Source organism: Channa argus, chromosome 13 (assembly GCF_033026475.1).
Source record: "Channa argus isolate prfri chromosome 13, Channa argus male v1.0, whole genome shotgun sequence".
NCBI classification, from domain to species: domain Eukaryota; kingdom Metazoa; phylum Chordata; class Actinopteri; order Anabantiformes; family Channidae; genus Channa; species Channa argus.
Genome location: NC_090209.1, coordinates 10,066,941 through 10,294,212, shown reverse-complemented (window position 1 = coordinate 10,294,212; position 227,272 = coordinate 10,066,941). Strand labels below are relative to the sequence as shown.

General features: G+C 38.3%; 21 protein-coding genes across 52 annotated transcripts; 11 read left to right on the top strand and 10 right to left on the bottom strand.

The window, feature by feature from the left end:
• Positions 1 to 3,500: 3,500 nt before the first annotated feature.
• On the bottom strand, positions 3,501 to 19,651 carry LOC137139782 (DDB1- and CUL4-associated factor 1-like). Its single transcript, XM_067527516.1, has 25 exons — positions 19,439 to 19,651; positions 18,024 to 18,144; positions 17,861 to 17,937; positions 17,699 to 17,772; positions 17,469 to 17,582; positions 16,689 to 16,826; positions 15,931 to 16,527; positions 15,138 to 15,239; positions 14,885 to 15,043; positions 14,300 to 14,479; positions 13,993 to 14,202; positions 13,666 to 13,835; positions 13,420 to 13,544; positions 12,842 to 13,077; positions 10,592 to 11,670; positions 10,298 to 10,496; positions 9,101 to 9,183; positions 8,528 to 8,612; positions 8,187 to 8,420; positions 7,701 to 7,794; positions 7,154 to 7,258; positions 6,307 to 6,380; positions 6,132 to 6,227; positions 5,760 to 6,033; positions 3,501 to 4,850 (listed from the first exon to the last, which is right to left on the bottom strand). The coding sequence occupies exons 2-25, from the start codon at positions 18,134 to 18,136 to the stop codon at positions 4,795 to 4,797; spliced, it is 4,674 nt and encodes a 1,557-aa protein (XP_067383617.1). The 5' UTR covers positions 18,137 to 18,144; positions 19,439 to 19,651; the 3' UTR covers positions 3,501 to 4,794.
• Positions 19,652 to 19,876: 225 nt separating this feature from the next.
• ssuh2rs1 (ssu-2 homolog, related sequence 1) lies at positions 19,877 to 25,021 on the bottom strand. 4 transcript variants are annotated; one of them, XM_067527397.1, is made up of 14 exons: positions 24,844 to 25,021; positions 24,695 to 24,736; positions 24,539 to 24,600; positions 23,850 to 23,954; positions 23,437 to 23,512; positions 23,110 to 23,239; positions 22,856 to 22,916; positions 22,511 to 22,632; positions 22,359 to 22,421; positions 22,187 to 22,266; positions 21,973 to 22,065; positions 21,228 to 21,333; positions 20,791 to 20,898; positions 19,877 to 20,681 (listed from the first exon to the last, which is right to left on the bottom strand). In XM_067527397.1, the coding sequence occupies exons 2-14, from the start codon at positions 24,715 to 24,717 to the stop codon at positions 20,541 to 20,543; spliced, it is 1,170 nt and encodes a 389-aa protein (XP_067383498.1). In that variant the 5' UTR covers positions 24,718 to 24,736; positions 24,844 to 25,021; the 3' UTR covers positions 19,877 to 20,540. The 4 variants fall into 4 exon arrangements, with proteins under 4 accessions (XP_067383498.1, XP_067383500.1, XP_067383499.1 ...); XM_067527399.1 differs by having other exon boundaries at positions 24,695 to 24,708; XM_067527398.1 differs by lacking the exon at positions 24,844 to 25,021 and having other exon boundaries at positions 24,695 to 24,837.
• Positions 25,022 to 25,165: 144 nt separating this feature from the next.
• rpl32 (ribosomal protein L32) lies at positions 25,166 to 28,701 on the top strand. Its single transcript, XM_067527401.1, has 4 exons — positions 25,166 to 25,304; positions 26,042 to 26,142; positions 26,438 to 26,619; positions 28,537 to 28,701. The coding sequence occupies exons 2-4, from the start codon at positions 26,047 to 26,049 to the stop codon at positions 28,664 to 28,666; spliced, it is 408 nt and encodes a 135-aa protein (XP_067383502.1). The 5' UTR covers positions 25,166 to 25,304; positions 26,042 to 26,046; the 3' UTR covers positions 28,667 to 28,701.
• A 2,043-nt stretch (positions 28,702 to 30,744) lies between these two features.
• grip2a (glutamate receptor interacting protein 2a) lies at positions 30,745 to 60,113 on the top strand. Of its 15 annotated transcripts, XM_067526737.1 has the most exons (25): positions 30,745 to 31,227; positions 36,599 to 36,679; positions 37,360 to 37,498; positions 39,156 to 39,301; positions 40,668 to 40,751; positions 40,868 to 40,943; positions 42,209 to 42,354; positions 43,217 to 43,364; positions 43,454 to 43,623; positions 45,699 to 45,827; positions 46,066 to 46,227; positions 47,182 to 47,368; positions 50,991 to 51,136; positions 51,218 to 51,298; positions 51,653 to 51,716; positions 52,184 to 52,329; positions 52,792 to 52,936; positions 53,122 to 53,261; positions 53,625 to 53,807; positions 53,912 to 54,071; positions 55,664 to 55,778; positions 56,116 to 56,334; positions 57,144 to 57,290; positions 57,837 to 57,861; positions 58,146 to 60,113. In XM_067526737.1, the coding sequence occupies exons 1-25, from the start codon at positions 31,050 to 31,052 to the stop codon at positions 58,232 to 58,234; spliced, it is 3,306 nt and encodes a 1,101-aa protein (XP_067382838.1). In that variant the 5' UTR covers positions 30,745 to 31,049; the 3' UTR covers positions 58,235 to 60,113. The 15 variants fall into 15 exon arrangements, 14 of the variants coding, with proteins under 14 accessions (XP_067382838.1, XP_067382836.1, XP_067382841.1 ...); XM_067526735.1 differs by lacking the exon at positions 57,837 to 57,861 and having other exon boundaries at positions 43,220 to 43,364; XM_067526734.1 differs by lacking the exon at positions 57,837 to 57,861 and having other exon boundaries at positions 30,747 to 31,227; positions 37,363 to 37,498; positions 58,146 to 60,112.
• Positions 60,114 to 61,468: 1,355 nt separating this feature from the next.
• Positions 61,469 to 74,344, bottom strand: LOC137139469 (sodium- and chloride-dependent taurine transporter-like). Its single transcript, XM_067526750.1, has 14 exons — positions 74,152 to 74,344; positions 72,403 to 72,632; positions 72,186 to 72,320; positions 70,516 to 70,750; positions 69,816 to 69,948; positions 69,091 to 69,225; positions 68,706 to 68,809; positions 68,438 to 68,562; positions 66,866 to 66,978; positions 65,703 to 65,840; positions 65,196 to 65,298; positions 63,937 to 64,037; positions 63,676 to 63,846; positions 61,469 to 63,104 (listed from the first exon to the last, which is right to left on the bottom strand). The coding sequence occupies exons 1-14, from the start codon at positions 74,160 to 74,162 to the stop codon at positions 62,949 to 62,951; spliced, it is 1,890 nt and encodes a 629-aa protein (XP_067382851.1). The 5' UTR covers positions 74,163 to 74,344; the 3' UTR covers positions 61,469 to 62,948.
• Positions 74,345 to 82,404: 8,060 nt separating this feature from the next.
• Positions 82,405 to 88,434, bottom strand: abtb1 (ankyrin repeat and BTB (POZ) domain containing 1). Of its 4 annotated transcripts, XM_067527736.1 has the most exons (13): positions 88,166 to 88,434; positions 87,980 to 88,058; positions 87,073 to 87,135; positions 86,929 to 86,984; positions 86,664 to 86,808; positions 86,317 to 86,476; positions 86,144 to 86,189; positions 85,542 to 85,658; positions 85,257 to 85,369; positions 85,065 to 85,163; positions 84,775 to 84,942; positions 84,452 to 84,652; positions 82,405 to 83,475 (listed from the first exon to the last, which is right to left on the bottom strand). In XM_067527736.1, the coding sequence occupies exons 5-13, from the start codon at positions 86,765 to 86,767 to the stop codon at positions 83,269 to 83,271; spliced, it is 1,215 nt and encodes a 404-aa protein (XP_067383837.1). In that variant the 5' UTR covers positions 86,768 to 86,808; positions 86,929 to 86,984; positions 87,073 to 87,135; positions 87,980 to 88,058; positions 88,166 to 88,434; the 3' UTR covers positions 82,405 to 83,268. The 4 variants fall into 4 exon arrangements, with proteins under 4 accessions (XP_067383837.1, XP_067383835.1, XP_067383836.1 ...); XM_067527734.1 differs by lacking the exon at positions 87,980 to 88,058 and having other exon boundaries at positions 88,166 to 88,433; XM_067527735.1 differs by lacking the exons at positions 87,980 to 88,058; positions 88,166 to 88,434 and adding an exon at positions 87,428 to 87,967.
• A 3,672-nt stretch (positions 88,435 to 92,106) lies between these two features.
• On the top strand, positions 92,107 to 95,839 carry LOC137139881 (intermediate filament protein ON3-like). The gene is made up of 9 exons (XM_067527733.1): positions 92,107 to 92,446; positions 92,630 to 92,838; positions 92,949 to 93,009; positions 93,288 to 93,383; positions 93,484 to 93,648; positions 93,874 to 93,999; positions 94,343 to 94,563; positions 95,189 to 95,235; positions 95,341 to 95,839. Exons 1-9 carry the CDS (start codon positions 92,162 to 92,164, stop codon positions 95,427 to 95,429), a joined length of 1,299 nt encoding a protein of 432 aa, XP_067383834.1. The 5' UTR covers positions 92,107 to 92,161; the 3' UTR covers positions 95,430 to 95,839.
• Positions 95,840 to 97,034: 1,195 nt separating this feature from the next.
• Positions 97,035 to 102,193, top strand: si:ch73-233m11.2 (NACHT, LRR and PYD domains-containing protein 3). 2 transcript variants are annotated; one of them, XM_067527718.1, is made up of 9 exons: positions 97,037 to 97,203; positions 97,381 to 98,976; positions 99,060 to 99,221; positions 99,339 to 99,506; positions 99,617 to 99,790; positions 100,087 to 100,260; positions 100,348 to 100,521; positions 100,621 to 100,788; positions 100,902 to 102,193. In XM_067527718.1, the coding sequence occupies exons 2-9, from the start codon at positions 97,382 to 97,384 to the stop codon at positions 100,969 to 100,971; spliced, it is 2,685 nt and encodes an 894-aa protein (XP_067383819.1). In that variant the 5' UTR covers positions 97,037 to 97,203; position 97,381; the 3' UTR covers positions 100,972 to 102,193. The 2 variants fall into 2 exon arrangements, with proteins under 2 accessions (XP_067383820.1, XP_067383819.1); XM_067527719.1 differs by lacking the exon at positions 100,902 to 102,193 and having other exon boundaries at positions 97,035 to 97,203; positions 100,592 to 100,762.
• Positions 100,885 to 107,701, bottom strand: LOC137139875 (ceramide synthase 5-like). Of its 4 annotated transcripts, none has more exons than XM_067527725.1 (10): positions 106,861 to 107,698; positions 105,508 to 105,610; positions 105,190 to 105,320; positions 105,037 to 105,094; positions 104,021 to 104,071; positions 103,784 to 103,876; positions 103,221 to 103,349; positions 102,907 to 103,013; positions 102,601 to 102,757; positions 100,885 to 101,993 (listed from the first exon to the last, which is right to left on the bottom strand). In XM_067527725.1, the coding sequence occupies exons 1-10, from the start codon at positions 107,034 to 107,036 to the stop codon at positions 101,946 to 101,948; spliced, it is 1,053 nt and encodes a 350-aa protein (XP_067383826.1). In that variant the 5' UTR covers positions 107,037 to 107,698; the 3' UTR covers positions 100,885 to 101,945. The 4 variants fall into 4 exon arrangements, with proteins under 4 accessions (XP_067383826.1, XP_067383824.1, XP_067383825.1 ...); XM_067527723.1 differs by lacking the exon at positions 100,885 to 101,993 and having other exon boundaries at positions 102,037 to 102,757; positions 106,861 to 107,080; positions 107,159 to 107,701; XM_067527724.1 differs by lacking the exon at positions 100,885 to 101,993 and having other exon boundaries at positions 102,037 to 102,757; positions 106,861 to 107,080; positions 107,271 to 107,701.
• Positions 107,702 to 110,150: 2,449 nt separating this feature from the next.
• On the top strand, positions 110,151 to 116,163 carry slmapb (sarcolemma associated protein b). 2 transcript variants are annotated; one of them, XM_067527720.1, is made up of 10 exons: positions 110,151 to 110,300; positions 110,592 to 110,648; positions 112,504 to 112,632; positions 112,733 to 112,807; positions 112,951 to 113,253; positions 113,412 to 113,682; positions 113,808 to 113,979; positions 114,768 to 114,902; positions 115,424 to 115,511; positions 115,878 to 116,163. In XM_067527720.1, the coding sequence occupies exons 2-9, from the start codon at positions 110,597 to 110,599 to the stop codon at positions 115,505 to 115,507; spliced, it is 1,221 nt and encodes a 406-aa protein (XP_067383821.1). In that variant the 5' UTR covers positions 110,151 to 110,300; positions 110,592 to 110,596; the 3' UTR covers positions 115,508 to 115,511; positions 115,878 to 116,163. The 2 variants fall into 2 exon arrangements, with proteins under 2 accessions (XP_067383821.1, XP_067383822.1); XM_067527721.1 differs by lacking the exon at positions 115,424 to 115,511 and having other exon boundaries at positions 110,152 to 110,300.
• A 147-nt stretch (positions 116,164 to 116,310) lies between these two features.
• Positions 116,311 to 123,735, top strand: abhd6b (abhydrolase domain containing 6, acylglycerol lipase b). The gene is made up of 8 exons (XM_067527727.1): positions 116,311 to 119,923; positions 120,775 to 120,931; positions 121,743 to 121,856; positions 121,947 to 122,079; positions 122,679 to 122,836; positions 122,970 to 123,024; positions 123,107 to 123,207; positions 123,433 to 123,735. Exons 1-8 carry the CDS (start codon positions 119,763 to 119,765, stop codon positions 123,610 to 123,612), a joined length of 1,059 nt encoding a protein of 352 aa, XP_067383828.1. The 5' UTR covers positions 116,311 to 119,762; the 3' UTR covers positions 123,613 to 123,735.
• A 193-nt stretch (positions 123,736 to 123,928) lies between these two features.
• kctd6b (potassium channel tetramerization domain containing 6b) lies at positions 123,929 to 127,573 on the top strand. The gene is made up of 3 exons (XM_067527731.1): positions 123,929 to 124,085; positions 125,229 to 125,336; positions 126,018 to 127,573. Exons 2-3 carry the CDS (start codon positions 125,310 to 125,312, stop codon positions 126,702 to 126,704), a joined length of 714 nt encoding a protein of 237 aa, XP_067383832.1. The 5' UTR covers positions 123,929 to 124,085; positions 125,229 to 125,309; the 3' UTR covers positions 126,705 to 127,573.
• A 1,044-nt stretch (positions 127,574 to 128,617) lies between these two features.
• LOC137139880 (small integral membrane protein 4) lies at positions 128,618 to 132,688 on the top strand. Its single transcript, XM_067527732.1, has 2 exons — positions 128,618 to 128,946; positions 131,574 to 132,688. Exons 1-2 carry the CDS (start codon positions 128,793 to 128,795, stop codon positions 131,663 to 131,665), a joined length of 246 nt encoding a protein of 81 aa, XP_067383833.1. The 5' UTR covers positions 128,618 to 128,792; the 3' UTR covers positions 131,666 to 132,688.
• ognb (osteoglycin, paralog b) lies at positions 132,207 to 133,763 on the bottom strand. The gene is made up of 6 exons (XM_067527728.1): positions 133,625 to 133,763; positions 133,432 to 133,510; positions 133,049 to 133,213; positions 132,761 to 132,963; positions 132,560 to 132,652; positions 132,207 to 132,454 (listed from the first exon to the last, which is right to left on the bottom strand). Exons 1-6 carry the CDS (start codon positions 133,721 to 133,723, stop codon positions 132,284 to 132,286), a joined length of 810 nt encoding a protein of 269 aa, XP_067383829.1. The 5' UTR covers positions 133,724 to 133,763; the 3' UTR covers positions 132,207 to 132,283.
• Positions 133,764 to 135,163: 1,400 nt separating this feature from the next.
• On the top strand, positions 135,164 to 139,626 carry LOC137139878 (14-3-3 protein beta/alpha-1). Of its 2 annotated transcripts, none has more exons than XM_067527730.1 (6): positions 135,164 to 135,314; positions 136,454 to 136,750; positions 136,868 to 136,991; positions 137,330 to 137,493; positions 137,658 to 137,753; positions 137,865 to 139,626. In XM_067527730.1, the coding sequence occupies exons 2-6, from the start codon at positions 136,457 to 136,459 to the stop codon at positions 137,919 to 137,921; spliced, it is 735 nt and encodes a 244-aa protein (XP_067383831.1). In that variant the 5' UTR covers positions 135,164 to 135,314; positions 136,454 to 136,456; the 3' UTR covers positions 137,922 to 139,626. The 2 variants fall into 2 exon arrangements, with proteins under 2 accessions (XP_067383831.1, XP_067383830.1); XM_067527729.1 differs by having other exon boundaries at positions 135,165 to 135,314; positions 136,449 to 136,750.
• A 2,255-nt stretch (positions 139,627 to 141,881) lies between these two features.
• Positions 141,882 to 152,413, top strand: LOC137140316 (embryonic polyadenylate-binding protein-like). 2 transcript variants are annotated; one of them, XM_067528606.1, is made up of 14 exons: positions 141,882 to 142,074; positions 143,085 to 143,278; positions 143,650 to 143,765; positions 144,319 to 144,458; positions 144,667 to 144,761; positions 146,244 to 146,381; positions 147,005 to 147,100; positions 147,926 to 148,186; positions 148,698 to 148,785; positions 149,558 to 149,674; positions 149,747 to 149,883; positions 150,243 to 150,351; positions 150,441 to 150,571; positions 150,860 to 152,413. In XM_067528606.1, the coding sequence occupies exons 1-14, from the start codon at positions 141,882 to 141,884 to the stop codon at positions 150,920 to 150,922; spliced, it is 1,878 nt and encodes a 625-aa protein (XP_067384707.1). In that variant the 3' UTR covers positions 150,923 to 152,413. The 2 variants fall into 2 exon arrangements, with proteins under 2 accessions (XP_067384707.1, XP_067384708.1); XM_067528607.1 differs by having other exon boundaries at positions 147,926 to 148,188; positions 148,706 to 148,785; positions 149,747 to 149,898; positions 150,264 to 150,351.
• A 297-nt stretch (positions 152,414 to 152,710) lies between these two features.
• rbm39b (RNA binding motif protein 39b) lies at positions 152,711 to 160,367 on the bottom strand. Of its 3 annotated transcripts, none has more exons than XM_067527561.1 (15): positions 160,149 to 160,367; positions 159,227 to 159,284; positions 157,125 to 157,174; positions 156,846 to 157,037; positions 156,386 to 156,439; positions 155,991 to 156,108; positions 155,755 to 155,907; positions 155,356 to 155,493; positions 155,213 to 155,278; positions 154,930 to 155,134; positions 154,712 to 154,798; positions 154,542 to 154,638; positions 153,970 to 154,075; positions 153,321 to 153,399; positions 152,711 to 153,219 (listed from the first exon to the last, which is right to left on the bottom strand). In XM_067527561.1, exons 2-15 carry the CDS (start codon positions 159,275 to 159,277, stop codon positions 153,119 to 153,121), a joined length of 1,497 nt encoding a protein of 498 aa, XP_067383662.1. In that variant the 5' UTR covers positions 159,278 to 159,284; positions 160,149 to 160,367; the 3' UTR covers positions 152,711 to 153,118. The 3 variants fall into 3 exon arrangements, with proteins under 3 accessions (XP_067383662.1, XP_067383664.1, XP_067383663.1); XM_067527563.1 differs by lacking the exons at positions 159,227 to 159,284; positions 160,149 to 160,367 and adding exons at positions 156,249 to 156,300; positions 157,501 to 158,970; XM_067527562.1 differs by lacking the exons at positions 159,227 to 159,284; positions 160,149 to 160,367 and adding an exon at positions 156,249 to 156,300 and having other exon boundaries at positions 157,125 to 158,970.
• A 1,783-nt stretch (positions 160,368 to 162,150) lies between these two features.
• rh50 (Rh50-like protein) lies at positions 162,151 to 164,146 on the bottom strand. The gene has a single exon (XM_067528409.1). It carries the CDS (start codon positions 164,098 to 164,100, stop codon positions 162,673 to 162,675), a length of 1,428 nt encoding a protein of 475 aa, XP_067384510.1. The 5' UTR covers positions 164,101 to 164,146; the 3' UTR covers positions 162,151 to 162,672.
• Positions 164,147 to 165,634: 1,488 nt separating this feature from the next.
• slc12a5b (solute carrier family 12 member 5b) lies at positions 165,635 to 195,118 on the bottom strand. 2 transcript variants are annotated; one of them, XM_067528407.1, is made up of 26 exons: positions 194,740 to 195,118; positions 182,467 to 182,567; positions 182,188 to 182,328; positions 180,064 to 180,210; positions 178,627 to 178,681; positions 178,416 to 178,546; positions 177,742 to 177,989; positions 177,442 to 177,653; positions 177,199 to 177,366; positions 176,637 to 176,735; positions 176,461 to 176,518; positions 175,641 to 175,815; positions 175,271 to 175,389; positions 175,057 to 175,155; positions 174,324 to 174,443; positions 173,971 to 174,075; positions 173,016 to 173,184; positions 172,676 to 172,871; positions 171,653 to 171,822; positions 171,382 to 171,513; positions 171,138 to 171,245; positions 170,784 to 170,900; positions 170,348 to 170,541; positions 169,318 to 169,332; positions 169,083 to 169,216; positions 165,635 to 168,124 (listed from the first exon to the last, which is right to left on the bottom strand). In XM_067528407.1, the coding sequence occupies exons 1-26, from the start codon at positions 194,792 to 194,794 to the stop codon at positions 168,033 to 168,035; spliced, it is 3,360 nt and encodes a 1,119-aa protein (XP_067384508.1). In that variant the 5' UTR covers positions 194,795 to 195,118; the 3' UTR covers positions 165,635 to 168,032. The 2 variants fall into 2 exon arrangements, with proteins under 2 accessions (XP_067384508.1, XP_067384509.1); XM_067528408.1 differs by lacking the exon at positions 169,318 to 169,332.
• Positions 195,119 to 205,924: 10,806 nt separating this feature from the next.
• LOC137139263 (probable G-protein coupled receptor 139) lies at positions 205,925 to 206,851 on the top strand. The gene has a single exon (XM_067526271.1). The coding sequence runs from the start codon at positions 205,925 to 205,927 to the stop codon at positions 206,849 to 206,851; it is 927 nt and encodes a 308-aa protein (XP_067382372.1).
• A 595-nt stretch (positions 206,852 to 207,446) lies between these two features.
• Positions 207,447 to 220,564, bottom strand: eif2d (eukaryotic translation initiation factor 2D). Of its 2 annotated transcripts, XM_067528250.1 has the most exons (15): positions 220,388 to 220,564; positions 219,351 to 219,541; positions 219,178 to 219,261; positions 218,994 to 219,084; positions 218,808 to 218,915; positions 217,701 to 217,960; positions 217,247 to 217,364; positions 217,124 to 217,169; positions 216,936 to 217,042; positions 216,655 to 216,810; positions 215,909 to 215,998; positions 214,764 to 214,859; positions 210,500 to 210,620; positions 209,775 to 209,949; positions 207,452 to 209,676 (listed from the first exon to the last, which is right to left on the bottom strand). In XM_067528250.1, the coding sequence occupies exons 1-15, from the start codon at positions 220,441 to 220,443 to the stop codon at positions 209,606 to 209,608; spliced, it is 1,770 nt and encodes a 589-aa protein (XP_067384351.1). In that variant the 5' UTR covers positions 220,444 to 220,564; the 3' UTR covers positions 207,452 to 209,605. The 2 variants fall into 2 exon arrangements, with proteins under 2 accessions (XP_067384352.1, XP_067384351.1); XM_067528251.1 differs by lacking the exon at positions 215,909 to 215,998 and having other exon boundaries at positions 207,447 to 209,676.
• Positions 220,565 to 227,272: the final 6,708 nt, after the last annotated feature.

Here is a 227,272-nt window from a genome sequence, read left to right as displayed (position 1 = left end):
TAAAGGACATGACTTCACCTTTCTCCATAACAGCTTTTGGTAACAGATTTTGAGAACTGTGTGCTACGGATTGTATTGGATTGTAATAACATATAGGATACGATGAATTTAGTTGTGCCAAAGTCAAAAGGTGGATTTATGGCAACCTGGTTTACCATGAAGTGAGTCACTGCTGGTAAAACAGTCAGCAGAGTAATGATGAACACTATGCACATTGCTATGCTGTGAACAGTCTACAAAAATCCACCAATATGACCTTTTAACTATGTCAGTAAGGCTGAAGGACAAAAACAGCCACAAACAGAACATTGTTTGCAAAAATATTAATGTTTTACCTTAAAAATGTTCCTCTGCTTGCTACACTGTTTTACTCAAACCTTCACTTACATGTTTAGGCATCACTGTGCTGTTGGAAGATAACACACTTTTGAAAAACTGATGTTCTAAACCAGATGAATCCAAAGTATTTGTCCCAGAAATGTTTGTCAAACAGCATCTCACCCACTGCTCAGTGCATGAAGCTGCCTCGTCCTATAGACAAAACAATCATGACTAGAAAAATAGAGCGATTTGGTGAATATTGAGCGTCCAGCGAGTTTGTAGTGTGGGAGGGAGGGCAGTATTCAGCAGGGTAATTTCTCTCCATCATAGCGACGCTGTGACTGACTCCCATCTGTCTATTACTTCAAGTGGAACACTGTGGGCGGTGTTCCAATCACATACATAAAGCCGGAGGAGTGTGGGGCATTTTATAAGATAAATATGCATCCCAGATAAAACACATTTAGGAATAATAAAATATAAATAAACAAAAGCTCCCATCAAACTTGTAGAAAATGTGATTCAGTGACACTTTAGCATGTATCTGTTGACAACCTGACTCAAAAGACATTTTAAATGATAAAATAGTTAAAGCCCCACTATGCTTATATTTTTTCATGTTTAGGGGCTCCGGCTACATTTAGCTCATGTTCTCAGCATAGTGAGAACTGCTACCATATCAGTTTCAGCACTCCCAAATCCAACAGAAAATAAAAGACAGCTGCAGATGTAATAAGCATGTCGTCTATCATCCACCTTCACAAACACTTCACACACATTCTTATTGTTTTACTCCTTTTTACAAACATACATTTCAGGCACTTGTACAAATAATCAATCTGAAAACATGAAAATATGCTTATGCAGGCCCGTACACACACACACACACACACAAAATTTAGGAGACTTATTTGATTAATGCTAATGGGATTCAGGGAATTATTTTTGTGTGTTTTATTATAAACTGTAGGGGAGGTATCAGTAAAATGTGAGATAAATCTGTGAATGCAAAATTCAGCATGTGACTTGAGCAACTCATTTTTTAAAAGAAAAGAATATGACAGTTATAACAACAGGAATTTTCACATGCTTGATGATATGGTGGCAACTCTCTACAGATCACTCCAGAGGCACAACACATAGCCCTTAATCTACTACTCTCCTTTTGGGTTTATCCCGTGGGTTCGGGGTCGCCACAGCGGATCATTGTCCGCATGTTGATTTGGCACAGTTTTTACGCCGGATGCCCTTCCTGACGCAACCCTCCCCAATTTCTACCGGGCTTGGACCGGCACTGCATCGCTGGGGAAGGGGGAATGGGCTGTTAGGGGTTCAGGGTCTTGCCCAGGGACACTTCGACATATAGCCAGGGCCGGGGATCGAACCACTCACCCTAATAAGGGTGGAAAAACCCATGAGTAACAGCTGAAGACTTGACGTATTCATTGGACTTACATCTCTGACAAGCATTGCAGGACACCACGGAGGGAGGCTCTGCTCTCCAAAAAACAACAGAAGCAAAAACCATGTGAACCTGGACTTCTTGCTTCTTGTGTAGTGGAAAATAAATTCCCAGGTTTATCAAGGTATCTACAGAATGGTTGGAGTGACAACAAAACCAACACAACTCATATTTAAAGAAAAAGTAAAATTTTGTCTTTTCACTAAATCTTCTGCAAAATTGTATTCACTTGAAAGGACCATCTCACATCACTGCACATCCAATGAATTTGACAAAACTAACTTTACTGACAAGTAGATTATGATTTTTGTCTCTTGTTTAAAGCATTGTCTAATAAAATAAATATATTTTTATATCATATAATGATGAGGAAGTCACATTGAGATCAAGAGCTCCTTCTCGAAAACACAAATAAGCACATACAAATAAAAACATGCATGTGCAAGTCACTTTTTAACAGCCCTGTTCCATAGCTTTAAATGTGTTTTGGCAGTTAAACTAATAGTAAATGGCCACTTATATAGCACTTTTATCCAAAGCACTTTACACTGTTGATTCCCATTCACACACACACACACACACACACCGATGGGGGTGGCTGGCATGCAAGGTGCTCAGCTGCCCCACCGGGAGCAACTTGGGGTTCAGTGTCTTGCCCAAGGACACTTTGACATGTAGCCGGAAGCAGGGATCGAACCACTGACCCTGTGGCCCATGGACAACTGCCTTACCAACTGAGTTACAATAAATTTTAGTTAATATTAATATTTATAAAATTATTATTATTAATATATTGTTGACTACTTTTGTTGTGTGTAAGCATGAGGTTTGTTGTCTGCTGTGAAGGTAGAGCTGCTCATCAAGGAGAGTGGGGAAAGGTTTGCATCTTTAGGCCCTCTCAGCAGTAAGAGCCTGGATGCTGATATGAAGGATAACAGGTAAAATAAAGCGTCCTACCAAGTTGCCTTTTCAACATCCCATTTTTCCAATGCCAAGTAATTATTTTAAATTTATAAGGGGAGGTAGCACAGCTATGCACAACTGTACAATCTCAAGAAGGTTTAAATTCATCCAGTTCAATGCTTTTTTAATTGACTTTATTACATGGTAGTGGTATCTCTCCTGAGGCACACTAGTTATAAATTTTCTGTTTTAAACTAAATCAGCTTTGGGAAACACGTGCAAGTAGTTCTCTTCTTACTTTTAGTAAGGTGAAGTGAGCAGCATGACATAACAACTGACAGAGTCAAACACAGACATGAATTACACAATTGTCTAAATTGTGTACACAATTTATCCAAATCAAATTTGGGTTATGAAATATGTCTATAGGTGGATAAGATATCCAAATATGGCCATGCAAACAAGAAAAAAAAAAACAATCTGCACAAAAACTAATATTTTACTGCAAGTCTGTGTTGGATCAAAAAATGTATTGCAATACTAGATAAAACCATTAGTATAGATCATTTGTGATCTAAACAAAATTCCCTACAGCTGAAAATATTCAAATACAGATCTCCTTCAGTACTGCTCACTTACAGGTGACCTGATTAAATAATAAAAGTGTTAAACGGATCTTCGTATTGGGTCCTTTTTCTGTGAGTGCACTTATGCTTGCTCTCTTTTAAGAGTCACAATTGTTTAGATACCGCTGTTTATGACAAGTCTACTGGCTGTAAGCATCACTCACACTTCATTAAAAGGCAGTCAAACCTATTTTTGCAGCTTTATTTATAGTAAAAATACTTTAGATACATACAAGCTGTACATAGATTGTGTCAAAAACAACAAAGTCTTTGTCTGGAAAAGAAATCCGAATGAGTAGATACAAGGCAAAAACATGGAAAAAAAAAAGTGAAATGTTTGTACTGCTTTTAAGAAGCGTGCAAGTGTAGGCATCCGTTTTCACAATATTGAGATTTTGTTTTCTAGTCAGTCTGGTCGGTCTAAACAGATTTGAAATGAAAATACCTTGATGAACTTTGGGGTTTAGTTTCTAAACGCTTTCAAGATTAAGCAACATCCTTTTACTTCCAATGTCATTAACAAAAGTCACTGTGTTCAGTCCTCAACATAAAATTAGGTTGTATTGGACCTTTGATGTTGCAAAACAGCCCAAACTCCTGCAGTCTAAGAATTATCCACTGCACTCCAATCCTTGTATAACTAAAAAAAGATGTGAAATTACTCAAAAGGTAGAGAGCTGTTGAAGCTTATGAATTTCTTTTATGTGCTGACCTAGTGCGTCAACGTTTTTTTACAGCATCAAAACTGGTTGTGGTTTCTTTTGCAATTAAAGAGCACCAAGCTGGTTTAATTTTTCTATTTCTACAATGAAAACAGGAGGCAACGTTCAAGAATGGCACTACTGTGTGTGGCATTTTGGTCATCGATTTATGGTGAAAGCGAAACCTGAAGGTGGGTTGGATGCTTGATGAACAATCTTCAACATTTCTCTGCATTACATTAGCTGCCTGATTCAATACTTTAGTACTTTCTGAAGATTTTTCCAAGCTGTATGGAAAAACATTGTACCCTCTGTCAGACCTGTAGCCCTGCAATGAAAGCAGTTTCTTCTACAAAGACTGATCTATTTTCAAACAGAGGCTTACAAAGCGAGTGACTCAATAAGACTCAATTACAGAGCCCTTAATATAATAAAATAAATTTTTTCCCCCACTGCATCTACACACAGGCCACTTCGCTCATCATCAAGTCCACTTGGTTATAAAACTATATCATGTACAATTAATTTTGTCCACCAGTCAATTTGTGTAAATTGGTTTTACCCTTCTCTATCTCTATTAGATTGTTCTTTTTTGGTGCTGTCACTCAGAGTCCCAAAGTGTGCAGACACCTACTGTTTCAAACTGGCAGTGCTCTAAGTCATTCCCCATTTTATCTGCTGATTTTGCCTTTTTTTTCTCGTCTCCTTTCCTGCAGCTCAAATATCTATGAGGCAAAGCCTTGACATGTCCAGTTGCTCAGTCCCAGATGCTGATGGCTCTTCACTCATTCAGGGATAAAATGATGTCATCCTCAAGGTCAGAGATATCTGAGCTGTCTGTTGGTGCAATAAAAAAATGCAGATTTAGAAATGTGACAGTCTTGGTGTGTAAGGAGTAAAAACTGCTAAAATAGCAAAAACAAAACAGCTTTAGGAACATTTGAAAGATCTTTTTTTTTGCTCGAAAATTCATGCCTCCTCTGTCAGTCATTTTCACAATGTCTGAAATCCACCAAGACAGCAGTTTGTTAGCTCCACTGAGAAAGGCAACACTTCCCCACAGTGACCAGACAAGTATGACAACACAGAAAATGGACCAACCATTAGTCTTTTTTTCTTGAGAATGCAGCTCTAGGCCCAGTTCTTTGAATGCAGCTTGCATGGTCCAGATTTACATGCTATTTTCAGCCTTAAGTGATCCTGTTAATTGTCATTTAAGTTATTTACTCCTTTGAACACAGATAGATGACTAATTTAAATCACCAATCACAGTGTGCTTTTCTTATGAAAATAAAGAAGCTTAAAAACATGGTTCCTTTTTTTCCACATTTTGATCTGTGGGTTTGTTGTGAATGTTATTATTATTTACAGCTTTACAGTAAAATTATGAGAACCACAACAGATTCTAAAGGCTTCTCAAACCAACCACTTCTTCTAAGAAAAGGAGTCTTTAGTATGTGCAAATCGCTTCATGACTGGGATTCATCCAGTCAGCTTTGAATAGCTGAAAATTATTAGTTCATTACAAGTTCATTCAAAAATCTGTGATGTTGCCACTGAAACAATTATTTTAACCAATTAACCATGAATACTGACAAAACTGGCAATAAAAAAAAAAATTATAAAAAAATCCTTAAAAACATTGGATTGAACTGGAACAAGCATTGAACTGATATACACCCCCTCTTCTCACTGTAAGATTTAATAAGAACTCGCTATGTATCGTTACCTCGAAGCTCTACTCACCATTGTCACCCTCTAGATCTACATCGTCATTATCAGAGTCATCCTCTTCGTTATCATCCTCATCGTCATCATCCCCAACTTCAGCATCCTCTTCAAGAAGACGTGCCACTTCCTCATCAGAGGGAGAGAATTCATCGTTCCCGTCATCCTCCTCTTCATCATCCTCATCTTCTCCACCGTTTTCATTCTCTAGCTCGGCAATAAGGGGATCTGTATCAACATCATCATCTGAGTCCTCATCGTCATCATCATCTTCCTCTTGATCGTCATCCTCCTGGTGTTCATTGGACCAAAAAAGCCAAAAACAAATAAAATTAATTTTTGCCTTATGAAATTAAATAGTCACTGCTTTATCAATTATAAACAACAAACCTGATCCTCTTCATCCTCCTCCTCTTCCTCTGCAAGTCTCTGTCGACCAACTTCATACAGCCTGCAGACTGTGTCAGTGTTGACAGAGTCTTGGTTCTAAGGGATAGATACAGTAATTAAGACAAATGTTTGCATAAAAAAAGGGGGGTAGGGGTATGTAAGGATAAGAATTTACCTCAATTACAGCCAGATAGCAGTCTTTTGTGTCCGTGCAAAGGTCAAATATGTTCCTCTTGACGTCAATTGTGGCTGTGAAAAGAACAAAATATGACAATAAATAACTCATTGCAACCCTTACATAAAATTGCAAGGGTTCAAAAGCAAATGAGTGTCATTATAAGGCAATCAGGCAATCAGAAACAAATGACGAGTGGATCGAAAATCAACAGTTAGCTGGATCCTGGAGGGGGAAAAAAAATCTGTATAATATATACTTAAAAAAATCAAATGAGATTATAGACAGGGCAGAAAAGGTCTTGTGTGTAAACAGAAAAATCATTTACATGGTGAAGGCTACACAGCAATTCAAGACTCCTCTTCACGATGTAGGCAAACATGTTTTATTATCAAATAGAAAACTTCATGACAATTAACTCAAAAGATTCATCACAACATGCAACTTAAACCCTGGTAAAAAGATTCTAGAGTTGCAATTCACAAATGCAAAGAGAAAGTGGTGCATTTCTGGAACAAAGTTCTACGTCCTGATGAAGCCCAAATCGACTTTTACCAAGGTGATGAAAAGAGTGGAGAAATAAAAAGAAGCAACTCATGATAACGCCTCAACTCATCTGTCAAACACTGTAGCAGTTGGGTTATGGCTTGGACATGCGTGACTGCCAAACTGGCAATACTGGAATTTAGTGGTGATTTCACTGCTGATGGAAGCAACAGGATGAATGCAGAGGTATCCAGAAACACTGTGAGAGTTAAGCCTCTCCAAAAAAAAAATAAAAGCTTAAATATTGTGAAAGATTATGGAGGGACATCATTTAAAGCAAGGTGAGGACAGGAAGCCTTACCAATTGGTTTGTAGTCTGTGGCATTAAAGGTCCTGAACGATGATCCAAATGGACTCTTCATCTGCATCTCCATCATTTCATCTTCATCGTCAGCCTGCAACATTGCTGCAAAAACAAAAAATCCACAGCAAGTGGAAGAGGGAAAACTAACCATACACAGCGAGCTGCATAGCCATGATTTTGGCTCTTGCAAGGTTTGAAAGGTTGGTGTGTGTGTGCAGTGCCATTGTGCCATGCCCATAGCTCTTCCTGTGAAATGGTGTTAACCAGTTGGCTCTCTGAGTTACCAATCCAACTGATTCTTATGTCCATTTGGCTCTAAGTGACTGTGGCTTAAAACACATGCATATGTGCACACGCACACGCACACATACACACACACCTCTCAGGTTCTATTTACACCTCTCTTCAAATACACACATGCTTACTGAGCTTCATAATATCCAGTTTTCCACACTAACACACCTTTTTTTTGGACTGACTGTGGAGTGTGTTGCAGGCTTGATGCCAAATGCTCTACATTTCCCAATATGCTGTGGTTTTTTACCTCCATAGATGACGGTGCCACAATTGTTAAAGACTATTCTGCACTGGTCCAGAGCAGGAACTGTGTGGAGGAGGTGGAAGGTCCGCAGATCCCACTGAAACTCCAGTTAAGGACGACGCCACACTTTTTCACTTGTATCAACTTAGATGTGATGCAAATTTAATTACACTGCGTTTTAAACTATTTGAGTAGTAAAATACATTTTTAGAGCAATTAATATTTAATGTTTAGTAGAGAAATAAAAGCTCAGTAGCGATCCCATCTTTGAAGCAACTACAAATTCTTAAATCCAGTTTTAAAGTAGTATCTATAGAATGTAATCACTTTGAGCAATAAATAAAAAACGCAGCAAATTTTTTCCCCAATCTTGTCACAACCTTTTTTCTTTCAAATTCAAAGATGTCTTAAAACCAGCAACACAAAACAAACATGCATTTCCATAAAAGCTCCATTCACTTGCACTGTCAATTCAAGTCTGAAGGATACAATTTCCGTGTTTATGATGACCTCCAGGCCGTTGGGATGAAACACGCCGCTGATATTCATGTTGAACTTATCAAACTTGTGGATGGCCTGAGCCGTGCGCACATCCCACAGCACACCATCGTTCAGTACCAGGTCATCAGTGGGGTTGAAGGTGGCACAGTTTCTCTTGTAGTTGTTAGCCAGATCTGGGTTGTTGAGAGTCAGAGTTACCTGCCCCGTCTGGATGTCATAAATCTGGCAGAGAGAAGCACGTGAACATGAGCACTCACCACTTTTGTTATTTTATTTTTTTTCTGTATTTACTATTTTGCATCACAATGTTAAAAATGTGTAATACGTACTCGTGCTATATGTTCCTTAGTCCCAATGACTCGATCTTGCGAAAGCTTACTGAACTCCACATAATGATCACCCAGAAAAGAATGCCTGACAACGAGAGCAATATTTCACATTTAATCCACAAACATTTAATCGAGTGAGAATGAGTATAAAAGTTAAGTAGTTTAAAACTACTGCAGAACCACTCTGAATGAATCGGCAAAGTCCAAAAATTGCCTTGATTGAACTGTGTGGATGAATGAAGCCAAAGTGCCTGTGTTTTCCATGAACTGAAGACCTCTGCCTGTAGGCAGTTAGCGTGCATAATTAAACACCATGTCATCTCCATTCGGCAGCTCCCTCTGTTGACAGCGAAAAGATGGTGTTTTGACTACACCATATACATGGAGGCAGTGGGATCACAGACTGGCATAAGCCATTAATAAACTGCCGTTCTTAAAACTGTGGAGATCACATGGACATTCTGGCATTTACACTTCCAACGTTTCAATATCTGAAATTTTATTTTAAATAAACACATTTTGTGTCTGGTTGGTTAAAATATAGGTTGACTTTCTTTAACAAATATTACTTACTTCATAATGAACACTGATTTCATGCTCCACAGTGCAGACAGAGGATAACTCCATGAGGCCGATGTAAGGAGCAGAGAGCCATCCTGAAAGTACAAAATACCCGTTAAAGATCACTTCAAAACATATAAAGATTCTTTCTCTGCATGAATTACAACACCAATTCCAAAAAACTTGGAATCCAATGATTTGCAAATCTCACCAACCCATATTTTATTCACAATAGAATAGAATAGAATATTAACAACATATCAAATGTTGAAACTGAGACATTTTACCATTTCATGGAAAATATAAGCTCATTTTGAATTTGATGGCAGCAACACATCTCAAAAAACTTGAAAGAGGGTGATGTTTTCTGATGTGTAGCATCCCCTCTTCTTTTAACAACTGTCTGTAAACATCTGGAAAATGAGGAAACCAGTTGTTGGAGTTTTAGGAGAGAAATGTTGTCCCATTCTTGTCTGATGCAGCATTATAGCTGCTCGACAGTCCTTTGCCTTTGTTGCTATTTTTTTTTTTGTTTTGTTTTATGATGGGCCAAATGTTTTGTATTGGCGAAAGGTCAAGGACTCTTCTCCTGCAAAGCCATGATGTTGTGATGGATGCAGTATGTGTTTTAGCATTGTCTTGCTGAAATATGCAAGGTCTTCCCTGAAAGACACATGGTCTAAATCAGAGCATATGTTGCTCTAAAACCTCTAGGTACATTTCAGCATTGATGGTTCCTTTCCAGATAAGTAAGCTGCCCACACCATTGGCACTAAATGATCAAATTGTTCCACAATTTGTTGGCACACCTGGTTACAGATTGGTGAACCTCTAGCCTTCTTTATATTTGAGAGGCTCTGCCTCTCTGAAATGTTCCTTTTATACCCAGTCATGTTACTGACCATGCTCCTCCATTTGTTTCTGAATAGCAGCAATTACTTTTCCAGTCTTTTGTTGCCCTTCTTCTAACTTTTTTGAGATGTGTTGCTACTATAAAATTCAAAATGAGCTAATATTTTCTATGAAATGGTAAAATTTCTCAGTTTCAACTGATATCTTGTTTATGTTCTTTTGTGAATAAAATATGGGTTGATGAGATTTGCAAATAATTGCATTCTACTTTTATTTATGTTTTACACAAAATCTCAATGTTTTTTGAATTGGGGTTGCATGAAAATTGTCGATAGATTAGAAACTTTGTCTACTCACCCGTGAGGGCTCGAGGTGAGTGATGGCTGAATTGTGACAGTTGTAGTTAGCTTCCTCCTGGCCTGTAAATACATTGTAGAGTTTGAGCTGTCCTGTGCACGTCCCAAGCATCAGGAACCGCTCACGGGCTGAGAAGGCACAACACATGAATCCACTTTCATCTTCGTCTGCTTCCCTAAACACTGAAATGGGACGAAACCTGGGCAAAGAGAAAATAACGTAGAGATATTTTTTTCCCTTGTGTTCAAGGAAGTAAACAGGAATCTAACAAAGCCGACAGAGGTGAGAACTTACCTGCTGAAGATGAGATGTCTGTCAAAGCATCCTCCATCTACTCCTCCATATTTGGGATATATAACCCTACGTGTGTGTCGCGATGTAAAGTTAATGGGTGCTTGACGTCTCTGCTTGGGCTCAGGGCACTGATGCGGCGTGAAGAGAGAGAAAGGAGGGCATGTTGCGACAGGGTTTTTACAGCGTGCATGCTGTTCTCTCAGGTACTCTGTAATAATGCTGTCCAATGCAGGGGGGGAAGGCAGGTGCCTGTCAAACTGCTTCTTCATGGCTGGGCTCTGGCTAAATGCGCCATGGTCAGACTTCTGCCTCAGCACCCGAGGTTTTTTGCAGCTCACTGTGCCGCACCCAGTTTGCCGTTCACGAGAGAAAACAATTCGTCCAATCAGTGGTGAGCCGTTGTTGTTACAGTGGGGGACGGACGTTGATGGGAAAGCAGCAGAGCAAGACCCAGTGGGCTGGGATGTAGAGGGTCGTGTTTGTAAATTACTGGATCCTGGGTTGGATGAATGAGAAGGATGGTTTCCAAGTCTTGACCCAACACCATTGGCCAACCTAGGTGTCCGGGGGAGAATAGCAGCAGGAGAGGCAGGTGGAGGAGGAGCGACTGGAGGAAAAACAGAAGCCGAATGTGACGAATGAGACAGACACGTCATTGGGAGATCTGCTTCCTTGGTGAGTGTGGTGGCCGTGTCATGAAGGCCTTTAGCGACGAGGTGGTTCCTAATAAGCAACAACAGTTCTTTTTCAGGGAAGGTGATCCTGGACTGAGCGACCACACTGGCTCTCTGGAGCCACGCCAGAGACACGTCTGTACCAATCAGCAGTGGTTTTCCAGAGATCCTTTCTATCAATTCAGCTGCAAACTTGCAGAACTTGACATGTTCACTGCGTTTGTCCTGGAGCACAGGCTCCTTCATGAGCTGCTGGATGTGTCCGCTGCTGAACAAAGGCAGCTTGCCGATGATCTGTCGGACGGAGCTGGAGCGAGACAGACCCACAAGAGCCTTACAGGCCAGAGCTCGGATCTGATCTGCATCTGTAATGGGCATCTTTACCGTCAGCAGAGAGAGCAGCACCTATAGGACAGAAGGGGAATTAAGTTAATAACAATAACAATATCAATAACAATAACAGAGGCCGTGTAATTGACATACTCGTCTGTGTAGCAACCATTGTAAGGAATGCACAAATTGTCTAAATGATAAGGAAAGATGCTTCAGTGCTTCCTTTGACATTTTCTTTTTCCTAAAAAGAAGAAAAGGAAATACTTCCGCTGCTGCTGCTCAGAGAATAAAATACTCACTGTTCCATAGTTAATGAAAAAGTGAATTTTATTGGTGTTGCCTGCTTTTCTACAGATATATAGCTCAGGTAATACAACAAATGACTGTGCATAGATGATTGATTGTGTCGTATTTTATGTTTACATCAATTACTCCTGGGGCCTTGACCACAATCCACAAGATCGACTAATTAGGGCTTCACTGGGCCTAAGGAGCAAAAGTGTACTATGATGATGATGATTATGAATATTATGATTTTTATTATTAGGATGTAGTTGAATGAATGTTTCCCTTTTTCTGATGGATCAATAATGCACACAACAAATTATTAATGTTCACTGTTGCAACTGCTTGAGAAGAGAGGACTAAGAAGATGTTCCTAAAATTAATCACATGTTTACATAATCACTGAATATGTTTATTTCTGAATTGCAGTGATGGATTAAGTATGTAACAGCATCAACACTGTTAAGAATTTCCAAAAAAATAAACTTATTTTGTTAATCGTAGTGTATCTATTTAGAGATAAACTGTCCTTTAGCTGCAAAGTAAGAATGAACATATGTAAAGCCTGAAACAAAAAATGTTTTGACTATTCATTTGAGAACCATCCATCACTCTTTCTTGTCATAATCATTTATATGAAAGTCATTTGTCTGTATCGGGTTAGCCCTGCAGCATGGGTAACTATGATTATTTGACCCTGTGATGTGGTTGAAGTGGTTTTGACCCACTTCATGGCACAGGTCTGAGGTAAAGTTGGTGCCTCATAGCATGATTGGTGTCTTTGACTAAATCAAAATTTTACAGCCTGACATTTGGTTTAGATTAAACGCATTGGAGGGTTGCACATTTTTGTTTTTCCAGTACAGAAGATGCATCTTTGTATCACCTGTCACAATGCACAATTATAGCTCAAATTTCATGCACCCTATCTTACAGAATTAAGTTAAAGTAACTCTACCTTGATACCATTGTTAGACTGCACCACATTCCACATCTTAATAAGGACACTCTCATTGGCTTTGGTCTGTTGAGGCAGCCGGCGACGGGGTGTGCCTGCAATGAATTTGCCAATGCTGGACATGCGTTTGTCTGGAGCACAGACGCAGTTGATGACAACCTGAAGAGCGGACTTCTGAATCTCTGCATCATTGACAAATACTTCTCCTTCTGCTACTGCCAAAACTATACTCATTCCTGAGAGAAAAAGCATTGGAGCTGGGAACAGATTTTATGAACTACAAGCAAAGACAGTAATAATTTCAATTTTATTGCACAACATTCCCAAAAAAAGGACTCGGCAATCCACAAAACAACCACAGAATGTAATAAATGTTATAATGGCAAAGATGTGTTAAACAAGAAATTTGACACCTTTTCTGTGGAATGGAAATGGGAAACACTCAGTTGGAGCTTATTCTAAATGGTCTTTTAATGAGCTAATCCTCTTTTAAGTCTGCTTGATAACAACTAAAATATTATCCGATTTCTAAATAAAAGTTAAGTTCTGACAGATGGATGTTTGCTAATAGCACCTACCAACAGTGGATACAGTTGATCCTCCCTCATCAAGCACAGCAACAGCCTCAGACAACAACAGCTGAGTCTTTGGAACAACTGTGAGGATACTCAGTATGTCAAGGGCATAGCGCACTGTATCACTCCTGCAGTAGAAGACAAAAAAGAAATAAAATCACTATTAAAATAACCCAATATCTCTTAAAGCACAATAAAAAGGAAAACATTTTCTACAATTAAGAAAAAAATCTAATTTCTTTTCCATACCTGCCATAGTATGTTCTCCAGTCACAGGCAATAGAAATCAGTTGTAAGAGAAGCTGGACACAAGACAGCTTGTGAAAGACCTCTGCTGGTTCCCAGTACAGCCGGAGTGGACCATACTCTATCAAAAACTCCATCATTTCCACCACCTGCTCACGACTATAACTGACTGCCTGGGGAATGAGAAAGAAACACAAATGATCAGTACAGGAAAATAAACTATAAATAATACATTGAAAAATTTTATAGTTTACATGTTACATTTACATGCACATAAGAATTAAGGTGTCCAGTAATGTAAATTACAGTTTTCCTTTCTCCTTTCTGTACCTTGTAGTATGGCTGGGAGTGAATGGGGGCCCCACCCTCTGTGCGCTGCAGGGATTGCTTCACCTGCTCCACCTTGATTGCCAGATGGGCCTCAAAGTACCTGCGCAGGGCCATGCAGGTGTGCTTGGCCGTCTGCCTGCTGGAGAAAATCTCATCATCACTCAGCAGTGCTCCCTGGTCCTCAGGGTTCAGGATTTCCAATGTGCTAATCTGGAAACAACCATAGTAATACACAAGACGCGCAAGTTATATTTTGTTAAATTGACATTGCAAGGTCCATACGCAGTGGACTGCTGCTTTGTCATACCAGATTCACGAGACGTCGGAGGCCATCCTGCTTGTCGAAAAGCTCCAGGACGGCACGGAAAGAAAAGGAGATGGAGAAGAACATGGTGGCATGGCAGCAGCCAGATGCATGTGAGCATTCCAGCAGCCACAGAGTGTAACCAACCACATCTGACAGGATGGAGTGGGGCAACATGCACACCTTGAGGGGACACAACAATGAATAAAACTGAACTCCTTCTAGAGCTAAATGGTAACATTTTTCTTCAAATACCTGAATATTAATATAAAATGTTTTTGTACATAATCTGTCTGGATCTATGCAAATTTCTATAAATTATGTTCTGACCCAATCAACACTGTATCCCTATGAAAGGAAAATAATATGTGCGGATAATTTCAAGTTTTGATAATTTTATCAATAAATTGTTAAATAGTTATTTATCAAGATTTCACAAAATGTATCATCATAACACAATATAATGACTGTCTTTGATTTAATGTCACGTTATCTTTAGCACATGCACTTAAACGCACAAAAAATGGTCACATTTACGACAGAAACCGTATTACTGTGCATTGGTGCATCTGTGTGTTAGCGTTATACCCTCTCCATCGCATCCTGATTATAGGCAAGGTAGTAGAGGCACAGAGACACTCCAGTAGCAGCCATGGATGGCCTGGGAATTTCCAACAACTTCTGAACTCCTCCATGAGCTACAAACTCTGCAGCAAACTTCTTGTGCAGCAGCAAAGATGCCAGGTACTGTTCAGTGACAAAAAAGTAAATAAAACTGAATAAAGAGCTTGACTTTGTGTTTGGGCACCATGTAGTGTCATCTACAGGAAAGAGTGTTTACCTTGAGAGCTTCAAAGGTGAGCTGCACATCATTGGTCTGCTTCAAATCCATATAATGCATGAGTAGCTCACGAGCTCCCATCTGCATGAAAACTGCCAGCAGCTGTGGTAGTTGAAGGAGTAATGGGCACAGAGAATGCAATAATGGTGACAATTTGCTTTTCTTTGAAATACGCTGAATGTATGAATGAATATATGCTAAAACCTATGGTAAATCATCCAAAACATACTTTAAAAAATCTAAAATAAAGCTCGACAGTCTTGATACCCAACAGGTAACCTTTCTAAACTGTATTTTTGAAATGCATAAGTTTAAAATGCTGACATCTGCTGGTAAGTCTGTGACAAGGAAAACAGAAACAAATTGTTTTCAATGATGAGGTGGTCTAAATGCTGCAAAATCAATTTTTTGACATGGCTTTTAGGTAGTCATACTTATTTACCAATCTGTGGGTTATTATCGTGATACATTACTTTACTAAATAAATGTCAGAAAAATTGTGAAAATGGCTAGGTATACCATTCCACAGCCCAGTTTTATTAAAACAGCATGTTTAATTCTTAACATGAGTCCAAAAGATTATCTGTTTTACATAAAATATAACAAGGAAAAGAATGATATTCTTTTATTTTTATAAACTTTACAATGTTTGGCATATTTAGGTTTAGAAAAAGACTGATATCAAAATATTTGAGTAATTTTAAGTTAACTGGCTAATTGTTCTACTAATTGTTCTAAATTTTAACTGCTCTAAATTTTACTACAGTGTGCAGGCTGATGATAATGGACCAACCTCCTGATACTCCCCCAGGGGAGTGAGATACTGCAGAATGAGCCTCTGCTCAATCTCCGGGGTCAGAGGGTACAGATGATAGTTGTTGCCAATAACCCAGGGGCTCATCTCTGACCAACTGCTGTTGGAAAGTTCGCTGAAGTTTCTTTCTGGCTCTGGTAAAGAGAAATTTAGCTTCTGTTTTGAAGTCCTTCCAGTCTCCCTCTCTGCCTTCCTTTTCAGGTAACTGCTACCATCAGACATGCCTTGGTGTATCAGTGAACCTGGGGCAGACATCGGCTTCATCATAGTTTTAACTGCAGAGTTGGCACGGCTGCTGGTCTTATGAGGGGAGCTGAGACGAACAGAAAGCTCGTTTTCAGTCTCAATGGTTGACAAGGGAATTTCACCATCCTCTTCTGGCCCCATGCTCTCTTTTTCAGCTCCATTTCTGTCCGGTGTGAAGGATTTGTCTTCAAAGCCACCATCAACAGCCTCCTCATCCAATGGTAGCAAAGGCTCACTCAGAGTCTTCCTGGGGCTGGGCCTTTTGAGTTCCCTTTTGTTTTCAGCATCCTTATCTTGAAGCTCACGCAACCGATGCAGCATCAAAGGCACCTGTCAAAGTAAATGTTGATGGACAGTTGCTTATTCACACCACCTACTGATAATTATTCTGAAAGTGATTTTCTGATGCTATAAGTAGTCTATAACTATGTGCATTCACATAATTCATTCATTTAAAATTGATATTTGAGACTGCAGAATTCCCTACTGACCAAAACGGAGTTCTCCTCCCTGTAGTTTGCTGCAATGTCCTGGTTCTCCATGGCACCTGCCAACAAGCCTGTGCCATAGATTCTGAGAGGCTGCTCAGCCTCCTGAGCCCACTTAAAGAGCCTCTCAACTATTCCATCCTAAGAAAGACAAGCAAACACCTATTTGAACAAATTCATTAGATAAAACACACAAAAGCAGGCAGTTAAAACAAAAATTGTGTTTTTTAAAAAGTTGTAAAATGTAATGAACTTGCAGGCTAGACTATGAAACGACAAACAAAAAACTAATTAAATGGTATGTGCTGTGAGACACATGAATTCGAGGGTAACGTGGCTTTCAAATCCTAATTAATAACGGTTTATCAGCAAACACAACCAGAGCAGCTCTGACTGAACTATCTTCACCATACTCCACTTTTATCCATTTGAAGATAACTTTGGTCATATTCTAAATCAATCACATTTTAAACAATCTCTATATGCCCCCCATATGCATACCTGTAGAGCTCTTATTGTTAAATTGTCATTATTGAAGATTGTTGAAAAATGAGTCATTAACAAAATTGATGAAGTTATCCTTCAATACCAAAGACAGCAGAAGAATCTTGCAGCTTACCCTTTATTGCTGTAATGATAATTACCGTACCTTTTAAAACTGAACAAATCATCTTGAATATGCATCACAGATATTACTGGCATATAATGGAAAAAAATTGTTTGTACAAGAAAAGAGAAAAAACTAAATGCTCTTAGCCCATGATGAAGTCAAGAATAACATACTTTTTCTTGAAAGACCACAGCTGTCTCCAATCCAGGCATGATATTCTGAAGCAGGCGACAAGCTGCAGCATTGAGGGAAAATTCCCGGCTGGTCATCACATAGCTATTCACCAACTATGAAGGGAAGATGTTAAAAATGTGATTAATAATAACCTCCTGAGTATAACACAACAAAATTATGCATGTTGTTTTGTACAATAACAGTCTCAATGTAGTCCATCCATTCTTACTGTGTTCATGAAGTCATCATTCTTAAACAGGATCTTGAGCAGGTGCCCTAAAACACATTCTGGGTCAGCTCTCCCTAGTGGCGAAGAGGTAAATGTCAAAAGCATGCATTCAAAACATTCAAATCTACCATTAGCTTGCTATTAATTCTTCTGTATTCATACCAGGATGTCGATCATCAAAAGGGTCTGGATCTGCTTTGTGGTATTCCTCTGTCTCCTTCTCTACAAGCTCTGAGATTCTAAACAATAAAGCACATTAAGACATTTAACCACCTTTACGTTAACTCATCCTAATGACACCACGGAAACAATCATAACCACTTACTTAGTGAGGATGTTAACCAGTTCCTGTGTACTGCCTTGTTGATCCCTCTCCCACTGTTCTAGAAGAGCAGTCAGCTCTGCCTTGGAGTCCACACTGGCAGATGCTGATGCCATAACGCTGCCTGTCAGGATGTTTAAGTGTACATTTTATTCATTTATACCAGGGTATTGGAATTATTTAAGGTTTTACTTAATGCTCCAATATGCTATTTAAGAATGACACCTAATATCATTCTACTCTATTTTACCCACCATTCCCTCCCCTTGCTCCGCTAGTCTCTTCTATTATCTGCTACACTTTATTCATTATCTTTACTTTATTATCTCATTACAATAAATCAGAATATTGCAAAATCCTCGATTCAAGCAGAAATACTTGGTTAGATGGATAATCCTAGCTTGAAAAGCTTTAGAAGCCAATACGTCTGTATTGCTTCTAATGCTGTTCTTTCAGTCTCACTTCACAGACAGACATCTCTCCAAAATAAAAGTCTAAAAGTAGTATATAGTAGCTATATATTGTATATTTAGTATAAACTAGTCCATGCAAAAATAAAATTGCTCCTGTGAGTGTTGCTTTTACATATATGCTCATCACAATTTATGTCATTAAAGTATTATTAGTGTGTTATTTTAAAATATAAATTCAGTTAAATGGCTTTGAATTGGAGACAACAGCTGCTAAAAAAATTACAAACATCAAGGTAGCTGCCAATTCATTCTTCAACAAACTCATTTAGCTGTCTAAACAACCTCTTTATATGGTTGACTGATTAAATTTATGACCAAGAAGCATTCTTTTATTCGCTTATAATATGTGTTGTATGCAAAAATCTTAGACCTTTTTGCTTAAAAGCAAATAAAAAACTGTCAAATAAGTCAAATAAGTGGAATAAAGAGTAAGAAGCAGATTCGCTCTACCGATTCACAAACATCACAGAGCTCAGTGTGCAGGTGCAGCAGCCCTCCAGGGACTGCAACTGTCACACGTAGTATTCAATTATAACTTCTCCTTTTAGCATACATATTAAAAAACTTTAGCAGACTTTATAGTTTCATTATGAACTATTATCTCAACTTAAACACTTGGCATGTCATCCTACATTCACTTACAGCCGATCCTTAGTGTCACATGCAGCTGCAAACTCAAACACTGCCTGTTGCGATTTTTGACTAGCATACACTGTGGCTAATCAAGCAGCTAATCTACTTAGCTGGCCAGCGACACTATAAAAGCAGTCACTTTGTCTTCTAGTCAAAGAGTTAACATTAAGCCCGAGGTGTCTGGGCTTATTGCGTCGGATTGAAATCATAGTCGAACCACTAACATTGGCCCGAACAGGTAACCTTACACTATGGTATTAGCTAGAAACATCGCAGGTAAACCAGGCTATGTAGCTAACATGCTAACGTTACCTCCGGGATCCGGTTAGTTCTTCTTCTGTTTTGACAAATTTACAAAGACTTGTGCCCAGCGATGTCAGTCCAAATCTGATAGTGCCCAAATGAATATCCACGTATCGATCTCCCTGTCACAGACAATCTTTAATTTGCATCATTGCAGCTTTGTGTTCACGGTTTATTATCATTATTGCAAACACGTTCTTCTCGTCATTCCATGAGCGACCGTCTTCTTTTGATGACGAAACAATTTATTAGCAAAACATCACGGTTCCATTTAACCCAACGCAATTTTTGAATCTTTGTTTCCACCAGTGTTTCGACATAGTTTTGTTTTGTGTGTTTCTACCTAACATTGTTTTGGTAGATTGGACGTGTATTTAGATATCTGTCTATTTCCAGTGTGGTCAAAGTGTGCATTGTTGAATTGAGAATGAAAAAGAATACAATATATTCAAATTGCTGATTTATTGGAAAGTATAACAAATTTTTATATTTCAAGTTCATAATCATATAACAATATATTCAAACAAAAATAACGCATTGCCTTGATATCAAACTGATTACTTTGAACACCTAATTATCATATGCTAATGTGATTTTTTTTTTTAAATATGTGAAATAAAAATTAAGCATTATAGCCCTGTAAGAAAAATCTGGATTAGGGGCGAATATATATGATTATATTATATATTGTGTTAGTGGTACTTAAAATTACTTGCATCCTGCACCTAAATAGAAGTACAAATACAACAAGTGAAGTCCTTGTAACTTAGTTTAAGTAAGTAACACAATTATATATTATAACATTACATTTTTTTTTAAGTACTGCATATGTTTGTATATAAAAAATGTCATTTGGAAAATAATGTAACTGTAAAAAAAAAAAAAAGCACAATATTGACTTTTTTCTGGTGTAGAAAGTGAAATTGAAAAAAAAAATAAAAACAGTAAACACTAGTAAAGTTTCCATGTTGTACTTGATTACAAAATGAGCATTCTGAGCATCAAAATATAATAAGGTCATAACTGCCCACATGTCAGGGAGCCCTTCAAGATGAAACTGAATATCTATGGCTTGTAGTGGGGGCAAATTGTATGACTACAACCAATGTAATTACATGACTGTACAGCAACAGGTAGCAGGGTAGTCGTCTGCATTAACTTGGAACTCGTTTCCATAAACAAAGTAAATGTGTGATTTCCCTTTCCACGAGTAGAACACCTTCGTAATGGGAATCAGCTCTATGGTTTGACGCTGCAGACAAACAGAGCAGATACAAAATGACATAAAACCAATATTAGGCTTTAAGCAAAGTCCAGTCTAAGCAAAATATTTGTATATTTTAAATAAATATTATCAATACCTGTTGTAAAATGCGTGACGTCTGGGAGAACTTGCTCAGGTGTTCACTCACAAGGCGCTGTGCAGCATTCACCACTGCAGGATCTGGAAAGCCCATCACTGGGTATACCTGTATAGGGTGATCAGATAATTTGAATTAGTGGTAAATTACTATCATATATCATGTTGTTTGTTTATTGATTTATAAGGACACATTTATGTTCACAAAAAGTAATATAAGCCTTAATTAAATTGTAACAACCACTGCATTGATTAAGAACACAACTGAAATTTAATCTGTGTAGATATATTGTAAATTAAGGTAAATGTGAAAAATAATGTCTAACAATATATGGTATCACAAAGTTCAGCAAGTCAAGTAAAAAGTTCCTCAAGAAAAGCTAAGCATTTCTATGCATGTATTTCTTGTGAACACTGAGAAAGAAAACAGTCTTTTACCATGTACTGAGAGTCTCTCAAAAGTTCTTTGCCAGACACCTTGCTAAGGTTGTTAACCTGCAATCCACTCATCTGCTCCACAACATAATCATCAGAGTTGTTGGTCCTGAACGCATACAAATAAAGTAAGTAACAATCAACCATTGATGCTGATAATCTTCAGATCATATTCATTCATTTTGTCAAAGCTACAATATGCAACCTAAAGCTACAGTACAGTATGTATTTTTTGAGTAGAAATATGCTCCAAAACTATGCATGCACTAAAATATCATCTATACATTGGTATCAAACAATATTTGTCTTTTTGACTAGTATCAGCTTATCAGCAAATAAGGTGGCAGAATACGACAATTGGTGTGCACCCGTCCAAATTTGTATTGTGGAGAGGTGCCATCAATGCCTGAAAGGAAGTCAGACTCACAGAACTGCACTGGCAGCAATGCAGAGCACTCATCTGAATGTTTTTGTGTGAGGCTCACTCTTCTAACCAATTAGAGAATCTTAACAGTTTTTTCTTGATTAGTAAGTTTTGCAGCATTCTTTACCCAAATCAATACACTCTTGAAAACATACTGTTCAAATAACTTTTCAAGAAGAAATCATTGAAACTAATTAAGCTTCAACAGCACCTCACCACATTAAGATACATTTTGGAGCATGTTTTTAAACAAACAAAACAATAAAAAAAGAGTTACATAAATGAGACATAATTTATAGATAAACCATACTAAAGAAACAGCACCATTTTACTGTGAGGCTGATGTAAACCAGAAGCTGTCCTTTTCCACGACATGTGTCGCATTGCCTCGATCCTTGCCCTTGACAGTGGCTGCAACTGTTAAAGAATACATGTTATTTAACAATAATATGCTTTAGCAAAAAGCAAACATTTCGTTGTTTACAAATGTTTCTTACTTATGCTTTACATGTATTAGAAATCTATGATTGCTGCTTACTTGTCCCTCCCTCTTCCATTGCAGTGGTGGCATCGATCACTGCCACGGAAACCAGATCCATTGCAAACCCAACAAACTTTCTGAGAAGATCAAGAAAATAAAACGTATCACCATGTTATGTAAGTAAACATGTTAATGTAATCTTTACATGGATTCTGTGAAAATTACTTACACTACCAGCGCCAGCACATTCTCTGCAAGGTTTTCGTGCCATTCCCAAACAAACATGGCAGCTCTGTAGATGAAATGATTCTCATCAGGAACGAATACAGTGTAACTGTGATTACAAACCCATTGTATATTATGCAGTATTCATTATTTTACCTTCACTGATGATGTGTAGGGAACCTTGATAATCTGTTTGCCATCCACAAAGAAATTTGGTGTTTGAGCAGGAATATCCCAAGGCCCTGGAGGTGGTTGGGATAAGGCATCCACTGACTGACCTGGTTTACATTAGATAGCATATTAGACTGTCACAGAGGAGTCATCCAAAAAGATTACCGACAGCCAAACTAGGGTCAAAACAATTTATTGCCATTTTTTTTACCATTATCTGACATTTCATAATCTAAATTAATATTTAAAAAGAAAGTCAACAAATTATTCAAACATCAAAATGACTTTACAGATCATAACGAAACGATTGATAAAGTAACAGTAACGTACCATTGTATGGCTCATGACTCCACTCTGTAGATCTTGTTTCAGTAAAGGTTTCAAGGCGATACTAAAACAAAACCAAGGTGGAAGAATAAACCAAATAAGATCTTTCTTGCACTGTCTGATTATATTAAACAAACAAACTGGTAGCACTGTTTGAACATTCGTGTATTGAGCATGCAATATCTACCATTCAATCGGTTACTCCTTCTTCTGTGTGTTTTTTTTAGAAACACATGCCAATATAGACCTATTCTCACCCTGTATGTATTGAATGCCTCCATATTTGTGATCACACCATCCTTTGCTGGTGCTGAACTGTAGCAACACTTCCCAGCTGCAAACTGCACAAATGCATTCCGGGCAGTGTCTTCGGATATAGATGGGATACTGTCGGTGGTGAAGGGGATGAGATACTGCATGTCATAAAGTTTAATCTTTTAAGAGGAAGTCATAGTTGTCAGAGCACCTGGAAACACTGGGATTTCTTTAATTCCTGAATCACATGATGATTAATATTACGCAACTGCAATTGCATTGCTGTTGCAATACCATGTTGAAAGAAGGGGGAATCATTTGAACCTTACTTCCACTTAGTTTGTTCACTTCCAGGCACAGGCTGAGGAGCTGGAAAAGCAGGCATTGGGGGCGGAAGAAATCCACCTACAACGATTTTAAAAAGTTTAAACAATGTCATTGTTTTATGCTTAGACAAATCATTCCTCATGCTTTTTTTACGTATAGCAGTACAGACGGTCAACTAAACTACATTAGCTAACACGAAGTGTTCCGAATGTTTTCTTGCGAGCGGACATAAAACATCAGGAACACATTTCAGAACCCCTACTAACTTATGACCTCTGCAATAAATACTAAAGTCTCCAACAAACACCCGTTGTTTTTGTTGCTTTGAGGTTGCACCAGAGCTGCAGGACTGGACTGATTTGGTTTTATCACTGTGTAAACATGTCTATTGAAGAGTATATGCTGAATACTTTACCTCCTCCTCCTGCCGTGGTCCCTTCATATCCTGGCATGCTTTCAAACATGGTGGCTGGAGGAGCGCTGGGGCCATGGGATTCAGCTCCGGCTGGGGCAAACATTGCTAAAACAACCATGAAGAACAACTGAGCCATATATTTGTTATATATGTAAAGAGTCCAAGTTTTACACAAACTGCTAACATATACCACAATTAAATATGAAATAAAGCTTCAAATTTAAGACCAAGAAAATTAGTACAGATTAATTCTACCGTACCTGCGTCGTAATATCCGATAAATTATCAATTTTTGAGTTGCACACATTTCTATACGGCAGCGTTCACGACCGTGTAAGTGTACAAGACTTACCAGGACCCCCCGTGTTAGTTTCCATTCTGAGAAAACCCGCAGCTACAGATTTGAGACTCACAAACAGAGCGTCGCCCTGTAAACTGTCTACAACTTTTCACGGAGCATAAATACAGTTCCTGATACAGCACTGCCTCCCACCAAGCCTTCACGTCGAAGTCACGTCAATAGCTCTGGTTCAAACAAAAGTGTGAACCAGAGCTCTCCTGTTACATGCATGGTGTGTATTGCCCAAACGGAAGTGTGCGATTGTAACACAATAAACGGCTCTACATCAGTTTCATAATAAATACTATCATAGTGTAGAAAAGTTAAATTACACATCAATCAATCTTACCGGGGGCCCCTTGTGCTGCTGGGACATAACCGGGGTTGGCATATCCGTAGTTTCTGTTCTGGCTGCAACGGGTATCAAAAGTTAGGCCCACAAGATTTGCATTAAAGTATGATACGTTTGGTTAAGATTAAACTCAGAAACACAACTGTCACTCACCTCATAATAGGTTGCTTCTCCATATAAATCGGCGTTAAGCGACTAAACAAGAAAATACAAACCGTTCAACTGGTATCAGTAAATTATACGTGCTGTAAGTTAGACAGTATATTATCAATTATCATGTGACAAAAAGCCAAATGTTTTACCTTTCCCACACTCCACCCACGTCAGCTGACACTTTTCTTCCTATTTCGAGAGCTTAACAGGAACGAAGCTCAGCTTTTTGTGGTGTTTTTGGTTCGTGTTGTGTTGAAGCAGACTTTAATCTTCAGTTAACAAAAAATGAAAGCGACCCCAACCACATCTCAAGTATTCAGGAAGTGCGTAACAATCTTCCCATAAGCAGTAAACGCATTTTTACGGTGAACGTAAAGATGTTTAAAACATGCAGTCAATAACATATGCGTTACGAGAATTGTTGTGTGTGTATAAATAACCTATTATTAAAACATAAACATGTCAAGTCCCGTGGACTACATTTATCTCACAGTCCTGGTAGACGGTTATACTGATACAATACAAGACCCATAAGCCTTTGCAAGACTCGCGGAAGTCCTTTTCTTTCCTTCCGCCATCGCTGCAGTCCCTTTTGGATTGAGATCGGCGGGTGAGTTGATACAATCTATATTAATCCTAACAATCTGAGGCATTATTTGACAATCCCGGGACTTCTTATTGTTCATATAAGCTCACTGTGTAGGTGTTGGATAAAAGTGACAGTTTTATTTGTTCATATGAGCTTTTTATGTGTTCACTGGGACGGAGATCGCTTGTCAGTGCTCTCGCTGTAAAGTAGGGTAGTGATATTCATTAAAGGCCTAATCTGTATATCATGACTTTCATATAAACACTACAGAATATCGACTATACGTTGCAAACATATGACGTGTGAGAATCTTATTTTTTTAGGCCAAACTGATCAGCAAACTGGAGTACGGTACAGTAAAGTAGTGTAGCATGGCCGGCTAGCTAAACATTGTCCTGTTGAAGCTAGCTAGCTAGTTAACGTTGGTCAACACGTTTATCCTGAGCGTCACTTCGCAGAAACGTTAATGAACACTTAGTTCATTGCTGAAGGACATAGGCAAAGTGATTGTTATGTCAGTAAGCGATAGTGTTGTATAGAAAGTTGGCAGTAATGCCGTTGATTTCAAGAACCTCCACATTTTTTCAGTGTTACCCTGGCTAGTAAATATATGGCTTGAGAGTTAATGTTGGTCATTGATGTATTTATACTGATACATTTGCAGATGTGTAAAGGGTGTTCTGGATTAATTTCATAAGAGATTGACATGACCATGCTTTACTTGTTGTTACTTTTGGTTTTTGATTTTCTGTCCATAGTCACCATGGCAGCCCTCAGACCCCTCACAAAGCCCAAGATTGTCAAAAAGCGAACCAAGAAGTTTATTCGCCATCAGTCTGACAGATATGTCAAGATTGCGGTAAGTTTTCAACTACAACATGAAAAGAACATGCATTAGCATACCCTTGTGTTTTAGAGGTGTCCATCAGTTTCTCTGATTGAATTACTTGGTTTGGAAAAACCCAGAAGGTAGCAAAGACTTGTCTGACCTTGTGGGTGAAACAGGCTAATTTTGTATTTATTTATTTATTACAGAAACCCTGTGGGTTTTAGGTTTTGGTGATGTTTACACACCAATGTATGACGACAAAATGGGCAAAAACGGGGGCTAGAGACAAGTTTGTTTTGGTAATCCTTTTTCATATCTTCTACAGAAAAACTGGCGTAAGCCCAGGGGTATTGATAACAGGGTCCGCAGGCGGTTCAAGGGCCAGATGCTGATGCCCAACATCGGTTATGGTAGCAACAAGAAAACTAAGTACATGCTCCCAACTGGTTTCAAGAAGTTTCTGGTGCACAATGTCAAGGAGCTTGAGGTCCTGATGATGAGTAACAAGTAAGTTATGTATACACTAACAAACTTATGTAATTTACTGTGCTCCACACATCATATCTATTGGTATGAGGTTTGTCCATGGCTTGTGATGTTTTAAGATATTTTTGAATACCTGTTTTGAGACTTTCTTCCACTTTAGTATTATAGAAATAGTCTTTGTAATTTAGAAGTGTTTAAAGAATTATAAGGACAAGTGAAGAAAATGTAATTACTGTTCCAAAATGAACACTATACGTTTTTAATCTAGTAATGGTAAAGTTTAATGTCTTTGCATTAAATCTTCTCTTTGTAAGTTCAGTGAGCACATACTTGATAGAGGAATAGATTGGCATGTCCAGGATTATCCCCTTTTTTGTCAGAAGTTTTTGGATTTGAAAAAAAAGTTTTGTCCATTTATTGAACATGTAGAGCATAATTTTTAAACTTGGCATTTCATTCAAATTTAAAAATTTTAATGTGTAGTCCATATTTTGCTTTTAGTGGATTTATGGAAACACTAGTCGGTTTTATCATTAAGGATTAATACTGTGGTATAACTACAGGGCTGTGATCGGGAAGCACACAGAAGCATTTAACAGCACCGCTTTTGTAGCAGCCTGTCACGAAATGGCAATCTTAGACAATTGATGCTAAACCTCAACAACTCACTTAAATCAAGTTATAGTTAGTGCAAAGCAAAGGCATTTGTATTACTGCTGTCTAGTAACCCCGATGATTTTGCTGCTTGTTATAGGTTGATCAAAGGTTGAACAAAGCTCTTTCTATCTTAGAAAGAGCTTTGTTTACCTGAATTTAACTGTGAAACATAGTGGTACTTACCAGTGTTCAGCCAATTTTAGAGGGGAGACTAAATTGATTTGATCTGCATGCTGAAAGAATTCTACAGCAGATCAAGAGTGACAGCATGCTTATAGGTGAGTGCTAGGACAGTAATTGATAAATTTGCAGCTACAAAAAATAATATAAAATTATCTATTGCGGTGTGGGTTTAAATACCTACCACACTGATTTACACTAAAGTTGTTAATATATACAGAGGATAATAAACTACAAATTGTGAACCATGTCTAAAATCTCCATAACTTTGAAGTTGTGGGGTTTTTTTTGTTTTTTTTTTTCATGTTTTTTTTTTTTTTGTTTTTTTTTTTGGAACTCCCAAAGACAAGCAGTCTAACTAAACTGTTGGGATCTGTATTGTTGAAGGGCAAATTTTTGGGGGGTCTTTGTCCCCACATCTACTGGCAATGTCAGTATTTAGCATGGCAGGTTTGATCGGTTAAGAAACTAATTAGCAAATGTGGAAGAAGCCAGACTTGAGATTGAATTTTTGAAGCATTGTGAGACCAGGTCTCCGTGATTAAACCAACTCTAAGAATTGTTTTCTTAGACTTTGTGATATTGATTAAAAAAACATCAGTTTTAAAAAAAACTTTATTGCTGGTCTCGGACACACATGGCTACTCTGTATTTAATCATGTAATGTGTTTAACCACGTGTTACAGACAGTACTGTGGAGTTTGTAATTAACCTGTTGACCCTTGTTTTTTTAGAAACTGAGGATTTTACTATTCATTCTACACAGAACTGCAGTTACAGATCAGTAATTGTGTATTCACCTGTAAAAGCAGAACATGATGTTTGCACAACGGAAGTGAGGAGTATATTAAAGTCAACCCCTTAAAAGCTTATATGATTGGTCTGCAAACCAAGAGCTATATTTACGAGGTGATTGCTTGCTGCTAAATTGGTTGATTTGCAGATTTGGTTTTGAAATTCATGTCCAGAACATGCTTATTTATGTTTGTGGAGTCAATTCCCTAACAAATTGCTGCTTGAAATTTCACTTTGGCAGTTTTTCATTTCCCTTTTTTGTGTGTTTGTGTTGTCTTTTTAGTAACCAACCCTTTATTTTTGTAGGACTCACTGTGCTGAGATCGCCCACAATGTCTCCTCCAAGAACAGGAAGCTGATAGTGGAGAGGGCTGCTCAGCTGGCCATCAAGATCACCAACCCCAATGCCAGACTCAGGAGTGAAGAGAACGAATAAACTGGTTGTTCAAAATAAATGTTCTAAAATGGAAACTGACTCATGGATCATTTTGTCTGCTCTTCATTGCTTGTCAGGATTGTCGCACAAGGCTGAAAAGAGTCTGAATTTGTGAAATGTAGTGTCAATTATGGCTTGAAGAGGTAGAGTTTTGTATTTGAAAGAATTCTATGCAAGTAATAAAGCCCATCCAGATAGCTTTAGATTTAGCCTACCATTTGTTGGACAAAAGGCTGTCCTCCTTGGTTAAATAGGGTTATTACACACCTTTAGATAACCGGGTGGTGGAACAGTACAGAAAGATATGGGTATGTTTCTATAAATAAACCAATGTTATGGATACTTGTAGAAATAATGAACATGGGCAGGGACGCTCTCCATGTATCAGATATATAAACATATAGATATACTCAGAAGTGCTAAATTGGAAGAACAAGGACTAACTGCACTAACTGTTTTTTATATAATTGAGTTACAGGTACAAGATGTGGCATTGCACCTCTGTTATGTTGAGGACATGATAAACAGTAAAACTGGTACAGCAAGGCTGAGACAAGTAGCTCACTGACTTGTAGTCCACAGTATGGATGATTAAAGGTTGAATCAAACGCAAAATTCCTTCATAATGCATGATTACATCCTGCAGGTGGCTTTTTGAACACTGTTACAACATGCGAGCTGTGCTGTTTAGACTATTCAGTAGCTTTTATTTTGATAAATGTAATGAGAGGAGAGCAGATTGTGATAATCACAACTATACCTGCAGTGTGTGAGAGACGTTTACCGGAAAGTCACACAGTACTGTAATACTGCAGCCCTGCTGTATTAAATTAGCCAAATTTAAACTTGAGTATTTCCATTTGATGTTTTTTTATTCCTTTACATTAAAATATTTTGGAGCCATATTGTCCATCTTACAACCTTGGCCTAAACAGCTTACACTAAACTACAGAGGAGGGCTGTGGCATGGGATTGGCAGAAACATCCCTAGCTGTTTGGGTTATAAACTCACTAGCCACTTTATTAGGTACACCTGTACAATCTAATGCAATCCAATACAGCAGCTCTGCCATAAATTCTACTTTTACAACAATAATTTCTCAGTTTTTACTTGATTTTATTTATTATTGAGGTCGTAGTGTACTGGAGTGCATTATAAGAAAAGGAGTCTCTAGCCATCCAATTTAAAATGAATAAAGGGGATAAAACTTTAGAGAAGCAAAGGGCTTTGGACAAAATCTACAAAGACCATTTACAGTTTAAACATCCTGGTCCTACAGGAATTGTCAATGCAAAGTTTCAATACGATACAGCAGAGAAACAACATGCACATAATCTGAGTTTCATTTACAATCCACAAAGTGCTTCTATGACTGATGGTACAACAGAGGATGCAGAATGTCATGATCAACTTCTGGAATATGATCCATCTGTATGTTACATTTGTTAACAGTGTCTGCTGTGGTTATAATGAACTTCATTTTAACTACAATTAAAATGTGTCGGTATTAATTCTATTATTCAAATAAAATATCACTGTGTAATTATTATTAATTATATTATAGTTTTACATTTTAAGTGTTCTTATGACATTTTTATACTTTCATTGGAGTAAAAACAAAAAATAGGAGTTTTACATGTAACAGAAGTATTCATAATGTAGTATTGCTACGTATATACTACTTGTTCAGGCACCAAAGCCATAGGCAGTTTAGTTGCTGGTTTTCTGTAAAAATCTTTGATGTGTAAATTTGGTTTAGGTCCCTTTCAACCAGCATAATATAAAGTTAGAATAGAGCCAGGAATACATTCATGTGCTTAAATATCTTAGGCATCATGTATCCATGTGTTTAGATAAATCATCAGTTGAGACACTTATTCAATTGTTTTACTTGTAATATCAAGAAATTAAACAGAACACTATCAAAAGTCATGGCTTTGAAGTGGCCAGCTCACACTGAATATTGTTTTGTGATGTTCGGAGCTGGCTCCCTGCAGAGAAAGTTTCCATTGCATTCTGGCAGGCAAGCTGTGCCCCACAGCCCTGAGCCCTCTGCCATCTGTTCCTCTGAAACTGACATTGCCGAGATGCAAAAACAACGTTTATTTAGCCAGTCAGCTTGTGGCTGTTTGGATGTCGAAGTGAGTTACAAATTATGGTTGGTGGAAAAACAAAACAGGCACAGGGTTGTATTTGAATTTTGGTCCACCTGTTTCTGCAGCAGGCAAGGAATACTCACCTGTGAGCACTGGAAGTTCTCCAAAGAGGGAGCAGAGCATGCATACAAGCAGCTGGCCAAGCCGCAGAGACTGAGCTGTCTGAGAGTAGTGAGAGTGTCAGGAAGAGGACAGAATCCATATTTTCCTCATCACTGGTCAGAACATGGACATGTCAGCAAGGGTAATGTTTGGAAAGGGGCGCCTCACTCACAGGGAGCTCTCCTTCGCCTTCCCTCAGACAGATTCCCAGAGGAAAGGCGGTCGATCTGCGAGGGGAAAGAGGAGGATGTTCTCTTTTTCTGTCAGATGTCGACTTGGCATCATCAGAGGGAGAACCAAAGGTAAAACCTAATCTACCAAAGGTAAAACCCAACTTTAAGGTGTGTTTATATATATAAAAAAACCTACTATATATATATATATATATATATATATATAGTAGGTTTTTTTTCCAGTTGACATTTTCAAAACAAGACATATGAAGAGTTTGAAGTGAAATATGTCGCTATAGAGGTTATAATTGTTTACAAATGCTTTACCATAATAAACACAATGTTCTTACTGCTTATAACTGCTACATGGGTGATTAATAAAGTGTTAATAAAGAAGACTTTAATTGCTTGTGCAAAATGACTTGACTTTCACAGGTTTATCTGTAAAGTAAGTGAGGTTTTATTTATAAATGTCCTATTCCCTGAGCTAATTAAAACCAAATTAATATGTTTTTTGTTTGTACATGGCCTGAATTAGCTTCCACTAAAATCTAAGCTTGGTGTCAACTGACCTTAAAGGTGGACACTGAAAAATGAGCGTGTATGACACATCCATATCCTCTGGCCCCTTTATTTGTCACACACTGATCTGTGCTGGCTGACATGTGGCATTACTCATTCTGGTTTTCAAATATACACTTGTAACTGGAGCTGATCACCATGAGATGGCAGTGTGGTCAAGGTTGCTATTCAGGCCTTTCTTTAAGAAAAAGCCACATTGTCTGAGTTAAATGACATAAAATAAAATATGGTTAAATATTATTAATAATTATCATAACCCCTTGAGATACCTGCACCTTTTTAGTCTTTTCAAACTGGGCTTTTCTTTCAGATCATCCCTAAGATCTGCTGGTATGCCGAAGTCAATGCAAAAATCCCGCATTCTTAATGTAGTCATTACATTATCACTCATTCTTCATCAGTAATGTTGTTTTCTGGAGAAAGTGCAGAAGAGTAAGTTTTCTACACAACCCAATGTTCGCCACCCTGTTCTAAGAGGTTTTATCAGTCCAGCACATTGCTCTGTCTCCCGATTCTCTTTATTCTTCTGGAAATTAATTAGTCTCGCTCTGAAAGACTACACTGGCTCACACTGTACATGGATATTGAGGACAAAAGTCTCAAAGGAAATTATCTACACCAAGGTGTATTGTGTCCACTGGAACAGCGGACTAATTAGGCCCTATGCAACAGTCGGGAAAAACATGGAAAAGTTAGTTTGTAATTCTTTTACACACCTAGAAAATTGTCAGGTGTAAAGTTGAGGGTATAACTTTATGTAGTTTTGTGAGCTGTGTGGTTGGTCTTCTTTCAGGGAGGCTGGAGGAAGGTGTCTGTTGTTATTGGTGGCTGCAGTGAGGGTCAGGAGGCGTTAAGACTTGTGTGCAAAACAAATGGTCAGGTGTGGTGACTGATCAGTCACCAGGTCCCTCAGTGTGGAGGGGTCTGAGTGGGCCTAAGATTAGGAGGGGTCCTTTTTCCCTCCTGAAGGGGAATCATAGTGTGCCAGGCTTTAGAACACATGCAGTTAATTTTCATTCAATTTCAGTCAATTTATCAGATGCTAAATATTCCCTTTGCTGCTTCTCTTTGCATATCATTTAGTAATTTTCACATCATCACAGTCTAAATCTGTCACCACTGCCCTGTGCTCAGCAACTGCATATTTTGAATGTATTTCAGCTGTTAGATATTTTCTCAAACAGGCAGCTGTACTTGAATAGGAATTTTGAATATGCATTTGCTATGTGGCTGCTTGTGCTTTGAAAAAAAAAGGAGAGAATGATTGTGTAGATACAGGCTAAGTAAAATTAGTGCCATCTCTAAGAAGTGAGAAGAACGTAATACTTTGCAGGGTAAAGTCTGACAATGAATATTCAGGTGGTAATTGTGCTGAGAGTTGAGTGTGTGCAGTTTTGTCATGTCTAATCTTAGTGTGTGTACATGTGTGGGTGGGTGGGTTTGAGGATGTGTGGGAAATGGATAAACTCTGTTTGTGTGTTCGTGCATGCGTGTGTGTATGTGTGTGTGCACACTGAGAGAGGTGTCTGTGTGTGCGCGCCTGCCTCACAGAACCCCTTTGGCAGAGAGAGGGAGAACACACTCGCTCTAACTCTGTAGGAGAGAGAAGGGTTATGTGTGAGCTCATGTCAGTGTATGAAAAAGGGATGATAAATCCTCTGGAATAAGGACAAACGATTAGGCAGAATAGCTGAAAAACAGGACCACGGCAAGATGGCAAGGAAAGGATGTGATCTACTTCTCTCCCTGCTATGGATTTTATTGAAAGACAGAGTTTAGAAGCTGAATATTTTTAAAGGTTGAGAAGAATCGTTTAATGCTGACCTCTTTTTGTCATAAAGTGTTAACAGAGAGGCGAACTAGAGACCATCTGAGAAGCAGAATCTGCCCTCTGGAACTCCATACATCTTTGGTTTTTACAACCAGGACAAGGGTTCAGCAAATGAGGGACCTAAACAAGCAATGAAGAAATTAATATGGTGTTGCTGTTATATCTGAGCAGCTGAGACTCAGTCTATTGGGTCGCTTACTTTTACCCCAGCTCTCTGTCCACTGCTAAAGATCAGCAAGGTTAAATCCTGAGGGTGGCTGAGCTTGTTTAACTACAGCCATGCTGTGTGGTCTGAGGCGAGACACCAAGAACAGCATCGGTAAGAGCACCACACTTTGATTTTAACAAGCCACAGTGCAGGGGTCAGCGTATGTGTTGTAGAGGATTTTAGAGGAGATGAAGATAAATTTAGTAACTAGTAAAGAGCTGCTTCTGTCTTAGATGTGCTCATCTGAGGGGTAGTCACAATAAGATTTGTACCCATTAACCTGCTTGTAAATATGTTGATAGAATAAAGACTTGCAATTTAATGGACTCAATGTCCAACTGTTCATACCATCCTGCCATGTGTAATTGGGGCAAACATAGCAACATAAACTGGGTCTGGCAGGGCCCAGTTTATAAATAAAGTTTTACATCTGAAAATAGCATTGTGATTTCATTGCCATTGTGCTGTCCCCATATTTAACCTACATTCTGAATGGCTATGGGAGGGATGACATACAGTGGCCTGAATTAAACTAGAAGTTAATTAACCCACTCCATATTTATATGGGAGTGTAGAGTTGTATTTGACTCGCAAGTCTTCTAGATGCAGCTTCACAGGAGAACCTTATCCTTGAACTAGTAATCAGCTTTATCTCCAAAGACAAGAGCTGAGATTGTTTTGAATAGTTGTTTCATGGTTGGGGCTGTTTATTAATTAGTTCCATCCTGATCCTAATTCTGGCCAGCAGGGTGAGTGATGGTTATTTTAAGCTGGAGGAGAAGGCTGGGGGACAGCTTCACAGTACAGTAGCATTCAGTCACGTGCAGCGCATTGGGTCTGCGCAACCCAGAGCTAATGTTGCCTTTTGACTCAATGACAGCTGCTGGACTGTCAGGGCCCTTAGGAGTCTGTGTGGTTACAAGGCTTTCGCCCAGTCTGATGTGTTTGTGATGTGTCATTCACTGTGTGTACGTGTGTTTGTGCCTCACAGCTACTGGACATCATGTTTGTGAAAATAGGTGTGCAAAAATACCATGTTCTATACATTACTAAAACGAGTCCACTAAGGCTATTTCTGTGCTAAGGTCTGACTCATGCAGCTTTGAGCACAAGAAGGCAAAATTTTCTTCTTTCCTCGTATCCAGGGCCTGCCCAAAGGTTTCAGGTCAGGGAATGTTTGACAAAGCATTCATGCCTCTCAGCTGTCTAAAGGGCTCATCTTCAGTTGGGCAGATGTGGAGATTTGATGTGCACAGAGAGAACACAGTGGGTTTGCTGCCCTCCGAGCACTTGCTTTCCCCATTCAGCCTTTATGAGTTTTAAAAGTAATTGAAATGTCATTTATCATGTCTAACGGATATAGATAGTCTCATGCCTGAGATGTTACCTTTTCAATGATGACAAGTCTAATGGAAGTAGATTCTGCTTTATTTGACCTGTGCTGGCTGGTCTGTAGCAGGGGTCAGTCTAACACTGTGGACCGCCACTCAGAAATAAATCAAGACAACTACATCCCTCTATTATCCCCTCTTCTCTCAAATATTATATTATTCATATGTAAACTGCAACACGACAGCCACTCATATTATTACATATAAATACTATTTGTCTTACTTTCTTTTGTCAAGATAAATGAGGTGTAAATAGGAAGTATGTTTGTGCCATGGATTCATGGCAGACACAAGCTTTAGTTTTTTAAGTGATTCCAAAACTAACGTATTTAGGGTTATTTTCTTAAAAACAACCTCGAACAGTGTATGTCAAATTAAAAAATATATTAAAAATATATGTGTTAAATCTGTGTTTAGACTGACTTTTGTGATTTCTTTTCCTCTAGCTGCTGCTGTTAGTTAAAGGACTCTTGTTTCCCGCGTTTTAGAACAGCTGTTTGCACCCATCCCTTTCACCTTTTACAACTCCCCCATACCCTCATGTAAAGGTGTGACTTACCGCTTGGTTTATAGCTCACACAGTTTATGACTCGGTGATAGAAATATACAATTACAAAATATACAAAAAGTGTCTGCACTGTGCTGTATTTAAACAGTCACTGGACACTTGTGATGACTCAAGTTTGATAGTCTAACCCTGTTAATATGCTCTCCACATTTAAAAAACAGAACTTGGCACAGCACTTAACGTTCTAACATGATTTTCAATCGCTGTGCTGGACAGCTGAATAGCTAATCTGCAGTGGACAGGATTAGAGAAGTGCCAAGTCAGTTTCCTCATCGCTGTGACTGCTGACATGCTTGCATGGCTGCATTCAGGTTCAAATGAATGGGCAGTGGCTCTGTTAACCTGAGGTGAGCCCAGTGCTCTGTTAGAAAAGGGTCCCACTGTGGGTAAAAAATAAATAAATAAGAAAAAATACATTTCCCTTGCAGAGCAGATTGAACATTTCCCAGCTTTCTGTAGCAGCTGCTGTAAATGACATTAAAATGATGACTCCTTTTTCTCTCCATGCCCGAACAGTCCATTAACTTCATGCTGTTCCTTCAGGAAATATCCCATGCTTTGGTAGTCGCATGCATCAAGCCTGCTGCAAATATATTCTTGTGGTAAACTAATATGATAAACTAATAGTTTATAAATATTTTTTGCAGCAGTCACAGAGGAGTTATTTCAAACTGTTGAACTTTTTATATCACTGTTTTAAAACCAAAGTGGAGTGATGATTCTGCTTCCTGTGTTCAGGCTGATCATTTTGGTTCAGCTACTGTCTGTTACAGTTGTTTCCCTCCCAGAGCCTCCACATTACACCAGGTTCAGCTCTAAGAAATTAAGCTGCTGTCACAATTTGCACTTGAGGCTTGTGTTCTTTAAGCCTTCTGCTGGCTGCAGAACAACGCCTTCATTCTTCCCTGCTGTACCCTCAGATGAAGGACCATATTCAAAGGGCAGCAAGGAGTCCGGGGCAGCTGACCAATCACATTCATCCAGGAGGCACAGCCTTTCAGGTATAATACAGTCAAACCTGACTTTACATACTTTTGTTTTCAATTTGTTGCGTAATTCATGCTACTTCACTCAATTCACCTGTGTCCTCAAAACATAGAGTCACGTCATAGTTGCTGTAGTCTTTTGTCCGTGTGTTTATGTAGAGTCATGTGTCTGCTGTGCTTTGCTTGATGTTGCGCTGTTCTGAATGCTTAGGTTAAAAAAAAGAAGCTTGTGTAGCATACCTGTCACTGGGACAAAACCACACTTTAGACTTCACATAGTGTGATTTAACAGCACAGCACAATGTGGACCACAAGACAGAATGAGTCCTCTGATAACTATACAACCACAAATTAACCAGAATTAATGTCAGACTAATTTTAATTCACTTAAGAATAGCTTGATTTAAATTTATGCCCTGATGAGATTTTCTGTAACTGCATTTTTGTAACAAAGCATTGAATTTCCTTCTGATTAAACATGGTTTTAATGAAACACCAAACTAAATCTCCATCCTCCTCCTACTTCCTCTGAAGCGTCACAAACATTCACTCAAACAGGGAGACATGAAGGAACAAGGAAAAGACAGGAACATGAGAGAACAAAGAAAAAAAGAGTCTTTTGTTGCTTTTAAGACAGGGTTCTACTGTAAAGCAGATGCCAATGCTGACAGTGGACTTGTGCCTGTATGTGTCAGCAGAAGAGTGCAGAGGAGTGACCACAGTGGACCTAATGAAAAGGGAAGGCAGCAGTCTTGGCCTCACCATCTCCGGAGGGTCTGATAAGGATGGCAAACCCAGAGTGTCAAACCTACGGCCAGGTGGGCTTGCTGCCAGGTGAGATCTCTGCTTTGTGATGTGGTTAAAATCTGGCAACCACACCAAGCTGTCTGGACTTGTTATTCTGCTCCCACAAACATGGCCATGCTGCAAAGTTACACCATCCCACCCTAACTGCACAACTGTAGGCGTTAGATGTCAGATCAGCTTGATTCTGACCCATTTTACTCAGAGCCCATGGATTATCATTAAGTCCCTGAAAATCATACAGAATGTTTACATAAATTCACCATGAATTTAAATGTTTCACTCTTTGCTTTATGCTTTATTCAGTATAGGATGGTAATTACTCAACATCAATCCCATTTAAGCTTGTTTCTTATGTTCAGTGATGGTTTAATTAAGACTCAATTAAACAAATTTTCCCCAACATCAAAAACATGAAATTAATTTTCCCCAACATCAACAACATTAAACTAATTTTCCTCAACATCTACCACATGAAAAGAAGATGCTGTAGAAGCGTCACATTTTGTGATGATTAAGCAGCGTATGACTGAAGACTAGCATGCACACACATGCACACACACACACACACACACACACACACACACACACACACACACACACACACACACACACACACACACACACACACACACTCACACAAATGACACAGCCCCTCTGAAAATATCTTGGCCAAATGTGCCACTGCTTGTCAAGTCCAAGGAGATATAAAGAGAGACACTGTGCTAATTCTTTCAAGCAGCTTGTCTTCCCACAGCTGAGTTCATGCTTGTGTGGAAGTGCTAGCTAATTTACTGGTTGGAGAGACATGTTACTAGACAAGAGAGGGACTGGCAGTGACAGTGTGTGATGAGACTGGACCGGGTGACGGCCGGTTGGCTCTGCTGGTTAAGATGCCTGTCTGTCTGCTGTCAGTGCTGAATGGCAGTAGCCCAAAGGTGAGAGGGACGAACAGGGCAGAACATCTATTTAATTAATGAGCTCTCCAGTGAGCACTGTGTTGACTCAGAATGTCATTGTGAGACACCATGTACAATCATCTATGTCAGTGTCTGAAGAGGAGAGGCTCTCCGCCATCCCACTCCAGTGTACTCTCATTATTCTACCCATCTTCCACATGCTCTAAATTCCAATTACAACAACCATTTGGACTCAATATGATTACGCAGAAAACCTCACTGGATGCTTGCATGTCATTTTGATCGTGACCAGATCAACTGAGGGCTGTGGGTTTTCTTGGCCCTAGCTGTAACAAACTGCTAGTTTACAAAAAGAAAAAAATGCAAGTTGTGAAAACAAAAACAAAAAAAATGCTGAAAATGAAGCATAGTCATAGGCGAGTTACCCTCACAAGTGCAGGGCTTCTAGACCGAGCTGCCTTCCCACCTTGTTTTGTTTCTAACACTGTAAACTAAAAAAAAGGCATATATGCTACACAAGGTGAGTATCTTCACTACAGTTATTGTGTACTACAAGACACATTTAGTAAATAGCTGATTTTTGCAGTTTTAAGGTGTTAAATGGTACTAAAAAAGGCATGATGCAGAAATGTGCTCATTCTGAATTTTGGACTTGTAGAGCGAATTTGCTAAATTATTAACAAGCTCGCACTTGGAAAAAAACAATAATTACACAGTGAAGATGGAGCTTTTGATCCCCATGATGGTTTGTTTTTGTTTTTTAACAGGAGTGACCAGTTAAATGTAGGAGACTACATCAAGTCAGTGAATGGTATAAACCTGTCAAAGCTTCGCCACGATGAGATTATCAGCCTGCTAAAGAACATCGGAGAGCGAGTTGTGCTGGAGGTGGAGTACGAGCTTCCTCCATTTGGTAGGTCAAGCCCACAGAATAAAAGTCCCTGCAGGTAGAGAAATCCATGATGTCAGATTTTTAGATAAATAATGCTGTCGCTGAAACGGATACTTTGTGTTTCCAAAATATTTACAGTAATGACTACAGTTTATGTCTTAGAAGCCAGTGACATTTAACCCAATGTCTATGCTTCAGAGTTTTGTGATAATGTCGTGTATGTTTCTGTTGGCCAGTGTTACATAACAGAGACATATTTAAGATATATGTCTTGATATTTAACTGACATTTAAAAACAGTACATATGGAAGATTTTAGGACAAAATTAGAGACTGGCAGTTTTGGAGCCTTTTAAACTTTTTTAAACTCTCCTGGTCTCAGCCCAACATATTATTACATTATAAAATTGTAATAATAAATGTAGATTGACATGAGCATAATCCCATAGTTAATGTAATGTAATGTTAACATCTAACCTTTTTCTTTAATAAATATTAACGTATAGATCATGTCTGATATACATTTTTGCAAGTGCTTAACAAACCCCTGGAAGACTTGTACCAGTGCATCAGGCAATTCTCCAAACAATTCACAATCAATACATTGTGTATCTTCAAAATCCACAAAAGTAGGAAATAGGATTAATAAATTAGCCTCCAGATGGTAAAAGCCAAACAAAGAGACTGTGGCTTCAGATCTGAACATCCAAATGATGCAAGTCATATTCAGGCAATTTTTGTGTTTGCATTTTCTCACGCTGTGTGTGTGTTTTTGAACGTGTGCTTCTTGTACTTTAATGTCCTCCAACACCAAAACACGCGCAAGTCAAGATAATTTATTTAGTCAACACATTTCAAAGCAACAAATGTTAACCAACCCACCAAGATGTGAATTACATATGAAAGCACAAATTCAAGTTTAATTTTGCTTTTAACATCATTCAAAATCATGCACACAGGGGCTGCATAGCAAAATAAAACTGTGTTTACTCCTGCCTCCTAAGGTGATTACAAAAATAGAATTTTAGATAGATGATTAAAGATAATAGATAGTAGACCATTTTAAAGTTCAAAGAGTATTTTAAAGATTAATATATTTAGATACAGATATAAAACTATTAAATTAAAACATGAGCATATACTGTATATATTTATGATGATTAAGGTAGAAGAAACACTTGGTTCCCTTGGTCGCAGACTTAATTGGCCTCTACTGGTAAATAATTGCAATAACATGCAATTCTTTGTTCATTCTTACAATTTGACATTAAAATGAAAACTTACATAAAAGCTTTTTACTTAGGTTAATGCTTTATTCTACATGTTTAGCTTTAGAAAGATTATAGAGAGATAATTTTCTGAATCTGTTATTTTCTCTCTGTTCTTAGTCCAGACCCCCTCAGGAGTCATAACCAAAACCACTGAAGTGTATTTACACAAGGAGGGAAACAGCTTTGGGTTTGTCATGAGAGGTAGGTGGGTGGACTGTTGATTTAATATAAATTTTCAATTAATTTATTTGGTTTACTTTACCCTTGTAGCACTTATTTATTTTTTGTGTTTTGTTTTTTTTTTGTTTGCTTTGTAGGAGGCTTCCATGAAGACTGGCGCAGGTCTCGTCCTCTGGTGGCTACGTATGTCAGACCTGGGGGTCCAGCTGACAGGTGAGGGCATGAGCGATGAGTTAATGTTTGTTTGCATGTACTGTAAGTACCGCTACTTATGTGGGTTGCATATACTGTATGTCTCAATCATGCATTATTGAGCCCACTAAAATTAATGATCAATTGCAGCCGTGCACATTTCCATATTATTAATGTAGACGCTAATGGAGGTTTTCTTGATTGCCTTATCATTGTCCTCAGTGAAAATATTTGTTTGTTACCCATAGGAACAATGTGTCATTATAATATTTGTGTTGCATTACTATATGCTCGGTTCACTGCACGAAGAGCATGTTATCTTCAAACCAAAAAGGCCACTGCTCATCCCGAGGCAAATGCAACATTGCACTTTTCCACATGAAAACTAAGCTCACCATAACACTGGAGCAAACATAATTCACCATCAAAGACTTCACGGCCATTTATCTCATTTATCCTTCATCTTACCTGGAAGGGAACACTCAAGTGGAACTGTTTAATGATATACTGTGACTGGTGCCTGAATGCTTGTATAAGCATCTTGTGCTGGTCTCCTGGGTATTATTTTTACTCTCTGTGTCCTCACGTCAAGAGATCCTAGGGGCATTTTGTGCCATTCAGTTTTGTTTTTTTTTTTATTTTCAAGCCATTTTAGCTGTGTTGAATGAATATAACTCAAATATGTCAGAGGACATTCATTTTTTAAAAAGTTTAGAATTGTTATGTCAGTTCCTTAAATTAACATAGTGAAAACCATTGAAGATGTCATCTTGATCCTAGATTCATCTTAACTTAAACTAATTCATTTTTTTATGTGAAGATTTAATTTTGGACTACTGGCCTTCGAGTTTCATGTTTCATATTTGTCCACCAGATGGCGCTACTTTTTACTATTCAAAAAATACAGCAAAATTTCCCACTTTGTATGATTTTCTCCAAGGGTGCCTTGCTAATAAAATTACACGTGTGTCAATACTGATCGATGGTCTGTGTGCGTTGTATGTGTGTATGTGTCCAAATTCATGCAATTCAAATACAGTTATTATTTGATATGTATATTTCAGGTTTGAGTGTTTTTAAAAGAGAGTTCTGTAAAGTGGAAAAAAAATTAATGTTTGTTTGCATATACTGTATGTCTCAATCATGCATTATAAATTTACAACAGTTTTGGGGAAGGTGACATTTTTTTCCATTAGGATCAAATGTGATTTTAAAGGACTTCGTAAGGGTTATGTTCAAGTCTCAGCTCATTTCTTAGATCTCTTTGTCCTTCTGTGGCTCTCCAGAGAGGGCACATTGAAGGCCGGAGACAGACTATTGAGCATAGATGGGATGCCTTTAAACAGAGAGAAGCACGCTGACGCTTTGACCATGCTGATGCAGAGTAGCCAGGAAGCTCTGTTCGTGATTGAGTATGACGTCTCTGTCATGGGTGAGCGCACACACACACGCACACACACACACAAACAAAAACACACACACAGAGCAGGGCATGGTAGGACAACATTGCTCTTAGGGTAAATAATGTGACCATTTGGCTGCATGTGAGTGAGAGAAGGTACTAGTGCCCCCACCAGGTGAGTCCAACAGGCCTGAGAGTACACTTCAGCAGGGAAAGGTTAGATGGGTGATGTGTTTTATCATAATTGGTGTGTCTCCTCACAAAGTAGATTTGATCTTTTTAAAGTATGTTATTTTTCTGTATTCATTGCAGTACTTGTTTTACACATAGTTTTTTAAGCAGTATATAGTTACTCAGGAAAACCTTCAAGAACACCCTTTGGCTTTTTTACTGTGACCTCAACAAATCAAGGTTGGACATGAGCAATAGGCAGAAATTTTATTATTCTAAGCCCTGATGATGCAACATATTTGAAGGTACAACATGACAAACATTCAAAGTAATGTTCTAAAGGGGCGGCCAGAGATTTAATATTTCTCTTGTGTACTTTTGGGAGATCCACAAAGACTGATTTTTATGAAACACTGCTCAAAAGCTTATGGTGTTTTGGGTGCATGAGTTTTTATATAAAAATGATGTTGCTAAACGTGCTTGAGGCTAATTCAGGCTATTAGAAATAACGAAATATTTATAACGAGAAAAAATAAACTATGCATTTGAGACTGGCATTTAACAATTGTGCCACAGTAATTAAAAGCATATAAAATATAAATGTGATATGTGTCCTATCCCATTTGTCATCTGCATATGTATTTACATTGTATTCTCAGGTTGATATGCATTGCATAGTCTTGTGGGTCTCTGTTGTATCTGTGTGTATTATCTGTTTCAGAAGCAGTGCAGCAAGCCTCAGGCCCTCTGCTGGTGGAAATTGTAAAAAGCCCCACTGCCAGCCTGGGAATCAGCCTCACCACAACAGTATATAGAAGCAAACAAGTTATCATCATTGACAAAATACAGGCAGCCAGTGTTGCGGAAAGGTGATCTCAACTTCTTTTATTTTAATGCTCCTCCGTCAGTTTACTAACACACTTTTCTGACATGATTTAACTCTTTGTCACTGTCTCAGGTGTGGAGCGCTGCACATAGGTGACGTCCTCCTGTCCATAGACGGTACCAGCACAGAGCACTGCTCCCTGATGGAGGCCACACAGCTATTGGCCAGCACCTCAGACACTGTCAAGCTAGAGATTCTTCCAGCCAGTCAGAGCAGGCTTCCTGTCAGGCCACAAGACACAGGTTTGTTCTGCAGGGGACACAACCACACAGCAAGTCTAAGTGAGTAATTGTTCCATGAAATGGATAAGGTTATGAGGATATATGAATTAGCAAAAGGGAACACACTTAAGAACAAAACAGGTGACACAAAGAACAAGCAATTATTTTCATTATTGATATATTTGTCATTAATATTCATTTCTTTTCATGTAGAAGATGACGTATAATAAACAACATAAAATTATTGTGTTTTGTCCAACCAACTTTCAAAACTCCAGGAAGTTCAATTCACACCAATCTCTTAAATAACTTTAGAATTATTGTTAAATATTTTCTACAGGACCAAAACTAATTATTGTGCAAATTGTTATGTGCAAATTATTAATTGGCATCTTAATAAGACTTATTTTGCCAATACATTATTATTTAAAAAATTATAAAAAAAAAAATAAAAAATTATTTTAAAAATCCCCAAATTTCCTTACATTTGAAAAGTTGAAATGGTAAAAATGTGTAAACCATATCATAATATTTTAGTTCACTTTCTGTTAATTAAATAACTGATTTATCAACTAAAAATTGTAATTATACTTGTTTGTACTAATAGATCCTTTATTTAAAAAACAATCTTTATATGGTTTTTTTTGTGCAAAAGTCCAATTGGTCCTTATATATATATATATATATATATATATATATATATATATATATATATATATATATATATATATATATATATATATATATATATATAAACTTCTCCCTAAAATTACAGACATATGTCTTCTGTTCCACAAGATAAATTCAGCAATAAATTAGTACTTTATCAAGGCGTTGGGATATTATGAAAAGGTGATATTTTCACTGCTTCCTTTCCCCTGAGGATAAGCATGATTATAAGATGCAATTTGTCTAATCTCCTCTGGGGATTTATAAGACTGATATGGCCACTAAGAGATTAGGAGTTAATGTTTCTTTCCACCAGCATAGATCGAAAACACCATTTCTTGGAGATCTTCCCTAAGGTGAGCTTAATATAAGCTGGCAGAGCCAGAGCTTTGGAGGTTTGATTTAGCCCAGTCGAAACTGGTTCTTTGACAAAGGCCGGAAGTTCTTCTGGATGTATTCTGATAACATACGATTGGATTTAACCAGGTTCCCCTGAGTATGGAAAATGGAACCAAGTGGAACTATAGTCATCGATGTTACCATGTTAAATACTCCATCCCTGTGAGCAAGTTGTCGAAGATTAGACCTTTGCAAATGAAGCACCATGGATTACTGTCACATGTAACATTCAGTGACAAAATTAGCTGCATGAATCTGTAAAATAATGTTAATTATTGAAGTGTGTGTCATGCAGCAGGTCAGGTGTTTGCCTTTAAATGCTTCATAAATACTGCTTGACTAATGTACTTTTTTTTTTTTTTACAAAGGCTTTGACATGAGGAAAACGATGCCAGTCAGAATTAACAAATAGCTCTTCTCCCAGTTTTGTTCAATGCAGAAAAGTCAACAGAAATCCTCCAAAATAAAGGATGTGACATAGGCAACAGATTAAAAACATTTAGACCAAACTGTCTGCCAGTCAGACGCAGAGACAGACGTCCTCCGTCATTAGCAATTAAGCTTTCAGCTGTGCCCAATTAAGTCACAAGCTTCCCAACAGCCAGTATTACTTACTCATCATGCCCAGCAGTCCACTTACTCAGACTGTTTTTGCACTTTCAGGCCCTTTAGAAAATGAAATGATAAAAATGATCGCCAGTTTGCACTCAGCTTTTTGGAAGCTTACAAGGAAAAGTAAGGTTTTTTAGAACCCTGCACCACTTCCCATTTGACTCAGTGTGACTAACTGATTTTCAGATGCTCATCAAAATACAATAAACCACAGGATTTAATCTAGTGTACCGTGATGAAAACATTAAATATCAATTACTGTGCTCTGATTAACCCTCCAGGCACTATGTGGTGTGGTATAAATTTAGACATGGGAATGTAAGCCCGATTTCATGGGTGGAATTTAGAAAAATGTGTACAGCAGAGAAGAGGATCTGTTTTACTTAATGGATGTGTTTGCCTCCTTGGTGCTGCAGTAAAAGTGCAGAAGAGCAACCATCATCACTGGGACCAAAGCAGCAACTACTGCCATCCCCCACATGCCAGCCAAAGCAAGACATGGAGCAGCCCAAGCCACCCACACAACCAGCAGGACCACTGCAAATGTAAGTTATCACTTGTGACAGCACCGCTGCTGGCAAGACACCATAGCAGCCTTTTCTTCTGCATTTGTTCAGTCTATTTTTTTCCCAAGATGTTTCCTCTAACACAGTTACCACATTTCTTTCTTACTGTTCCATGTTCCCAGTTGCTGTATATGTGGACGTGAACAAACACAGTCACGGTGATTTCTTTTGCTCTGCACCAGCCTTTAGATAAATGCAGTGCTATGTCTCGTTGCAGCTCTGGTCAGTGGGGGCTTCTCCCCTTCCTCCACAGCCACCTCAGGCTTCAGCAGCCAGAGTAGCAATACGCTGCCCTGCCCCATCCAACCAATTGCTCCCACCAGCCCCCGTAACTTGACCGGAAAGAGGAGACACAGGAAGAAGGACCACAAAAGCTCACGTATGAAAAACCACACGTCTCTAACTTCCCCCACCTATCACACCCTAGTTGTATCAGTGAGGTTATGCCAAATAACAACAGCACCATAAACCACAGCCTCCAAAATCCAGATAAAGTTGAATCATTTCAGTATGAACAAAACGTGTACATTCATATTCATGATGAAGGATTTACTGCAGGACTATTGCATTAGGGTTTATTAATTTTAGATATGTGTACCTAATAATTTAGCAGCTGAGAATGGATCTATACGACGTCTGTCAACAACTAAATACAATAATATGAAAGTAATCTGAACCACTCTCCTTAGAAAATGATGATGATAGTTTAAAGGCCACATCACTCCTCGTGTCTTTTATGGGAAAGACAAAGATGGCAAGAAAATATGCATAACTAATACTTGCACATTAAAATGTGGTTCATATCTATTCTGTAAATTTGGTGGAAACTGTTGGTTGATTTGTCAGATACAGGTATACATATAAAACAAAGATGGTGAACCTGCTAAATATCATCATGTTGGCGCTTTGACACATATTCCTCAGGGACTGAGAAATATTATATGTAATTTTTAGGGCTGTTAATTGATAGTACATTCAATTCTATTCTAGAAAGTAGGAAGCCTGAAATACACACAAATAAAACCAAAGTCTGTTTCGAGGACTAAGTGAGGAAGTGGTTTTAAGTTGGTGATTTGAGTGAACTCAAATTTTGCTGCAGAGCTGGTGAACCACCTTCCTTTGTGAAAACAGATTTAACCGATTACTGAAGTAACCATGACTGATGTAACCTGATAAGTGACTCATTCCCTTTCCACTCCTGTCTTCTCTGTGGCTGCATGTCTTTTTTTTTTTTTTTTTGTCTCCAACAATTTCTCTCTTGCTCCATTCATCTGCCACTTCTCTACTTATGTCTTTCTATGATGTGTCCCCTACCTCTTTTTCTCTGCCTCAGTATCTCTGGCGTCCAGTTCTGTCGGCCCAGGGGGGCAGGTTTTTCATGTGGAAACAAGTGAGATCATCCTGAGGGGGGAACCGCTCACAGGTTTTGGGATCCAGCTGCAGGGGGGTGTCTTTGCCACAGAAACCCTGTCCACTCCCCCAGTCATCCGCTTTATTGAGCCCGACAGCCCAGCTGAGAGGTAACTCACTTAGACACCTAACAAGTAAACAAATATCATATAGAGAGTCACCTTGAGCTAGAGGGAGTTAGTGCTAGTCATTCAGCCTGGCAATAAAACCCCACATGTGGAAATAAGGCTAATTTTAGCCTATTGTCACAATGATATATTGTGTGAAGGAAGGGGCATTAGAGCTTCCTTTATCAAATGCAGTAGTGGGGTAGTGGGGTAGTGAACCTGAACAATGGGTCACAAGATTCACATTCACAAATGATTAAAATCAAAAATGTACTGCGTGTAAAGTTATGCTTACTATGTCAGACATGCATATAAAAGTTACTTTTTTAAAGGGCTATCTTTTTAATCTCTGAATAAAAATTTGCATCCGGCCACTGTCGGTCAGTCCAACATTGGTCCACACTGTAATATTCCTGTGACTATTGGACTTAATAAAACTTGAATAGAGACATACATGGTCCCCAGTAGATAAAGTCTATGACTTTGGAGATCGTCTGACTTTTCCTGGCAAATACTACACAACAAACAAAATACTATACCTTAATTTCTCTGGCTTAAGCTTCGTCTTAGGTGGAATACAACTTACTGTGAAGATCACTATCAGCCATGTTGCAGTAATAGTGATGTTATCCAAGTGTACCCAGTTGGTGGTGGCAAGTGGTGCTCTGACTGACACCTCTTTCCTCCTACAACCATAAAGATGAGCTAATTATACCCTCCATTGCTACAGTAAAGACTAAACAACATTAGGCTCTTCTCTAACTGCTGCAGTGCTATAATAAATTAAGTGCTACTTTAATAAGCTCCCACAGAAAAGCAATCCATCTGGAAGAGTGTATGCAGTCTACAGGGCACAGCACTCGCCCTAGAGACTGATTCTGATCTTGTAAGCTTCTAGTTCCCTCTTAGTTAATTTTAAAATGCCACTTCTCTCTACTAAATAATGCCTTAATCACCTTATCATGCTCAGGTTCTAAAAGAAGAAAAACCTCCCCACATTTGTTCTTTTGAACATTTTTCCAATGTTTACGGCTTTCTGGAAAGATTTGGGGGTCTTTAAGCAAACGGTAAATGGCCACTTGTATAGCGTTTTTACCAAAAACGCTTTACTACGTTGCTTCCCATTCACACACTCACACCAATGGCGGTGGCCGCCATGCAAGGTCCTCACCTGACCCACCGGGAGCAACTTGGCGTTCAGTGTCTTGCCCAAGGAAACTTCGACATGTAGCTGGGTGCGGGGATTAAACCACTGAACCTGTGGTCCTTGCACAACTGCCTTATCAACTGAGCTACAGCTGCCCCTGTAGAGTAGAACTAAGCACATTTCTTATTCCACTCTTACCTTTCAGCCCTTTCAATGTACCTATAAAATCCTTTATTTGGATACTCACCATATTAAACTCAGATGGTCACAAACCTGTGGCTGTATTTCATTAAAGTGTGACCTTAAAAATTTTCAACTTCCTTTCTGTGGCTTTTCTTTTAGGATGTAACTGTAGATTAATGCTTTTAAAATTCCCTCTGATTCCTTACGTTAAAATATTTCTCTGCTTCTAGCCGAAAAACTCCATATATGATCATCCGGAGAAGTTTTTTGTTCATTAGGAGTTCAGAGGATGTCATCTGGAAGAGCTCTGGAAAAGCAGGCTGACCATGATTAGGCAACTTTATAGTATGAGCAACAAGATGGCATAATCTGACCTGAAGGTTCCTCCAAGTGATGTCATTGGGAGGCATTTTTTTCAGCTAGAAGTACAGAGATGTTTTGATATAGGGTGGGTGGAGGGAGGTTTAATGGCATTTATGTGCACGTACTACCCAAACTAGAACCAAAAGAAGCAAGCTCCAAAACAGTGATTGTGTCCTCTAAGGACTGATCAACTGGATATCAGGTAGTGTTCCTGTAAATCTGCTGGTCCCCCATATGACCTCATTCTCTCAACTGATTGAGAGTGACTGATACTTTTAAGCTGCTTTTAACTCCTACTGACACCCAAGCAAGGGTTTTCAGAGTACATTCTCAGTGGCTTGTACCAGCACATATTGGTTTTTGTTTAGGCTAAGCTGTCATGCCTGCCCCTACTGACGTGGGCAGTTTATCTGAATTCTCCAGCCCCCCCAATACTCCCGCAGTTCTCACCTTTTATCTTGCACAACTATCCCTATTATTAGCTAAAGTTACTTTGGCAAGAGTGTTTGTGACAAATCTATTACGGGTGTAATCGATAGTATCACACATTATTCATGGTGCATTGATGAAGTCAGTGTTTTGTATCTATTGCATTGATCAAGATTACGTGTCTAATTAACACATAGCTGTGATCAGGCCAGGGTGTAATATGTGACAATGTCTGGCAAGATTAATGATGGTATCTGTGCCCGATTTGTACACGATTTGTCTTGATGTAGTTGGACAGGAATGACTCAAGTACAGCCCATATGATGTTGGAGTCTCAGTTTACACAGAAAAGGTTAATGAGGAGCAGTGGTTATTGAATTAATAGCAGTTGACATTGCTTCAGTATTTGCCCTCGTAATCACGTTCTGTGTAAAAATAAAAAAATAAAAATAAAATAAATAAATAAATAAATAAATAAATTCTCTCTATTAATGTGCATCTTTCTGCTTAGGTAGCAATTTAAATACATTTGAGCAAACCTTATATCCTTCTATTTTAAAATGTCAAAACTTAAAAAAATAAGTAAATTTTTTAAATGGTTTAGCAAGGGGGATGGAAACTTTTGTTTCTATAACATTTTATACATTCGACCATTTTTCTTACTTTTTGGTGATGAAAGTACTGTTTTAGAGGCTGACTGTGCTTTGTTATTATGTTAGGTTTAGGGTTAAGTTTGCATCCTATAACAATGAATGTGCATGTAATGCATGGATGCAAACTTAGCCAACAACAATCCACATTTAGCTAGTAAACATTTAAAACTTCATAATCAGAAGTTTAAAAAAAGTTATACACCTGTAAGTAATATTGAGTATATCTGTACCTGCTGATTGTACAGGGGCCTGGTGGCTCAGTGGCAGAGCATTGGATTGTGATGCAGATGGGCCTTGGCGCCGGTCCTGAGTCCGGATAAAATGGGAGGGTTGTAGCAGGAAGGCCATCTGGCATAAAAACTCGTGCCAAATCAACGTGCAGAACATGTTACTTAAACATTCAGTCAACGTGACGTGTGGCGTTAAATTTAATTATTTTTTTAAGTTTGGTTAGACACAAAAAAACAGCCAAGGACCAATTGTTTGTTTCTAGAAGAATTTTGCCCCGATTCCTCAGACACTCACAAATTTTCTTGCTGCTTTTCTTTCTGTAATAGTTCTGTGGTTGGCTATGATAGAGCTCTGTGTGAATGGACTGTCTTATAAATGACACCTTCTAAATGAATTAACTAATTCAATGAGGTTTTTGATACTCATCAGACTAATCAATTACTGGACTGATTATATTAAAAAATTGTATTTTGTTTATTGACGGCCCAGACTTGTAAGATTTACACCCAACTATGTTTTGTTTTTTATATGAACCTTTTTTGCAGGAAGAAGACTTTCAAAACATATGTTTATTCGTACTGTAGGTCTGCCTTGTGTATTTTTTTTTCTGTGTGTGAAGGTGTGGACTGCTCCAGGTTGGAGATAGACTGTTGTCCATTAATGGGATCCCAACTGAAGATGGCACTCTGGAGGAAGCCCATCAGCTGCTCAGAGACTCTGCACTGGCCAATAAGATCACTCTGGAAATTGAGTTTGATGTTGCAGGTATCGTCTTGCATAACAAACATCTTATTTTGATCTATTTTTATAGATTACTGCATATATTTATCTGCGAATCTCAATTAGAGTCCGTGGTTCCCAGTAGTGGCACGTTTCACGTTAAACTGCCAAAGAGAAGAGGAGTGGAGCTGGGCATCACCATAAGTGGTAAGTTTGGCGGCAATGGTGGCCACAGCAGGGGGCAGTGTTGCTCAATAATATTCCAGCCTTTAAAAGCCTCAACGTTCCGTGATCCATAAAACCTGGGCTTCCAAAAGCATGAAGGCACATAATGTTCTTCATTACCTCTGAATTATACTGCCTGTAATAGCAGTCATCATTACCCTTTCTGGTCTATCTAGCCCAAAAATAACACAAACTTGAAGCCAAGTATGACCTTTGTAGTAAAAAGAGAAGGAAGTTGAGTAATTATGTAATAAATGTGCAGAGGTCCAGTTAAAAGTGGTTTATTTTCACATAAGATGTCCTAAAACTAAAGCACATTATATTCTGTTTTTCCAGCAAGTAAGAAACCTGGCAAGCCCCTCATCATCTCTGACATCAGAAAGGGAAGCATAGCACACAGGTATGTCCTGTCAATACTCAATAATGCTAAACATACCAATGACCAACGATGGCTGCCCCAGCTCTCGCAGAAAAAGTCCTATCATTTTTTATTGGAATAAAACCTGTGTTGGCACTCAGAGCTGATGCAGGTCACATTAGAGAGATGGTTAGTTCTTAACACATTACGGATCAGGGTGAACTTGGTTTTTAGGCTTATGTCGGATTATTCATGAACACCGTATAACTGTATTGTGAATCCACTGTGTAATAGAAGCATAATTGGATTGAGCTATCAAAACTAGATCAGTAGGGCAGAGCAGCTACATTTCAGAAGGGGCTCAGGGTAGATTAGGGTGAGGGTGAGGTTACAGTCACCTCCACAGGTCCCACTGAGACACCTGACTAATAGGATTCTGTTTGAGTCACGAGGAGCAGCTCCTTGGCCTCACTTAATCTCTGTGATACTCTTGTTTGTGTGTCTGGTAGAACAGGCACTCTGGAGCCTGGAGACAGGCTGCTGGCCATCGACAGCGTGCGCCTAGAGAACTGCACCATGGAGGACGCCATGCATGTCCTCCAGCAGGCCGAGGACATGGTCAAACTCCGAATCCAAAAGGATGAGGACAACATTGGTACACTGATCGCTCCAAATAAAAAATCTCAATCTAGTATATAAGCAGTGATTCAAAGTGATCACAATAATTTAGGTTTTAATTTTAGTTGAAACTGTCGGGTAGATAATAATTCTGCCATGTGGTTAGTATTGAAGTTATAGTAGATGGTGGAGTCATCCTGGAACGCACTATATTATCTATTTAAGAAAAATGAGGGCCACAACAGTAAAATCACGGTTATGCATGGAAGGATCCATAAATACTCAACACTGCCATAAATAACTAAATATCATGGTATTTATCTTTAGAACTAATACTTTCATACTTTTGATAAAAGCATTACAGTAAGAATAAAATATGAAATAAAGGAGAAAATGTTATATTGAGTCAAGTAATTATTACACATCATTAGAGTTTCTTTCCTGAGATAGTTTTAACAGGGTTTTCAGGGTCTTATAATGTCTCATGTTTGTGCTACAGAGGAGTTGGAAATGTCGGGCTCTATAATCTACACAGTAGAGTTAAAGAGATACAATGGACCACTGGGTATCACAATTTCTGGCACTGAGGAGCCCTTTGACCCCATCGTCATTTCTGGTCTCACCAAGAAAGGACTGGCGGAGAGGTAAGGGGGGGTTGCAGGGAGGGTTAAAGACTAACAAGTATGGAATTCATATTTGTATTTTTTTTTTTTAATGAGTAAACAATGTCTCATCTTTTTCTATAACTAGTAGCTTCTTTGCTTCTAAGTCAGAGCACTGGCAGCCTGACAAGTTTACTGGCTGTCCTCTCTGTACTGTCTGCTTCCAGGACTGGGGCCATTCATATAGGGGACAGAGTGCTGGCCATCAATGGGGTCAGTTTAAAAGGAAAGCCGCTGAGTGACGCCATCCACCTTCTGCAGATGGCCGGAGAATCTGTCACCCTTAAGATTAAAAAGCAAGCAGATCGTATGTTTATTTTTTTTCACTCATTCATATATTTTTAATTTCTCGTGGCAGTTTACAAAATAATCTTGCAAATGTATGGTTACAGAAATAAACACAAAGAAGACAAACAGATGAATGAGGATTGGTAGATTTGTAATACTTTCATTGTTAGATACACATTCACGGATCCATATTTTCACATATAAAAGGGTGAGGGAGAAAGAACAAGAAGAATACAACAAAAATGCAAATTAGACAAGGCTATAAAAACAGTAAGTTTAAGTGTGCTTAGAAAAAAATGTGCTTTTTCTGAGGCCTATAAACGATGAATGTTTCCTTTTTAGTGTTTATTTTATGCTCACTTAAGTCAATGTTCATTGCCAGTGTCTGATGGTCGGCAGCCTTTAGACAGAGAAGCTGGGTTTCTGAGTGACGCAGAGGATGAACTGACAGACTCCCAGAAGACCAGTAAACACTCTGAGGTCTACTCTGCCACTGTGCCCAGTATAGATTCTGCCATGAGCTCCTGGGATAGTTCAGGGTTTGACGCAGGCTACAGTAGCCAAGGTGAGGTCCCCTGGACTCTTGCCGTCTTAAAGGTTACCCATTTACCTTTGTACATCTATTAACATCTCTCTTTTGTTCTTGTTTGTCTTGTTTTGTTTCTTTAGGGACATATCTTCACAAAGCAACGGATTTACTGCTCAACCCACATGAGTGGAGGCATACCAAGCACAGGAGCCAAACCAGCACCAGCTCTGCAGGCTTAGTCCACCACACAGCCCTGTACGATGGGAGATTCACTGAGGACGAGTGGGATAAGATCCCCGGGTAAGTGCTAAGGCCCAGTGTGTCCTTCCTACTGACATCTTGTTTTATGGCAGTGCAGCTCTAAGTGTTTGGAGTTTCACAGCAAAGAGTATAATTTATATATTATATATATTTTAAAATGTCGTCATACGTTTCATTTATGACAGCTATATAGTTTTACTTTTAAGATTAAAATTTTTATGTTCATGTTGATTTATAAAACCCAAAAGTAAAACAATAGTTTCCTACTGTTCTAGCTTGTGTCTGGCTGGAGCACTTTGTTACAGGTTTCAAACATCTTTTCATGTTGTCAGAAGTTTCATCAAATTAACATTTTCCCTCTTAACTTCTCAGATGGTTTCATGCAAACATTTAAATTCAGTTCAAAGTGCAAAAACACAAAGTTGTAATTTTTTCATATTTACTGCAAAAACAGCACCACGCCATTATTTAACAAAAATGACGCCAAAAATAAAAAATATGTAAGAAATTCAGGATTTAGTACCCCCTAAATCCTTTCAGAGAAAAGTAAGTTGCTGCAATATTCTGTAGATCATCAGCCTTTAAATAATCGTCAGCTTATGTGCAGTGCCGAACTCTATAAAAGCCGAAGTTTTGTTCATGACCGCACAATCGGAGGAAGACTGAACAAGCACTGCTTGTTTGAAAGGGAAACAGGAGAAAAGTCTCTTTGGTCTAAAAAGAACATGGAAACAGGACTTGAGGTTCAGAAAACTGCATCTGGACAAAGCACAAGACTATCAGAAGCATGGCACAGATGTATTCGCTTAATACTAAGGCCCAATATGATCAGATGATTTTTAATATGTTTCTACACAAAAAAGATCATTAAGAGAGGGGGCGCTAACCTTTGAACATGACTGTATAGCAGAGTGAACATTTACCCAACAATAGCATGAGAACATTTTATACTTTGATGAATAATCTCATAATACTTGTGTAACTTTACTCAAGTAGGATTATAAGTCAGTGAAGTACATTTAACACTGTTGAAATGAAAATGATTTCTATCACTACTGTGTGAAGTACATGCTTCTTTCTTTTGCCCTCTTTGGGTTTGTTGACAAAAGAATTGCACTCTTATTTTCAGTTCATTTTTATTGTATGTGTTTATGTTTTGTGCTTTTTCCAAACTGTCCTTTTCTCTTCTTTCTCAGGTATTCTCTCTCTCATCTGCTTTACTAACTTCCCACAAGCTCTTTGGTGTTTCACATAGATACATCTTCTTCCTGTCACCTCTTGTTCACACCAAAACTGTTTCCTCAGAAATCAACTAAAGCACTGAAGGATACATCAGCCCTATCTGTCTCTTCACACTTGACTTCCCTGAACTTTTGTGTCACATGCTTTCAATTTTCTTTTTTGCGGGGTGATGTTTCTTTTTTTTAACATTGAACTCTTTAGAGGCTTTATCTAATGTAGCGACCTAGAATAGGAATTTATAGTAAACTCTCACTGTGATCCTGAGAGATTTTTAAAGGGACTCTCCAGCGTGCAGCCCAAAAACTGCATTTCCCATGCTGCTTTTGTACGCAGCACCGGACTCCAGACTACTCGACTGCTCTCATGTTGTGGTTCCTGCGTTGTCATAGATTCATCAGCCCTCCTCGCTGCCATGGCACACTGAACCACAAGGACACCTTCTGGTCCCAGGCCCTGCAGGACCTCGAGACCTGCGGCCAATCAGAGATTCTAAGGGAGCTGGAGGTAGGCCGGCCCATCCTGCTCCTGTTTCCTATCCTCCTCCATCTGCTTTTGCCTATCATCTACAGTATTGACAGACTAGTGTTGGCCTAAATGATCATGCCAGATGACGCATTGGTGTGATCTGTTATAAAATCTGACTAGAAAGACCGGGCACCTGCTGACATACTGACTTAGGAAGGCTTTTGTACAATACCTCTACATCTACTCATGCTCTTTGCTCACTGTTTGAAATGATAATATAAATTTTTGTTGTTGTTTGTAAAATGCATAATTTTTTGTCATAATTTAAACACACAAAACTCTATAAATCCCTTTCATTTCTTTTTTGTTATTTCAGGCTTCCATGACAAGTAGTGCTCTTAGCCTGTACCTAGATGAGACCAAGATGAATGAAGACTCTGTGTTCCAATCTGAAAATAAATCTGTTAAGAGGAATGGAACCTGTGCAGACTCTAAGATTATCTTAAACAAGTCAACAGAAGCCAGAGATTTGCCATCCAGACCCAAAAGGGAGCCCTGTGATATATTGTCCCCTACAGCTCTGGCATTGCACAAGGTATTTCAGTAACTTAAAAAAACAAATAACATTATTTTAAAAAACACCTACAAATTTAACTGTTTATTAAACAACAAAATGAATATGTGGAAAACATTGGACAGGACCCTAACAGGCACATGTGTTCGTGTTATTTAAACCATAATTACAAACAACCAAGTGGGGGGAAAAATATCGGGAACGTCCACACAGTCACTACACAGATTACCCATTAGACAACATTACCTGAGCAGCTGCACAAGCTGCTCCCCAGACTGCACCTGTACTTGCTGAGACATTTGTTTGGAGTCTTTTGCAGCCCAGTGTGCTGTGTTTGACTTTGGTCACACTGGGGCAGCAATAACAAAGTGCATCACAAAGTGGAAATTGTTTTCAGTTGACACGTCTTACATTTTATCATAGAAAGTCATTTAACATCCCTCATCAAAGCTGCTTCCTGGTTGTTTGTGGGTAAACTGCTGGCTTTGTAATTGTGTAGGTTCAAATAACATCTTGCTTGCCTTGTACCTCACTTGTAAATCGCTTTGGATAAAAGCGTCTGCTAAATGACTAAATGTAAATATATATTTTTATGTATTTATCATATTTTAAACAAAGTCTGGATACCATGCTCTGTGCTGTATTGCATTAATGTTGATGTATTGGTTGATTTTTTTTTTAAAGCTGCTTCACACATACAGCACCAAATGACTTGAGAACAATTTTACAAAGTCAAAGCTCGTGTGTAGAAACTGCTAAAACAAAAAAGACTTATGAATATGTGCTGTGCTGTACCATCTCTGTAACACTGATGTCCACTATGTTTGAAGGTGACCATAAGAAAGGACATTGAGAGCCATGACTTTGGTTTCAGTGTATCAGACGGGCTCCTGGAAAAAGGTGTTTATGTCAATATGATCCGTCCGGATGGCCCAGCTGACCAGGCAGGGTTAAAACCTTTTGACCGCATTCTTCAGGTATTTTTGGTGTTTACCAAACTCATCTTTAAGGGAATAGTTTGAAATGGGAGGAAACATGCTTTATACAGCTTTATTGCTTTTATGTAGAAGACAGTATAATTACTGGTGCAAATTTATACCTGTACTCTAAGTGTTGAATAACTAAGGAAATGGGGTGATAAGTACAGTAAAACAATAGAGTAAAACGTTGTTTGTTTGTTTTTTTCAATCGGCATGATATTTCATGCACATTCAACAAGTACAAATGTTCCTTCATTGAAAATGAAGTACGGTTAATTTATCGAGGGGAAACAGACTTTTGCACTGTTTAGGATCAAGCTTGCATCCCTGTTCAGTGAAATTGCATGTAGGGGGATTCAAACTTGACCGTAAATCTAGTACAAGAACAAAATCAATACCGCTACTACAAATGTTCCTTCATCAGTAATAGCAAATGGTCAAAGAGTGCTGAGAAGACAAATTATCAGTGCAAAACATTTAAACATTAACTAGCTGAATGTGCTTTAAATATGTTGTTTTACTCTTTTTGCTATTTTAAATAAGGGGATGGAAACCTTTATACCCAAATGTAAGTAGAATTATTTTTATATAACCCATTTGTAGAGCATAAGTCACAAGGTGCTTCACAATACAAATAAAGGCGATAACCTTATGTACGACACTTGCGTCTTAAGTAAACATTGAAGCTACGGCTGGTAGACAGGTGGCTTAATTTAATGCTTCACAAACAGTGAGGGACACTGAGTCAGCTCACAGTTTGTAATGGATTTTAATTTCTTTTTCTTTTTTATTGCTGCTAAAAATGTAATCAAACTCTCCTCAATAAAAGAAAACTATTTGTAAATCTTCCAGGTGAACCGTGTGAGAACCAGGGACTTGGACTGCTGTCTAACTGTGCCCCTAATTATGGAGGCTGGAGGCAGCCTGGACTTGGTCATTAGCAGGAATCCGTTGGCAGACGCAGACACTGGGCTGTCCGGTGATTGTGACGACCCCTCCGATGCACTGTTCTGTTTTCCTGAACACAGGACAAAGAGCATTGCCCTGTGACCACAAGAGACGGAGAATAACTTTTTAAACACTAGTGCTGGGACCTCACACGTCACACATGGTGAAGTTTGTCAAAATGTACCTCCTAGAGAGACCTTCACAAAAATGCATGTAGAGCAGTGCTCTCACTCGCACCTGGAAGCATCTTTCACTCACAACGTTACAAGTGCATGTGTTTACTCTTGCCGGTTTTAGTCACTGTGTTCACATGATGTAGTTAAGAGGACACTCTGGCTTCAAGAAAGACCCCCACCCTATCTCTCTCCCTCTCCAGAGGCAAAGCCACATGCAGGCTTATATAAAAAGGGAGTCATAGCTTCTGATAGAGCCCGGATGTTAACACACAGACACACACACACACACTCACCTCAGTTCTGAAGAAAGTCAAATGCTGCAAACATACACTGCAGAAATGTAATATGTTTTGTTTTAATATGTTTTATGTTGTCATTGGAAACACACTTTTTTCTTTGATTGCACATGCAGTTGATGATATAAATGTTTATGCACATACACTCACTGATGCACAGTGTGTTCCTGGAGTCGAGGTTCAAGGCATGATGTGCTTATCTGAGTTATTTCAGCCAGATCTTGGCCCACTGCTCTCATCTCCCATCACTCCTCCACACTGCCCACCCTAAAAGAAGGGACAGTCCATCTAAATTATTGCCACAATCTACTTTAATACTTGCCAAGTTTCTTTAACCATAACATAAACTCCCATGTCTAATACTAGAGATGCTTGTGAAGACGCTCCAATTTTTCTGTTTGAGTGGGTGTCAATTGACTGAATAGCTTCTGAATAGTTTCAGAGAGGCTGGTGTTTAGAGATATTGTTTCGTGATTAAGAGTTTTTTATTTTTTTTATCAGTTTCACATTGTGCACACTGGTCACACACAACCCACATTTGTTCATTAATCTAAACAGATCAAGTTTGCCTTTCACTTTTTCATCTTTTCTATCACTGTGTGAGTTTGTCTGTGTATGTGACACTGCACCAGAATCACTTATGAGTTGGTTTGTGGTCCATCACTGATGCTTCCTTAAGTAAATCACATCTTTTCCCAAATGGGATCAAATGCCTTTCAATTTCGAGTGGTTTGAGTGGTTTTGTGAGTGAGTTTATTATCAGGTTGTTTCTGTGTAGTGCCAGTTTTCCCAAACATTATTTATAAGCATTTGAAGCATGCATAAGGTTTGTCCTCCAGCAAGTAGCTCTTCCTTGTAATAAATGAATAAATTGGAGTAATCTTGGTTTGCTCCAGCAGGATGTTTGTGAAAGTGCCCCCTCTTTTTTTTCTTATATATATATATATATATATTTTTTTTTTATTTTATTTTATCATATTTGTGTAACAATCAGGCCTGCTGAAGAAGTTGCTTTTCCAGAAATACATTTGTTTCATTTTGTGTAGTGGCTTATGTAAAGATGTTGTCTTATTTAAAGCAGCTTTGGAAACAGTCATCCTCGCCTGATTTAACTTTGGTCTGATCTCAGACTCATGTCATCTGTTATGTCACACATTGATGCCTATTTTTAAAGGTTTTATATTAATTTATTGTACTTTATACTTATCATTGTATCATGTAATGCATTGTTTGGTTTCTCTTTTTTTTAAGATGTGATACTGAATGTGGTGGCTATTTTTGGTTAAATCCCACATATCCCTGAATATGTCAGAAGTTGGTACAACTTGAAACATTTAATGGATGTTTTATTTTTGTTAATTTATGAAAACCTTAGACATGCATTTCTTTTTATGAGAATAAAGTTATAAAACCATCGTTGATTTGTCTGTTTTGTCAACAAGGGGATTAGAAATTTGGTTTTCACCAGATTACTCCCACCCCTCTCAACAATGACGAATAGATTGCATTAAAATTTTTAATGGTTTAAATAATAATTTGGTTTACATATCCAACAAGATATCCATTGCCCTCAGTTGTGGGTGAACCCACTACAAACATGTATAATGGATATGGGACGCAGTGTTTTGGAAGTTTGCTTTCCAGCATTGCTCTTCAGTGAATAGACCCAGTGTCGGATAACTCAACTCGTCATATCACACAGCCTGCACATGTTGTTTACATTTAGTCGGTGTGTTTCTTCTTACCCTGTCACTAACTCTCCTCTCCTTTCAGATCTTGCCTGCTTCACTTTCCTGCCAGGGCTTCCACCTGACTCTGCTCCATCGTCCAACTCTCAGAAATGCATTTGCAAGCCCACAGAGCCTGATTTCAAAAGGTACTGTTTAATTTGCTTTAAGTAATTACAGTCCCCAAGTCAAGTGGAAACTCTTTGGGGCTTTATTGGGACATTAAAGACATGTATCGTTTGTAAACGTCAATGCGTTTTCCCCTCTGTGGGGGGCATTAGATTGTTGGTGGGATGGACTGCCAAACAATGTGGGAGAAGAAACTGGGATTTATATTTTGAGCTCAGATGAAATTTTTGGCTTCAGGGGAGAATGTTCCTAAAAATGTAAATACGAAGGTGCAATCAGAATGTTTTGTGATAACTAAGGGATGTACTTACTGAAAATAGACCGTGTCGACGAAGGCTGGAAGTTCTAATACAATTTTATTAATCAAATTCTAACACTATGAATAGTATGTAAAGTAATATGTAACATTGTACTTTAATTTTGGAGAATGCAGCATGACGTTTATCTGCTTAGTGAATACAGTGAACCCTAACCCTTCCAGAGTACATGGAGTACATTTAAGTGCTAGGAACCAGTAAATATTTTAGGCTATCTGATTCATAATAGCTTTTTATTTTTATCTTTATAAGACTAACAAAATTTCCAACTACCTCAGACCTTCACATTTACATACATGGGGCAGAAACAATGCAGTTTAGTACAATAACATCATTAAATATCACCTCAGTGCTAAAACACTATTTAACACCTCTACAGCAGTGTCAACAAAAACTGAACACAATATAAATAATAAAAGTACACTTTACGGCAGAACATTGCATTGCATTAGATTCAACAGGTGGACCTAATGAAGTGGCCACTAGATGCATATTAGTATGAAAAGTATTTTTTCCATTTAGCAGCTAGAGTTTGATGTGTGAGAGATTTAAGAGGAAAAAAAAATTATTAATACAAATAAATTCAGAGAAAAAGATCTTTATTGGTAATCTATATAGAAATGATGCAATGTGCATCATTGGAGGGAAATACTTTGGTACACTTTAATTTCCAAGTAGCATAAGATTTTAATGGACAATACTGTCTTAGCTCTTGTAAATGCTTTGTGATAGCTGATCCTTAAGAACTGTGCAACTTGTATTATTGAAAATGACAGTTACTTTATATATGTTGATTCGTTTTTTTTGAATGAGCAGATAATGCCATTTCTTCACTGAATATTGCACCAAAAAGTGATCGAAACTTACATTGCAATTATTATTTAGAAAACAGATTTCAGAGTTTTCAGCAAAATAATCAATCAGTGATGGTGTTCACATGATAACACGGTATAAAATTGTTACAAAAAGGCATATGTGATGTACAAATAACTCAAATTCTATATACATGTCTAACCTCAACACCAGAAACTAGAATTCAGTGGTAGTTTTGCTATTGAAATAAGCACAATAAAGAGAGCGGTCAGGATGTAACAAGTAAATTTTTTTTTGTATATAAAGTGATGATCTCACAGATCCTATTGCTAATTATGAACCAGTATATTTTGAGTTCTATTTTTTTGTTGTCATTGTCAAGGAGACAACTAGATATCATTTATCAACATTATCCGTTTAAAAAGTTAGAATCTGAAAATATTTCCTCCTGAAATGTGTTGCAAATATAGTGGCAATACTTGCAACATGAAAAACAAATACTACAATAAAGGTGAAAAGACATATAAAGTGCAAAGAGCAGTTTCAATAAATGCACTGGTCCTGTAGTCACGCAGGCAGTGTACAAACAGTCTAAAAATGCCACCTACTACTGCATGATTTGTGTTGATTATTTTTGATGACGGATGTTCTTGTAAATGCATTTCTAACAAGTCCTTGTTCAACATGTAACTTAAAAGATTTCGAGCAAAATTTATTCTATACACTGCATTTTCCAATGGCTCTCTTCTGCCACTAACGGAGGTACATTCATTTTCACTGCGGGATGAACAACAACAGTTTGGAAGCTAGCTTGGGCAATGCAACTACCATGATCATGTTTAGATGTTTTCTACCTTGCAAGGTTGATTTGTTTTTTTTTTATTTCTTGAATTTATGAGAAGTTAGATTTTCACCTTTCTTCTATTACATACAAAAACAAATTCCTAATTTCTGTATTCAGCAGAAAGGTAGTAAACATTGATCACGGTCTATCTCAAAATACTGTCTAAACTCAGATCAGTACCAACTATAGCAACCATTACTAATATTAACAATTTCAATGTAGTAAAAAACTGCGAGAGAAAAAAATACAATAAAATATAACCCTCTTTTATAGAAATCAAATCAACTACATGAAAATATATCACTGTGTGAAAATATTGGACAAGTAATTGTATCATTAATATTGTTAGCAAATAAGATAACAACACCAAAAGCACATCAGTCATATTCCTCTCACAGAGAGCACTCACATCATTGTTTCTACAATGGTGTGGGTCGGCTTGATTAAGCCATTGTTCCCATTTGGGTCCAGGGGCTGTGTGAGCTCGCTGCCCTTCAAGTTGTACTCTTTTGGGCGAGAACTCACGCCTGACTTTGCCGGGGCTGCCACTGCTTTGATCCTCTGAGGGAGGAAGATGAGAGATTAGACTGATGATTATCAAAAGCTGAGACAGTTTAGGGCTTAAAATGACATTCAATAACTTTAAAATAGCAAACATATTTCAACCTGTATCTAATATGCATACGTGTATGTGCTGAATAATTGAAGTCATTCTTTATTAAAGGAATAAGCACTTTGGAGAATGGCCTTCTTTTTGGAGGCTGGCAGTTAAATGAGATAATCAATATCACTGTGATTTCTGTATGGTAAATACTACCAGAGGTGGTAGATTTAACAAATATATAGTGAAATTATTTGCCCAAAAAAGTGCCACTTCAAATTCCTCACTCAGGCTGTAGTACTTCAAAACCCATTAAATAAAATTATAATACGGTGAAAGTCTTTAGTTTGATTCTCCTATGAGCATATCATAATTATTTCTATGATAAAATAATTGTTATGATGACAATAATGAAATGATAGTGACAAGAAAAAAGAACAAAGGCAGGTCAAGGTTTACAAAAATCAAAAGTACAGTTATGTTATCTGATACATGTGTCAGACTATTCCTTTAAGGGTTGTGTCAGCTCACCTCGATCAAGGGTCCCTCAGATTGTAAAATCTTAATGACCATCACCATGGGGATGCAGATCATGGAAGCGAGAGCCAAACACCAGCCCAGGCCGATGGCCCAATCAGGGTACTGATGCACCTTGTTATAGGTCAAGGGCTTGTACTTCACCAGGGAGAACACAAAACAGCCCTGGGAAACACATGTTGCTTTTAGTACCTCTTTTACTGTTTTCTGTGACCAAAGTCAATTTTTCAAACAAGTCAAATTCCAATCTCTCACCATGCAGAGGACAGGAGTGATGAAGGTCCAGCTCCATTTCATCCATGGGTTAGGTCTGTAGCCAATCATATCCTCAAGTCCATCATAGAAATTATCAACTCCTATTCACCACAAAGAGAAAAAGGGAAAATGTAAGTACTCACATGTATCAGCAAACTTCATCACTGGAATAAAATGTTACCTTTTATTTCTGTTGTCTACCATAAACTGCAGCACATACAGTTTTTCCACTGGGTCATATACTGTATATTCTATACAGTATAATATTTTATACAACAGAAACCTTCAACCTTATCATTTAGGTCTTTAGTCATGGGTCATCAGTGTCGATTGTAGTGAAGTACGTTTTAATATGTGTATTGAGGTGCTGTGCATGTGTCTGACGTTTATTACTGTCTCCTACATATTACCAATGGACTTTTTACAATGTGCTGCCACATTTCTGTAGATTAGCTGTTTTTCCTTATTTATAAAATCTGATTAAATCATCAAATTTTGCTCAGTGCAAAAGTCATACATACATATACATCTGTCATGAAAAATATTTAGACCCGTTATTCCTTTCGAAACAGGTTGTGTGTACACATACTGTATAACTCACTGAGGAAATGTCAATTTGCATTTTGCAAGTATGGAGCCACTGGTTTAGAACAGAGGGTGGGCATTTTCCTTCAACAAAAAAATTTCTGTGAAGCAGTGCTACTGTTCTGAGTGATTCAACCACAGTTGCATCACTGGCCATCGTTAGTCCACATTGTGAACATAATAGTCTTTTTGTGTGTGGTAAAGATGCAGTGGTTACACATACTGTATTGTAGCAGATGCATGATTTACTGCAATTAAAAGAATACGTTTTTTAGCAAATAACAATTATTTGTTAAATAACAAGTTTATTGTTGAAATCTATAGTATTGTTTTTATTCCAGGTCTGTTTTTCTCATTAGGCCAAATGTTCTTGCTTCATTAATACTAGAATACGCTGTTGTCGGAGGAAACTCTGGGTGGCCAATTACATTCAGCCGGGGGGACGATCCCCACTCAATACAGTTAGGATAGGCTCCATGACACCCCCACCCTACTCTACACAACCCCCACCCCCCGCAACCCTGAACAAGATTAGCAGTTAACATAATTGATGTATGCGTGGATGGTGTGGAAAGAACCACAAGGACTTTTTTGTTAACACCATAGACATGATTTGTATTTTTTTTTTCATTACGCACCACACAAACCTATAACACACACTAGTTTCCACTTACCATAAACCCAGGCTACAGCGATGCATTCAAAGAATGCAACCCACAAAAGGCACACACCACTGGCCGCATAGTAGTCAAAGAGTTGAAAAACATACATGCCACCCTGGAATAAGACAAAACCGAAAGCTGCATTAATTATCTTCCCTGTTGGGCGTGAAAAGAAAGGAGGCATTAAAACAGGGTGATCAGAGGGCGTTGAACAGGAACAGGAATCCTGGCCGCCAACCAATTGAGGCACAGTTAAACAGGTGCTGAGACGTCACTGAAGCTGCTTAATGGAAAACAGCATACCAAAATGTTCCATTCTGACACACACACAATGTGATTTGTGAATGTGGTAGGAAGCCATATTTGGTCGGCACAATGCAGCAGCTGACAAGCAAGTGGAAAGTCTGTGGATATATCTCTGCTGCTGATCTGAATGAACCAAGTCTCTTTTTCTTTACTAAACAGGAGGAGCAGTAGAAATAAGAGTGCAGATTTTCGATAAAGTCAGTGTGAACTTACTTTTGTTACCATGGTGAGTCCCAGGAGATAGCTTATGAAACATATCACAGCTATAAAGATCTCTCTGCGATAACCCTTCCTGAGTAGGGATGGATACAGATCCACAATAGAGGTGATCTGTCCTTCCACTTCCACAAACTGTGGGGACAAAAACAACTATTATAAGCTCTGAGAGGAAGAAAAAAAAACGTTTTTGTGCATGCAGCTCTTGTGATGCCTCTATAAACCAGTGATTAGAGAATGAGGGCCGCCTTTGTTGGGCAGTAATGAGAATTTAAACAAGGCCCCTCTCTGCAACACTAGTTTGTTGCTACCAAGATGGAACAGACACAAAAAACAGTGAACCAGTGTCTCTGTCTCGCTCTCTTGCTTTCCTGTCTATCCTCATTGCCTCATAAGGAACATAATGTCAAAAAAAAATTACGAAATTGCTGCTATTCATTAAAATGCTGTGTCTTTATGCACCAAGAACCTGCTCCTTTGTTGCACAAGCACCAAATAGAAACCCCTTACATAACAGTGGCATGTACACTGATTGATGTTCATTATTATATGGCATTCAGGACTAAAATCTGCCTAAAATTTATGGCCAAAACATGCACCCACATACACGCACACACTTTTCACTGGAACCATTTCAAAATGGCCACACATGAGTATTTACATGTGCTCAAATTTAGAGCAACTGCCTGATCTTGAGGTCAGCTGAGATGCAGCTGGCCCTCTGCAGGACTGAGTTAGCACAGGAATAGAATTACACTTGGAGGCAGGAAATCTGATATACCTGGAGATTCCCCGGGGTGTACACTTGTGTTTTGTAAACTTAGATTAACTTGTCAAAATCATGACATGCTAGCTATAACAGTGAATGTTTGGCCAGCATCCATCTGCTTCTAAAAACTTAATTTATGTTATTACGGGATATTAAATTGGATACGATCTTCACCTGGTGTAGCTGGGCTTGTGGGCAGGGTGCTTTACATGTCTGTCATTTATCTGATCCCTTTGAGAGATGTATAGAGAGAGACATTAAATGTGTTTTACACATTGGAGCAGACAGGAGCCAACTAACCCACGGGACCAGGGAGAAGTCTTTGTCAAATTAATGGGCATTACACCAAACAACTATTCTGTGAATAGATTGGCATTGAAAAAATACTAACCTGGCTGTCGAGGCCCAGAAGCAGCAACATGATAAAGAATAGGATGGCCCACAGGGTTGGCAGCGGCATCATGGATACAGCCTTGGGATAGGCGATGAAAGCCAAACCGGGACCTGAAAGAAGAACAGAGTGGGGATGGGGAGAAGGGGCAGAGGACAGAATTAACATTTCTATCTGCTTTCAGTTTGGACGAAATACTCTAAGGGAATTAAAAGAGAGATGTGAAAATGTAACTATAGAGGCAGAGGAATGTCTGAATCTGCCAATTATCTACAGAAAATACATCTACTTTGTCCAGCTGTTGAAAGATGGCATGAATTTATTGTAAGGGATTGTTTTGTTGACCAAAATTGTGGCTATGCTACAGGCACCCTATTTATATGTGGGTCAGATATCAAAAGCTATTTTCTTTTATCTCTGATACGCTGTACTCATTACAAAACTTCCTACTGTTTGCACTGTCTACAATATGACTAGTACATTGTACTGCACACACCAAATAACAGGTTTTGTTCATTCTGAACATGCAGTACAACAGCTGCTTTACATTTTCAAATCTTGATATAAGTCAGTTATATCCTCTTTACCCGACTGGCCTATTAATAATTGTGTCCATCTATCTATACAGATCTCATCTAATTTACAAACTAATTTGGCAAAGACATAATTTAAATCAACAAGAGGTAATAAGGGCATCAGACAAAAATCTTCCAAGCACATTACATCCAAGGGCAAGTCATATCTCCCTTAAAAAGTTTCTTTCATTTTTGAATTTGGATTTTGTGTTTTGGTTTCATAGAAAATATGGACATATGTAAACACCATCATATGATCCCAGAATTACTAGTGCTGTGTGGTTTTACATGATAATATTCAAGTTGCAGCTTTAATGAAAAGAAATTCAGTTTATTTTTAACTGAATAGAGCGAGCATGCTGAAAGAAGATGCATCTCCTCTGCAGTCCACATAGAGTAGACAAAAGAAGACAGAAACAAAACTGGTGTCATCCACCTCGCTCAGGAAATCCACAACTTGTGAACAGAACTGGGCTGACAGTTCAGTGCAGAAACATCTCCTCGTGGTGCCAGTGCTCATACAGAAGAGTACTTACAGAAGGGTGCTAATCGTCTTAGCATTGTCCCCTGGTCAAAAAGATGCACAGCTACTAAATGACATGAGCGGGTTGAATATGGGGGCAGAAGGACACCTGGTGCCCCTGATCCCTTGTAATCATGGTGATGGTCCAATAGAGGAGCATTCATTCATCCAGTCAGTGTGTAGTAAAAACGCAGAACATTTAACAAAAGTTATGTAATCTGTCTTCAGAAAGGGTGGAATTCATTTCACAGTGAAGTAGCAATTCTGTTTCTTTAAGGCTTTTATTCAAAGAGTGTGTAATTGCCGATACCTCTACATTTCAGCATCATCGTTTCTCAGATAAAAATCCTTATTATTTTTTCCGCTTGATTTCAAATTTGTAGTTGTTTGACCAATTGACTGTTTTTTTTTTTCGGGGTTTTTTTTGGACAGCAGTGCCCACCATCACTGCTGCAGCACTTTGGACCCTCGTACCTGACTCTGCCACATCGGCAATGTCCACCCCTTGTTCTTGTGCCATGAAGCCCAGGACGGAAAATATTGCGAAGCCAGACACAAAACTGGTACCGCTGTTGAGGCCTCCCAGCAGCAAACAGTCCCTATGTCACACATATGTCATGGAGGTTGTTAATGCACACAGACGGAACCGAAGTTCCTATTTTCTTTTTACGCAACCGTCTCTGACACGAGTTGCTCTCACCACTACAGTCCCACTCCCCACGCCCGCAGAAACACAACTCACCTGTAGCAGTTGTATTTGTATTTGTTGTAGCTCCCCAGTGATGTCATGGCTCCAAGGCAAATGGCATAGGAGAAGAAAATCTGGGTTCCTGCATCAATCCACACCTGAGAAGATAGAAGGGATTAGTTAGCATAGCAAGATAACATCCATTTACCAGCAGCATTATCTGTTATTTATTTAATTCAAACACTTAACAGTAAAATAACGTTGTAAACTGTATCTTTTAGTGTTGACTACACTAATTGTCTGCAATAAACCAAGGAAGCATTTCTCAAAATGCAAACTGTTAATACTTGGAGACAGAAATGTAAGGCATAAGGGGGAATGAAGAGGAGGAGAAGAGGAGGTTTTACATTAAAAAGAGGGGACACGTTGTCAACTCTACCTCTGGATCCTGTAGGCGGGTCAGATCAGGGTAAAGGTAAAATTTGATGCCTTCAGCAGCACCAGGCAGGGTCACCCCACGCACCAACAGCACAATCAGCATCACAAATGGGAAGGTTGCAGTTATGTACACCACCTAGACAAGACAAAGTATTTATTAGTCAAAATACTTAGCAACAGTTGCAGACTTTTGACTCCTAAACCTTGAGATACATTAAACAATACTTCACTTTATAAGTCCTCTTTTGTAATTCAGGCCAAAAAGAAACAACATTTTTTTCTTTTTGAGGTGGAGCCTCAGAGCCCATCAGAGCATGGAGCAGTTAAATACAGGATTATTTTAAGCACACTGGTCACAACAATGAATCTTGTGTTGAATATGGACATCACTCACAAAATAGCTGTTAATAGGGTTAATAATTTTCCATACTGACTTCCTCCTTCTGGCTCTGGCCCAGCTTCTGTGCTGCTAACACAAACAGAGAGACAGAGCTAAGGAGCGTCAGTCAACTGTTTACAGCCGACAGTGAGTCTGGCCAAGAAGTAACTTCCAGGACTGCATAGAGGCTTGTGTCTCTAAATCAACTAAATTAACCTTGTTTCCAAGCATGGGGGTTTTCCACAGCAACAGTGTTTTGTCACTGACTTGCTGGTGTAAAAAGTAAAGGACATTCAGTACCCAGGCAACAAAATAAGTACAGGCTGCGTCTACACCTCTGCACTTACTTTCCCAGTGGACTTGACTCCTTTCCAGATGCAGAAGAAGCAGATAATCCACATTGCTAGAAGACATAAGGCTAGATCCCACTTCAATGGCCCTGTGTCCTCAATCCCAGAGGAAATGCTCAGGACGTTGCGTCTGAAGGGAACACAGGACATGTACAGGTTAGTGGCAGTTTGTGGTACTCGAAAAAGAAGAGGTTTTCAAGCACATTCAAGTAAAGAGGTCATGTGTCCACTGAGGAATAGACCTTGACAATGTAAGACTAAAGGGACCAGAAAGGTGGAACTCACACCGGTGCAGTGTACATGACTTGCCCCTTCTGTTTTGCTGTGTTGCTCTGGCTTGTCCATAACATACATGCTTACAAAGCTTTAAAGCTGAACTCTTTAAGAGCATGACACTGAATAAGCTCTGGTGCAATGAATTGTCAATTTTAACATGTAACAAAGCAAACAGGCATGAAAAACACTAATTCTTCTATTTGTTATTTCACTTTAATTAAACTTCGAGCAGTTTTTTGCTTATGAGAGGAACCGTACAAAAAGAGTTTTCATAAACTTATTGTAAACTTTCTCCTTTGCAGGAATTATTCCTGTTTAAATATAATTACGCAACAATATAAAGAAATAGTTTTTGTTCCTTTAGTAAATTGACATTAATGTGTATGTCTGTCAGTCAGGCATGATATCAGTGATTACTCACTCCCAAAACTCGGTGACAGGGGAGGTAAAGTTTGTAACATTGGCTGCGAGCCAGAGGGTCTTATTTTTGCGGACTGTGTCCTCCACACACTGATCTGTGTTCCAGGGCTGTTTGCATTTTGCCCAGGGGAGCTCTGGCTGGAAGCACTGAAACAGGTAGTAGAGACCCCAGGCCAAGATCACGATGTAGTAGATGTTCAGTAGTGATACAATAACAATAGAGGCGTAGCCAATACCTGGAGACAAAAAGATTTCAGCATCAGCTCAAGATGCCATCAAACACAGCATCATAGTTTCTTTTAAAAAGGCACATCAGACAAATAAGCTTTTCCTGGTATGATCCTTTGGTTTAAAATTGCATGTGTTTCACCACTTTAGACAGCAAAAACTATCTGTGTACATTACGTTGAAATACAGTATAATAATCTTTTAGGTTGATATGGCAAACTTAGCAAACAACTGTTTACTTGCACATTCAGCAAACACACAACAGCAAGATTAGCATTTAGTTTCAGTAGTGTTTGTTTCCAATGTAACTCTAAAATTCGGTCTTTTAGATCTGTTTTGGGTCTCCAATCCCCAACTCAAAAAAAGTTCCCTATCTACACTCTACCAACAACCATTATAATGTTCTTAGACACCTTTGACACAAACCTGAAGACAGAAATCCCTAGTATTCTTCCACTGCTCAGGAGTATTTTTAAACTCATCATCTTTTATGCCCCCACCTCCTGCATTCATTCTTGCATGACAAATGCAAACTGATAGACAACTAAGTGCTGTGACAGGTGTGTCTTTGAGAGTGCACTCAACTGTGTGCTGGTGTGCAGTTGGTGTCTGTTTAGTCATGAATTCAATGTGTGACAGAAACATATGATGGCAGGGGCAACGCTCCTAAAATTTATGACTGGTTTTGCATTTCCTGCCAGACACTTCTCCAGATGGAAAGACATCATCTTCATTTCTCCTTGAACAGTGGGAACTTTTGGCTGAAGACCTTGTGCTGCGGTTTGGGTTCTTTTCATTTGACATCCTTCACATGAGCATAAGTAAAGGTGTCACAGCAGCAACTGAGGGCGTGGTGCCTAACAGGTGTGTCTTAGTAACTGTTACTCATTATCTCAGGCAAAGAGTCCAGTGAGAAAACCACACTATGACAAGTTTACCATAGTGAACATGCACTATTAATTTTCTTTTATAAGCTCAAACAAAACAGGTGGGTCCACACTGCAGCCCTGAGCCAACAAAGATGATCGTGTTTTTCGTGGCCGCTCCGTTTCCAGGGCAATCCAAAACTCATTGATCTAGAAAATTAATCTGTAATTAAAAAATAATTTCAAAAATGTTCTTGTGTGTTTGTGTTTGGTGTGGTCTTTGTATTTGTACATTTGTGTATTCAGTTCCTGCTTCGCTTTGCTGTTTAAAATTGACATAAAACACCCTAATGAATAAAGACTGGTCCAACTGAACTCATGGAGTTTTGCTCCTCAACACAGCATAGTTGCTGAACAATATGTACCATACTAAAACAGGAAGGGCAGGCTTCTGGCTCAGACAAATGAGGCTTTTACTCAGCATTAAACATTAAACAAGATTTGTCCTGTGACGCAGACCTTGGGTTACCCTGTCTGCATGTGTTGTTATTTGCAGGATTAATTTGATTGGACTGACCAGTAAAGATGGGGCATAGCTTGGCCCAGCAGGTGATCCCTCCCTCGGAGGTGTATTGGCCCAGTGCAACCTCCAGGAAGAACACAGGCAGGCCACCACCAAATAGGAAGATGAAGTAAGGGATGAGAAATGCACCTGAGGAATGGATACAGGAATCAAGTCAGAATAATCGTTTTGATACGACCACAGTGTTTTGGCTTTGGCATCTTCTGCCTACCTCCTCCATTTTTATAACAAAGGTAAGGAAACCGCCAGACATTTCCTAATCCAACAAAGCCTCCGGCCACAGACAGGACAAAGTCAAGCTTACTGGCCCACTTCTCCCTCTGAGGAGCTTTGCCTTCGGCCTCGTCCTCGGGCCGCGTGCCTGGACTTTTCCCTGGTGAAGGTTTTAGAGTGTCCTTGTGAAAATCCTTCAGGCATTGGAGCTTCTCTTTTTGTGCCATGCTGTAGATGTAAGATGGAGACAGACAAAGAGAGAAACAGAGGTGAGATGGATAAGACGCAGGAAGATATGAGTATAAGAAGATAATTCTGTCTCCTGATTGTGTTACAGTGTGCTGTGTGATTATATGATACACAGTACTATGCTGCTAATCTTGTTAATCTGACAGAATGATGCATGGAGGTCAATCAGTCTGGAGAAAAGTTTGGCCACCTGATTTAAAAAACAGCAAAATTGAATTAGAAAATAAAAACACATTCAAACATATGTCAAACCCATTGTGTTTTAGAACCTGGTGATACAAATGCAACTCGACCCTACCCAACACCAGTCTCACACAGTCTGAGAAGCAACAAGTTACTCTGCATTTGCGAAGCTGTGGCTGCTCGCTGAAAGACACCACAGCTTAAGTTAAGTGTTTGTTTGTAAATCACCTTTTCTAAAAAAAAAGCCAGAATTTGCTAGTACTAACCAAAGTATCCCATTCCACAGCATAAGACAAATTGGAGATAAGAAACTTAAACAGGACAGGAATAACTATTTAAGGCATGTCAGGACCTCTCCCAGCTTGTATATAACAAAGAACAAAGACAAAAAGAAAGCTGTCGCTTATAGTGCAGTGTAAGATTGTTTAAATACCGCAGGTTTCCTCTTTTATTAGAAGATGTTAGCAGAGCAACTTCAAATTCTTCTGCGTAACTCTTACCTGACTTAAAATTAACAAATTGCACACAACTTGTCGACTCTCCAGAGCATTGCACTTTTTTCTTGCTCAAAAACATAGTAATCCCTTATAAGTTTCAATGTATAATAGTAATCATCATCATAACAGTGATTAAACAATGCTCGTCTCTCGGGAATGACCACCTCTATCAACAACAACATGAAGAACAATTCCTGAAACATTTCAACGGCCCTTCTGGAAACTACATCTCCTCACTGAATTATTAGTTGAACAGCATCCTCCTGTGTGCATGCTGTCCCATCATTTTCTAGGTTTACTCTCTTCCTGTTGACTTGAACAGCTTTGCATGCTAACACCACCTTACATAACTGGATCAGTTTTTGCCCACTCTCTGTTTCTCATCCCGTTTCTCTCTCTTCCCCCTTTTTTACTCACCATATTATTTCACCTGACTGCACAGTGTTGGGAGACTGTCTGCCTGACATTTAACTGTTCTAGACGTTTAACCCACATACTTGACCAAAAATGTATTACTATATTAAAATAACAGCTCGGCACCTCTGTTATGCTAAAATCATCACTGGTCCTCATTTGAAATACTGCTCTATTTCCTGTCCATACAAATCCAAGAGGACAACAGAGAACCTTTCTTTGTGTTCTTCCTCCATTAATTAACTGACTTAGAACATCCTGAGAAATTCTTACATCAACAAAAGTCAATTTTTTTTTTTTTTCGATCTAATGTGAGGCCATTCATGCAGAAAGAACTTGATTAAACACATGCAAATCCTGGAAAACAGACCCTCCTTTCCAACAAAGCAATTCTGAAAACTTACATTTCCTTCATGGCTGTGACTATGTATAGGGTTCCTCTCTCTCAGCTGTCACCATTCCTCTGTACTGAATGCCTTTATGCCGACACAGATCACAAGAAGTGGTGCTGACAGCAGAGCCCTCCCCTTGGCTAAAGACAATTAAAACCAAAGTGGAGATTGGACGCAGCCAGGCTGTCACAGGCAACTCTGGTACCAACGTGAGAGACTGTAAATTTCCACTTCCAACTACTCCCTGCCCACAAACACACACAGTTGTGGGAGATGAGGGTGTGTCTCACATGAACACACACACAAAATACTTGTTCATGGTGGAGAAACTAGGAGTAAGAGGAAAAGAATGGTTGGGGATTGAGATTTTGTTGTGCATCATTCTGGCATGTGGGACATTTCAAATCATCGTCTTCCATTCTTTCATGACATGTGGTTTGTTATCTGAGAAATGTAAACCAGTACAGTATCAGCTTATAACAGAGCCTAATAAGGTAAAGTGTCTCCTCTGGTTGTCCATGGTCTGTTTAGATACTGTACTATTAACTCCTCAGAGAGCTCACAATAGCTCGACAAAGGTTGGCAGGCATGAGTCAGTGAAAACTGACAAATTCCTCTGTGAGATTTGTACAGTTAAATGGGGGATAAGGATCAGCTGATGATAAGCTGCAACCAAAGACACACACACAGACACACACAGACAGACACAGATACACACGGAAACAAACACACCTCTTTGTTTTTTAAAGTTCCTTAATCCACCATATCTTTGTTATGGTCGTGCTCTGTATAGAACATTGATTATGCAACAGTTGACAGATGCCACTGAATCTGTGTGAGAGATAACAAAAAGTCTTGTGTGTTTGTTCAAAACTGAGACAACTCGCAGAAACCCTGTGAAATGAATTGTGCTGTATAAAGTTGACATTATACTGCCCTTTATCTACATAGATTTTAAATTTAGCTACATCATTTCACTTCCATCTTGTAATGACAGTGTTTTCCTGAGACTGTTGTAGGTTTACGGATATATTTTGTCGGATCATCTAAGATTGGGTCTGAGATTGGCTTTAAATTCATGATGATCATAAACTGCATAAGTGAGGCACTTTTAAAAGTGAAATTACATCAGTCCAGGACATCAGTGAAAGACAAAAAACATCCAGAAAAACAATATTTTTAAAATGTGTGAATTACTTTTATTTTATTAATGCCTTATAACATGCTGTGTTTCCCCTGGCCAATAATTATTGTGGATTACAAACGTCTGCTAGTTTTGCTTTTCCATTACAGACACTGACAATAATTTGGGAAAATTATTCTCAGCACCAGTGTCTAAAAAAGGTCCACTGAACCCTAGCTTTTGTCCTGCTGAGCAGGGAACTGGGGTTATGGAAGGACACACATCAATCAATGATACACTGCAGGGCAGAGACAGAAGAAGTAGGTTAAGTATGTACCAGTAAGCCCAAACTAGAAACCTTCATCAGGTCTACTTCAACAGACTGTCCTCTAAGAGCTGCATTTATTGGCAACATATTTATAGGCACTATTGATTCACTTTGTTAATGACTTGTTGATGTGGAGAGTAAAGATAAACCCAAAACGTGCACAAGATAGTAAGATAACTTTACAGTCCCATTAAAAATCATCGCTGTGAAGTTTGGTTGCACCTGAACGCATCACAGCAATCTCCAGAAAAAAAAGATCAAACAGCAACAGGGAACAGGCTCTTATCAGCTACAAACACAGGAAACCGGGTTCAAAGGCCAAAGCAGTTTTTTTTTTTTTTTTTTATTGGCAAGCATAACATTATTTACTGACGTTGTTTTGAAAGCAGTGTTGAAATGCTATCTTTTTTTTTTTTTTTTTGAGGAAGCATCATGGAAAAATTCAGGACTCAGCATTATCTCAAAGGAAAGGCCAACTGTGGTCTGTTTATGTTAGAGAATAAAATGAATTAGTCTCCCTAAAATTGCCAATGACATTATGAACTGTTAACAAAACCTTTATGAATATAAAAACAAACACGTACTTTCACTGGGACTAGTACTTTGTGTGTTATTTTACCTGGAATCAATGATTGCTCTTAAATGAGGTATTTTTATTTATTGTAGAATCTGCTTTTCTGTGTTTGGCTTAATGTTTATCAGTGACTGGATGCCAGTACTGGACAACACGCTCAGGTCAACATGTCCTGTCACATCTCATCAGGCTCCTTAAGAAAATGTTGGATTTACAGCTATTGTCAGCTGATGGTCTTTGTTTTTTTGTTAAACACAACTTGACATTACACACACATACATGCACACACACACACAACTAAGACCCTCCCAAATACCATAGTGTAATTCAAACTCTGCCTGGTGTGCATTTAATATCAGTTTGAGTGGAAAATCACCAGCCTCTCCATGAAACAACTTCTTAAAGAGACAGTCTCGCTCTGTTCACCCCCTGCATGGTTCTCCACAACCTTTGTGATAGCAACTGGCAAAATGAGTGACCTCTTTGTCCAATATGTTTATGACCCAATACATGCGCTGAATGCAAACCTAATGGCATTCCCATCCCCCTCAGCTCTAAATATGTAAATAAGAAATGATATCACACTAATTCACTGAAAGTGGTGAATATAATACACTTTAAACCTTCCTAACCTTTGCATGTATGCACATGCTAGCAGGTAGCTAAAAGCACTACTGTGCCTGAGCTTCACAGTGCTGCCAGCATAAGTTTTAAGATTAGGAAATGACAAGTCTGATATCCTAACAGGTCAAACTGAGTTTTTACAACCTAGCAACCCAAATGTTGGTCTAGCTATTAGTTTGTAACTGATCTATGATGAGACAGTTTCTAAAACTCTTATTTAGAACTAACTATTCAGTTCATTTAATTTTTTTTATTCAACACAGAGAACTACATGCATACGTCTATTTGAAGACTGTTGGACTTTCAGCATCTTGGGAGAACATGTTAAAACATAAATGTGTATAATCTATGCCAGCGAAGCTCATGTCTGCAAGAATCAACATGTAGTTCATTACAAACAAGTAGTGTCTTAATCCAGGGCATCGCCCACGCCAAACAGATGGCACGGCCACGTGTGGCATGTAAAGTCTGTCAAAAGTCTACCAATACAAACCACAATGAATAAATAAAAAGGTCCATTAATGATATTACAAATGAGTCTTGTTCTGTTAACAGTGAGACTTGTATTTGGTTTAATATTAAGAATTGCCAAACCAAGAGAGCTGTTTTTATATTGAACTAAAAATGAAGCAATATAATTAGAAGAACAGGATGCCAGTTTCCTCATTTTTGTGCTGTGTTTGTGCTTTAGCCTGCACATTTCCTCATTTTACTTAAGATGCAGTTAATGTTAATCTTGTGAAGCAAAGATTGTTCGCAAAGCTACTGAATCCCCTTAAGTTTAAGTGATGGTTTCAGTATGCAGGAAACAAAAGCATGGTCAGCAGATCAACTGCTTACTCGGGAGAACCTCGGGAGGAAATGGCCAGGAAGGAGGAAAGTGACTGAACCCTCGCTGTTTGTAACTGTGACAAAAACGAACCTTGAATCTAAAGTAGCTCAACACACACAGCAAGGAGCAGAGGTTCAATCTAACTGATATCAAGTTTCAATAGCAAGCACGCTATAACATGGTTATGTTATCTTTTGCAGTTTTGTGGCCATCTCCCCACAAAGATCAGCCTGATTGTTTGCACTGAACAGTTCAGCTGTTACCTGGATAGATTTAGCCTGTTTCTTTTAGAGGTCAGACCAGTCACATGGTAACATGGTTATCCTTTCTCACATGCAGACACTGTTTGCGACTCTCTCTCTCTCTCTCTCTCTCTCTCTCTCTCTCTCTCTCTCTCTCTCTCTCTCTCTCTCTCTCTCTCTGTCTCTCTCTCTCTCTCTCTCTTTCCAGAGCTGGCTGTGTTCACTACAGGCAACCTTGTGAGTCACCTTAGAGATTTATATTGTACTTTACACAAACAAGACAGACACATGATGAATGAGCAGAGGAACACTCAGATTTCTAAAAGAGCCCACTATCTTCAACAAAGTTGACTCCTAAGACCACCTCTCTGTTTGCTTGTGTATGTCGTGGCTGCTAATATTTCATGTGAGCATGTAAGATGTAAGTAATCCCACATCACATTGGATATGTTAGGTGTAAGAATCTTGCGGTCGCAGATTTCCAAGAGGAGTTTCCTTACAGAACATCAGTGATAAACAGAATTCCTGGTTGATTAGCTTTAGGGTCATTCAGCGTTAATGAATCTGTGTAAGCATCCTTAGGCTGGCATGTGAATGGGTTGACAGTGGAAATGTGGAGGAAAGTGACTGGCTGTCGAATCCCTCTCATTACAAGACAATCCTATAAAGAGATCTGCTTGGCGGGAACCTGTTGTTCAGATTTGTGCATGTGTAGCTTTTACTGTGCCATCTCTTACATAATGGTTGGCTGGGACTACGCCATACTGGCTCAATTCCTACTGTAAATCTATCTAAATGAAATGTAAACCCAGGCTAATGTGGTGCCCATTTAGAACAAAAACAACAACATCCAGGTGAAAATGATGCATGTGTACGTTAGGTGGTGTGTTTGTTTCACACAATGATTGTTTTTCCTGTTGATTGATAAAACATAAAATGATGAAGCGAGAAACTGTAAGAGAGTCTTAGCTTTTTTTAGATCAGCCACTGGCTAAGTATGAGCTTCTCTCTGTCTCTCTCTCTCTCTCTCTCTCTCTCAGGTGGTAATCCCTGACAGTAAATCAGGATATTGGCAGTGGCAACAGCAGTGGGTTACTTTATGTCTTCTGTCACCCGTGGGGACATATACAAGGTGGCAAATGTGCAGGTCTATCAATCATGGAATACAACACACTGTGGCTAAATAAAAGATCCAACATGCAGTACTTGTATTTACGTAACATTATTGCCTTAAAATATGCTTAAAGTACAAAAAAAGCATTATGCAGAATGGCTCATTATAAATAATATATCTTTTATGATTGCTAATGTTGCAGCTGTTAAATATGGGATTAAGTGTACTTTATATTGTAATAGTTACAATAATCGACAATAATACACCACAGTCCTTTGCTGATTTCATTACAATTACCTGAATCTGAAAAGTAACTAGTAACTATAGCTGTTGAAAAAGTGTGGAGATAAAAAAGTGCAATTTTGATGAGAAGTTAATTTGTATAAAGTAGCAAGTGAACATAATTAATCAAAACAAAGTCAACTACACATACACCTAATTTCCAAAAGCTCATGTTATCAATTCTGTCAGACCACTATTTTTGTCCCATGTAGAAGAAAATGTTTGAGATGTGCATGATGTTCCAGAAATGACAAGTAGACAGATGGTATGAAAATCACAACCTCGAATGTTCTGCACATTTTCCATTTGCCACCTGAAGTTTAATTTTATGCAAAATGAAGCAAAAGCAAATTGAAAGAAACTATAAAACTAAGTTTGTATGTAGCCCCAGAGACACTTTGGATGTAAAGGGAAGATAAAGTGTCCAAACCCTCAATGCGGTCTAAACTCGAACCAGATTATAAATTATCCTTGAGATGTTAGTATTGGGAAGCAGATCTAGTGATCTTACCTGCATTTATTACACCACACGCCCAGGAGTCAAATTAACACTCAAACAGATAATAACTTTATTTGCAGGAGAGAGAAGAAATATACAGAAACCAGAGTTTGGGCAGATGCCTGTTCGAACCAATATCGCTGTGAAGTCTCAGTAAGATACCCTGTAACCTGAATCAAGAGCCATTTGTCTCCGTCATCAAGACACTTTTTTCACAAAAAACACATAGGAATTGTCAGTGCAACAAATGATTTTTTAGAGGCTGTACTGGAACATGATAGAAATAATAGTATCAGGAATAATGTGTGTTTGGTGTTAGCCATGAGCAAAATTTAGAATAAATCACGTTAAACGTTGATTTGGGGTCAGAGGACACAGAAGCTCAGTGCCTACAGTTAGGTTGATATATGCCACCTCAGAGTGACAATTATCACTGAAAACAATGATTGACACTGATTCTGAAATGTTTATTCTGAGTTTTTAAAGGGCTCAGCTTGCAAACTGTTTTAGAAAATGGCGCTTATGCAAAGATTTTTTTTTTATTTTTGTTGCTGAGTCACAAAAATGAACAAACTGGCAGTGAGATGTGTGTATCATTGCAAAAGAAGTTGGGCAATTAAGCAGATGAGACAAAAAAGTCTACAGCTGTGCTATATCTGAGCCAGTGGTGCTGTCACATTCAGTTCTAGTATGTCTTGGTGTAGCACACTAACATGCTAAAATTGGCAAATTAGCACTCAACACAACATAAAGTGGAAGATAATAAGGGTAAGATGATGGAATAACATTCATTTGACAGGTACTGTGTTTTGTCCTAAGCAAAAAAAAAAAATACAACAAAGATTGAGTGAAACTCTTTAACTGTCAATGGTGCTAAATTAAAAGTCAGTGCTTATAATTTTAGATTGTGTTTACCCAGTATCATGCTGACCTCTGATCATGCTGACCCCTGTCTACTGTCTCTCTACATTAAAAAACAAGTTGGAATTATTGTAATGGCTCATTGTGCATGTTCATCTTTCTATGTCCATATTCATTTGCTTGACCTAAATCCCAAATAAATAAGATTTTCCCACCAAAGTCCGAAAACACATGGAAATGATAAGTAACAGCCATAAACCATTTGTAAAGAAAGCTTACTAATGGTAATAACTAATCATGGTGTTTATTCTTGTCTTCGCCAGCATGTAAGGCTTTAAGCGGCTGGGCTGGGAGCCAATGGCTTTGTTGTCTAACGAACAATTGTTTTGGCTGAACTGCACTTGCAATGTGTTTTAAGAGCAGCTCTGCTCCCTGCTCGGACTAAGCTTACCCCCTGTTCAGAGCCTCACTGCTCCATTAAGGTGACGTACAGCTTTGTCTTCACTTCCAAGACTCTTTGAAATAAATGTGATGGAGCCCACAGAGATGCCAATTATAAACTATGGAGCTGTAGTCACTGTAAACACATCTAAATCACTGCTAACAATGCTTAAGTATGCTGCCCTTTTAACTCCTTTGTCAACTTGTGATGTATTAGTAATTTTAAAAATGTCAAGCTGCTCCATTCAGGAAATGTTCCCATGAATTCAGAGACATAGGTGAAAGATTTGTTTTCCACAGTGCAGGAAGTGCTTTTATGTGGAAATGAACCACAGTGATAATAAACTGAGAAATGGCGCCACCTTTAGGTGGATCTAAATTTGAGTTTATACAGTGTGAATACATATCAAGGCTTTTTCAAAAAAAATGAAACAAATGAAGAGCTTTCTCTTTTTAAACATCAACAATTGACTAAAAAAGCAAAACCTTCGTAGAGCTGTAATACCAAGAGATCAGTTTTTTTAAACTTTACTAATGTCAGCAGGCCTACATGCTCCCAATGACAATCTTAAACAAGCTGATTTTTACTTTAGCTTGTTAGTCTGTAAATTTACAAAGTGTACTCCCCATGTAGCATTTATATGCATTTAAACAACAAGTCCTTGGAACTAAACATCCATCCATCTAATAATTTAGTTGTATTCCTAGCACATAACTGTAATCATCAATGTACTGTATTTGTCAACAACTATTATTTGTCCTTGTGGGAACACATAAAAAGAGGATGGTGACAAAAAACGAATGGCAATGTAGTAAAACAGTGAAAAAAATGTGTTAATAAGAGATAAATAAATATTACCACTCCATAGTGTCTTTATAATTGGATAACACTAAATTAGTGTTTTTATTATGTTTATTAAAAATATTAATAGTCTTTTAAATGGCTGGACAGAGGAAATTAAAGTGGTCCTAATAGATTTAGCTGATGGGAATGTCATATTTTTCAAATTTTGAAAAAATGAACTTCTATTCCAAATTTCATGGCTATTGGTTCTACTGTAGAGCTATTTCATCTTAACCTAAAATGGCACTAAAGGAAAAGTCTTGTGTCTCTATAAAATGTAATAGGAATCCAACAACTAGCTGTGGTGATATTTCAATAGTTAAGTGGAGGACTATCCTACAATCATTTCTATCCCACTCTTCTAACCGTGAGATATATTCGGGAGATGTATGTTGTATGTTGCATAAAATACTACTCGTGCTAGCAATAGAAACAAACAAATAGACAGCAGGTATTTATCTGCAGCATGAAGCTGAGAGATGGAGAACAAAACATTACACATTTTCAGTGGCAGAGTTTATATGCAGGCAGTTTAGCAACAGTTTAATTTCAAATGAGCTGTCTTACATGGCAAAAGGGAATAAACTCTAGGGAAAAATATTTTTACATAAAGTGCAGGAGTACGTCGAAGTAACAAGTGTAAGGATTCATTCTAGATGAATGACACTAATGATACTAAATAAAAGCTGCAGGCAGTTCGGCAATACCTTACCTGTTTCTGGGAATCAATCGCATAATAAAATTATATTTAATGTAACTTCAAGATAAGATTTGTAAAATACATATTTTACTTAATAAATAAATGCTTATGGTTTCATCTTGTAGCTATAATTCGTAACTGTGAGTCCGTACATTGCATGGCCTCATTTGATTCATGCTTTCTTTTAGCACCAAAATGAAAATTTCACTATCAAGTGTTTGCTAAATGCTGAATTTTGTTGGGGCAAAACTATACTTTAAACTAAAAATAATTCTGAAAATAACTCCATGCATCTGCAATGCAAAGATAACACACAGTTTTGTCAAAACTCATGTTGGAGAAAGTTAACAATAGATTCACATGATACATGGTACCATCATTTACCATCTTTATACCTTTACTCACATTTAATGTGTCTCCCTCAGACAGGCTTTATATACAAAACAGAAAGAATTGTTTCTGTCTATACTGCTATAACATCAGAACTCCTTTCAAAATATATATTCTGTAGAATATACTGTAATAAAACCCTTAAACACAGAGAAGCATGTTTTCTCATAAGCTACTGTTTTCTTTCTCACTACTAAGGTTTGCACCATTATACCCCCCCTTTTCAAGCCACCTACACCTCACAAAGTAGCTGCAGCCACAAACACAACCTGCCCTTAGCAGTCAATATTTATGCTGGACAGCAGCTCCTCCAAGGCCTCCAGTTTCTGATTGGCCTCCTCGATTGCGCTGTATGTCTGCACATTGCTAGCAATGTGGTAGCGGATGTCGTCAACTAGAGGGACTGAGTCGGTCTCGTGTCGCTCCTCCAATGATGCAGCGTCCTCTCTTATAATCTCAGCAAACTCAGCCAGCTCCACGAGCTGTAACAGACAGGTACGACAGGTAAGCAGGTGTAACTTTATCATGAGGGTTAAATGAGTGTGCGGCTATCAGGGGCTTCAGCTCAGAGCTCTTCTATTGTGAAAATTGGAATATATACAGTTTTTTAGCTCCCAAAAAACAAACACAAAGAAGGTTATAACATGGCCTCAGAGCTCAGTACTGAATGTAAACACTGGATGTACAAAAAACACCTTAGTAGTGTCAGAGTCATAAGCACTTAAGTGTAGACCACTAAAGGTTCACTGGCTCACAGCTTAAGACAAAGTCCTAGTTTTTTACTTATAAGACAAATGTTAATATGATTATTTTTGTGCCTAATGACTGTCTAGAAAGACAGGTTTAGAGAAAGATATGACATGTAAAAAACATCCGCCAGCTGGGACTCGAATCGTGGAGGTTGCAGTTATGTGGTATGCATCTTAATAACCACTGCCAGATGACCCACATGGGGCCATTTTCTAACACGGCTTGCATGTCCTTAGTACAATTAGAAAGGTTTCCTTCTGCAGGTTGCACACAGTCAGACAACAAAACCCAAAGTTCACTAACTATTTCATCTTGACAAACGTTTACCTACGAAAACAAAACACTTATTCTGAAAACATCTTTATGGATGAAAGTTAAACTTCCATATGCGGTCAGCTAATACAAAGGTAGAGACAGGGGGCAGTGAGCTTAGTATGACATAAAGACTGGGAACAGCTGGATTATAACTAGCCACTCTTTCCCAAATGTAAAAAACAGACTACCAGTACCCCTAAAGATGAATAATTAACATATCTAAATTGGTGAATTCGTACATAGCCAAAAATATAAAGATTATGTCATCTTGCAGTGTTAGGAAGTGGGGCTATTCTTGGCCAGGTGCAGTAACTTTTGCAGTGCTTCCAGTCTGTATGTTAAGCTAAGCTAATTATAACAACAGCCCCCTCTAGTGTGAACACAGACACTCACGCGCTCAATGATCTTGGCCATGAACTCTGTGCACTGATCCTCAAGCCGAGAGAGACGGAAAAGCTTGGCTGTCTTCCACATGTGAAGGACATTATCCTCACATATAGTCTTAGCGAGCGTTTTCCCACACAGACGCTTCAGCCCTGGCAGCAGATACATGTCTGCCACACACAGAACGTCCAACACAGTGTCCATCATTAGCTGGAGAAAAAACCAAGATGTGCATAAAAACCATTACCAATGTTGAGTATGAAGTCTGCATCTCTCATGCACAACTCCACAAAACAATTTCTTTATAAGTCAGTCAAAACTTTCACACTAACCTCTGTGCAATCAGTGTAGATGTAATACATGACGTGGATAAAGATTTCATGGGAAATATTGTGTAAAGTGATCACTGGGGTGCTGGGCTGGGACTGCAGCTGCTCTCCCTCACTGAAGTGGTCCTCTAGTAAGGCTTTAAAGTAATCACTACGTCCACAGAAAAAAGCCTGGAGACACACACGCATAATAAACCTATGTAACTAATATTCACAAGAGTGACAGGATCTGGGTGGAATGTGAGTGTCAGAAATGACACTGAGGAATGTTGTGTGAGCTTTTTCGTTCATACCTTATGACATAAGAAATTGTACCCATCCACTCTAAAGCAGATATCAGGGTAAGTAGAGATACAGTCAACTCTGTTAAATGGAAGTTCTCCAAATCCAACCTGAAGAGAATCAATACAAAGACTTTTTAAAATGTCTAATATTAGCATATGTCATGTAGTTAACTTACATGTATTCATGTATCATGTTTTTACTCTTAGTTCAGTGGGCAGAGCAGCGTCTGCTAGCTGAGCCATCTCCTCCTGAAGTTGACAACTCTGAGGCTCCAGGCTGAGAACTTTCACACAGATTCCTGGCTTGTTGGACACTTCAGCATAAACATAAAGAAAGAAAATGAACAAACACACAACATTTGGAAATAGGTTAAATGAGTCATTACAGTACAATTTTGTATATAATGAGAATTGAAACGACTCTGTATGTAATACAGGTATAATACATGTTATCAGTGTAAAAGTGAACCAAGAGAACGGTCTTACCAAATTCATAAACATGTTTGCATTTATTCTCCAGCTCCTCTATGAGATCTATCATTTTGCACTGTTTAGCCAGTCGTCTGCAGTCCTCCACAAGACTTACATCAATATCCATTCGTCCTGTAACATAAAGAAAAAGCATAATGCTAAAAAGAATGTAATTCTAGTTGCACTCACCACTTTTTATTTAATTCTATTTTCTTATTTTATTTACTTTTTATTTTATTTAACACAAAGTATCTTTCTTATCTAAGCTTTCTTCGTTTTTAAACCAACTTTAATCACGCTGTAACTGTTATCCTAACTGGGCTGTTAGCACTCCTTGTTAAGGAATGCCGCCAACGAAAGTCAGAAACCTGTCTGTTTTTTAATCTGTTTTTTAACAAAACATCCTGAAGCTTGCCTATTGTGACAAATATTTTTTTAAGTTTGTTTTTTTCGTGGGAGCCATTAATAAATACATTTAGTGCCACTAGCGGTAAGACACCTTTAAGCACAGTGAGTGAAAATCTGGATTTTAAATATTCACAATTTTTAAAAATATTGATTTTAAATTGAAACCATTTATTCTAGACAAGGGAAACTGTAACCATCGGCTAACTTACCTGTATAGAAATATTGCAGGATGGCTCTAAAGGCTGCAGGGTTAATCTGAAATCAATAAACACAGACTGACACATCACATTTGTATTGTACTTTCCAGGTCAGAACATAACAAACAATTGTGAATCAAACAGAATTTATTTATCAATTTAAAAAGTATGTAGAATTTATCTACCAAGGGGTGTTTGAGGGTGATCAAGTTCTTCTGATTCCACTTTGTCTCAAACATTTCAGTGAAGTATTCCGAGCGTGCACTGAGAACACATCGGTGGGCTGGAAATGTTTGTCCATGAACAAGAAACTTGACGTCGCTATGCTGACCCTGCTCAAGTAACCTAAAGCGAATACACAAAAGGTTTGGTGAGCATTAGATTAATCTACTGTAATAGGTGGTTCAGCACATTTGCAACTCATTCTCTAACTCACTAACTGTTTCTTATAAATATAAACTTCTATAACAGATGAGGAAAATAGAAAAGTTGGATAATTTGAATTAATAATTACCAGAAACTTGACCCTTACATGTGCAGAAAGTAGTTAAAGTCATCCCTCTGCATGGCACGGACACTGACACACTTATATTCTTTGAGTAGTCGTCGAACAGAGTCATTTAGGGAGCCGTACATACACCTCTCACCATCAAACGTGTTGGCTTCACACTTGGCACCTGAAAGTAAAGCCCAAGTCAAATCCACAGATCATTCTACAAATTAACAAATGAAACTGTAATGCTCAGCAGAACATCTCTTTATAATAATGCACCATAAGCAAGAATATACTATCTTACCACTAGCCAACAAGTACTGGACCAGCTCCTCATGACCACAGAGACAGGCATAATACCTGAAAAACAAGCACATTTACATTTCAAGAACTTAATGATCCTATGTCAGGTCCAGAGATCTGAACTACTTTCTTAAATGGCACTTACAAAGGAGTACTGTCCCATTTATCTCTTACATTGAGGTCCGCGTCTCTTTGTTCAACAAGGTATCTTAGAGAGAGAAGAAATTTGGGGTTACGATGAAAAAGTGGAGTCTACATGGTCTCAACTTACAGTGTATAAATTGTCAAATGAGTATATCATAAAGCTGCTTATGCATATTTTATCTTTGCTGCAACATCTAATTATTTAATTAATACAAATCTAAGCCAAAAAGGTTTGCCAATGAACACCTTGACCTTCCACAACACTGACTGAGAAAATATTTTGCGGGCAAACTTAGGTCGAGCTGGTCACAAAGAACAAGAAGAACTACATATTGTGTACAAAGGGAACTGCATACCAACATGAAAATGCCATCGAATTGGTGATGTTAGATAGAGTGCGCATCGTGATTTGGGACTGCTTTGCAACCCTCTGGAACTGGACAGGTTGTAATTATGGAGGGGGAAATGAATTTCTACATATATCAAGGTGGACCACAAGAAAGCCCTTGACATCAGACATATCTCTATGCCAAGACATCCTAAAAATATTACTGAGCTGAAGCAGCTGGCAAGTATTTGGCAAGGATATTAATGGAATTGGATCAATGTACTGTGCAAGCTTAACAAGTTATAAATTCTTTTTCTTGATTCACTATTACTCTCTTGGTAATAAGCTGTTCATAATAAACCAGTCTGTCCTAAAGCAGATGAAATGTCCCACCTCAGTCAAAGTCTAGGTGAAGTTGTTGTTAACCTTAAAGCTCGCAGCACAAAATTCTTAACACACCATCGTATTAAGACCATAACACTGTCCACTGTAACAAGTGAAAACATTGGACCTTGTCTACAAACGTTTGCTAAGGGTCAATAAAGTTAATGTTAATATAAACCCTGCGTGCTGTGTTTACCTCCTGTCTGCATAACGATGCAGTTAGCTTTGGGCTTAGCTGCAGCACTACAGTGTAGAGCAGGCCAGACAGGGACAAGCTAAGGTTTCACAGGACGGGAACGAGAAAACACAAGCTAAAAAAACACCATATAAAATACATTTAATTAGATTTTAGCACACGGGCACAAACAGCTGGATAATTTACCTAACTCTACAAATGTCGCCCTTTCTGCAGCTACTAAACAATTCGCACACATCCATGATCCCCTCGGTGTTTTGGTTCCTCTGTAATGCATTGAGACGGCCTGTCTACCGGACAGGTGACCGATGGCTTTGTGTGTCTTCAAAGTTTTCTCGGTGGACGCACAGAAATGTGTTTCGCTGCTTCTTGTCAAGTTGTTTACGAACGACTTTCGTCCCCTGTTTTGGTCGACGAGAGCCATGCGTCACGTGACCACGGTGCTCATTTCACTTGTATGTACACAATAGCGGAAACCCGAGAACTCTACGCAAGACTAAATTGTATTTATTTACTACCAGTCCTGTTTGGTAAATTTCCTTCCACATTTAGTACATGACTTGAATGAGGTGATTTAAACAGTTAACAGGTAATTAACGGAACTCCAGCGACGGAGGGTTACTGAATGTAGCACATGTCATTTATTTAATCATATTTTTTTTTCCAGAAGCTTAAACACTCAAATCGGGCGCAGAGCTTTCATCGTTAGTTTGATTAGGTTTTTCACATATACCAAGCGGATACTGAACGGCCTTACTGGGGACACACGTATCGTTGTTAAGTCCAGTCCTTCGCTTGATCAAGACTAGACAAACCAGATAAATCAGGAAGAACGTGTCCTGTTTCATATCATGTTCAACTTCCAATGATTGCGAATCTAGTATTTTGCTGGTAACATGAATTATAAATGAAGACAATCAAATGAAAAAGCATATCAGCAAAATCAATGTTGTACGATTTCTAGTTATAATGAATGAGTTGTGTTTTCCTCCTTTGTATCACAGATATGCACTTTCAACTCACCAACTTTAAAACTCAAACAAAAATGTGCACAAAACATATCTTATTGTTACAATATACTGAATAGCTGGCAGTGTTGGGAAAGTAATAGAAGATTTGTGCCTAAGTACTTGGCATTGCTTAGAAATACTGTATTATTTTAAAATGCTGTCAGGTCCGGCAGCTTTTATCTTTTAAGCTGGCAATAGGCCCCACTGCAAGGAACTAATTAGGTGAGTTAGTTCATGCATCTTTTGTTCTCAAGCTCATTCAGACCGACTACCTGCAATGCTCATTACTTCTTATACTTCTTACTTCTAATAAGAACTATTACTTCTAATTAGAAGCCTAATTTGTGTTGCTTTGTATAAGTAACTCATTTGTTAGTAGATATATATATATATAAGAGTATATATAGTATATAATGTATATATAGTATATATGTATATATATACGACCCTATGGTCAGTAGGCAGCCTCTGAGCCACTGCTGCCAAAATATACAATTGATTTTAAAAAACTTTCTTGTTTTTACCCATGCATTTCACTGCCAGCACTACACTGTCATTTTTAAAAGAGCTTAACATCAAGGTCATCTTCGGTCTCTGATACTTCACTCCTGTCTGTCAGTGACAGGATAGAGTGAATTACAGTTTTCTTTGTACCTGTGACAACTCTATCAAGTAAGGAATGCTGGGAATCAGTTGTGACTCTTTGTCAAAGGTGGAGCGCATCTTTTCTACCTCAGGAAGGTACAGATTGTCAATCTTAAAATATAACAGTGAAGTAGCTTTACAAGTGCTTAAATGGTTCTGACCTGCAGGAGAAATTGTCTTCTGTCATGGCACAATTCGTTCAGTAGTCTGTATACTATAAGTTGACTTTTTCTTAATCTTCTTGACAGAAAATAATCTGCACTTAAGTGTTTTCATTACAAAAAAAACCCAACTCCTGTTTGGAATTTAATCACTTAACATATCCAGTCTTGTCATACCTGTACTGTAGGTATATTCAGGCATGGAAATTCTAGTAGCTGCAAATGTAGACCTCCTTCCCTTTCGTATGTGTAACATATATATTTTGTATGTGCCTTTGAGTACAGGACGTTCCTGTATGCTTATTATGTTCTATGAAAAATTATAAACAGAAGATTTTGTTTTAGGAGAAAACCCATCAATATGAGTCTAAGTTGCAACATACTCCAATGGTAATTTATAGGTCTTTTAATAGCTGTGGTTCATAACACCACAGTAGTAAACTCTTTGCCACAGGATATTTTGTCTATTTGGCTTTGACCACCAGGAAGGCCTCATGCAGCTCATTCATGTCTTTCTGAGTCCCATGATATAGTTTCACTGAGAGTCAGGCCTATCTATATCCTTCAACAGAAGCAGCTTGGTAACTTACACACCCTCATCTCCTGTAACATGCCCTATCGTGACATAATACTCTTAACATAATACTAAGTTAAGAGACATCTTGATAGAGCAAACATCCTGCCTGCTTTGAAATTGACATTTCAAACTCAATCAGACCCATTCATATTCAGAAACAGATAGAGTCATATCATAACATAACATCAACCCACTAAGCCGGTAGTCTTGAAAGGAGTCAATCAGGTTGGCCACTCCACTCCCCATCGCCCATGAAAACAGCTTTTAGCCAAGTTGTTTGATGGGTACAAAAATATTACAATCTGGTGAAATAATTCAGTATTTATAATATGATCAACTTTACCAGTAGAGAAACATAAACTTGTCATTATATCCATTCCTAGCAGTTGCTGAGCTTCAGAACATAGTGAAATGTTTTAATTCAACCCCTCAGGCATTTTTTTTTCTTTCCTGCAACAACTGTAACAGCTAGCAGGTAGTTATGATCAAATAGGAGTAAACAAAGTAGAATGAACAAAATTATGTCTCAAAATCATGCCATTCATTGCTTGTTTCCTCTGAAAGCCACCTTTTTTTTTTTTTTTTTGCTTCACTGTGTCCCAACACTGCAAATTACACGTTTTACTTTAACCAGTGTTGTCATCTGTATCTGACACTTTCATCAGTCCAGAGCTCTGTGTGATGAATGAAACTCTTTTCAGGCGTGACACACACACTCACATTTTAAATTGCTTTGTTTTAAATGTACAAAACACAATTCAGTGGAATACAGTCAAATCAAACGACCAGAATAAACATTACACATGATTGTATGAGGCAAATAGTTACTCTGTAGTAGCGATGGTTGTGCAATCAGTCTCAAAAGAGCCAGAGCACGATTGAAAAGAAAGCAGTTGAAAGGACAGACCAGTCTGTTATTTACAGTATGTTGTCAAAAACAATCGTAAACACATATGCACTAAACAGAAAGATTGAGAAAGCACTCATGTAAATTCATGGCTGCATCAATAACCTTGGCTCAATCTACTTTCTGTGTGATCAGTCACATTAGAAAAATCTAATAATACTCATGTCATAATCATGTCTTTTCTACCTTAACATATAGCTTGTCTTCTATTCCCCCATTCACACACACACACACACACACACAGAGTAACTAATAAGACTCTCCCAAAGCCAGCATAATATACACTATTTTATGATATTTGGGCAGATTTTTCTATTTAATTGGCATTATTTTATTTGTCATCATTCACTGGTTTACACAGTTTTGGGGATTTTCATTTCTTCTTGGGGGAACATGTGATAATACTGCAATTTAAATCACTTGAAACCCATATGATTCTTTTACCCTCTATTGTGCACTACTCCTGAATCACTACTGTAAACAACACAAAATAACTACTTATTCTTACTGAATACAATCTGATTTGTCATCAGTTTTTGCTACTGATGGCTTTATGAGTCACAGCACAAACATTTCTTTCAAACTATGTGAACATTTAGTGCTAGGCTCTAGATAACTATTAATTGTGGTGTTCAAATGCAGCACACTTGGAGCTGTGGAGGAGGCCTGGATACGAGCAAGACAACAGAAACTATGCAACTTTTACAAGCGGGGTAGGTGGGAGAACCAGTGGCATGTGTTAGACTGGTTCACCCACATTGAGGAGTCACATAGCTTCACTATCACTATCATGCCACACCCAGGCTTGCCTATAAAGTAGCACCCAAAAGATAACACATCCACAACAGAGCTAAACCACCCTCTGAACATCTCCATCTAGCAATGAAATCTTCACAAAGCACTATCATGAGCCTGAGGAGGAAACCCGTCAGCCAGCCGGGACTGCACGTGTCCTCAGGGGGCTTCAGCAGCATGTCTATGGGGTCCTACTCCATGCGCAGGATCAGTGAGACTAACCGGGGTTCCTCAATTACACCTGTTACTGTAAACAATAGCCTGCTCACCCCTCTAAAGCTAGACATCGACCCCACCATCCAAACTCTCCGCATCCAGGAGAAAGAGCAGATCAAAACTCTCAACAACCGCTTTGTCTCATTCATTGATAAGGTAAGAAGAATTATCACTAAATCTTATGCTAACGAAAGTTGAGAGATTTAACTCATTTCGATTATCCTGATAATTATTTTAGATGAGTGACTTTGGCTTTTAAGCTAATGTTTCAAGCTCAATAAATTTAACGCTCCCTTAAAAGATGTGCTTGACCTTTTTATTCCTTTTTTTTCCTCAAAGGTGAGATTCCTTGAACAGCAGAACAAAATGCTGGAAACCAAGTGGAAGCTGCTTCAAGGAGAGACAGCTGCATCCTCTAACATTGAGCCCATGCTGAAGTCCTACATCAATAAACTGCAAAGACAGCTGGAGCTCCTCAGCAAAGACAAAGAAAGTCTTGTCATGGAGAGTGATCGCCTGCGCAAAAATATGACAGACTACAAGACAAAGTAAGAATGTTTTGTATGTGGAAGAGAAGAGTTGTGTTTTAGACGTGTGGTGAGTAAGTGCCTGCTATGAGATTTTGCATAAGTAATCTAATATTTGTGGGCGGTTTCAGATATGAGCAAGAGATCAAGAACAAGATTGAATCAGAGAATGACTTTGTCCTAATCAAAAAGGTACAGAATGCAATCATGATCACTATTATACTGTAGATGCTTTTTTTTAAGCACCCATGAATGGTATGTTAAAGAACAGCAACAACTTACCGTTTTACAATTACTGGTATAGTAGTAATACAGTACCTCTACTCATTATTATGTTGTAGGACAAAACAGTATTATGTGTTTATATGTGGTTATAATAAAATTGCCAACTCATTTTAAGGAAATCTATATAAAATGTAAGAAGTTAAGCACTAAGAAGTGGTCGTTTCTTTTATACCAACTCCCTGCAGGATGTGGATGCAGCCTATCTTTCCAAGTTGAATCTAGAAGAAGGGGTGTCTGCTCTCAGTAATAAAATCGAGTTTCTCAGGGTTGTGTATGATGAGGTACACAACTATTTAATAGAAGATAAAAGATAATATTTATGCCAGTCTTGGATTTATTCAGAATTTTGTCATCTTACTGTTGTTGCATTATTTATAAAAGGAGCTCCGTGAGCTGCAGGAGAATCTGAAGGAGACCTCTGTGGTGGTGCAGATGGACAACACCAGGGGCCTGGACATGGAGCAGATCATAGCTGAGGTCAAGGCCCAGTATGAGGATATAGCTACCCGCAGCCGTAAGGAAGCTGAAAGCTGGTATCAGAAGAAGGTGAAAAACTAAAATTTAAATGAACATGTGCTAATGTTAATGTGAACAAATTTGTAATAAATCAAGTTTATGTTCAAAACTAGAGACACGAAAGAGATAAATAACTGTGCAATGCTCATAAATCAACAAGAACAGCTTGTCTTTTTAAAAGGAAACACTCCTGTGAAACCCGATAATTACTGATCTCACATGTATGCTCGTCTGTTTGATCTCTACTGATTCCAGTTCAACCTGATGACTGCTGAGGTTGACCAGTATGGCAATGAGCTGCGGAGAACTAAGGCAGAAATATCTGAGCTCAAGAGGATAATCAACCGCCTGCAAAATGATATCAACGCTGCAAAGGCACAGGTGAGTGAAAGGGGTGCCTGAAATGTTTGAAGTGAAAGACAACTGGACTTGGAACCTGTTCGTGAGACAGGATCCAGTCATGGAGCTTTACTCTGTAGTGGTTTGTGTCTCAAGATGACATACTGATTGCATACTTTAAGTGACTGCTAATTGTTATCAGTTAGACTATCTGGCAGCCTGCAGCTATTTTGGTTTGGGTGTTACCACAAGTCTAGTCACAACAAAAGGACATGTCGCAGTCACAAAGGAATAGTCAATAAAACAATATCCAGCCCTTTTATTTAAAATGTGTTATTTACAAGTTTGGATCTTATTGAATGCTTACGTCAGTTTATTTTTACAGTGTAACAGCCTTGAGACCCAGGTCGCCGAAGCAGAAAAGAATGGAGAGAATGCTGTGCATCGTGCCAAGACCCTCATCAAAGACCTGGAGGTGGCTCTGCAGAGGGCCAAGCAGGACATGGCTTACCAGGTCAAAGAGTATCAAGAGCTTATGAACCTGAAGATGGCACTGGACATAGAGATCTCCACCTACAGAAAGCTGTTGGAGGGAGAGGAGGAAAGGTGAGTAGTGTGCTTAGATATCAGCAGTGCCAAGTTCTCTTAACCACCCTTGAAACCCCTTGATTAATTTAGAATGTACTTTTTTGCAGCCTTGTTTTTCTTATAATCACTGTTAGAGCGTGGCTGGATGCACGCAGTCAGCATGTTCTTATGTTTAATATCAGTCACTGTGCTTGGGCAGGAAAATTGCCTTTGGTAAAAACCCCTGTTGTAGAGACTGTTTCCCCTAATTACCACAAGCAGAAACAATGAATTACACATTTAAAACCAAGCTTCTGCAAGGGACTGTGTGTTTTATGAGAGAAACAGTCAGGAAGACATTGAACAAGAATGACGGGTACCTGGTTGACTTTGCAAATGTACATCTGGTTAACTGCCCCACCTCCATGAAAGAGATGTGGCAACTTGGCAGCCTTCACCATGAGGCAATATATCAAAATTCTTGCAGCATCCTGTGAATCCACAAAAGGCTTCATGCAACATTTTCACATATGCAACAGTTTTACACGACAAAACTAAAAAAGATCAGATAAATAGACTTTACTGTGAAAAAACAGTGGGGTTTAAACACTTTTGTGCCACAGCATCTGTGATTACAGTGTATTTCCTGTTTTCTCACTGACAGATTTGGAAAGAAATCTATTACAAAGATTCAGATGGTGCCCAGCACAAGTAAGTCACTGAAGATGACACTGTTATTATCACTATCAAAATGATGAAAAATAACTTTGCTTGCTGTTTGGGTGTCTAATTGTTTTATTTCCTTATTCCCAACAGCTGTCCAGGTTGACAGCCCGCAGCGAAAAGCAGGTCCACTTTTCATCAAGACAAATACAACTAAGACAGAAAACACATTGCGCTACTGAGTGGTTACAGCCACTCAACTGCCTCACTAACTACCTTTACATTTAATTTACATTTGATGTCTAACCTTTAGTGTGACAACTGCATCAGTAATCCAGATGTGGTTGTTATTTGTTAGTTATAGCTCTTTGTATTTGATGTGATGCAGTTACAATAAACATGTACTCATGTGTAAACATGTAAACATGTATAAACATGTACAATAATCTGTGTGTTTTTTTATCGGTTAATGATTAAATAGACATTAAATTAGGGGCATAGCTCAGTTGGTAAGGCAGTCATCCATGGACGGTCCCGGCTATGTGTCAAAGTGTCTCTGGGCAAGACACTGAACCCCTACTAGCCCATTCCCACAGTCCATTCCCACTTCAAGCCTGGTAGAAATTGGGGAGGATTGCATCAGGAAGGGCATCTGGCATAAAAAAAAAACTGTGCCAAATCAACATGTGGACAATGATCTGCTGTGGTGACCCTGAACTCATGGGATAAGCCAAAAGGACAAAATAATAATAATATTATAATAATAATAAAATTAAACAGACATTAAATACACCACATTATGTCTCAGTCAAATCAAATTATGGTTTAAACTTTGGCAGCAACAGCTGATGTGACACTTGATAATGGACATCAATGCATAGTACTGATATCAACTGCCAACAAAAAACATAATCACCTTGAAGTATCACAGTCAGTTATTAAAAAAGTTCATCAGCATCATCAGTAGTCAGTATCTGAAAAAACAAGTGGTGGTGTCATCAAATTACCATCTGAGTATTACAGTGAAAAGCTTTAATGTTTGCTGAAACCCTGAATAATGCAGTGCTTTACTAGTGGAAAAAAAACAAAACAAAGATGATTGCATCATAACATGTTGATTCACATTTACTTATATACTCTCAGGTTACAGACTTTGGTCTTCCTCTTTCCAAAGACACTGTAAATACACCTCACCTGGTTGTGACCACGGGCAGCAAAGGTTTTGGGTCATGCTCTTTAAAGCATTTTTGTGTTTACATTACAATGCAATAGAGCCATTGGTTTGTGACTCGGTAATCATGTGCAGTGGGGCCACCAGAGTTCCTTTTTATGTAAAGTCTCTTTTATGTAAATATTTCGTTTTTTGTTGTTAAGAAAAAGGCTTTTGTGGTGCTCCTGTTTGGCCATGAAGCCATGTAGTTCAGCTGCCATCTCTGAGGCGACCTATACTCCTGAAATTAGATTCCTAGAAGAAAAACAGATGAATAGAAGCACTATAAAACAGCAATGCCTATTTAAATTATGCAATTAGTACAATATGCTGCAGGGCCATTATATCTAAATACTATTGACTCAAGTAGGTTTTGTGCATATGCACAGTATATAAGTATGATCATAATTAACGTTATATGTAACAAACGTGATATGCAACAAAAATCTAAACATCTGAAGTTAACTTTTAATAGCTTTGTGTAGTTGTATTGTGATGGAAGTTAAACATACGTAACTGGGAGGTATAAGTAGTATAGGTATAAACTATATGACATTTTATTATAACAAAAATTCACAGTGCAAGACCTTAATGTCGTCTGTAAGGCAGCGTTCAGGGTTCAAAGTCCCACATCTACTTCCTGCTTTGCGTTGCTCGCGTTATTATTACGGGTAGCGCTTGTGATGTTGTATTGCTGGAGTAGTAACCCCATCATTAAGCACAAATTCTTTGCTCTCTAAGAATAGTTTTCTTTTTACGAGCCATCGTCCTCTTCACGTAGTTTTACCTGCAATACTTCGACTAAGGTAACTTTGTTCCTCTTGATTTCCCGAATTACAGTCACAGAGTAACAGGCATTTTGTAAAACAACTTCAAACTAGTACAGATTATAGCTTTGCTCTTTATTTGCAGAAATGAATTACATGTTTCCTGCATGCTTTTAAATGTCAACAATTCTTTTAAATTATAACTTTCCTCCACAGAATGGACAAAGAAACTGTGTTGACTCACATCCTGAACTCAAAGGGCATGTCGACACTTCTTGGTGGAAAGCTGCCTGTCAATGTGATAACCAACAATGAATACATACTTCCTCTGACTTCTGAAGCTCTAGTGACTGACAGAAATATAGACAACAACTTGTCCTCCCTCGATCAGTGCATCGGCAGCACTCTGTCTGGGGAAGTCAAAACTGTGATACTGGTCGGTCCTGAAGGGTCAGGTAAAACCACTGCACTTCAGAAACTTATTGTGGACTGGGCAAAAGGAGAACACCTTCAAAACTTTTCTTATGTTTTCTATTTCCGGTTGAGGGAGATCAGTTCTCTTGAGGGAATGCTGTCCTTGGAGACTTTCATGCAACAGCATCAGAGTCATTTCCCTCCTCAGGACATGCCCCTACTTCTGCAGAAGCCAGAGGACGCGCTGTTTCTTTTCGATGATCTGGATCAATATAGACACAGCCTGGACCCCTCCATCCACAGTCTCTGCTCAGACCCCTCACAGGCAGTTTCAGTGACCTGTTTAATGGCCAGTCTGCTTCATGGATCACTGCTGAAAGGAGCTGCATTTTTGGTGGCAACCAGGCCAACAGCATGTCTGGAGTTTTTGAGTGGCACCTCTGTAGAATTGTTGGGGTTTCTGAAGCCCCAGAGAGAGGTTTATTTTAACAGGTTCTTTAATGACCAAAGTGCCGCCAACAAAGCACTGATGCACATGGAAAGGACTCTAGGCTTCTATGATTTCTGCAACTCTCCTAGATTTTGTTGGACTATTTGTTCTATTTACAAGTCTCTTATGGATGCTGGGGGAAACCTCCCTGAAACATTATCTCAGCTTTATGTAGATATCATGGTCTATCTGATTAAACCACTCTCATTGAGCAAGGACTGCAACAGAGACCTTGTCTTGGCACTCGGCAGGATGGCCTCTCATTGCTGTTATGACCAGCATCCAAGCTGCACGAGAGAGGAAATGGTTTCCTTTGGTTTTCAGCAGTTTCTTTCCTCAGTTGGTGTTTTCTTGGCAATAGGTGGTGACTTGGAACACTATACATGTGTCTTCTCTTTCCACTCCCAGCTGATGCTGGAGTTTATCTTGGCCACGTGTTTCTTTTTGGACAAGTCCACCTCTGAGGTAGTGGAGAAGATGTTTGAAAAGCACAAAGGCCATACGAATGTTTTAGATCTCTTCTTGTCTGGTCTGTCAGAGCCAATTCAGCACAGACCTCTGGAGACCATGCTGGGGGAGTTCAATTCTGATCAGGTCATGAATTTCAAATTCTGGTTTAAAAGCAGCTCAGAGGCAGCACTGAAGGGATTCTACAAAGACATGCACTACCGCTGCTTTCATTTGCTTCATCAAGCTCAAAATGAGAGTTTGGTGAAAGAGATCATCACCTCATCAGCACTAATGGGCATGAGTTATGGTGACCTGAGCCTCCCTGACTGTGTAGCTCTAAGTTATGTCGTCACATGCCTCGGGGAAATGAAGCAGTTGAATCTGTACCACACAAGAAATTTAACAGAGGAAAAAGCACAAGTCCTGGCACCAGCTATGAGCCTGTCACACAAGATAATGTAACTTATGTCAGAAATGAATATGCATATGCACCATTCATTTCATTGCATTGTATTTAAAAGGTCTTTTTTGTGTCCCCCAGCTTGTCAAACAGCTCCTTGAATCCTGGGGCTGTCCCTCATCTGGCTTCGGCTCTCTGCAGAGGAATCACCAAGGAACTTGATCTGTCTCATACAAATATCGGAGATGAAAAGTTCAGAAGTCTCTGTGTTGGACTCAGAGACTGCGAACTGCACAAATTAAAGTAAGATTAGCTTGAGGTATTACTTTGTTTGCATCTTTATTTTAATACACATTTCTAAAGTAAAAAAAAAAAGTTTTCTTCAAATGTTTTTGAATATTTTGATTTTGATGAACCCAGCCTTCTAGCATGTAATCTGATAAGCTGTGAAGATCTGGGGTCAGTACTGACCTCAGCCACCTCCCAGCTGGTTGTGTTAAAAATGATGTTTAATCCTATTGGCGACTTGGGCTTCACGAGACTGTGCAAAGCGCTGCATAGTCCTCACTGCAAACTTCAGGAGCTCTGGTATGTTCTTTCAACAGGGCAGTATTAAAAAAATTTTATCGATGCCCATTTATGATTAAATCATTTACTTGAACGTTTAAAATTATCCTTTTTTTAAATTTTTTTATAAGCGTACAAAGTTGTCAGTTAACTGCAGCGTCAATGGAGGCATTATCAGCTGCTCTGTGTTCGGGACAATCAGAGCTGAGAAAAGTGGATCTGACACAAAACACAATTGGTGACAGTGGAGTGGAGGCATTGTCCAAGTCCCTGCAACACCCACTGTGTAGACTGCAGAGCCTCATGTAAGTCTGTGTTTCAAAATGATAAATTGATGTGAGTGATGACACAAAAACTAAATTAAAAATGTAATTTTTTTCCCCGAGTGTGCAAATTGTCCGTCTACTGTTTATTTCCAAGGCCAGAAATCACCTTATTGTACTACCAGCATTTTTCAGTCTCATAGATGAACCTAAAAACCAGGCTATTACTGAGACATATTTTCAATAGTTGGTGGATTGGTGCTGTTGTGCTGGGACTGACCTTGTAACCTATACATCATTCTGTGTCCCTTTATTTATTTGATTTTACTTTTATCTAGATTGTTTGACAATGAGCTGACCGGGGCGTGCTGTCCATATTTGAAGCAGGCCCTGATGTCAGAGCACTGCTCTCTGTCAGAACTGGATCTGTCAGTGAACGACTTGGACCAGGAGGGGGCGCTGCTGCTCTGCCAAGCCCTCAGCAGGCCTGGTTGTCCAATAGAAAAGCTTGGGTGGAGTTGCCTTTGTTCTTTGACTTTTCAGTGATCAAGGTCCACCTTTTGCAAGTTAGAAATAACATAATGTGCTCCACCCTACAGGTTGAAACGATGTGAGTTAACCCAGTCCATATTCAAGGAACTGGGCTCACTGCTGAGAAGTGGGACATCTCAACTGAAGTCGTTAATTGTTGGTATAAATAAAGTAGGAGACCAGGGTGTCAAATATCTTTGGGATGCTGTGTCACACCGAAGCTGTCTGTTACAGGAACTGGAGTGAGTTGACAGATCTTAAGTAAAACAACACTGCAGCATTTTTATTATCTCATCACAGTGAACCATTTAGAGGTCTGTCCCCCACCTCCTCTTTCACAGTGTTGAAATGACTGACTTGACGGATGCTTGTGTTGAGGATGTGTGTGTTGCAATAAGAACCAGCAAGACTTTGAAGAGTCTAGAAATGAGGAACAACTCACTGACTGATGCTTCTGTCCCCGTTCTCGTCAAAGTCATGCAGGACAGCGAAATCATGCAGGAAATGAAGTAAGATAGACTCATTTCATTTAGGCTAATTATAAACTATTTTTGAGACAGGAAGCATAAAGTTTGTAACCACAAGAATGCATTTTACTGAGGTTTTTTTTTTTTTTTTTCAGCTTGAAGTACAACAACTTCAGTGAGGATGTTTTTGACACATTGGAGGAGTGTAAAAAGATAAGATACTAAAGAAGGCAGATTAGTCCATCCAGCTCACAGACCGCTACTGGATCACAGGAGCTGCCATCTTTTACAGTACAACTGAAAAGATTCACTGATTCATCAAGAAATAGAAAAACCAGCAAGTATAACAGCTCAAACAATTAATTCAGAATATAATCTACATATTGGTCGCCAATGAACATATCATTTCCAGCTCTCTTTAAATATACAATGAAGACACAGTCTACTGTATACTATAAAAATCTAATCTGTAATGTAATCAATATTTTATAGATATTTTTGCCCACTTAAGGAGAACAGTATAGACCAGTGGTATCCGCTCCAAGTCTTGAAGGGGCCGCAGCCCTGTTTGTTTTCCCAACTATCTCTGCCCTACCCACTGCGGATTAACTCGGGTGTGTTCAGTCAATCAGCAGTAAGTAGTGCAGTGATGGTTGGAAACAAACAGGGCTGGGCCCTCAAGGACACAAATAGTATCAGGCACACATGAAGTGATTTTGTTTTCCAGCTGTAAAATATATTATCAATTCACATATAAAATCTCTTTACATGTATAAAATGATGGTTTTGACAGTAGAAGTGTAGACATGCACTGTATGGTGTGTCTAACTTTGAGAAATATACGCAAGCTGTGGTGCACAGACCAGTCACATTTCTCTCCATAGTATCAAGTAAAAAGTAGGTGCAAACCTCACACACTGTAAATCTAAGTCAAACCGCTAAGTCTGTATTTCACACATGGAGATCCAGCCCACTCTTCATTTGAACAACACAGCAAATCTTTGGATGTGATAAAAGTCAGGCTTTTGAGGAGGTCAGAATGGAAAGGGGACTCGCACAGGCACAAAGGAAGTGAATTAAAGTCACACTACAAGTACATCTCCCTTCTTGGTACTTTGAGCTCATGAGTTTCTTCTTTTATGGTGTGACTGCCGTCCTTTGGTTGTAGGGTCTGGCATTTTGCCACAGGTAGAATAAGTCTACTCATCCGAGCTGCTGTCAATGTCACTTCGATCATCTTTTGATACCTGTAAGACAGAAAAAAAATAAGAAAGAAAGACATGAAAGGACTTGACAAGTTGTGACAGGATGGTGAGGATGAATAGCCAGTGGATCACCAAAGTAATTATCATTGTCAAAATGTGGTGGTTCCAGCCTCTCGGATACAGTATAAGCATTTTAGGCTTTTCTTTGTTCGGCATGAAAATAAATTGTTTTGGGTCTAGAACTGTTGGTTAGATGAGACCTGCCACTTTTGGCCAATAAAAATAACATGTATTTTTCACAGTTGTCTGATATTACATGGACAACAATTGCAACAAAACAATAAATCAATCACCAAATTATTTGATGGTGAAAATACCAATTATCTGCCGTAAGTAATAACAATTCACCCTAAGGGGAACTTGAACATAATATAAACAACATTTCTGATGTGCAGGTGGTGCTGGAGAAAAAGGCATCAGTAAAGCAAAGGCTTTATCCTCTAAAGACCATGAATGTTACATCATTTAAGGGCTCCTGAATTTCTGTAAATGATTTGCTGTCCAGTTAAGATGATTCTGGACCTAAGTGGTGGACTGCCATTGCTGTAGAGCCACTAACAGAATGACAAAAAGCAACAGCCAGACTAACCTTTCCCTTGAATATGGCTTTAATTGCAATGCGAGTGATGAGGTAGAACCAGATGATGTGAAGTGTCTGCAGGACTAGTAGCAAACCATTAAACATCCACCAGGCCTGATATGGGCCAATGATCTCCCAGCTCTCAAACAGAACACTGTAAACAATCCTGCAACAAATACACACATACAGAAAGATTGCTGAATTATTATTTTTACAGAATTTGTCTCATTTGGTGAAAAAACAGCTTCTGATAGTTAAATATGTGACAAACAATAAAGTGTGTAGTTTCATTTGTAAATAAACTGTTTTCCTCACCAGAATGGAAAGATGACAAGCCGAGTGAGGAAAAAGCTTATGCTAAACACCACAAACAGGCCATCACATAGCCTCTGGTACTTCGCATAGTTGGCCAGCTTGGCTGCCTTGGGGAATAAATGGGCCATTAATAAACCACAATGATGAAAGATCAATCCCTTCATATAGCATAATTTTCATTCATGTATGTTTCAGTTGGTGTTTACCTACATCTTTAAACCCACAGCTCTCTCAGATTTGCTTTATGGAACAAATGCTACAATCAATAAAAAAAAACAAAAAAAAAAACAACCTTTTAAGTTAGTTTAATTTACCTCAAGGAAAATGTCTGATGCATCGTGCACACACATGACCAAAGTCCCAGCTCTTAGCATGTTGTTGGCATAGGAGAATGTGATGAGGATTATGGCGACAAGGTGGTGGACAAGCATGATGATGAAATCCTGTCAACGGTAAAATGAAGCGTGATGGCTATACATTAACACAGAAAAACTAAGATGATGTTGCTGGTTGTAGAATAATCCTCATTTGTTAAGTCTTTGTGCATCAAAACTGCCCCAACAACAACTGAAAGACATTGTGTACATTGTGGGATGACAGACTGAAGCTAGTGTATGTGAGTAGCAGTGTATATCTTTATGGCACTGAGGTTTTCATTGTCTAACCTGTTCTTTCAGAGCATGCAATGACAAGCTTATTTTTAGGATTATAAATGATGTAAAGATTAAGCTTGTAAACAAAGAAACTGAGGAAAATTGATGTGCAGCAAAGTAAATACAGGATGAAAAACGGGCAAAACTGCTGTGATTCAAAGGACACAGTATTCAGTGAGGCTATTGACAGCACAATAGTGGTAGCTAAGCTGATGCTGACTCACCTTACGTTTAATGTCTGTGAACTGGGAAAACATCAGAGACCAGTAGAAAGCCAGCTCAGCTACATAGTAGTTGAACTGTCCAGGAATCACAGGCTTTGGGAGAGAGCCAAACAAAAACACCTTTAACAAATATGTATGTAGCCATGCTTAGCTGCCAGCAATCAGTGCTAGACAGATAAGAGTTATATTGCAATAAGCTGAGGTAATAAGTAATGATAAAAAATAAATAAAAACAACCTGAAAAGGATAGTTGTGCCAACACTGTCTGGTGTCCCACATCCAGGGGGACTGATGAAAACATATGAATATTTATGATTAAAAGAAAGATTTACAATTTTTATTTTAATGAAAAATTAGGAGTGAATATATCCCTATTTAAAAACAAAATACTGACCTTTGAAACGAATCACTTGCTAATGTAATGGGGGGGATTAACATTTCACACGCTTAATCTTTAAAATAAAATCCATTCAGTTTATCTATTAAGGTAATGTGAAGTTTCAGCCATCTGACCTAGACAAGAGGGTGTTTTTTTTAAACATAAAATGTACTCTTTATGTTATGATCACTCCAGCACAGCTCAACAAACAGACACTGTCAACTTCACAGAATACTACAAAGCCTAACATATGTGTGAATTTTCTGTAGCATATGTGTGACAATATACACAGACAAAGATCATTGTTACCCCATGTTAAATCCACATACAGTGAAAATGTCTAAAATCTGCAAAGAAAATGTTAATGTGTATTTTCATCCACTATTATCCGAACATAAGGAGTTGGGGTCATTTGATGGTTCATGTTTGTTTTCTATATTACTTTATGGAGTTTTACATTCTCTTATTGCTGCACACATATTTGAAATGTGTTTCCACTGCAGTTTGTCACATTCTGTTTTTAACTGATACATGCTGTACACTGGAGCCAAGTGTAAAAATGTCTCTGTAATATTTGGTCTTTAGTCCCAAAATTTTTATTATTTATATTCAAGTTTTTTGTGTACAAGCTAATAGTATACTGTACATAAAGTTTGTGGATGAGAACACACACAAATGATGACAGCATCCCTGTACATGCAGGTGCCTATTGTTCTTAGACCGACCTCAACACTCTGAACCTATATCCATTAAGTCGGATTTTATTAACAAAGCATGTACAGTTAGTACATGTTCACCGCTCAATAAAAGCTAGTCTTGTGCATCATGTCAGGTGGGTATTGCATAAAAGCAAATGTGTGCCACTTCAACTCACCACCCACAAATGGCGAATGGCATAGATAAAAATCCCCAGGTAAAATGTAAATCGCCACCTGTAGTGAATGAGTAAATGAGAAGAGTAGATGTCAAATAACCCTTCTAAAAGACTTTTTACATCTGCTGTAATACAGATTTTTTAGGAACCTACATGCTCTCACAGAACTTTGTCTGCATACTGGGCCTGTCTTGGTTCCGACGGATGCGAAACCATCTCTGTATTTTCCGTACATCCCAGTCCAGCTGCTTGGACAGTCCCTCTAGTTGCCTCGTGTCTGTACACTAAGGAGGACAAAACACAACATAGTTTCTGCTCACACCTACATTAATGCCAGTAGGTGTGTCATACTACAAGAGGTATTTAGTGAACATATCATTATGCCTGTGGTACTGTGTTCCAATGCAGTGACATCAGAGCTGCAGTATGTAACACTGTGTGGACTACAGGACAATAATGAGCCTTATGTACCAGTTTGGATTGATACACTTTCTCAAGGACAGCATTGGGCTGAGCTTGCCGAGACACTCCTGCCTGAATCTGAAGTATGTGGGCACAGGGCTTGGCCACCAGCCTGTATACACACACAAAGAGGCAAAAAAAGAGAGGGGGGAGATGCAGAGGTGGTGAGGTATTAGGAGAGACATTTAGGCAAGACAAGAGTCAGAGACAGTTTGCACAGGGTATACAAACAGATAGACTATAAGCCCATCTTTGCCAAGATATTCTTTAGCTGACATGATGTTTTCCAGTTCTAGGCAAGCAGTAGAAAGAAGGAATCCCGGGGAATTTATCACCTAGCCTAAACAGACCGTGATGACCTGTCATGTGAGAGGAAAACAGAGACTGGATGGCTGCCTCTAACGAAAAATGCTCAAGTGTCACAAGATCACCTACAATAGCTGAGCTGACCAGTGCTAAGGCACAAACTCAGAGCCATTTATTCAGCTCACTTATCTGGAATAGTTACCCAACACAGAAAAAGACTGAATGAATGGAAGTACTACACAGACTGGACTGTTTGCCCCTCACTGGTAATTTTACTTTAAATAAAACCCTTTTCGGAACATAAGGACCATTCAAAATACTTCAAATTGTGCTAAACTGTGCTGTGAAAAGATTGCATTCTGTGAGTCCCTTAGGCTTGGAGTGAAGTATTGTTTAAAAAAAAAAAAAACACAAATCACACAAAAGCAGATACAAAATGCAAAACACTTAATTTTCAGTGATCACACATGTAATTAGACGATATAATAGTTTGATGCTTTTTAAATGGCTCATTGCTGAGCCAGGTAAACGTGTTTCAAGCCAGTAGTCATTTTCATGTGTCATCACCTCAAAGGAATGCTAACACTGTTAAATAAGAGGCTATACCAAAACCAACAAGGCAGAATTCTTGTTTTCGTAGTATTTCAGAATAGAATTTTCTTTTGAAAACATTTTTTTTTATATTTATGTCACATTAAGAGGCAAAAGCTGAAACATTTTTCTCTATGAATCAGAGTGCCTTGTTTCATCACAACTGATTTTGTATATGTGGCATTAGTAGCTCAGAATTTTAAGATTCATAATAACGCTACAAAAAGTTTCTTTTTACTAACATCCAGATAGTTTTAGGCCAGTTGAGATATTTAGGATTCTGCAAACACTTTAGTTATGAAACTCTATAACCAACTACAGCATCATTGCTGTAGCTTTACTCATATTTGTACTGTGGTTTGACCTTTTTCATACTATGATCAACAGTTTCCACATCAGCCTTAGTCTCCCAGTGGGCACCCAGAAGGAGGACAAAGAACACAAACACACAAGGATAGTATTTACCTTTCAAAAATCAGTCTCAAAAGAAAAACTCCAACAGCCAGAGGCAAGGCGTACAATGTGTGTCCCATTCGGGGATACTCCACTCCAGGAGGTGGATGCTCCAAGTCCGCCCATGAAACATTTTCGGGAAGCCAGAATCTCTCACTCCAAATCCAGGCTGAGATAGAGGAAGTCATCGGGGAACAGAAAATACTCGGAAAGCAAAAAGAAAAACACACAGCTGCATATATTTAGACTGCTTGTCGATCATCAGATAGATTGTGTCAACTGACTGAAAAGTTTGCAGTGACGCACCCACCTCCTCTTATTACACTAAGTAAGCATCACTACTGGTCTCTACTGGTTAACTCCAATGAGTAAACTGCACGAAATGCTAGACACGTAATTCAGGAAGGAAACACCCACGGTACCGATTTAAGTAAGATCTCAACTGCTGCATGTGGGACTCTCTCTCCTACATCTCGTTGTGCCCTGCAACCGGGGATGTGTTGAGGAGTCAAACGGAATAAACTCTTTTAAAATAAATATGTTTCACACTCTGGCAACTGTAGGTGGCGATACAGGCCTTGTGTGGATCGAATTAAAGACGAAAAGGAGAAGCTATTGCTTGTTTCCGCCATGTGTCGTAAAGAGTAGCTAAAACCTAAACTATTTCAATCATCTTTTCTCCGTTTTTGTAAGATTTCAAATAGGCCTATTTTGTGGTGATTTTCCAGTCACCACTATCTTACTTCAAACACGTATCTACTCAGTGTCTTATTTGAAATACGAATTAACACGTTTTTCTATAGGTCAACTAGCAACAACGGCTTGTCGCTTCCGGGGTCGCCACAGCGTAACGTGTTCCGCACGTTGATTTGGCATCAGTTTTTACGCAGGATGCCGCAACCGGGCAATAAGAATGCGTAGAAGCTCGGGGAGCGTTGCACACAGACAAATGCAACAGATTGTTCACGTAGTAAATACAATGTATTTTTGACGCATCGTTGATATATGACAGATGTCTTAAAAGAACGCATAATATCAATAAAACATTTTATTTATGAAATATTGGCTGATTATTATAATTCAGTAATTGAAACATAATACAAAATATATTCCACAATCTTGTCTGAATGTTGCAATGCATTTCTATTCATAGTGTAAATTGTGTTATACTGATATGTGTAGAAAATGTTAATATATTGGTCGATTAACAATAACCCTAAATTTCATCATGTTTTCATTCTTTTGAAAAAACCTTTTCCTTAAAAGTTACCTGAAACTTTCTGTGGATTGCTGTTTAGATTAAACAATACTATCACTATAATCGTTCACCATACACTATATTCGCTCAATTCAGTATTGTAACTAACAGGGTCCTCATAAAAAGTCCATAAAAAGTTTACCAAAAAATTTCAATGCATTGTTGTTTAGAGCAAGGTCTTTTATAACCGTATCAAATTTGAATCATATTTATTGTACAGTTTTAAAAAGCTCTGAACAGGCACCCTAGTGCCTTTGGTGGCTGGGCAAACCAATTATGTAAATTGTTTATATTTATTACCATTATGATTATTGTTGTTTATCAATATTTTTTGACTGTTTTAATTTACGAGCAAATTCCTATAAAATGCACATTTACATTTGAGGTTTACACATAGGCATCTTTCCCATTGAACGGTCACTACACAGGAAGTCTTCAAACATCCGTTTTGGCCGTTTCAAGTACCCGTGCCGTAATTGCACAAAAAGTCGCACAACAAATCTTCGGGTGCCGACTGATCCGATTGCAGTCAATCACCAATTAGCCGAAATGTCATTTAATTAGCTAAGCTACAGACTAGTTAGCCATTAGCGAATTTAGTTAACGATAATCTAGCCAACTTTTCGAGTTGCTCTATAGTGCTGGTAAGTTGAGACGATTGGAATACTTTGTACGTTTAGTTTAGCTAAATGTGTTTAGCCACATTTAACCCTGGAACTTGCTTAAGGAGCATTTTAAGTTAGGACCAGGTACAAATCAAACAACTAATGTTAGCTGTTAGAGCAGCAACCATTTAAAAAGTGACACCTCAAATAAACTGAGAAAACCGGTGTATAAGCCACAACACAACTTTTTTTTTTTTTTTTTTGGTTCTTTAGTTGTGTTGTGCCTTTTTGCAGCCCGTTTCTTAATGCTGTGCCTGTGTTGTCAAATTGCTTTAGCTCTTTTTGTGTATTTGCATGCGTTTTCTCAAATTGCAGTGCTTTGTGCTCTCAATGAAGAAATCATATGAAATTAGCATCCATGGGGGCTTAAAACTGAAAACCACATAGCAGTAGTTGGATCAGTTTTAGATTTTGTTGATTATAGCTGCTGTGGGGACCCTGAACTCACGGAATAAGCCAAAAGGGGGAAAAAATAGAAGTGATGTAAAAGGGGGTAAAAAAGTTGAAACATGATCGCCACCAAAGTTAAGAAAATATACAGCCTTAAATTAGTATCTTAATGGCTGTAAGAACATTAAATGCGACTATAATTCGATATGTGATTGAAAATTAAGTTAACTGTCAAACTGTCTCTGAAATAACTATACAAATCGGATCCCGCCCAGCCACCATGGGATATCCTAGTGCCGATCCAGAGCCCGCCCGAACAAACTAGGAGGCCTGCGGCAGTAAGGGCATAAACAGATGCCAAATCATCGTGCGGGACACGTTTCGCTGTAGCGACCCCTGAAGGGACAAGCTGAAATTAAATGAATTAATGTTATACAATTGCCGGGTCCAGCTTTTTTACGTTTGATTATTATTATATTGAAAATCTTTTCATTTTGGACTGTAACTGTAATAAAACTGGACCTTTTTTGAACGGTATGTTTTGCATTTTTGTGATTTAAAGTTAGAAATTGTGACTTGGAGGACAAAAGAATCTGTTCTGTTCTTCTGTCCTCCAAATCACTGTTTCTAACTTAATGCAGTTAATACATAGCTCACACTCACATTAGCAGTCCCTATTCTGTGTCATCCTTTAGATTTATACATCAGTACCAACTGGCCACAGAGAAGCTCAGCTCCCTGAACAAACCCCTTCTGTGTCAGTATGCAGCTGCAGCTTCTGAGATGTCCTACTCTAATACATGACCTAGTGTGGAGGGGTTGGGGACTGCAGCCACAAAAAAGGGGGGGGTCACGCTTTTTAAGCCATTCATCAGATTTACCTCTAGTGTAGCTTTTTAACGAGACTCCAAGTATTTATCTATTTCCTTAAGCCAGTTCACTATTTTCACTGGCTTCAGTCCATCAAAAGCAGGGAAATCTGGTACAGTGTCTCTGCCATCTTCTCAGTGTCCTCCCCTCACTGCTTGGACTGCTCCATTTCGCATCTAAAAAAATCTGATAGTTGATGAAGAGTTCTTCATGTCAGGGACTGCTGTAGCCTCAGCACATAGAGCACTGTAGCTCCTGGATCATATAAGGTAACATTTCCAGTTAAGCTTTATTCTTAAGCTCCTATTAGCACATTTATCTGAAATTTAGTCCTCAAAGGAAATGTCTTAGCAGCTATGCAGCTGTTTATTCCAAAAGTACTTATGCTCACAGATGAGCATGCATGTTTACCTTAAGAAAATATTTAAATTGTTAACAATATCCACAGCAACAATAGTCTGAAGTCATTTTGTGAGCATATTCATCTAAAACGTGTGTTAAAACTTGATTTATCGATATGTATGTGTATCTGTTGATTTGTTGTTATGCTGTTTTTGCAGAAAAAATGGATGAGAAGAAGCTGAGTGATCCCCTGAACAATGTATCTCTGATTAAAGGTAATTCCTATTGTTGATTTCTCCTAGTATGGACAGGCAGAATTGAAGTGAATGACTTTTTGTCTTTGCTTGTTTTTGGCTCGTACCTGAAATGGCATATTTTATTAGCTGAACATGTGAGGACAGTGGAAAAAGCCTGAGTCACAGTTGGACAGGTGGTGGCCTTTGCTAGGTACAGTTCTCTGAGGCCTTGTTTTGCAGGCATATTTCTCTTGTCTCAACGGCTTAATAGGAGATGGACTCACTTAGCACTGTGGGCCAATCAGCTGACAAGTGTGGTGGCTGTAACATTTTGGGTGACTGATTTAAAATGGAATGCTGGAGATAATGCAATCCCAGTGCAATACAGAGAACATAAGAACCAAATGTTTGCATAGTAATCGAATTTGTATTACTACACGGGATATTAGCAGCACAAAGCAAACAGTTATTATTTTATGATGATGATATTTAATGGTTTGATCATGTTTATCAGTTTTTGTCACATACAGCTCATTTTGTAGCTGTAAATAAATATTTGATACAAGCAGACTCATCGGCAGTTTTATAGTCTGAGCAGGGCTAACCCTCTGATTCAGTTAAAGAATGCTGTCACATTCATTAGGAAAGGAACCGACAACGGGCAAAGATGGCCCAGGGCGGCTTTAGGCTTCAGCACTTGAGCTAAAAAAAGATTTTCTCCCACATTTTTTTCTGTCATCACTTGAGGCAGTGTGCTGCTCAAAACCCCCAACAAGTCAGAGAGGTATTTTTATGCACAGACTAATCCCATTATTATTTTGTCAGATGTCATTTGGTGACACCCAGAGATAATAGCTATAATCACCAATGCTAAACATAAAATATTGTATGCCCTCTTCAGAAATACTTTTTATCCCTTGTGTTGTTAGGAGGGCATTCACACAAACTGGAACACAGACAAACCCTTCTTACAGGAAGCCTACTCACATTCTGACTCTCACTCATACATATGCATGGATGAAGGGACACACAAGCTCACAAGCAGGACAGGCCACTACCCGCCCATCCATTGTCTGGCACACAGTAGGCTGGTCATGGATAAATGTTTGAATTTTAGAGGCATTTATCAGTGCCATCTGGTAGTACTATTAACAATGTAATTGTACAGTGTGTTTTTGTAGCTGTGTGTGCTAGGCACAATGGAATCACTGTTTTCAAAATAAATGCTACATTTCATCGCAGTCTCAGTTCTCTGCTGTGTCCATTTATGGCGCAAATGCTTGACAAGTCCCAACTCTTGTCTTTGCCTCTGCCAAATGCTCACTCTGAGATGAGGTCATCTCTTTTCCTAGCCACGGTAGATTAGGGGATCAAGATATTCCCTGGGCATTTGCAAAGCACAAGTATTTGTGGAGCTTGTTTCCACCTCTAGGAAACAAAACGGACTGGACAACATTGGCTAGTCAATTATTTACAGTAACTTACTGTTAATAAGCAGAGACTTATGTTACTAGGCTAATGGATGATTCAGAATGAAAGCCTGGATGAAAAATGTAGATAATGTCTATTTCTGGTCTGGAAATTAGTTTATGTAATTGGCCCATTTTAATATCTTGGGAAATCATCTAGTATGTCAGACCTGGTTAAATATTTGGGACTGAAGCAGAAATAATATGGTGGCAAAAGGTACTGTATTCTTCTATTTTCTCTTCTTTTTTTTTTCTTTTTTTTGCCATCCTTGCTGCCTTGTTTATCATTGTGGTGTTATCTTTACTTCCTAATGTATAGATTGCAAACTCATTTTCGAGCAGAAAATAGTTTATGCACCCAGAATGCTAAACTAACCTTATCAGGAGATGGAGACATTCATTTTCATTCTCTGTATCTTTGTCAGATGACCAGAACAGGTCAAACATGGGGTCCTCTGGAGACTCAGAAAAAAATATCCAACGTTTGAATGATGAACTTCAAGAAGCCCAAGAGCTAGCAAATGCTGAGAAACACAAATGCATGGAGCTACAGGGTAACAATGCATTTGATGTTAAAAACACACTTTTTGCTCCACTGTATACGGTAATCCCACATACACACTGCTAACGACAAGCTCATAAAATATTTTTTAGGTATCCTGGAGCAAGAGAGAAAGGCAAATAAACAACAGGCTGATGAATCTGCAAAACAGATAAAACTACTTCAAGGTATTGCATTTATATGTTTGTTATCTGAAGCCACCTATTCTTGCATGCAAAATGAAGAGTAAAGTAAGTGAATTGTACTGCTATCTCAATCAAGTAAAAATATCAAAATTACTTATGTAAAATGATGATCCTGGTTTGGACAGGCCAGCTTCAGCAGCTCCAAAATGAAATGGGCCTTCTCAGAGAGCAGATGGATATATCAGCCAGTTCACACGACGAGCTACAAAGTGCACGTGATGAGGTTAAGTCGCTGAAACGTGCCCTGGAGTCAGCCACTGCTGAGCGGGACCGTGATGTTGCTGCTACCCAGAGTAACCTGGCAACTGTCTCAAAGGATTTGGACAAATGGCGTCAGACTGCCAACAAATATGAACATGAGATTGACAACCTACAGAGTGACCTTCAGCAGCAGAGCAAGCAGTGGCAGAAAACTGCAGAAATACAAGGTACTATACAGTGCTAATATAGTTATATGAAAACAATAGCTGATAAAAATTATATAGTGTGATAGATAGATTTTTATTTATTTATTTATTTTTAAACTGTTAAAGAACAAGTATCTGCTCAAACAGTGAACCATTACATAAAGACATTTTCTTCACAGCCAGTGAGCTGCAATCCATGCAGGTGGAGTGTAATGGCCTTCAGAAGGAATGTTCTCTCCTGAGATCTGAGAAACAGGATCTGGTGAGTAAACACCAGAAGGAAAGAAGCACTCTGCAAAATGACTGTGCTTCCCTCAGGGCTGAGAAGGAGGAACTGCTCAAGACTCACCAGAAAGAGAAGGGCAACCTGCAGAGTGACTGTACAGCTCTGCGATCTGAGAAGAAGGCACTGCTGGAGAAACTGCAGCAGCTGGAAAAGGAACTTGCCAGGTCAGTGAGCAACATTGCTACAAGCTCAGTTTTACTCCCATTTTTGAGCGCCCTATGTCTACTTTTTTGACTGTGTATTATTTTTTTGTTTTTTCTGAACTCTGTAATTTTTTTGTTCCTGGAAGTTCACGTGCTCAGAATGCTGAACTGAGCAGCAGTCTCAGAGGTCTAGAGAGATCCCAGCAGGAGTTGGAGAAGAGACTGGCAGCCCTTCAGCTCCAGCACCAGCAGGATAGCACCAGGCTCCAAACCCAACTGGATGAAGCAGACAGCCGCAGCAAGGCTCTGCAGAGAGAGGTGTGTGTCAGACGCTTCAGTAAGGCTAGGCCCAAGAATAGTTTATTCGTTGACCGTAAGTAATCCTTTTAACTTCCGGTTTTATATTCTGTCATTGAATGGCCACTTAAAACCCCACACTTCATTTGTCCTTTCAGGTACAAGTACTGAGAGATGTTTAAGGGTTCACCATACTCAAAATACACACAGAAAACAAAAATTAAGGCAAGCAACTCCTGCTTGTTTAGTTTTAAAGTAGTTTTGTTTTTGTTTCTTCCTAGTTTCCTTTTGAGCACATCGTGGCTACAGATTTGGATGCAACTTTGCCTCTGCTTTGCCTCCTTTGTCCATTATTTTAGACTATCAATGACAAAGGCAGCAACTTAAGTGTCAAATCAAAGATCTTTGCAGGAATTCCCAACAGATCTGTACCTTCATTGGAATGACTGGGAAACCCAGCTGACAGAGTTTTAAAAGTTAAAGCATGCAATAGGCTGGATGGGGATAAGAGATGTGTCATTCTTGATCACAAATCATTCATACCAATAAATGAGTGTTGCTCTTCCAGTCACTAAATAAAAGTGAATAGATAAATAAAAGTAGATACTGAGTGCTTGTATAGTGCAGGAGCTTACAAGGACTGTAAGCACTTACAAAGCCTCTGAGAAACAGATCATTAATAATAATATTAAAGGTCTCCAGATCAGCAACTTAAGCAAGATTCGCACTGACATTACCATGCTCCAAAGCAATAGAATATATGATCTTCTGTTTACTTTGAATTAAATGTTGTAATATGCTTTATGCAGTTTGATGAAGCCAAGATGGAGTTGTCAGAGCTAAAGGAAAAACATGAGAAAACTGAGCAGGAAAAACAGTCACTTGCAGATGAACTTGAGGAATGCAAAGCCAACATGAAGGAATTACAGGAGAAAGGGACCAAGGTCAGTGCTGCTCTTTCAATCACTCAACAGAATCTTGATTTATTTTTATTTTTTTATTTTTTTTACCAAAGTCACACATAATTGTTTGACAAATTAATATGAGGATGTGCCAAAAAAATATCAGCAGCTTGATAATAAATCACACCATAGCTTTCATTTTGATGAGATACAAATGTCAGAAGTTGTTTTGGAAGATTGAGCTTTGCTTCAGAGTTTGTGGCAAAAGTTTAATCGACATCTGTTCATTTTGTAAGATGGCTCCATGAAAGGTTAACCATTTGTAGGCTTCACTATATCAAAATGTTTTTGTTTTTTTCTGTCTCGGTACACCTGCTTCCCTTTACTCATCCACTGTTACTGTTGCTTTTAGACATTGCCAGTCATGTGTGACTTTGAGATTTGTGTAAACACCAATTACTTAGGCACGACCTACTGACTGAGGGGTGTATTAATAAAACTACGCCCAACTAAAGTATGTCCCATTGCAAGTTGATTACTATAATATCCCTTCCCTTCTGTAGACTTCCCTATTGCTGCCTGTTCAAGCCATAGTCATCGGCCTTATCCTGGCTTTGCTGTATTGGTGCTTCGGCGCATTGTGGTAGTAAGGTACACATTACTCCTGTCAAGTCGGCCTACATGTTTCATTTTCATTAGTGTCTTTTAGATCATTGCATGAATCAGGTTTTCCTCATTCCCCAGAATGCCTTCCTCGGGGGGAATTGACGTCTCAGAAACTCTAACCTCTCTAATCACACAGTTCCAACATCTGACATCTGTTTGTCTTGTTTGGATGGCTAATGCTTAACAACTGTGATGGGCTTATCTTTATCTGAAAGTGCTGTTTTTAACTGGCATTCTCTGTGCACTGCATTGGTCTCAAGCCCTCTCTGTCAAAGCTTTGGCGATCCCCGGATGTGTGGTTTCACGTGATTAATGTTCATGTTTCCATTTGTTTGTCCCCCCTCGTTTCAGAAACCGTGGATGATCTGGGGGCCTGTACTTGCTGTGGCTGTAACTGCTGTGACTGCTGCTGTGCTCTTCAGGACCTGATGGCAACTTGCTAACCCTTACACATGAGTCTACATTTGTCATCAAATTTGTCTGCACTGAAATTGAAAATCTTGCCCCCTTATCATATCAGCACTATTAATTAGGAGGGCTCGTACTTAACACTGTTTAATTTTAAAGATGCTCTATTTTAGATGGCGGAGATGTTAATAAAAGAATGTTAGTTTTGTGTGCAAATAAAAAAAACAAATTTGTACGTCTATTATTTGAGGAAAGTCCATTGGGGGGATATTTATGGTTTACCACGGGTATGGTTTGACCTTTAGGTATGTTCTGAATGAATGTAAAGATTCTATACTCTAATTCAAAATGTGTATAAATGGTGGATTATCAGGAGTTTGAACCTTCTTTAACCTTCTTGTAATGCATCTGACTGAACAATAAACATCACAAAATTACAGCCAAATTGAGTGCATGGTGAGTGCCTTAGGCGTTTATATTTGAGTTTAGCTAATGAATTTATATAGTAGATTTTCCTTAACAGTCCTTTTTGTCAGGGTTGCAAATATCCAACTCTGCATGTTTTACTTTAGCTTTTTTTATTTACACAATTTTGTGCAATTTTTTTTTTTTTTTTTTTTTTAATTTTTTGTTATGGTTTTACTTTAATTTAAACCAAAGATTACACATTTTTAAATTTAGGGTAAGAAAAAAAATGGTTCTGCCATACAGCAGCATGATTTGTTAGCTCTTTTCAGATCTCATGTTACCTGTTTTGCAGATTGCATGATAAGAGCTGATGTTGACGAGAGGGAGGACAGTGTTTGCTTCCAGGTGAGGTTTTCTCTTGTGTACTTGAGCCAGTAATGCACCATGAAAAAAACATGAACATATCCACAGTACACAAAGGGATACAGTGAACATGTATTGAAAGATCTGACCTGTAGTTTGCCCTTATTTGACCTAGTTGTCATTACCATCTCACAGGCAGGGACACGTCTTGTCTTCTGCATGAGATAGAAGGCAAGTAGTCCACTTCAAAAATCCATTTAACAGCATTGTCATGTGGGACCTTCCTTTGGGTCATGAGGTGGGCACCCTTTTTCTCAAATGTTTAGCAATCTGAGACCACCTTTGGCTCATCAACAACCCTGGCATCTTGGATCAGATCCTCAAGGCCCACTCCATCCACCATGCCTTATCTCCCTTTTGCAGAGTAAGATGTGTTAGTATTTGCCGGTTTCAGCCACAAGAAGCGGAATCTGGTGTCTGGCTATTGTTGGTCATGAGAATTTTAGAGTTTTGATCCACAGAAAGGGAATGGTGTTCCAGTTTGACTGTTTTGGAAATTTTCTGCAGCCTACTTCCACTGGGAATTACATGCATGCCCACTACTTCCATTGTTGGCATTTAAGGATGAGTGGAGTATGCTCCAGGAGCGGCACTAGTCTGGTTGCTCTAAAACAATGCTTGGGCTTATGTTGAGAGCTGAGAGCTGTTTACTGATATCACAAATGTGTAGAAGCAGAACCACTTTGTTTATATGTTTTGTTTTGTTTTTCTTTTCTTTTTTTTTTGTCCCCCAGGCCCACAGCCGCATGAGGCAGAATTTGATCATGCCTCCACCTGAACTTTTCGTCAGTAAAAGTTTAAGTGGCAGGTCTGATGTAATTATTGCTTTATTTATTTTAGGAAAAAAAATTTTAACTATAAATGGATGGTTATAGGTTTATGCACGCAGTTATGACCCTTACACAGAGCAAACTACAGGCAGGTAAGTTGAAGATGATGCAGTATACACGATAAAAAGGATGTCAATGTAAATGGCATTGTCTGTATGGTTATAGCTGCCCTGTGTGGATGGGTAGTTGATATTTGATCCACATTTGCATTGTCTGTCTTATTATCTGCAGACTTTGCAGCATCAAGGATCCTTTTCAGGACACAACATGATGAACATGTGGTAAATGTGATATTGTTTAGACAACCTGGGGAATAAACTGTGTGTGCAACATATGTGCAGATTGGGAATAACCCCTCTGTTCTATATAAATGCAAATATGGGACTCATTCTCACGCAAGCCTCTCTGCAGAGTTCTCGTGTCCATTTGTTCTGCCCTAATTTGCATCTAGGTCATCTGTAGTGGACTAGAGATGCAGAAGAATGAAATTCTTTTTCTCATTCTTTTTTAACAGAGTAATCCTGGTATTTGTTTGATTAATGCTGTGTTCCTTGTTGGGAAGATTTATAATAACAGAAAATGCTTAGATTTTCTTTAACAGACCTTTACTGTATGTCAAATGTTAATGCATATTATGTCTATTATATAGTGAGATTCCATTTATTTGACCTTTATGTCAGTAATTTTACTGACATACACAACATCTTACATTTCTTAGACTCTTTTTCTTACAGTTTTAGACACTGAGACAAGAATTTATGTGTTTGTCCATTGGTTCATTACTCTTGTTGGGTTTAATATCTTGTAAATCTCCATAAAACATTTTCACAGTTATTCAATATATGTGGCTTACTTGTTCATAATTTGTCATACGTTGTGTTTTCGTATAAATATATTTGCATGTGTCAAATGAATAGGCCAACACACAAAAAAAACACTGGTATGCAAATTAGTATGACCATCCAATTAGACAACTGTGTCAAAATTATCTTTTTTGGCAGTAGTAAGACTTCACTCTTTCAACAGCTCTGTTTACCTCAGTCAAGGAAAGTATTTAAAAAGGGCTCTGAAAGGAACATGAAGCACAATTCAAAGTCTGTAGCTAGATAAGAAGTTTGTATCTAAATACCTTTGAAGGTCACTGTCAACATAAATGATGATGCCTCAGGGTCAGCAGTTTCTGCAAAAAACACTTCAAATACTGACTACAGTTAATGGGGACAGTCACACTCAGTCTGTCTCTATCATGACACCCAGTGGTAAATTTTGGACTTGAAAAACTAAGGTTTGTGAAAGCTGTAAAAGTTTGCTCAGCCTTTTTCAATCTATATTCACTTATTTCACTCTATATATTTGCAAAAGCATTCCCTGACTTTGACTTTCATCAAGCACAACTCAAAGGCTGTGAAACCATTTAATTTAGATTAATCCTTTACATTTGTTATTTTAGCAGATGCTTTCATCCAAAATTGCTTGTGGGCAGGCAGGCTGTGGAAGGTACAGTTTCACACCTCGTACCCGTTACTGTCTATGCCGATTTCAACAGAAATCAAAAATTAGAAATTGTTACCAAATCACACTAAAAATCCTTTATTTTTACTGAATCTGGTGACTAGTTAGTGTGGGTAGTTTAATTTACAATAATATTATACATAAAAAAATAGTCTGTTTTGTACGTTCACTTTAAAACATTGACCGATTAGTGTAGTGGCCCAGTTTTCCCCAGTGAAGAGCAATAATCAATGGGTTTATGTGGAGAAAACATAATCTACTGGGACTAACTGCACTTCACAGGGACTGGTTTTAATTAACATTTTTAGAAAGATTAGTTGACTATTTACACTCTACACATTTACATATACTGTAACCACAGTCTTTAAAGCTAATCAACAGAATCACAGTTGAGCGAGTGGCTGTGTTTGTCTGTGACAGAAGAAAGGAGGAGGGGGAAAAAAATCATCTACAAAGTAAGTTTTTAAATTATTAAAAGAACTTGTAATAGTGGTAAAAAAAAAAATACTTTACCTAATTAAGCTTCCATATCTTTACAGCTTTATTTAATATACAGTTAAGCCCAAGCACGTACCATTTGCCATCTATTGTTCTTCTATATGCTGCTTTTACCACAAATTAACAGATATTTTAACCTAATCATACAGTGTGTGTGATGTGTGCATTTGTGTATTTTTTAGGTGAGGCAGCTATGGCAGCTGATCTAGATGTGGTGAACTTGTTAATTATTGCTGGAGGAACCCTAGCTATTCCCATTCTGGCCTTTGTTGCTTCCTTCCTCCTCTGGCCCTCAGCTCTCATTAAAGTGTATTACTGGTGAGGCTGATAATTGTGTTGTCATGTTGTCCATTTTACTGTACATGTTTAATATTAATGAGTACCAGAGAAGGCCAAGAAATATTAAATGTTTTATAAATTCTATGATCAGTTTTCAAGAAGTGCTATAAAACAAGCTTTTTTAGACTTTTACTAAAATTGCTTTGTTCACATTGAGTCAAAAAACTCAAGACTCTGTTTTGTGTGCTATATCATTATTTTATAATCATATTTGTGCTTTATTTTACCCACATTTGGCTGCACAGTTTCAAGCCTGTAATAAAACAGTACTATAATGCTGAGGTGAATTCTAGATTTAAAGGGTTGTTGGTCACTTAAATTTTCCTTCCTGTTTATACTTTTTACATAAATGATTGGGGACACAATCCATAATCCACTCTCTAAAGTATGGCTAAAAAATACTGAGGGCCTTCAGTAGGAAATACTATGTAAATAATGGGTTTCATAATTAATAACTAACCCTGTGGGTATTACTTTTCCTCTGTCTTGGCCCAGAAATCAAACACTGCTTAAAAAAACTTTCATAGATGGAACAACTACCTGACAAAGTTGTGTCTAAGAACATGATTTTGCAGAGCTTTTTAAAACTGTTAAAAAATAGTAGTGAAAAGGACCTTATAATGCCACACTGAGGTTAGGTTTATGACTTGGTTAGGTTTAGGGAAAGATCATGTATTGGGTTAAAAATTTGTTTTTTGAAGGTTAGTTTGTAACAAAGTTGACATCGCATGCTCATTATAAATTGTATCCATGGCCTTAATGTATCACTTGACTCAAATTCAAATTCCAATGCGCTTGTGTCAAACTCAGTCATATCTGCTCCTCTACAGGTACTGGAGGAGGACTCTAGGCCTACAAGTACGCTATGCAGACTGTGGTGGTTATCGCTTCTGCTACTCCTACAGAGGAAAGCCTGGGATGAGACCTTCCATTTTAATGCTGCATGGATTCTCTGCTCACAAGGACACATGGCTCACTGTTGTCAAGGTCAGTGTAACTTAAAACAGTATAGCTTAAAAACCAACATTTTTATTAAGCAAATTTAACATATGCATTAATAGTTTTAGTTAATATTTCTTAACATGCAGTATGTGGAACCACAGAAAAGCCAAATAAGTTTTGAATAAAATGCAAAGTAATAGGCTACCTACCTGCTCTACTGGAGGGATAAAACGCCATTCTTCTAAATGATCAATGCGTCATTTAGTGTTTTGATAATGGTGGTGGAATGCACTGTCCTCCATATTTGCCCACTCACTCATAGGTGTTTAATTTAATCACAATAGCAATAATCCATTTTATGAAAGGTGGTTGTAGGTGACCCAAAGTCACTGTGCACAAAGAGCAATAAACAGTAATTTAGAATGAAAACACAACACAAACACAGCACAAGTGAATAAAATTAACTACATAAAGGATGAAAGAAAGTCTATAATGTCCTTTATAGTTTAAAATTTAAAAAGATGAGTTTTACCATGTGTTTTAAAGAGGGATAAAGAATCTGTGTGATGAATATTTTCTGGAAGAGAATTCCACTGATGGTGCGCGATGCAGCTAATTGCTATAAACCCAGGGGTAGTCAGATGGGCAAAGGTTGTGGAAAGAAGGCCCACTGTGTAAGAATGGAGAATATGGGAGGGTGTGTAGAACTGTAGGAGCTCTAAAAGGTAAGGTGGAGCAAGTTACGAAGCCCTTTAAAAGTTAAAAAGAAAACATTTTACATTTATTAAGATATTTGTTACATTTATTAAGCCTTCCAACATATTTAAGCGATACATTGTGTCTTCTACTGCTCAAGTATTTACCGAAACATCTACACATTGTGTGTGTGGATATGCCTGGCCACGAGGGAACAACACGGACCAACACCGATGATTATTCCATTCAGGGACAGGTCAGCAGGATCCATCAGGTAAACTAGATAGAACTATGAAATATACTGTATGAATGTGGTCCTAAAACATTATGCTTAAAATCTGTTTTGGTTCGTCCTTTTTCTCAGTTTGTGGAAACCACTGGCTTGCACAGGAAACCTTTCCATTTGGTGGGAACTTCAATGGGGGGAAACGTAGCTGGGGTTTATGCAGCCTTCTATCCTGCAAAAATCTGTAGCATAACTCTTATTTGTCCAGACGGTTAGTCACTGTGCTTGTGTATGTGTTTGTGTGTATTTGAGTTTACGGCATGTTTACACATTTACAACCTATAATGTTTTCACAGATAAAGTTTGAGCATATAATAGCTTAGGAGAAAATGTTTGATTCAAAATTTTAAGAGCTGATTTAATGCCTACAATAATCTTCTGTTTTCATTTGACATTTCATTTGATTACAAATGAAGCTGTCGTGTTATTTTGACTGTAAAGAATGACGGCAGATGCAGTAGCTACAATAGTGAATCCTCCTGTGAAGAATGGAGCTATTAAAATTTTGGACAGGCCACTAGAAGTGAAATATGTTAAGTTCAGTTAATTTGATTAGACCCCTAATGTGCTTCAGTTCTCATTTGGATAGACATGAGGAATTGGTTTATGCCAAAAACTTGTTGATATAAAATAAACATCAAATAAGTTTAGAAATGATCTGGCATGACATGAGCATAATTACACAGACAGATACATATTTATTTCACTTTTGTTTTATAGTTTGTACTTTTGTTCTATTTATTATTACAGAAACAAAACATGAGTGTGGTTCACAAATTTCTTTTAGAAAACCCTGATTTTGTCCTTCAGGCATTAGACATCCTTGTGAGACCAAATTTGACAATCACCTGCAGGACCTGGAACACAGCAATTACTCATTAAATATCCCCCTGATCCCTACTACACCTGAAGAGATGGAGGACATGTTCAGACTTTGTTCCCATGTTCGCTTTAAAATCCCTCAGCAGGTCAGGTCCAAATATAAAATTAACTTTGTGTGCAGTGACAGTTAATGAAGTCACATAAATAACTACAGAAAGATATTCACTAACTTGTGAAAATCTGCTATATTTTTTAATGTTTGGTCTTGTTGTTGTTTAGATTCTACAAGGATTGGTAGATGTTCAGCAGCCTCACAACACATTTTACCAAGAAGGTTAGTTCACATCTGAAAAGAAGATTTCAGACAGTGTAGCCCATGTGGCCTGCCAGTAATTTTGTATCTTGTTTTTTTTTAGTATTTATGGAGATTTTTGGTGAGAAATCAAGATATGCCTTACAGGAGCACTTACATCTGATCACTGCACCTTTGCAAGTGATATGGGGCAAACAAGATCAGGTAACAAAGACGTTCCATTAATACAGTGACTAAGCAAAGCTTAAATAAATACAGATGTGATTACCAGGTGGCTTTTGCTTCAGAACTAATCTTAGGATTCGTGTGGCTACATGCCACATTGTCTCCTGAATGTGCTGGCTCAGGTTTAACTGGCAGCTTCGTCTGAATAGAGAAACTTCTGTCTCCTAACTACAAAGACATGATGATTGCTCCCTAACTCTCCAGGTGGTGGATGTCTCAGGAGCTGCAGTCATTGCAGAGGTGGTGCCTGGGTGCAGAGTGGACCTGCTGGATAACTGTGGCCACTCTGTGGTGATGGAGAGGCCTTGTCGGACAGCCAAACTCATCCTAGAGTTCATTATCATGCAGCAAGATGCCAAGGGTGGCACAAAGAAATATTCCTGAACAAAATACTTTAAATCATTTCCCTTTGCTGCTTCACGTCTTTCTTATATGTTAAATCGTGCATATATAGACAGATGTCCACACTTCAAGACATTTCCATTTAGACAAGAGACATGGTTTATAGTGTAAAAAAATCGCTTAGCTGTTTTAATAAATACATTGCATTTGGTTGTTAATAGAAACTGGATCGCGATAATAAAGGCCACACACACATATATCTGTATGTGACTGTGTTCAGATGTGTGAATGGATGTATTCATGCAGAGGTGTCTCCTCCTTTCTATGGGTGTGCAGTTTGGCTGCAGCCTGGAGTCGAAGAGCACAGCTGCCTGGTGCGAGCAGCGGCAAACATCAATGACCGTCTGACTGCACGGTTAAATAGTAACCACAGGCGGCTGTTATTGGACCAGAAAGAGAAGCAGGCTTTACATCGACCTCGTAAGGATTTGGTAAAACGTGTGCTTGACCTGCAGGTACTGTAACTAGGATCCGGGCGTTAACTCTGTTGTAACAGCTGCTAACGGTAGTGGTTCCGGGAGTGCTAGTTAGATTAGCCCGCTAGCTAGCAAACAGCTAGAAGGCTAAACGATCAACATTTTTCTATATGATACACGCGATGTATTTTCTTGCACTGCAGTTGTGCCCTTAATGCACCTCTGCTAGCTTTACACTTTTAATAACAGAAGTACACGTAATAACGTTATATTCTGTTGTGTGCGATATGACCTCGTTAGCTTATAGCTTGTTTTAAGGCAGACGGTGGGATACGTTAAGGTCGCTAGCTAATTTAACGTTACCTAAACTCAAAGTTGGCTTCATTAGCAGCCATCACTTTATTAGATGGCTTCTAAAGAGCTAATTCTTAACATCTTGTAAATGAACATGTTTATGCTCATCCAGTTTCACTTTGAGAGGAGAAGCTTTCTGCTAATGAATCACCTCTCCTCCCTCCCTAGTCCTAAATAATGACCAAACTCACAAACACAAGGTTTAAAGTTCACCACTGACTTTGAAAACAGCAGTTGGCATGACAGTGTTTAACTGCTTATCTGTTCTGAAGGGTTTGATTATCTCCAATGATATTCATCAGCATGAATGGAGATGTCAGGAGTCAACGGAATGTTCAAATGATCCAAAACCTAATCCATCAACTAATATTAACCAGTTATTATTTATGACAGGGGATTCTGTTGCTAAGCATTTAGTGTTGTCAGCCTCTAAAATGTGTGGATTTTATGTACTTCTTTTTGAAGAAACTGAAAACATTTTATTGTGGCTGTAAATGAGTATTGAGTAAAATGTGAAATATTTAAATTTCTTTTAGCCCAAGGTTTGTCTTCACATGACTTAAAAGATATTCACATTTTTACCAGAAGAAATAAATTACAAAATATTTAAATTTGAGAAGCTAAAATCAGGTTATTTTTTACAATATTGCATTATTCAGAACTGTTGAGCAATAATCACAATAGTTGCCAATTATAGTCTTTGTCAACTGCTTCATTCACTAGTTTACAAATCATCAGGTTGCTACATGATTTGACAAAGCCTACATGACTGTACATCATACCCTACATAACCCTGCTACATCTAATGCTGACATTTTTTTTTGACAGGTAAAACTGAAATAGGCCTAAGCCAAACTAGACCTGTTTCCTGTCTGTTTTGGTTCTGACCAAGCAGGGATTGTTCTACAAATGGATAATGGAGACTGGGGACATAGGGTAAGAGGTTAATATAATCCCACTTGTTATGGCAATTTTCAGATATACCTGATGGAAAATACCAGATTGTATTGATTTTAATATTATGTCCACACTGTTGCTAATGCAGCTTCAAACAGTATTGTTTTAGAAAGGTGTTCAACTTTTTATTAGGAATTTAGTTTGATGTTGCTGCTGGAATAAGTGGACAGATGATATAGAACGAAATATAGAAAGATTGAATACCCCCCCCCCCCCCCCAAAAAAAAAAGTGAAGTATCTGAAATTATCTGGATGCATATATAATCTTTTAATAGAAATGGCCTGATCTTCATTTAAGTTACATTGTGAATTTCTCTTTGGGATGAATAAAGTGTCTTCCTTTATCTAATGATTTAATACATTTTGACTAGTACCACAGAAATGATTGTATTGTATGTTTCTAAGATACAACATTCCTATTGAAGACTGGAAAATATTGACTTGCACCCCTAGACTAAAGGCATGAACACAAACTGAAGTATGAAGAAACATCTGCTCATATGAACCACCACATGTATTACAGCCCATGTTTTTTAGCTTGAGGAATAATACAAAGCGGAAGACTAAATTCTAAACTTTTTGTGCATTACCCATACCAGCTACCTTAATTAAAAAACAAACAAACAAGCAATTCTCACCCTCTACTTCTTTTTTCCTTAGATGACCACCCCTGTTACCTTGAATGTGGGAGGCCACTTGTACACTACAAGTTTATCCACCCTACAGCGCTATCCAGACTCCATGTTGGGCGCCATGTTCAGGGGAGATTTCCCCACAACTCGCGATTCCCAAGGGAATTATTTCATAGATCGGGATGGAACCCTTTTCCGGTACATCCTGAACTTCCTGCGGACATCTGAGCTTACGCTTCCTGTGGACTTCACAGAGACAGACCTCCTGAGGAAGGAAGCAGACTTCTACCAGATTGAACCTTTAATCCAGTGCCTTAACGATCCCAAGCCGCTGTACCCTCATGACATATTCGAGCAGGTAGTAGAGCTCTCTAGCACACGGAAACTGTCAAAATACTCAAACCCAGTTGCTGTTATCATCACACAGCTCACCATTACTACAAAGGTTCACGCCCTGCTGGAAGGAATCTCAAACAACTTCACTAAGTGGAACAAACACATGATGGACACCAGAGACTGTCAGGTATCCTTCACTTTCGGACCCTGTGACTATCATCAAGAGGTGTCCCTAAGGGTTCACCTCATGGACTACATAATGAAACAAGGCTTCACCATCCGGAACACACGTGTGCATCACATGAGTGAGCGTGCAAACGAGAACACAGTGGAGCATCACTGGACTTTCTGTCGACCAGCTCACAAAGTTGAAGACTGAGTTACAGCAGTTGTTGTAGATGGAGATACCATTTGATTTGTCTTCATGTTACAAAATTCATCATGAAAAAAAGAACAAGTCTGACTTCAGTAATGTATTAATGTTTTTTTAATTTTAGCCAATGTAGTACATTGTATAAAGCTCACATTCCGGAATGATAGTAATTGAAATAAAAATTTGAATTCTTTTGTTTTTTGGCTTTCTTCTTTGTGCTGCCACTGCAAATTTAAAATCCCCTGTAGTTATTATTTATGTACTCAAGGACACTGTATTATACCCCAATGATGCTAAACATGTGGGCATAATGATCTTTATAGTAATAATTATTATTTAATGTAGTTAAAATACCTGCACCTATTTACTCCAGAGATTGTAATAAACTGGTTGTGAACAGGTAGACAATCAAGATTTGAGACATACCTATTAAAACCACAGTGTAATATACATTCATGTACATTTATATCACAGTTTGGGAAAAAGTCAAAAAGAAGACATTGTAAAAGCTGTTCTGGTCACAAGTTATGCTCTAAACTAGAGACTGCCCAAATGATTTAGATCCCAAGTGTCACAAGGTTTTCTTTTTAGAAACTTTTTTTTTTTTAATGTCCAGGCTAATTTGTTTCTGGTAAATTTAGAATAGAAAAATTACCTCTTAGCTCTCTTATCGTCTCGTATGGCCTGTATGGTACTATTTCTGAAAAATTTTGGAGTTGTTGCATGTGTCTGATTGTTTGGTGTTTGTAAATGTGTTTCCGCCATCTGCTTTGCAGTATTATATCATACTGTTACACCTTTACAGCTCATATCAACAGTGATGTGTTTTATCACAAGAGCCAAAATAAATCCATTGGTGTATTTATCAGTCATTACATTTTGGTTTGTGGTTAAACTTTTTATTTTAACTTTGGTTATTTTCACTACAGATTTTCTGGTGTTTAAGCTTGTCTGAACACTGAATCAAAGCTCCTCACAACCATAAGTACTTCAGTTCCTGTGTCATAATACAGATTCTTTTTTTTATTATTATGAAAAGGTGTGACATTTTATTTAAAGCCAAAGTGCTACTCAAAACCCACTGTTAAAACACGCCCTCCAAAAAACATTAGAACAGATCTTGATCATACACTACTGCTCTCAGACAAACCAGGGAGGTGTACCCTTACTGGGCTGGTCTAGTTTAATGGAGGAAAAACTGTGAAATCCTTTTTTCTTTTTCTTTTTTTTCACAAATGGAATAAAATTTTTACAAATACAAATCTGTTTTGAACATTTTTTTCTGCTCTACTTTGACAGTTCTGGTGGATTTTTCTTTTATCTTGGTTCGTCTGTTGAAGAAAAAAAGCAGTGGAGTCATTGTTATTTATGTTTTTACAAATTTAAAACCCAGCTTTTAATGGCTAAAAACAGGGCGTCCCTAAAACGGCAGCACCCTAAACCCTTTCACCTTGCATGCTCATTTTCATCTGAAAATTTTAATTGACAGCCAATGTTTTCGATATTTCATGTGTGTGTTGATAGTTCAACCCGCCTCTCGCCCTGTGACATCTGGTATAGGCTTCAAGCCCCCTCGCGACCCTACACACGATAAGCTGTTACAGATAATGAATAGATGTTTGTACGAGTACCCTTTGAGATCACTTTATTTCCATCCAGTGACCTACCGCTTAAATTACTTATTAAATTTCAAAAGAGAATGCCTTTTTAAAAATTAAATCACACTGTCTACAAATTGATTATGACAGGAAAAGAAATGAAAAACAGAAGAAACTTTATTACCTTATTAATGAACCTCAACGTTTCTTGTATGAGGTTGATGTGAACATTTCCAAGTTTGCAAGCAAACGCAGCATTCCGACTCTTCCTGGTACGTAAGTTTTAGGTTTCAGCGTCGACCTGCCCTGTTATCCCATTACATTCTTCACTACTCCGCTCATTTGCTTTATGCCATCCGACAAAACGAGCGCACCCTCTAACGTCCATTACGCCAATGTGCGAAGGACAAGTCCATGCCCGCTTTATCCTTGAAATAACTTACATTATTTAAGACTATCCCCATGGATTTGTAGAGCGTGTATCGAGACACCCGACATGTTTCAGAGAAGTAAGAACTTAAGCTATTTGATGAACCTTGTCCCTGGTAAACGGCTATTTGGGACGTACAGGTTCCTTCCTATCTTCTTTTGCATCGGAGGCGTCATGGAGTGGATCATGATCAACGTGAGGATAGGAAGAGAGACATTCTGTAAGTGTAAAATTAGTGTAACAAAGGAAAGAAAGGTAATCGGTTTTATCTTGGTATCCAGCAAGTGACACATTCCGCGGTTAGCTTGTTAGTTATTGTCAGTTATTGTTTATTTTCTATAACTGTTAAACAAACTAGCCCCAAACCTTCCACACTTCTTGCCTGATCTGCATATAACGTTCAACAGTAATATTCTCATACTTACTGTATGGTACTGAGTAGTTATTTATGCTAACTTCACGTGAAGTTTAAGCAACGAGACATGACACGGTTTCCCCCGACTTTAAAGCGAGCCCACTGATATGATCGGGTTAACCTCCAGGGCCGTTTGTTGTTGCTAAGCCCCTAATGGCCCCTGTTAACTAAATAGCTATTGTAAAATAATGACTAGGGCAACCCAGTAGACGACCTTTTGGTCTTTCCTGCAGACAAAATATATAAGTTGAATTTAATTTTTGCAATGTTTTCTGACATTGAATAAACATGACAGTGCCTCCATTAAGAGAATAATTGTAACACATCTTGGTAAATGACGCCCGGGGCCTTGCACATCTCTAATGGAATACCATTACCTTACCCAAGGTTTTCTATACTTTAATAAATGTATGTATACACATGATGCACCGCTACTATCATCCCATTTCCCTTAGAAACTCTTACCTTTTAAGTAAGACTAAAACTGAAATGGAAAGAATAAACAAGACATTTTATCCCAAGTATAGAGAAAGGAAATTCTAAGCTGATTGGCTTGTATATGCAGCTAAAACGTGGACCCACAAAGTAATGAAGCTCAAAAGACCAAGACTAAACAAAAAGTACCACATTCACCTCTATTACAAAGAACATCAAAGATATAATCCTAAAACATGATCTTAATTACTGTATCAGTAGCAGTTACTAGGGACAATATGAGGTTCAGTGTCTTATTTAAGGACACGTGGCCGGGAGATGGCAGGAATTGAATCTCTAACCTTGTATAGAGAAAGGAAATTCTTAGCGGATTGGCTTGTATATGCAGCTAAAACGTGGACCCACAAAGTAATGAAGCTCAAAAGACCAAGACTAAACAAAAAGTACCACATTCACCTCTAAAACAAAGAACATCAAAGATATACTACTTAAAGTTAAACTACTATACAATCATAGAAAATAGAAATACTTTTGAGTAATCTATACTGAAAGAATGTACTTTACAGTAAAGTAAATTTAGTTTTTAGCATTGCAAATCACAGTGTAGATATTGCATTGATATTTCTGTAGCTGTGCTTGCAAAGAGTAGATAATGCCACAGGATCACTAAAAAGAAAAAAAAACCTAGTGTGTTTTTCCTCTCAGTGAATCCATATTACTGTGCCAGATTTGTTCTAATATGCTTTTTCTGAAGAACTCAAATGACTCAAATCCTCTTTTGTAAAAAAGGGAAAACAACTGCCCTGCACATTTTATCTCCTGCTGTTGTGAGGCCATTTAGGGATACAGAGAGATGTTTTCATCTGCAAAGAACCACAACCTATTCCTAGATGCATTCCTCTGCAGAGGAAGGAGGGAGTTTAGATATTAAATATTTCATTATAATTTTTCCAGACTTGCAAAAACTCTGCAGGATAAGTCATAGGTTTTCTTCACAGAAGGCACATTGTTGTGTCACTGTAGGAAAAGCACAAACATAAATGGAAAAATGTAATATGACAGTATTCCAGCGTCTTTGGTTTCACAGTCCTGGTACAGGCATTTTTCAAATTAGACAGTTGTTGTTGCATGAAAGGCACAGGCCTAACAAATTGTGCTGATGAAGGCTTAATTCTGCCTTCATCAAAGTGTCCCAGTACTCCTGGCCAGTGAACTAGTAGAACTGGGCTCTATTTTAAGGGACACATTGCTTATTATTGTTTTTTCTATACCTGTGCTTTCATTGCTATTGCAAGCCATGTGAGCTGCTGTGGAAAATTGTCTCTGCATATTAGCTCACAGTGAAAGCCTACTGGGACACTTGAATAGAACAGGGCACTGTTAATGTTATTAGTAACATCTGTTCCTTTTCCTACTACGACACGTTAAAGTGCCTGTTGTGGAAAAAGGCCTGTAAGTATAGGTTCACAATTTTTTCAAGTCTAGATTAAATGCTAGGTAATCATATGTACAATAGGCTTTCTTCCTTTATTGCAGTAATAATCCCTTCTTTTCATACAGACCCTTCTTAACGTGGTTTCATTTTGCGTATGTGGGAAGGACAAAATTCACACTATTTGTTCTGTGCAAAAATATATTTAAAAATGTATCTGAAGCCTACATGAGTTCCAATGTCAGTTTTAAACAAAAAAGACTAGCCTTGAAAGATAACTTTTTAATTCACTTTGTCATCTTTTACATAAAGCATATTAAGAATGAATTATTTAACAGCCTCTACATATGAAGAATGGCTGCAAGCAATAATTATTTCAAGCTCATTGACTAGTTTTTACACTGACTTAAAAAGCCCCTATAATAAGGTATATGCAGCAAGCATAAACCAGCCACAGCATGGTCTAAGTTCTCCAATAAGTTTTGCTTTTTTATTTACTGCAGCTTTAACTTTCTGTATTACAGGTGTCTCATTTCAGTCTCTTAATATTCATTTTTCTTGCCAGACGATGTCTACCGAAGAAAACAATCAGAACGGGAGTACCAGCAGAAGATAACAAGTGGACTAACAGTTCCTAATGAGCCTGCCGCCAAGTGAACAATGGTTGAATTTAATATGGACATTGCATTTCATCTAAGGACACGTTGAAATATATGCTCCCTTACTTTTTTCAAACAGGCTTCAGTAAACTTAATAAGATTTTACTTGGTCTTAGTTATGAAAGGCTGAGAACTCACTTCGAACATGCAGATTTTATTGTCTATATGGTCATCAGTTTAAGAAAACAGTTGCAGCATAGCAGACATAAAGTGAATGGTGTGATATAATCATAACCATATTTCACTGTTTATAGTAAGTTTTTGTTGATTTCATAAAAACATTGCAGAGCACCTTCCAAGACAGCAAATTGCAACAAGAGAAACAAATACAAAACAGTCTTTGTATTAAAAAACATCTTGAATGATTTTACACAAATGTGTTTAATGCTGGCAGATAGCACCAATAGGAAAAGAAAGCTCTTTATCCCCTTGTATAAATCTTGCTGTTCTATCATTATATGGCTTCTGTCTATACAAGAAACTGTTGAGAGGTTTGATTTACTGACTATATAAAAACTCTGTGATGAGTTTATTTTGTAAATTATATTTACTGCTTTGCTCTTTTAGTTTACACAGAACATCAGTTTACTTCTGTCAGAATCCTGCTTTGGTAGGTTTAGTTGTGCCATCCGATAGGAAGAGACTGCAGACAGATGAAACTGTTAGGATGCTGCGCCATCCTTAGGGGGTTCCCGTCCAGCCGTACCTGGTCCATGTTGGTCCGAATGTAGTGACTGTTGTTACCTTTGCAGAACGTCTCATCTGTGATTGTTGCTATCTTGTTATTCTGCACGAAACCAATCCAAGCACATGAAAATTACCAACTGTGTATTTACATCCAACTCCATAGGCAGTAGGTTAGTTTTTGTTTTTCTGGTATAGATAAACGTACTTGAAGGTGCACAACATAAAGAGACTCTGGAAGCTGGGGTACTGCTGTCAGTTCATTGTTTCCAAGGTAAAGATATGCCAGTCTTGTGAGTTTCTGCAAGAAAAATATAATAAAAATATTTTGACTCAGGCCAACTATTCTTTCACACATTGGTGTGAGTAAGAAATGTCTGGAACAATTTTGGATTACAAAGTAGCTTACTTTGAAAGCAGTTGCCTTTACACCCTGGGTTTTAAGCTTGTTGAAATTGGCATTGAATGAAATTAGTTTGGTGGGAAGTGTAGGAAGTTTAGTCAGTTTGTTTTCTGCAAGAGTGAGCTCCTCAAGATTGGGGAGTTTTGAAAATGCTCCATCCTCTATCTCAGCAATAAGATTCCCAGTTAGGTCAATTCTTCTTAACGTAGCTACCAAACACAGAAAAAGGGAGAGCTTGGAAGATTAAACCCACATAAGTAGAATAAGATAAAAATGTGCTAATTGTTTATTCACCCATGTCAGCAAAATCTTTATTGCTTATTTTTGTGATTTTGTTGAATCGTGCATAGAGATAGGCAGTTTCCCTTGGCAGGGCTGGGACAGCGGTCATTTCAGGCAACACATCCTCACAATAAACAGATCCACTCAGGCAAACACACAGTAGACATGTCGGCAATTCTGCAAATCAAAATCACATTGTTTTAATTTATACGGAAAGTTTTTCTTTTGAATAAATTGACTAATTAGTCCATGCAGCCTTACAAACACTTTAGACGAGGAAAATCATCAGCCTCATCATTACATAGTACAGGCTTTAGCTACATTTACAAAAATGTGGAAGAATGCTTTAGCAGCATAATCCGCCTAAAAACTTGCTGGAAAATGTTTGACCTTACCATTGACTTTTGGAGCTACTGCTTGGTCTGTAACTGAGTCTTGAGGTAAACCATAGTCAAGTAAGTTTACAAAGTCTTTCTGTGAAAAGAAGAAGAAACTTTAATAATACCAGTGCTTTTCCTCCCAACTCATTTTGCATTGCATCCACTTGCTTGTTAATACAACATATAAGCACCAAAATATATATTTTACCTTTGGTTTTGTTGCTTCCATGTATTCAGATTTTGCTGCAGAAACCAGTATCCATGGGACTACAACAGATGGAAATATTAAAGTCCTTAATTGCATCATATTTCCTTGGTTGCTGGTGGGAGAAACGGCTGCTGTCTGCTAGGCTGCAATCTGAGATGCATGCGAGCAGAATATTTTCCATCCAGTCTTATTAAGCTGGTAGTTAACTGCTGAGTAGGAACGTAAAACTTTTAACTCAATGTGCGCAGCTTGTGTGCCTCACCCAGCAGTCATGAAGGCTCTTTGAGACCATTATAGTGTATTTTTGTACAGTAAGCAGACACAATAACATCTGTTTTTGCTAACAGGGACATATTGAGCACAATGTGATGATTGAAATATTTGTTGGGAGCAAATCAACACATGAACAAAATAAATGCTGCTGTTAAGCTATAATTTCAGCGACAGTGTTGATATTGGAAAACAGAGCGAAGCCAAGTTTCAGTTATTTATGGGAAAATTAGAGTCATTTTTTAAAATTGATTTGCCAAAGGAAACAATGAACTGGGCATTTGAAATGTCCTTCCTTCAACTTAATACTTACGTTTAAATACCATCTTAAAACAGCACTTAATGTACTCCCTCTTTCTTCAGGAGAGGGCTGCTCAAATTGTGACATCTCCAGTTTTCATTTTTTTCCTAGTCTTATAATACTATAAACTATGTTATATATTATTGGTATTTGAAATGTTGTTCAAATAGAACAAGCAGGGAAGATGTCACTTTGGGCTCTTTAAACTTTTGTAAATTTATAAACCTAATTATCTGTTCATGTAAAAAATAACAAATTATGATCGTTTGTTACATGCCTACTGTTATACACACAAAGACAGTTATCAAATGTAGATAATATGGATTGAAATGTCTTAAAATTTAAAGATGATTTCTAACATATTACTTGTGCTGCAGACTAGTAGATTATAGAAAGAAATCTTTAAATGGAATATAAGGGTAAGGCCCCTCCTTAGGTGTCAATGAGCAAAATGTGCTACTTTACCACTGAGCTTGACCTTTGACCTTGGTGTCTTACTGTACTGATAAATTCTAGCTATTTAAATGATTTGATCAACACGAGTCTCTCAATTTTCGACCCATAATAGTTTATATAGTCATGTGTTTAAAGAGTGCAGACAGTTCTAATGTTAAATGGAAATGTTCAAAATTATCAACTGAAGTTCCCAGTCTTATAACAAAATTATATGCCAATTTGTCAGAGAAACTAAGAGGAAGCTGTCACTAACAACATTAGTGTCAGGCAAGACTCACCAGCTATGTTGATATGCAGACTTTGATTTATTACATTTGATTAATCAAAAAAAAAAACTCAAGTAACCAAATCAACAGGCCTATTGCGATATTGGTGGTTTATTATTTTTAAATTCTTACAGATCCGTTAAACCATAATAACTGTGTGTCATTTCATTAACAGCATTATCAGTTTGGTTATATTAATAATGTTTTATAGTAATTATCTTACTTAGTGTATGAGCAGTGGCTGCATTACGTAAGGCAGATGTGTGGTGAGAAAAGAGGAAACAGAAGTACCAGAGTAGCGGAAGTGGTACTGCCCTGAACGATACGCTCAGCAAGACGGAGGACGGAGGTTGAATCGTCCAGAGAAAAAAAAGCAGGATTAAAAGTCCCCAATATTGTAAGTTTAATATTCTTGTGCGTGTGAACAGTATTTTATAATGTTACAATGGTTAGTTTACCGTGGCTGGCGGAATCCTATTGGGGAGCCATCATGGTAACTGAGCAGGCTAGCTGGGTTTGTGAAAGGCTAGTCGGTTAGCTTTCAGACTAGCAGCTAATGCAGCTAATACAGCTAATGCTAGCTAGTGAACTAACGGATTCCATGACACTTTGTTCTGACAGGCTCGGCAGCCTGGATGGGCCGCAGCACTGCTGTTAAAAATGAATTTTAGGCCATAGTTAAACATTACACCTCCAGCTTTAATTTTCTTTTGATTGTGAAAAGGACAAATGATGGTTGCTAGCACCTAAACCGTTTTTAAACGAAACTCATCTGTTACCTTTAGTGGCCTAGCGTGAACGTTAGCTAATGAACGTTACCGTTAAATAGCGGTAACGCTACATTAGACGACGTTTGCTAGCTACCTATTAGCCAATTTACTTGCTCTGCGATATCATGAATACGACAGATTAGCAGCAGTAATATTATCTAATCCGGTAAGGTTGACAACATAAACGGAAACGAAGCAGATAATAAATCAGATCGTTCAGCTTTATCAACCTAATGCTAACACTAGTTAGCAAAATGTATCATCCTGCTAGCGTTGCTAGCAACATTAGGGGAGGGCATTAAAACTTGACCCGGGAGGGTTTCGGCTGATGTAGAGAGTGTGTGTTAAAGCAACGTTAAACTAGCCCTAAATGTGTGGTGTATCCCAAATTTTACATTACAGCAGTTGCAAAGATTTTGAAGAACTGGAACCATTCATATTTAGACGAATATGGGCTGTTAACGATTAGGACGCGGCAGGATTGGAGAACTCTTATTAACCCGCTAGCAGCTAACCTTAGCATAATGTGTATGGTTGACCCACTTGCCATGGGGCCCAGTTCGCGATGCTTATACTGGAATCAAGTGGTTTCCTTGCTGAAAGACCTGGTGATCAAAAGGAAATGTAAGCATTTCACAGTTCATATAGCATAGTTAAAGCACATAAATGTCAGGTGAAAGGGCAATGGGAGGAAAACTGTAAAACTTTCTTTTAATAAACTGCATATAACCACTATTAATACTCTATTGTCTTTTCCTAAGTCTAGAAAATGGATAAGAACGACCTGGTACAGAAGGCCAAGCTTGCTGAGCAGGCTGAGCGCTATGATGACATGGCCGCAGCCATGAAGTCAGTGACGGAGCAAGGTGCGGAGCTGTCGAACGAGGAGCGCAACCTTCTTTCTGTGGCCTACAAGAATGTGGTAGGAGCACGCCGTTCATCCTGGCGTGTCATTTCCAGCATTGAGCAGAAGACAGAGGGAAATGACAAAAAACAGCAGATGGCACGTGAATACCGAGAGAAAATTGAATCTGAGCTCCAGGAAATCTGCCATGATGTGCTTGTAAGAACTACTAATTTCTTTGACCCTGAAGTTATTCCTTACTGACACTTGCATTGATAGTGCTTACGTGTTATGCCTGATTTTCACAAAACTGAAAACAATTCACTTATGTTTCAGGGGCTACTGGACAACTATCTCATTGCCAATGCATCTGCTGCCGAAAGCAAGGTGTTCTATCTGAAAATGAAAGGCGACTATTATAGATACCTCTCAGAGGTTGCGTCTGGTGATACTAAGAAGGGTAAGTCAGGATATGATTAGCATAATGTATTTGTATTGTAACATTGTGTTTAAAGCTTAACAGAACTAATTTTTTTATAACGGCAGCTTATTTTACAACTTGTGAAATTATGTGTAATGTGAAATTGTTTGAGCAATGACTTTTAATTTCCAACTTAACACATGAAGAGGTAGGCTAAAACTTCCTTCAAGACTAAAAAAAGAGTGAATAGTAGACTATCAATATAATTTTTCATATCTTTTTTTTTTTTAAATAATCCTTTAAAATGTATTCAAAATGGTGAAACAAAATTATATACAGTTTGTGTTTTTTTTTTTTTTTTTTTTTTCTGCCTCAAGATACAGTGGAGAATTCCCAGCAGGCGTACCAGCAAGCTTTTGACATAAGCAAAGGGGAGATGCAGCCAACACACCCTATCAGGCTTGGCCTGGCTCTCAATTTCTCAGTCTTCTACTATGAAATACTTAACAACCCGGACAAGGCTTGCAGCTTGGCTAAGACGGTATGAATTGAAACCTTTAAAAATGTAATGCTTTCTAATTTTTTCCATTACTGACTAATTCAAAGAAATGCTGAAAAGTTTTGTTTGGTCAGTGCCAGCTAGCGTTTAGAGAATACCACTCCACTATAGAGTTTAAATTGCAGGTTTAATTTTTTATATTTCAGGCATTTGATGAAGCAATTGCCGAACTTGACACTTTGAACGAGGATTCTTACAAAGACAGCACCCTGATCATGCAACTACTAAGGGACAACCTGACTGTGAGTTTAAAGCCTCTGGTTGACCTAATGATTGACCTTGGTTGGTGGGTGGGTGTGTATTGATATTAATTCATAGCAAATAATGTTTTGTAATTTTTTTTCTGTTCCTAGCTGTGGACATCAGAAAACCAAGCAGATGAGGCTGAGACCGGAGATGGGGAAAACTAATGGAATTGCACTGTTAATCCACCTACACTCTTATCTTAAACACAGACAGCTTATATACATCCCCCTCCACTCCATCAGCCCCTCCCACTTCTGTATGACAAACAGCCTGAATTGCTCCTGACCAACTAGTTTACCCCTCTCAGTTCATTGTGAGGTGACAGGGTAATTTTCAGTTGTTAGCAGGTTCAGTCACTTTGTGGAAACATTGTATTAATTAGAGAGTCCATGTTGTTATTGTCAGCTTTGTGTGTCTGTATGTAGTGAGTGACAGAGTGAATGGATGTGAAAGAGTGAATGTATGTGAAAGACTGCAACGGGTGGGGGGGTGTTGTGAAATCTAATCGTCCTTCCAAATTCCTATGTCCCAGCTAGTTTGTTGTGCATTTTCCCTTTTTTGTTACTTTTCTTATTTTTGATTCCTCATATTTACAGGTTTTATTGTATGGTAATTAAACTGGCAGTTGATTTCCACCAAACACTGTGATGGTAGGTGTTCCATTAGCTTCACAACCCTAAACAGTTTTGAACAGTGTTTGAATTACCAGATACGTACAATCCTGTATTCAACTAACTGCAATTCTGCTGTGGGCTCATACAGAAAGGAGGCAGGCTGTATTGTGACACTGACATCTTGGTGTAATGCTCCTTGATCATGTTCACAAATTCACAAAAGTTCTAAGGAACCCCTTAAATTGTCATATTAGATATGTTGAGACATAAGACATTCCACATTAGTAGGCTTTTGAAAAGGCAGTGCTCCTTTTTGTTTTTTGGTTTGTTTTTTTTGAAATAAGTATGGATTGTCATTGTAGTTTTACTCACTGTTCAGGTGCTGCTTGATCTCAGTACAATGAAAATTGTATGTGCGTAAATGTGGCTCCATGTATTTTGCAAGTTTGACTATCATCTTTATGTAAAACTTAAAGTAACCTTTTATTGATGTTAATTGAAAATGTCTTACCACACTGTATCAATCCTGCTTGCAAAATATTCCTCTTAAAGCGGTTGTTTTCTCCAAACACATTTTTGTGCCTGGCTTTCTCTTGCAGCTTCTTTTCATTTGGGTTGCAGCATCTGCTTATTTTAGAAATCTCGAACGAGTTAGATCAGAAAAATTTAAAATTAGTAAATGTTGACCTTGGGTTTTACCCATATGCATCAGATAGCTGTTGTGAATGATCGGATCAGAAATCAGATCTAATGTGAAGATGCAATTTGGAGAAGCCCATCACTTTGGAAAGAAGCTCAGTGTCACAATACCATGTATCACCACTACATTCCACATATTGTAGTTGAAGGCACCATTCCACATTTTAGCTGACAGTCTGTTTACTCTGACAATGCTCCAATGAATTGAGATCTTATGTTGAAAAAAATGTCAGTTTATTGTAATGCTTGATGAAAATGCAGTTAGTGAATGTGGAACGAAGCCTGTCTGTATATCAGGTATCTACTTGCTTTGTTTTTACTGACAAGTCTTATGGCTAAAATTTGCTTCTGTAACAGTCTATTACCCAGTGCACACACGTGGTTGTTAAAATTTAGATTAGCTCTAAAAATCAATGACAAAATGGAGATAAACAATGGTTGGTGTAATTCTAGCTTTGTGTTTATGTATCTTAAAACCATTCTAGTTTCACTATACATGTAAGAAATAGGAAAGTGTCAAAGACCATTCAGTGAAATAAAGTTTCGTTTAAGATAACAGGCAAATTACGTCTTCATTTTTGTTCACAAGTAATATTTTTTTTTAAGTTGGTGTATTACAAAAAATCAACTATAAAATTTCTGACAATAGCTAAAGGGTGAAATAACGTTGTGAACTTTTGTATTGCGAAAACTAGCTGTCATCGCGTAGTATCACATAAAATAACATCCTGAGTGGAGACGCAATTCGCGGAGGAGCGCTGCAGGTGTTCCGCGGTCATAATTAAACGAAAACCATCCCGGCTATCCCGAAAGTGTGTCTACCTACTGCCCTGACCGTCTGACCTCACAAGGCAGAAGCTTTGGCTATTTAAAGCTGTAAGTAATGGGAACTTTGTCGACTTTGATCGGCGTGAGTAGCTGAAATTTAGCAGCTTCTTATGAAGCAAATATGAACCGATTTTGTGAATTTTGGTGAATTTCATAAATTGGTAGATTTTGAAAGTTAGCTTGGAGTTAGCTTGTTTTAAGGTGTTTTTTTTTTTGCCAAGAAGCTATTTTAAGCAATCCTGACTGTTACTGTAGTTTATTGCACCAACTAAAACTACGTTGTAACGTAAATTGGTAGCCGATGAAAACCTTGAATGATAATATAATTTATATTATACACGTTTTCTTCACAGCGTTTGGCCAGAATGGTGGGAAAGTAGTGACAGTAACACTTAAGTCTGGATGTAGAAAACTCTTAGACTTTCACAAATCTTAATGTGGGGTCAAACTGCAAAGGTGTTGTAACTTTGTGTAACACAATTTAACAAAAAGGTGTTTAAAATTTTGAATGAATGGCTCACTTTTAGGTTTCCCTCTTTACGTCCCAAATAAAAGCGAACTTTGGCAGGGCTAATCCACACTATTTTTATTTTGGGGTCCTTCTTAACCCACCTTACTCATTTACCAGGTTATTAGACTATTGTCGTCCTGCAGTAAATAACGTGCCTCATATGACGAATGTGATAATATCCAGTTGACTTTTCTAAACAAGTATGTATATTTAACTTTATAGTCATATTTGTTACCATCAACGTATAGCTACAATACAAACATGTACGTTTAGTGCAGTTTGCTCGCGGGGTGGGAGGGTCCGAGAAAAACAAACAAAAAAAAAAATCAAAAGTTCATATCGTTATTTGTTTCACTCGTCACTGTTAGAGCACGTGTATGCCGTTCGGTCCATTTGAAATTGTTTGAAGCACGCGGGGAAAAATTTTTTCCGGGAGAAAAGCCTGCCAGTTGATGGAATTAAGGGATTTAGTTGTACCTGTGCAACACCTGTGGCTTGTGCTAGCAGCAATACTTCCATATATGATGAGCACTTTAAAAAGGCAATCACACATGACTGTCCGTTGACACCTCGAGGTGGAGACAGACCAGAAGGAAGGAGCAAGTCCCTCAATGCAGCGTTTAAGAGCCTTTTATTTCAGACGGGGCAAAATCCTTAACTACAACACTAGAGTCGTTTTATAGGGAAAGAGATGCGGCCCTTTGCTGTGGTAGAGGATGAAGGATTTCAGCCTATGATCAAGTATGATTGATCCACTATCACTTCTTGTTGAGACAAGCAAAGCAGTTATGAAAACAGAACAAACGGAGCAATGTTGTTTTGAAACTGTATTGTGTATTTGGCCTCAATCAAAATTGTGACATTTTTGTATCAAAGTAATTAGAAAACCAATTTTTTTTTTTTAAATCAAGTTTTGACAAGAAGAATGTATCTTCTTTGTGCTTTTATCCTGAATTCCTAAAACTGTTGAAAATCAGGTCAAAATTGGGAATACTCTTCCCATTGCTTTATCAAAAACATACCTAACTGACCCAAAAACTATGACCCCAGAACCAGGAAGTAAGTGAACTGTTCTTCCCTAGTCTGTACTGTCTGCATAGTATTAAAAATATCTTGGTGCTGGTAATCGAGTAACCTGCATTTGTTTTTGTTTTTTTGACCTGTATTGCTGAGAGTCAGGAACTTAGAATTTAGAGATCCGAAAAAGTTCAACAAAGATTTTCTCCTCCAAAGACATGTTTCTCTACCAGTAAATACTGAGCTAATTGCCACAACACTGCATTGCTTCTTTGTTTTAAGATTTTTGGTAAATCCCTGCATGGCCGCCATGAAAACTTTGCCATCATTTCACTCTTGTCCCATAGAGATTGTATGGGATCAGACTTTGACAATCGGTGCTCAGTTTGTTAGCACACCAGTGACCCTGGACAAAAACAAAACAAATGTATTTCTTCTTTCTTGAAATAGCCAATATGAACAGTGGTGGACCAGCATATCCCCTCGCCTCCTTGTATGTAGGAGACCTGCACCCTGATGTAACAGAGGCCATGCTCTACCAGAAATTTTCTCCTGCAGGACCGATAATGTCAATTCGCGTGTGTCGAGACATTATCACCCGCAGATCTCTGGGATATGCCTACATAAACTTCCAGCAACCAGCTGATGGTAAAGTACCCACATTTGTTAATCCAACTTTTTCTATCATGGGTTAAAAAATGCGTTGAATGAGTACTGTAATATTACAAGTATTGTTATTTAATTCATTTTCTGTTGAGTAATTGTGTTTATTTACTGTTGCACATTTGTATACTTGTATCAGAATTCACATCACTTCTTTTTTCTCTGTGTTTTCCAATTTGTCTTTTTTAGACAAATTCTTTAAGATCTTTAAGGCAACTTTTGTTATTTACACTAAACTCAAACAAAGCCACCTCAGTGGCCCATATACCCAACTGTTGGTGTCCTGGTACTAGAGATGCAATGCCTAACATGACTGTAACATAACACACACATCAAGAATAAACTATATTCAATTTAAAAATTCTAATGGCAGAAGAACCAAGTATTGGTGTGCTATTAGAAGTTTTTCACCTAATAAGGACTTGAACTAAGTTAATTTATGTCAAATCTTACTCAACCGTTATTGATGATGGTCACGGATTCCCCGCAAGCTACATGAGGAGTTTGATGAGGAGTTGGATGAGAAACAGGGAGACTCTGAATGACCACTATGATCTCACAATAAAACATAAGTTCATACCTGTTTTCACCTCAATACTGCAGATGTTTGCTATTGATTCAATTTAAATAACAGAATATCTGAGTTGTAGTTATTGATTGATTGATTGTCCTTTCGGCTTATCCCTTCAGTTCAGGGTTGCCACAGCGGATCATTGTCAGCATGTGATTTGGCACAGTTTTCTACTGGGCTTGGACCGGCACTGCTTAGCTGGGGAGATGAATGGGCTGTTGGGGGTTCAGTGTTGTAGTTATTTATATCTTAGATTATTAGCAAATGATAAAAGCTAAACTTGATAAAGGCTTTGAAAAAATGTAGATTTGATAGAGATGATATGAATTCTAAGACTCAAATAAAATGACAGTTAACGTGATTTTGGACAGAGCTGCATGAAGCAGTGTTGCTAAAAGCAGATGTTTTTGTTGGTTTGTTTTAGCGGAGTGCGCCTTGGATACAATGAACTATGATGTTATCAAGGGTCAGCCAATCCGAATAATGTGGTCTCAGCGTGACCCAGGACTCAGGAAGTCAGGTGTGGGCAACATCTTTATCAAGAACATGGATAAGTCTATTGACAACAAGGCGCTGTATGATACCTTCTCAGCATTTGGCAATATTTTATCCTGCAAGGTATGTTACCTGGATCATCCTTTGACTATTGCATGATTGCTACACCTTCAAATTTGTCTAGAAGCAACTCTGCATGATTTCTAAAAATGCAACAGAGGAATGACAGATGAATAACAATATGGGGTAATACAGTATGATGTGGAACAGAATTGATGATCACTGCAGTATCTCTAATATTTAATGTGGAAAATTTAATTTGTCTGAAGGGACCATTGTGTTTTCTGCTCAGTTCCACTGAAAATTGAAAGGTTACACTACTGAATTATTAGCCAACCATATAGTATACTTTAGATTTATACCTCAAATGCTAGTTGCTGGTCTTGCAGCTTAAACCCAATACTTTGTGTGAAGTACAACTGTTGTTTTTGTAGGTTGTTTGTGATGAAAAGGGATCCAAGGGCTATGGCTTTGTTCACTTTGAGACACAGGAGGCTGCAAACAGGGCCATTGAAACCATGAATGGGATGCTCCTCAATGACAGGAAAGTGTGAGTAAACAAAATACTTCGATTTGACAAGTTAATTTTCAAACCATGGCAAATATGAAATCTAAAAAAATAAGCTGTGGCAAAGAGTATTGTAGACGGTGCACTTGGATATTTTGACTTGCGTTTCTTGCTCAGTCAGACAGGTAAACATGAGTTGGTAATCTGGTTTTGTCAACAAAGAAGCCCATTTCTTGGGGAAAAAATGTCAGTTGTGCCTGCTTTGGTCAGTGAGTACTTACGATCTATTTCTAGGTTTTTTTTTTGTCTTTGTGTGTATTGTAATTAAAGGACTAATTCCATGAATGAAGTAAAAACCACACATTAGCAAATATAAATGCCTGATATAAACATGTATTAATTATTATTTCTTTAAATAATTGACTCTTCCATCTTTTTAAAACTTGTTTAGCCTCGTGTCTGTTCTATAGATGCAGTCGATTGTCATGTGTTGTTTTTGATGCTGTGTAAAATACCCCAATTTTTTTCCACACCATGGACAGTATAGATTGTAACTAACTTGCTTTCTTTATCTCTTAATTCTTTTTCTCTTCAGGTTTGTTGGCCACTTCAAGTCCCGCAAGGAAAGAGAAGTGGAGTTTGGCACCAAAGCCATGAAGTTTACTAACGTCTACATCAAAAACTTTGGCGAAGACTACACTGATGAGAAACTGAAAGACGTATTCTCTGCATTTGGTAACATTTTATTGTTGTTGTTCCTGTTCAGTGACATTAAAAGATCATTAGAAAAAACTAAATTAAGTTTAATGGAGGGCCTGGTGGATTAAAAACAAGTTTCAGATAGAAAATTATTTAAATTTCCTTTAATAAATTGATTGAACAATTGAAAAAAATACTGAATTGGTCTAAATGGTCGTAATCATTATCTTCTGCGCGATCTCAGGGAGAACGCTTAGTGTGCGGGTGATGAAGGATGAGAGGGGGCGATCACGAGGATTCGGCTTCGTAAACTTTGCTAACCATGAGGATGCTCAGAAGGTAATATGTGCAAAAATGTTATGTCCATAAGGTGTCCAACAGCTCACAAAAGTCACAGTTCTGGGCTAACAGTTTTTTGTGGAGCAAGAAGGGGCATGTTGCATTTCAGCGTGCTTTTATTTGACTTGAGCAACTTTATCTGTGCTTGAATCCTGCCTCCTCCACAACATAGGGCTGCAGATTATTCACTGTAAACACCTCTTATGCACAGAGTGCATCTTACAGCTTTGTAATGTATACATTACCTGAAAATGTCAATTACAAAAGTAAATGCACTTTTTATTTCATAAGACATAAAGGCTTAAATTTATTAGAAATGTGGCAATTTTGAGCACTGCTTTTTTTTTCTCTCCCCGTATAATGCATTAAATTACTGAACAAATGACTAGAGCACTGTAAAATGTAGTTGGCACTAATGCTTAAAAATACAAGGACAGCTGTCACCATCTTGTGCACAGTTGCCATGGTTACAGAAGTTGCGCTCATCTATTACTAGAATAGTTTAAATGTCTACTGCGTGTTGGGAGGCAAAATTAAAATCATTAACTATATTAAAGGAACATAGCTGTTTTTGCCATTAAAGAGTGGCTGTCAACAAATAAGATTGCTTGTCCACTTGCCATTTTCAAGAGAGCTGCATTGATGATTCATAGGTAGCAAATGTTTCACCGGGTTATATATGGAATGCGGAAGGCTTTTTCCCAATAATAATTTTACATTTTTCTGAGTATGCCTCAGCCTATTTCAAATGTACTGAATGATTCCCACAGTAATTGCTCAGAACAAAACTATTGAAGTGAGTGGTTCAGTAATTCACACAATGTTTTGCTGATACCTTAAATGTCAGGCAGAGGAAAAAGACACTTAAGCAAAAAACATTAATTTAAAAAAACTTTAACAAATCTGGTTATTTTACCAACTTAGATGGTAATAAATGCAAACCTCAAAGACAGCAAACATTAGCATGATCATTGGACTGATGTCAGTTGAGGGATGTTGTAATGAGTCGACTTGTAATTTATACATGGCAAACAATAGATCAGCTTTTTATACAGTCCTACTTTTAACTTTACACTTTACACTACACACTTTGATTTGTATCTGTGGACTGACACCAGGCACTGTTTATAGCAATACACTTTTTTTAGTGAAGTTAGTAAGGGTGTCGATGATTTTCCGCTGACTGGCTAGCAATCTCAAGAATGCAGGTGGTCCATATTCAGATCAGAAAATGCTAGTTGGTAGAGCAATTGTCCATCAACCACAGAGTTGGTGGTTAGATGGCCCAAAGTGTCTTTGGGCAGGACACTGAACCCCAAAGTTATGCCTAGTGTCTTCTTCTAACTTTTAGGTTGCTTTGAATGAAAGTGTCTGGTAAAAGAAACCATGAGTGATTTGGTTTAGTGTTGATATAAGTCCCATAAACAAATTTATGAACTGTCTTGATTTTTTTCCCTGTTAATGCTGCTCTTGTATTGCCAGGCAGTTGATGAAATGAATGGAAAGGAGCTCAATGGGAAAATCATTTATGTAGGCCGGGCTCAGAAGCGTCTGGAACGACAAGGAGAGCTCAAACGCAAGTTTGACCAGATCAAGCAGGACCGCATCCAACGTTATCAGGTACTGCTGCATTACATTCAAGCATTATTGTCATTTAGGAAGAGTCTAAAGACCGGTCTGACCAGTATGAACTTGCGGCCAAGATATGGTTAGCTTAGCAGTAATAAACTTCTGTGGCCCCATACAAAGGTATTTGTCACTTCTAATAGACCAGTGTGGTCTATTATAACTTCCCATCTAACTTGCAAAAGAAAGCAAAGTAGTGTATTTCCCATAATTTAAAATTGTTTTTTTTAATTGCAGCTAATATGTCATAAGGATTTTACTCCAGAATTGATAATGTGTTCTGCTTTCAGCTGACTGGCTAGCAATCTCAAGAAGAGCCAGTGTTTGAAAGTCAAGGCTGTTGAGTGGTCCATTGTCCATACCTTTAAGAGCTGCTGTTGTTTGGCTTTTGATCTTTATCCAGTTCTCCAGGCTAAAACAGTTTGACTCCTACTTGTTAAGTTCATTGCAGTTCACTTAGAGCAGCCATCTCCACTCAGTAGATTGCATGCTGGAAGCTTAAATAGTTTAGTTGATAAATTTGGAATGATAGTTGATCTGCATTGCACTTTTATGTTCAGTTTTACAAAATGCTTGGAAAAGATCAACTTTCATTTCTACTCTTCCTCTGATTCCAGGGAGTGAATCTCTATGTGAAGAACCTGGATGACAGCATAGATGATGAGAGACTCCGGAAGGAGTTTGCTCCTTATGGCACCATTACCAGTGCCAAGGTATCGTAATGAGCTAAGGCCGAACTGAACTGTCTTAAATTTTTCTGTGGTTATTTCTAAGTGTGTTTGCTCAAATAGATGTTTGAAAAGTCACTTTAAATTTTGGATTTCCAAAATATCATCTATGATAAGTATAAAAGATACATTACATTGATGAAATACAGAATACAGCTTCAACACAATCGGAAAATCAAAGTTGTGCCTGAATACTGCAAAATACAGTAAAGCCCTAATATGTAATGTAATTTATGACTGCTGCTATTATCTGTGTCTGCTTGTCTATCCAAGTCAAAATGCAGACAACTAGTTAAACTTCAAAGGCAGTTATGACGTCATTAATGACATCATCAGTACGCTTCTTAATCTAACTAACCTGACAATACATCAACAACATACACACAACTAAGCCTTTATAAGCTTATCTTTCAACTATCTGAGCATTTGTTTAATATGAAACTTTCATTTTTCAGGTAGTCTCATTGAAATCATAAACTTTTTCAAGAGTCCTGAGAACACTTAGCCATGAAACACGAAACAAGTAATATTCACAGGCCATGAAAATGGTAGAAACAATCACAAGACTAAAGTATTAACACAACAATCATAATGTAGATGTCTACAAACAACAGAAATTATCATATGAATCATCAGATATTTTTAACTTGAGGGTAGTTTGCAGTTGATTCTATTTAAAGGGTGCATCAAAGTTGGGGTTTTACCCAAACACTATTGGATCTATGTTGTCCAGTGTGGCTTTTCAGATTATAAGATTGAAAGCTGAAATTTCAGTCTGTAGGCACCTTTAAATTTCTTTCCTTCATGTAGGTGATGACAGATGGCTCCCAAAGCAAGGGCTTTGGCTTTGTCTGTTTTTCTTCTCCTGAGGAAGCAACAAAAGCAGTAACTGAAATGAACGGAAGAATTGTCGCAACCAAGCCACTGTATGTGGCACTTGCTCAGCGCAGGGAGGAACGTAAAGCGATCCTCACCAACAAATACATGCAGAGACTTGCCACGCTGAGAACCATGACCAGTCCCATTATTGACTCCTACCAGCAGGCTGGATACTACATGACTGTACCACAGGTATGAATGTTTCAACAGTGACACAAGATGGAAAATAATTTTCTTGAGCACTTTACAAACCTTTAAATTAATTGCTCATTGTGTTTTCATTCCTAATCAGTGTTTGGGGAAAAAGAATTTGGTGAACGGTTTTCAAACTATTGATCTGCAGTTTTAAACTGATTAATTTTTTTTTTTTTTTTTTTTTGTATTGCAATGCAGAACGCAGTATCTGAACTTAAGATTTTTGTACAATAAATGTAACAAAAGCAACCAAACGTGGCATCAAAACCTAGCTCTTAAAACAAGCGAAATACTATTAGTTGTAGGACTGGTAACTCCCTGATAGTCTTATGGGATAAGATCTAAACATCTGAAAGGTTTTGCAGACTAATACACTTCCACTGGACGTTCATTCTTGACAGGTGTAAATTTTGGAGCCTGCTTAAAGTGATTATCCTGTGTGTTATTTAAAAATGCTCAATGTATGTAATTTGATGTTGTGCACTTTAAACTAACACTTATCTTTTAGCCTCCCACTCGCTCCTTCTACAACCACAATGCTGTCAGCAGCATGAGGCCAGTACCTTGTTGGACAGGACAACCACTGAGACCACAAGGTGATTGGATAGTTTATATTCACATAGATGCACATTGGTCAGCCATAAAATTATTATCACTCAGAGGTGAACTGATTAACACAGATTATCTCTGTACGGTGGCACTTGGAAGTGGGTAGGATATATTAGGCAGCAAGTGAAGAGTCAGTTCTTTGAGGTGATATGCTGGAAGCAGGAAAAAATGGTAGTGTGACAATTTAAGTAACTGTGAAAAGGGCCCAATTATGATGGTAGATGAATGAGTTAGAGCAACTCAAACTAAAATTAAATTGCTAAAAAGTTTAAAGGTGCCAGAACACATGCATCATCACAATTTGTTGTAAGGTGCTGCATAGCCACAAAATGGTCATGGTGCCCATATTGACCCGTGTGCAAGAAGCCCATGTGAGCATCAGAACTAGACCACGGCAATGGAAGATGGCGGCCTAGCCTGATAAATCACACTTTAAGTGATTTTTGGCCATTTTGAGTGCGTGTACATTGTTCATTTTGGTGAGATAAGACCTGCATTTACTGTGGGAGTCAGGTCCATGGAGGCTCCACTTCACAGCTTAGAAGACTAAAAGATTCTGCTGGTGAGGTGTCAGATACCACAGAACACTTTCTAAAATCTTGTATGGTTTATTCTTAGATTGGTCAAAGCTGTCTAGCCCATAAAGAGGGGTCCACATTAAAATTTAACCATTAGATGGGTTGTCATAATGTTATGACTGATCTTGAATGTTTAAACATGCAGTATATGCTATATGAAAGATGTGGTCTCCATGTTTAGGCCCCTGCTCAACCCAGTTTGTTGGTTCTGTTCCGCGTCGGGGATCAACTGTCATTGCTACAGTCAGACAGGCTTCTACGCAGGCTCCACGTATTGTCAGTTCTACACAGAAGACAAGTATGTATCAGGTATAAAAAGAGGTAAAATCATTGTGGATCAGTGTCTCACATATCATATACCTTTGTTCAGACAACATTGGGACCCAGACTGTAGGAGGACGTACTGACATGCCTGTTGTGGCAAGAAGCGGCCAGTACAAGTACTCATCTGCAGTGAGGAACCCTCAGCAGGTTATTGCTGTACCTGCACCCATGACAAGACTACAGGTCCGCAAAAAAAATGTGTACAATCGATACAACAGTTGGCGCTCCAGAGCACCAAGCTTCTAGGAGAAAACCTTTAAGATAAACCATTGGTTCTTCTGCATCAATGCACAAAATCCCCAAATAGGTGGTTTTAAAAAAGGGCAGTTTGAATGTTGAATTTGGTTTCAGGCAACTAATATTTTGATGACAAAATTTGAAGGATTGTTACCACAGGTTTTTTTTTTTTTTTTCCAAATGAGTAATTTTTAGAAAATCATTTAATGAACTCTAACAATAGGCTTATGCAGTATCCTGTTAATATAATGCCTTTTCTGTGAGTTGATGCAGATGTTAATGTATGTTTTGTCTTGCGTCTGCAGGTTTTTGCTGCTCCTGTGAAGGAACCACCAGTGCACGTTCAAGGCCAAGAGCCGCTTACTGCCTCGATGCTGGCTGCAGCTCCACTAATGGATCAGAAACAGCTTCTTGGTGTGGCATTATTTGATATTAATGTAGATTTAACCAATTTCTGTTATTTAAGTTTGCTTCTCTCCCACCCTCTGTCCTTACACACACAGGTGAGCGGTTGTACCCTCTCATTCATGCCCTTCACCCAAACTTGGCTGGAAAAATTACTGGGATGCTGCTGGAGATTGACAACTCGGAGCTTCTGCACATGTTGGAGTCGCCCGAGTCCTTGCACTCTAAGGTATAATTATATTTACTTATCTATTCTTTTTAAAATCTCCACTGCACAGGACTTCTGAAGCGCTGTTGGCTTGACTACTGGAGTTTCAGTCAGTAAATTGGCCAACATTTCTATAAACCTAATCAAACTGTGTTATTAAGGGTTACTGAGTGCAGATTTACAGTCAAAATTAGTTTTCTACATATAAAATTTAATTGTAACACAGTGTACAAATAAATAAGGTGTCTGAAATCTTTCTGAAATGTATTTGAATTTATTCTGCTGTCTCTCTTCCTGTCCTTTGGTAAGGTTGACGAGGCAATTGCTGTCCTGCAAGCTCACCAGGCAAAGGAATGCTCTCCCAAGAAGTGAGGAACTCTTCTAGGTCTGCAGCCTTACTACTCCTCTGGTGAGACTTTAGCAGAGGATATCACCATAACCGTTTATTTATTATACAAGTAGCATTCTGGGTTTACAGTTGTTATCAAAGGGACTTTTATTTTTAAAGAAATCTGCTCAAACATCTAATGTGGAGAGGTGCAATGGACCAGTTTTTGAGCAAGGCACATGCTTTTGACCAATCATAGATAAGCAATGATTTCTGCTTTGTACGTTTTGCAGCATTCTTATTTATTGTCATTTTAAAATGTTAACTATCTGATAGGCTGTACAGAGTTTGGAGTGTAAAAAGCAAACCAAAGCTCTATCAGAGCACGAAGAGGGATCTGGGTAGAGCAGAGAGGACTGATTCTTACATTACCCTAAGTTTCACACTAATTGCAGTTTAGTTCAGACCATAACTGCATTAAGTATTAGTTGTAGGATTTGTTTTTTCTTTTTCTAATATATTGGTTTGGACAACTCAATGCACGTTAGAGAATCCTGCACGTCTGTATTTCATACAAAGTGTGCTGTGTTGCAGACATTACCACAAAAGATTAAACTTGGGTAATTTTTTTTCCCCAGATGTCAAAGAATTACTAGAGGAAACTAATTGAGAAAGTGAAGAGGAAATGTTCTATATAGAGTAAAACGATTTCTGAAGTTAAAACAATTTTGTTGTTGCATTACCTTTTGTTAGATAAACTATACAGTATATGCATTAAACCCGTCTTGTGTCATTTGTTAAAGTCAGCGGAGCAGTCTGTCTACTTCAGCTTTGAAATTGTGCCTGGGAAAGCTATTCTGTGCTTGTTTATTGGCAGTGGGATGGCTAAATGGATTCGACCACACCATTGTTTTAAGTTCTCTAGTAGTGCATTTCCTTAACCTTACTATGACTTGAGGCAGGAAGTGGGGAAGAAACCCACTGTTACCTGGTTGTTGTTGTTAACTGCAGTTTTGAGTTTCTAAAGGTATGGTAAAGCTGTTCCTTGGCTGTGTTAATAAGTTGGGAATGTTGGGAGGAAAAAAAAGCATCTTTGGCATGGGCAAAAATTTGGGCTAAGTCAGTTATCTCTCTCTTTCACAGGTATATCAATAATTTACTCCTGTCCTAAATGTATCCACTGTTTGTCCCAGAGGAAGTGGAAACTGTAAAAAAACCTTACAGATTACATTATTTTTAAATATTTTGTATGTCTGCCTTTATTTTTCATGGCAGATTTGATCTTATGGCTTCATGAGAGAAGGTACATGCATTATGCAGTAGTCTCTGCACGTGCTTTAGCTGGGCCATTCGGGCTTTTAAGTGTCCTGTATGTAATGAGAATAAGTGACCTGAAACAAAGGGTCTGTTTTTTTATATATAAAATTCAGAAGGCAGTTCATTTTTTTAAAATAAATTCCTGACCCTGACCATATTAAGTTTTAGATGTCACATTCAAAGCAATTGAGAAAATAGTCTGTTATAAAAAAGGAGATTTAAAAGGTAGATTATAGCGAAGCTAAGTTTGTCTTTAAATATAACTATTCTGGAAGGGTTCAAATCTATAAACCTAGATGCTTTGCTTTTTTTTCCCCCCTGCTCAGAGTGAAGGGGCAGGTCTACCACAGACCTGTAATCATCCAAATTAAAGACAATGGTGTTTGTCCATTTAAGGTTCCTAAGGTTTTTTTTTTCCTAAAATAAAGCAGATTACTGATGTTCCACTTTAATCAGATGTTTAATTGGAATTTACCACACTCCCTGAGAAGAAAGGAAAACCATGAGATCAATGGTTTAATTTGCCAAAAGTTTATTGAGAGCCCTCATACAAAAAAAAATGCAATTATGGCTGTAAAAAGTTACAAAGGATTATTGACATTGATATACTTTTGTCATTTAAGGCTTACTAATCCAACACATTTTTGTAACTTTTTAATCTAAAACTGTGGATTTAAACAAGCAGATCAGACAGTAATATTTAAAAACATACAGACCAATAGATACCTGCAGATAACTTCTTAGCGGTACTGTATAACAACCCCACAAATTTGAAAAGAAACTCAAATAACTGTCTAATTATCAATGGTGAAGGTGAACTTGAGCCAACTTTTATTTCACATAGCCAACTAATTTAAATCAATCTGTTCCAATTGTATTTCCATGGGCGCAAAGGTATTTACACTGACTTCAAGCGTCTCACATTATCGACGTGACGGCATTAGAAGCTGTTTTGCCGTTACTGAATCAGGGAAGAGGTTGTGGTAGGTGGGCAAAGGAACGTAGGCAGCTGTTATCATTTTGCCTGGAAGGGAAAGAAGTAAATTTAAAACTTGGCAGCTCTTCTCTAAATTCTGTTTTACAGTTGTTTGTAGGCATTGACGCTAAAAATAGCATTTTACATACCTGCAAACCAGCGTCCATGAAGTGCATTTACAGTTGCCATTGCTGCTGGTATTGAGGGACACTTCACGTACACATTTCCCTGTGTAAACAAGACAGTTATGCACACACAATAAACCTCTCTTCCCACTCTGAATAAGCATTAGATCTGTCACTCAGGTGGTTATCAGCCACAGCTGACAGAAAGCATAAAATACAAGACTTATTAGAAGAATTGTTCAAAATAATAGCAGTAGGCTGTGGTCAGAACTAATTAGTTTAGTGATTCACAGGATGCTAAATCCTAGAAACAAATGTTTGTACGCTTAACGGCAGACACTGCTATTTTTTAACACACCCCTTTCAACTAATTGCCCAATTGCACAGCTTTAAGAGCGTGCATATCATGAATGCTGGGTCTTGTTTGTTTTGAGAATCTACTGCACCTACTGGTAACTTGTTTACCACATAGCAATAAAAAATATAATAAAAACCTGGATTATTCTGGTTAGTCACATTGTACTGCTATTATTTTGAATACTAAATACTGTTCCAATTAACTTCTTTGACCAATACAATCATGAATCCATTTTGTGTTATTAGAATCCATGTACTTTACTTCCATAAGGGCTATGTGGAACATAACACGAATTGGCACATATATACAACTTACTTGAGCAGAGTTTTTATCAACATAAATGTGGACAATTCCTCCATGTTTGTTACACTCCTCAATCACATCATCTTGGATCTCAGTGGCCCAGGAAGGATCACTTTCTCTGTAAAAGATTCAGAAGTATTAGAAATTGAATAGTTTTAAAAACTGAAATTTGAAATCTCATAGGTAAAGGGATTTTCATACATGAACATCATGCTTTTACAGTTTTTCAGGCAACTTATTTATTTTGTTTAGATGAAAAAGACAAGACCTCTACTTCCAGGTTATTGGCGCCTTTTTTAACTAAAAGTTGAGTAAAAATTTTTTTTAAGACACTAATGCTGTAACTTGAAGACACCCACTTGGTTTGTCTAACTAGACTTCTAAAGTCTCATTAATGGTGGCTGAACTTTATTTCTACGCAGAACAATTCAGATTAGTTGCATCCCCCCATCAACTCCACAGAAAATTACTTCAAGGAATGGAGGGGAATAACTACGGAGATCAAAAACTTGTATTTCACTGGTCATACATACGAGAAACTACAAAAAATGTGAATTGATCCAAATGAGGAAGATGATCCTTACGCTTGTGGGTTAAACAGGTTGGACAGCTGAAGGCAGTGTGTGGCCAATGGCTGTGATGGGAGGTTCAAGGCCTGGCTTGGAGCTGGAGTTGGAACAACTGAAAGAAAAGAATGTTGCTGCATTTTTCTACAAAAAACAAAAACAATGTTTTCCATGAACTAGAGCCTCACCTGCCGGAGCAGCAATACTTCCAAATGGTATGGACCCAGTCATCTGTAGAGCCTGCTGAGCAGCAGGAGGAATCTTCAGGCCAGTTCCTGTAGATAAAGAAAAATGTAAGCTTTTTGAAAGGATTCTACATTTAAAAAGTGTGTTCATAAGTCACATTGTGACAGTAAACAAATTGAACAACAAATGTGCCTTTCAACAAAAATGAAACAAAACATACCTTCTGCTAGTCGAGCCATAAGCTGTAGACGCCCGGTGGTGCCAAGGTCAATGCCGGTCCTCTCTAGCTCATCGTTGTCCAAGAATGAGCTGGCCGTGGAGGAGTCTGAGCGCTCTGTAACATGCCCAACTTTCATTGGACGTCCCGCCAGCTCAAAGCCATTCAGTTGCTCCAAAGCTTTTTTTGCACATTCGGCATCTGCAAACTTCAAAAAGCAATGAGGTGGGATTTAAGTTAACTGAACACACGTGCACTGTCAATGATGCTAAGACAATATAATTACCGATATGAAGCCATATCCTTTAGATCTTCCAGTCTCACTGTCCATCATGAGCTGGATTCCTTCAATCTTTGGAAACAAAACACACATTTTAACACAGGATCAATGAGAAGAGTTCTCATTTATTTACAAAATTCAGTACTGACCTTTCCAAAAGGTTCAAATATCCCTCGAAGCATTTCTTCAGTAATGTTGAAGTGCAGCGAGCCCACATAAAGTCGCATTGGACCTGAACTGCCCTTCTGCAGATTATTGGCAGCGGCTGCAGCTCTATTTTTCTCTGCCTGCAATTAAATGTGGAAAACAGATGTAATGATATTAACTGAATATATCAAACATTACAAACCGCAAGGCAGGAAATACCTGACTTTTTTCAAGCCAGTTTATTCGAATGTTTACACAAACCTTATATATAGTGCAATTTATTGATTGGTGCAAAGACACTTGTCTGCTGCCAAAGCATGGAGCTGTGTGATGTGTTATTTCAATTGGACGGCCTTGAGATGAAATTAATAAACAAATAAAATAAAAAATAAATCACCCACCTGAGAGGCCTGGACAATTATGGGAACTCCTAGAAGCCTCTGCCCAGTCAATCCAATAGCCAGTGGAACTGAAGATGATTCCACAAATTCAATATATGCAATGCCCTTTGATCTCCTGGAGTTTCTGTCTGAGATAATTCTCACATCTCTGACCTACAGACAGAATTGTGGAGATTTAGATAATCATTTCTACATACAGACTGGATTACACAAGAATAAGTTTTGGGGGGACAGACTTTTCCAACAGCTGAGAAGAAATCTTCCAGGTCTCGAGCTCTGATTCTGGCAGCAAGCTGCATGCAGAAAACAGTACGGGCATCCCTCTCCTCAGGTGTTAGATTGTCAATTGGTTGCCTAAAATGACAACGAAACAAAGAAATAAAAATGATTATGAATGCTTCTGGAAATAGATTTTTTACAGCATGCCAAATCATAGTAGAAACTGCTTCTGTTAAGACACCGAGCAGATTCTCATGTCAAGACAATTTGCTTACCTCCCTGTGTGTGAATGTTTGGTCAACCATGTTGTAAGCTTGGTGTAAAGTACTATTAAAAGAAATCTCAAGAAATTTTGGAATTTGGTAGTGTACCGAAATACTTTAAACAGAATTAACACAAAAATTAATCTCACCTGATGGGACTCTTGTCTTTTTTGAAGGGGCTGCGACTTTTGGATCGTTTCCGGCTGAAATACAAAACAGTTTTACATCAATTTTACATAAAATTAAAACAATAGAGGAAACAGAAGGGAGTTCTGCTTTGGCTTGTTGCATATTGCATTATGACAGACACTTCCAACAATAATGTCTTTACAAGTATGTCCTGAACACTGCTGTTTACAGCAGCATGCTAACTACAGACTTGTCAGATAACCAAACTTGGGCAAGTGCCACAACTGATGTTATTTAGAATATTTTGAAACATCTTATACTGCAGATTGGTTCAACACCACATCAAACCACAGCCTCAATAATTAATCTATAGTTAATTAATATGTTAATTTGTCTGCTGAATGGAGCCCAACTTTGTAAAGGTAAAATGACTGCTAGAACTGTAATAATCTGAACCATTAAGTTCAAAAGATCACATACATTGGGCTCTTGCGCGCTTTGTACCGGCCAGACCGTTCCTTGCTCCGGGAACGACTGCGATGGCGCTCTCTGCTGCGGCTTCGTTTTTTTTCACGGCTCTTACTCCTCTTCTTGCCCTTCTTTTTGTCTTTGCTTCTGCTTCTTCTTTTCCTAGAGCCTGGACTCCGGCTCCTGCTTCGGCTCCTCCTTTTTCTTTACAAACAAAGTTACATTGGTACTATTGTGGATAATGCAAACAATTGCAATTTCATAATATAAAGCCTTATCTACAAAACTTACTTCTTGTTCTGGTCATCATGTTCACTTGCATGAGAAGACTTTATCTCATCCTAAGCAAGGTTGATAGAAGAACATCATGAGGACGTAGATGAAACATTTCAAGTCGTCAAGGTAAAGGGGATGGGGTGAGACAAGAGAAAATGCAGAATATATTCAATTAATAATAATACTTCAAACTTCCTACTGTCATGCCTGGACAGTGTGCTTTCACCACCCCAGTAGCTTCCCTTCCCACTCCTGTTTTTTTCCCCCTTCAGGCTGCTCAGTACTTAATGCAACAAAAAGTCAAAGGAGAGTGTCCAACATATTAGCTGAGTTCAGGATGCTCTGACAAATGCCAGGTCATCTCCATCATTCCCCTTCTAATAGGTCGTACCAATGCCACTATTTGTGCCTAAACATGTGACCACGCATGGCCACTAAAAGATCCTGTGGTTGGTGTCAGTCCAGTGATCTTCACCCATTTTCTTTCTTGGACTGTAAGAGCTCGATGCCACCTCTGTCACACATCTTGCCCTGAAGCAAACAGGGATTCACACTTCTTAGTAATATTGACGCCCAAGGAAAAAAAAAACTAATAAAAAAAAAATAAAAAATTCCATCAATTCAGCCACGTGTTAGACTACCATCATCTTTAAGCTCCATTATAAAAGTAATACTTTAACTTTTATATTTCAGGAATTAACTACTAAAAGAAAACTAATTTTATAATAATGAAGCCAGATAAAAGTACTTTACAGTAATTCTAGAAATAAATCTGTGGTGTTGTGTAGCATGCAAAGTCAAGATGCTAATTCACATTACAGTTGACTAAGGCAAAGAGGCAGTATTCATATTTACGTGCCATCAAAAATTCTTCACCTGTATTCTGACATGAAATTATAAGAAAGCTTCAGTTTTCAAGTACATGGTCAAACTACAACTTATGAAATAGGCAGTTTGAAAATAAATGCAACCTTAACCGACAACATCACACAATATTTTTTTTTATACTATAAAACGATTTTGATGAATGCTGAATTACCTGCATTGAGATAGCAGATTGGTGCATTATTGTCGAAGTCACAACATATGACATACACTACTCACAAAAAGTTGGGGATATTTGACTTTCGGATGAAGTTTCAGAATTCACTATAACCTTTCCAGGTGAACTCAGTTTGACCTTCTCTTTAAACTTAAATTCACGTTTCACTGTTTAATTTTTGAGTATTTATTGGATAACAAGTGTCCTCTAACAGAGTGATTAACCGCAAACATAACATGATTCACAGATCCATAAATCGACCTCTAAATGTTATGGTCTGATGACAAATTGTATTTACACAGTCCTCTTCATCATGCTGTTCAAACTTTGACATGATGAGACCAAGAGGACACCTAACAATTGACTAGTTAAAACACTGACATTTTTGTGGTGGTATATCTACAGTTAGCTTTTGTTTCAATAAATTGTTCAACATGAAGAAATGACCTTTGCATGCTTCTACTTAAATGACCTACTATCATGATGTAATGTCACTGTCGCATGAACTTACACTTTTCATAAATTTCCCCCGAAAGTTGAATACCCCTAACTTTTTGTGAGTGGTATATGTCCCCATGAAAAAAATAAATAAAAAAGGAGGAGGAAGTGGGGGGGTCCTTGGATCATAAACGCCTATGCATCCACAAACATTGGCAGCATGTAGATTGTAAATCTGAATACTGCCTCCTTTGCTGGACAGGTACAGATGGGCTTATCAACCATTGGCATTCACCTTGTTGCAACCGAATAGGGATTGGATGTTCTAGGTTGAATCTCTTTTAATCCTAAGGTGAACCACAGTACATCAGTATATGCGCAATAACTACCTTCCTTTTTTTCACAGTTCACAGTGGAATCAAAGATGAATTCATGGGAGTAGAGGTGAGATATCATTAGGGAAGTCTATAAAGAGAGATAGATGTGGATTTATTTATAATTCTGTATTGCGTTTTAAATACTCAATCACACACACCACACAGCATTCAAGTACACTTTGTCACAGTAGCAAATATAAAGGACTTAAGAGTAAATCATAACAATGAAACAGGCCTCGTCTCTGTAATCTGCAACCCACCTTTCTGTACGGAGCCTCCAGCATGGCCTCAACATCAAATTCGTCAGCCATGATGATCCTGAGAAAAGGATACAAAATGACTAAGTTTCTATACACCAGACAAACCTTACTGCTATGACTAGTTATTGTAAAGCAAGAAATGTTTAGAGTATTATTAGACATTTGGTGGCTAGTTTATTTTGTCCCTTAATGACTTACTTTGAAAAAGTTGAGTGCGTGGGGGGGGAGGGGGGTTCTATGCCGGTTTAAAGTGGCCTGTTTAATATGTTTTGTCTAATCAAGAAACACTTATGTAACCTGGAAATTTTTAAAACGCCTTGTATATGAGAGGCTGCAAACGGCATATTAGCATCAGAACTTTCTTGATCTGTTTAAAAAGGCAGCTAAAAATAGATTAGCTACACAAGAAAGATAGTGGAGATAGCGTAACCTTAGTTTAACTTATACTCGATACATTCATTGGGAGAGTTAAAACACAAATGTCAAACATTTGACTAATCATGTACAAATAATAAAACGACGACTTCGGTCGAATTGGCGATAAAAAAAAACGTATTTAATGTTGGGATAAGCGTTAATAGCGCGTAAGGGACAAACGCGTTGCACCCAACACGAAGCTAATGCTAACTAGCCACCCGGGAGGCTAAGCTACGTCTGCGTGGTTCCAACGTTAGCTTATTTCGACGGCCCTTTTTATAAGCGGTATTCGTTTTCCGCTCCGTTTCACTCGTTAAATAGTCCAAATATCTACAAACGTGCACATTAGTGTTATAAGAAGCTAACTATCATCATTTCACATGCTAAACGACATAATATTTATTTGTGAAATACAAGCACTAAGTTAACAGTGAAGTGGCAATATGGCGAGCTAGCATCGTTTCCGCGGCAGCGTGCTGGCTACATAACCAAACATAGACTTTACCGTTTGGAACTGCTGTAATGATGTGCCAAAGACAAAATGTCACGGAAAATCTGCTGCTGAAGATAGTCGTCCCGGCGTCCTCGTTTCGGAAGATCACACAAAGCTAAGATGAAAGCACGATTGTCGAAGTTATGTAACCAATAGTTACAGTAAGTCGTAGTCTGCTATTCAAAAAGCTCCCTTTCCTTCTTCTTTCTCGTTCGTCTTCTTCTTTGACGTGTTTTACAACAGCAACAATACATAAAAATTGCAGTGCTGCCATCTACAGGACTTATGTGTGAATCTTGAGCTTATCTTTACTCCACTACATTTATCTGACTGCTTTAGTTATTAATACTTTTAAAAAAGTAAAAGGTATGTGGTTTCTAGCCAAGTGGCGGGTAATTCATGCAGCTACCACAGCTTGAGACAGAAGAAACTGCAGAAGTAGCCTATTATTGGAGCCCAGTATTGAGAGATCACATAAAAAAACATGTATGTTAACCTAGAAATAACGAGAAGCTTTGTGGGGCTATAAACACAATATGTTAAAAAATACATCTGAAATGAAGGAGAATAGTTCATGATTCTGCACTATTTATAAACCATCATCAAATAGTTTAGTTGTATCTAAAGATTATTAGAAATCTTTATTGTACATGTCATGGTTTTTTGAATCTTTGAATTCTGATTCATTTAGTTCTCAATTGGATCACACTGTATCATAAAATGCAATACCAATAATCGTCATTTTATTCTTCTCCATATTCTGTTGTATCGTTTATATGACCTAACACTTTTATATCTTGCCTTGAACCAGTAGCCAGGAATATACACATCTTTTCATTGACTATTGGTTAATGTTCTCTTGGTATTTTGACTTTCACTTTAGTACTATTTGGAAGGAAGCCTATACTAACAGGTTTTGAAAACCGCTTGAATGAAGCTTTTTCTTGAAAAAGAACCATCATTAAAACATACATGATTGCACCTTTGGAGCAAACGTCATTCTCTGCTTGTAAACACTACTAAGGATACAAATTCCCAAGTGGAAATGGTGATTTTCCATGGGAGAACAGTTATATCAGTTTAGGCCTCGAGATGGGAGGGATCTGCACAATTTGATCACTAGTGATCCCCACACAGTGTATGCTTATGCCAACGGATTTTAACAACAAATTGCTGGAGATCTGATTTTTTCTGATGTTTCATATTTACAAATATTATTTTATGATGAACATACGATATGATGACTGCATTTCAGATCACAGATCACCTTTCTAGTATTTACGGTTTCTGTCAGATAGAAGAACAAACTCATAAAAGTTATAAAGACTGAGTACACAGTCTTCAACACATATCTGGTGAGTTTACATTTAACATGAGTCGGAGGTCACAGGATGTGAGTATTAATAACTTCCTTTAAAAACGGTAACTTTACCATTTACAAAACGGCGGGACTCCGTGCGTCGTGACTGCTGGGTTTTGTCACCGCCCCCCTGCTGCTGTCGCCCCCTGACCAGGCGAGGCGCACTTTCATCCTAAACGAGGCCTGTGATTTCAAGGCTCTGTGTCGCCATCTAGTGCCTGCTAGAAGTAAATATCAACCCTTCACAGTAACTTAGTATCTAAGTAAGAAATTGTAAAATGTAGATTCTTATGTTAAGTAATTTTATATTTGTTCATATAATATCCTGCCATTTTGTATAGAAACTCTTTACTTTAGAAACTTTTTATCTTTGCTGCAAATGTTTTTGTTTTTCAGGATATTTGGAACACATTGGCTCTCATCTTTGTTTATTGTTAGCTACTCTTAATATGTTAGTTGAAGTTTATTGTAGACAATGCATCTCAAGGGGCTTAATCATAATTTTCTGTCTGGACACAAGCTGTAGTTGACTGTTTTCCCTCTGCCCAGACTGAATTACAGACAACCTTATAAGAAAAACAAAAAATTCACACAGCTAAAAAAAAGGGGTTTATTTTCCATCATAAACATTTAGTCTATTAGTCAAAGGAAGTCTCATGTTCAAGTTCTTTTAATGTATGCACAAAATATATAAAGCACCTTTAATGGATGTCTTAGTGTTGAACAGTGTCACATAATTGCTCTTCATTAGTTCAACTTACTGACAATGTAATTGATATTAGCAATTAATTTGTAGTTACAATAAGATAAAGGTGATAGTGGCGCTGTAGCTCAGTTGGCAAGGCAGTCGTCCACAGACCACAGGGTCAGCGGTTTGATCCCTGGATCCCGCTATATGTCAAAGTGTCCCTGGGCAAGACACTGAACCCCCAAAAGCCCAATCCCTCTGCTGTGCAGTGTCAGTCCAAGCCCGGTAAAAATTGGGGAGGGTTGCATGAGGAAGGGCACCGGCATAAAAGCTGTGCCAAATCAAAGTGCGGACAATGATGAGTTGTTGCAACCCTGAACTCAATGGATAAGCCAAAAGGACAAATAAGATAATGGTGATGGTAAATAAAGACAAATACTAAAATTCTTTTTCAGTACAATTTGTTGACAACAGCTGGTTGTTGCATGTTAGGCAACAGAGTCCTCAGCTGTGATTGTGTTATTCAATTTAAGTGGTGCATCATAGTCTGGTGGAACATCAAAAAATGGCTCATCATCAAAACAGAAATCATCCGTTGGTGATGCAAAGTATGGCAGTTTTAAGATGAAGCCTGTGAGGACACCACCCACTGCTGACACTCCTATGGTGGCAAACACAGCTGCGACCTGGAAAAGAGCCTGTTCCTTAGCAGTTCTACCCAGGCCTGGCTGTAAACCAGGGATCAACATCTGCAGCTCCTGCAGTTTAGGGTCCCCTTCTATTGGTGCTCTATGGGTAAAGATCTCATACAAGCTGGGGCCATAAACATCTTCACTGGCCATAAGTATGGCACATATGCCTGCAGCACAGGATATAAGTCCAGTTAAACCATGCAAGTTATGTATTCCACACTGATCTTGGATTCGGAAGCGCCGTGCTAAGAAGGGGCTCAAGTACTTGTAGCCCAGCATGCATGCAGTGCAACCCATCATACCCAGAACATACGCAGCTGCAGGTGAGATCATCATGTCCACAGATGCCCCAACAGTCACTCCTCCAGCCAGGGTCACGTTCTGAACATCGGCCATGGTGAGCTTACCGTTTTTGTTCAGCATTACAGAGAGTGCAAAGGCTGTGAGCGTGGAGGCACTGAGGCCAATGAAGGTGTGGAGAATGGCTCTGTGCTGGTCATCTCCTTTTAAAGTTAATGCTGAGTTGAAGGACGGCCAGAACACCCAGAGGAATAAGGTCCCCATCACAGCAAGGATGTCAGACTGGTAGCTGGTGTTCTCCTTTGCATGGCCTTCATTCAGGTGAGGCCTGTATAGCACAAAAGTGACACCCAAGCCAAAATAACAGGCAAAGAGGTGAATAAGAATAGATCCACCTGCATCATTGATCTTCAGATATTTGAGCACAGCCCATTCTGTGAGTGCAAACACTGGCACCTCCAGCAGAGCCATGACCAGCAGCTGCAACGGACTTGTCTTTCCCAGCACTGCCCCAAAAGATATAAGCACCACAGCACAGGCAAACTCTGCATTTATGAGGTTGATCACTCCAAGGTGGATCTTACCATCATGGTTGAACTGGAAGAACCCCTGCACCAGAATGGCCCACTGGATGGCAAAAGTAGCCGTGAGGAAGTTAAAAACCATTCCCCCAAAGCCATAAAGTCGGAAAAATGCCAGCAAGCATCCAAAGCCGAGGAATATCATGACCTGTATGTCAGTAAAAAAAGGGTAGTCCTTGTATACTGCATTGTCCATGGGGTTAGTCTTGTTGGTCTGAAATCTGGCATCTGTGTGCTCATCATAGGTGACAAAGGCAGCATACAGAGTAACAATAATCACCTGTATGACCAACAAAAACACAGGTAGCTTCACCCGAAGGCTTGTCGATTGTTTCTTCATCATGACAGCTCTATGGAGCAAATGGCCATAAAGTATTTTGCAGCTTGGGTTTTATCTGTTTAGATAAGGCAGGGCAAAGGCTTAGTCAAGCCTGCTCTTTCCAAAAAAAAAAAAAACCTGTCAGAGAAATAGTGCTACACGGACTTGGAACTTTGTAACAAGATGTTCAACAGTTCTGATAGATCAGCATTTTAGTGGTTATTTTATAGCACGTACATTCACTTATAAAATCAACATAACTTGTTAAATAAAATGTCCATGTAATTGATGTAAGAAACTGTTATTTTATGAGATACATAGAGTTTATTAAGGCATTTACCACAAATGGATGCCCTCTGACAAAGTGTTTAGGGAAAAAACAGACATAGCAAAGATCTTTATATAAAGAAATATCAGTTTTGGTTGGAAACATATAAGAAAGTGAGTCAACCTAAAAACAGGCCTCCGAGTCAATCAGTTGAGTTATAATACTTATGGAGACGGAGATTTATGCTTCATATGACCAAAATAACTACAGGTGCCCCTTCCTTTATTGCATAGTTGCTCCTTCACTGACCTGTAAAGGAGCAACTCAGTGTCCTGTGTGTACATGCATTGCATGGCTACACAAACATGCAGACTGATTTTAAAGCAGAAGTTTTATTAAGTGTGAAAGTTCTGGACATGTCTCATAACGCAAATGTTATAACAGATGTCACATTACATCAGGGAATAATGATACTGGAATCCACCTTTATACAGAGCATCTTAATGAATATTTACCAGTTTCTAATCTTCCACTTTTTTCAAACTTAGTAACTTACTGCATTTAGGGCTGTCACTCCACCTTTATATTCCAGCTCTTGACCAAATTATTTAGTCTTGGAATCTGTTTTCATACACTCTCATGGATACTCAGCTTTGTCCCCTATATTTATCATTATTTCTACTCTAACTGTTTAGAAATGTTTCTGGCTGCAGGACCCTCTCCTTTCATGGCCTCTTCATCTGGAGTTTCCCTGATTGATTCAGCAGTGGCAGAATAAATCCAATCTTCCAAACTTGTTACAGATGTTCCGCATCTAGACATTTTTTATTTTAGTTTTCTTTGTTCTATATGTGTAAATGGGGAACTTGCTTCTTAGGGGTTTATGTAGTTTGGCATCATTGTCTTGCATTGTTGTAAATTATTCAGCTAATTTATGGATTAATTCACACAGTAAGTGCAGTTATAATATGAGGATATATAATATAAGGAAAGAGGGTATGCAGATTCTTGAACTGTTGCATTTGTGCCAACATGAAAAATTGTTTATTCTAACCATTACATGTACATAATTCAAAAAGACATAAGACATAACATAAAACAATGTTTACAATCATTTAAAAGACAATACAAACTGCTTATTACAGATTTCTAAACCTGTACTGACTCATATTACATGTGCTATCTCTAAACCAAGAATCAGAGATCTAAAAATGTCCCATGTTCACTTGATCTTGTTACTCTATAATGCAGTATCATCACCTATGCATGCAGCAAACAAGCATGTAGTCACAAAACACACACACACACACACACACACACACACACACACACACACACACACACACACACACACACACACACACACACACACACACACACACACACACACACACACACACTCCTTCAGACCAGATTAATTAATATACATTGTTTATACCTGCAGAATACCAAAAAGAACAGCTTGATGTGTGTATGATGAGGTGAGGTCCCAAATAAGCTACAGCATTCAAAACAATATATGAATACAATAAAATTTAAGGAAAGTATAATAGAATACATAGAAGTCTTATGATTTACTGGAAAAATAGAGGTGGCTAATACTTCAATCAATCAATCAATCAATCAATCAATCAACATTCAATGCAGAATTCAATGCAGAATTTATTAATTGAAATACTTTACTAAGGGAATCATATAAAATCATACAACTACATACACGATTCAAATACATCAATACTAGATACTATGTTTCCATATGATATTACAAATTATACATGTTGTGAGACAAGATATGCTTCTTGTTCATATCTTACCAAATGTTTACACAATAAGTTGCAAATGCGAATGTCTATGACAAAACAGCATATGAACAGCACGTGAACAAATGAGTGTAAACTTTCTTGCATACACACACCCGCACAATGTGTAAAAGAAGTAAAATGTAATGTGGCTGAGGTTCCTCTAATGCTAACTTTTTTGCATCTGCATTTTCTGCATACATCTGCCTTGTCAACATCACAGCTAATTCCCTCATACATTTTTCAGGAATAACGTAAGGTCACGAGCAACTCTGTGTCTTGGCCAGCAGTTAGTACATGCAATTATTATCTGTTTATGAGTTTTTACTACTACTTTGACAAATTTGATATCTTGTTATAATCAAATAGGAGGAGCTGGTTGGCAGATTTTATACCTTTAGAAAGAGCAGGGCTGTGCTAAGCTAAAGTAAACTAACATACTAAGCTCCAGCTACATATTTAGTTTACAAACATACAAAGAGTGGTACTTTCATAAGTTTAGAAGTTATATTTCTAAACTTATTATTTTCTTTTTGGCAGTTTATATGATTAATAACAATATCTGACACAAAATGTATGACATACTGTACTGTTCATGTACAAAACACTGCGTAATACAATTTATTGCCTCCGAATTAAAATATTTGTAGGGCTATAAACATAACAAACATTAGTTTGGGTTATAACATATTTAAATTTAACTTCAAATTCTACTATTAGCCTTTTAACCTCTTGGAATTCAAAACTAAAAACTTGTTTTTATTGTGTATTGGCCCATTTTGCTTTAAATTAATTGTTAAGGTTTATTATTTTGTATTTTTTTGTATTATTTATTTATTTTTTGTCCTTTCACCTCATCCCGTGAGTTCAAAGTGGCCACAGCGGATCATTGTCCGCATGTTGATTTGGTACAGTTTTTACGCCGTATGCCCTTCCTGACACAACCCTCCCCAATTTCTGCTGGGCTTGGACCGGCACTGCACAGCTGGGGATAGGAAAGGGCTGTAAGGGGTTCAGTGTATTGCCTAGAGACGGCTGCCTTTATTTTGTATCATTAATGAATTATTATTTTGCAATATTATCAATGTTTTTGCCATATTTTTCTATTTTGCTATTTAGCCACTAAATCTAGTCTGTATGATTCAATTAGTCTTTTTCTATTTCGGGAATTTATGTACATATTTACATACTGATCCCACTTCTGCTTTTACAGTTAATAAGGTCAATACATGGCAAGAACACATCGTCATCTGACCTCTTCTATCATGAGTTTTTATTGTTTACTGTAATATTAATTTGTGTGTATTTCCAACTATACAATTAACGAAAAAATAAAGACAGATATGGTTAGATTATTAAATGCATAAATAGGATCGATGTCAAATACTACAAAATAAAAATGATAAAGAAAAAAACAGTCCTCTTTTACAAATGAACATGAAATGTTAACAGAACATAAATTCTTCTGCATTTATTTAATTTTTCATACCTGTATTCTTTACTTTATTGGTCTTTAGTTGTACTATCATTATCGCTTGTTACTCAGCCTTTATTATCCTCTGTTACTACAGTTTTAACAAAAGGCACGTTCAGCCTTTGCAGTCTTATGGTTACATAATTATATGCGACTGAGGGACCCTTAACTCATTTGCTGTTATCAGCTGAAAAGTCAAGATGAGGAAATGTGACCGTTGCATAATTCTTCATGTAATACTTAGACTCTAACAGGCAAGTCTACACGATTAGATTCCAGCTGCAATCACCCGAGACCACATGAAGTACAACATTCAGTCTCAGGTGACTGGACAGGTGTGGCAGGATTTTACTGGAACACTACAGAGAGAGGAGAGAGCGGAGTTCATGTAGGTGCCAAGAGACCTTAAAGTCCCTCAGGAGTAGATGGTGATTACTTCACGGCCTCCTCCACGTACTAGAAGGACCCGATTGAGACCTTCAGTCAGGACCTCAAGGAACTCCATGTCTGTGCAGCAATTACAGTGAAGGAATGTATAAGTCTTGTTAGACATGGTTGTAAAACCATGCTATATGTTTACACAGTGTGGAGAAGAATGGTGTTTCCTATCATTTCCTATTTTCCTATCATTTACTCTTACATGCAGTAGGCTTCTACTCTAGTGTGTGTGGGGACGGGATCTCCCTACACAACTGCTAAAGATGTATCAACTACACAAATTATTTCTTGGAATTTTATTTAGTTTTTTATACAGGTATTACAAAAAAATCCATATTCACAAGGTCATTGCCATTCTATATTTTGCAAATAAGCAAATATGAAGTTGTTTGGATTTGTTTATTTATATTTTTTCAGTAATAGTCTGCAATATGTTTTTATGTTTCAGGAAGAGTCATCATGTGACTTTCTCTTTTAGATACAGATTCTGGTTAGACACTTAAAAGATGATGTTGTTGTGTTGCTGTAATTTATTAAGAATATGACAAACTTTTTTTGTTTTGTTTCTGTCGGCACAACTCTTGTGACTATATTAATACTATCTAGCACAGGGGTCACCAACCTTTTTGAAACTGATTATTAATAATTAATTAAATTAATGATATTCATCTATGTGAAAACATGAATCATGTTAATGATTTCTCACAATAACTTTCAAATGTGATCTAAAAAAGAATAGCAACAAAAAAAAATTAGATGCAGCTTATTGGTAAGTGGCGGTATGGTGAGCTATTTGTAGAACAGGCCCGCGGGCTACTCATGTGGTCCTTGCGGGCTACCTGGTGCCCACAGGCACCATGTTGGTGATCCCTGATCTAGCATAATGTATTGTTTTATATCAATTTGTTGCTTGACATTTTGTCTTAGATAATTTGGACATGGTGCAAACAAATGGATTTTATGGGACAAGTATCTGAACTAAACAGATCAAGTACATGAAAAACTTTGGATTAAAGATGTAGGATACAGTTTTCGTTGCCCATGCCATCCTTGGGTGGCCCAGGCATGTTGAGGAGGACAAGTTTGGCCTCTTTAGACTTCCTTGCGATGACCTCATTGAGGCGCATCGCTGTATGCATGCGCCTCACATCAGTCTGGTTCCTGATGTTGGAAGTAGGATAGAAATATGAAACCATTTCAGGGTTGGCTTATAAATCAGTCTACTCGATCAGTGCATCCTGTAACAAAAGGCTAATACTTACAAGTTCTCCCATTCCCTGTAGCAGCATGTTGAAGGAAAATTATAATGAGTTAATTAAACCAAGGTCACTTATGAAGCTTCATCTGTTTAAGTTCAAAGTTTTGTTTGTCATCTCTTCAAATCCTTGAAAATGGGTCGATAAATACAAATATTTACCACTAACCTACAACGTTGTGTGACTTTGTGTGCCATGCACATGCCATGGCACACACACGGGGTGTACAGCATGTTGACCTACATATACTGTAGATTCATATGTAACTGAACAGTGATACATTTGTCAATAATTTGGCATAATTTGTGCTAAAAGTGTAGAATATCACCTCAAAGTTAAAAATATTAGATGCTCCATGTATGAATTACTAAAGTGTTATTATGATAAAACCTTGATTTAAGGGGCTCAAACATTTTTAGACAAACAAAGCAAGAAATTAAATAGTCAGTTTGCCCAAGTAAATGAAAAGTCTGGAACCTAAGAACATCACAATATGATAGGTTTTCACCCAGTGATGCTCTTATAAACCTTAACTGTAGCTGTTTTAAAATCCCCCTTCTTCCTTTGGCATTTTGCTTTCATTGATGCAATCAGCAAGTGAAGTACATGTCCAGCTGGATTCAGGTCAGGTAAGTGACTTGTTCCTAGCAGAACAGCCACGTCTTTATGTAAATGAAAGTGTTGGTAAGCAAAGCCAAGGAAGACCACAAAAAATAACTGTGGACGACAGATCAATTCATTCGCTCATGAAGAAAAACCTCTTTACAACAGCTAAAGAGCAGCCCAGAGGAGGGAGGTGTATCAGGGCAAAGACAATTAAACTTTACCAGACACAAAAAACAATGATAAACCTGATTAACAGACTACAGATTGCCAAAAAACAAGCAAACCTGAATTTAAACACAGTCTCTGTCTAAAAAACATTTGACTGTTTGATATTAAATCTAGTTTGGTTGCATAGAAGAGCTAAAAGCATGAAAAATATGTCATTGTTGAACTACTTATGGATTTGAAGTGAACATGACTGGTGACTCACGGCTTCATGTTGAAGAGGTCTTTGCCGCCCTCTGGGTGAGCTGCTAAAAGGGTCTTCCCTTTGTCTGCAGCCCTGCTGTCAGTCCAGGGGGCAGTCCTGCCTGCAGGCCCAGCAGGAGTTGTAGGGTCGGTTGGCTTGGAGGCATTTTTACCATGGATCAGATGTGCCTGCTTTGGGTTGGAGATAGCCACAGACTGACAGAGGAGCAGTGTGACAGATTGATAAAGGAAAAAACAGACACATATCAGTATTGGTGAAAATCTGGGAACCAGTGGCCAGCCAGTCTTTGCTGTTAAAGCTGCCTCTTTGATGAAACAAAACATATAGTGATAGACGGTTTTGCCTCAGCCAGAGCAGAGAGACACTACAAGGAGTGAGAGCAGAATTACTGTAAACAACCTGAATATTTCTGTTTAAAGGGTAATAGCAGTATTACCTCCTCTTCTGGTCTTTCTGCCACACTGGCTCCCTCATCAGCACTGTGCTGAGAACGCAAGACAGGTGGGTTTTTACGTCGAATTGATCCACGGGATGAATCTGTAATGCTCTGGATCTAAAGTCAGAAAAGAATAAGAAAACATCAGGTTCAATTTGTAATTTCCCTCTGGAATTCAATCTGCCTTTGTCAGATCATTGAAAAACAAGTCCGGACACAAGCAACTCATTATAAACCAATTCCCTGCTCCAGAGCTGATATTTGAAGAGGAAATCTCAGAGTTGACACATTGCTCTTCAGTTCTCTATGTGAATCAAATTTAAAGTGTGATTTATTCACACTTTTCTTGTTTACCTCCCTCTCCATCTCATTCTTGGTCAGATGCATCTGTTTGAGGATCTGTGACCGTTGTTCCATTATCAGTGTCTTCTCATAGGTGTAGGCTGAGATGTCACTGTCATGCTTCAAAAGGAAAACACATTTACATGCTTCATACAGGTGCCAAGTACTATGAAGATCAAAGGCAAAGCTACTGTTAACAAAGTTTCAAAAACAACAAAACCTGACCATGCAGGATTGATTTGTAAGGTTTTCTCACCATTTCGAACACTTCCACTTCAGCATTGATGCGCAGGTGATAGAGGAAGGTGATGAGGTCTTTTTTCATTTGGATACTATTGTCATCCATCTGAGCTACAGTGAAAATGCGCATCTTGCACTTCCTCCAGACCTACAACACAAAACCAAAACAAATGTTGTACGTTTATTAATCAAATCTGAAATGTTGCAGACGGTTCACAATGATTTTCCTCAGACAAAGCCATATAAAACCATCTCAAACCAGTATTTCCTTATTTCTTATTTTGAACCTTATGCTGGCGCAGGAGGAAGGGCAGAAGCATCAGCATGCCTCCATCGTGGACAATCCACCACACATCTATGTGTCCCTCAGTAAAGCGCTCTCCATTGGATGGGTAACTGGAGATGTTCTTAGGAACCAACAAGGCCAGACTGGCTATTGTTGTCTCTCTAACCACCTCTGCAGAGGAACAGAACAAATGCATTTGTTATAAAATATTATAAGGAGGAGGATAAGGATTGTTTCTCTGGAGATGTTGTTATCATCAAAGTTTAAATATCTGCCCACAATATGTTAGCTGATAATAACACCGCCGAGATACAGCACGTAAGTTTATATTTAAAGTTGAAAAACATGCTATTCTCTGGTGGACTAATTATATTTCTAAATGACCTTAAAAATAAACAACATAATGTATTGCCATTTTATATTATGTTATTACTAATAATATAATATACTATTATTACTACTACTAATAATATTACTAATATTGATGGTAATATTGGCAGATAATATTGATCATGCTGGTCAGTGAAGATTCTCAGTCATCCAGGTCTGGTTATCAGAAGACTGAATCATGGCGGCTACTGTATTCAGACTGAAGAAGCTGCTTGGATAAGTAGTAAAACGTTTCTGACTAAGAAGAAAGAAGTCCAGCTGACATGATTCGATCTTCTGATAATACTTTTGGTTGGGCTGTGATACGATCAATTTATTTAATTAATTAGTTCATTTGCAGGTTAATTGTCCTTACTTAGTGCTAATGATTGAATGAGCTTCTTAGGTTTTCCTGCCCCGACAGGAAACAAAGAAAAAGCATCAAAAGTCTATTGTTAAATAACTTGTATTTTGTGAAATAATATTTTCTTCTTGGTTCTTCTATGAACAGACCACTTTTAACTATACATGCTTAATAGCTGTTCCTTAACTTCCTCATAATCCCATGTTTACTGGTTGAAAAGAGTAATCAGGGAAAGTTAACGTCCATTAACTAACATCTAAGCCATTATTTCACCTGTGAGTGAAGACGTACCGATAAAGTTTCTAAATTGCTGGTGGTACTCAGGCTGTTTCCAATTATGGGGCCAGCTGATCATCACAGTGTTGTGCTTCAGACCTCCCAGTCCTCCAATCTGGATCAAGTGGGACATCCCGTCTCGCAGGTTGGAGGAGACAACCACCTGAGAGAAGCCCTTCACCTTCTCTGACTCCATCAACTTACGCAAAGACTGCACAGACACATTGAGGAGGGGAGGGGGCAGTTGTTGGTGAGTCTGTGATAACATACCTGGCATGATGTACATAGAGTATGCTCTGTGTGTGTTGTCCAAAGTGAAATACATATGTTAGAGACTAATTCACACTGGATGGACCTGGTCTGTCCTCTGCACTTCAGCGTAGTTGTCGAGGAAGCTTCCTTGAACTGAGGTTCCAACGATTGTCAGACCCTTCCCTGCTTTCAGCTGATTGGTCAGAGAGAGCAGACGAGGCTGCTCCACGTTCTGCTCAGCGTCGACACTCACCAGAACCAGGATCTGAGGCCTGACAGAAAACAATGCAGCCCCATGGTGAAACAAGAAACCGCAGAAAATTAAAGTGGAGTGCATAGTATATAGTATAACTCTATTTAGTTATAACTTCAGTTTTTTAATGTATTGTTTCTGTTTCTCTCACAATATCTTTATTGGAAAGAGAAATAGGATAGAATGAGTCAACAAACTCTCTTATGTCCACAGGTGCCTCACAATGAATGTAGATAACTACAACCATATTAATTATTAGGGACATGGTAGGTAGTAAGTGAACAAGAACAACATCAACAAAATAAATAAAAAAACAAAAGTCATTACATTATGTAATTTTTATGAAGGCATTTTTTTCAAACTTGCCATGATTGTCTTCAAGAGCAGGAACATTAAGTTTTTATCACCTGACACTGCATTTGATAAAACTAAGTTCTGTGTCCCACCAGCCATAAACAGAAGCATTTCGAGGTGGAGCTTGGGCCCCTACGTGTCCTCTCACTGCCTTAAAGTTTAAATGTACTGTAAAAAGCCTGAGCTGCAGGTTGTCAGGGTGCATGTATTTTACTATAGCGAATGAAAGCCAACGTAAATAGACTTTTGTTTTGGCTACGTGCCGTGTTAGTGCACACAGAGGTTTGAGCAAATAAATATGTAGCAAGACCAAAGTGACGTTTCTCTGTATGTTGATGTGCCTGTGCTATAGTAAGAAAGCTAATGTGGGTATTACAGTGCCTGTTAATAACAATATGACATCAAATTGTAACAGTATGACTGTTTAGAACTGAAGATGAAGCCGACTGACCTCCAGTTCTTGGTGTGTGGTGGTCCTTCCTCCAGCCTCATGAGAGCAAAGCGGGCAGCGCTAAGTGAGATTCCGCGTATCCCATCACCCCACTCCTTCTCAGCTCTGTTGTTCATTAACGGGATAACACATGATACCTTTTTGTACTGTATGAATTGTGATGTTTACTGTCATACTTAAAAAAAAAAAATTTATGATATCAAATTAAAGGCCTAGACCAATAACCACAGACAGAAAAATTGGGTCAATTGCAAATCTTGACAAGGACAAATCCAAGTGTGAAAACCCAAGCTGGATGGTGACACACAGTCTTTTTCTTGCTGTTGTCCTGTGCATACATGTGGATTACTTACCCACAGAACTCAATGTATTTGTAGATGCACGTGGCAATGCCCATGGCCACTATGGCGTAATACCAGGAACAGATGAACATGAGCGACAGGCACAGGCTCATACCCAGGAAAGACAGAGCCCTGCGGGGAACAGGACATCACATGATTTACTGCCAGTGTCACACTGCTAGTAATGACCACAGCTTGAAAAAGCAAGTTTGGTATTTAAATTGCTTTATGGTTAAGTGCCAGAAGGTACACACACAGACTTAAGGTACACGGCACTAATATAATCTAATTTAACCTCACATGTGTCTGTGCTCCTATGAGTGATCAGACAAATGTTCACTAATAGGACTTTGTGTGAAATGTGCCAGCAATACTCTATATATGTATATGTTAAATTCTTTCCCCAAGGACCAGGAACATTTTGAGGAACTCTCTGCATTTCACAGCTGCCTTATTTAGTCTAGTTGTATTGAATCCCAATTTATGTTCCTCTTGGTTGTGGTTTGTTTGGGCAGGTCTGAACACAGCAATGACATTGCGCACTGAGAATCTTTACAGAAAGTGGTCTTGGTCTAGTCCCAAACAAATTCTCAAGCAGTGTAGAAGAAAAATGCAAGCTAGTAACCGATGTGAAGAATGCTTAAAAATGCTTTATGATGAATAAAATGTAAATAACATGTATGTTTGTTCCACATGAAAGACACTTTGGCATTTTGGTTAAAAAAGAGTTTTAACACAAACTCACCAGTGGTAAAATTTAAACCGAGGCCTCCAGTTTGGTGTCCTCAGCAAAGTCTGCAGGGCACAGGCAAGATTAACAAACATGTAGCACATCAAGAAGAACCTAAAGAAATAGAGAAAGATGACACAACAAAGAGGGTGACATTGATAAAAATAGATGTGAAAAAATATCTACAGCTGTTTAGCAATGATACACAAGTATGACTGTGCTTCCTTACATGGAGAGAATGGGTGCAACTGAATCCAGGGAAGCAATGATGATGCCGATCTCACAGATGCTCGCTGTGAGGAGGAGGGCCCAGGTGGGCTCTCCGTTGGCTTTGCCATGCCCAAACACCTGCAGCAACACAAAACAAGTAAAGGAAATTACATATTTACACTGTTTTTAAAAAGTGCTTTACAATAAAAAAGAGATTTTACTAATGTACTAGACATATTTGTTTCTTCACTCTTGTAACTACAGGCAACATACAGTATATATGTACTATTTTATCCTGGGGACATTTAAGTCAAATTTAACTCAAAGAAACCTAAAATTCTGCTTGCTTTTATAATTGACATGGATTCAAATGGTGGATTTGTACTAACTCTAAGAAATGGGATGATGCCATCTCTTGAGATGGCCTGTAGGAGACGTGGAGCTCCTGTCAGACTTTGAAGCCCGGCTCCACAAGTGGAAAAGAAGGAACCAAACACAATGACCCATGGAGATGGCCAAGCCAGTGTCCCAATCACCAGGTTACCACTGACCCCTTCACCAAACCTAAAGAGAAAAGTGAAGACAAAAGCTGTCATAAGCTGTTCATCCATCATTCCAACGGATAACAAACTGCTGCTTAGCCTGTCGACCTGCACAGTTTTGCAGTTATGTAGACATTTAGTACTTGATATATATTGTCTCTTTGGGAAGGAAATTGAGGCTAGACATTAGTAGACCATTTATGGCTCCTTAATTCTAGATGGCAACTACAAATACATTTTAGTGACATAAAAGCTGTCACACGTCAGCTGTACTGTGCTACCAAGTCTGCAGCTGACTCTTTTGAACAGGAAACGTTTACAGAGGTCTATAATAATGTCATGGATCTTTTTTAAATTGGGGTTCTGATAAGATATGCAGAAGAAAAGTAAAGAAACAACTTTGTCCTTGTATTATGAAAATATCTGTCTAATGTTTGAACACAAGGTCTATAAGAAACTGTGCCTGCACATTTATGATGGGATATTTCAGTTTAAATTGCTCAGCTTACATATTTTTGTGGTTTTAGTATTTATTTATTTTGGTTTTGCGGGACGTATCATAAAATGAACTCTTAAGGGGAGGGATTTTTTGAATGAGCAATCCTTTGGGTTTAACATGATTTAAACATGGATAAAATTTTCATGAATCCCCCCAAAACGGACTTACTTGTCCCTTAGGACTACTCCTTCTATGCAGGCACCGAACAGCACCACACAGGACATGTCTGGTGGAAAAGCTGTTAAAGGTTGCATTGTTCAGACTAGTTGACCAAAAACCTCTACACAGAACAATTCCGATCTACAAAGTATCCTTTTAATGGGCCTTGGCTCAGTGAAGGATACACACAGTAGATGTGGTGCTGATGGCTGCAATGGTGCCAATGGGGATCGACTTCTGAGCATCACGCAGGTCTCCTGAACGGTTGGAGCCGGCCATGATACCTGTAAGTGGAGCAGGGTGGAATGATCAAGTGCCTTGTGTAATTTTTCAGTTTTTTTCTTTATCTGTCCACTGGAGTCAAAACACTTTCATACAAAGTGGAACTTAAGGATGGAGCCTGATATTAAATAGATTGAGATGCTGTATTAGTATTAAAAACATTTTGTGTGTGAACAACAGCAACAACTAACACAAACAACTTTCTTGCAAGTAGTGTTGCAGCAGTCTTTGCAGTAGAGTAGTGAATATAGCACTGGAAGCTTACTGGTACAATGATAAAGGGGTGCATATATGTTGCAGTGATGCCATGTGAGTGTAGTAGAACACTCTCAATAACCTTTGCCTCATTGATAAAGCACTTTTTTAAAAATGATGCTGTTCCATAAGTAAGAAAACTTTACCTAAAATGCAGCTGTCATTTTAAATTCTTTATAATTCACTTCAGTGGTCCACTGTGATGCCAACCTGTGACAGATGGGAAGTATATCCCCACCAACAGGGTGAAGAAACTGGTGATGTCAGCCAGGACATAGCGGCTGGCACTGGATATGGGACTGTCTGGATCTACATCTGATGCAATTCCACGCTTCTCCAGAAACATCCCCTTTTCCAGGTAGTTACCAAATAAGTTCTCTGCAAAACGGAAGAGCATTTAGGAGGATTCATGCTAATCGGTACAGTCATTTATAGTGAAAAGTCATCCCTCACCTGCCAGGATGCCACTAGTCACCCCTGGGATTCCCTGTATTTCTGTGACATTGTTATTGGTGAAATATTCATCACAAGTCGCATTGAGGTACTCAGAATCACAGAAAGACCTCCACAGTTTGGTGGTCACAGTTTCATTGTCTATTTCAATGACCTTTGCACAGATGTCATACCCTTTAGAGACAACAGTTCGATTCCCCAGGAGGCAGACGCTGCAAAAATGTCAACAACTCATCATTGTCACACCCTTGGATTTGACAGTCCTGAAGAATTTGACCAGTTAAAGAATAAATCGCTTACGGGAATACAGGCGGATCAATGGCAGTTTTGATGACTCCAGCATAGACAGCTAAGATGGAGAGGATGACACAGGCCAGGAAGACCAGTGCCAACTTGTTCACATATTTGACCCCCACAAACACCACCAATGCCATTAAGCTCAGGACGATGGTGCCATACACTCGCATGTTGTTAAGGAGGGCAATCTCTGCCTCTGGCCCCTCCAGGCCCTCGAGCTTGAAAATAGCTGCCTGCGGAATGATATAAATCTGAAAGAATGGAAAAATGCAAAGAGAGTTGGTGGGAAGGGAAGGTGTAGAGACAGATATGGTGAAATATGGGGGAAGAAAAAGCACAAGGAAAAATAACATGCTCCGCCCAGTGCTTCAGATAATCGTTGTTATGAAATTGCATTGAATAAGAATGCTGCAAAATACTCCAAATTGAAATTGAAATACTCCAATTTAAACTTTTAATAACAGTTGTCCATTTAAGTCCATGTTGTGTTCTTCCCTTTCTGAGGTGCAATCAATAAAATTAATAATGGATCAGTTTCATTTAGCATTATTTATGTGGCCTCCAGTGGCCTAAAGCAATAGAACCCTGAAACTGACACAGTTGATGATAATGTAGCAATAATAAATGAATTATTAAATCAATGAACAGGTGAGTTTCTGATATTAAAGGCTACTTACCAGCAGAATTTCAATACAGCCCAGAATGTACATAGCACCTGCAAAAGTAGTGCCTAAATAGAAGCAGATCCCTACAGCTCCACCAAACTCAGGCCCCAATGATCGTGAGATCATGTAATATGAACCTCCAGCTGTGAGTCACAAACACACAGAAGAGTCAATGCACTGATTTGTCCCGCTCAGTAACACATCCCCCTGGACACCCACTCACCTGGTACAACTCCGTTTGTTGCAATGGCACTCATGGAAATGGCTGTGAGCATTGTCTGAAAAAAGGCAGCACATAACTCAGAAAGTCAACATGTCATATGCATAATCAGAAGTCAATTTAGTTGAGATCAATGTAGTAAAACATCAGTGTAAAACAAGTCCTGATTACGAGAGCAAAAACACTTTTTGTTAAACATGTTTAAGTGAGGACTTGATTCAACACAGTGCTGATGTTGAATTGTATTGTACAATACTAAAAGGTGTTTCATTTGTTTTGTTCTCTCCAGTGGTATCATAAACACTAGGCTAAATTACAGTAACTCTTCTCTGTTTAATATAATATAATTACAGGGTCAAGATAGTGTAGCTGTGTTTTCAGTTGAACTGGTCAACTAATGATCTATATCATTAAATTGTGTATAATGTATAGAAACTGAGATTTGGACCTGGACAAATCTTATCTGAAACGAGCATGGTAACCCACATGTTTAGGGAGCTGCTTTAAAACTTCAGTATTTTGATGCTGATGTTAATAGAGATGAACCTTCCTGCCACAACAGAATCCCACAGATTTGACGTGATAAAGGATTATAAAATTATCACTTGACATAAAAATTCCCTCAGCTGCACCAGTGTAATGTCTCACTTAGAGTACCAAAATGTCCAGAAACTTCTCTGTCTCAACTGTTGGATAAATGGACATAATCCTTAGAAGATGACACCTGCAGACTTGAATTACTGTGAATTATGGTATAAACTTCATTCTCTCTTAGGCTAAATTCCAACATGCAGCTTTTTAAAAGCTGTAGTTTAAAAGCCACTCTGATCCATTCTACCCTCCCTCTCCATGCTCTGCTATCTGCTCAGACCAGTTTTCTTTCTCCATGTGTCACTACACTCTTCCCAGCATCTCAGTTATTACTGTTATGATATTAAAATATGTAAGAAGCTACAAAACTTACAATACCAGTAGAGCACAAATAATTGAACGTCTCTAATTGTTTCAAAGGGCAATTTTCGCTTTAAAATATTTTAAAGTTAAATCTATATACTCTATTCAATGAGTGTTAGTCATAGATGCTTCATCTGCATGTAAAGAAGTTTTGAAGCCAAGGTACATTAACAGGATCAATGTCAACGAACCCTGAATTCAGTGCCATAAATTGTTTCGTGCAGTATGTTATAAAATAAAAATGATATACCTCTGACTGTCACTGACTGAGTACAGCACATCACCAATTTCAAAAGAGAAAAAAGGACTCGCAAGGTTATTGGGTTTGTTGGCAGATCAGTTCATGTCAGGATTTACTGTGTCAACATTGTGCTGTCTTAAATTAAACAGACATATTTTAATAAAAAGTACATATACATATTTTCTAAGTGGACAGGGATCACAAAACACAGCCGTGACAGTGTCGACACCTGAAGGTCTACTTACTGTGGAGCAACACATGAAGACAATTATAAAGGCGCCGAAGACGCCTCCAATCCCAACCATCCAGGTCATCCGCAGGAAGAGGATCACTCCAAAAATATTTTGAATACATGGCAAGTACACTCCCATCAGAGTGCCCAGCTGTGGGGCCTGGAAAACAGAAAATGTTTAATGTGAAAAATTATGAGTGAAATTTTAATTTTCCATGAAGCTCATCTGAATGTGAAAACAGAGGTTTCATCCTCTATGTTGTTAAGTTTTTGCCTTTCACAAAATGAGGGAAAAAAGGGTTTGATTGTTTTCACAGAATTAGCAGTTAATTGAGATGAGTTTGACTTGAAAGGGTAACATTTATGCTGAGCAGTAGAAAATGAATAATTTTCCTTTGTCTGTATTAGAAAATCATAAACTAAATGCCAAATCTTTAATGTACGGTTTTGTTGCTGGGAGCAAAACTTGTCAACAAATATCCCCCAATAAAATACAAATATCCCCCAAATATCCCCCAATATAATACAAACATCATCCAAATAAAATATAAATGTGTTATTATATTACTATATCTTTTCATAGTCCTTATTTGTCCTTCTGAATTCTTGAAGTACTCTGTAATCCTCAATTAAATTCTGGACAGCACTACATGATGAGATGAGTGGGGTAAGAAGGAACTGAAAGATGAAAGGACAGATGAAAGTCAATGCTTGTGTTTTGGCTACACGGTAAACCGGCATGAGCAGCGAAGCTCAGACTGGGAGGGGTGCAGGACCCTCTGGGTGACGTGGTCTGAGCAGTGTGTTGATGTTGTACTGACACTCACTCAGTCTCTTGTGACTGTGCCTTTTGTTGCAGACTTCAATTCTCAAAATGTTTTGAGAAAGAGTAAGAATAAACAGAGTAAGAGTAAAGAGTAAACAAATCAAATATTGAAAATATACACATGTTCTGCTGTTTTGCATGATTTCCCTGCTTCATTGCCTTGTAATATCCTATGTCATGTATGTATGTACATTTTAAAACTGCTTTAGGTAAAAATTCTAAATGAAAAAGAGTAATTGGAATTTTGACAGCTGAGGTAAAACAGTCAGTGAAATTAAAACTGTAAATATGTGCACTAAAAGATAAAGAGTCATTTTTAGTGGTGCAACTAAAACATCCCACCAAACAATATTAAAACATCTTAATTAAAAAAGATTCTTATATTGCGCCCGTTTACAGAGTGTAAAAAATGAGGACAGTGATATCAGCTGAGCGTCATCTACTGTACTCATGAATGCAGGTGCACTGCAGGAACAAAGCAGCTCATCTACCACCGGCATGTTGAGATATTAAAAGACAGAACAGTATGTTACACACCTAAAATATCATGTATATGTACTGTATAAATCCACACTATCCTGTATAACCTGCCTTACATGTATGGATTTGTCAGACTGCTTGGCCGTATCACATAAAAATCACTTTGGCCAGTAAAGTCTTTCGATTAGGGCAAAATTTACCACGTACTAACCTTCTTCAACAAGTGAGGAGATTAATAAAAAAGTACAATCACATCACCTGTCATTATATAGCTAAATCAATATTCTGATAGATACAGTCTTATTTTATTTATGTATGATTTGAATTTATTCTCTGGAGGAATACTTCAATTTTACTGAGGTTGTGATGGATTGAGGAAGGGAAATGAATTTTAGAAATTATAAAAACTATTTCCCTTTTTCTGCATTAGGATCCCTAATGTGTTTACATTGTGAAATCCAGGTAATACACACTATACAAAAATGGGCTTCTTTGGATATTATTTGATTACTGGTCGTAGTTAAAATTGGCCTTTGTGTGCCAAGTAGGCTGGGCCTCCCAAAGTACACAATACCAGGTAAATAGCTGTGTAAATGTACATAGTGTAACTCTGTTAGCATAATAATCAAAGCTTTGCAGGGCCCCTTTCCATGCTGCAACTGCTGGTGCATACCTTATGTAAAAACAGAAAACATTTATTTTAAACCTTCCTGCCTCAAAAGTGCAGTCTCTACTTTATTGCTGACACTGCACTATGACTGGGAATATAGCTACTGCTTCTTCTTGTGTTCAAACAACCTGGTAATGAATGGATCACATGTAGTACTACACCTTGACTGGTTTTTTGGATGGACGTGCCCCCTCCTCGTTATTCTCAGCTTCTTCGTGCTCTTTGCTGCCTGTTGGTAAGTTGGAGTAGTTGGCCAAACTGCTAAGCAGAGAGGAGACCATTGGACTGGTATCCATCTCCTCCTACAACAAACACAGAATCACTCGATTATGCCTCTGGAGCTCTGTTAGTTATGGTAACTGTCTTCATTAACCCCTAAGTCACTGTGTAAACTGTTTGCTACTGAGCCCAGTATATTTGGTACTAAAAACTGTCCCTACCTCGAACAAGGCCATGTTCTTGCCATCGTACTGTTGGCTCTTCACATCGCTGGCTGCACTGCTGTTGATGAAAGGACTGCTCTCTTTGGGGTTCCCGTCACCTGAAAGGCAGAATTGTCAACCAGCAGGTCTTTCTGTCTGTATGCACAGACACATACTTTTGTAATTTATTTTTACAACCATTAATATGTTACAATCTGTCATACGGTCCTCATTTTCACTGACTTGTGCTGCAAAACCTTTACTGGAGCAAAGAAAAACCGAAGCTGCTAGAGCTAAGCAGCCACCACACCGAGGATTTAGAAAGCCCTTATAGTTGAAAACAGACCCATATGATTAGAAACGACTCTGACGGTGAAACTGAAGCAAAACAGTACAGTTGTGGGCTGCAAAAACCAAAATATTAAGCAGAAAGATGCAAAAAATTATAAAAAGTATATAAAAAAGTATAATTATCATTGTTAGAAATTTGATCTATAATTAATAATTAGGACATTTAGGCTACAGCAGCTGTACTTCCTGTACCCCAGATTGTAAGTCACCATAGGATTAAGTGACTTTAATCAGTGTCTTGGTCAAGGGCTTCAACATGTGGAATGGAGGAGCTGAGGATTAAACTGCTGACCCTGTGGTCAATGGACAACCCACTCTACCACTTAAGCCACAGCTGACTACAAGAAACACATTCATGTTGGCTCCTTTCATTTCCCAAGCTGCAGAGAGTTATACAAACTTTAAAGCATATAAGGGAGTGACAGTGCAAACAGCTTTTGTGCAACACAAAATGTTTTTAGATGCATCAAATTGAAACAGAAATAATTTCAGTTTTACTGTACATTATCTCATTTTGGGTTTGAAGGATTAGAGTGTTGAAGTCCCATCAATATCTGAACTGGCCTTCTAAAATAACCCTAACATCTTTTTTAAAGAATTAAACGAAGATGAAGCTGCCATTAACACATAGACAACAATGAAGACTTGTGATGAGGCCAGTCAAACTATGTACTGTGACATTAAGACCCACAGCAGGTGTTTTATTTCTGCTTTTAGTTTAGATTATTTTGAAGCCAACCATATTTTATAATCCATCACAATTTTTAAATGTGTATTTAAAGCTCATTTCAGCTCTTGGCTCAGAATGAAATAAGCTTTTAAAAAATGTGATTTAATCGTGTCTTACTAAATGCATTTGCAGCTTCTTTCTGTGCATGTAGAAGTCTGTGGCATATTGCACTGTATAAGTTCATATATTCCTCCTTGTGCTGTGGCCTTTAGTCGTGTCTTATGTTCCTCTGCTTCAGCTGGTTAAATTTCATCGGGTTACATGCTACAAATGTGCTTGTCAAAGTCAGTGATTAAGCAGTGATGGATGCTTGCTCATGGCCCTGAGAGGCAAATATTTTGACCCCTTACATGTCAGCAAGAATCATCCATTTACAAACTGGACAAAAACCTTTCAATATGAAATCACACCCCCTCATCATCCTTTACTGCAATCAGCGGGTGACCTTGTGGCATCACTCAAATGGATTTCCTGATCCATCACAGTGTCAGGCGTTGTCACAAAAAACACCAGTCTTCTATTCCCTGCCCCTGGGTTTTCCTCCGTTTTGCAAATAAATCAGATCTGCTGCTTTTAGAAATTGGTCGGTGTCATGACCTGGCTCAACAGCCATGACAAAAGAGAGGAGTACGCAATGTAAAGGCCCAACTAAGGAGTTTATTGTAGCAAAACCAACACGACAAAACTACAATGCAAATAAAGGTTAAGTGACAGAGAGCAGGCCAAAAACAAGCTGGCAAATCGCTTGTCGCCAAGGGAGGCCAGGGTTTGACTTTCCTGAATTGCAACACAACTCAGAGTTATTTTGTCCTGCAGGTCTACATCTGTTTCTCAAAGAACAAAGATGTGGATCCAGCATTAGTTGGGTCGACCCCCAAATTTAGAATGTAAACCCATGAATTTGTTTGTATTTCTTTCCATAAACATGAAACTGCTGTTGCTACTATCACCAGTTTTAAAATTTCAAATATTAATATTTATATAATTTTTACAGCATGTTTTGCAGTCTTAACAACACTAATTCTTTTACTTATTTTAGTATAATTCAGCATATTTTAAATTCTGAGTATGTCGTCTGACACAAACCCTTTTATGTGCTTTTTTGAAATAAGATAATGGTCCTGCTTTTTAATAAGAAGTAAAGCCCTGCCCATAGGGCTTCATCTCTGAAAGATCCCAGGAATTTTCTGCATTTATTTTAAGATTTGACTAGTGTTTTACAAAGCTCTTAATGGCCCTGCTGTTTTAAAAATGCTTATTCTTTAGAGCATTAGCAGGCTGGTCACAGCAGTCACTGCAAGGTCATGTCAGCTGTATTGGTTCTTTTGCAACAACAACATCAATAATATATATAATTATATAGATAATTTAGAAATTCAAAAATAGTTTTTTTTTTGTACTGTTGTATTATTGGTTGTAGCACTTTAATACAGCACATATGTTATTTTTAAAAGAAAAAGAGTCAACTATGTTTGTAGAATTTCAAATGCAGGATGTAATGCAAGAAGAAAAAAATCATTTTGTTCTTGTCCTACTTGAACTGAGGATTTAAGTTTGAGCTCAGAAATGATAGATGTAGCATGGCACTAGTCCAAGAAATGTCTTAGAGATGATTGAGTAAATGAACCCATAAAGCAGTATTTCTGTCTGTCTGAAGTTTTAGTTGAACCCTGTACATTTTCAGTATTATGCACAGACTCAGCAATTTCACTTTGATTACACAACACTGAAGAATCATTGATCAGAAGAATAAAGATTGTCAAAAGTGACCTACATAGATAAATTTCTGCGGCTGAATAGTGCTGAGAGGTCTTTGAGTGTAATAGCTTTAACACTGTACAACCTGTATTTGTACAGTGTCATGTGTCATGTACACTCACGTACATGACATGACTGACACACCTACTTTAGCCATTCTCATAAGAGCTAAAAGGATTAAAAGTCAAATTTAATCTAAATCCCATCATTTGAAATTCTCCTTATAGGTCAAATTCACCAACTTCAATATTTAATTTTCTTCTTGTGGTTGTAGTTTGGGGAGTTTAAGCATATTAATGCTTTTTATTAATGCCCTCTGGATTCCCTGTTTAAATCTCTCTGCTTCTAGCTTAAAAACTCCTCTAGATGATATCATTATTTTAATGACATTACATTAGGAGTTGATGTGATGTCATTTTAAAAAATTCTGGAAGAGCAGGCTTATCAAGACACCGACATCTGCGAGACCCTAGAAGCGGAGAGATATTTTAACAGAGGAAAGGCAAATTAAAATTGTATGCCCTTCATTTACATGTAGTTCCCACACTAGAATCATAAGAAACAAGTTTAAAATCAGTGAAGTCTCCCTTTAAAGAACCATGTAGAAAAACATGTAGAAAAAATGTATTTGAGTTAAAATGTTACTGTGGCTGATGTGGCCATGGGAGGCAATAACACAATGTACTGTGTGGACTATAAAGTTAAGTTCAGAACAACTAAACTGCAACAGCAACATGTGCAGTACAAAACATAACCACTGCCTGAATTAAAGCATGTCTGTCACAACAGAGAATGGAGTTAAAGCTCCACAGTAGGTTTTGATAAACAAAAGCACTTTGGTTAAAGTTGGGAAAGATCATTTTGCTCAAATGTGGTTTTGTTCAAGGGTAAATAAACTTGTTTAGAAGGAGTTTATGAGAAGAGACTACAATTTCCCTAAACTGCAAGCAGGTGCCGTGATGTTCCTACCAAATGCACTTGCTTTTGCAGCTTATTTGTATAAACATAATTTCTAGAGGACAGGGTTGGTTCAGGACAAGCCACCTCATCTGGCCCATATTCATCATGTCCAGCAAATTACTGCTCTAGGATTTGGATTCCTTTCTCTGTATGCATGCGTTAAAGCACACACTATTGTTGAAACACCTCTCAAAAGCAAAGTTGCATTTAATTTCTGCGTGCATGTTAGCACGTGCAACGAGGGAAGGAAAAGTAAAAACCCAAAACAAATTTAAAAAATGAAATTTTAAAATGAACTCTTTAATCTGACAGATAATATCTGATACAGTTCTATATGACTCAAATGCTGAAGATTCAATGATGAAATAAAAAATAAACAATGGCACACATTACTATCTTGATGATATATAGTCAGCACAGTAACCCTGCACAAGTTAAATTGCATTTTTTTATCTTAACAACTTCAGACATATGTTTATTCACGTTCACCTAAAACCACAATCTTTTGCCTGACCTTAAGCCAATAATCACTACAATATTGTTGGGAAAACAACTTTAACAAAGAAAACACAGAACTAAAAGTGAATTAGACAGAGAGAAGAAATAAGCCTTCACCTTAGAGTCATGATGCTTTTGCTCCAGTCCTCAAGATTTAGCACAGTCAGTGCTCAAGGGAAGCTGAACGTTATTAAAAGGATTTCAAATAAAATTACAAATTGTTACCCCCTAGAGTGTGTAGATGACAATTTTTGAAGGGAAATTGCTCAGAATCATTCATTATAATGTTTGACAGAGATCTCTGTTAATGTAATAGTAAATACCTTAACATAACTAAAACCCACACAAATCAACCACAGATAATCTTCATACACTCTTGTTTAAGCCTCAGGAAAGACAGCCATGACTTATTGATAAGAGGTGATCAGCGGATTTGAAGATTTGAACTTGTTTATATGAATGCTGAGCTCTGACTTGACCAGAGCTTGCAGATGAAAGGTAGTGGGCAGTGCAGATTTGTACCCTTGATGTGACATGGCTATTACAAAATGGACAGTTTATACCGGCTTTTAAAAGCTTAATAGGACACAGGCTCAAGGGGATTATCCAGCAGCTGCTGGAGGCCACAGAGACAGGCAGAAATTAACTTCTGCATGTGACGACTGCACCAATCAGCTGCACAGGAACCTCACAATTACATTAACAACACACATACTTCATTCATTTCCACCTCGCCTGCTGGAAGTTAGGAATTAAAGCTAATTCCACGAATTAATTTGTTTAATTTAAATGTCTCTTCTCACAGGCACTCTCTTTCACTGCAATGTACACGGCCTGCTGCCTGCCAAGCTGAGTTTCTGTCGCTTCAGCAGAATCCATTCACCAGGGGTGAAACTGAATAGCCATGCTTTCTGCCAAATGTAGACCAGATCAGAATTTTAAACATTACATCAAAACAAGAATGAGGGCAAAATATGAGTAAAGAAATAATTTTATGTATTTATGAATTTTTTTATGTATTTGGTCAAGTGAAATACCCCAACTGCAACTTCAGGAACATTTTTGTACACATAAATGTTACAAAAACTGCTAGAAGAACTGTACACTACTACAACTATTGCTCTGTAGCTACAATATTATTTAACTTCTCTAATACAAGGACTCATTGCCAGCCCTAAAGCAGGTAAAAGTGTCACTACAGGAAGATCCTAATGATGCTGCAGATACTTCAGGAAAACTGTTTCATTTCATTCAGTGTGGTCGATGAGAAGATGAGGAAAACTTTTCGTGTCCTAAGTGTAAAAAAAGTATAAACTTTTTAATCTTTTATCAGAAAAGACCCTTCTGACAGAGTCATTAAGGCCACTGACTGATTTACAGGGAATAATGGAGCTACAGTACAAGCTATGGACACTGATATGCCAGCTGACAGATACCCAACTAATACGTTTGGAGGCTATTTTAAGCCCTGACTCAGTATATTTAATTTAGACTAATGCACAGTTAATATAGAGCTCATTTTTAAATTTGTTCTCCAATGTCCCTGTTCTCTAAAAGCCTGACTGCTATGTTCCAAAATAACCTGCAGGTTCTTTAAAATGAAAACACAGGAAGCCAGCGTCTGAAAAGCAGCCAGACCTTTATGGAAAAATGAGTTTAGCCATGCTAGTGGCTTTAGGGATGACATTGTTGGTCTGTCATCGGATGGATCCCCATGAAGTTTTGTGCAAACAGGCACGATGCCCAGAGGAGGAATTGTAATCATTTTGGTGAACCCCCTGAATAATAGTCACGGACACCCATGACGATAATGTTTATGGTTATGTCTCGAACAATGTTGAATGAATTACCATAGACTTAATTTCATATCCTTCTTAGGATGAAATATAAACACTGTGTCAGACTAAAGTCCCATTTAGCACCATCATCAGGCCAACATTTTTAAAACACTTCACTTTATGGTAAATATATTTAAAAGTAGTTACATTACCCTTAGACTCAACTGTACTTTGCCTTTACTATTATTTAGCAAATGTGAGCATACTGTGGGAGCTAATGCTCTGACCTGCTTAGCATCAACATTTTAACATTAAATACGGCTTTTGGATAAAAGCAGTGATGCGCCTCAGTGCAACCTGACTTTTTACTGTTTCAGGTCCATTCCAGTGTAATATGCTGTAATTGAAGCAAGACAGAATACATATTAAGTAGTAGCAGTAGAATTATTAAATATATGTTCTACCGAAATTTAAATATTCAACATTTTTATCAAAAATCTCTACACCTCTGTTTTTTCATTAATCATTTATACGTTTTTGTAAAGGAGCCATCAAGTTGTTTTTCACATCACTAGTGTTACAATACATAACGTACATCATCGACTTGTCATCACATCACGTCATTCTGAGTCAAAACAAGAAAATAATGAAGCAGGAAACTGTTTAAAATTCAAACAGGCCTGAGAATTTCCAGATGTGAAGCCTTTTTGTTTTTGTTTGAAAGAAAACAATGTTATTGCCTCTGAAATCAATTTACACTTCTGCTGCTCTAACACATATGCTTGTCAAAGAGAATAACATTTAGTTACTGGTGAAAATTGGCATTCTCTGGAGCTAATGAGACCACCCTGTTCCTGTTAGTTTGCGTGCTTGTGAACCAGCAGATGCTTGGATGTGGTGTGAAAATGTAATATGATAAATCGTCAACACAATGCCTACAGAACGACATGTACTCTACTGTATACTATATAATTAAAGAGGGTAAAGCACACAGCAAGTGCAGTTGTTTGGGAACACTCTCAACTTCAGGTTTAGAGCTCTAGTGAGCATTACTGGCGATAGGAATATGTGTGTAAGGCTGACACACACAAAAAAACTACACTGTGTGTGTAGACAGTAATGAAGGATCCAGTCACTCAGTACCAAAGAGTGGCTCACTGACATTTGTTTTTAAAACAGACTTACATATAAGATGTACTTTATCCTTTAAATTTGAACTGATATATACTTCGGAGATGATAAATACTTTTAGCATTAGCTAGTTTTAATAATATTCACACTGGACAGTCTAAGTGAATATCTTGATAGGAAGGATCGGGCTTGATTTTGTTTACTCCACAGACAGGGTGATGTGACTGGGCTACTGTAAGCAAGCTGTGTAAAGGAAAGGGATGAAGAAGAGAGGATTAGACCCCACTGCATTTTATAATCTCCGGTGAGTCACATTACTGTGAAGTGCCTTAGAAAACACAGCAGGTGCCACAGGAAAGTCATGATAATTATAGTGCATATGGAAATGCTTTCCAGTCACCTGTGTTAACAATTTGTTTTTATTTTACCAGCAGCCTCTTGCATTAAGGGATGAATTAGGTAGACTGAGGCACATTACTTACATATGGAAGTTTCATTCATTCATTCATTTCATAAGAGACAGAACGAGCCAAAAAAGGGACACAAAATGAGGACACCATTGAGAGGAGTTTAGTCTGTGTACAGTATTGTTTTATCCTGTATGCTCATGTTTCAGGAGACTAGGCTCCCAATAGAATTACAATGGTGGACATTGCATTTATATACATTGACAATCAGAGAAACTGATTACAATTTAAAGTAATGACCTCTTATTAGCCTCTCACCCAATGGCAGCTGGGATGGGCTCCATCCTGCCTGTGACCCTGAAGAGCATAAGCTGTTAACCACTTATCCTGGATAGATGCACAGCATGTCTGGCTCTATCTTTTTTATTTTACAGGCTTTTCTCTAATGTTTGACTTTGTCCTTGTGAATTACTTGAGTTTTACCTATTAAAGTTTTACAATTGTTCTCCTAAAGATAGTGACAAAATCATCCCTAGAGGACAAAGTTTAACAAGTTTGGTTTCCCTCTGTCTTAGCCTCTAGTGCCACCAGCAGGTCAAAGGTGAATCATGACAACATCTTTGGCTGGGCACAAAATTTGCTACATTCATTTTTTTCTGTATATCTTACAATTGCACTGCTTGCACAGAGCTATATTTTTCCTGCTTTCATATTTTTTGATCTCCAGATTTATTATAAACCCCTCACCTTTGACCCTTTATTACAACATTAAACATTACATTAAAACCACCAGGGGGTTTTCATGCTGTGGCTCATCAGTGTATACATTGTCAAGGAACCATCAGATAATAAGTGGGCTACTGGAACAAACCATCAATGAAAATGTGATCAAATCTGATGGAATGCTACTACACTATTACAGACCCAGTGAGATGGGGTATATGAATGCTAGGGTGCTAGTTTATGCTAACAGAGCCTCCGTTACCATATACCAAGTACCATCATAACTCAGACCACTGACATGGTACTGTATGTAGTAGGGATATGCTTGGCTGCATGATTAAAAAACGAGTGGTCCATTCATCTTGTGCCACAGAGATTGACTCCTTCTGAGGCCCTGGACACAGCTAAACAAATACTCACAGACTAGCAATTGGTTAAGGAGATATACAAAAGAGAGACATGGGGCAAAATATATGCTCTGACCTCTAAAGACCATTCCAGGGTGTACACCCAACTAGAATGTAATAACATGGTAAGAACAAAGACACTAAAAGTATTGGAAGAACTTGTGGGAGAAAAGACACATAACATCAATGGCCACTGGCAACAGGATCTAAGAGCACCATCACAGTAGCTGACATCAAAAAATGGATGAAGAAAAATGATTAATACAAGTACAGACAAAAGAGCGACATCCAAATACCACCAAAGACCAATAGACATGTTAACTTAGCTCAATTCATAGAACAAGATGCAAACTATGAACACATATGCCAGCTGACCATCATGAACAGCAGCTTTTAAATGATCTTTCAGTATTCATCACACCTGCTGGTTAACTGACTGGACCAATCAGCCCAGGACTGGCCACACACACCAAAAGCTTTACTCATGTTGTCTTTAGCTACCTGCCCAGTTCTGTTGTTAGAAATTATAGTTTTGTAACCTGAAAGAAAATATATTTACTACAAAAGCCATTCATTTTTTTCTACACAACAGAAAATTATTTTAAATACCAATAAGGGCCATGCTGTACCAGGATTAAGACACTTTTTTCTTTTTTCACCTCATAATTTGTTGATTTTATTGATTGGAACGAATTAATTTTTATTTCTGTTGAACAGTTCACAGTTTCCAGGGATGCAGGGAACCTTGCCCTCTCTGTCATATCTGACAGGAGTGCAACAATCTGGTATTTTGAGGTAGAATGCCAGCTTGGTCAGCATTGTGGTCATAACTCAAGTATGCTTGCATTTGCACTCTTAATGCCACGTTATATTCCCCCTTGCATGTTACTCAAATCAAGACCTTTGAAGGCAAAAGGTCACTGCCCCTCAGGTTTAATACACACAAAGGGTTGAAAATCCTCACATACACTGTCCCCTGTAAAACTGCAAGACAAAATCATTTATTTTTGCAGTATACTGAAATCATTTGCGTTTGTTAAGAAAAGATGAATATGAGACCAACATTTAGAGCTATTAGTTCAAGGTATTTACATCTGGAACTTAGAAGATAGACCCTTTTGTTTTAACCCACCTATTTGTCATGTAAACAAAAGTATTGGAACATGACTGACAGGTGTGTTTTGTTGCCCAGATGTATCTTAGGACATTGATTATTCAAACAACAAATAGCAATGAATGTCTACACACTGTTTCACACTTGGGTTTTGCCTGTTTAAACTGCATTTATAGTTAAGACTTGTAACCAACATGAAAACCAGAGAGCTGCCTATGGGTGAAAAACAAGCTATTGAGAAGCTGAGATACAGTAAGATGGAAATCTATCAGAGCCATTGCACAAATGTTGCCCATAGTCTGCAAAACCATTTGGAATGTCCTGAAAAAGAAACAAAACACTGGGCTGCTAAGTAACAGACGTCGAATGGGTAGATCAAGGAAAACAACAGCAGCTGACGACGGAAACATTGTGAGAGCTGAAGAGAAAGACCCTAAAACAACTGTTAGGGACATCAGCAACAACCTTCAGAGGGCAGGAGTGAAGGTATCACAGTCTACTGTTTGCAGAAGACTTCATGAACAAAAGTACAGAGGCTACACCACAAGATGCAAACCACTTATTATCAAGACGAATAGGAAGGCCAGGCTGGAATTAGCCAACAAATCAGTGACTTTGTACGCCCACCCTTCTTCAAACAAAAGGTGCTAGCAAATTATCTATCAGGTCCAGATGTAAATGCTTGCAAATAAAAGCTGAAATGTTGATATTTTGTCTCATATTCATCTTTTGATGTCAAACCCAAATGTTTTCAGTCTACAACAAAAATGAAGGAATAGCTGTTCCAGCACTTTTAGAGGGGAGTGTAGCACCTTTTTTTTTTGATCAGATTCTTTCAGATTTTTGTTATTTAAATGAAAATGCACAATTATCCGTGTTGATTGATGCTCTTGTTTACTCCTTGACTCAATGCAGTATTTACAAGTAGCCACAACGGAAAAGAAGTGCAATACATAAAAAAGATACCAAACTCTTTCCCTCTTGGATTTTCATTTACTTATATTGATTATGAAATAATCTGAAAACATGCATTGAAACTGTGCATTCAATAAAGCGTTTTAAAGAAAACCACATGTAGATGAGATCTTACTCGTGTCTATAATAATATAAATGAAGGCTGAGTTCCATTTACAGTAGTTTCTTTACTTGTAGGCTCCTGCATCCTGTAATACCTGACTAGAGCAGCCACTTCGTGCGTCCACTCCACAACTGGAAAAATGCCAAAAAAGAGGGCAAGGGACTGAGAGGGGGGAAGTGAGGCACTGAGACGGGGATGGGGCGTTGGACATTGCCCACTATATACTGTAAATTTCCCCTTGAGAACACATAAACATGTTACTTAAATATATAGACAATCTAATATATAAACACTGTGAACTGTATGTAACTAATATAAGGTACTAATGTAATCCAATTGTCTTCCTTAATCTTTTAAAACTACCAAGTCAACCACTTGATATTATAGTACAGAATAAACTCCACAGTGGCAGAGATCCAGTCGAGACTAGTGTGCCCCTCACGTGCAAAGGTCACACACACACAGTACATAAAACAAATGGCAATAGAGATTGTTTTGAACAAGAACTAGATAAAGTAGAGAAAATATGCAAGCAGTGTAATATTTGTATTTTTAAAATAGAGAATGTACAAAATACTGACAGTGTACATAGTGACAAGTTAAAGCTCGATAATTAAAACAAACATGATAGCGTGACATGGAAACCGATCTCGCAGTCAGACAACACATGCACACTCGCTCATATGTAACCAAAGCCACCTATTTTAGACCATTATTGTAGACAGCTTTTACCTTTGTGTGAGAGAGTTTTCGGAGGACAGTGACATGAATGAGTTTGACAATGGAAACCTGGTTTTCCCAGACACTCCACAGGGACTGACATGGCATATCACATCTGAAACACACCTAATGCACCAGAATGCAGAAGTCATCAAACCATTGACCACAACAGCAAATAGTGAAAAACCAACAGTGAACCAGAGAAAAACGTCTGCACCTTTTCAGCAGATGGAAGTTAAAATATGCAACAGCAAGAGGGGCAGTGTGATAGCTAAAGGTGTTATAGAGCAGATGGATCCTTGACGTGCATCTTTTCTGTCCTTTCCCAGAACATATATTTGTGTGTTTGTGTATCTCTTCATTTACATTACTTCATTACTTACTAAACATGAAACAAGAACTAAAAGCAGGTCAAAAATTTAATCTGTGTCATTCTTACAGCAGATCCAACAACTAACACTTACCTTATCTAAAATGAAATACTGTAATCTTGTTTCTCTAATTTTACTGTACACTCACACGTTTAGCACCCGTGCCGACTCACAGGTATTTGCATATCAATAAACCCACATTAACACATGCACACTGAGACACACACTTCTCTCTTATTTGTCTGTATGAGGTTTCGTTACTCACCCTGACTGTTGGGTCCCCCCTCTCCCTCATCGCCATCCGTCATGTTGTTCAGCATCTTCTCTCCTCCTCAGGCTGTGCAGTTGCAACAGTTCTCAGCTGTTGCTGAGAAAGAAAAATAAAAAACTCTGGAAGATTTTTACGTTTGTTTCTTGCTACCCTTTCCTGTGGTTTGCTATTTAAAAAACAACAAAGAAAGTAAAACTAGGTTTTATTCTCTTTTAATTATCTTGTCTACTGTGTGATTTTCTCTGTCTTTCTTCAGGAGGAGGATGGAGAGACTGAGAGAGGCTCCAGGGGAGGGTTGATGCTCGGTGTCACTCACATGCGCACACTTGGTCTCTGTCCGCCACTCACCCCCTAGTCAGTTTAAGCCTGATGACTACATTCATCTTGTATTTGGTAGGTATTATCCCCCTCTGTCTACCTCCCTCTCTCCCTCTTTATCTCCCTTGTGCATGTTCATCATCATTCATCTCATCATGAGAGAGGGGTGGATGGAGAGGGATTGGGATTGGGAGACAGAGAGGATGCACGTCAGATAACCAGATATTGCCTCCTTTGATGTTCTTTTCAGACAGAAGAAGAGATTCCATTTTATTATTGTGTGTTCATCCCTCTTTTGTTATTTATCCCCCATCCTGTTTCCCTCTTTTATATATTTTTTTACGTGGTCATAGACCATTAAGTGTAGAACTGCTGCAGGCTGCACTTGCATAACTCTGTGAACTTAAAACGCAACCACACAGTGGTGGATCTGTCCTGGTGTATGAGCATACTTTTGGTCTCCTGGATAAGTTTTCTTTTCATTTCAAACCTTAATCTAAATGGAAAAGAAACTGATACAAGTTATTGAATACTTCCCTGACTGCTGTGGTAGTGCTTTCTTAACATTTTATTCATTTTTGTCTCAAATAAACCTTACTTTGGCTTGAGTATAAATAGTATATAGTGTTTTACCAAGAATGCCTGATTATGAGTGAGCATTAATACATTGTAATTATTGTACAGGAGGTCAGCAAAAGGGCCAAGAAAATCTGCACCATACAATCAAGGAGAGGTGGCTTAAAGAGGAGAAGATAACCAAGAGGGAAAAGGAATCGGCCAGAGCTAGTGTGGACAAGATAAAGAGAGCAAAATGAGGAGAGGCTTAAAGATGAGACAATTAACAAAAATATATTAAAAAAATCAGGTGGCTAGTAAAGACTAAAAACCTTCAGGCTCACGGATTATATATTCCTGTATGATGCATGTATCATCCCATTCTGACGTTCAGAGAGTATCACTAATCCACACCACCTGCCTAGTAATAAATATAGCATGGCAAAACACAACTGGCATTTAATGGATGAAATTTTAAAAAAAAGGTTTTTGAAACCATTAGTATTTGTATGGTTGATATTATGTCACAGTGCCCATCAGTGGTTAGATGATCTCTGTTTTTTGGCAGATGTTCACAGAGAGTTTATCCTCACTGACTGAAACCAGCTACAGGCTCCATCATTTCACTAGTGTCCCGTCATGTTGCCCGGGCCTCCCTTTTATTTGAAATGTCATGTATTCTTTTGCAGCACCACTGTAAGATACACAAGAAGTATCTAAGTGACAGGAAGATGAAGAATAAGAAGGAGAAATAGGTTAAAGGCGCTCAGTGGATGCAAGCTTGAATGAAGTATACAGAGTAGGTCATTAGAGGGAGAGGAGCAATTTATTTAAGATAATTGAACATTTAAGACTAATCAAACATATTATTCTACTGAGGTAAAAACTTTCCACAGAAGAAACACGAGCATGACACAGCATCCTAGACACGAAATCAAGGATTTGGACGTTTACAATAATAACCTCACACAGCTACTGTAAGTGATCTATTGAAAGTCACAGTATTATGACTCACTTTAAATTTTTAACCAACCAATAATGTGCACTGCTAGAAAATGGTAAAATAAAGAAAAAAAAAGGCAGATTGTATCTCATGTTTTCTACCGTGCCACTCTGGCCCCTATTTAACCAGTTGAACCTACACCTACTTTGTTGCGCTACAGCCTATTTCCACTGCCTCCAACAGTCTAAAATCACCTGTTAACACTATCTTTATTAGAGTCAGAAATGTTGTGTGCACCCTTCACTCTTTATATCTATTCCTTCAATGCTCTGATATTACCTGCAACCCACAATGTGCATGCTGTATGCTCCGTGCACATCCAGTTTTCATGTGGCCTAATTTGCCGTTTCCCCGCTCTGTCAGTGACGGCTGTTGGCTGGGCTTTGATTGGCAGAGAGCCTGAGAGCCATCCACATCTGGGCCAAGCGGCTTTTGCTCTTAACCCATGAGCACCTCTTTTCCTCCCTCTGTCCCCTGCCTGTCTGCCTGCCTGCTGCTGCACATGTGGCTCTGCACTTCAGAGTTCACAAAGTCATTCACACCTATGCAAGAGCACACGAGCACATGCAAAGTGTACATACATCACCTACAAAGGAAACTCAAGCACATAAATGCACATGTATGCACACAGACAAAAGCACTGCAGAGCAAAGTTGCATTAATCCAGCAGATTAAGGCCATGGAGCAGGGCTGAACACCACTTTTTGTTTTTCCTGATCAAGCACAGGATCTGCTACGCAGCTCCTAGAGCACCATGCTGACATTGTCGCACCTATTCAACTGGAAAACTTTTATATCAGCTGTTCATAATATCAGACCAATTTGAATAATCCGTGCAGCTGTTTTAAAGGTGCAGTGTGTAGGATTTAGTGGTGTCTAGTGGCGAGATGCTCGGTGCTCGGCGGGGTTATGTTGTCTATCACAACAAAGTCATTAGGTGCACTCACTCACCTTCTAGCTTCTATTTAATTTAAGAGACGCTCTGTAACAAGTGACACACTGACACTGCCAAATTGAGAGCACTTAGAGACAAGGTATTAGATTTCCCATGCTGTTGCTGCATCGTAAAAGCCACCTGGTGTTTTGAAAATGTATTTAATATGATGGAGCACCAACAGGAAATAAGTGGTTGGTTATGATCAGCCTTTTACTAACAGAGCTAAATTGTGTACAGCGTCGCTACAGAAGTGACAGAAACTTCTGAAGTCTACAAACCTTTCAGTGTGTCTGTATTTCTAACGCTCAGCTGACGCAGCGTTTGTAAATTAGAATGTTTTTTGATACAATTAAACTCTGGACAAGGACAAGTTTGCCACATTATGAACCTACAACTGATTTAATGGATGTGTTTGCACAGAGAAAGTGCAATTAGGTGAAAATATCACCTGAGAGGGTCTCTCTTCAGAAGGCCTGTGAAGATGGGGTTTGTCAGTAAGCATCTAATGGTCCATACCTACACCCAAGTGGGGCAGAGCTTGTAAATGTAACATGGAGCCATCACCATGTGGACCCTGTGTGGAACATGATTTAAAATGCTCCATGAGAAATAGCAGATGCAAGATGAAAGCAGGTGGCCAACAATCTATGTACTGTATTTACTTTGGAACGCTGTTGCTGAAGCCCCAGGACTTCAGTGGTATGTGTTTGAAAAGATCTCAGGCAAGGAAAGACGTGGCAATAAATATTTACAACAGATGTAAAGCATTTGAATTTTACTTATCAAATTTAAATGATCTGATGTGTGTTTTATCTCTTCACCTCCATCAGGAACAGATCTGTAAGTAAAATTCAACAGCTTTGTTATATGTGATTAGAAGTTTATGACTTACGACAGATGAGGCTCTGGGAGCAGGAGGGGGAACGGATGAATGATAGACCTACTCTGAATTTGTCTCCATGCTGGACCCTACAACAATATCTAACGGCACAAATGGGCCTTATCTCCAAGACATGAGATATACACAGTACATCCCCTCCTGCTTCTGCCACTTGCCAGCCATTCATTCTCACAAGGAGAAACCAAATCCCATATCTTATCCTAACCTCAACCGAACTACTTAATACTTAAAATACCACAAAGGACCACAAATGACACATTGAAGGGAAAGTCACATATCAAACATGTTTTCTGTCCATGCGAGGCTTTAATGAATGATAATAAATGACGGTTGCTTTGAAAATGTGTCTAACTGTAATCGCTGTAAATTAATTAGCAATAACAGGACTATAAAGAAAATGTTCAAATTGATAAAAAGATGGGGAAAAGGAAGGAGTCCAATGTGATGACTTATGCAGAAACCTGAGAGATAATCAAGTGATCTTTCTCCATCTCACTCTCAATATCTCATCAATTGAGGACAGATGGGCTGAGAGTCTGCACTGGAAAACATCTATTTACCTAAAAATACATAGTCATGTAGTCCAGGACCCTCTGCTTTAAATTGTCTTTAGTTTTCTGTATAACTAGGGATTTAGCCTTTATATTTTATGGCTTTGTCCTCTGAATGACCCCAGTTTAATTTGTCATTGAGATTCTAGGTTTCCCCAAGGCAGCTCAATAAAGCCGGGAAGGGTCACCATATTGAGCAGTATGGATTTCGCATAATATAGAAGAAGGCTGTAAAAAATGCGCTCCACTATAGTTGAAATACTGAACTGGTATTCAATGTCCAGACCTTGGAGCTGGAGGGTTCTGGGGACAGTAACCAAGGTAACCACACACAAAAGTATTGCTCAAATGTAGGTGGGGGTCTATTTTCTTGCGATGCATTCCTTTGCTGCAGAAACCTATTAAAAGAGCTTGATTTGCCTGAAACTCAGTAGTAGCAAATGAATGTATCATCTTAAATAAAGAATACATAAATAATTATTAAATGCAATAAATCTTATGACATTAAAACACACACAAGTGTTTTAGGTCAGATTATGCATATTGAAAGCAACGTAGGAATACAATATTCACTGCTGGTATTTACAAAACCCAATATTTCTACAATTTCACTAAATAACATCAGTGTGGTGGGGGTTCAATCCCCCGGATCGACAGGATTATGAGTCGAGTCGGGTGGGGACAAGCCCCCCTCCTCACCTTACTCATACACACACACACACACACACACACACAGAGCGCATCTGTGGTGGCACCACAGCCCTTTAATCCGAGCTGTGGAGATGCTCAGTGGCTATGGTTTTACTGGGCAGCTTCCAGGTGTGATTGATGTTCAGAGATTCAGTGTAAAGCCTCTTTCTTGTTGTCATCTCCTAATAGTTTTAGGACACGGCTTTGGAGCCGATATGTAGAAACTACAAAACCCAAATGACATTTTAAAATCCTAACAAACATGTCTAAATATAGAAAAACATGTCTATTTGGGAGAAAAGGGCAGGAGTACTGGATGCTCATGTTTCTTTTGTGTGTCAAATTAATATACTTACTTTAAAGTATGATCAGAATATGAGAGAGAGAGAGAATAATACATACAAAATATTTCTTTGTACTGTTCTTACAGAGTGTAGCAGTCATATATCTGTGTCCTAAAATAACTTCCCATTCATCCTTGATTCAGCCACACATTAATCTAAGGAGAGAATATCAGTAGTCCCAAAATTATTCAGAATTCCTCTGCCTTCATCATACATTTCCTTTTCGGGTCTCTAAAATCAAAGTGGTTAAGCAGTTTTGGTTAGGAAAAATGTCAAATTATGTAATCCTTTTTAGCAGCACAATCCTCTCAGCATGATGACGTACTGTAGACTTTCCAATGGATCAGTAGTAGCAGCTTGTTCTTAGTTTACTCACCTGCATTCCAACACTCCCTGCCTGAGGTATACAAGTAATGTGTAGGTGCGTTTACTTCAGACCGAAGAACTTTCCCCAGAAAAATAATCATACTATTTGATTTTGTTCCTGTACTTTGAATGAATGTAATTTCACTGTACATTTAAATTTCTTCATCTCAGGTAGTAGCCTCTATAGACTGTACTGTTGTCTGTCACTGTAACGTACTAATCTTCAGCTGGTTTTATTCAGAAAATATATTTTCTATCCTGCCTGCAGAGTAAATATGAAGCTACTGTTCAAGCAGCAGTTCAGCAGCACCAAGACTGTGAACAAACAGATACCCCTAGCTCTTTCCAGGGTTCAGACTGAAGGTTCAGACTTTTAACAGCTGCAAATGTGTATTTTTCACACACATTTGTAGGAATAAAAGTGAATAACTATATAATTAATGAGTACTGGTAGGTGGATGGAATGGGTAATGCTGTCACCTCACAGCTAGATGGTTGGGGGTCAACGTCCCTGGCTGACTGTTGAGTGTGTGGAGGGGAGTTTGCATGTTTTCCCCATGCTACCGTGGGTTTTCTCCAGGCACTCCAGTTTCCTGTGTACCTCATTGCTTGCCCAATAACGGCTGGGATAGGATCCAGCCCCCCTGTGACCATAAACATTCTTTGATTGTATGGTGCATTCTTCAATACTTTACTTGTACACCATAATGCTTATTAGTAAAATAAAATAAACTCATTATCAGTATCATAAAATCAGTTAATTTAAAACAAGCATTGCAATGGTGTAGATTTGCGGCATTACAATGTCACCACTGACGATCTCAGAGTGTTGAAATATGGCTGCATCACAAATTATGGCCCAAACTGTGACCTCTCTGACACACATCTAACACCTTTTAGTTTTGTGGCTCCAAGCTCTTTATTTGCGGGTCTACTGGATTGGATTACATTGCAGATAGGGCCCTGTAAAATACACCCCTGAGTTCTAACGCTTAAATTTGGTCCTGCTGTTCACACTAATGACCAACAGATGGCAACACAGTCTGTGTCTGCCACTGATAATTGGCACCTTTTTATTAGATGCTATGTTTGACTTTTAAATATTGCTTTTGGTCCTCGTTTTAGGTATCAAGCACTATATACCTGTCAGTTTCTTGTGTTCTTGACAATTTTTTTTAAAGATATCATCTTGCTTTCATATTTACATTTAGTCATTTGGCAGAAAATTTTATCCAAAGCAACTTACAAGTAAACACACAGCAGAAGCAAGAGGAATAGTGGTTTCTAGCCTCAGAACATCAGCCACACTGGTTCTTACATTTCTTGTTTGACATATGGTTTCTGTGAGTTACAGCTTTGAAGTTTTTACTGTGCTGCTCTTATGGCAGTCCACTGGATATTAATTCTGGAAACTCATTCAGGGGAATTGTTGGGATTCACAGCCATCTCACCCCAGTTAAAAAATCCTAAACTCTCTTTTTCTGACAAACCACACAGACCTGCCAGTAAAGCTATGATTACATAATTTCATTGGTGTATAATATAAATACTTAGAAAGAAAAGAACACTGGTGACAATAATTTAGTAATTTTACAAGCCCCATTACACAGTCAATAGACTGCTAGTGGATTATCTGATGCTATAAAGAAAAGCTGCTGATGATAGACTAAAAACAGATGGAACAGATTCATATCTTCTATAACAACATCCAAATCATTTTGGTATTTTCATCCTCTCCACCCTAAATTGGACCAGCAGTGATGCAAATCGACCTCAGTGAACCTGAGGTTATGTAATAAACAAGTCGTTTATCTATATTAAAAGTAATGCAAATAAAACCAAAACCTAATCTGTTTTTAAACATGCAACACCTAAAGAGTTGCAGCTTAAATTATTGTTCATTTGAAAATATACATTTTATTGTATTTTTTCAATGCAACGCTAGCATCGCTAAAATATAGGAAGCAAATACTGTATCAAAGCCACGACAAAAACTGAATTATTTTTCACATAATTAGAATTACTTGAATGGTTTTAGTAGTGGCAAAAAAAGGTCCGCAGGCCAACGTGATTTGGAATGTAGGCTTTACTGTGACAGAAAAGAGGAAACAGATAATCTGCCACAACAAAATGACAACACAAACACCAGCAGACTGCAGGGTGCCAAATACAGATTTCAGAAATGTTTCTAATGACTGGCTTACATCCTTATATAACCTTTGCACACAGCAGTAATCACAGTCATATTTTTGTGCAGTGTTGCTGGCACAGCATCAATAAACTCAAGATATCTCCTCAGTGGGTGCCTGCTGGGAGGAGGCATGGACCCCTGTAGCATGCTGTGCAAGTACAGTACTCACTCTACAGAGAGGACTTCATCAAAAATTGGTCTCCGTGGCAACAAGCCACCACATCTACAATATCTACCAGTGCACATATCTAAAGTCATTTTTCTTTCTCTCCACTCCTTTTTAACTGTGAAGTCAGAAACATACCTGTTAGGCAATACTACACACCCGTCTACAAATCAGCGGAAAACTTGTTTAATGTTGTAGGAATAGACCAAGTAAAAGATATATTTACATGAAAAGATTAAAATGAGGTTGGTGCTCACCAAAGACGGATTACTTAACTCCTTCACCTGTACCACTGTAGTTACTCAACTAACAAAAGACCAGCTACAGTTGCCAAGATGGATTTTCACGGTAAATTCTGCACTTATATAGTGCTTTTCTACCTATTGGCACTCAAAGCACTTTAAACTGCTTCTTATTCACCCATTTGTACTCACAACCACACACCAGCGGGGGAGCTGCTATGCAGCTGGCCAACGCTCAACAGGAGAAACTAATTTGGGGTTCAGCATCTTGCTCAAGGACACTTCGACGTGTGACTGGAGGAGCCAGGGATTGAACCAACAACTGCGAGATGGTAGACAACCTCTCTACCTTCCTGCGCCACAGTCGCGCAGTTTCCAAAGCTCAGTACTGGTCTCTGTCTGGCCAACCTTAACGAAATGGTCTGGCACTGCATCTGCAACTCTTTGCAAGAAAGCAAAAATGGCAAACTACTGAATATTGCTGACAATTTAAACAACCCTTGTACTTGAGAAAAAATGATGAGTATTCTCAAACATGATATAATCTGAATCTCATGACAAGTTGTTGCTGATTCAGGCAGACAATTCACAAAAGTTTTTTTTTAATTTAGTATCCTATTAGTCATCACATTGAGTGGACTTAAAAACAAAATAATAAAGTGCACATGTTGTATGTATTAGTTTAACTTCAGAGACAGTGAATTCATATTTCCTGCATTTGTTATTCATTTGTCACCAAACATTTGAACATATTTTAACTTTGTCTCTTTCTTGTCTCTTCCTTTCTTTGATTGAGAAAGCCTCTTTAATATTACAGCAGGTGGGACATCTGGGGAGAGCATGGCTGGATTGAAAATATACCCCATTCAATAGATTGTGCATCTTTTGTATGTTGGGGCTTTAACAACATATAATCACTTTATGTAAACAGTTTGTACTGTGTTACTTCACTGAGAGTCTACAGTGTTGGAGGATTGGAAAGGTTTTGCAGCAGCAGTCAAACAGATGGCTGCAGAGAACTTGACGTGCACAGAAATGAGGGTAACAGAAAAAAACAACAACAGTTCACTCACTGGAAAATATTAATCAAATTTGATCCTCAAAAATCTGTATCAAAGTATCAAAGTTTGATAATTGGACGACTGATTCAGAATGAGTGTAAGTCGTGTAAATAGGCTACATCAGAGACTCTGGCCCAGCTCGGAGATATTACTGTCTCTCAGTGAGTAATATTCAAAAGCACAGTTCCTTGGCTGCTGCTGGCCTGTCGATACAGTGTTAGCCAAACTGACTATGGCAATTTGGTTTGGGACAGACACAGAGACCACAAAAAATATTCCTGCTTGCATTATTACACGTGGCTAAGGGTAATTACATTTTCATGAGGCATTCTGGTAGCTTAATTATATGAATGAAGGGGCTTTTTACTTTACTTGCATAATATTTGGGCTGAACATGGAGGTGTTGGAGATTATAATCATCAACTTGGTTGTAAGGTGAAGAAACTATGGCACAATCTCATTTGCCTCAAACCTAATTAATCCTTAAAACTTGCTCAACTGGCCCAAATTATAGGCAACAGTCTGAGAGATTCATGCAGGACGCAATTAAAGTCTTCACATCCTGGAAATAACGCAAGAAATCTACTGGAAAGAGTCTCAATGGACTTGCTACAGCAAAAACAAATTATCTGGCAACTTAATCAAAAGGGGAGTGAAGTTTTGCAACCTCCAAATAACCTTCTTTCAGCCCTTATTGATAAGAAAGAATGATATATGGTGTGTGAATTCTCTGGCTCAAAGATAGACCCTCGTATACAGCAGAAAGAGAACCTCTACCACGAATTTCTGAGAGTGGATGTGCATGACTGCCAGATTTGTTTTTTGTTGTCCTCACATTCCTGGAGCTTTTTCCTGATTTAAGTTTTAGGAATTGGCTTATTTAATCTGAATTTCAGGAACAGGCAAACACGAACTGCCTTTATTTAATTATGTCCTAGATTAAGTTAAATAGGACTAGCCAATGAAGTTTTATACCTGCTAACCAACTTTACATAAGAGATCAGAGTTGTGTCTGCAGAAGAGCAGAAATTGAGTTAATGTAGTGTTTCTTTTGCTTTCTTTTTCATTTCAAAAACTTTTCTTATTTAATATTACGTGACAAACATTTTGTGCTTTTGTTGACAAAGGCAGCTCAGTACATCAAAACTCAAAGCACTGTTTATTTTTATGAACTCTGTAAAAACTATAATTAAAAAATTTGCATGTGAAACCACATGACCATGTTATTCGGTTGCTGTGCAAAATGTTGTTGGCTAGAGTATCCAGTGACATATGGTACAATATGGTTATCAACCCAAACTTAGCAACAATGATTAATTTCTCATGTTAGCCACTCTGTATGGTTATGAGATAACAGATACCAAACATAATGTGTTGATATTTTGGAGGTGTAATGTGTAATATCTGTTGTGTGTGTTACCATGCTAACTGTTGCTAATTTACACTACATGAATATTTCCTCCTTTTCTGTTCCAATCACGTGTCATAAAACCCGTTTTAATCATCAACAGTCCGCACACACTTCTGCTGCATGTTGAGATGAGGTAGGAGTGGTCATCTTCTGCCTTGGCAATACAGTATGTGCATACTGAGCGAAGGGGCTTCTTTGATCACGCAGTTTGTAACACCATCTGTGGTGTGAGAGGATATGAGGCCTGAAAATAAACACTGGATGGTGACAATACAAGAAGTTTTCTACCCTGCCCTTGCAGCAGTGGGCATCCCCTGTAAGTACATAAACAATGAATGTCAGATTTACTGCTGTTGGCAGATTCCACTTCACAAAGTCTTTTAAGGTTTCTCATCATTTAGAAATGTTGATGTAATGGCTAAATTGTGCTGATGTGAGACATGATGCCTTCACTGACACTTATCCTTCCTTCAGCTAATACCATTGCCTTTCTGATCATCTGGAGGAGGAACTGCATGCTCTCTAGGACCAGCACACTCTATCTGATGGCCATCTCTGTGGCAGACAACCTTGTTCTGATCTTCATTGTTGTTCTTGAGCTTTCTCTCAAGTACTACCAGCAGGAACTGTTTTGGAATTACGAGCCGTGGTGCAGGCTGAGGGACATTTTTAATTATGGAGCCTATAATGCCTCAACGTGGCTGGTGGTTGTTTTCACAGCTGAACGCTTTGTTGCCATCCATACATGGAGAATTAAAACTAAAGTCTGCAGCCCAAGATGTGCAGCTTGGACAATTACAGCTGTTTTCCTCTTTAGTCATGTTTTTGCTATTCCATACTACTGGTCTAATGCCTCAGTCTATGAGAACAACCAGACCAAGTGTATTTACAACCTAGAGGCCCCACCTCAGTTCATTCACACCTTGGTTTGGTTTCAAACACTTCACGTCTACATATTCCCCTTCCTCGGCATTCTCACAATTAATGGGCTGACTCTGCGCCTGATCTCTCTCAGTAGTCGCATTCATGTAAGTTCACATTTCACTTCCAGGGTCAACAAAATCACGCCGCTGCTGCGCTCCAGGAGGAGGAAATCTATGGTACTTTTGGTGACGGTGTCCATGAGTTTCGTGCTGCTGTCAGTCACCCGCGCTATAACTCAGATCATCCTCCGCATGACTCAGATGCACTCTTTTGATCGCAATGATTATAGCTTCCAAATAAATATAGTAGCAGACACTGGCACAATGCTGAGCCTGAGCAATGCAGCTGTGAATATGTACCTGTATGTCTGCACCCAATCCAAGTTTCGCCAGGAGTTCTTAGCCTATGTCAGACAAGCGTCGGTCTACTGCAAAACAAAGCTTTAGAAAAGAGATTTAACGTCTTTGCTAAACACATACACATTGTCATAGTATCATTAAGGACATTACCAGTGTGGATAACCGGGAGAGGATCTTATGAAAGTCATAATCAGTTGCTAACTTTGTTTCTCTCAGCAGACAAAAAGGGTTTTAATTGAACTGCGACTCCATAAAACACAGTTGACTTTCCTTTATTACTGTTTCACTCTCTCCATCCCTCTGTCGAACAAGGGAGGAGGCTTCGCCATTTCATTAACAATCATGACACACATCTGCACTGTTTGACATCTGAGGTAATTTCTTAGAATTAATTTCCTGCAGTTGGTTTCTGAACATAGAGCAAACAAACAAGACAAAGGCCTGTTTTAACAGCAGATGTCTTTTGAAATCCCTGTTGAACTAGTTCTTAGTATCTTACTATACATGTGTTGGTAGCATAATGAATGTGTATGTATTAATTTGGTCCTTTATGAGGACATATACAAAGACTTATGAAATAATAACTATAAAGAGTTTACATTCTTTAAAAACAAAAACTCCTAAAGCAATGAGATTTCAGTATTCAAGCATTCAATACTATTTGATTTAGGACTATTTGGAGAAAACATGCACTATGTGTTTTTGACTAGGATCTACAAAGTGTGCGGTACAGGATAAAAATGGAAACTATACATTTTCCTTTATTTCATAAACTGCCTATTAAAGTCAATTTGAAAAAACTGTATTTTTCAGTGGTCATTTTTAGAGGGTTTTAATGGTATTGTACCACTTAGTTTTGGGTTTTAAGACAAAGATGAAACATGAAATAGTCTTGTACAGTAAAACTTCTAACTTACAAAATAGCCTTGTACAAATGATACATCACACAACACAAGCGATGATCATAAGCGATGTGGTGGTAATGAAACATTATATCTCTGTCTCTATCTATCTATCTATCTCTGTTTTTGAACAGAATATCAACATGCAGTTGCACATGAGACAATTTACTAGCAGTTGTGTCTGCCAACAATCTCCAACGATTAGTTAGGGCAGCCTGCTAGCAGCATTAGAAACTTCAAAATAAATAAATAAACATATGTAAATGTGCACATCAATGGTTCCTGCTTGTAGAGCTAGTATCAGCAGGGTGAAATTAATGTGGACTGTTAAGCAACAATGTTTCATCCTTAATTTGTATCTTCTTTTGATTAAAACTTGGAAAGCAAATTTCCAGATGCAGTCCTAGGTTGCCAAACATAGAAAACTATACCACAACATAATTGAGGTGGTATAATTGCACACATGCATCATCAATTAAAGATGAGCCCAGCACCAGGAAAAAAAAAGACAAAAATCAAAATCAAATAACACATATGACAAATTCTGGGAACACATTAAGGAATTTGTCACAGGAAAAATATAAATTCTTCTTTTGCGTGGGAGCTTTACCACAGGAAACAAAATTATTTAAGTTTAAAAAGCAACGCACAACATACTGGCTTTTGTGAAACAGGTTTTATTACGTTTTGGTCAAATAGAACTAAATGTCCTGATTTGTGTGTTGACTTATGAAAGTGGAGTGAGCCTGAAAAATGATCTGATGACTGATCTGGAAATGGGGGGGTTTAAGAAGAGCAGTATTTTGAAGTTAGTATTTAGTATGTAGTGACTTATGAATTAGGTGCCAACAACACTTCAGAAAAAATAACAGGTGCTACAATTAGGATGTGGTGAAACATCTCAGGTTAACTGGCAAAAAGTCAGTAACATGATTGATATTAAAAAAAAAAGAAAGAGCATCCTAGAGAAGCTGAGTCTTTCCAAATGGAGGATGGGATGAAGTTCAATAATCTATAAACTGAACTGACTGTGAAATACATGCCCCCACGCACCACTGCATTAAAAACAGACATAACTCTGGAGTGAAAATAACTGCATGGGTTTCTTAAAATCTCTGAAAAATATTGTCAGTGAACACAGTATGTCATTGCATCCACAGATATGTTTTGACATTAGCATACAAAGAAACAACCATTCTGTTGCCTTCTCTGAGCCCTGGCTGCTTTAAAATGGACTGAGGCAAAGTGGACCCCATGTCCTTCAGGCCCACCTGACATATCAGCTCACAGTGTACCACTTTATGCTTTCTATATTTTTGCCTTCTGCACATTTATAGTATTTACAATTGTTAACCTCAACAAGCCAAAAGCCATTGATCCCATTGTTGGATTCCCATCTGGAAGCGTGTTAGTGGAGTGGTTAGTGATGCTGTCTCACTGCTAGGTCTCCCATTTTGAATCAGTCTGCTGGCTGCCTTTCTGTGTTGGGTTTGCATGTTCTCCCTGTGCCTTTGTTGGTTTGCTCTGTCTTTTGTCCATTTGTTATCACACAGTGCATTACATATATCAGTGTAATATTAATTGTTATTTAGTCTTTTGTTGCCTTGGTTGTTATTATTTGATCAGTATGCACTAATGTGTTGTCTACTAAATAAGAAGGCTACATTTCGTTTGGGGTTACTAAAATATTTATTTAATCTTATATACGCTAATATGATATCAATACTTGATGGTGTGGTACGTTCACTAAATACGCAACTGATGGTTTTAATCTTTTGTACTTGTTGGTGAACAACAAAACAAGATGTTTGTTGATAAACCTCCAGAAGCTGACAGTGAACCAACTTTATTACAGGAAGAGTTGACAGTTCATTGTTGTGTTTACATACAGTGAAGCAGATTCAAAAATTGTAAATAGCTGGTATAGCAGGTTGAAATGCTACTTCTTCTTTCCAGCTTTCGGAGCTTTATCCAGTCCTTGGATGTATTTGCGAGGAATTTGATAATGGTCTGAAATTTAAAGAAATATTAGACACTACACATAAATTCTTTACATACAGAAAGAATCCAGTGAAATTTGGGGATTTTTATGGCTTTAAGTTCCAAACCTAGCAGCAAGTTCCCAACTTGATGAATCTGGCTGCCTTGAATCTGGACCAGGACTTTGTCCTTGGCCCCAGGGATGGGCTGTAAGACAGTGCTGGCCTGCGCTCTGTGCTGTAAAGCAGTTGCCACGGCAGCAGGATCCAAACCATACACTTCTAGGTTTTTTATTAGAGTCACCTACAGATAGCAAAAAGTGAAATCAACCAACCAATAACCAAATCAGTCAGGCTGACAATAGAACTGCCGTTACCTTACTCCACATAGATCGATATTGTGGATTCAGTTTATCAATAAATAACAGACATGCCATAGCAGAAATGCTGCAGGTAACTAAGTCTGCATTGGTCGTGAATATATCATTATCTACATAATATTTACATTTCTTGGAAAATGCCCCCTAACTATTCATCTAGCATTATTAAAAATGTTATTTCTCATTTATAACCAAATACCTGTCAATCTGATATCGCTATCAGCTTCAGCTTTGTGTGTTTAGTGCTTGATGCTAAGCTAAGACAATAAACACAGCTTTCCTGTGCATTAGCATTGACACTATGAGCATGTTAGCATGCTAGTTACTTATTGCACAGCACATCTTTGTCTTAATCCACAGAGCAGTGATCATGACTTTGGACTATAACCTGTCCAATATCAGTATTGATGAAAAAATACAAAAATTAAAAAGCACAATCTTCTTTACTATAATTATTGTATCTTAAGTTGTCACCTTCTTATTTGAGCCTCGAGAAGCCACAGAAATGTCTATGGGCTCAATGTGGCCCTTCTTTATAATGGGTGGATGTCCAGGGAACACAACTTGATAGCACTGCTGCATTCCTGCCAACGTCCTGCCAAAAATGAGGTGTACCACGTCAATCATTATTACATTTCAACAATAGACATACTGGGAGAGATGAAAATACTGCTGAATTGTGCCTGATAATCTAGCAGTCTGTGTGTGTGTGTAATGTTTTATATATATATATATATATATATATATATATATATATATATATATATATATATATATATATATATATATATATATATATATATATATATATATATATATATATAAAAAAATGCTAACATAAAATAAAATGCTTCAATTTGCCTTTTGCTGTCATCATGTTTACTTGCCGAGCTATTCACAGCAGTTGTGCAAATTAATCAAGTAAACTGACTTAACTACTGTACTATAATTAGTGTATAAGATCTTCTTTTTTCCTTTCGGCTGTTCCCTTTCAGGGGTCACCACAGCGAATCTTCGGCCTCCATCTAACCCTGTCCTCTGTTCCCTCTTCTCTCACAACAACTAAATTCACGTCCTCTCTCACTACATCCATAAATCTCCTCTTTGCTCTTCCTCTAGACCTCCTGCCTGGCAGCTCCAACCTCAGCATCCTCCTACCGATATATTCACAGTTTCTCCTCTGAACATGTCCAAACCACCTCAATCTGGCCTCTCTGACTTTATCTCCAAAACATCTAACATGAGCTGTCCCTCTGATGTTCTCATTCCTGATCCTGTCCATCCTCGTCACTCCCAAAAAGAACCACAACATCTTAAGCTCTGCTACCTCCAGTTCTTCCTCCTGTCTTTTCTTCAGTGCCATTGTCTCTAAGCTGAACAACATCTCTGGTCTCACCATCGTCTCGAACACCTTTCCTTTCATTCTCGCTGATGCTCTTTTATCACACAACACACCTGACAGTTTTCTCCACCGGTTCCAACCTGCCTGCACTCACCTCTTCACCTCTTTTCCACACTCTCTGTTGCTCTGAACCGTTGACTGTAAGTACCTCAAGTCCTGCACCTTCTTCACCTCTGCTCCCTGTAACCTCACCGTTCCACCTGGGTCCCTCTCATTGACACACGTATTCTGTCTTACTGCGGCTAATCTTATTTCCTCCGTTTTCCAGAGCAGACCTCCATCTCTCTAGATTTTCCTCCACCTGCTCCGTGCTCTCACTACAGATCACAATGTCATCTGCAAACATCATAGTCCATGGAGATTCCTGTGTAACCTCATCTGTCAGCCTGTCCATCACCAGAGCAAACAAGAAGGGGCTGGATGCAGACCCACCTCCACCTTCAACTCCTCTGTCACACCTACAGCACACCTCACCACGGTCTTACAGCTCTCATACATGTCCTGCACCACTCTAGCATACTCTGCCACTCCACACTTCCTCATACAATAACACAGCTCCTCTCTCTGCACCCTGTCATACGCTTTCTCTAAATCTACAAAGACACAATGCAACTCCCTCTGACCTTCTCTGTACTTCTCCATCAGCATCCCGAAAGCAAATACTGCATCTGTTGGACTGTTTCTAGGCATAAAACCATATTGCTGCTCACAAATGTTCACCTCTGTCCTTGGCCTAGCTTCCACTACTCTTTCACACAACTTCATTGTTTGGCTCATCAGCCTCAACAACCTGTATAAATCCACCTTTCCCTCTTTAGTGTCCAACCTAGCATAAAAGTTCTCATATGCTCTTTGTTTGGCCTTTGCCACCTCTACTTTCACCTTATGCTGCATCTCCCTGTACTCCCGTCTACCGTCTTCAGTCCTCTCAGTGTCCCACTTCTTTTTAGCTAACCTCTTTCTATGTATACACTCCTGAACTTCCTCGTTCCACCACTAAGTCTCCTTGTCCACTTTCCTCTTTCCAGATGACACACCGAGTACCCTCCTACCCTTCTCCCTGATCACATTAGTTGTAGGGGTCCAGTCATCTGGAAGCACCTCCTGACCATCCAGAGCCTGTCTCAGCTACTCCATGAAAACTACACAACATTCTTCCATTTTCCACTTCCACCACTTCGTCCTCTGCTCTGCCTGTGTCCTCTTCATCTTCCTCACCACCAGTGTAATTTTATTCAACTTTCAACTTCAGACTTATCAACCTACACTTTTGATTTCCTCTTCTCTCTCTGCCTACAAACATGCCTTCCTCCTCTCCTTCTTTGACCAACAGTAGTCCAGTTTCAACCGGCACCCTGTAGGTCAACATCAACGGTGGCGGTCGTTGTTAACCCGAGCCCTGACCGATCCAGTAAGGAAGTCAGATCATGTGTGGAAGTCATGATTCACATGTTTATTTTGGCATGTGTTTTACATTGCATGTCTTTCCTGACACAACCCTCTGCATTTATCCAGACTTGGGACTGGCACAAGAAGACACTGGCTTGTGCCCCCTTGTGGTTGCATTATAATTAGTGTATAAGATATTGTATCTTAAGTTGTCACCTTCTAATTGGAACCTTGAGAAGCCAATTATAATTACTAGATTCAAAACACGTAATCAAAAAAGAGAATCATGTCTTGAAATAAGCTAAGCTTATAATCACATTATTGCATTGATAATTATAAAAATGTCATATTCGCTGATGCAAAAGGAGCCATTGAGTATAATGTGTACTTTTACTATTGGTACTAACGCTAATTGAATTTGATGGCAGAAACACATCTCAAAAACGTTGGAAGAGGGTGATGTTTACCATTGTGTAGCAACCCCTGTTCTTTTAACAACTATCTGTAAACATTTGGGAAGTGAGGAGACTAGTTGCTGGAGTTTTAGGAAAGTAATGTCCCCTTTCTTGTCTGATGCAGGATTCTAGCTGCTTAACAGTCCTGGGCTTTTGTTCCTTGATTTTTCGTTTTATGACGAGCCAAATGTTTTCTGTTGGTTAAAGTTCAAATTTTAATTCACCTGACCACAGAACAGTTTTCTGTTTTGCATCAGACCACTTTATACGAGCTTTGGCCCAGACAACATGGCTGCCTTTCTGGATCATGTTCACATATGGCTTCTATTTTACATAATACAGCTTTAACTTGCATTTGTGGACTGTACAGCAAACTGTGTTGACAGGGAGTTATTTCTGGAAGTGTTCTTGGGCCCATGCAGTGATGTCAAGTAGAGAACCATGCCAGTTTTTAATGCAGTGCTGCCTGAGGGTCCAATTACGCCCATCCAGTTTTGACCTTCTTTCTTGTCCCTTGTGTACAGAGATTTCTCCTGATTCACTGAATCTTTTGATGATAGTATGTACTGCAGATGGAGGTATCGTCGCAATTTTATGGTGAGGAGCATTTTTCGGAAATTGTTGCACAATTTTTAGACACAGTTTGTAACAGATTGGTGAACCTCTGCTCACATTTGAGAGGCTCTGCCTCTCTAAAATGATCCTTATACCCAGTCATGTTACTGACCTGTTGTCAATTAACCTAATTAGTTGTTAAATGCTCCTGTATTTTTTTTAGGCAATTACTTTTCCAGCCTTTTGTTCCCCCTGTTCCAACTTTTTTGAGATGTGTTGTTGCCATCAAATTCAGAATGTCTCAGTTTCAACATCTGATTTGTTGTTTTATAGTTTTATGGCATACTAACAACATCTCTTTTTTGGAATTGGGGTTGTGTGTTTGTGTATGTGTTTGTGTGTTAGCATTCAAATCTACTGTATTTATTAATGTGTCTCAACACCATCGATTTATGCCACAAGATCTGAAGAAGTACTCAAATAATTTACAGAACTTAAGAGTAGCAATACCACAATGTACTCTGCTACAAATAAAAGTCTAGATTAAAAAAATGTATATATGTATATATCTATATAGATATATCTATCAATCGATCGAGATATATATATATATATATATATATATATATATATATATATAGGTAGATAGATAGATAGATAGATAGATCTATATATATATCTATATACCTATATATATAAATAAACAGAGAGAGAAATACAGATATAGAACTTTTATAAAAAGCGCTTTACAATGTTGCTTCTCATTTATCCATTCACACACCAATGGTGGTAGCTGCTCAGCAAGGTGCACACATGACTTGCCCCAGGACACTTCAATACATAGCCAGGAGGGACTGGGAATCAAACCACTGACCCTGTGCTCCGTGGATGACTGCCTTACAGCACCCATCAATTATATTGCAAAACACATTTTTACCTGCTAAAGAGGTCATCCCACTTGAGAAACTCTATCTCCTGGTACTCTGATTTCTCCAGCAAGCAGTCACAGAGTGTTGGATTTATGGTAACATAACTGTCAGAGAGGAACAAAAAAAAAGTTGAAGTTACTTGTACTAAAGAAAAGACGTGTACAGCCAATAGATGCCATTCATTATACAGCTATGTCAATTATTGTTGACAGCTCCATGTCAACCCAATTTTATTAAGTTTCTTTATCACTGGTGTTCTAAAACGAAACATTGGATGTGTCTTCAGTTTTAAAGTCTAGTTTAAGTATTTAAGTCAATTATAAAAACAACATCAAACAGCCTGGGGTCAGCTGTATATTTGTTCCGTGCCCATTAAGGCACCCTTTTTACCACATCTGAGCTGTCTGGCATGAAGCTTTGTGATGACATCCACATGGATCATATGAACACAAAACAAAACTTCTACATTTAAAATGTTTTCCCTCTGTCTGTGGTGGAAAAATAACCAGCCGTATGAAATGAACTGGTAAGACTGCAATTATTAGCAAAATGCAATAATGGATTATGCTGATCCATCAAATGGACAGACTTATATTCTCTTGCCTTAATATAAGTATGCATGCACCCACACTTCATCCAGTCCTGTGTTCCAGTGTAAGCTTCCTTGAGGCATTGCCCAAGACTCATCAATAGCCAAATGGCTAACTCTACATGAGGCTCTCTGTGATCTTTGATCGTGACACTGGTGACAAGGGGAGAGTGCACTATGAAAATGTCATTGATGATGAATTAATAGTGTCTGAAGTGATAATGAGAAGGACCCTGCTGAACCTGTGATCTGCCTTTCAAAGAATGGGAATTGGGCCTAGTCTTCATGCCCATCAGAGAAAAAGTGGAGCCTGTCAGCCGTGAATGTGGTCAGGATGACCTCAGCTCAATAAAGCATTTCACATTCAGGACTGATGACATCAAATCCTTTGAACTGTCCCTGAGGCTCCCAGTTGAGACTATAGCCATAAGTATGGCAAATGTTTAGGGGGGTGCTCAAAAGGAACTGTAAGGAGGTAGACCAGACACACATAAAAGTATACACAGATCTGTTGATTCTTCTTGGTCTTTAACACACCAATTTCCTCTTAAAGAATTTACTTACTTTTTATTATTTTCGTAAACCAGTTCATTCTTCTTTACGTACTCTGTAACAATACTTCGCACTTCAGCAGACTGCAGGATTGCACCTTTCCTGTAGAGACACCAAATCACAATGTGCACTACTTCCTATATACAATCCCTATAAGCAACACATCAAAATGTAACAAATATCATTGCAAATGTTGATGACCAATAAGAGTGCGTGCACGCACATACACACAAAATAGTGCCTCTATTATATCCAGAGAAGTACAGTAAATGATATCAAAAGAGTGATTGAGGACAGAGTCTAAGATAAAGAATTGTGTGACTTGTGTCATGGGAATACAGCCTTATTCACCTCACAGGATGGTCAGAGGTCTAGGTCAGCTACATCACAGCCCTCCTGGAGCTGGTAGGGATTCTGTGTCTCATTAAAGTAAACATGAAACCCATGGATGCTTGCACACACATACGTTTCAACTCTCTCTGCTATGTCCCCCTGCTGTCTAAAGGGAAACACACACACACACACACACACGTTTGTGTTTCCATCGTTGTGAGGACACTCACTGACATAATGCCTAATGCCTTCCTCTCTTACCACTAACCTCATCCATCACCATCAAAACATCTAATCATAACCCTTAACATAGTGCTTAACACTAACCTCAATGTAAGTCTTACTCACCAAACAACGCTTAGAAGTATGGTATATGAAGGTATATCACTAAAACTGGTCCTCACAAAACACACACACACACACACCTTCTGTTTGCATCCAGAAAGAGAGGCTCCAGCCGAGCAGACACAGAGTACAGGGTTGTGATCTCAGGAGGATGGTACAAGCTTTCTCCTTCACCTCCATCCTGTGCTGGAGTTGCTTCAACATCTGTCTCCTTAGGAACATTAAAGGAACGCAGCCTATATAGTATTAAAAACAAGTAACACAAAAGAAAAGCACAGGTTCAGACAATTGAAATAGGGGCAGCTTGTCAGTTTTAAGCTAAACCAAGAATTTATTTAAGTTGAGGCAGGGCTTGACTTACACTGGATTTTTCCAGTCCACCTGTACAATGCTCTCCACACCTTTGGTCAGTTCTTTTATTTGCACAAGGTTATGCTGCTGCTGCATGGCCTGTAGAAACTTGGACAGCTGTTGGAGAACACAGTGAATACAGTAGCTGCATCTGTGGGAAGTCAAGTTTCCATGTGCACAATGTAACATCTGACGTACCTTTTTATAGCTGGATTTCTTGATATCAAGTTGCTTTCCACTAGGGCTGAAAAACAGAAGATATTTTCACTTCTTAAATTAACCACCTCTAAGAATCTCTTAAAAAGATGAACTGTACTTTACCAGCAGGAGAATATGTGGTTGCGGAGAAATGTACTCGTCAGCAGAGGGAGCTCTGACTTCTTCACCTTGCTTTTAAGTGCGTGCAGAAAACACTGCAACAGCAGGGCGTCCATTGTCGCTGTGAGATCAGAGTAGGATCTGGGTCACATCCTTTTCTGTCTCAATATGCTCCATTTTGCCACATAAGTCTTATTCTCCAGTTGGGTCAACAAAAGACATTCATATGGACACAAAAATAACCCAGCAATTCCCAAAGCTAGCCCTGCAACCACTTAGAGGTGAAAGTCTCCATCTGATTTGAACGCAGGATAAAGTACTTAAGAAGCTGTGGCTTAAGTCTTATTAAAGACAGATTCAACACAACTGTGGTAGTAAGTACTTCAAAGTAAAATCTACAACTTCAAATAATTTTCAAATGGCATTTCAACAAACACGATGTCATTAAATCAGATACCTTGTGAGGTTCTCTGTTCTTCCTTCTCCTCTTCCTCGTTGACTTTTTCACCTTTGTTTTCCTCTTCCTCAGCCAGGCTCAGTTCCTCAATACAGGCAACATCTGCGACTGTTTCATTGGTACTCTGTTCTTCCTCCACACACCTCTTAACTTCTTCCTTTTCTACTATGTCTTCAGCCTCACATTCTTCACTATTCACCACTTGCACTTCACTCTCGGTGTAGGGTAAAGAAGGAAGACCTGACTTGTCTCCAAATGCCCTAAAAAGAAGTTAAAAAACAAAAACAAATGTGCAAGATTTGATTGACTATGGGCCTGTAAAATTGGGTTTCCAGAACTCATTAAACATACAGATACAACTTCATTTTTCTTAAACACTGTGACCTTAACATTAAAGGGAAACTTTGGTATTTTGACAAATACAGTTGTGTCATTAGGTATAAAAATACCTTCACTTTGTGCACACTTTACTGGGTTGTAGATTTACTTAAAATTTACATTTTTAAGTATAAATCTATAGTTAATCCACAATAACAAAGTGAAAACATGTTTTAGATTTTTCTTTTGGAATTTGGTCTGGAAAAATATTATGATTCTTAATTTTAAACTTTGTATAATCCACTTGCGTGCACAGCAGCAAATTTTGAGTCAGCTTTGAGTCTTATTGGTTAAGTCTCTTCAAACACTGCCGTGCTGAAAGATAAATTGTCTGCCCAGGCTCGGGTTGCATGCATTCACAGGATCTCACTCCTTTTTTTAAAGCCTTCAGCATTCCCTCAACTGACCATCTCTCTGGTTGTGTCCAAAATCACCACTTTATTGTTTCTTTATTTGATTGTTTTTTTGGCTTTGTGCAGCGCATTCCTTTATTTGGTTGTGTGTGTGTTTGCAGTGCAGTTCTTGATGATACGCCTGTATTGTCAAATCGATTAAGTTCTTTTTTTTAATTTGTGTTTTGTCTATTCGCATGTGTTTTTTTCAAATTAGAGTAACTCAAACTCTAAGAGGCATTGTACAATTCACCTGTGTTTGCATCTATGTGATATAGACTTTTAGATCTTATCAAATTTAATTTTAACATAGAAGAAGAAGACAGAATTTACTTACCAGAGGTTATCCATGTATGTGTGGAGAACACAAATTCCTCTTCCCTTCATGCCCAATCTTTGCATCTCTGCACTGGACACTGCAGCTGTGCCAACTGCAACAGGAGCTCTAAATCAATGAGGGGAACAGTTAAAAACTTCACAACTGAGTAGAAGTCATTCAAAACCTTTTACTACTATGACATACCTATTGTTTACTAATGTAACAGCACAGCATTCGCCTTGTTTCACATCTAGAAGACCACTTGAAGGCACCACCACGCCTGGCAGCATGAGATCTTCAGAGAAATACAGTGTTTTTTTCTGAATAATAATTTAATCTACACTATTAAACATTAGTTGAGGAATAGACTGTAGAATAAGGTGGGTACCTGCTCCTCCAATCAACTTCTGAAGCACAGGGGGCCATGTCCTGAGGGCTGAAAGGAGAGCAGGATAGCGCCACAGAACATACACTGTAAGAAAATGACAATGCACAATTAAAATTAGAGATATAGTATTTTGTTTACACCGCCATTTTGATGTAAATTTATTATATACCTACCTGTAGGGTAAAGTTGTTTCTCCACTTCAAAGAACAGTGGGTTTTTGTGAAGAACATAAAGTGTCACTGCATCTCCTTTGTGTGTATAAATCTTAACTATATTTAATTCCTCTTTGTTTGGGAACAGCTCAGACAGCTCATCAGCCGAAAGTGCAGGAAAGGCTGCAGATATGTTAGCTTTGAGCTTTCTCCTAAAAGCAAAAATGAAAAGTCTAATTAATTGGGTATGTCACAGTGGCAATAACTGCCTTTGCATGTATATCTTCCAATGCTTACAAATGCAATATTTTCGACTCTTTTCATAAAAAAAGAAAATCTGCATTGTTTTCTTTGTGACTTCTGTTGTTTCCACACAACCCAATTATGCTGTGACCCATGATGTCCATAGATTAGCAGCTTACATGCAGGCAGGTAACTGCTTTAAAATGCTGAAATTACAGTACTCTGTACTATTAAACTGTAACATTTACAGTAAGGTTTTTACAGTACAGTAAGAAACTGGAATTATAAATATTTGTAATAAAAAGACAGGATGATTATTCATTATTGAAATAATTCTAAATGTATGTTCTATTATTGTTCTAGCTGTACAGTGAAATGAAATATTCTGGCATTTACTTAGGAAAATATCCCTGATGTTGGGTTTGTAACGTTTATCCTGAAAGAATAGAAATGTTTAATTAGAGCATGAATAAGAAGCTCCAAGAAAGTATTACAATTACAAACAAAAAAATTGATTAACTAACAGCTGAGTGAGCAGAGTAAGTTTTCTTTTCAAGTGCTGAAAGCTTTTGGTAAATACAACTAACTAATCCGTATTGAATGTTTAAAGTAAGAACTTTGCGGTCGTAACAGTGAACCAGTTTGACTATAGTCCGGCAATGTCAGGTGAGGTCTAATATCTGGGCAGCTTTTAAACGTTTATAGCGAAACTTCTGGGAGGTTTTAACACAACAACCCCGTGATATAATCTATATGAGAGAATTACATGTCTACATGTGAAAGTGTGGATTGAGCTGTCAGCAGCCCTGACTCACCTGTCGGATCCTTTTATTACAGTATTGGATTTGACACGAAACGGTTTAGCAAACATCTTCCCAGTAAATACACAACTACTGCGATTACTTGTGTTTTCGAACTAGAACTGCAAAGAAACACTAAAACACGCTACTGCCTAAAGCTATTTCTCGTTCACCGACTTTGTCCGACACATATTTATTTCCGACGAGAAACTGCACAGTGGCATCGCAATTTAACGTAAGTTCCGCAGGAAGAATAAAATATGCTTTCTACTCCTCTACAGTTAATATACACGGGAAATAGTGTTTTTTTAACCACCACCTTAACTTGACATTTTTAGTCACTCATTACTTAAATCAATTACATTTTTAGAACATTATTAGCAACTGTTTCTATAACCTATAACAGCAAACATTTCCATTGTACAAGTTCCCAACAGCTTTTTATTTCAATTATTTCACTAGGTTAGTTGGTTTGCTTGAACAAAACAAGCACATAATCTATTGACAAATCAAATAGAAGACAATTAGAGTTTAATTCATCAATAGGTTTACTCTCCTGGTTATTTCTGATGATCAAGTATTACTGTATATATACTGTGATAATTCAAATTTTTACAAAGACTCTATCTGATCTGTTTCATTCTTAACCATGTTTTGAACCTACCTTCAGCTTTGGTATCGAAGCAATGAAGAGCTACTTGGTGTTAAAATCAGACTGATGAATGGAAGTGAAATGTGTTTGAAGGCTGTTCTTCCACTAGCCTCCTGGCTTCCATCTCTTTTTGGAGAGTAGTGGCCTCCCCTGCTTCATGGGGTTTCCTTTTTAGGTCTTTTATTAAAAAAAGAGAGAGGTTTAGGTTAAGATGTTGAAGTTTTATTATGATGCAAAAATTTAGAAAAATTGTTCTCAATCCTTAAAATTGACGGTCTAGGTTGTGTGTGCAAGTGCATTCGTATTGTGGAAGTGCAAATCTTGAGTCTGAGGTGGCAGTGGGGGTCCCCCCTTGCTGTGTTCTTTGTCAGATACCAGCATGCTCCTGTCTGACCATTGGAGAAGTAAATGTGTCACGTTTTGTATTATTTGCTGGCTTTAACATATTGTTTCAACATGGAAGCTGCACTATTTATTTATTCAATGAGCGTTAATCCAATTTCTGTAATTTTATTTATTACGTAGTAAATGCATTCTGTTAAGAATCACCGGTAGTGGTTGCTTTCCTGGACTCCCAGATGCTTGTTAAGGACTTGAGAAAGAGCTACAGTATCTAACTATCCTGACCAGGGATGGGTTTGTATCACCCTCTAGTATGATATGAGCTGATTGACTAGTCCAAACAGTAGCTGTAAGAAGACCAGAAATGCATCTGATCACATTAATGTGTTACCATATGTCAAATGAGCAACAGCAGCCTGGTCGGAACTCTGCTCCTTTCCAACATTTTTATTTTTTTTTTGTGAAACCTCTAAATAGTCCATTTCAAATGAAAAGGAATATAATCACAGATGATTAGTTTAGTTTATTGAAGAGAAATTACAACTAAAGAATGGAACAATAGGGCATGTAGCAAAAAGTTAAAAGTTATTGTGTAGCTCTTTCCCCTGGCATTTAAATGAAAACCAACGGCCTCAAAAGATCAAACAATAGGACATTTGTGATCAAATTATATTATGCACACATTTGAGCTTCTTTAATAGTTACATTAATAGTTTGGAGTCCAAGATGACACCTATTGTTTTTTAATTCAGCCACTTCAATTTTCTTTTGGTCATTATTGATTTGAATTGTATTCAGCCGCTTTTCTTTAATAAAAAACACGCTGAAAATGTAAACTTAAATACTTATCATGCAACCACTGGGAACATTCACCAGCCTCCTAGTTTACAACTCTGTCCTGCAGTATCTTGTTTCAGTCACTTCTTACTGTACCTATATTTATGTGGTTAGAGAAAGATTTTCTTAAAAACCTTTGAAACTTGTTTTTCATGTTCAGTCTGCAGAAAACAGGATCCAGGTCCTTTGTGCCTTGAGTTTCTCTGTTTTTTGTCTCATTGTCAGAACCAGACCAGGCAGAACTGAGAATAAAAATTAACAGATGCTGATTCCTTATCTTTGATTTTTTTTTAAATCTGCTCCTCATACACTGTTTCCTATTTTCTTTCCGCAGAACAGTTTGCATCTTGCTTCTCTGTCTGGGTTTCAGACAGAAGGAAAAGATAAATGAATTGGTTATCACACAATATTCATCTGGGGTCAATTAGTGGGTCCTAAGGCATATGTGATGCATGTCCAACCACAGGGTGCTTGTTCTTCTTGGTACAGTTGGAGTGACAGAGCTGAGAGCTCAAGAGGTGGAAATCAATGGCACCAGATGTAAGTTATAGATCATTTTCCTCAAAACGTGTCAAACACAACTGATCCCTCTTGAAGGTGTAATTTCTCATTCAGAGTTTGTAAATCACACTTTGCCCAGCAGCTGCCCTCTTTGTGTGTCTGTTTTGAAAGGGGAGAGTTGACTTTTCCATTCAAATGCTGTCAGCAAGAAAGAGAGAGGGAAACATGCCTGTCATGTGAGAGATCTGGGATGACTGAGAATATTTCTGGAGCATTACAGCAGGGCATGGAGTATGCAGATAAAGCACTGGGATTTGGCCATGAATGTGTTTTTGTGTTTGCATTTGCAAGGCATGATTTTTGCTATTTTTGGTTAAAATTGTAGGAGGTGTGTAAAGCTATATGGGACTTACATTAACAAAAACATTAATGTAGATTTGAACTTTACCTTTACTGCTAAAATGCCTTGCGCTCTCTTTGAAGACCAATGGCATTGTCAGTACTGACTTATTCATTATCTGACTGTGAAAATCAATAAAGCATTTAACTGCTACAGCAGCTTTTCTACATGTGGCACTAAAATCTATTTGCACTTTCTACTTTATTAATTGCTCTGGTGTTGCATTTTTGTGTAGCTGTGTTGTAGATGCTGCAGGATTGTCCAGAGTAATGTCCACACAGTTTAAAAGAAGTAATAGCATTTGTTGACAAATTTTATTTCCTTCCCTGGTCAATGTTCATGTTTATATTTCTCTTTGAAAATGTGGCCTGTGTTAGCTGAACTGTGAGCTGTTAGAGACAGTAATGCAAACCAACTGAGGTGCCCTGTTTCCAGAACACTTCAGGGCAGAAAGTAGTAAAAAGCACCCAGATGCTGCTTTGTCTAGAATATAACAAAGCAGGCATCTACCATGTATTCAGCCAACTCTTACAGTATGTTACAAAAGAACAACAGTACTCAAAGCTACAAATACGACCACTGTGATGTCATAAATGAATAATCTTCACTGTAAACAATAAAGCCAACTGACTGAAAAAGTTTAGTCAAATGTTTTTATAAGTGAAATGTTTCCAGCCTTAGTAGATTTACAGGAAAGAACCAAATAAAATACTTTGTTATTACCGAAGTATTAACAAATAATAATAATTTTTAAAATACATTATGTTAAATCAATTCTTCACGAAATATTAATATTTGCCATTCCAAAAGGGAAGTAGGGTATGACATTTCTATTTGTTTAATTCATGATTAAGTTACAGTGGCCCATATGGACAAAACACAACATTTCACAATGCACAAAAACAAAGGAGAAAACGTTTAAGAAAGCATAACGTTTTACAAAATGCAAAGTCGAAAGCCATGGCAGAGGATCTCAGGAAATAGGAGTTTGCAAACATGAAGGATTTGCAGCAAGAGGTGAAAATAGAGACACAAAGTTTAAAATGAAGTCCATGCAACAGTTACTGTATTGACCATGTCATCAATTCATAGATGAAAGAATTCAGTACAAACGCTGGGTCACAATGAATGTCTCAGTGTCATCAAGTGGCACAAGCATGTTAGTGTTGGAGCACTTTGCAAACAAAAGTTTTATTTTCACCAGATGTTTTCTGTTTCATCCTGTGTGATATTTTGTCTGAATATTTTTTTAATTTTTTGATCGGGGGTGAGACAAAACTAGCAATTTTAAAATATCACCTTGGGTTCTTCTTATCATTTTGTGGCATTAGTCAAAAACTAACTATCAAATAAACTGAACACTTATGAAGAATTATTATTTGCAGTTCTGACTATGATAAAATTGTGTATGACTGAGAACGTGAATGGAGAAATTTGTCCCCTAGTGAAGCAGTGTATCTGACTGCAGTGGTTGTACTAGTTTTTTCAGGTCTATGCCAGTGAAGAATAGGTGAATCCAGGTTGCAGATAGACCACCTTTTTGGTAATGATTAAGCAATTAAAATCAAGTTGGTGAGATGTAGAAATGCTCATATGTACCTTTTGCTACCTTTGGACAGAGCCATGGCCTGTAAACCGAACAGCTTCTAGCAGTAGCCTCATAATTGCAGCCATGATAGTGATACGGTTCGTCTCTTCTAACTCTCCACAGCTGCCCCAATAACATTTTTATTGTCTGTGACACTACATCTCTTCTTTTCATCACCCCTTAGTGCGCTTTGTGGTGTTTGGCATGTGAAACCATGAACATGTTTTTTTTTTGTTTAAATGAATGTTATTGTGCCTTCCTGGAAGTTTAGGCCTCCTGATATCACTGACAGCAGTATATGGTATCAGCAAAAATAACTGAGTCAGCTGGATGATCTCAGTTATATGCATTGTGCCTTTGTATATGTATACAAAAGGTAACACATTTGTATTTTTGTCTTCATTAAGTGGAAAGTCTTGGAGATGTCTTGGAGCTGCACAGAACATTGCACAGGTCAGTCATTTTCTTTACATTATCTCTAAATTTATACAGTATCTTCAGATTTTAAGCGTTACGTTTTTGACACATGCTTTACCTGGTCCACCCATCCATTATCTGTAACCACTTACTGTATTTTGTTCAGGACTAGCAGGGGGCTGGAGCCTATTCCAACTGCAATTGGGCGAGAGGTGGGGTACACCCTGGATAGGCCTCCAGTTTATCTGAGGGCCAACAAAAAGAGACACACACAGACAGACTAACATTCACACTCACATTCACTCCTCCTCGCAATTTAGAGTCACCAGCTAAGCTAACATTCATGTCTTTGAAATACAAACACAACAGGAACATGCAAACTCCTCACAGCAATTCCACCACCATGCTGCCTGCTTTACCTACTGTATATATTTCATTCCTTTTTTGCAGTCATCTGTTTTCATGTGTGATTATCAAAAATGTTTAATATGAAACAGAAATGATGACTTTGCTTCGTTAAATAATTATTTTGACACTGTGGCAGCTCCAGAAATTCTTAGTCCAGAGAAGTCATTACATATATTCTGTGTGAGATTTGATGCTTCTTTCTGATTGAAAGTTAATGACCAAATAGGTGAATTTTTAAAGCATATGCTGTCAAAATCAATGGCTTTTGTTTTGTCTCTTCAGGGGTCACCACAGTGGAACATGTTCCACACGTTGATTTAGCATGTGTTTTTACACCGGATGTCCTTCCTGCCGCATTTCCCTCCCATTTTTTGTCCCGACCCTTGGTGGGGCCACACCTAGTGAGGTGGAATTCGCCCCCTTCCTCATATACCGTAATACATTTATTCTATTTTAGCAACAAAAAGCACAGCAGTAAGACAACAATAGTAAACTTTAAACAGTGATAGATAATGCTGATGCTGATGCTGATGATTTCGTTTTTGATCCAAACAGCTGATCTGCCACTTACTGGGCTAACGAAGATCACAAGGTTTATAAACCAAAACCAGGATTCATCTTAGAAGCTTCAATCTGTTTGTTTTGATCTGCTTGTTTAGAAACATGTATCAATAGTCTCTACTGGAGCAGTCTGTAGGGGTCCCACAAACACTTCTGCACAAGGAACAAGGTATGTGGGAGAAGATTAAAATAGATGCCTGTTCACGTGTGTCACCTTTTTGCTATGTTATTAAATGGTAGGAGTTATGATGGTTGAGTAATGATTTTGTGGCTCCTATTTATTGCCTTTTTATGTATTTGTGCTGTATTTAAAAATATACAGTTATTTATTGTTGACTTGCAAATATTTCATTTTCATTTGTCACAAAGCAATAAATTAATGTATATAATACTTACATGTCATTTCTCATAAAGTTGGGACACTGTGAACATTGCAAATAGAAAGCAAATGCTCTAATTTGCAAGTTACATTTGAGTATAAAATTCCATTCCCTTACATTGAACTGGAAAACTATTTGTTCATCATCAGAAGTAACCTTTGGTGGTGGTGATTTGGTGTTGGGACTACCAAATGCTGTTCATTGGCAGAGCATAGTGAATGGGAGGGACTGTAGACCTGAATGGTCGTTCGGTATTTGAGGTAATCAGGAGCTGTTGAGCTGACCATTCTCTAGACAAGAGTCAGAACTTAGAACCTGATGTGGGCAACTACAGGAAGCCAGTGCAGAGATCTGAAGCATGATGTGACATATGTCCTTTTTGGTTGATTAAACATGAGACGTGCTGCTGCAAGGACAGGAAGAGCTGTTTGTCATCAGCATAGCAATGATAGGAAAACCCATGTAAGTGGATGATAGAATCCAGGGATTTAGTTTAGTTTAGTTAGGGATTTAGATGGAAAAAAGAAGAGGACCTGATTCTGAAAACAGAAGGTCAGTGCTGCTGTCATTGTAGGTCAGAGGAGAAGTGCCGCCTTATCTATGATAATATGAGTGTTCTCAAATGAACAAATCTTGTACTGAGCCATTGGAAAACTGTTCTTGAATTTATTGTTATTCAGTTGCTCGCTTTTGCAATCTAAATTCACCAGGTAGGGTTCCTTTTCTTCTTTTTATCTCTCCATCTCCTTTTAATGTAGGTGACGATACTCATTCTAACCACTGGAGCTGGTAAACTGTCAGGTAAACTGACTGC

What these genes read in the sequence shown, in the direction of transcription:
- LOC137139782 (XM_067527516.1), bottom strand. Translation starts at nt 18,136, where the DNA reads ATGGCATCAGCATCTGCCAGTGTGGACTCCAAGGCAGAGCTGACTGCT. An exon ending in TCATCATAAACACGGAAATT is followed by an intron (nt 7,795 to 8,186) that starts GTATCCTTCAGA and finishes CTGGAGTTTCAG; the next exon opens with TGGGATCTGCGGACCTTCCA. An exon ending in GCTATCTGGCTGTAATTGAG is followed by an intron (nt 6,228 to 6,306) that starts GTAAATTCTTAT and finishes TCTATCCCTTAG; the next exon opens with AACCAAGACTCTGTCAACAC.
- ssuh2rs1 (XM_067527397.1), bottom strand. Translation starts at nt 24,717, where the DNA reads ATGGAGAAGCAACCTATTATGAG. An exon ending in GACCACGGCAGGAGGAGGAG is followed by an intron (nt 23,513 to 23,849) that starts GTAAAGTATTCA and finishes AAATCGTTGTAG; the next exon opens with GTGGATTTCTTCCGCCCCCA. An exon ending in AATGGAAGAGGGAGGGACAA is followed by an intron (nt 22,066 to 22,186) that starts GTAAGCAGCAAT and finishes ATTCTTTAACAG; the next exon opens with TTGCAGCCACTGTCAAGGGC.
- rpl32 (XM_067527401.1), top strand. Translation starts at nt 26,047, where the DNA reads ATGGCAGCCCTCAGACCCCTCACAAAGCCCAAGATTGTCAAAAAGCGA. An exon ending in ACAGATATGTCAAGATTGCG is followed by an intron (nt 26,143 to 26,437) that starts GTAAGTTTTCAA and finishes TATCTTCTACAG; the next exon opens with AAAAACTGGCGTAAGCCCAG. An exon ending in GTCCTGATGATGAGTAACAA is followed by an intron (nt 26,620 to 28,536) that starts GTAAGTTATGTA and finishes TTATTTTTGTAG; the next exon opens with GACTCACTGTGCTGAGATCG.
- grip2a (XM_067526746.1), top strand. Translation starts at nt 31,050, where the DNA reads ATGGACATGTCAGCAAGGGTAATGTTTGGAAAGGGGCGCCTCACTCAC. An exon ending in GTATGACGTCTCTGTCATGG is followed by an intron (nt 42,355 to 43,216) that starts GTGAGCGCACAC and finishes TATCTGTTTCAG; the next exon opens with AAGCAGTGCAGCAAGCCTCA. An exon ending in GATTAAAAAGCAAGCAGATC is followed by an intron (nt 53,262 to 53,624) that starts GTATGTTTATTT and finishes GTTCATTGCCAG; the next exon opens with TGTCTGATGGTCGGCAGCCT.
- LOC137139469 (XM_067526750.1), bottom strand. An exon ending in GCTATGCCCCATCTTTACTG is followed by an intron (nt 70,751 to 72,185) that starts GTCAGTCCAATC and finishes TTTTGTCTCCAG; the next exon opens with GTATTGGCTACGCCTCTATT. An exon ending in GACTCACCATGGTAACAAAA is followed by an intron (nt 65,299 to 65,702) that starts GTAAGTTCACAC and finishes GTCTTATTCCAG; the next exon opens with GGTGGCATGTATGTTTTTCA.
- abtb1 (XM_067527734.1), bottom strand. Translation starts at nt 88,221, where the DNA reads ATGGATGTGTGCGAATTGTTTAGTAGCTGCAGAAAGGGCGACATTTGT. An exon ending in TTTAACTACTTTCTGCACAT is followed by an intron (nt 86,477 to 86,663) that starts GTAAGGGTCAAG and finishes TATTCGCTTTAG; the next exon opens with GTTACTTGAGCAGGGTCAGC. An exon ending in CTCTGCCCACTGAACTAAGA is followed by an intron (nt 85,164 to 85,256) that starts GTAAAAACATGA and finishes GATTCTCTTCAG; the next exon opens with GTTGGATTTGGAGAACTTCC.
- LOC137139881 (XM_067527733.1), top strand. Translation starts at nt 92,162, where the DNA reads ATGAAATCTTCACAAAGCACTATCATGAGCCTGAGGAGGAAACCCGTC. An exon ending in AAAGCTGGTATCAGAAGAAG is followed by an intron (nt 93,649 to 93,873) that starts GTGAAAAACTAA and finishes TACTGATTCCAG; the next exon opens with TTCAACCTGATGACTGCTGA. An exon ending in TCAGATGGTGCCCAGCACAA is followed by an intron (nt 95,236 to 95,340) that starts GTAAGTCACTGA and finishes TATTCCCAACAG; the next exon opens with CTGTCCAGGTTGACAGCCCG.
- si:ch73-233m11.2 (XM_067527718.1), top strand. Translation starts at nt 97,382, where the DNA reads ATGGACAAAGAAACTGTGTTGACTCACATCCTGAACTCAAAGGGCATG. An exon ending in AGCCTGTCACACAAGATAAT is followed by an intron (nt 98,977 to 99,059) that starts GTAACTTATGTC and finishes TGTGTCCCCCAG; the next exon opens with CTTGTCAAACAGCTCCTTGA. An exon ending in GAAATCATGCAGGAAATGAA is followed by an intron (nt 100,789 to 100,901) that starts GTAAGATAGACT and finishes TTTTTTTTTCAG; the next exon opens with CTTGAAGTACAACAACTTCA.
- LOC137139875 (XM_067527723.1), bottom strand. Translation starts at nt 107,036, where the DNA reads ATGACTTCCTCTATCTCAGCCTGGATTTGGAGTGAGAGATTCTGGCTT. An exon ending in CCATTCGCCATTTGTGGGTG is followed by an intron (nt 104,072 to 105,036) that starts GTGAGTTGAAGT and finishes TGTTTTCATCAG; the next exon opens with TCCCCCTGGATGTGGGACAC. An exon ending in GGCACAACTATCCTTTTCAG is followed by an intron (nt 103,877 to 104,020) that starts GTTGTTTTTATT and finishes TCTCTCCCAAAG; the next exon opens with CCTGTGATTCCTGGACAGTT.
- slmapb (XM_067527720.1), top strand. Translation starts at nt 110,597, where the DNA reads ATGGATGAGAAGAAGCTGAGTGATCCCCTGAACAATGTATCTCTGATT. An exon ending in CAATGTATCTCTGATTAAAG is followed by an intron (nt 110,649 to 112,503) that starts GTAATTCCTATT and finishes TATCTTTGTCAG; the next exon opens with ATGACCAGAACAGGTCAAAC. An exon ending in CAAATGCATGGAGCTACAGG is followed by an intron (nt 112,633 to 112,732) that starts GTAACAATGCAT and finishes AATATTTTTTAG; the next exon opens with GTATCCTGGAGCAAGAGAGA.
- abhd6b (XM_067527727.1), top strand. Translation starts at nt 119,763, where the DNA reads ATGTGTGCATTTGTGTATTTTTTAGGTGAGGCAGCTATGGCAGCTGAT. An exon ending in AACTCTTATTTGTCCAGACG is followed by an intron (nt 122,080 to 122,678) that starts GTTAGTCACTGT and finishes TTTGTCCTTCAG; the next exon opens with GCATTAGACATCCTTGTGAG. An exon ending in GCTTTAAAATCCCTCAGCAG is followed by an intron (nt 122,837 to 122,969) that starts GTCAGGTCCAAA and finishes GTTGTTGTTTAG; the next exon opens with ATTCTACAAGGATTGGTAGA.
- kctd6b (XM_067527731.1), top strand. Translation starts at nt 125,310, where the DNA reads ATGGATAATGGAGACTGGGGACATAGG. An exon ending in ATGGAGACTGGGGACATAGG is followed by an intron (nt 125,337 to 126,017) that starts GTAAGAGGTTAA and finishes TTTTTTCCTTAG; the next exon opens with ATGACCACCCCTGTTACCTT.
- LOC137139880 (XM_067527732.1), top strand. Translation starts at nt 128,793, where the DNA reads ATGTTTCAGAGAAGTAAGAACTTAAGCTATTTGATGAACCTTGTCCCT. An exon ending in GATAGGAAGAGAGACATTCT is followed by an intron (nt 128,947 to 131,573) that starts GTAAGTGTAAAA and finishes TTTTCTTGCCAG; the next exon opens with ACGATGTCTACCGAAGAAAA.
- ognb (XM_067527728.1), bottom strand. Translation starts at nt 133,723, where the DNA reads ATGATGCAATTAAGGACTTTAATATTTCCATCTGTTGTAGTCCCATGG. An exon ending in TAAAGATTTTGCTGACATGG is followed by an intron (nt 132,964 to 133,048) that starts GTGAATAAACAA and finishes TGTGTTTGGTAG; the next exon opens with CTACGTTAAGAAGAATTGAC. An exon ending in TAAAGGCAACTGCTTTCAAA is followed by an intron (nt 132,653 to 132,760) that starts GTAAGCTACTTT and finishes TTTTTCTTGCAG; the next exon opens with AAACTCACAAGACTGGCATA.
- LOC137139878 (XM_067527730.1), top strand. Translation starts at nt 136,457, where the DNA reads ATGGATAAGAACGACCTGGTACAGAAGGCCAAGCTTGCTGAGCAGGCT. An exon ending in GTCTGGTGATACTAAGAAGG is followed by an intron (nt 136,992 to 137,329) that starts GTAAGTCAGGAT and finishes TTCTGCCTCAAG; the next exon opens with ATACAGTGGAGAATTCCCAG. An exon ending in TACTAAGGGACAACCTGACT is followed by an intron (nt 137,754 to 137,864) that starts GTGAGTTTAAAG and finishes TTCTGTTCCTAG; the next exon opens with CTGTGGACATCAGAAAACCA.
- LOC137140316 (XM_067528606.1), top strand. Translation starts at nt 141,882, where the DNA reads ATGAACAGTGGTGGACCAGCATATCCCCTCGCCTCCTTGTATGTAGGA. An exon ending in ACAACCACTGAGACCACAAG is followed by an intron (nt 148,786 to 149,557) that starts GTGATTGGATAG and finishes CTCCATGTTTAG; the next exon opens with GCCCCTGCTCAACCCAGTTT. An exon ending in GGATCAGAAACAGCTTCTTG is followed by an intron (nt 150,352 to 150,440) that starts GTGTGGCATTAT and finishes TTACACACACAG; the next exon opens with GTGAGCGGTTGTACCCTCTC.
- rbm39b (XM_067527561.1), bottom strand. Translation starts at nt 159,277, where the DNA reads ATGGCTGACGAATTTGATGTTGAGGCCATGCTGGAGGCTCCGTACAGA. An exon ending in AACCTGTTTAACCCACAAGC is followed by an intron (nt 154,076 to 154,541) that starts GTAAGGATCATC and finishes AATCTTTTACAG; the next exon opens with AGAAAGTGATCCTTCCTGGG. An exon ending in TTGATAAAAACTCTGCTCAA is followed by an intron (nt 153,400 to 153,969) that starts GTAAGTTGTATA and finishes TTGTTTACACAG; the next exon opens with GGAAATGTGTACGTGAAGTG.
- rh50 (XM_067528409.1), bottom strand. Translation starts at nt 164,100, where the DNA reads ATGATGAAGAAACAATCGACAAGCCTTCGGGTGAAGCTACCTGTGTTT.
- slc12a5b (XM_067528407.1), bottom strand. Translation starts at nt 194,794, where the DNA reads ATGCTGAACAACATGACGGATGGCGATGAGGGAGAGGGGGGACCCAAC. An exon ending in GCTGTATTGAAATTCTGCTG is followed by an intron (nt 177,990 to 178,415) that starts GTAAGTAGCCTT and finishes CCATTCTTTCAG; the next exon opens with ATTTATATCATTCCGCAGGC. An exon ending in TGGCATGGGCAACGAAAACT is followed by an intron (nt 168,125 to 169,082) that starts GTATCCTACATC and finishes ATTGCTGCACAG; the next exon opens with ACATGGAGTTCCTTGAGGTC.
- LOC137139263 (XM_067526271.1), top strand. Translation starts at nt 205,925, where the DNA reads ATGCCTTCACTGACACTTATCCTTCCTTCAGCTAATACCATTGCCTTT.
- eif2d (XM_067528250.1), bottom strand. Translation starts at nt 220,443, where the DNA reads ATGTTTGCTAAACCGTTTCGTGTCAAATCCAATACTGTAATAAAAGGA. An exon ending in GAAACAACTTTACCCTACAG is followed by an intron (nt 219,262 to 219,350) that starts GTAGGTATATAA and finishes ATTTTCTTACAG; the next exon opens with TGTATGTTCTGTGGCGCTAT. An exon ending in ACATACATGGATAACCTCTG is followed by an intron (nt 217,961 to 218,807) that starts GTAAGTAAATTC and finishes ACTTCTTTTTAG; the next exon opens with GGCATTTGGAGACAAGTCAG.